Genomic DNA, 288,358 nt, shown 5'->3' on the forward strand with positions numbered 1-288,358 from the left:
TGAATGATAAATTGTTATTAGAATTGCTACCAATAACAACATTTGATGGAGAAATACACATTCAAAATTATGTGTCTCTTTTTCCAATTCCATGATTTTTAATTCATTTTGTAAATGTTATTTTGTAACTGTATCATAACCAGATAGAGCATCGTTTGTATCTACTGTTCTTCTACCATTAAAACATTTGGGTTTGCTTGAAAAATTTGAACTAATACTTGATGAAATTGTTAGGTCATATTTTCTGTTGTGTTGTTCTAAATAATATTATTAATTTTTATTTTAATTCCATATTAATTTTTGAGTCAATTAGTAATTTTGTTCTTAATGTTTGATTACTCGTCCAACTGGGGTACCAGCACAAGTTAGATATGGTAATGCAGCTCATAATAATGATGAAAATCGTCCTCCATGTTTTTTTAAATCTAGACATTTCTTCCTTTTTTGTTATATCTTCAGTAATCTTTTTCAGAATTGGAATGCCTAATGTTATAAGAAAATTTGGGCAACCGTTTTATTACTCTCCCTTTCCCAAACATCTGTTTAGAAGTTATCAATACTAATTAATTGTTCACTATTTAGTATAGTTGTAAGTGCTGTATGGTTAGTTTTACCACTTAGCAGCAAAGAATATTTTATACTAAAATTATTCATTTATTTATAAACACTTAATAAAATATTTGAAATTGTCTTGTCTAAGAAAGTTAAAAAAAGCATTTTTTTAAAGTATGTAAAATTTTGTTGCTCAAAGAATTTATAATACCAAATGACTTTTTTTGAGACCCATACCTAATTATTCTGTACCAAACATTATTGTCCGACTGTAGTAGCAGTTAGTTTTTCTACTAAGGAAGAGTCTACAGCATACATTCTTTTTATTGCAACTAACTGCAATTCTTTATCTGTTTTGCACTTTATCTAATTCTTAATTATCTCTACATTAAACATACTGAGTTTTAGAAGCTTAATCTAATTTATTTATTCCTTGACCATATCTAAATAATATTGTGCAGAATTTTGCTATGATAACACATAATTATAGCCAAGAAGAATAAATTTTGAAGTATAATTTGTTAATTAAAGAATTACTTATTTTGTTTTCCATATTTTTCTGATGTATGAGGAATATTTTTCACAGTGTGTGAATAAATGAGGTATTCTTGTAGGATGATTGCTAGTCAAATCATGAAAACGAGTTGTTACACTACTTTTATTCTTTATAATTTTTTTTATTTCCAACCAGTTCTTTTCCATGTATTACTCGAAGTATGGCGATTAAATCTCTAAAAACATTTAACCAAATATTTCGGTATATTTCTCCAATTTTGACATTTTCTTAAAATATATTATCTAATCAAAGATGAAGATTTATTTGTCATATACTTAATTGTGGAAAACAGACATCAACAATTTCTTTTTACAAATCTTTGTGCTATTTACTTCACTTAATTTTGTCAGGATTACTTTCACTATATAATGACCCTGAATTGAATAATATATCTGCATAATTTGATAAAAGACTGAATAGAATTTTGTGCTAACATTGTCAATACATTTCTATTTTTAAGTTAAAAAATTCATTAATCCACAATTTCCCAATATTCACCATCAGCTTTTTAATTTGTCTCTTATTAACTCTATAGATAAATTATCAACATATTTAAACATGGCATCATATTTTAACCCAGAAGTTTTACCCTCTGTGTAGGTAATATACTCTATTATTCCTTCAGTTACATTTTTTTTCTGTATACTCAGAGGAGTGCATTTTCTTTTTCTCTTTACCACTTCATCATAATTATTTAATAAATTATGTATTTCTGATTCACTTAATGAATAATCCGTATCATATTGTTTAACTGACGGAATATTGTTAAATTCTTTTAAACAAAATGAACAATATACAACATTCGTTTTTCTACTTCTGTTTTCTTCTAAAAATTTCAGTACACCATCACCTAACTCTTCGATTACTTCTTTTAGTTTTTTGTATAGCATTTTTTTCATCTTCTGCAGGTTGTTCCTTCCATTTTATATAATCTTCTTGTAAATTTCCTTTATTTGTGTATTTCATTTAGCTTCTTAACAACCTCTGGATTGTAATTTGCAATCACTTATTATAGACAAAAGTAAAAAAAATTAATGTTCTACATTCCTCTTAACATTTACAATTTACATTCTTGTTGAACGTTTATGTTAGTAAAAAATCTAAACTCTCTTCTGTGTTTTCCTCCATTCTTTGCTTCTCATATCTAATGTAACAAAACCAAATTTATCATAATTGCAACAGTTATTACACATTCCTTAAATTCATCAGATTTTAAAAACCAGCAACAGACCCATGACAGATACGATTTAAATTTGTGTCACCTTGTCTCAAAATATATAGGAAACTTAAATTATCTCTTAGTGATTGTTTCGATATTTTATAATATGTTTATGCAACATAAAAAGTTTCAATTTATTTTGCCTAGTAAAATCGTCTCCAACTACACCTAAAGTCGTTGAATAGCGCCACTGAATTCCCTTTGAATTCATGTAATGTTATAATTACATCATTGTTTTCAATAAAAGTAGGCATCTTTTCATTACTTTTTTCTTTAATTGTTTGCAGGTTTTGTAAATTCTGAGGTTTGTGGTTGATATAAACTTTGGAATAAATGTATAAACTATTTACTTTTTTTCAGTTTCACTGTCCCGAAGCTAAAATATAAATGTCGTTCAATAATGTTGCCTTTTTACATTCTCTTGCTTCTATCACAGAATTCTGAATACAATTAGGTAAGCCCTATCATATAACTCGTGAAGCTTCCCCGCCGAGATCTCGACATGTGGAATAATTGGGTCTACTGCCAGATGTTTGTGCCATTCTGGCACAATATTTCGGCCATGTAACTTGTTGCCTTCATCAGGTGCTACCTGAGACCGCCGTATTGGTGGATCTTGTCCAGTTTTTATGCCCAGAGTGCACTGGGTGCCCTCTTTGCACGACGAGCCGTGCGCGGACGACCGTCAGAGCGCCAGGGAAGTGCCAACATCTCAGGAGCAGTGCCAGGCGGTCGCGGACCGCGAACGGAGCGACCGACAAAGGACAGGCCTCAGAGAACTGCCACAGATGGAGACCAAGTCGGGCGTGGACGTCCGAGGGAGCACCAGGGAAGAGACAACACCTTACCAGCAGCGCCAGGCGGGCGCGGACGGCGAAGAGAGCACCCAGTGCACTCTGGGCATTAACACTGGACAAGATCATCCAATACAGCAGTCTCAGGTAGCACCTGAAGAAGGCAACAAGTTACGTGGCCGAAATATTGTGCCAGGGCGACACAAACATTTGGCAGTAGACCTGATTATTCCACATGTCAAGATCTATCATGTTTATTAGTTAATTTCCTACATCTAAATCTTCTTTTTGGATCCCAATGTACTTTATGAGTCACTGAATTTAAATATAATTTTTAAATAATTTATTAATAATAATTATTTTCACAATAACATGTGATCTGTTTCAATTAACTGATAATTCATTAGTTTTCAAAGAATACAATCTGTAAGTATATGAGATAGTCATAAAACTGTTGATGTTGTTAGGTTTTTATACATGTATTTTCAATAACAAATATCACTTCAAAAAATTAATGAGTTTCATTGCAGTGGAGACTCTATGTAACTCATATTGGTGAATGTAATTTACGAAGTATACTCATACAAAAAAGACAAATAATTACATTTAAGATGATAAAATTTTAGATAAAGTTTTTGTTGAGGGTGATGTAAAATTATATATAGATATATACAGGACGGTATAGTAACTTGGTTAGGAATCAATAAGCAGTGTATTCGAACTAATCAAAAGATTGTTGCCAAAAGTTACAGGCTGGAGTGGGTATAGAAAAGGATAAATATTATTATCAATAAACTAATATTATTGCTGCTTTCGATAATAATAGAGAAATTTGTTTTCCTGTAATCTATGAACCATAAAATCATTTATTTACTCCAGTTCATGATACAAGAATTAATATTACTGATGGAAAAAATAGCTTAAAAGATTTTAATGGTGCTAATATAAGAGTTACTGTAGAGATGAATGAAACAATTTGATTTTTTAAATATTATTATCAAACTGTTCTGATGTATCGAATCATTAATGTAATTATGTTATGTTCAATTCTTTTATGTTTAGTTCTTTGATAGAAATTTATTGAACCTCACTAATAACCAAACCTTAATATTTGTTTCCTAAATAACTGATGATGGTCGAAGTAGAGAGGATATAAAATGTAGACTGGCAATGGCAAGGAAAGCGTTTCTGAAGAAGAGAAATTTGTTAACATCGGATATAGATTTATGTATCAGGAAGTCGTTTCTGAAAGTATTTGTTTGGAGTGTAGCCATGTATGGAAGTGAAACATGGACAATAACTAGTTTAGACAAGAAGAGAATAGAAGCTTTCGAAATGTGGTGCTACAGAAGAATACTGAAGATAAGGTGGATAGATCACGTAACTAATGAGGAGGTATTGAATAGGATTGGGGAGAAGAGAAGTTTGTGGCACAACTTGACTAGAAGAAGGGATCGGTTGGTAGGACATGTTTTGAGGCATCAAGGGATCACAAATTTAGCGTTGGAGGGCAGCGTGGAGGGTAAAAATCGTAGAGGGAGACCGAGAGATAAGTACACTAAGCAGATTCAGAAGGATGTAGGTTGCAGTAGGTACTGGGAGATGAAGCAGCTTGCACAGGATAGAGTAGCATGGAGAGCTGCATCAAACCAGTCTCAGGACTGAAGACAACAACAACATTTGGCTGTTGTAGTGTAACAATGTAAGTTTTGTATAAATGATTTTCTTTTGACATATGACCATGTGCAGACTTCGTCACCTACGTCAGTTACAAAACACTTCAAACTTATTTAAATTCTTTTAAAGTTGTCTATGAATGGTTCTTGAACGAAACTGTAATTAAAACATCATCCTTTGAGTCATAGGCGCAGAATTATGTCACTCAGTCCAGTTGGTTTGCGTGAACGTTTTTCAATTTAGATGTCGTATGTTTCTTCTCAGAAATTATATTAATGCAAGCTATCTGCTTTAATAAATATTAAAAACACATGGAATAAACTTTTAAGACTCAAACTCGCGTTGAATGTTGTCAAAATTAATAATCTTGTCAAATAAATCAGTAATATTTCTTCCTTAACATAATTTTTCATAAATAAATTCTCAGAACATGTATTTAAACTTTTGTAGTATACACTATTATCTTCATATATACTACATATAGACATGAACCTGAGCCTTGACAAGATAGGATTGAACATTTACAGTATGATTAAACTTTCTATGATGTCATTGTTGTAGAAACATTACAAATTCTTATTTTTTCAGCTTTCAGAAGCACGATGCAATAGCTCAGTTTCAGGGACTTCTGTTGCTCTTTGGCTGTCGACCCGCTACTTATAGTGGCCAGCAATTTTCTCTCTGGTCCCGGCAGTGAAGATGCTGTCTCCATTCGTTGCGGCGCCTTCTCCGTACATGAAACATAAAAATAAATACAAAACTTTAGATAATTCAGAAACATTACAAATATTACAAAATACATAAACAAAACTCTAAAGTAAACTTATATTCACCTGCAAACTGGGCTGACACCAGTGGATGGGTGACGCTTCAATTTCGTGTCCCCTTACACTATCTATTTCTAATATCATTTATTTTATATCTTCAATATTTTCTAATGATGGTAAACACTTTATAAATAACCCTCTGTATAAATAAATTGGTTTTTCTTCTGTGATTTTAAAATTAAAGAATACAGACCATACTCATTAATATAATTTTTTAAATTGTATATTAGGGCCTGCGAATTGAAGGGTGTTATATTTACAAAATAGTTTTATCTCCTTTTTTCCAAACTGTTTAATGGCATTATAATTTTTTTTGTAATCTAAAATATCAGGAACATTTTTGCCTTAAACCAATTACTGAGTTTTCATAACCATCATTAATATTTGACTGTCATATTTATAAACGATTACATTTAATAGAATTTTTTATTAGAAATTGTTAGTTTTATTTCTTATTAAGAATTTATATATTTTTAAAAATTTTCCTAGTATTATTTTCCTAAATAAATGGAATCTAAGATTTGTAACAGTTGTGGTTTGAAGAAATCAGTTGATTACTTCACTTAACAAAAATTTCAAAAATACTTACAAACCATTGTATGTTTAAACAAATACCACAGAAAATCTACACAATATATATTAAAATCTTTGTTGCTCTTGAGTAAGATTCTAAATATTATTATAAGGAACATTTAAAATGGATTCTGTGTAAAGACCACAAAAAAATATTATTACCGATTAAAAATGATGAAAATATATATTTAAAAATGTACAAATTGTCAAGAAGTCTCAGATTTAAATAATTTCTATAAGAATCAAACATCAAAAGGCCACTATACAAACAAATATAGTATAACAATGATAGAATACATATAAACCTTATTAATTCTGTATAAATGGCTCTACCTAAAATTTTGAAAGTATTAATAAAATTATAACATAATATATTTTGTAAGAGGAACATCAAATGCATTATGTGATAAATCTATGAAATTATTAATTTCACATACATATTCTACAATGAGAATTATAGTGAGAGAAGCTTCTCAAATTTTATTCATATTATTAATTTTATAAAAGATAATGCTGGTTAGGGAATATAGCTTAGGAATGAAAGAAAATGTAATTGATAAATTTTTAATAGGAAACCTAGCAACATTAATTGCATAATTTTTGTTTATTTAATGTCATTATGGTAAAGTACTACTTTATTTTTCAAAACTTATATTTTTTATAATGCATTCTTAAGTTTTTTGTATCAAAATGGAGTCAGTTGCATGTTTCACACTTAGTATTGAATTCACTTTTCTGTAGTGATTCTATTGTCAAGAAACAATATTTATAATCATCAAGACTTATTCTATTTTTAACAATGCTTCTCTTTTCGCCTTTTAATTGTTGTATTCCTTATCATCAATTTTATAAGCATAAGTTTCCACTTTTAAACCAAAAAATTCTACCATTATTTTCTTATTACATTTGCCTTTCATTCTTCCTAATACTTATTTATTAAGTAGAAAAATGTTACAAGTGTTATTTTCTGGATAATCACTAGTATCAAAATGATATATCAGTTTCTTCATCATAATGAGAACTTCAGTTTTTGTATAATAGTTATACCTACCAGTATCTTTATAACAGCATTCATTATTCTGCCAAATTTCGTTTTCATAATATTAAAGTGAAATATTATTTCTTTCATATAAATTAATTATTTCCATAAACCAAATATAGCCACACCAATATTAACAGGTTCACTGAGGAGAGTTTTTGTTTTGTTATTATGGATACCAAGTAAATTGTCATTAAATCTCGTTATATTCTTAGAATTGGTTTAGCTATTAATTAACACATTTATTTCAATCTGAGACACTGTTCCTTATGTTTTGCATTTTTTCCAGATACCTAATTATTCATCAATTCGCAAAACTTTTTAGCCAATCTGATAATATATATTTTAAGTTATTACAGATTTTTGTTACTCTCTCTCCCAGAGACGTATATAATATCTCTGTATTGACCAATATAATATTATCTGTGAGCAGAAGGAGGTAATAATTTTTTCTTTAGTTTCTTTTAAAAATGACTGATATTTTGTTTATTTTGTTGAATTAAAATTCTTTGATCATCCCATTTAAAGATTCACAACTGAAATTTTGGGTCATAGTTTAACTGGTGGGTTATTTGTGTCCCAATATCTTTAAAAATTGTAAATAAAATTTCTACTGTAATTTTTCATATGCTTTTTATTTGCTTTAATATATTGTTAATGATATTGGGTTATCCCGCCTCTTATTCCTTTTTCAACCTTTCAAACCATGTCAAAATTGCCTAAAAATTCTAGTTTTGGCCTGCCTTTTTTAACAGGGAATCGAAAGTTAATCCTGTTTTTGTAAAATTCCAGACAGTGTCTATATCATATGGTTTTATACAAGTTTTTGTAAAATGTTTAATAGCATTAACTAACAATAAAATATCAGCTTTTAATTATAAATCATGATAATCTCCTACTTTTTGTATTCCCTAATTATTTTAACATGTTCATAATTTTCTACACTAAAATCAGATTCAATTATTTAATCAAAAATTCCTCCTTTATTGGAAGTTCTACTCCTTCAAATTTCTCGCAACAGTCTATATACTTAAAAGGATAAACTCCTTTTTTATTTCCTAAATGTTTTACATTTTCTGGGAAAAAAGTTTTAATATACCCCATTTGACACTTTCTTAAATTAGAAGAAAGTGTGTCAAGGCTGGAAGGCATAAATAAACGTAAATAAATCACTTTTCAAATTTTTTACCAAAGCTAATATATCTTCTTTCATTAGTTGGTACTAAATTTATTTCGTTTTCATTGTCAATTTGCAAATAAATGAGAACCATGACTAGATAAATTATATAAAGAAATTTCTAAAACAATTGATGTTTTAATTGTAAATTAGAATTGCTAAATAATAATATAAATATTTTCCTGTTAGATGATCATGATGATGAATATTTTTATTAGTTTTTCTTCTATACTTTTTTTTAAATAAAGAACAAAATTTAGTTTTATTATGTTTTAGTGTTCTTCATAAGTTGAAGATTTCATTTCTTCTTCTTCAGAATAACTTTCCCAAACTTTTTCAGTTAATTTTTTGAGACATTCTGAAATTTTTATTACAGTTGGGGTCCCTATAAACATCTGGATTTGTAATGCCTATTTATATATTTAATATAATAACAGAAATCCTTAGGCTGATTGTTATGATCTGTTATCATATAAGATCAGTTACTTATTTTTAATGCAAACTGATCTGTTTGTTTGTTGTTAAGTTTATGTAAGTGAAAAGCTTACAAAATGAAACAAATTCTACAGTAAAAACAGGGAACAAAATATGTAAGAGTGGCATTACAAATAAGCATGCAGTTACACAACATTGCAGTTTTTTCCGTATTTTATTCAGTTTTCATGTAAATGGCATGATCAAAAAGTGAAAAAAGAATGAAGAAACAACATAGTGATGACACTAGATTAGTATCATTGGAGAAAGGTACTAATGTGTGCTGACAACAAGACTCTAATAGTCACCTCAGAAGGAAAATTACGAAGAAATATTTTTAAACTGAACTACATTGTTCAAAACAGTAGTATCAAAATGTCTACAGAAAAGACAAAACTAATGGCATTTTCAGGAAAGCAGCAGGTGCTATCAAAAAGGGAGACATAAAACATAATAATCGAATAAGTAAGTTATTTTAATAAACTAGACTGCAACATTTCATTTGATTGTGATGAAGATTTAAAAATGAGGCTGCAAAATTTCATTGTGTTGTGGAACAAGAAAAAGGATATTAAACAGAAGTGAAGAAACATAACTGATATTCCATACAACTTGTACTGTTCCATTTTTAATTTGCAAATGTGATGATAGGAAGGAAGACATAAAACTAATTGTGTCATCAGGAATGAAATTCCTCAGGTCAGTTACAGGATGAAAACCAGGAGACAGATTACGAAACGAAGATATTCGAAATAAGCTTAAAATATTTGTAGTAACAGAATCAAATATGTAAGGAGGAATGGAAGGAAAATGTTAACAGCATGCAACAAGGCAGACCTCCTGAAAAAGCTTTGCAATATGTATCGAGAGGGCAAGGTCTGTCCAGGAAAGGATGAAATGTGATTGTAAAGCTGGAACCTAATCCATGAATCTAGATAATGACGATGGTGGTAGAGGTAAGGTATTTTCAGTTGCACCAGTGCTCCCATTCCCATGTAACTGGATGAAGAATCTTAGGTATTATTCAGTAATCATAGGCGAAACATGAGTGAGAAAGTAAAGCCAGATTTGGAGGTGGGCTCAGATTTCCTAATTGATAAAGCAACTGCTCTTGTAAAGCAAGAAACCTAATTTCGAGTTCCAGCTTGGTATAGATTTTCATTTGTCACCACATTTTTTGAGGAATTTAATCTGCCTGTACTTCTGTACTACTTTCGAACTTCACCATGGGCAGGATGTTTTTGTTAATTTGTTCCCACATTCATATTTTCTGCTCCTCAACGGCTGCAACAGACGTAATCTCTTCGGTGGACCAGCCGAAGACGTTACGACGGTCAGGTTGCGTTGCTGACAATCCTTCGAATTTTAGGAGCACTCACAAATGCAGATGAAGTGAAGCGGTGTCCTCCTGTGACAGGGGAACTAAAACGACTGCGTGTAGTTGGAGCAGGCGGTAGGCTTTAAAATAGCTTCCCATTAGTCTAGCCAGACAGCAGACGTCAATTAGGAGCCGTAGCGACGCTTGGCATCGCCGTCGGCGTCATGCGGGAGGCGCTGCCGGTCCGAGGCGTGACGTGTGAAATATGCAGCGTGCACCTGTTGCAGGCGGCGCGCGGCGCTCCTTTGAAGCCACACGCGAAAGGCTGTCTAATTTATGCTCACCGAGCTCTTCACCTTCATATTTTAAAGTGAAATCGCTTAATGGACCACAGTATTTTACGAGATTTCTGGAGGGTGACGTGAGTGCTCGAGAAACGCGTCCTGTGTTGCGGTTGATATAACGACGCGGTTGAAAGGTTTAAGATACGCAACCTAATTACGCTCTGTGTGCACAGGAAGTCATCGTTCTTAATACAGTGAACGTCTAAGAGCAGTTGCAGTTGTATTTGTCAACACGCATTAAGGAGAAATTCACTGGCCCTTGGGTTGTTAGTAGTAGGGTAGTCTGGGAAGCAACAAGCACATTCCCGCTGTGCACATTGATAACAAGCTCCTAGCCTGCGCCAAAAGATTTCCGCGACTGTTTTCTCGGTGATATATGCCTGCCGGTCGAAAAAAGTTGCTATTGTATAACGTATGATTGCTTAAAGTGAACTGTATGCTATTAATCGCCTCTAGCTGTGGGGCCTGACGATTTATTCAACTGCGATTGCTCTGACATCGAGGCGTGCAGAAATTTTCAGACTATAGGACATGTATGATGACTCAGTAGTATCCGAAAGAAATGAGAGAAAGTGGTGTGAAACGTACATTACGAAACCGGAACCGGACTTTGGCCACATTTAATAAACTATTTGAAGAATCAGGCGGAGAACGAAATCATGCAAGGCAATATCGCGTCCGCAGTGTTATTTCTCTCTTCTATTCGTTAAATTTTGAACTGGTGTCTTGGTATTAAAGATTCCAGTGTTATCTTGTAACCAACCGACCCGAAATCTCTGTTAATCGTGTTTATTCTGTGGAGCCGTTTAATATTCGGTAGGTAATATAATCCTGAAAATACTATGCAGTGTTGCGTCTTCTGTTCTCAGGTTATTGTACCTACACAGCAACTCGTCTTGTCATCTGAATTCTTTCTTCTCTGATGTGTGTGATTTTGTGTTTAAATCAGCCGGTCACATACTGCATCCTTTCATTTTCAAATAAATCCAGTAATGTTTTATTTATTAACAACCTAATTTTGGACTGACATGTCTTGAAACTGCTAAAAACTCCGTGCTCTTCAAACCACTGTAGTTATGGTGGTTTAACCTAGTGCAAGACGCCATGGCCGCCGACGATGAAATAGTACTCAAAAATGTTCATACTTCACAAAGGTGTCATGGGACTGTTGATTACCAGCACAAGCCATATGGAATCCGAGGTGTACGACCTCTTTGTCATTATACTGTCCCCACCTTCCTGCCACCGTTACGAGTAGCCATTTGCCTAGAAAGCGGCGTATTCGGTCACAACCATGGACCTGGTGTTACAAGAATCATCATTTATTCGGCCAGGGGAAACGCTTCGATTGATCCACTGTATAATCCCCCTTGTAACAGTAACTGAAGATGCTCTTGATTCGACAGTGGAGGATGTAGTCAAGCCCCATTTTCAGTAACTTGCGGAGGGCAGTGTCCTCCGAAACACTTTTTGCTGCACCAGCACTGTACTTCGTCGTCAGATCCGCCACAGATCACCGACTATTCTGCTTTACAGAGCGGAAAGGCCTCCAGTCTTCATGTTCTGTGATGCGGTATGGACGTCCAACATCTTGTCGGATGCTCGTGGTCTCATTTGAGTAAATGCTCACGATAGTAACATGCGAACAGCTGACCAGCTTTGCTGTTCCCAAGACGTCATTTCTAGTGACCAGGCGATAAAAATTGACGGTTTAACCATTCCCCATCTCACCCTGTTACGCTTAGATACTCCCTTAACGCGTCGCTTGCACACACCACCAGATGGCATTCAGTCTCACGGTGAGTATTGATCATAATGTTTTAACTATCAATTTGTTTACTTAACACTGAAGACAGAAAAGTATAAACTTCGGAGCTTGTTACTTCTTCAGTTAAATTTTTCATCAAAGTATCCAAGACAAGAAACTTTTTGCAATACTTAAGATTGGGTTTTTGTGTTGCTCTTACTTGATTATTTCAAACTACTTTTTGGTTTGTTGGACCTTTTTTCAGGAACAACTCATTACCTGCAAGATGTAGTGTGTAGGAAAGGTAACATTAGGGACATAGATTCTACCAACGCAGATGGAGTCTTTTCTGACGCTATTAGCTGAGGAACGTCAAATCGAGCACTTGTCACTCGTGATAAATTACAGTGTTAATTACAATTTACAGGAAGGATACTATCAAACACAGTATATAGCGAAAACACACGACATTAAAATATACAAACTGCATGAATGTAGTTATACAGTTTCTAAATAAAACGTTGTTACAAAATACAATGCAATCATGCTATGGGATTAGTCTGAGAAGATAAATGTAGTCCTTGTGAGTGATGTCTACTACTGTGTTGCTGGCTGATTGGATCGTGTGAAGCTTAACAATGGAGGTCTGCTCAGCTGTATTTTTCGTTTAGAAATAGGCGCAGATTTCAGGCTAAATGCTCATCTGACTTAAATGCTTCTAGTAAGCTATTTTTATTTTTTGTTGGCTATATGCAGCACTTCTGTGTTGATTTTGCATCTGAAGGCTCAGGGTAAAAACAAGGTAAGTCGCCTTTTTTCGAAACTGAGTTATTGGTACAGCTCTATTCAGACTCATCATACGCCTGTATTGACAGGTTTGAACCAGGAAAAAATACCAAGTCAGTCAAGAAATGTTAACACTCAAAATTTTGCTATAAGGGGAAGAACCAGGTAAGCCAATTTTTAAGGGAAAAGAAGCAAGCTAGTCGGTGACTCATCCGGCGACGAGAAGCAGAACAAGCAGAATGCTGATGCAGTCTCTCCTCCGGCACATTAGAGCCAAGGAAAAACAAAGAGTAGGTGGCTCTCAACACAGACTTTGTAAAAAATGTACATCTGCCAAATATGGCAATCAGTGACATTTAGTTTCTCCAGCAACTTTGGGTGCTTTCGTTCAATATCTGTATTCTTGTAAAAGGAAAATACTTCTTTATGTTTATTATGAATTCACTACAAAAAATGGCGCCAATTAAGTGACGTCATCCTTTTTTCATTTCATCACTCAAGCCTCGGGTAAGGACAGTGAAAAGCTCTATGCAGCGGGTCCGAAGAGGAAAGGTTGATATTCAGATGTATGACAGGAAAGATCATTCAAACTAAAAAAGTCTAGTAAACATGGGCTGTAACACGCATACCCGAAGAGATGTGAGCACTTGTTCAGGAGGAGAGGCGTATTTTAGGCAGCGAAGACGAAAAAGTGTTCATAGATCCACATTAGAGCCCAAGTTTACTTGACAATTTTTGCTTGTTTCGGTCCACATTATCTCCTCCCAAAATGTGGCAACCAGAGAGCTGGTACTAGAGAATATCTGATTTACGATACTGAAGATGAAGTAGTGCTCATCTGTTAAGGTATCTGCTTTATAGTCCATGTTTCCTACACTTTTTTGCTGCCATATCCCTGAATACTGACCATTGCTTCTGGATATTCTGTATCTTTTGTGATTCTGCTGGTCGTAAAAATAAAAATTTCGCCGTCTTCCCCTGCATTCATCATATAACTCTTAATCAAATTAGTGGGCTCAGAAGGATAAAAGTTACGTTCCCTGTTTGCGCTCATTAATACTTACTGTGCGATAAAAATGTTGCACTATGGAAGGCAAAGGCACTGATGATCGAAGCATTCTGATGTAGTAAGCCTTCTCCTTTGACTGTGTTCGTTGTTAATCGATAAATGGAAAACACTTTTGAATTCAAAGCACTTTTTAAAATGACCTTTAAAATTTCATCCTGTTAAGATAATATCATCTGAATCCACCCACTACTGAATACCGATATGTCAACAAATGAATGGGCTTTTTGAACTGCCCATACTTGCTTATCATGGCATGTTCAGAGTTTCTCACCTGTCTAGTGCACAATAGGTTTGCACTTATCTTCTGTTCGCTGTAATCTAACTCAAACAATGTCGTTCTTTATTACAGACTAAAATATAAAGATCTGCAAAGCCTGATTAAGTTTTTCTGTCCTTGTGCTGTGACGTTCTTCACACAGCTGTCCCGCTCATAATTATACTTAATACGAATACTATAGCAACCATAAATTGGTTTAGTAGTGGTTATTATGGAATTATTATGTCTATTCCGCATGAATTGCCTGTTTGTTTTCCCTAATGAAGTGACATTTGACTGCATTTTTGGAAATTACTTCACTATAGGAGCACTCCTTATTCCAATAACGTTTTTTCCACATTGTGTGCAGCCAAGAGGTTTAATTGATGAAATAAAAATTGTTGTATGTTCTTCTGTGTTGATGTAATCACACTTGAAACATTGAATTCGCTTTTCAGGGAGTTTCATAAAAACTGAATTATCTGGCTCTTCCCCTTGATCCTTGATCTATGGCCTCCCCACAGCACCCGTTAAACGAAAGTGAGTCTGACTTGTGTAATGTCGAGCTACGTTGACGCTCAGTAAGTCTAGCTTCTATAGCCCTGCTGGTTTGTCCAATACACAGTTAGTGACAGTAAATGTAAGTTTTTGAGGATACCACTTTTATTTAATAAATAATTCTTCTTTTTTCTTTTGTATAATGTTGTCGACTAGATCGGGACTTTAAAAGTCGCTAGATGTTTAGTTGTGCCTGGTTCTGTTTGGAAATATTCTTTTGACAATGGTGTGGGCGTAAGAAGATGTTCCATAGAATCGAAGGCAGTACGCTTATATGATATCTGATGTTGTGAAGAAGAAGGAACTACAGTGTTTGTTGTGTAGGTTTTCTGTTAATTTTGAAACAATGTGCATTTGTCCTGGTGTCTATACTAAGATATAAAAACTTCATGAATTTTTCACGAAGTCTTTTGGTGAACTGTATGTTTTAGTGTTACGAGTTTTTAAGTGTTCCAAGAATATACTGAGTTGTCTGATGGTCTACATGTCGCAACTAAAATTTAATATTAACACTGAATGGTATTTTGTCTAGGGTTAGCTCTTCGAAGTAGTACGTGAGGCTTCATGCTGAAGTACGGCTGATTGGAGACCCACTTGCCATCCATCTGTTTGAAGAGATTTTCTTGTAACTACATGGTAAAGTGAGTAATAAACACAGTAATACGAACTGCAAGCAAATGTAATCCCTCCTGCGTCGCCGCACGCACTACGCTGGAGAAAATAAAACAGTGAGAAGCAAGGGAAAACAACTTGTTCTTAAACACTAACAGGTAACAGTGATTTGAAGATATGGTCTAAAAGGAATTTCCTCTCACCCCTCAGGATTCTCACAAGGCAGCCTTCAATTACGCAAAACGTTTTAAAACAGAACATTGTTTCACCAAAAAGGAGGAAATAGCTGGTTACGATTAGTTCCGGTAATCACTACAAAACATTATCTGTAAGCCTTTTAGATTCCAGAGTTTCTGGGTTGACAAGCAAACCCCTAACTCAGTTCTACGACCATTTGGAATCAATACTGATAGCCTTGGACTTGTGGGATACAGGCGTGATGACATTCATCGTACGTGAAACTGGAGTTGCTGTTAGTATGCTTTCTCTTGCTCGAATCGCTGTTACTAAAGTGCAAAGGGGCATTTTTAGCTGGATATCTAAGGAAAGGGGAGAAAATATGAGCCGGTCGGAGTGGCCGTGCGGTACTAGGCGCTACAGTCTGGAGCTGAGTGCCCGCGAAGGTCGCAGGTTCGAATCCTACCTCGGGCATGGATGTGAGTGATGTCCTTAGGTTAGTTAGATTTAATTAGTTCTAAGTTCTAGGAGACTGATGACCTCAGAAGTAAAGTCGCATAGTGCTCAGTGCCATTTGAACCATTTGAGAAAATATGATTTTGGTGACTTATTGCAATGCTACAGGAATGTTCATTACTCTGCTCTTTGCATTCGAAGGAATCAGACTTAAAATGACTTCGGTAATGGAATACCAGCATGAATTGCTGACCATATTACACAGTCATGCCTCATTAGCGAAGAAGCATTTTGTACATAGGTACAACACTTTTAGAGATTGAAGCCAGTCGGACTTATAGTACTGTCGATGGACGGCCAGTCTACCAACACAAAATCTGTCAGTTTTTTTGAATGTTGTATGGAGCATGATCTTGTGTCTTTATACCTCACCTGCCATAAAAAACACTCATTTTAACGTGTGGACAAAACAGTTTTGAGGCTACTACCTTCTGTAACCAATCGTGCAGTCAATGTGTGTTCGTCCATCCTCATCAGACGATAACAAAAACACAGTTCAGTTCTCTCTTGATAGGAGTCTGAAGAGAATAAGGTACAATGCCAAATGCTGTAGGAGGTTTCAGCGAGATGGAAATTTTCCCTTTAAATCGCTGACAATTCCCGAAGAAAATTTGATTCCTTAAACAGAACATGGAACGTTCACTGAGCAAATCCAGCAGCCAGCTGTGGAAGTTGAAACGGAAAGAAGTGGATTCAGCAAGAAGGATATTGCCATCTCCCGAGAAACCTGTTCAAAGGACTAAGCGTCGAATGGAGCTAAGAGGCAGGGGGCAGAAATACTGACAACTCTTCAGCGAACACGAAACATTGTTTCACCTAAGACTTATGACGGATAAGATAGCCTTGAATTAACAATCTTGGATCCATATGTCTGTGCGATTTCAGGGACGTCTTTCTTTGAACAAAGTAACTGTAAATTTTTATGACCAGATTGAATCGATATCGGTAACTATGTAATTTCTCTGGAGGTCGTCATAGTATTACTAGTCACTCCTTTCCTGCACCACTCTCGAACGTAGCCGTGTGGACAGGTGTTTTCCCTCGCTCCATTTGTGACACATGGTACTAACAGCACTGTGTCGCAGCAGGGAAAAAAATGGTTATTTTGTGCTAAATGTGCTTAGAGCACGCTTCACCCCAAGCAGAAAACCCCTGTTATTAACTTCCCCCCTCATATTGGAGTAATCTGAATAAAACACATAGACGAAAATTTTAATCTTTTTCTATATTTCTTACGTTCGTATAATTATGATTTTGTTCAGGTTGCATATAGAGGATATAGTTAATATAGAAAATAGTTGTTCAAATATATATGATGTAGGCCTTCTACTTCTCTTAAAAGCAACACAAAATCTAAACTAATCTCTTAATCCGAGTGACCCTAAAAGCTGTAAATCCATGTGGTTGCAAGTATTTAGGTAACAATTTGTTCGAATTATGTCACGCTCCGATTGAAGAAATGGACTGTAAAATACCAAGCGACTGTAGCTTTCATACCACTGTATAAGATTTCTGATCCAGTCATGAAGCAGAGCTTAATATACAGGGTGAGTCACTAACTATTGACACCTAGAATAACTCCGAATGTACGATAATAACTGAAAAGTTTGTAGGACAAATGTTGCATGGGACAATAGGGGCCATAATATGACCTAGGTTTTTTGTTGCTAGGTGGGGACGTGTCAGAGATATAAAGGTAGACTTCGTTTTCTTTTTTTTTTTAATGCGTTGCTATAGTGTGGTACTTATTTTCTGATAGCGGCTATGGAGACGAATCCAATGATATGTAACAGTAATGTCTTTGAAGGTCAACGGAGGTCAAAAAGGTGGCATGAACGTCCATCTACAGAAGGTGTTTGAAGTGATGGCCATTGGCATCAATGTAGTGCTGCAATCTTCTTATCATGGATTGAGTGATTTTCCGTATCACTTCGCCAGTTATCGAAGCACACGCTCTGACAATTCTCTCTCGTTTATCGTGCAATAGTAAATATTGCCAAATACGGCGTAACCATCTAACTTGCCATTGATATGTAAGCACCTTTCGACGGTTTCGTGCAGCACTAGGACAGAATTATAGGCCCCGATTTCATCGAAGGAAATCTTAATGGTAGGAAGTACGCCACATTCCCGAAAGAAACATTAGGTCTGTAATTAGAAGAAATACCTTTAGGAACAAGGAATAGTATGTGGTATCAACACGTTGAGTGTCCGGCACATTTTTTGCTGATGGCTAGAAATGAGTTGCAGAGACAATTTTCAAATCGTTGGATTGGACGCGGAGGAGATGTGTCGTGGCCGGCTCGTTCGCCAGACTTCACGCCTCTGGATTTTTTATTTTGGGGATTCGTAAGATAGATTTTTTATAAAGACGTTTCAACTACACCTGAAGATATGCGAGAGAGAATTGTCAGAGCATGTGCTTCTATAAGTGCCGATGTAATAAGGAAAAACCACTCCATCCATGATAAGAGGATTGCAGGACAGCATTGATACCAATAGTCATCACCTCGAACACCTTCTGTAAATGGACGTTCATGCCACCTTTGTGAGCTTCGTTGGCCTTAGAAGAACTTACTGTTACACATCATTGGATTCGTCTCGATAGTCGTTATCAGAAAATAATACCAAACTATAGCATCTGGCCACAAAAAACCAACGTCATATTATGGCCCCCCTTGTCCCATGCAACTTTTGCCTTACAAACTTTTCAGCTCCTATCACACTTTCGGAGTTATTCTTGGTGGCAATAGTTAGTGGCTCACCCTGTATACTACCGTGAGGAGCTCAACGTCAGTTTTTGCGCTGCGAATGTGACTAAATTATACTTTCAGAAAGAAAAATGCGGCAAAACATTGAAGTCTGGTGCCTGTGTAGGGCCCATATCTCGCAAAAATTTCAGAGTATAGAAATGACGCGCGATGCTCTGTATCTACGATACTCTTCTTTCTACTGCGCAACGATTCTCTCAAAAATAGAGCTGTGCTGCCTATCTCACAATGAAAATTTACCACGTGCTGAGGTAGAACCTGTGTATTGCTCCGAACACGAAAACCCTCAGACCACCAGGCGTGGGATGCACCACCTAAAAAAGACTCGCTTCCTACCGAATGGTATCTTGCACTGACTTGCTTCCATCGAATAGTGCAAACTTTTTAAAATAGCCATTTGTCCATACTTAGATAATAATCACATTAAGAATGCTACAACCGTTTATCCGCCCTTTCACGCAAGTCATTTTCAGACGTTACAGTGTGCTCGACACCTGCTTGTTCTCTTTCAGTCATAAAAACCGGATACCCCTAGTAAAATTAAACCGTTCAAAGAAAAAATGGTTAAGTCTAGTTGCCCATATTAATGTAGCACGTCATTTTGAAACAGCTTTTCTTGCGTTTCCAGTGATGCTATCAAATTTCACACAGTTCACGTTGTCAGTTTAACTACCACTGCTGGCTTTCATATCACAAGTATTACTTCCCGTGTTCCTCCATTTCTCCAGAATCTAAAACGATTTTCCTCGAGGTCGATTTCTATCACATTTTACATTCTTCTGTATATAAAATGTGTCAGTTTAGAACCATGGCTTATTAAACTGATGGTTTGGTAATAGTCTAATACCTGCTTTCTTTAGGGCTGGAATTATTACATTCATCTTGAAGCCTGGGGCTATTTCTCCTGTCTCACTTTGCATACCAGGCAGAACACTTCTTTCATAGTATCTTCCCTCCAAAGATTCTCCATTCTGAGGGAGTGTCGTCTACGCCAGGTGCTTTGTTTCGACTTAGGTCTTTCTGTGCTGTGTCAAATTCATCTTCATCTAGTTCCTCTTCCTTTTCCATAGTACTGTCTTCAAGTTTGTCTCCTTTGTAAAGCCCTTCCATATATTCTTTCCACTTTTAAGTGGTCCTTTCTTTGGTTAGAACTGGAATGCCAGTTGAACTCTCGATTTTCATGCAGCTGTTCCTAGTTTATCTTTCCCAAACACTTGCATACTTCTCTAGCTTTGCGTTTCTCATTGTACTGTCTATAAATATCGATTCTTAGACGTCTGTATTCCCTTTTACCTGTTTCACGTGTTGCATTTTTTTATTGTTTTCTTACGTGAATTAAATTCAATGTCTGATGTGGTATCGAAGAATTTCTACTGGCTCTTTCTTAACTTTTTGTGGATTTAATCCTCTCCTGTTATCAGTATTTCATCTTACAAAGCTACCCATTCGTCTTGTGTTGCATTCCCTTCTACTGTTTCATTCAATCGTCGCCTAATGCTCTCGTTGAAATTCTCAACAGCCAATGTTTATTACGATTTAACCTGGTTTCAGCTCCTCAGTTTCCTATCATTTTTTCAATTACTTCGACTTTAATATGCAGTTCATTATCGATAAATGACGGCCGTAGTTGACATCTGTCCCTCTAATTATTTAATCTTTGAAAGCTACCTATTCATCTTGTGTTGTAATCCTTTCTACTGTCCACCCCTGATACATGAGTGGTCAGCGCGACGGAATGTCATGCCTAATGGCCCGGGTTCGATTCCTGGCTGGGTCGGAGATTTTCTCGGCCCAGGGACTGGGTGTTGTGTTTTCCTTATCATCATCATTTCATCCCCATAGACACCTAAGTCGCCGACGTCAACTCGGAAGACTTGCACCAGGCGAACAGTCTACCCGACAGGAGGCCCTAGCCACACGATATTTCCGTCTTTTCTACTGTTTCATTCAATCGTCGCCTAATGCTCTCTTTGAAATTCTCAACAATTGTTTGTTACGATTTAACCTGGTTTCAACGATCTTTGCAATTTCTTCATTTTTATATGCAGCTCATTATCGATAAATTACCATCGTAGTCGACATCTGTCACTGTAAATGCATTGCAGTATAAAATCTATTTCAAAAAATGGTTCAAATGGCTCTGAGCACTATGGGACTTAACATCTATGGTCATCAGTCCCCTAGAACTTAGAACTACTTAAACCTAACTAACCTAAGGACATCACACAACACCCAGCCATCACGAGGCAGAGAAAATCCCTAACCCTGCCGGGAATCGAACCCGGGAACCCGGGCGTGGGAAGCGAGACCGCTACCGCACGACCACGAGATGAGGGCAAAGTCTATTTCAGAAATATCCATTGTGCCACTACATAATCCATCTGAAGCCTTCCGGTGTCTCCATGTTTTCATTATTTTCAACACAGGCAGATGTGATAGGCCTACACACTTGAACTACTGCGGTGAGTGTTGGTTTTGTATCTGTCGTGGCCGTAAAAATGCGCTGACTATTCCGTGCATAGAAGCATACCCATATTCTTATTTTGTTATTGATTATAATATCCTCTCCCCCATTATCCCTATTTTGTCTTGAGTTGTTAACATTTAATTCCTCACAATGCAGCTGCAGGATTGAGCAAGAAAAATCTATCCCCAGTAGAAACTGTTCGCCAATTAAGCACGAATTGTTGCCCACCACGAGCAGATAAAAATACTTGACACGTCTTAACCAAGCCGTAACGGCTTTCGTATTGCAATAAATAACGCAGTCGCAACAGCTTCGAAACAGTTGACGACAACTGGCGGGCGACGATCAGTCTAGTACTCGGGGCCGGTTTTCAGTGCGCCTTCCTGTATAACGCTGGTATTCTAACGCACGAAGTTGACGCTGCGCTAACAATATCAAGCTTTTCTAAGTTTGTTTTCACGAAATTTTATTCATATATCTTAATGGGCATGCCAGATTTTGCAGCATTTCACGGAACTTGATCTCCGAGTAAATAAACCCGTGACTACTCGCGCTATCTTTGTTTATAACAGCATACGCAATGTGACAGTAAGCAAAGCATTTCACTGAAAATCGGGAGTGTTGCTACTCGCTATGGAGAAAACTTAGCTCTACACTGCACCTATCCAACACTGAATTTATATGAACGTTCTATTTCATATCTCTAAACATTTTTACTACATTGAAGTTAGAATTATATTAATACCGTCAGCTGCCCACGGGCGTTGATATATATCAATGGGGACAGGTGAAAATGCTTGCCCCAACCGACGAGACTCGAAGCGGAGATCTCCTGCTTACATGGCAGACCCTCCATCCATTTGAGCCACAGAGGGCACAGAAGACAGTGCGACTGCAGGGACTATCTCACGTACGTCTCCCGCGAGACCCACATTCTCACCTTGCATGTCCACACGCTACATTTCGGACACACCCGAAAGAACAGACACCATATCCAAATCAGTGTATAGTTCTGGCAATACCAGCCACGACCTTCTTCTGTACGGATGCATACATATTCCCGAACTCTTACGGGACTTGGTAAGGATGTCTTCCACGAGTAATGAGTGTGTTGAGGTGGGACATGTCTAAAAGAACAGGCACCATACCCATATCAGTATTTTCTTTTTTATACTACAGGCGTTTGTGTGACATGAGTGATTTCAAAGCTGACTCATTAATTCTATAGCGACAGGATACTACGTATGTTATGTGTAGTTCAAGTTTGTACATTACTTTAGAGAAAATTATAATTATTATTCCAATTGGAGACTTTCTCTATTTCTGACAGAATACTGCCCAATACTTTTCCAGTACTTTCTCGCAAAACCCTGATTGCGTAAGGAAATTCGCTATATGAGTTTTAGAACGGACATGGTTACTTTTATAGATTTTTCCGATTGAGAAAACGTTTCGATCGACATCACCTCATCGAATAAGGCCCCGTTACTCAGCCGTTTCAACACAGGGTGTTTCACGGGTCATTAAAGATTACTGTGGCCACGGAACTGTCAAATCAGAAATGAGGGGGACTGGAGAAATACTAAAGTTGTGGGTTGCGCCGAGGGAGGGGTGACGGAGGGGGAGTAATGGCTGACAGTAGAAGGGGGAGGGGGGTGGGGGAGAATTACTTGCCGCGCCGGTGTGCGGCACATAACCCACCTGAAGGTGCGCTGCTTTACATACGGAGAATTACGGCCGGGGCGCGGGGTCGCTGCCTAATGGTGCGTGGATAACACGCGCCGGCCAATGGCGAGGGAGCGCCGCTGCACTAGTGACACCAGACAGTATTCTGGGAACTACAGCCCCAGGCGATATGGCACAACTCCACGACAACTGCATAGGCTGATGCAACGACTATTTGCGAGGAACTACTGAAATCGTGGGGAAATCGTCAGTCATCGGTCAATATGATTTCTCGTTAAATTGTGATGAAAGCAGTCTTAGACGTTCTTCCCTGGGAGATCTCAAGGGAGGAAGGGGGTTGGCGCTATTTGGAATCGTATTCTTTCCTTCATGACAATGGTATAGGGTCACAGTTAGAACGTTCAAACTGCACGGTTGGCCGCGGAGCATGATGGGAATTCGTGTGTGAATATGGTCTGGTTTAGCGACGAAGCCCACTTTCATTAGGATGAGTTCATCAATAAGCAAAATTGGAGCATTTGCGGGGCTAAGAACCCACATTTCCCGTTGAGAAGTATCTTCACCCTCAACGGGTGACTGTGTGGTGTGCAATGTCCAGTCACGGAACAGTCGGAATGGTATTCCTTGGTGGCACGGTGACCACCGAACGGTGAATGAACGTTGTGGTAGATGCTTTCAGCGCCATTGTATAAGGTGACCCTGATTTCGACAAGATGTGGTTTATGCAAGACGCAGCTCGACCCCATCGAAGCGGGAGAGTTTTTGAAGTCCTGGAGCAATACTTTGGGGCTTCATTCTGGCTATTGGCCGGCCGATGTGGCCGATCGGTTCTAGGCGCTTCAGTTCGGAACCGCGCTGCTGCTACGGTCGCAGGTTCGAATGCTGCCTCGGGCAGGGAGGTATGTGGTGTCCTTAGGTTAGTTAGGTTTAAGTAGTTCTAAGTCTAGGGGACTGATGACCTCAGATGTTAAGTCCCATAGTGCTTAGAGGCATTTGAACTATTTTTGATCTGGCTATTGGGTAATCAGAGGCCACTGGCATGGGCCTCGATTGACCGCCGTATTCTCCGAATCTAAACACACGCGACTTCTTTTTGTAGGGTACAGCAATAACCCCAGAACCACTGCTAAGCTGGAAACAGCCATACCGGAGGTCATCGACAGCATCGATGTTCCGACACTTCAACGGGTCGTACAGAATTTCTGTATCCGTCTGCGCCACATCATCGCCAATGATGGCAGGCATATCGAATATGTCATGACCTAAATCCGAATATCTGTAGTGACGTTTACATGTTGAAGAAAGTGTGTGCACGCCGTGGTTTGTAACTAATTTACCTTTTTTTCCTATATAGTTCAACATCTGTCACCATCTAAATGGTACTGACCAGTGTGAACGTAACAGTGAAGTGTGGGTATTGAGTTTTTGTGCAGCATTTGTGCTGCTGAGGACGACGAGAGAAATATGGGAGACGGTGAAATTCTGTCCTGTTCCTCTTGAATAGCATCAAGTAGGCAGTCTGTCTCAAAGGATCACCAACATCGTCGAATGCCACATCTCTTGAAGAAGTGCAGGGGGATTCAGAACTTAATCCAGGACGGCACAAAGTCTGGTGACAGGAACTTTACACCTCCACTTGCCCACCCCTTGTGGGCCAAACACTGATAGTAATTTAACTGCTGCAGCAGTTAATGCCTTGTCCACCAGAATTTTGTAAAAGGATGTGCAACTAAGTATTACAAGTGTTGTTCACAGTTCTACATGTGATACAATGTCTATAAATTACAAACTAAAACAGATAATTGAGATTTACAAATCTGAATGTAACTAAAGAAGTAATCTATATCCGTATACATTTTTAAGGATAGTGAAAAAAAAAGAATAAACGAAAGGAAACTGGCGCTACTCAGTACCAGCTGCTTGTTAAGAGTAAAAAAATGTAGTCTTATTCCTGCCATGTGGATTTTTACCTTATATGTCTAGCTTTCTAAGATTACAGCTGTTGAAACAGTCTAGTAACTGTCTTATCACTGTGTGAATTCTGTTGTATGTGGATAGGTACTACTCTAATACGTAAATTCTACAACCGTGTGTGTCCAAGCAGATGTGTAGCTATTAGAGAAAAGAATGAACGTTGAGGCTATGTTTATAGAAGAAACTTCTCGCAGACGGTTAGCAGGTGGGAAATTAGTATGAAATGAGTACAGTGAACTCATTAACTAAAAAACTAACTGACTCACGAACCTAATTTTTTATTAGATTCGGAGTGATCACTCTTGTTTGTCGAGAAGACTCACTACTGGGGTGCTTGCTTAATTTGAGTCTTTTAGTTTCGGGTGGAAAAACGTAGAGAACGACATTCATAAATGTATTGACTTAAATCACATTGTTCATACCTTTATTTTATTTCGGAATGTCGCGGCTGTTGTGACGTTTACATTTTTAGAATTATGCATGATAGTCGATATCCCACTCAGCCCTGATCGATAACATTTGTAAAACTCTAATTCCTCTCTCTCAGACCTCACCGTACGGCGAGAGAGGGAGAGTTTCAGTTTTATTTAATCAAAATTTACGAAGTAAATAAGTATGTTTTTATTTGCCCGTAACCATTTTCCACACAAAATTGAGAACATGGATTTTCTTGAATTACAGCGCCAACTACCAACAATCAAAACAAATGTTTAATACAAAATGTACGTAGTTTTTCATGTAGAATTTGATTCTGCAATAAAAAATGAGGGTTCTCATTTGATATTTTAATGTTACCTCAGGTCCCACCCCCAGTGGACTGGGGTGGTGGGCTAATTTTAGCACCAGCAGATGTCCCTCTCGATAATAATCAACTTTGGATTCTACACATTTTTTCGAGTGAAGCATAATTTTCGAGTTATGCTGGTCTGTCAACATAAAATTTACACTCTACATATATGTGTGTGTCTGTGTTACAAATATCGCCATGCCTATTTCTCAAAAGATTTTCCACGCTCATCTTTGCAATAGAGATATACAGGAAAGAAGACTGATTTAACGTCTCGTCGATGACGGGATCATTAATGATGAAGTGTAAGCTCCCGAGAGAGCAAGAATGGGGAAGGAGATCGCTCATGTCCCTTTGAAAAGAACTTTACCACCGTGCACCTTTACCAACTTAAGGGGATCACAATAAACCCAAATATGGATAGGCGGACAGAACTTCAGCCTTGCTCTTCCACAGTATCTATGGACGACTATCTTAACTATTGCACTACCTCAGTCAGTTGTTGTTCAGGACTTAGAGGAAATAATAGTAGGTCTCCGGCTGCAGCAAAATTCAGCCGTGTGCACAATTTTCCCTCCGAAGATGTCTGAATGGTATGAGTTGTTGGTCTTTACCATTTGAACAGAACACATCCAAGTTCAAAACTTCTAACGTCTTGTGACTCTCTTGGAATATCAGATGTTAAGTCCCGTAGTGCTCAGAGCCATTTGAACCATTTTTGTTCCAAAGTTTTCTGTAGAGTCCCCCGTGCTGTTCAGGAGAAATGGCAAAATCGTACATTGTCAATAGGTCTTACTGCTTTGTAACCGATAAACATGGCTATCATTTCAGATGAAGTGCAGCATGGCATACATCAGGCGAGATAATTTATCTTTTGAATACATTGACATTCTTTCACTCTCCAGTTTGAGAGTAACACGTTGTAATAGCTATTTTACACTGGTGATTATGAGACATTTTGACCGTTCTACATTTGGAGATGCCAAAAAACTAACACAAACACGGCGCGAGTATACGATCTGCGTCTGACTCAACAGCTAGTCTTCTCTAATGCTAGGGCTGGACGCGCAGCATTGTACGTTTAGGTACTCCAAAATTGACATTATAAAACCTGCCAGTGTTTTAATTTTAGTACCAGCGATACAGAAAGGAACAATGTTAGATGAGGAGTGGTTAGCACACTGGACTCGCATTCGGGAGGACGACGGTTCAATCCCGTCTCCGGCCATACTGATTTAGGTTTTCCGTGATTTCCCTAAATCGTTTCAGGCAAATGCCGGGATGGTTCCTTTGAAAGGGCTCCCTAACCCGAGCTTGCGCTCCGTCTCTAATGACCTCGTAGTCGACGAGGTGTTAAACACTAACTACCACCACCACCACCACAATGTTAGAGTTCTGCTGAGGTTATTAATCTAAAGTACAGAGCATCTGAAATATGTAGTTAATAATGAAAAGTCAGTTGTGACTGATGGACTGTCATGGAAAATGCTTATAAACTATATGTTCAAAAGCATCCAGACACCTCTATGTAATGTGGAATTGACCTCTAGACGTCATGAGAGGCGGGCCCACCAGTCTAAAAGGAAGCGGGCAGTGCTGTTGTGTCAGCACAGAAGCAGTAACAGCAGACTGTATCGTCAGGAGAGCTCAGTAACTTCGAACGTCGATTAGCCATTGGAAGTCACAAGAATAAAAAATTCATCAGGGACATTTCAGTTCTTCTACAGCTGTCCCAGTCCATTGTTGATGTTATGATTGTGAAATGGAAGCGTGAAGGAACAGCAACAGCTAAACCAAGTCTAGGCAGTTCTCCTGTACTGATGGGCAGGAGGGGGGAGGGGGGGGGGGGGAAGGTGTGGACACAGATCAGTACAAGAAATCAGTCGTGAGTACAATGTGCAACCAAGAGTCTAGCTAGATCAATGTCTGTGTGTACGGAGTTAAAAATAATGGAATACAATAGCCGAGAAGCTTCTCACAAGCCGAACACAACTCTAGTCAAAGATAAGCGACGACTCTTAAAGTGATGTAAAGAACGACGCTACTGGACAGTGAGTGACTGGCTACGAGTCGTTTAGTTGTTTTCGATTCTGAATCTAGCCTTATCCGACGATAATTATATGGAATGGTTTGGGTTTGGCGAATGTCTGGAGAACATTACCTGCCTTCATACGTAGTGGCAAAACTAAACTACCGAGGATGTGGTATTACGGTATCAGAGCGTTTTTCGTAGTTAGGGTGTGTTCCCCTTATTGCACTTAAGCAAATGCTAAACGCGGAAGGATATGGACACATTATAGAATACTGTGTACTGTGCACATTTAAAGAATGTCTCAGAAACGATAATTGTTTGTATCATCATGACAATAAATCTTCATCTGTGAAACATGGTTTGTGAACAGTGAGATTCCTAAAATGAACTGGCCTGCCAGGGTCCTGACATGGACCCGCTGAAACACCTTTGCAACGAATTACAACGTCGATCTCGGTCCAGACCCCAGCGTTCAACATCAGTACCATCTCTGGTTTCGGCACTTGAGGAAAAATGGGCTGCCATTCTTCCACAGACATTCAGACGCTTTGCGGCGGCGCGGTTCCTTCCGTCCCTTTACGACGAACCTGCACCTACCTGTGAACATTGTCTCAGCATATCATCAGTAAGGAAGCCGAGCGAAACCTACTGTACTTCGACGTGAACCAGGCTGCAATTAAAGTCACTAATCTACATTTCGGGAGAAAGTTTTCACACGAAATTAAAGGTTCGAAATTTTGTCCTCAATTAATATCTTCTGAAACTTAGGTGAACAAGTATCACTGCCAAGCCCGTGCTAGTCTTAACACAGTCACTCACAATCCCTTTCACTCACGTTAGCAAGTTTATGGTGTTGCATTTCCCGAAAACGTAATAGCTACAAAAATACTGATTGTTTTTCATTGAGAATGCTCGTCAAATATTAAGTCTATCGGTACCAAATGCAGTCACAGTTTTTAGGCACCGACCTGCTCAATACGCCACGCGGAATATATGTCGTTTCTCGTCACAAAATTCACTTAAAAATTCCGAAATTTCCACACGCCCATCGGAATAATTATGCCGTCACTTTACCACACTTTTGATGCATGAAACACTACTAGATCCGGCAACTTATCATTTCCATCGGAACTACTCCTCCACACGTCCGAACTATTTCACGGCTAGGCTCCCACTCTTCTCTAGAATACTCTAAGTCTTCTCTACCAGCAGAGAAAGGCGCGCAAAGAATATTGCTTTACCATCGGTCAGTTTACTCAACAGCCAATAGCAAAACAACATTCTCCCGCGTCAGTCCGCGCTTTTCATCAATAACCAGTGGCAAAATAGTGAACCTGACGACTGTACTTTTTACCGATGTAATTATCTAACATGCTGAAGTTTTGCTTATGCATAATGTTATTTACTATTGTTATTTATACCTGAATTGATTTTCCCTTTACCATAAACTTACTTTACAAATCTATTCCACAAAAATCCTCTTTGTCCTCATCCATGCGTCTTCGAAATGTTCCCACACTAAATTCCACTACATAACTCGTTAAATAATTATCTTCATTTTAACCTTAAACCACACTCACGCATCATTCATACTGCTAAAACACATTTATAACATTTTACCTACACAAAAAGACATAATAACATTTTATGAAAATACTAGAACAATTTATGAAAAACATTCTATTACTTTAGTGCACTCTAGTGGGCACAAGAGAAACTAAATCAGTCCCCTACCCAACATTTTCCTCTAGCGGCTGATACATAAACTACGTGCGCATTCAGTCTCGCGTCACTGTCCGTCACTATCCAGCTCAGAGACACATCTCCCACTTAACCGCCTCCAGGGCAGGATCGGTATACGGCGCTACGCATCGACTTCATTGTAAATTTTTGTTGTGACTGGAGGACTGACTGACTTCGGCCGTTCACTTACCTAAGAAAAATGGGACACTTACAGCCATCCTTACCGTCAAGCACAACGTTGGTAGCTGATTGTTGGAGACACAACATCGCTGTCACAGGTAGTTTGCAAAAGCCACCTCAGAGAGAACGAAAGTTTCACTCTGCAGCGGAGGGTGCACTGATATGAAATTTCCTGGCAGATTAAAACTTTGTGGCGGACCGAGACTAGAACTCGGGACCTTTGCCTTTCGCCGGCAAGTGCTCTACCAACAGAGCTACCCAAGTACCAGGACGGGGCATAACTCGTGCTTGGGTAGCTCAATTGGTAGGGCACTTGACCTTGAAAGGCAAACGTCTTGAGTTCGAGTCTCGGTCCGGAACACAGTATTAATATGCTAGGAAGTTTCACTTCAGAGACTTTGGCACTGATAAAATGGTGTATACGATTTGAGTTAAACCTCTCAACATCAGTTAAGGTCTGAGCATTATGTAATGAAGCGACGAAACTGGTAGCCATACAATAAGTAATATCTAATGGACGGCTGTTGGAGTTCCACTTTACTAAATACTTCATTGAAGGTGTCCTCTGAAGAGTTCAAGCCGTCACAAAGGCGATGTGTGGACACACGCAATATTTAATATCCACTAATAGGTGTCTAGGTAGTTTTGATCAGATGATGTATAGTCACGGATCATAGAGTCAGGTAATTTACAAAATACCAGCATCTCCTCATTGCCGCACACATCGGTATTAAGTGCCTAAAATACAGTTTTGCAGTACTCGTATGTTTCCGAACGGACAAGCGAAATTTTGAAAACAACAATAAATCCTGCAGGAGTTTCAGACGTTGGTGATTTTAGCAATCAGGCTAAATGAGACACAAATTAGCTAATTTCAGTTGTATGACATAGTGTACCTATACATTCTGTAAGTGGATGTTGTCGTCCACCCGAGACACCCCTGACCAATAGCGTGACAGGAGGATTCTAGACAATTTTTTATCCCGTTAATGCGTTGCGCGTGTTGCGGAGTTGGGTGTGGTTAGATACGACTGATACGGCGACAGGCAACTACGCACGAATGCGATGCACAGTGGCAGACCCTGCTCGCAAATCAAATTTGTTTCGCAATAAGTGAACAGCCCTTTGTTCTCCGACAAAAATTCATTGCGCCGTCCATACTGGCCGCCCACCTTTCAGAGCGGGAAGCAGGCGCAGCGACAAACATGTCAGCGTTACTTTAATGCGGCGGGCCTACACGCTCCATAATCACAAATCAGCTCGCCGGAGAACGGCACTACCAGCTGTCTCCCCGGCAGTAAAAGTCGTCCTAATTTGAGCCTGGGCGGGGACGCGGGACACATCTCCGAGAACACGCCCCCACGGCCGACCGTTCCGATTTATCGGCCAGCCGCTATACGTATTGCACCGCGCGATTGAAAACACGACAACTGTCACACAGTTGCCCTAAACGAATGGCCGCTTCGAAAAATATAATAAGCCCCGAAATTTTTTTCCGGTACCAGTGGCAGTTATTCCTGCCCCACCCCTTCCCCTCCCCCCTCAGTCCATCTGGATATATGACACAGTCGTTCAACGTTTGCGGAAAAATATAAAAGAAAAAAAAGTGGAGAGAGAGAGAGAGAGAGAGAGAGAGAGAGAGAGAGAGAGAGAGAGAGAGAGAGAAGTAGAGAGAGAGAGGCTGGAAGGTTGACGAATGAAGTATTGCAGCTATAAAATAAAATTAGAAGTCATATACACTGAAATTGGATCCATAGCTTTCACATTCAATTAGCTTAGGAACATGACGTGCGAATGCTGAGTTATGGGTTCAATAAAGTAGGACGTCATAAAGCAGAGGCAGCTGCGTGGGCGGACGGGCGCACCGCGCCGCTGTGTGGGGGCGGCGGGGGGTGGCGCCGGCGTCCCGCGGCGCCATCGTCCGGCGGCCGGGCGTCCACCAGTCTGCAGCGGCATATCCCACTGTAGAAAGGCGCTTTTACCGGCACAGAATGATACTTTAGGCCTACAACTTTGCCTCCGCCGTTTTGCAATACATGGCAGTAGCGGCAAGTAGTGGTAGAGGCGGCAAGTCGTAAGGGTCATACATCAACCTTATGCATTTGCAAACGTAACGGCATCAAAATATTAGTTGACTTGTGATTGCATTAGTAAGTTATTCGCGATTAAATATTTAAACTTTGGAGCCCAATTCTGGTTCAAATTGGTTCAAATGGCTCTGAGCACTACGCGAATTATCTTCTGAGGCCATCAGTCGTCTAGAACTTAGAACAAATTAAACCTAACTAACCTAAGGACATCACACACACCGATGCCCGAGGCAGGATTCGAACCTGCGACCGTTGCGGTCACGCGGTTCCAGGCTGAAGCGCCTAAAACCGCACGGCCACACCAAACAGGCCCAATTCTGGTCATTTGATTTGTTGTTGTTGTGGTCTTCAGCCCTGAGACTGGTTTGATGCAGCTCTCCATGCTGCTCTACCCTGTGCAAGCTTCTTCATCTCCCAGTACCTACTGCAACCTACATCCTTCTGATCTGTTTAGTGTATTCATCTGTTGGCCTCCCTCTGCGATTTTTACCCTCCACGCTGCCCTAAATTTGTGATCGCTTGATGCCTCAGAACATGTCCTACCTACCGATCCCTTCTTTTAGTCAAGTTGTGCCACAAACTCCTCTTCTTCCCAATTCTATTCAGCACCTCCTCATTAGTTATGTGATCTACCCATCTAATCTTCAGCATTCTTCTGTAGCACCACATTTCGAAAGCTTCTATTCTCTTCTTGTCCAAACCATTTATCGTCCATGTTTCACTTCCATACATGGCTACACTCCATACAAATACTTTCTAAAACGACTTCCTGATACTTAAATCTATACTCGATGTTAACAAATTTCTCTTCTTCAGACACGCTTTCCTTGCCATTGCCAGTCTACATTTTATATCCTCTCTACATCGACAATCATCAGTTATTTTGCTCCCCAAATAGCAAAACTCCTTTACTACTTTAAGTGTCTCACTTCCTAATCTAATTCCCTCAGCATCACCCTACTTAATTCGACTACATTCCACAATCCTCGTTTTGCTTTTGTTGATGTTCATCTTATATCCTCCTTTCAAGACACTGTCTATTCCGTTCAACTGCTCTTCGAATTCCTTTGCTGTCTCTGACAGAATTACATTCTCATCAGCGAACCTGAAAGTTTTTATTTCTTCTCCATGGATTTTAATACCTACTCCGAATTTTTCTTTTGTTTCCTTTACTTTTATTTCCTGTTTGCTTTATCACGGAGAAATCTACGATTAAGGCTCATAAAATGTTGGGTAAGATGTTTGGTGAGGTGAAAGGACATGCAGAGAATGGTCTCAACGTTTCAAGAATGGTGATTTTGATGTCGTGAAACGGCAAGAGAGAAGAGTTTGGAAGTTACTGAAACCGACATAAACGATCACAAGAGATCATTATTGAAAGCAACTGCCGTTTTCTCCAGACATTCTCCCTCTGGCTACCACCTTTTCAGGTCAATGGCACGCGACCAGCTGACCAGCACTCCCAGTCATACGAAAAAGTGCAAAATTGTGTTGATTCGTCGATCCCCACAAAAGACGTCCAGTTCTTTCACTGCGGGATTTGTAGGCTGTCCGAAAGATGGGAGAAAGTAGTGGCCAGTGTACTTTGAATGGTACATTTTTGTAACTTTTTCTCAATAAAGGGTCGAACCTAGAGAAGGAACGGCGGAAGTAAAGTTGTAGACCTAATAACAGCCCGCTGTGAATGCCCCTAGTATAGCGCTTGTTTGATGGCCAATCTTCCGTCAACCATCGTCTCCGTCTCTCCATTTATTGCAACGTCCCAGGAACTATAGTGAGTCATTTATCGCCTAAACAGGCCGTTTGTGTGCTCTAGAGATTATCGTCACTCACGTCTTATGCCGAAGTTCGATTACGGTGACCACATCATATTCTGTGAGGATATATGATGTGGAACAAGGAGCACTCAGCCTTGTTAGGCCAAATGAGAAGCTACCAGGGGCGTTCAATAAGTATTGTAACATATTTATTTTCTCGGCCATTTTCGTTTGAATAAGCACGGAGTTTGTTGTGGAACATCATGGAATATTCCCGCTTCATGAAGTTTCGATAGGAGGCTGCCCTATAGGTAGCTCTATAATGGAGGTGCGTACCAAGCAGACAGCTTAGCTTTTATTTTGTTTATTTACTTGCAACATGTTCCATTTCAGTATTTGTAATACTACATGTATGTATTGTGTGTGTGCGTATATGTGTGTGGAATGTAGTGGAATGTTTGTGGTGCATGATGATGATGATGATGATGATGATGATGAGAGCAGGGAGAGGGTGAAACCGCGTGCTGGCACATAGCCTACTCCCCGCGAATTCCTCAAGGAGGCCGCCGGACTTAATGTCCCCATACGACGGACGAATCACCGTTAACAGTGTCTCATGCCCTCACTTCACGAGACACTGTGGAGAGGCTTGGTATTTAAACGAAGCATTGGCTCAAAGTCTGGTGATCAAACTTTACGTCATCATCCCTCCTCCTCTTTCCGGCCTAATACTGGCAGTGACAATTTTTCCTACCACCAGGATCGAACCGGCTTACCCCCAGGTAGAACACCACCGCACAAGTGTCCATTAGAGACCTCGGCCACGGTGGTGGGTTAAGCAGTGAGCTATTATTGAATTTCTTTCGGTGGAAAATCAGACCATCGCAGATAATTACAGGCGCTTGCACAATGTCCTTGGAGACCTGCAATCAACAAAATCACGGTGAGTCGTTGAACGAGGGTCTGCCATCATCGCCAGAAGGTCTTGGAAAGCACTCCGATTTCTCGCGTCCCGGCCGGTCGCACACAGCTGCGACTCTTGCAATGTTGGAACCTGGGGATACTCTCATTTGAGGTGATGACGGATTGCAATCGCACACGTCGCTGAACAACTGAACTTCTCTGTTGGTAGTACTGACGCACTCGTCCACCAGTTGGGATACTGGAAACAGTGTGCCCGCTGTGTTCCTCGCTGCCTAACAGAAGACCATAAAGAGCTACTAAGAACCATCTGTGCTTGCGCGCTACGATGCTGATCGTTGACAATTTTTTGTCGAATTTTATCACATGCAATGAAACATGGGTACATTACTTCGAACCTGAAACAAAACGGCAATCCACTGAGCCGCACTCTTAGCAGGTAAAGTCATGGTTACACTCTTCTGGGACTCAAAAGGTTTAACTGCGTTTCATGTCCACGCTCATGATGCAACGATCAACTGTGAAGTGTATTATGATATACTCAGGAAACTGAAAAAACGACTTATACGTGTACGTCGGCATAAAAATGCAAACGAACTGCTCTTTCTCCATGACAACACAAGGCCTTACACATGTCTGCGCACCCGAGTGGAGCTCACAAAACATCACTGGACTGCTTTTCCTCATCCACCCTACAGCCTTGATCTCGCGCCTCCCTACTTCCATATGTTTGGCCCAATGAAGGATGCACTCAGTGGTAAGCAGTACGTCGGTTGTGGGGTCCTGCCGACTCGTCTCCTATAGGGTGCCCAAAGATACTGCGTTCTCGGAAAGCTATACAACAATTCAAGCAAAATCATATTAATAGTTTTCATTACAAATAAGATGAATGACAATACTTAACTTGTATTTACAACAAGTGGTCGCAAGCGATGGGCGACATGCAAATAAGTGTCTTTTGCTATATACTACACTCATGCTCATAAATTAAGAATAATGCTGATACATGGTGAAACAACGATCTGGTGGGCGGTTTGGGGGCTTAAATCACCTCGAGGTATGACCATGCTGTGCATCTGACCTGTGGTCGTTTGCGCTGGCAGTAATGCAGAGATGTGTTGATACTAAAACGTAGACCACAAGAAGACCGAAATCTCACCATCAGTGCCCGCAGACGGCCACAGAGTGGGGCAGGTAGCCTTGCTCAGGACCTTACCGCAGCCACTGGAACAGTTGTCTCCAGACACACAGTCTACAGACGACTGAAGACACATGGTTTCTTCGCCCGGAGACCTGCAAGGTGCATTCCACTGACACCTGGTCACAGGAGAACCCGTAAAGCCTGGTGTCAAGAACACAGGACATGGCCATTGGAACAGTGATCTCAGGTTATGTTCACGGACGAGTCCAGGTACAGTCCGAACAGTGATTCTCGCCAGATTTTCATCTGGCGTGAAGCAGGAACCAGATACCAAACTCTTAATGTCCTTGAAAGGGACATGTATGGAGGTCGTGGTTTGATGGTGTGGGGTGGTATTATGACTGGTCAACGTACACCCCTGCATGTCTTTGACAGAGGAAGTGTAACAGGTCATGTGTATCGGGACGTCATTTTGCACCATTATGTCCTCCTTTTCAGGGGTGCAGTTGGTCCCACCTTCTTCCTGATGGATGATAACGCACGGCCGCACCGAGCTGCCATCGTGGAGGAGTACCTTGAAACATAAGATATCAGGCGAATGGAGTGGCCTGCCTGTTCTCCAGACGTAAGCCCCATCGAGCACGACTGGGATGCTCTCGGTCGACGTATTGCTGCACGTCTTCAAACCCCCACGACACTTCAGGAGCTCCGACAGGCACTGGTGCAAGAATGGGAGGCTATACGCCAGCAGCTGTTCGAACACCTGATACAGAGTATGCCAACCCGTTATGCGGCCTGTGTACGTGTGCTTGGTGACCATATTCCATATTGATGTCGGGATAGCCGGCCGCTGTGGTCGTGCGGTTCTAGCGCTGCAGTCAGGAACTGCGGGACTGCTACGGTCGCAGGTTCGAATCCTGCCTCGGGCATGGATGTGTGTGATCTCCTTAGGTTAGTTAGGTTTGTTCTACGTTCTAGGGGACTGATGACCTAAGATGTTAAGTCCCATAGTGCTCAGAGCCATTTGAACCATTTTTTATGATGTCGGGATACATGCGCAGGAAGCAGTGGCGTTTTGTAGCACATGTGTTTCGGAACAGTTTTCTCAACTTCTCACCAATACCGAGGACTTACAGATATGTGTCGTGTGTGCTCCCTATGTACCTATGCTATTACTGCCAGTTTTGTTTGGTGCAACGTTGTGTGGCACCACGTTCTGCAATTATCCTTAATTTATGAGCGCCGGCCGGGGTGGCGGTGCGGTTCTAGGAGCTACAGTCTGGAACCGCGTGACCGCTACGGTCGCAAGTTAGAATCCTGCCTCGGGCATGGATGTACGTGATGTCCTTAGGTTCTAGGGGACTGATGATCTTAGAAGTTAAGTCCCATAGTGCTCAGAGCCATTTGAACCATTTGAATTTATGAGCATGAGTGTATGTTCATGCAAGCAATTGATATGGATCACACGTCACTGCTACCGTAGCACTCTCCGTTGGCCGTCTGAATACTGAGCCGATACTGAGCAAATACTGGGCGGCCGAGGCTGGCAGGAACGGCGCTTATATTCTCCTCTTGTAGAAGCCGCTCCTATCGTGCTGCGGTCCTAATCAGCGCACCATTAGTCGTCGTCGTTTCACCTCCTTCTCTTCTCTTACGTTCTGCATCTTCGATGTGGTTACGCCAGAACATGGTAGGTGAGGAGTTTAGGACTCAGCAAGACGTTGGCTCCGACGTCGACCAGTAGAGTGGTACCATGCCGCTATACAGGCCTTCCTACTTACGTGGCGTAAGGCCGTCGCATCGAACGGAGATTATATTGAAAAACACAACTTTGCAGCAAAAAGAGTGGGGAATAGTGGTATATTGGAATCCTGAATAAAACTACCCTTCTTTCAGAAAAAAATGTCCTATTAATCTATCCCTTCTTTTCGTCAAACTGTGTCATAAATTTCTTTTCGCCACAGTTTGTTTCAGCATCTCCTCATTATTTATCTGTTCTAATCATGTGATTTCCAACATTCTCCTGTACCACTGTGTATCGCCCACAATTTCACTTCCGTAGAAGGCTACAGTCAATACAAAGTCTTCAGTAGAGACTTCATAACAGTTTATTTACATTCAGTGTTCCAAAACGCTTCTTTTTCAGTAAAGCTTTTCTTCCTACTTTCAGCCTGAATATTATAGCCTCTGTACTTCCGCCATCATCACTTATTTTACTGCTCAAATACTAAATTCGTCTATCTACTGTTAGCGTCTCATTACCTAATCGAGTCCCTTCAACATCACTAAATTTTACTCAACTAGTTCCATCAGCCTTCTTTTTCTTTTGTTGATGACAATCCTGTACTAGTATTTTAAAGCCATTATCCATTCAGTTCAACTGCTTTTCTAAGTCCTTTCCGGTCTGTGACACAGTTAAAATGTCTTCGGTAAACCTTAACGCAGTTATTGTTCTTTCCTGGATTTTAATTCGTTTCCAAATTTCACCTTGACTTCCTTCACAGCCTTCCCAATGTAGAGGATGCATAACTTCGGTGATAAGCTACAATTCTAACTTACTCCATCCTCAGCTGATACTTTCCTTTCATGTCCTTTGACCATCTTATTGCAGTCTGGTTTCTGTACCAGTTGTGGATAAGCTTTCGATTTCTGTATTTTATCTCTACTGAATTCAGGAATTTCAAAGACTGTATTGCAGACAACGCTGTCAAACGCTTTCTGTAAACCTAAAAGTGCTATAAACATAGGTTTGCCTTTCTTCGGTCTATATTCTAAATAAGTAGTTATGTCAGTACTGCGTCCCAGGTTCCTACTTTTCTCCAGAACTCAGCCTGATCTTTCCCGAAGTCAGACCCTACCAATTTTTCTGTTGTTTTGTAAATAATTCGCGATAGCTCTTTGGTGACATGACTCATGAAATTGAGATATGATACACTCCTGGAAATGGAAAAAAGAACACATTGACACCGGTGTGTCAGACCCACCATACTTGCTCCGGACACTGCGAGAGGGCTGTACAAGCAATGATCACACGCACGGCACAGCGGACACACCAGGAACCGCGGTGTTGGCCGTCGAATGGCGCTAGCTGCGCAGCATTTGTGCACCGCCGCCGTCAGTGTCAGCCAGTTTGCCGTGGCATACGGAGCTCCATCTCAGTCTTTAACACTGGTAGCATGCCGCGACAGCGTGGACGTGAACCGTATGTGCAGTTGACGGACTTTGAGCGAGGGCGTATAGTGGGCATGCGGGAGGCCGGGTGGACGTACCGCCGAATTGCTCAACACGTGGGGCGTGAGGTCTCCACAGTACATCGATGTTGTCGCCAGTGGTCGGCGGAAGGTGCACGTGCCCGTCGACCTGGGACCGGACCGCAGCGACGCACGGATGCACGCCAAGACCGTAGGATCCTACGCAGTGCCGTAGGGGACCGCACCGCCACTTCCCAGCAAATTAGGGACACTGTTGCTCCTGGGGTATCGGCGAGGACCATTCGCAACCGTCTCCATGAAGCTGGGCTACGGTCCCGCACACCGTTAGGCCGTCTTCCGCTCACGCCCCAACATCGTGCAGTCCGCCTCCAGTGATGTCGCGACAGGCGTGAATGGAGGGACGAATGGAGACGTGTCGTCTTCAGCGATGAGAGTCGCTTCTGCCTTGGTGCCAATGATGGTCGTATGCGTGTTTGGCGCCGTGCAGGTGAGCGCCACAATCAGGACTGCATACGACCGAGGCACACAGGGCCAACACCCGGCATCATGGTGTGGGGAGCGATCTCCTACACTGGCCGTACACCTCTGGTGATCGTCGAGGGGACACTGAATAGTGCACGGTACACCCAAACCGTCATCGAACCCATCGTTCTACCATTCCTAGACCGGCAAGGAAACTTGCTGTTCCAACAGGACAACGCACGTCCGCATGTATCCCGTGCCACCCAACGTGCTCTAGAAGGTTAAGTCAACTACCCTGGCCAGCAAGATCTCCGGATCTGTCCCCCATTGAGCATGTTTGGGACTGGATGAAGCGTCGTCTCACGCGGTCTGCACGTCCAGCACGAACGCTGGTCCAACTGAGGCGCCAGGTGGAAATGGCATGGCAAGCCGTTCCACAGGACTACATCCAGCATCTCTACGATCGTCTCCATGGGAGAATAGCAGCCTGCATTGCCGCGAAAGGTGGATATACACTGTACTAGTGCCGACATTGTGCATGCTCTGTTGCCTGTGTCTATGTGCCTGTGGTTCTGTGAGTGTGATCATGTGATGTATCTGACCACAGGAATGTGTCAATAAAGTTTCCCCTTCCTGGCACAATGAATTCACGGTGTTCTTATTTCAATTTCCAGGAGTGTAGTATTCCCATTGGTCGATACCTGCCTATGGAACTGCGATAATTGAATACTTCTTGAAGACTGTGATTATTCTGCCTGTTTCATATGTCTTGCATATCAAGAGGAATAGTATTATCGTGAAAGGCTGTGTAAGAGTCTCAGTAAATCTAGTCTATTCCAAGTGCTATATTTCGACTTGGGTCCTTCAGTGTTCAGTCATATTCTTCTCGCAGTATCACATCTGAACTTCATCTGCTTCCTCTTCCCTTTCCAAGATATTGTTCGTTTGCTTTGTGTAGCCCTTCTATGTATTCCTTACGCTTTTCAGTTTTCTCTTTTGGGAGATTAGCTCTGGCATGCCGTCGGAGCTCTTAATATTCGTACGGCGTCCATCTCTCCTGTGGTCATGTATGCATTTAAAGTGTTACATTTAACCTCTAGCCATTCGTGCACTTTCTGTCAATCTCATTTTTTAAATGTCTTTATCTCCTTTCGTCTGCTTCATTTGCTGCATTTTTCTATTTTCTCGTTTCGTAAATAAAAATCCCACATTTGTTGTCATCAAGGAATACTATTCGACCTTGTCCCGTCGCTCCTTTCATCCTCTGCTGCCTTCACTGTTTCATGACTCACGGCTACCGATTTACCTTGTATTGCGTTCCAGATCATTGCCTAATGCTCCCTTTGAAGCTCTCGGCAGACTTCGTTTATTTTAGTTCATCTAGGCCCCACTTAGTTAATTTGCAGTTCATAATAAAATTGTTCAAATGGCTCTGAGCACTATGGGACTAATATCTGAGGTCATCAGTCCGCTATAACTTAGAACTACTTAAATCTAACTAACCTAAGGAAATCACACACATCCATGCCACAGGCAGGATTCGAACCTGCGACCGTAGCGGTCGCGCGGTTCCAGACTGAAGCGCCTAGAACCGCTCGGCCACACCGGGCGGCTACAGTTCATAACCAATGAAGTATTGTTAGTGTCCATCTCCGTCACTACAAATATTCTGCAATTTAAAATCTGGTTTCGAACTCTCCGTCTTACTATTATATGACCTAGCTGAAATCTTCCGGTGTCTATAGGTCTCTTCCATGATTCTTAAGCCAATGGGTTAGCAATCATTAAATTGTACACTTCGCAAATTGCTCTCAAGTGACCTCTTGTTTAATTCCTTTCCCTCCAGTCTGTGTTCTGTTTGTCCTTCTCTTCTTGTTCGCTCTACCGTAATGCAGTTCCTCAAAATGAATTTTTTTCTTCCTTAACTATTTGAATAATTTCTTTTGTGTCATTATGTATTTTTTATTCTCTTCAGCATCTGCAGAGCTAGTAGAAAAATAATCTTGTAATACTGTAGTGGGTGTTGGTTTTGCACCTATATCGCCTACGCTAAGGAGTTTACTTTACTGTGCATATTTACTTATTCGCATTGCTGTGTTCTTATTCATCGATAGAGCCACTCCTGAGTTACCCAAAATTTTGTTGATGGTCCTACACTCATTTGACGAGAAGCCCCCGTTAAAAAAAATAAAATAAAATAAAAATATAAAAAAAATGTTCAAGTGTGTGTGACATCTTATGGGACTTAACTGCTAAGGTCATCAGTCCCTAAGCTTACACACTACTTCACCTAAATTATCCTAAGGACAAACACACACACCCATGCCCGAGGGAGGACTCGAACCTCCGCCGGGACCAGCCTCACAGTCCATGACTGCAGCGCCCGAGTCCGCTGGGCTAATCCCGCGCTGCTCCTACTCTTCCTTCACTAATTCTGACAGTGCAAAACTTCAATATATCCATTTATCTTTTGAATTCTCTGACCTACCTACGCGATTAAGGAATGTGATATACCACTCTCCGACTCGTACTACGCCAGTTTCATTTTTGCTAATGACATCTTCTTGAGTAATTAACCCCTGCACGCAGATTCGAACTTTTCTTCTTTTTTTTTTACTTAGCGTCAATCTCTTCTAGTGCGAGGTCTGTTGAACTTAGAACTTAAGAATTTAGCAAATTTATTTTATTTAACTTTGTGGCCCAACCTGTCAGTTACCTAAGGAAGCGAAGTCGTTCGCGACACCTGTCTACGAACTGTGTAAACTTTGTTCTGTGAGTCATCATTTTTTAACTGTTTGTGTATTGTATTTTCTGAGGCGGAAGCTGGCAGCCAGCCCAACATCTGCCGAAACGATCGTGTACACCAACCGTGCGATCCTGTGCCACGGTACCATCTCGCTGGTGCCGAGCTCACTGCAATAATAACTGACGAAGCCGTTGGGTCAGCGTGGGAATACATTGGGATCGACTGCTATGGATCACCACGTTCAGCAAAGTAAGCTGATTGCTGTGCTCCGAAACACTTCAGCCTGCGCCAGTATTTTGCTTTGTTTCTAGATCTCCCACGTATCGTCGTCCATTCTGCTTTAGAGAGCAGGCAAGCCTACTACCTCCACGTTCTGTGACTTGTTCTTGTCGCCTCCTCGTGGTTTCGCCGTCTTCCAACCACTTTCTGCAGATGCACACGACAGTAGAACGAGAACAGCCAACCCGTTTCGCAGTTCTAGCATGCTTGTTCTCAGGTGCAGGGTCTTGACTACCAGCCCTCTATCACTGTCGCTTATGTGGGTGATTCTTTCCATTTGTGTACCGTATCGACGGCAGATGAACCATATTCGTATCTGCTCTGCTTATTTGAAGATTCGTTACGGGAACAACATGGTTTTCACATAAAATCCATTTAGTAGGTTTTGTATAACATCTCTTTTTATTTAAGACAATATGTGGTGTATGTTGGGAATTTCATTGTTTCATTTATATTTTGAAGATTTCGCCGCTCAGACGGCTATATATGCTTAAGCGCGTTTATAGTTGGTCCCTAAAACTCCAAGTAACGTTAATTAACATCTGTCGTGGAATAAGAACGATTTCCTCCTGGGTCGTCTTCTTCAGATCTTTGAAGCAGTATGGCTTGTTAACGTTAACTCGATACTTGAGATGTTTCCACAAAAAGAAATCACGTAAGCTTACATCAAGGGAGCGAGGAGGCCAATAAAGATTGCCGTATCTTGAAATAAGGCGACCTGGAAAATGAACTCGAATAGCAGCTATTAAATTACAAGCTGTGTGCACAGTCGTAGCATATTGTTGAAGCGATGCTCACTTCATTGCCCATATACGACGTCGAAATGCTGTTAAGAATAAGGTTTGGAGCATCGTAATTCAGCGCTCTGAATTGACATTCACAGTAGTGCTATTTGCCTCAAAAACTGAACAGGCCAATAAATCCCCTTCTCCCCAATCACACACCACACTGTTACTTTTGTGCTGTGTTGAGGGGACTGATGTATCTGTGCATTTTCATTACAGCAGTAACTACAATTTTGTTTGTTAACGAACTCATTTAAATGAAAATGGCCTATGTAACTCATGCGAAAACTCATATTTTATTTATTAACCGTGGTTTCAAGCATGGTTTCGCAAAGGACATGACGACAATCATAAGTTTATGATGAACCTGAATTTTATTTCGGTGATCATGAAGATCTTTGTGCAGAATCCCTCTCGCTGTTGACGCGTTAATTCCTCAACTGGCAGGACGTAAGCGAACCGAGAGTTTACGACTCTGTATCGCAGACGCCTTAACTCGCTCCCTGTTTTCGGACGTACGGGCTGTGTTGACAGAGCCAGGTGGTTTTCTCTTCATTACAGAGTCAGTTGCGTTGAAGCTTTCAAGCTATCTCAAAATGATGTGGGCCATAATTTTAAAGTGGATGCGAAAGTCACTTTGTGTTTTCCTCACAGTCTCATTGTTAACGAAAAATCTCCGGAGAGTGTACGTATGATGGCTCACTTCGTGTTTGCCACACAGACTCATTGTTAACGAAAAATCTCCGGAGAGCGTACGTATGATGGCTCACTTCGTGTTTGCCCCACAGACTCATTGTTAACAAAACATCTCCGGAGAGCGTACGTACGATGATTCACGCTCCTCGACATCGCGGCATCAGAACTTCTCACTCTAACGGTCAAATCAAGATCTCCTCTCTCGGAGACCAACCGCTCGACCTTACTAACCAATATAAAAACAAGCGGTGTCCGTAACGGATCCTGTACTTATACAGTGTGATTCTTTGGCGATGTTAACAAACTTTCAGAGATGGTGGAGAATCTGAAGTAAGGGTCCTTGGTCCATGAATGAACTAGTCAGAAGTTTCGATGTTTCTGGCTCTGCATTACGGGTACCGGTAGTGTTGTTACTAAGATTGTAGGGTAGGCATGTTTCAGAGGTGGTAGCATAGATCAGAATAAGAAAAAAATGCCTAGTAAATTTGGGCTCTAAAATGCATACCTTGTGAGCTAAGAACAATTATTCGTCTTCGATACGGTGAAATATATCTCTTTTACTGCATTTTTTCGTTTCCATAATTTCGGTGGAGGTAGTATAGACCAAATCAAGAAATAAGTCCAGTAAATACGCCCCTGTAAATGCACACCTTAAGAACTATGGGCAGCTGTTGCGTAGGAGAGATGTGTTTCACAATAGTGAGGATGAACAAGTGCTCGAAGCTTTTAAGGTATGCATTTAACACTCCATGTTTACTAGGCGTTTTTTTCTTGTTTGAGTTCGTAGTAACATCTTTCAAAGTTGCTTTCCCTACAATCTTAACGACAACAGTATCGGTACACGTATCGCACTGTCAGGGGTAGCTGAACGATTTGGGCGTATAACTTTCCATTCGGCCGTTTCTGGACCAGTGTTACATACCCCAGATTGACATATTTACCTTTCTCGTTGATCTCTGAAAGTTTGTAACGTCGTCACGGCATTACCACGTACACTGCGTAAAAATTATGCAAACCGACATACTCCGGGAGGTTTCACGGGATACAAAAACAAATATTTTTCTCTACTGTCATAATTTCCTGTGAGCATTATTTAATCCGGTAGAGAGCTTATTTACGCTTCATATGTAATGGCTGATTTGTTATTCTAACAGTTCCTGTTACGTCGCTAGAGGACATACTTGACTCTTCAGTAATAGTATCTTTTTCACATTCACATTTAGTTGTACGTATTGACCCAGCACAGTACTTGTTTACTACTGGAGCGATATACCTGGAGTGAGTACCTTGACATGGATGGTGCTTACTACACAACAATGAGGTCTCCTACATCCACAAGGCACATGTTTAGAGTTTAGTCCACTTACCAAATTTACTTGCGCTCATCAAGTGCGGTCCTACGTGTCGGCAGGTGTTGTTGGTGACTAATTAAATGGGCCATATGTCCTACATACGCCATTACATGGCAGTCGTCAGTACAATTCGCTCGCCAGAGTATTGATGGATGACGTGCTGCTCGCTAAAAGATGAAGAATGTGGTTCCAAGACGACAGGGCGTCGGCATGTGTCAGTCATCCTGGGCATCAATTATTAAACCGACAATTTGCAAAAACGTGGATTTTGGTGCTTTACCATGGCCTAGCCTGTACTTTTCTGCTGTGAGAAGAGATGCGTAACCCTATTTATAAAATCACCGTTGAATCAGAAGAGATTCTGGTCCCCCAGATTGAGGCAGCAACGATAGGAGAAATTAAGGACACTGCTACAGTCATTCGCTAAGTTACACAGAACATGTCCCACCAGCGCAACCTTCGTTTACAAGACAATGAAGATATTTTCGAACCTCTATTGTAACTGAAGCAGTTGTGTTCTGTTAATATTGTTGGCACTTTATAATAAGGAACCAAAACTCTATGAGGCTGCGGGGGACATCAAAACAAATGCAGCCGCTCGGAGTGGCTGCGCCTTTAGAGGCGCCACGTCACTGAGAGCGCGGCCCCTCCCGCCGAAGGTTCGAGACCTCCCTCGGGCATAGGTTTGTGTGTCGTTCTTAGCCTAAGTTATATTAAGTTAGTTTAAGTAATGTGTAGGACTAGGGACCGATGATCTCAGCAGTTTGGTCCCTTTTGAATTCATATCCATTTGAACATTGAAACAAATGTTTTTCACTAATGTTACATTTTCATTTGAGAATTTTTTAAAGATTTACAGGGAGTTTTCTACGGATGAAAATTAATTTAACCACAAACTCTAGGAGTTGCATGGGTCACTTAAAAAACTTTTTCTACTGTGCTTTCTCATGAGGCAACCCCTTAATGAGGAGATTAGATCCTACAGTAGACGAAAGGTCTACACAGTCTGATTGTATGGACGATGTGGCCTATTTTAACCATATTTTAGTTATACTTGACGATACACTGCTGAGTGTAATTTTATGTTTTGATGATGCCATTACGGCTTTATCACATTAGGACATGGTGCAGAACAGATCTGAAGATGGTCATTACTGACTGAAACCGGTCATCACCAGAGGAATTTATATTGTGATCAAAGACTGCAATACAAAAAAACATTTGACAGTATTGGATCACTGCTGATATTCGTGACTATGTCACAGGTGGTGAAATTATAATGTTTGCCTCATCAGCGTATACAATAGTACTTAGCCGAAACTGTGCAGTGGTGAATACAGAATGCAAAATGAAGCCATCTTTTAATCCGAACAATGGCCGCTAGTGTCGTAGGATGTAAAATATGTTAACATTCGGGAAATTCGTTGCTTTTGTGGACCCTGGTAGAAGAAAAAACTAAAAAAAAAGATACTAATTAAGTGCTTGAGTCTGGGAGGAACTGCGAAGTGCGGCATTATACGAGGGGTTTTCAATACGTAGTGCACCACGTTTCTCTTCTGAAGCGGGTTAATTTTATTCAGGATTCCAACTCACCATGTCGTTCCTCAGTCTTTTGACTACAAAGCGATATTTTTCAAGATAATCTGCGTTCTATATGACAGCCTTACGCCATTTTACTGGGAGTGTCTGTATGCCCATATTGTGCCACTCTACTGTTCGACGTCGGGGCAAACGGTTTGCTGCACCAGTAACCACCCTATCATCCACGCACCGCTTCCGCGGAGTGCGTCCTTCATTGAGCCAAACAGATACAAGGGGGGGGGGGGGGGGGGGGGGGAGTGCGAGATCCGGACTGTAGGGAGGACGAGGAACGACAGACCAATGAAGTTTTGTGAGCTCGCGTGCGAAGAGTTGCGTTGAGGCCTCATTTGCATTTTTGTAGCAATCAGCACGCTGAAGCAGTTTATTCAGTTTTCTGGGGGTAACACTGCAGGAGTCACAGCTGGGTGCAGTCGGCAGGCACGCGGGATATTAGACAAGTACACTACTGGCCATTAAAATTGCTACATCACGAAAATGACGTGCTACATACGCGAAATTTAACCGACAGGAAGAAGATGCTGTGATATGCAAATGATTAGCTTTCCAGAGCATTCACACAAGGTTGGCGCTGGTGGCGACACCTACAACGTGCTGACATGAGGAAAGTTTCCAACCGATTTCTCATACAGAACCAGCAGTGGACAGGCGTTGCGTGATGAAACGTGGTTGTGATGCCTCGTGTAAGGAGGAGAAATGCGCACCATCACGTTTCCGACTTTGATAAAGGTCGGATTGTAGCCTATCGCTACATTGCTTGCGTTGGTCGAGATCCAATCACTGTTAGCAGAATATGAAATTGGTGGGTTCAGGAGGGTAACACGGAACGCCGTGCTGGATCCCAACGGCCTCGTATCACTAGCAGTCGAGATGACAGGCATCTTATCCGCATGGCTGTAACAGATCGTGGAGCCACGTCTCGATCCCTGAGTCAACAGGTGGGGACGATACCCTACATTTCAGCAGCATAATGCACGCCCGCATGTTCCAGATACTGTACGGGCCTTTCTTGATACAGAAAATGTTCGACTGCTGCCCTGGCCAGCACATTCTACAGATCTCTCACCAACTGAAAATGTCTGGTCAATGGTGGCCGAGCAACTGGTTCGTCACAATACGCCAATCACTACTCTTGATGAACTGTGGTATCGTGTTGAAGCTGCATGGGCAGCTGTACCTGTGCACACCATCCTAGCTCTGTTTGACTCAATGCCCAGGCGTATCAAGGCCGTTATTACGACCAGAGGTGGTGGTTCTGGCTACTGATTTCTCAGGATCTATGCACCCAAATTGCATGAAAATGTATTCACATGTCAGTTCTAGATAATATATTTGTCCAATGCATACCCATTTATCATCTGCATTTCTTCTTGGTGTAACAATTTTAATGGCCAGTAGTGTATGAGCGACCTTGTTACGGTGGTGGCAGACGTCTCGCCCAATGACTCAGCGTGCTTTTGTATAGTGCCAGGTCTTCGTAAACATTCTGCAAGCGCCTGTGAATATCTACGATGTTCAGGTTTTCAGCCAAGAGAAACTCAAAGTCAGCTCTCTGCTTGGAAGGCACCTCCACTGTAGATGCCTCTTTGAAGGCTACAGTAGCGCCGCCACCTACCGGAACGTCGGGAAACTGTAGGGCTGAAGAGGGAATATGATGCCCCACAACAAATCTCGCATATTTTCAGCCGAATTTGAGTGAGAAAAGAAAAGTATGTTGCTTTAGTTACTGGAACGCCCCTCGCGTGTCGGCTCGTCAGAAAAAGTGTGCAGGGAGTGGTGTCGGGAGCAAGTTCTAGTTTCAGCAGAAGACGGGGCACGCCCTCTGGCGGCCCGCAAGACGAGACGCGCCGCCCCCCGGGGAGTCGTGGGCGCGCACAGCCGCAGCCGCGAAAAACAGCGCAGCCTCGTTTCGGCGATCGCTGGCGCCATTTGTAAGCGGAAGCCAGTATTTCTTGCCAACAGATCGCCGGCGAGGCGCGCAGTGCCAGCCAGCGCCGCCATCAGGCCAGCCGAGCGCCGGACATAAATCCCGCCTCGGGCTAATTCGGCGCCGCCGCCCTATTGGCTGCAGCGACACACCGACTGCGTGGGCTCGACCGCCACTGCCTCTGCCACTGCTTCCTCCACTCACTGCCGTCCCTACCGCTCGCTGTGCTCCCTGCTTGTAGGCCAGCACCAAAACAAACTCTCGTGAAAATTTGGAATTCCTTTTTATTTGGAATTTCGATCGATCTGCTGTGATGGATCGGACATACAACACTTAAGACGAGAATACCTGGGGGAGTCAAAATGGCCCTCTTTTTTATTTTTAACTGATAGTTATGTCTCATGGAATGATTGGAGCAACATTTTCTTTCTACATCTACATCTACATCCATACTCCGCAAGCCACCTGACGGTGTGTGGCGGAGGGTACCCTGAGTACCTCTATCGGTTCTCCTTTCTATTCCAGTCTCGTATTGTACGTGGAAAGAAGGATTGTCGGTATGCTTCTGTGTGGGCTCTAATCTCTCTGATTTTATTCTCATGGTCTCTTCGCGAGATATACATAGGAGGGAGCAATATACTGCTTGACTCTTCGGTGAAGGTATGTTCTCGGAGCTTTAACAAAAGCCCGTATCGAGCTACTGAGCGTCTCTCCTTCAGAGTCTTCCACTGGAGTTTATCTATCATCTCCGTAACGCTTTCGCGATTACTAAATGATCCTGTAACGAAGCGCGCTGCTCTCCGTTGGATCTTCTCTATCTCTTCTATCAACCCTATCTGGCGCGGATCCCACACTGTTGAGCAGTATTCAAGCAGTGGGCGAACAAGCGTACTGTAACCTACTTCCTTTGTTGTCGGATTGCATTTCCTTAGGATTCTTCCAATGAATCTCAGTCTGGCATCTGCTTTACCGACGATCAACTTTATATGATCATTCCATTTTAAATCACTCCTAATGCGTACTCCCAGATAATTTATAGAATTAACTGCTTCCAGTTGCTGACCTGCTATTTTGTAGCTAAATGATAAGGGACCTATCTTTCTATGTATTCGCATCACATTACACTTGTTTACATTGAGATTCAATTGCCATTCCGTGCACCATGCGTCAATTCGCTGCAGATCCTCCTGCATTTCAGTACAATTTTCCATTGTTGCAACCTCTCGATACACCACAGCATCATCTGCAAAAAGCCTCAGTGAACTTCCGATGTCATCCACCAGATCGTTTATGTATATTGTGAATAGCAACGGTCCTATGACACTCCCCTGCGGCGCACCTGAAATCACTCTTACTTCAGAAGACTTCTCTCCATTGAGAATAACATGCTGCGTTCTGTCATCTAGGAACTCCTCAATCCAATCACACAATTGATCTGACAGTCCGTATGCTCTTACTTTGTTCATTAAACGACTGTGGGGAACTGTGTCAAACGCCTTGCGGAAGTCAAGAAACACGGCATCTACCTGTGAACCCTTGTCTAAGGCCCTCTGAGTCTCGTGAACGAATAGCGCGAGCTGAATTTCACACGACCGTCTTTTTCGAAACCCATGCTGATTCCTACAGAGTAGATTTCTAGTCTCCAGAAAAGACATTATACTCGAACATAATACGTGTTCCAAAATTCTACAACTGATCGACGTTAGATATATAGGTCTATAGTTCTGCACATCTGTTCGACGTCCCTTCTTGAAAACGGGGATGACCTGTCCCCCTTTTCCAATCCTTTGGAACGCTTCGCTCTTGTAGAGACCTACGGTACACCGCTACAAGAAGGGGGGCAAGTTCCTTCGCGTTCTCTGTGTAAAATCGAACTGGTATCCCATCAGGACCAGCGGTCTTTCCTCTTTTGAGCGATTTTAATTGTTTCTCTATCCCTCTGTCGTCTATTTCGATATCTACCATTCTGTCAACTGTGCGACAATCTAGAGAAGGAAGCACAGTGCAGTCTTCCTCTGTGAAACAGCTTTGGAAGAAGACGTTTAGTATTTCGGCCTTTAGTCTGTCATCCTCTGTTTCAGTACCATTTTGGTCACAGAGTGTCTGGACATTTTGTTTTGATCCACCTACCGCTTTGACATAGGACCAAAATTTCTTAGGATTTTCTGCCAAGTCAGTACATAGAACTTTACTTTCGAATTCATTGAAAGCCTCTTGCATAGCCCTCCTCACACTACATTTCGCTTCGCGTAATTTTTGTTTGTGTGCAAGGCTTTGGCTATGTTTATGTTTGCTGTGAAGTTCCCTTTGCTTCCGCAGCAGTTTTCTAACTCGGTTGTTGTACCACGGTGGCTCTTTTCCATCTCTTACGATCTTGCTTGGCACATACTCAACTAACGCATATTATACGATGGTTTTGAACTTTGGCCACTGGTCCTCAACACTATCTGTACTTGAGACAAAACTTTTGTGTTGAGCCGACAGGTACTCTGAAATCTGCTTTTTGTCACTTTTGCTAAACAGAAAAATCTTCCTACCTTTTTTAATATTTCTATTTACAGCTGAAATCATCGATGCAGTAACAGCTTTATGATCGCTGATTCCCTATTCTGCATTAACTGATTCAAATAGTTCGGGTCTGTTTGTCACCAGAAGGTCTAATATGTTATCGCCACGAGTCGGTTCTCTGTTTAACTGCTCAAGGTAGTTTTCAGATAAAGCACTTAAAAATATTTCGCTGGATTCTTTGTCCCTGCCACTCGTTATGAACGTTTGAGTCTCCCAGTCTATATCCGGCAAATTAAAATCTCCACCCAGAACTATAACATGGTGGGGAAATCTACTCGAAATATTTTCCAAATTATTCTTCAGGTGCTGAGCCACAACAGCTGCTGAGCCCGGGGGCCTATAGAGACATCCAGTTACCATGTCTGAGCCTGCTTTAACCGTGACCTTCACCCAAATCATTTCACAATTCGAATCTCCGTCAATTTCCTTCGATACTATTGCACTTCTTATCGCTATAAACACGCCTCCCCCTTCACTGTCCAGCCTGTCTCTGCGGTATACATTCCAATCTGAGTTTAGGATTTCATTACTGTTTACATGTGGTTTCAGCCAACTTTCTGTCCCTAGTACTATATGGGCGTTGTGACCGTTTATTAATGAGAGCAGTTCTGGGACCTTTCTATAGACGCTCCTGCAGTTTACTATTAGCACATTAATATTGTTATTCCCTGTTGCATTTTGCCTACTCCTGCCTTGCCGCGTCTCAGGAGGCGTCTTGTCGGGCCTAGGGAGGGAATTCTCTAACCTAAAAAAACCCTATGTGCACTCCACACGTACTCCGCTACCCTCGTAGCCGCTTCCGGAGTGTAGTGCACGCCTGACCTATTCAGGGGGACCCTACATTTCTCCACCCGATAGCGGATGTCGAGAAATTTGCACCCTAGCTCTCCGCAGAATCGTCCGAGCCTCTGGTTTAAGCCTTCCACTCGGCTCCAAACCAGAGGACCGCGATCGGTTCTGGGAACGATACTATGTGTTTTATTCATTTGGAATGTAGCGGGTGATCAAAAAGTCAGTATAAATTTGAAAACTTAATAAACCACAGAATAATGTAGATAGAGAAGTAAAAATTGACACATGTGTTTGGAATGACATGGGGTTTTATTAGAACAAAAAAAAAAAAAAACCGAAGTATTGCTGGACGTGTGAAAGATCGCTTGCGCGAGTCGTTTGGTGATGATCGTGTGCTCAACCGCCACTTTCGTCATGCTTGGCCTCCCAGGTCCCCAGACCTCATCCGTGCGATAACTGGCTTTGGGGTTACCTGAAGTCGCAAGTGTATCGTGATCGAACAACATCTCTAGGGATGCTGAAAGACAACATCCGTCACCAATGCCTCACCATAACTCCGCAAATGCTTTACAGTGCTGTTCACAACATTATTCCTCGACTACAAAGCTATTGTTGAGGAGTGATGGTGGATATATTGAGCATTTCCTGTAAAAAAATCATCTTTCGTCTTACCTTGTTATGATAATTGTTGCTATTCTGATCAGATGAAGCGCCATCTGTCGGACATTTTTTGAGCTTTTGTATATTTTTTGTTCTAATAAAACCCCATGTCATTCCAAGCATGTGTGTCAATTTGTACCTCTCTGTCTACATTATTCCGTGATTTATTCAGTTTTCAAATTTATACTGACTTTTTGCTCGCCTGGTACTTTCATTATAATGAAGAACGCAGTTCTGATTTTGATTTTTTGCACGTTTCACCTTCAACGCCCAGAGTGGTCATCTGACCCCTGTAAGATAATACTGTGATGCTTGAAAGTTATCTGCACAACACACAGAAAGATAAGTTTTTCTTATTATTATTTTATTATAGCTTAAGAGTGCTGTAGTGCTTTTTAGTTTACCGTGAGAGTAGCGTCATGTATGACAAATGTGGATGTTGTCGAAGGTTAACTGGTACAGGAGAAACATGTTAGGATTTTAGGTTGGTGTTTCATGGAGGGAAATGCAGCGGGGAAGCCAAAAAAGTATCAGAGGAGGATCTTCCATGCAATTATAGGTTATGTAGTCGAGACAAGAAAATCGTGGAAGGGGGAAATAAAGTTTGTGTTCTTGAGGCAAATTGAATATTTTGAATTAGATAGGGTGAAGGGCGAAAAAGTGAATGCCAGGTGGGAGAAGGTGACAAGTAACTGGCAAAACGAGAAAACTTCAGAAACCACATTTTAAATTCCGGTTAGGAATCAGTTTGACTTGTTAACTGAAATTTGGGAAGAGCATGAACCACTGTTTGAGCTGTGTTGTGCTGTACCTGTAGCTACGACAGGGAGATATGGATACACTAATCATGGCGTGCACCTAAATAGGAGGGCAGCTGAGCAACTTGCAGAAAGAGTAAGGGGAGGGGCCACAAACACACAAAACAAAATCTCTGTGTAATTGCAATCGAATGAATACTCAGGCTATAGACATAGTGCACTGAAAGAAATCAGAGCAGTACAAGACCATAATATGTGTAACACTTTCGAGAAAAATAAAATTAATTTGTTTCACCGGAACACTAAGCGTTGAAAAAGAAGATAGATGAGCTTATTGTATGCCTAAAAGACGAAAATTCTGTACGAATGAATGTTCTGCGCCTTCTGAACACCATGTAACAATAGGGGTGGAGAAGTTTAACATCAGAAATAATAGAGCTGAATCATTTCGTGTAGAGTTAGAATGGAGGAAGGACGAGTTGCAACATATGTAATAGTTGGCTACAAACTGAAAATATTGAAATAAATAGTTTTTTGTGTTGATCAGAACCTAGAACCATGTGCTTGTGAGTTGTTACTGTAGATTGTTTCTCTGGGATGTGCGACAGTTTACACATCCCCTCTAGGAAACTTTCAGGAGAAATCCAGATGCAGGGCGTGTTCTGCTCGCTCGCCCGGTTTGAATTCCATGAAGCATGTCTGGGATGCACTAGGGAGACAGATGCATCACGTCAGCATCCAACAATCATTCTCCAAGACTTGTTAGCAGCTCTGAAGGAAGAATGGGCGTTATTGCCATTAATTCCAGAAATAGAAAAAATATTTCCCAATATTGATGGCATCATTCACAACTTGTCAGGCCTGTATTGCTGCCAGTAGTGGTCACACATAATACTGACCACATTAACGAGTTGTCGGAATGTTGAGAAAATTCGTTCAGTCGGAAAAAATGAAGAACATTTTTGTCCACCGTTATGCATGTTGCAGTAGCTTACATTCTGTATCCTTTTCATTTTTTTCGTTTTACTATCACTTGTGAGACCTGAGCTTCTCCTGGCGTGTACAATTTTCAAACAACTTACGGAATTCAGCCAAGTAACGTCTACAGCGACCGCCGAGGCCCAACAACAAATTTATCATCAACATATCTGAAGAAACAGGCGGGTTTCAAAGGCGCCGACTCCAGTGCACGTTCCCCGAAGTCTTCCATAAATAAATTTGCAATCACAGGAGACAACGGACTAACCATAGCAACTCCATCTGTCTGCTCGTAATACTGGTCATTGAATAAAAAGTAAGTGGATGTCAACACATGCCGAAAGAGATTAGTTAGTTCAACACCAAACCTAGCCTCAATTAACCGCAACGAATCAGACAGAGCAACACGAGTGAAGAGAGAGACCACATCGAAACTCACTAAAATATCAGTCATTCAACCGCAGCCCCTCCAAACGACGTAAAAAATCAGCTGAGTTCCTGATACGATGTTCACACCGATCTACTTGTGGACTCAACAGAGAAGCAAGATGCTTGGCTACACGATATGTCTGAACGCCGATATTACTCACTATAGGACGGAAAGGAACCCCTTCCTTGTCAACCTTCGGAAAGCCATATAACCTAGTGGGAACAGCACTATAGGTGTTAAGACTCTTGATAGTGTCCTGCGACAAACCACTTTTCTTCAGAAGGCTGTTGGTTTTTCTCTCAACACTTTTCGTGGGGTTAGCATCGATTGTGCGATACGCTGAGTCAGATAATAAACTCGGTTGAATGACTCTGATATTTTAGTAAGTTTTGATGTGGTCCCTCTCTTAATTCGTATTCCTCTGTCTGATTCGTTGCGGTTAATTGAGGTTACGTTTGGCGTTGAATCAGTTAATATTTTTCGGCTTGAGTGGACATCCACTTTTTATTCAGTGACTGGTATTACGAGCAGATATATGGAATTGCGATGGGTAGTCAGTTGTCTCCTGTGATTGAAAATTTCTTTATGAAAGATTTTGAGGACGTGCATGGGGGTCGGCGCCTTTGAAAGCAGCCTGTTTCTTACGATATGTTGTTGATGGTTCAAATGGCTCTGAGCACTATGGGACTTAACATCGATGGTCATCAGTCCCCTAGAACTACTTAAACCTAACTAACCTAAGGACATCACACAACACCCAGCCATCACGAGGCAGAGAAAATCCCTGACCCCGCCGGGAATCGAACCCGGGAACCAGGGCGTGGGACGCGAGAACGCTATCGCGCGACCACGAGATGCGGGCTATGTTGTTGATAATTTTAACTGCAATTGCAGGCTTTCTCGGCGTATTTGAGCTATGCACTTTTCACGGGTTATCAGCCGAGTGGCGTCGTCTTCTAGTTGCAACGTTTCAATGGATTGCATATCCATCATCTTCAGGTAAAGATGATGGATACGCAATCCATTGAAACGCTGCGACTGGAAGACTACGCCGCTCGACTGATAACCCGTGAAGATTTCATAGATGATAATTTTGTTGTTAGGCCTCGGCGGTCGCTGTAAACATTACCTGGCTGAATTCCAGCAAGTTGATTGAAAATTGCTATCACTTGTTTATACTGTTTTGTGGCAAAATAAATGCAACCTTGCAAAATTTCCGTTCGTTGCTTTAGTGTTGGACACCACTGCATATCGCCTGAATTTCGCGCTGAAACTGTTTGCGGTTTAGGCGTTTTGTCCACAACAAACCTAGTTTCCCCTTACGTCTATTTTGGAGTGCGTTTCCATTTCACTCGCACACCGTGAAGCATCTGTCACCTACCGCGGCAGAACAACGTCCGAAAAAAACTCGGAACTTGTACTCTCTTATGACAATGTGCCACTCTCGTTGCGCAATTGTATTAGCGTGGGGCGACACGTGTAAGTTATTTTCTGAAGGTCTGTAGTGTAAATTTTTGTGTAAGCCTGCATTTTCCATGCGATCGCGCGGGAGAATAAGAAGATGGAGACGGGAGCTATTCCAAATGGACTACGCTGCAATTTGTGGGTACCGAAACCTCCATTATTCTTATTTGTATTTCGCGAACGGACACTGATAAGTCTTATTACTTGTGCTATGAGCCAAAACTGAAGCCACCTTCTGGCCGTATTAAGTCGCAGAATTTCGATTAGCTGGTTTTTGCGAATCTTAATATGCATAAAAAGTAATCGGTAATTCGACACGGGTTCTGGCCTACATGGACGTCCTTGCTTTCCGTCTTCATTTTTTGTATTCTCATATGCTGATTCTATGGCGTTTTTCAATTTCTTCGGAAAATATCGTAATAAATGTAAGATTTCGCGAGGTTTACACTTTCGCTAATACGTGGTCACGCGTTGCGTGCCTGTAGTATTTTGATATGTGTTTGCTTACATTGTGCTTCGAAATCCAATTGTTTTTTATATTTCCTTCTCAATGTAGAGTTATTCGAGATTGTTGTAACTGTTTTTCCGAACTCTATGTGTAATCGAAATTAGAATTATATTAATACCTCAGCTACTGACAGGCGTTGATATATATCAACGGAGACAGGTGAAAATGTGTGCCTCGACCGGGACTCAAACCTGGGTTCTCCTGCTTACATGGCAGACGCTCTATCCATCTGAGCCATCGAGGACACAGAGGATAGTGCGACTAGAGGGACTATCTCGCACACGCCTCCCGGGAGAGCTTCATTATCACCCTGTATGTCCACACACTACATTCGTAGTGTCCCACCCCAACACACTCATTACTCGTGGAAGACATTCTTCCAAGTCCCATAAGAGATCGGAGAATATTTCCGAATGAACAGACACCATATCCATATAACTATGTGTAATCTTCTGTAATCCTCGGCATATTTTCGCAACGAAATATCCAAAAATAGTAATTCATACTGATTTAATTTCTGCACCCGACTTATTTTCTCATTATATAATATTAGTGAGTTATTCATTGCAATGTAGACAGCAGAAACCGCAAGTGGCCACATTTAGAGATTTTAAGTGCTTGAATATATCTTACCTTACAGCTGACGCCTACGATATCTCTTGGCAGGGAATGATAGGAAATAACTTTGAAATAGAATACGAAGTGTCTAATTTCACTGAGAGATTCAATAATTTACACAACAAACATGCTCCGATAAAAAATTGTGAGTCGGGAGAAAACCAGCACGATGGCTTACCAAACAACTCAAACACCTTACGAGCACCATAGCCGCAGCACATAGGAAATATAAACGGCATCCGACCTCCGCGTGTCATCTCGCCTACAAGCTACTACGAACCCAAGTCAGTCAGTCGGCAAGACATGCAAAATTAAGATGCGTCCACTCCTTAAAAGAACTTTCACAGGCCCTCTGTGTCGTGGAAAAATCTGCGAGGGCTAAGAGTAGGCAAACTTCAATCTATAGCTGAACCTCTCGTTCCCACTCATTAATTACAGAAATATAAAATGATAATGGCGTCCTCTTGGGTAAAATATTCCGGAGGTAAAATAGTCCCCCTATTCGGATCTCCGGGCGGGGACTACTCAAGAGGACGTCGTTATCAGGAGAAAGAAAACTGGCGTCCTACGGATCGGAGCGTGGAATGTCTGATCCCTTAATCGGGCAGGTAGGTTAGAAAATTTAAAAAGGGAAATGGACAGGTTAAAGTTAGATATAGTGGGAATTAGTGAAGTTCGGTGGGAGGAGGAACAAGATTTCTGGTCAGGTGAATACAGGGTTATAAATACAAAATCAAATAGGGGTAACGCAGGAGTAGGTTTAAAAATGAATAAAAAAATAAGTGTACGGATAAGCTACTGCAAACAGCATAGTGAACGAATTATTGTGGCTAAGATAGACACGAAGCCCACGCCTACTACATTAGTACAAGTTTATATGCCAACTAGCTCTGCAGATGATGAAGAAATTGATGAAATGTATGATGAGATAGAAGAAATTATTCAGGTAGCGAAGGGAGAAGAAAATTTAATAGTCATGGGTGACTGGAATTCGTCAGTAGGAAAAGGGAGAGAAGGAAACATAGTAGGTGAATATGGATTGGGGCTAAGAAATGAAAGAGGAAGCCGCCTGCTAGAATTTTGCGTAGAGCATAACTTAATCATAGCTAACACTTGCTTTGAGAACCATGAAAGAAGGTTGTATAAATGGAAGAAGCCTGGAGATAGTATAAGGTATCAGATTATATAATGGTAAGACAGAGATTTAGGAACCAGTTTTTAAATTGTAAGACATTTCCAGGGGCAGATGTGGACTCTGACCACAATCTGTTGGTTATGAACTGTAGATTAAAACTGAAGAAACTGCAAAAAGGTGGGAATTTAAGGAGATGGGACCTGGATAATCTGAAAGAACTAGAGATTGTACAGAGTTTCAGGGAGAGCATAAGGAAACAATTGACAGGAATGGGGGAAAGAAATACAGTAGAAGAAGAATGGATAGCTTCGAGGGATGAAATAGTGAAGGCAGCAGAGGATCAAATATGTAAAAAGACGAGGGCTAGTAGAAACTCTTGGGTAACAGAAGAAATATTGAATTTAATTGATAAAAGGAGAAAATATAAAATGGCAGTAAGTGAAGCAGGCAAAAAGGAATACAAACGTCTCAAAAATGAGATGCACAGGAAGTGCAAAATGGCTAAGCAGGGATAGCTAGAGGACAAATGTAAGGATGTAGAGGCTTATCTCACTAGGGGTAAGATAGATACTGCCTACAGGAAAATTAAAGAGACCTTTGAAGAAAAGAGAACCATTTGTATGAATATCAAGAGCTTTGGTGGAAACCCAGTTCTAAGCAAGGAAGGGAAAGCAGAAAGGTGGAAGGAGTATATAGAGGGTCTATACAAGGGCGATGTACTTGAGGACAGTATTTTGGAAACGGAAGAGGATGTAGATGAAGATGAAATGAGAGATATGATACTGCGTGAAGAGTTCGACAGAGCATTGAAAGACCTGAGTCGAAACAAAGCCCCAGGAGTGGACAACATTCCATTAGAACTACTGACAGCCTTGGGAGAGCCAGTCCTGACAAAAATCTACCATCTGGTTAGCAAGATGTATGAGACAGGCGAAATACCCTCAGACTTCAAGAATAATATAATAATCCCAATCCCAAAGAAAGCAGGTGTTGACAGATGTGAAAATTAGCGATCAGTTTACTAAGCAACAGCTGCAAAATACTAACGCGAATTCTTTACAGACGAATGGAAAAACTGGTAGAAGCCGACCTCGGGAAGATCAGTTTCGATTCCATAGAAATGATGGATACGTGAGGCAATACTGACCCTAAGACTTATCTTAGAAGAACGATTAAGAAAAGGCGAACCTACGTTTCTAGCATTTGTAGACTTAGAGAACACTTTTGACAATGTTGATTGGAATACACTCTTTCAAATTCTGAAGGTGGCAGGGGTAAAATACAGAGAGCGAAAGGCTATTTACAATTTGTACAGAAACCAGATGGCAGTTGTAAGAGGCGAGGGACATGAAAAGGAAACAGTGGTTGGGAAGGGAGTGAGACCGGGTTGTAGCCTCACCCCGACGTTATTCAATCTGTATGTTGAGCAAGCAATAAAGGAAACAAAAGAAAAGTTTGGAGTAGGTATTAAAATCCATGGAGAAGAAATAAAAACATTGAGGTTTGCCGACGACGATGTAATTCTGTCAGAGACAGCGAAGGACTTGGAAGAACAGTTGAACGGAATGGACAGTGTCTTGGAAGGAGGATATAAGGTGAACTTCGACAAAAGCAAAATGAGGATAGTGGAATGTAGTCGAATTAAGTCGGATGATGTTGAAGGAATTAGATTAGGAAATGAGGCACTTGAAGTAGTAAAGGAATTTTGCTATTTGGGGAGCAAAATAACTGATGATGGTCGAAGTAGAGAGGATATAAAATGTAGACTGGCAATGGCAAGGAAAGCGTTTCTGAGGAAGAAAAATTTATTAACATCGAGTATAGATTTAAATGTCAGGAAGTCGTTTCTGAAAATATTTGTATGGAGTGTAGCCATTATGGAAGTGAAACGTGGACAATAAATAGCTTAGACAAGAAGAGAATAGAAACTTTCGAAATGTGGTGCTACAGAAGAATGCTGAAGATTAGATGGGTTGATCACATAACTTATGAGGAGGTATTGAATAGAATTGGGCAGAAGATGAGCTTGTGGCACAACTTGACTAGAAGAAGAGATAGGTTGGTACGACATGTTCTGAGACATCGAGGGATCACCAATTTAGTATTGGAGGGCAGCGTGGAGGGTAAAAATCGTAGAGGGAGACCAAGAGACGAATGCACTAAGCAGATTCAGAAGGATGTAGGCTGCAGTAGGTACTGGGAGATGAAGAAACTTGCACAGGATAGAGTAGCATGGAGAACTGCATCAAACCAGTCTCAGGATTGAAGACCACAACAACAACGAGCTTAAAAATAAACTAGTATACTCACTAATACACCCCATCCTTCATAATGGCGATCTTATTCTCCAAGGAATTCTGTATGAGAGCCTATGTTGGTTGGAACTGGTGACGAAATTTTGTGTGCGATACCTTTGTGATGTGCACTGTTTTGACCATATCACTCCGCCTATGAACAGTTAACAAGGTTATGTGCTGATAAGTGTAGAAATTATCATGCCCTGAGTTTTCTGCATCATCTCTTCAATCATTGCCCTCCTTCCTATTTATCTTCAGCCCTTATGCTACTGTTGAACAACATAGTAGAAGTACAAATTCTCAACACAGTAAAGTCTTCTCTGTACCACCAAACAAGACTGCCATATTCTCTACACCGTTTTCTGTATCAGGAATCCAGCTTTGAAACAATCTTTATCAGAATGTTAGAGAAATTAAAATCCTTTCAAACTTCAAAAGTCAGCTAATAGCCCACCTTCTAACAAAATAGCTATCTCTTCGTGTAGCTCACTCTCATCAATCCCCCCTCTCCCATCACTTTTCCAGGTTTAAATGGTGTTAAACTAATTAATATCAGTCTTAAAGACTCATTTACTTTAATATTATTATTAGTTTTTGTTATTATTGCTATTCTTGTTTCATTTTTGTTAAAAAATATGTATTATTATAATTTAGTTTGTTATTCAATAACTAATTGATCACATTATTAATTCCTCCATTGCTTTATTATCACTATTCTTCTTCTTCTTATTAGTATTATTACTAAAATTACCAATTGTTACTTTTATTAATGATGCAGTTTATTATTAATGTGGTTGCTGCGCAACCGTTTTTTGTATGTGTTGTTCCTAGTCAGAAGTAAGAGAGGGCCTTAAGGCCCCGATCTTGTCAGTCTAAATCAATAAATAAACAAAGAAATCAAGAAATTTTTCTGATAAATATGATCACGTCACTTTATAACAGACTCAGCTATGTATACTACACACTCAGGTACATAAATGCTTTATTTCATTGTATGAGGTAAGTTTGAAGCTATGTGAGTCTAATAGATCCATGGTGCAAATTATTATTGACTAATCATATTGATTCATATCAGGACTGCAACCAATAAGATGGATTGTTAATGCACATTAGTTGACACCACACACTGGCTGATGTAGTGCCTATTATCAGTAAGAAGGTAAGATTCCTAAGCATCAGTCATAAACTAAACATAAGTTTCAACTGGAGCAAGGTCTTTGTTAAAAAACTGTATGCCGAGGGGGAAGTAATGTCGTTCTGTTGATAATTATACGAAATTTATTGGAACAGTAAGACCGACTTATGCTAATGGCTTTTAAAAACAGACAACTCAGAAGAAAGACTGTAAGTGACCGTACAAGCGTGGATCATGAACAACGAATTGGCATTCAAACCCACGAAACCGTTTAATAAGTTGACAAAGCCGCGACCTGGTCGAAAAGTGACATTTGGTGTCCCAACTGGTAATCGAACTATTATATTTATATGAATGTGTTATCTGTTTTTCGGATATGTCCGTAACAACAAATACCATGCCGTTATGTAACTGATTTGCCTCAATGAACAATGAATCCGCAACATTCAGTATGGATGCACATTAACATTCAACCTGTAGCGGGAACCTAAAATTACCGAGTGTGGACGAGCAATGCATGATGGTGGTGCTAGGTGAGAGTATGAGTAGGCTGGGGAGCGTGCCAAGATAAACACTATGCCTGGGTGGTGCAGTGCTTAATTCAACTACCTAGTAAGCTGGAGACCTCAGATTCGAATCCCAGTCCGGCACTCGTTTTTCGCTTGTCGCCGATGGTACCGTATAAAGTCTCGATGCTTCCCCTTCCTTCCTCCACTTTCAGTATCTCACTGTGTTCTTCCTCTCCAGCGTAAGGTCGTTGAGTCTTGCTTCTCGGCCAGTTGGAAGGTTTCCCATTGGGTGGGTGACTTCCTATCGTCTCTTTGAACGATCTCTCTGATGATCTCTGTGTTGCCGTCTTTCAGGAGGTTGTGGCCCTTCGGCATCGCCAATGGTCCTCCCTTCCCGGGAATAAGATCCGGCTTATTAAGCTTCTCACAGCGGCTTGGACCACTTCCTCTCGGCCCTCCCGCCTGGAGAAGGCCTTTTAAACTAGGCAGCGTATCGGGCACTGCCGTTTTAGCCATCGTCATTTGATAAGTGGCGCTACCCCACCACTTTGTACACATTGCGCCCAAGTCTTAACTGGCCACCACTTCCTGACGGAATGTCCATTTTTTAAGCGTTTACGTTCTCGATTGAGTTTGCGGTCTGAGTTATCGGTAGTTTTAGCAAATGACGCATGGGCTGTCGACTGCGTTTTACTTTTTATCCGCCAAAGCAATATGGCGAAGGCCATTTAATTTTTAGTTTTGGACCTTCGTTTCTGTATGGTGTCTTTTTTAGCCCTTTCTCCATGTACCTGTTTTTAGCTGTGTTCCCTAATTCATTTGGGACTGACGTAAAGTGTTTTTTTAATTATAGTGTTCTATAGATTTGAATTGGGAGCGTATGACACCAGTTGTTTTTTGTACCCTAAAGCAAAACAAAATGATCTTTTCTACATACATATTACTAACACTTATTTACTAAACATTTAATGATATTCTTGCGGCTATCTCTTTTGCTTTCGTTATGATTACTTAAGCGCCAATTTGCTTTTCAAATTTTCTTCATTTCTTGCTGAATGCTCTATCCTTCATTAGGCTGCCTCGGCTCTTGTACTTCAACCTCCTCTCTCCTATCCGAGTCACACTGCTTGCTATGCAAGTCAATCTAGGGGCACAGCAGATTGTTCCACTGTGTCAATGAACCAAAGAGAAAATGAGCAACTCACTCATCAAACTCTTTCCGAAGTTGGGCTCACAGTAGCCTTAAAAAAAATAATAGAGAAAGGTCACCGGCTACCCTCCCAAATGCGGATCTACTGGCTGTCTACTGCTGTACCATCTCGCTTGGTATCTACTTTGAGTACTTCCTATACCTTCATTGCCGGCCGCTGTGGCCGAGCGGTTCTAGGCGCTCAGTCTGGAACCACGCTGGTGCTACGGTCGCGGGTTCGAATCCTGCCTCGGCTATGGAAGTGTGTGTGGTCCTTACGTGAGTTAGATTTAAGTGGTTCTACGTCTAGGGGACTGATGACGTCAGACGTTAAGTCCCACAGTACTTAGAGCCATTTGAACCATTTTTGTACCTTAATTTCCACGTTTATCAGTTAGTTGGACTACATATACAGTGGCAAAATTTGTTAACTTATCATATCGATAAACAGTTATTGCATATTATGGGTTGGGTTGTTTTGGGGAAGACCAGACAGCGAGGTCATCGGTCTCATCGGACTAGGGAAGGACGGGGAAGGAAGTCGGCCGTGCCCTTTGAAAGGAACCATCCCGGCATTTGCCTGGAGCGATTAAGGGAAATCACGGAAAACCTAAATCAGGATGGCCGGACGCGGGATTGAACCGTCGTCCTCCCGAATGCGAGTCCAGTGTCTAACCACTGCGCCACCTCGCCTGGTATTGCATATTGTGAAAACAATGTTTTGCACATCATATTCCTGCACTATCTACTAGTATTTATTGGTGTATGAAAACCACGTAATTGTTAAGTAATTCGTATTTGTTTCGTAAACTGTAATACTAATGTTCATTCTTAATTTTAACTATTCACAAACTTAAAGTATACTACTTTTCTGTCAAATATGCAAGCAAAAAATTTGAAGAGTACAATGTGTGGTCTTTGTACAACTAAAACATCGTTGAAGTTTTTCATATTCTTTGAAACTTGTAAAGTCATCTTTGACAACTGTGTATACTGAAGTAACTGTGTAAATACGTGCGAGAGACTTTATTGTTTTATTTTATGCAAATGAACCAACCGAATTCCCCGATAAACTATACGTTTAAGAAAAATCTACATACATTCTTCTTTAATTCTGTACAATCGTATATTCCACCACAACCTCGTAGATGGCAATTAAGAATCCGCTACAACTCTCATAAATAAGCGTATCAGTTTAGTAACGTCAGAATGAAGCTCCCTACATAATAGCTGATACTCTGAAGATGAGGATGTGATTTAGAAATGCTCATTGACATAATAAAAACGGTACTAGAAAGACATTAGACGATTTGGGAATTATTGAGTTTTCTAATTATTTCAACGTCTCGATTTCGTCAACGATAGCCACCATGTTTAGCATGTAATTTGAAAAATTACGAAGTCGTTCAATCAATTACTGTGAACTGAATGTTTAACACATGAAATGTTTACAAGAGGGGTCTACTATCCATGTTGTCACATTTGCAAGTGGAGTCGTGCAAAGCGACCTAGCAAGAGAGGTAAACACGGCGTGTGCATCGTATTCAAGCAAGCAGCGGCTTCTTGGAAGGATACCTTAACGTCGCCTGTCGTGACCCGCTCTTGAAGTTCCCTGGTGAACCCCGCCTCGCCACAGGTTTCTCGCCGCGTCCTGGCAGGACACCTCGTCTCCAGGGCGCAGCCAATTTAGGTGGCTGTAAGTGAAGAAGATGGGGGAAACGCCGCGATAAATAGCGGGGCGCCGCGGGGGCCCGAGGCGGCAGAGGGATGACTCCCTTAAGCTCCATCTCCGTCTCGCCGGCGCGCCGGAGATTAATGCTCCAGGTGGGAAATTAAACATGCGCGCCAAATTTACTGCTCCGACTCGAAGAGCCCTATATATATTCTTTCCCGTCCCCTGCAGGCTCCGAAAATAAAGTGGACTGGCAAATGGGACAGTGAGAAAGCACCGCGGCGCGCGCCTCGAGTCGGCTCAAGAATTTTTCCCGCGGGCGACCCCGTCGCTAGACAGCGGCGAGAATTGCTGCGATGTGCGACGTGCCGCCGGTCGGACCGGCGACTCGAGAAGGCGGTGCGATTCGCCGGGCTGCGTCGCAGTCTAGCATTGCAGAGAAGTCCCGCGCGTTTCCCGAGACTGCTGGGATTCCCCGAGGACCAATTTCTGGCAGGCTGCGCCGCAACTGCGTCACCAGGTGTACACTTGAAAGTACCGCAGTGTTCACAACCTGTGACTTACGAACATCTGTGACACCTCATCGCAACAGCTTTTACGTACACACCAGGCAAGTCACCTAAGGATTTGGGGCGGAGGGTACTTGTGATACAGTAATCATGCTACAGTCCGCCTCTGGAACAAGCTGCGCTGCACTCTGCTCACAATTCAATTGACAGTTATCCCTTAAGACGAATATGAAGCAGCTCCATTTTTCAACCTCATAACGTCTCCCCAAGTATATGGTCTGCTTCCCCTTTGCGAAGCTATAAAGCAAATGTTCGCATATTCATCCAGTTATACTTCTGTCTTCTGTAATTTCTTAGTTAGGCCGCTTTCTTTACCACACTGATTATTCATAATGAATGGAAGTAAAATGATCGGTAAGACAGTTGTAATAGGTGATTTCCTTATTATCACAACCGGTTTTACTGCTTTAAAACAGCATCCTCAGGGAAACTACATAAGGAGGAACGATCCCATGTAAAATATATTATCAGAATACTTTAAGAATCTTTTTTAAAAACTTTAAAAGTTTTAAATTTTTCAGAGAATTTTTGAGACAAATTTTTCAAAATATTTTTGTAGATCTTATGTAAATTATTTAGACCGGCACAAAAAATCAAAACGTACTTACAGCAGTGTCAGATTAGCTCACCAAGACGCCTTCAACATTCGTAGTCAAAAATCAGACCTACGAAGAGGGGAGGCCATCGATATAAATCAAACAGGAATTCGATAGGTCCCAGTTTGATATTTCCTTATTCATGCGTTTCGTTTTCACTCACTGTGCTTATATACGTGTTTTTTCCCTTGTGCCTCCGTGCTATTCGTCCTTATGTCCTGTTTTATTTATTTTGACGGCATGCCCCCTTTATCGGTTTTATTTTTAGGGGTGTCTCGGTACGTTAATGTGCCAGAGTTGTAAGTACGTTTTAATTTTGATTTTTTCTGCCTGTTTAAATAATTTACGTAAGATCTGTAAAATCAATCAAAAAATTTTTCTTATAAATTCTTGGATTTTTTAAAATAAGTTTTAAAAAGTTTCTTATAGTATTTTGATTACATACACTCCTGGAAATGGAAAAAAGAACACATTGACACTGGTGTGTCAGACCCACCATAGTTGCTCCTGACACTGCGAGAGGGCTGTACAAGCAATGATCACACGCACGGCACAGCGGACACACCAGGAACCGCGGTGTTGGCCGTCGAATGGCGCTAGCTGCGCAGCATTTGTGCACCGCCGCCGTCAGTGTCAGCCAGTTTGCCGTGGCATACGGAGCTCCATCGCAGTCTTTAACACTGGTAGCATGCCGCGACAGCGTGGACGTGAACCGTATGTGCAGTTGACGGACTTTGAGCGAGGGCGTATAGTGGGCATGCGGGAGGCCGGGTGGACGTACCGCCGAATTGCTCAACACGTGGGGCGTGAGGTCTCCACAGTACATCGATGTTGTCGCCAGTGGTCGGCGGAAGGTGCACGTGCCCGTCGACCTGGGACCGGACCGCAGCGACGCACGGATGCACCCCAAGACCGTAGGATCCTAAGCAGTGCCGTAGGGGACCGCACCGCCACTTCCCAGCAAATTAGGGACACTGTTGCTCCTGGGGTATCGGCGAGAACCATTCGCAACCGTCTCCATGAAGCTGGGCTACGGTCCCGCACACCGTTAGGCCGTCTTCCGCTCACGCCCCAAAATCGTGCAGCCCGCCTCCAGTGGTGTCGCGACAGGCGTGAATGGAGGGACGAATGGAGACATGTCGTCTTCAGCGATGAGAGTCGCTTCTGCCTTGGTGCCAATGATGGTGGTATGCGTGTTTGACGCCGTGCAGGTGAGCGCCACAATCAGGACTGCATACGACCGAGGCACACAGGGCCAACACCCGGCATCATGGTGTGGGGAGCGATCTCCTACACTGGCCGTACACCTCTGGTGATCGTCGAGGGGACACTGAATAGTGCACGGTACATCCAAACCGTCATCGAACCCATCGTTCTACCATTCCTAGACCGGCAAGGGAACTTGCTGTTCCAACAGGACAATGCACGTCCGCATGTATCCCGTGCCACCCAATGTGCACTAGAAGGTGTAAGTCAACTACCCTGGCCAGCAAGATCTCCGGATCTGTCCCGCATTGAGCATGTTTGGGACTGGATGAAGCGTCGTCTCACGCGGTCTGCACGTCCAGCACGAACGCTGGTCCAACTGAGGCGTCAGGTGGAAATGGCATGGCAAGCCGTTCCACAGGACTACATCCAGCATCTCTACGATCGTCTCCATGGGAGAATAGCAGCCTGCATTGCTGCGAAAGGTGGATATACACTGTACAAGTGGCGACATTGTGCATGCTCTGTTGCCTGTGTCTATGTGCCTGTGGTTCTGTCAGTGTGATCATGTGATGTATCTGACCCCAGGAATGTGTCAATAAAGTTTCCCCTACCTGGGACAATGAATTCACGGTGTTCTTATTTCAATTTCCAGGAGTGTATATTACAAGGGATCCTTTCCTTCCCAAGTAGTTCACCAGATGATGCTGTTTTAATAATGAAATAACCAGTTACTGCTGCCTTCCAGACTTCCGTTCATTATGAAAGCTAACGGGTATGGCTGCCCACGTTACTGAGTTCTGTGTGACTATGGGTATTACTTGTGTTTTATCACCTTCCTCTCTCTGTCTATCCCTTTCCTGACCCTCCCCTCCTGTCTGCTGCTGATACCTCTCACAGCATAAATTTATCTCCCTGCAGTCTGTCTTTGTTGTTGTATGTGGCATTAAATAATATCAATGTTTTCTCTGCGGCATTTCCACCAGAGAAAGTTACGTATTTAGGATCCTGTATAACATGTCATAGTAATGAATGTAACTTAAAATATGTGGAATGCCTTGATATATACACTGAAGAGCCAAAGAAACTGGTACACGTGCCTAATATCGTGTATGGCCCCCACGAGCACGCACAGGTGCCGCAACACGACGTGTCATGGACTCGAATAATGTCTGAAGTAGTGCTGGAGGGAATTGACGCCATGAATCCTAAAGGGCTGTCCATAAATCCGTAAGAGTACGAGGGAGTGGAGATCTCTTCCGAACAGGACATTGCAAGGCATCCCAGACATGCTTAGTAATGTTCATGTCTTAAGAGTTTGGTGGCCAGAGGAATCGTTTAAACTAAGAAAAGTGTTCCTAGAACCACTCTGTAGCAATTCCGGATGTGTGGGGCGTCCAGCTGGAATTGCCGAAGACCGTCGGAATGCACATTGGACATGAATGAATGGAGGTGATGAGACAGGATGCTTACGTCCGTGTCACACCATGTTTCGAGTCATCAAACATGGTTCAAATAGCTCTAAGCACTATGGGACCTAACATCTGAGGTCATCAGTCCCCTATACGTAGAACTAAGTAAACCTAACTAACCTAAGGACATCACACACATCCATGCCCGAGACAGGATTCGAACCTGCGACCATAGCAGCCGTGTGGTTCCGGAGTGAAGCGCCTAGAACCGCTCGGCCACAGCGACCGGCTTCGAGTCATCAACAGTTCAGTGTCGGTGTTGCCGGGCCCAGGCGAGGCGTAAAGCTTTGTGTCGTGCAGTCATCAAGGGTACGCGAGTGGGAGTTCGGCTCTGAAAGCGCATATCTGTGAAGTTTCGTTGAATAGTTCGCACGATGACACTTGTTGATGGCGCTGGCGCTCTATTGAAATCTACAGTAATTTGCGGAATGGATGGACTTCTGTCATTTTGATAGATTCTGTTCAGTCATCATTGGTCCCGATCTTTCTGGATCTATTTCCAGCCCCAGCGATGTCGGAGATTTGGTGTTTTACCGGATTCCTGATATTCACGGTACAATCGTAGAAAGGTCGTACTTTTTTCATATTAGGTGCATTGTGCTGCCACCTACTGCCAGGTACTCTATATCAGCGACCTCGGTTGACATAGTGAGAGAGGAGAATGGGGCGCTCCTCCGAACTCACGGACATCGAACGTGGTCAGGTGGTTGGGTGTCACTTGTGTCATACGTCTGTACGCAAGATTTCCACACTCCTAAACATCCCTAGGTCCACTGTTTACGATTTGATAGTGAAATGGAAACGTGAAGGGACGTGCAGTACAAAAGCGTACAGGCCGACCTCGGCTATTGACTGACAGAGACCGCCGACAGTTGAAGAGGGTCGTAATGTGTAATAGGCAGACATCTATCCAGACCATCACACAAGAATTCCATACTGCATCAATATCTACTGCAAGTACTATGACAGTTAGGCGGGAGGTGAGAAAATTTGGCTTTCTTGGTCGAGCGGTTGCTCATAAGCCACACATCAAGCCAGTAAATACCAAACGACGCCTCGCTTGGTGTAAGGAGCGTAAACATTGGACGTTTGAACACTGGAAAACGTTGGGTGGAGTGACGAATCACCTTATACAATGTGGAGATCCGACGGTGGTGTATGGGTATGGCGAATGCCCGGTGAACGTCATGTGCCAGCATGTGTATACCAACAGTAAAATTTGGAGGCTGTGTTTTTCATTTGACACTATCACAGTACAGGCCTACATTAATGTTTTAAGCACCTTCTTGCTTCTCATTGTTGAAGAGCAATTTCGGAATGGCGACTGCATCTTTCAACACGATCGAGCACCTGTTCATAATGCACAGCGTGTGGCGGAGTGGTTTCACGACAATAACATCCCTTAATGGACTGGCCTGCAGAGAGTCCTGACCTGAATTCTATAGAACACCTTTGGGATATTTTGGAACGCCGGACTTCGTGCCAGGCCTCACCGACAGACATCGATACCTCTCCTCAGTGCAGCACTCCGTGAAGAATGGGTCGCCGTTCCCCAAGAAACCTTCCAGCACCTGACTGAACGTATGCCTGCGAGAGTGGAAGCTGTCATCAAGGCTAAGGGAGGGCCAACACCATATTGAATTCAAGTATTACCGATGGAGGGCGCCAAGATGTTGCAAGTAATTTTCAGCCAAGTGTCCGAATACTGTTTATCACATTGTGCATCTTTGTATTTGAATACGCAAGCCTATACCAGTTTCTTTGGCGCTGCAGTGCATAAGGCACGGCCTTGGAACACTTTTGCGGAATGACATTTTATCAGAGAGACATTTCTGCAGAACCTCATGCTCTGCCTGATGTAAGTAGCTTTTTCAGTTAGCATACAGATACACTAAGAATTTGTTTCGTGTCTAGCAGTGCAGCACAGCGAACTGTAGTCTACGTCACGTGTTAGTAGGAATTAATTGTAATTCACAGTGTTACTATAAATTATTCATTCGTTTTCAGAGCCGTTTATCGTCCAAAGTATTACATGTAGAAACATGATTGATGTACGAATAGAACCGTAAACTCACCAACTTTGCACTTTACACTCTACAGATGCTCTGTAAGTGCCGCCGACACACACGGAAGTTCGTTCCATAGCTTACGTAGCATCATCCTGTTCCAGCTTTCTTGGCAGTGGGGTTACGTAAACAGGACCCTTAATGTACCCTCAAAAGTAAAAGTCACGAAGTGCAGGGGGGTGAGGGATCCATGAAACATCAACCTCACCACTAAACCCAATCCAGCCGGCCGGAGTAGTCGAGCGGTTCTAGGCGCTTCAGTCTGGAAGCACGCGACCGCTACGGTCGCAGGCTCGAATCATGCCTCGGGCGTGGATGTGTGTGTTGTCCTTAGTTTCGTTAGGTTTAAGGGACTGATGACAACCGATGTTAAGTCCCATAGTGCTCAGAGCCATTTGAACCATTTGAACACCCAATCCAGCCATGCGGAAATCCGTCGTTTAGGCAGCGATGCACATCCATGTTCCAATGACGGGGTGTCCCGTCATGTTGGAAAATGAAATTACCGGCATCAGCTTTTAATTGTGGACATAACCACAGCCGTCACAATCGTCTCACAGAAGAAAAATGACCCAGTTTCGCCTACGACACTGCGCAGAAAACACTAATATTCGGCTACAATTTCATGAGGATTATCAGTGCCACTGTGCCAACGTTCTTATATTGTGACGGTTAACGTTTCCAGAGAAACTGAAGGTTGCATCATCGCTGAATGTCAGTTTTAAGGCTAACTGTTCATCCTTAATTGCTTCCTGGATTGTGACGCAAAATTGAAGGCGCTGGCCGTAATTTGCCTGTTGTAATTATAGCGCGAGCTGCAAACGGTACGGTTGGGAATAAAACTACCCTCACAAAATCTTCTACATAGCTTTCAGCGGTATTCCAAGTCCGGGGCTTGCGCGGACCGTTGATTTTTTTGAAGTACATACGGAACTGTCCCTCGGCTTCCCTACAGGTGCACCTGGCACAATTGGTCGACCACTACTTTTCTGTTCACAGAGACAACCATTGTCCCTGCATTATCCATAACAAAACACAATGCTCTGTTTACATACACTGAAGCGCCAAAGAAAATGCTATAGGCATGCGTATTCAAATGCAAAATTATGTATACAGGCAGAATACAGCGGTGAAGTCGGCAACGCTTATATAAGACAACACGTGTCTAGCGCAGTTGTTAGAACGGTTACTGCTGCTACAGTGGCAGGTTATCAAGATTTAAGTGAGTTTGAATGTGGTGTTGAAGTCGGCGCACGAGCGATAGGTCACAGCGATGAAGTGGGCATTTTCTCGTACGACCAGTTCAAGAGTGTGCCGCGAATGTCATGAATCCGGTAAAACATAAAATCTCCGACATCGTAGCGGCCGGAAATAGATCCTGCAACAACGGGACGAACGACGACTGAAGAGAAAGTGACAAGTGCAAAACTCTGCAGAGTCCAATGCTGGGCCATCAACAAGTGTCAGCGTGCGAACCATTCAACGACACATCATAGGTATGGGCATTCGGAGCAGAAGGCCAACTCGTTTACCCTTGATGGCTGCACGACACAAAGCTTCATGCCTCGCCTGGGGCCGGCCGGTGTGGACGAGCGGTTCTAGGCGCTTCAGTCTGGAACAGCGCGACCACTACGGTCGCAGGTTCGAATCCTGCCTCGGGCATGGATGTGTGTGATGTCCTTAGGTTAGTTAGGATTAAGTAGTTCAAAGTTCTAGGGGACTGATAACCTCAGATGTTAAGTTCGATAGCGCTCAGAGCCATCTGAACCTCGCCTGGGCCTGTAAACACCGATTCTGGAATGGTGGTGACTGGAAACATGTTGCCTGGTCGGACGAGTCTCGTTTTAAATTGTACCGAGCGGATGGATGTGTCCGGGTATGAACAGTATGAGTGGGTGGAGGCTCTGTAGTGGTGTGGAGCTGTGCAGTTGATATTGGAACCCTCATACTTCTAGATACGACTCTGAAAGGTGACACGTATGTAAGCATCCTGTCTGATCACTTGCATTCATTCATGTCCACTGTGCATTCCGACGGATCTGGGCAATTCCAGCAGGTCGTCTCACACGTCCACAATTGCTTCACAGTGGCCCCAGGAACCCTTTTCTGAGTTTAAAAACTTCCGCTGGACACCGAACTCTTACGACCTGAACCTTATTGAGCATGTCTGGGATGCCTTGCAATGTCCTGTTCGGAAATCTCCACCCCTCGTACGCTTACGGATTTATAAACAGCCCAGTAGGATTCCAGATGTCAGTTCCTTCCGGCACTACTTCAGACATTAGTCGAGTCCATTCCACGTCGTGTTGCGGCACTTGTGCGTGCTCGCGGAGACCCTACACGATGTTAGGCAGGTGTACCAATTACTTTGCCTCTTCAAAGCAATTCATCCACTGTTGTAAAAGGTAAAGGTCTCGTTTATTCCAACACACAAATACTCCTTTTTGATATGTCGCCATTTTGTCAATTCAATACTAACGTCAATTGATGGGCACAATCCCAACTCTGTGAGTTTCGGTTCTATTCATGCGTTAGTCGTATTTGTACATGTTATACATAGGAAAATACAGAGCTTTGGACACGAATGACTCATTTACAGCAGTGCGTTTAAAATTTTAGAAAACTATGGTCAGTCAACTCAGCTAATTCTCACTATCTTCTCATCAGCTCTGTTACCATAGACGACTCAACTACGAAGTTCTTTATTATGTAGTGAGTTGTCAGATTCATATCAATACCAGAGATTGAGCTATTTGTTCATCCACCGTACTTTTCACTAAGTTCACACTGAAAGTCATTGACGTCAAATCCTGTTTATACAGAAACCAGTCCACATACACATGTTGAAACACTGTTTTGGACATTCGTCACAAAATAACAGATTTGCTCTTCCGTGACTGTATGATGTTTGAGGGACCAAACTGTCAGGTGACCAGTCTCCCATTCGTGAGATGTACATGTTGATCAGCGTTGTCGACCGGAATTTAAAGTCGTCTAAGCGTGTAACTGTGTCGTATGGAAAGTAGGACCGAAACGTCTGGAATATTTTCAGTGCTAAAAATCAAAATAACTTTCAAGAAATCTATAATGAGGCTTAGAATCGGACTGATGAGTGGATCGGAGAGAAAAGTGTGGACAATGGTAAAGAAAATGAAAGATACACTGTAAACTATGAAAATCATATACAGGAGAAAGTGTTGAAAACAACAATGATCCGCCGGATGAGGAATGAAGACATCAAACGAACGACGACAATACCGAAGGATTTCAGATTGTAAGTTACACATGTCGTGTCACGCTAGGCCACTGCGCAACAGGAGTGGCGCTTGTTCTGGGTGTGTTGCAGACACAGTTCTGCAGCAGTACGACTATAGCAAGCGCGTGAGAGTGAAATGATACGCCGATTGGAAATGTATCCCAGGTTTAAAGTAGTCGGGACAGGACGATTCATGTTGGCTGGACGTCTAAAACGAACACAAATTCACCATGAAATTCGGGAGATATACGGACTAAATGAAATTTGCGTCGACCAGTTTCATTTCTGCCAGCTTTTTCAAAAATATTTGAAAAGGTCATGTTCAAGTGTCTGTCTGCAAATAATTTATTTTGCAAGTCGCAGTGTGGGTTTCTTAAGGGTTCTGCCGCGAAAGGCAGTCTCGGTCTGGCAAACAGTTTTAATCCGCCAGGAAGTTACAATTACATGTGGCGTTTCTCAAGGTTCCATGTTGAGTCCGTTGATTTTTCTTGTGTACATTAAAGACCTCTCGTGTGTTATGTTGCCAGATGCAAAGTTTGTTTATTTGCGGTAGCAAGTCAAGTACAGATTTTGAAATGGCTGCTAATCAAATTTTCACTGACATTAATAAATAGTTATAGCTACTTCACTGTCACTAGACTTGGTAAAGATACACTACATGCAGTTCAGAACCTGTAAGATATTTCCTTCCAGCATGTGTATAACATATGAAGACATGCAGACCGAAGAGGCTGACAGTGTTAAAGCTCTGGGATTACAACTTAATAATGAATTTCGTTGGGAAGGACATACCGCAGAATTGCTGAAGCGCCTAAACAAGTATGTATTTGCAATGAGAATGATGTGACGTGTAGCAGACATAAATTGAACACCTTGAATACTTTGCTTACTTTCATTCTATTATGCTAGAAAGGATCATATTATGGGGTATTAAATCAAACCGAGCAAAAAAATTTAGCATGCAAAAGCATTGTGGTGTAAATCCAAGAACATCAAGAAGAAACCTGTTCGATGAACTCTGTATTCTAACCAATTGCTTCTCAGTATATTTATTCCATAATGAAATTGGTTGCAAGTAATGTATCTCTATTTCCAACAAATAGCTCAATATGCAGTACCAATATCAGGAATAAGAACAATCTACATAAAGATCTAAAATCACTTACCTAGGTCCAAAAAGGGTTCTAGTATTCAGGAAAGCACATTTTCAATAAATTTCCAGTATCATTAAAAACTTGGTTTCAGATAAAGCACAGTTTAAACAGAGATTGAAAGACTTTTTGGTAGGAAACTCCTTCTACACTATAGACAAATATCTCAAAAGGGACTGTCAGACCAACGTAAATAAGAATGTATGTTAGATTTCAGTTTTGACAATACTTTGTGCATGAGAAGTTGATTGAAAGTGCAAAACTATGTTTCATTCTGATAGTGTGTTAATTCTGTAAATATTAGCAGTTCCAGTTTACTGTAATGTATTTACCTATTTTGACAACATCCTGACAAATGACCAGGGCAATGAGCATTATGTTCAAATCTTTTATGTTTTTTATGTTACTCTTTTTGACGTGTTTCACATTCACGAGAATCATCTCATTTTTGGCTCTATGGGACAAAATATGAATCCAGTCTAATCTAATCCATGGTGAAATGGCACTAACTATTTGATTGCAGAGACATGGATAATGCTAGTCGGGAAGGTAGACCATCGACATCAACGACAGACGACAAGAACCAAGCAGTCGAGGAACTTATTTGCATTAATTGCAGATCTTTCAACGATAAGGACGTTCGCACAACGGTTGTCGAATGTTTCTGTGACCAAGACCTGAATTTCTACAGTCAATGGATTGGATGTTTGATAGAACGTTCCTACTCTTGTTTGCAGAGACTTGGTGTCCATGTTGATAAATATTCATCTACCTTTGGCACTTTGAAACGTAGTGTCGGATCCACTACTTGGCCTGTCATAATAATCTGTAACTTACTTAACTTACTGTCTGAAGTCTGCTCGTAAATTCAAACTGATACAGCATATAGAAAGCAAACAACTAGATGACAGGGTCATATGAGACGTATGTCTGGCAACGATGCTTCATAAAGTGTGGACGTGGAGATCTCCAGGAAGACCAAAAAAAGGTAGACTCAGGAAGGGTTGGAATGCAGGAACTGCTGAAGCCATATAGGAATACAGCTGACAGAAGATACTTTCGACGCAAAAAATGTATGAAGGTTGAAGTTTCGATAGCTGGTCAACGATGCTGTATAACAAACGCTGCAGCATAATCAGTCCTTACCTGTCAATTTTTAGCATTTTCGACAGCGTCATATATCAGATCCTTACAATTTCTTCTACATCGGAATTCCGATGGTCCACGTTTCATATCTGTAGGACGCTGTGCCACATTCTTATGTTTTCAGGAACTTCTTCTCCATTCTCACATCAATATTTGAGATCAATAGAGCTCTATTATCGAAGAAAACTTCTGTTATCCTGTTTAGTCTTGTTTCGTGGATTGCACCGTACTTTATCACTTTCACAACTGTGTCGTTTCCAATTTGACGGAACTGACTCGTTTTTAGTGTTTCTTAACTCAGTCCGTAAAAATGCAACCCTTATAACAGGGGTGGTCAACCATTTTCACCTGACGCCTACTTTTTCATCTCCTTTAGTAGCAAAATTTTCTAATGCACAATAACGGTGATTTATCAAGTAGGGAAGTAAATACATCGAATTTATATGACAGAGATACGATAAGTAAAGTGTATAACATAACTACTTACAAATACTTAATTTCAACAATATTTGATACAAAACTACTCAAAATGTTTTTAAACTCACCATCGATTGATGCCCACCATTGTTGTTCGTCTGCCTGTCCGATTGTTAAAAACCATTTTTCTTAGGGTCGTGTTCACATATCAAATTGAAATATATGCTATATACTAAAGTCCCTTTGAGATGTAAAAAACCGAATTTTCTTCGTCAATGAAATCAAAAGGGGAGACCATTCATGTCACATATTTTGATACTTGCAAACTCACTAATCCAAACCTATAGAATACTTCCTTTTGACCTGGAATAATGAATTTTGTCATGAAGCAAAGTTTCACATTACAAGTACAGGAAAAAAACCGAAAATTTTAAATTTATATCTGTAACAAACACAAGAAGATTTCTTTTTTCATTTGTTATCTGATTTCAAACTTAAGAGGTGAACATTCTCTAAAGTCTTTGGATTTTCCGGGACCAACTTCTTGCCATTATCAATGTCGATAATGGGCAAAAATTCCCAAGATTCTCGATTTCTGGGATCGCTGTACTGTCTACATACATAATTAAATTCGTTCGGAACCGTCAGAGGGCAACTAATCGCACCTGGCCTGGTGTGCTTAGTCTGTGTTATTGTTATCAAAACTTTACACGAATCGATTGGGCAATGCAACTCCCAATACCAAAAAGAAATACAGTCACTACAAAATAAATTCAGCACCTTAGGCACTGAATCCTATGGCCCTGTTCAAAACTAATAACTTTGGTTCCTGTGCACATGACAAATAAATTAAATTGTTTTACCTCTAGATCAGCAAGGCTGGAACGCGATATATTCTGGTCTCTCACAAGAATATATATATGCTAGATACAGGCTCAGCAGTGTGCATTGCTGGCCATAGAACTTTGAAAAGCACATGAAATTCTCTTGGCTGAGAAACGAGAACGTTTGAGAAGATCCAACTACTTTAAGAAATATATAACCTGGATAGGGAAGCACTACTGATTTAGTTGAATTACCAACACTGATTTTTTTAGCAAAATTATATCGCAAGTTATGTTTGTCTTTTCAAAAACATCTTACAATTGAAGTTACATTACTCACAACTGATTCGCAAACAGTGTGATTTAAACAGCAAGTATTGTGGTTCAAATGGCTCTAAGCACTATGGGACTTAACATCTATGGTCATCAGTCCCCTAGAACTTAGAACTACTTAAACCTAACTAACCTAAGGACAGCACACAACACCCAGTCATCACGAGGCAGAGAAAATCCCTGACCCCGCCGGGAATCGAACCCGGGAACCCAGGCGTGGGAAGTGAGAACGACCGCACGACCACGAGGTGCGGACAGCAAGTATTATCTAACGTCATTAATCCAACATAAATGCAAATCATCAAATTCAATTTCGCTCTGTTAACAAATCTAAGAAAGTTTACAAAGTGAAATATGTAAGAAGCTTTTTATCAACTCGGCTTACCTACATTCTGGGGTTACTTAAAAATGACAAATTATCAGCCTACTCATCTATACTAACGCGCTGGCAAAAACAAAAATCATAATTATTTAACATCTCTACCTTGCTTGCATGAAGACTTCTGCTTCAATGTTCAACAATATTGACAGACCTACATTAATCTAACACTTGGTGGTTGTGGTGTACAGACGGTAGCAGAGCCAGGATGGGGAAGGTGCAGGCACATTTATTTGGTCCAAGCCTTGTTGACACAAATTTATTATTTAACAATAATTGGTTATACATCCAAGTTAATACAATTAACGATTTAAAAGGAAATTTTAGCAACAAATTTTTTCAAACATTCTCTAGAAGAACATGCAGTCCCACTCTGAAACATTACATAAAGGTACTGTTCGTAAAAGGTATATTACATCGTACAATAGTGCAACATGTACAAATATTAACAATTACACCAGAAAAATATTGAACTTGTGATCTGTACTACATGTAAATCAAACCTTTAAAAAATCCAATTTGGCAAGAGTGCAACAAATTTTTAACCTCCTGATTTCCCTTAAGCTTACGTAAACCCTACACAAATGTCAATGCATGTGACATCAGTTCACCTTTCGTGACAAATACACAACATTTCTAAATTATTTTATATCAGTTAAGTAAGCTACAAGACAGAAATAACATTAACGACTGGTGATATGAGTAAGCACTGTCAAGTTTTGAATTTCAGGACCGCTGTGTTATCTAACAAATTTTCATTTAAATACTCCAACCCCCCCTCCCCTCCACGTGTTCCAAAATCAATTCAGTCAGTTTCGAGAAGAAACACAACTTAATACACAAATATGGCAATATCAAGGAATAGATGGGTTTATCCCAAGCAATATTAGTACAATTAGGAAATTTGCAATTTAAACACACCAATTTTAGCAAAGTCTAATGTAATAATAATTTGGACAGAACTTCCATAAAATGATCGATGATAGAGGATGCCGTGCCATACACTATGAAAGAAATTAAGAATTATTCACAGTAGACACCTGGCACATGATGATATTCTCTGAAGTATTTCAAATCACAAAACGTTGGCTACAAGTACCAACCCCATAATAAAGTAATGATCATGAAATATAATAAAAGTATATGAAAATTTCGGCATTAGCCAGGTGACGAGAACCACACCAATGCAGTTTCCTGTTACACCCGAGTGCTAGGCCCAACAAACAACAGCTGGTCATGGAGAACCACCCTAAGCAAGCGAGCATTCGGTCCTCCCCACATGCTCGCAAAGAGCCACACTCATCGCAGTCCTTAATCGGCAGGCACCAGTTGACTCCCCGCCGCTTCCGTCCTGTTGCCATATACTGACCGAGCCGTCCTCCCCAAAAGTGTTGCTTCTTGCACCAGAGCTAACAGAGCTCAGCGATCACGCCTCCTATAGCTGCCGCGAAAACAAGTGAAATAATCTCGCGGATAAATCATAAATGCTGAGCCGTGACACGGCTCTGTGGTATCAAACAGCACACCACAACACCACAATAATTGCCTACTGCATCGTCTTTCCCTCACAGACAGCTACCTACAACAGTGCGTCAAGCGCTCTCGTACTCCAACACTAGCAGTATTTCTGGGTCTGCGGTCTTACAGTCAGCGATATAAAGCCTTTCAAAGACATACATAGTTTATAGAATCATATTCTGGTGCCACACACAAATGTGTCCCAGTAGACTCCTGTCATATGTAGTAGTTACTACACTCCTGGAAATGGAAAAAAGAACACATTGACACCGGTGTGTCAGACCCACCATACTTGCTCCGGACACTGCGAGAGGGCTGTACAAGCAATGATCACACGCACGGCACAGCGGACACACCAGGAACCGCGGTGTTGGCCGTCGAATGGCGCTAGCTGCGCAGCATTTGTGCACCGCCGCCGTCAGTGTCAGCCAGTTTGCCGTGGCATACGGTGCTCCATCGCAGTCTTTAACACTGGTAGCATGCCGCGACAGCGTGGACGTGAACCGTATGTGCAGTTGACGGACTTTGAGCGAGGACGTATAGTGGGCATGCGGGAGGCCGGGTGGACGTACCGCCGAATTGCTCAACACGTGGGGCGTGAGGTCTCCACAGTACATCGATGTTGTCGCCAGTGGTCGGCGGAAGGTGCACGTGCCCATCGACCTGGGACCGGACCGCAGCGACGCACGGATGCACGCCAAGACCGTAGGATCCTACACAGTGCCATAGGGGACCGCACCGCCACTTCCCAGCAAATTAGGGACACTGTTGCTCCTGGGGTATCGGCGAGGACCATTCGCAACCGTCTCCATGAAGCTGGGCTACGGTCCCGCACACCGTTAGGCCGTCTTCCGCTCACGCCCCAACATCGTGCAGTCCGTCTCCAGTGGTGTCGCGAATGGAGGGACTAATGGAGACGTGTCGTCTTCAGCGATGAGAGTCGCTTCTGCCTTGGTGCCAATGATGGTCGTATGCGTGTTTGGCGCCGTGCAGGTGAGCGCCACAATCAGGACTGCATACGACCGAGGCACACAGGGCCAACACCCGGCATCATGGTGTAGGGAGCGATCTCCTACACTGGCTGTACACCTCTGGTGATCGTTGAGGGGACACTGAATAGTGCACGGTACATCCAAACCGTCATCGAACCCATCGTTCTACCGTTCCTAGACCGGCAAGGGAACTTGCTGTTCCAACAGGACAATGCACGTCCGCATGTATCCCGTGCCACCCAACGTGCTCTAGAAGGTGTAAGTCAACTACCCTGGCCAGCAAGATCTCCGGATCAGTCCCCCATTGAGCATGTTTGGGACTGGATGAAGCGTCGTCTCACGCGGTCTGCACGTCCAGCACGAACGCTGGTCCAACTAAGGCATCAGGTGGAAATGGCATGGCAAACCGTTCCACAGGACTACATCCAGCATGTCTACGATCGTCTCCATGGGAGAATAGCAGCCTGCATTGCCGCGAAAGGTGGATATACACTGTACTAGTGCCGACATTGTGCATGCTCTGTTGCCTGTGTCTATGTGCCTGTGGTTCTGTCAGTGTGATCATGTGATGTATCTGACCCCAGGAATGTGTCAATAAAGTTTCTCCTTCCTGGGACAATGAATTCACGGTGTTCTTATTTCAATTTCCAGGAGTGTATTATTCCTTTTCGTTATTCACAGTTGACCTAAATAACTGTAACGTCTGATGTAGACTACAATCTTTCTAAGGTTTGAACCCTGACGCCTCTCTGAAGGCAAATTCATAGGCAGCAGGAGGTTTGATGTCCACTAAAGAACCTGCTCCTCATACTACCACTACTGCCCCCACAAAACATTTTCGGTCTTGCCAGTCAGCTCAGGTGGTGGTGCTGCGTCAGCGGTGCGTTTCCGTACGCGGGCTCCATCTCCGCCGTACCGCAGAGAGCGTGGAGGACATCCTCGAAGCCAGCAGGGACGTTACTCGTAAAAGCGGTGTTTAAGTGGAGGAAGGGGAGCAGAAAAAAGGAAAAAGCGATGAAAAAAAATAAAAAAAGAAATCCAGAGGAGTGGAGGAAACACTCGACGGGATGCAGGCGCTGAGCCCGGAGCTTTGTCCCGCGTTTCGCCTCGCGCGTTGCTTTAACGTTTCAATATTTTAGAGGGCGGACTTTTTATAAAGAGAGCGCAGCCGAGAGGAGTTTTCCAAGAGCCTCTAAATAATCCAGGCCGGCCCCAGACCGTACTCTTTAAAGCTTTTACTATCCGCCGTGGCGTCGGCGCTCCCTCGCTACAAAAGCCCCGCCGGCGCACCCCCCATTACCGGGACATTCCGGCTTTTTAATTAGGCCGAATTAAGAGGCGCCGCCGGAAGCGGAGAATCCGCATCGCAGCCCGGCGCCATTACACGCGCGGATTTTAAGCGGCGTGCAGGAAAAAAGGGGAACGGAGAAGGGGGGAGCCAGCCGCCAGTGGCTACTGGGCCTGTCTCCGAGTCGTCAGCAACGGCGAAAAGCGACGTCCCGTCGTACCACAACACAGGCGACTCGACGCGCAAGTGTGTGTCGCGAAAAGGCGCAGCGGCCGCAGGTGGATGTTCAGAGCGCTGCCGTGAATGAACTCTTTTAACCGCAGAACCGCAGTTTAGAGCGTTAAATTTGCTTTGAGTGCCGCTCGCGGGCCTGCGTGTACTTTTCAACATTTCCGGTCTAGTGCAAAAGCATTTCTTAACGAATAACGGCAGAAAATGAGAGAAGTATCGTGATGACTGTCACACTGTTTCTGCATCTGCATGCAGAGTCTACGATAGAAAACGACGCACCACGAAGGTATAATCTGAAAGGGACAGAAATCCGCAGATGTGATTTACTTGTACAGTCAAATAAATCGTTACAATTTCAGAAAAAAAATAGTATGGTTCCTTAGAGGGAAAGAGCTTCACAAACTGAGCAAGTCAATACCGCGTTGGTGCATCTCTGGCCCTTACGCTAGCAGTTACTCGGCTTGACACTGATTGACAGAGGTGTTGCATATCCTCCTGAGGGGTATCGTTCCAAACTCTGACGTATTGACTCTTTAGATCGTCAAAATCCCAAACTGCTTGAAGGATCCTACCCACAATGTTCCAAACGTTCTCAATTGGGGAAAGATCCGGCGACCTTGTTGGTTGAGGGGAAAGGGGTACAGTACCGCCCGACATTGAAAATAGGTACAACGTTCTTCGTTATTCTTGTCAGAACAACATATTTTTTGTAATAACTCAATTTCACTTAATACACCGAACCCCGATACCAGTGTAGGAAAGAATGACAATTTATTTATTTAACTAATCACATGTGCACTCCCACAAAATAAATCCCTACATCCAATTTGGTGAGATCTGTGAAATGAATGAATGTATGGTCGTCTGCTAACCGCAGATAGTGAATGTGAATATATGATCATCTTTAAGATGGTCCTTTGGTGGAACCAAAGAGATGAAATTTACCGGAGCTTTGAGCGCCTGAAATGTGGCTGACCAATACGGTAGCAAGGTGATCCCCCACTTCGGCAGAGGTGCGAGATGACCTCAAGAACGGTCATGTTTTCAGCATTCTGGCGCTGGATCTTGTGTTGGTAAGATCTGTCTTAGGTATGCTCCGTAAAGACAAAAGAGTGGATAGAATGGTATGCATGTGAAATACTTAAGAGTAGTTTGGAATAATAATTTCTCTATTTCAGGAACTTTTGTGGGGAGAATTAAATGTCAGGCAGGTAATATTAAGGGGATCCTAGTAATCTTCGGAAGTGACCAATGGTCACAATGAAACCACATGTAGCAATAAGTTGAAATACTTCCGAGTGCATAAGTTAAGCTGAATTACTAGCGTGTGTACTATAAGTTGGAAATATTTAAGAAATGGCGTGTGCAGAACTTGAAATTAGAGACGAGTACTTCTACGTGGTGAGTACTGTGTCAGTCTCAATCTGTGTATGAGACAAAGGATAAATAGAAGTACTCGTCCATGGTATCAGTTGAGGACTCGCGTGTGTGATGAATATGTTCTTAATATTACATTGCGTGTTATGTTTCTGTGTGACGCTTGATTCAAACTATAATACTCTGAGAGAGAAGCAAGGTGAGACAGCCACTTTGCTTGCATTGCACAGGAAGACGTGCATATATCCTCCAGAGTTCATAGTAGGAAAGAAAAGCCACGAAGTGGGGCAGTGTCGTGTGAAACTGGGATAAATACTAATTGAAGCGGGAAAGCTGAAAGTGATGTGATTATAATGTTGCGACTATTCTTTGTATTGTATGTTGCCAGTGTGATGTATTTAATGAAATTTAAGTATGTGTGATTGGCATGGGAGAGTAACAAGATAGTTTCAGTGGCAGTGGGTTATGCATGTTCCTTTTGTACCAGTCGGTCTGGAGGAAATTTTCGTGATGATGGGTGTGGCAGTGGAAGTGTCAAATTTAGCGGAAGATCCACCATCCTATCCAGAAAGTGTACTGTAGCGTTAAATAATTACGTGACCATAAGATAGAGAATCACCCATGTAATGCCATGCCCATTGGGCGGAATTTCTCATGTGTTATTGTTGTAGGTTATAGAATTTGTGTGTTAAGGTTATAGAATTTATCAGAATAAATAAGATAGTGAAAAGAAAAAGATGGGTGGCCTTTTCCTTCGAATAGTATGTTGTCATGATACCCAGGATTTATAATGTGTGCGCCATTCATATTCAGTGCGATGGCCACGTGTTGATCAAAGCCGTTCAATAAGAAAGAAATGTGGTATTGCCAGTGCGTAGTGAACAGTCAGAGACGTGTAAATTACTAATAGTCAGATGTGCGTTTCCGTTTCCGTTGCGTAATATTCAAACAGGAGAATAACTTGTAACTTAATTGTGAGTACTAGAGTTCATGTTACTCGATAAATAAGAATGAGTCCACTCGTTTGGCAGAACTCTCATCTTGCAGGCCTGACTGCTTGATGCCACAGTATGAGCAAGGCATGTGGGTGCCTCTCAGAGGTAGGGTTTGGAAAGAACGAAGACAACCGGTAGAATCTCTTACTGTGTTCGGGAGGGCTTTACCTTCCTGAAATACAAGCCCAAGATGGCTTGGTATCAAGGGCAACAAAACGGGCTTCGATTTACCACGGTGCTGTAAGGATGCCGCACATGAAAACCAAAGGGCTCCTGTTATGAAAAGAAATGGCATCCCAGATCATCACTCCTGCCTGTCGGTCTGTATGGCTGGTGACATTCAGGTATGTATTCCATCACCGTCCGAGGCATCTCCAGACACGTCTTAGGCCTGGATCCTCATTGACTGGAGTAGAACTGTCTTCAGCAATGAGTCCCGCTTCGCGATGAGCACCGATAACCAGCGAAGACGTGTCTTTAGGCGTCCCATACAGTGCTGGGTACCAAACTGACCGTCGCCTGCATACGGCCCTACTGTCAGGAATGATGGTCCGACGTGGCATTGCCTTTCATAGCATGGCTCCTTTGGTTTTCATCTGTAGTACCCTTACAGCACAACGGATGGCAAGGCATCTTGGGCTTACATTTCAACAAGATAGTGACCTTCCGCGCAGGGCGAGAGTTGCTTGTCTTCGTGCTCACCAAACACGGCGAATAATGTCGCTGGATCTCTCCCCAGATGAGAACGTCTGAAGCTTTATGGTTCAAATGGCTCTGAGCACTATGGGACTTAACATCTGAGGTCATCAGTCCCCTAGAACTTAGAACCACTTAAACCTAACTAACCTAAGGACATCACACACGTCCATGCCCGAGGCAGGATTCGAACTTGCGACCGTAGCAGTCGCTCGGTTCCGGACTGAAGCGCCTAGAACCACTCCGCACCACGGCCGGCGAAGCTTTATGGCAGGGCCCTTCAATCAGCTCCAGATTTTGACTGACTGAAGCGCAAACTGCACAGAATTAACCATGTCCATGAGGAGGGTATCCAACAACACTATCAATGTCCAGCCGAAGAATTGCTTGCATAAGGGCCAGAGGTGGAACAACGCGTTGGTGACATGCTCAGTTTATGAAACTGTTTCACTTGAAGGAATCATCCAATTTTTCTGAAATTATAAAGATTTGTTTCACCGTACATGTTCATCACATCTGCCGGCCGGGGTAGCCGAGCGGTTCTAGGCGCTACAGTCTGGAACCGCACGACCGCATGGATGTGTGTGATGCCCTTAGGTTAGTTAGGTGTAAGTAGTTCTAAGTCCTAGGGGACTGATGACCTCAGAAGTCAAGTCCCATAGTTCTCAGAGCCATTTGAACCATTTTTCATCAGATCTCCCGATTTCTGTTCCATTCCGTAATTCATTCGTGGTTTGCCTTTTCTTTTTCTTACAGTGTATTTCCTGCTTACTACCATACAGGGCAGTGCGGAGGGTTCTTCTAGCATGCGAGCTGTTCCATTTACAGAACCAGTGTGGAGCGAGAGGTAAATGAGCGGCTATATGAACTCGTTACCACCATCGTTATCATAGGTTCTCTTTTGTCACTTCTTTTGGGACCTCAAGTGTTAATTGGCTACGGTCCTCTGATGGCTACGTCGAGTATCATAATTTACAGCGAAAACTGACAAGGGTAAAAGTATGCGAAAACAGAGGGATAAACGACCCAGTAAACATGGGTGCGTATATTACGAATCTCTTGCAATGTAATTATTACATACGTATGCCTACGAGGCGCCCCTGACTTTAGTATGAAATGTTATTCTAACGAGTAAATTGTTGTTTTAAATGTAAACTTTTCGAATAAGACTAGATACGATTCAGCTCTAATCATAAACAACGACCCACGGTCGAGGAATCTTGTACATGCATACTGGGGCAACGGTACATTTGCTGCTGATGTAACGTCTGACGCAAGGGTATGATATAAAATGGATAGGTCGAGCAGGGAGTGCATTTTGGGCTCCAAGATGAGGTAGCCTCAGTCCTCTGGATTTTTTTGTCTGGGGTCATCTGAAAAGGAAACTATACTCCTGTTGTTGCACAGATGAGTACAGCTTTACGAGATGACCTGGTCGTGTAAAAAAGGCTTCTTTACGCACTACGCAGAGAGAGCGCAGTATTGAATACAAATGTAAGAACGACGTTTGGAACACCTTTAGTAGAAGCAGTAAATGGTAAGGTGTACAGCAGTGGCGGCTGGTGCTCATTTTGGTTGGTGGGACTCAGATAAAAAGTCAATAAACTTCATTATGGAATTTTTCAGAACTGTTGTTACACAACCTACATTTTGTCATTTATATGAAAGTAAAGGAATATTTCAGCATGTTTCTTCCCCTTAATTTATCCCAGTACAATGACAAATTGACTTTGCACTTACTATTTCTATTTTCACTTTTGTCTTCCAGCATAGAACAAAAGTGGGAATTCTTTAGTCATTTCTTCGACGAAAATTTGATGTATAAAGTCTAAAGGTTCATTTTGTATAACGTGTAACTTTATTTACAGACATAAGTACCAAAGCTGTTTACGTGGTTATCTAACACACTGTTTTCCTAGAAGAGGCAACAAATCTTACAAACTTCCTCGGGTAGATGACTCCCGTTTTCCATTGGGAACGCTTAGTGCTAACTCATGAGTTACACAAAAGTGTTTAGCACTCTACTACTCTCTTTCATATATGTCTATTCTGCACAACTAATTCATTATGTTTCTAAATCGCCATTTTATACACTGAATCAGTCTGAGCAGCAATCTTAATTGTGTCAAAGATTTTTATTTACAAGCATTTTCTAAATATAGTCCACTTTCCTCTTGATACTTAATTCGATCACTCAATCCTCCTACTATCACTGTGGTCAAATATTACCAAAAACCACAATGGAAATACCCAGGGTATCATAAGAAAAGTGGACAAATTTAGAAGCAGATTCCTTACACAGAAATAAGTAAAAAATGTCTCATATAAACGGGCTCTAAAATGCGTACCCTGGGAGGTATGACCATTTGATCACCTTCGATACTGTCAAACAGGTTTCTTCAACAGCAAGTCTTTGCTTTCCATATTTGGAAGGAGGTGGTATTGACCAAAACAAGAAAAAAACGTATAGTAAAGATGGGATTTAAAAAGCATAACTTAAGACCTGTGATCACTTGTTCATCCACAGTAGAGTGAAACACATCTTTTCTACTGAACAACTACTCATCGCACTTAAGGTCTGCGCCGGCCGCGGAGGTCTAGCGGTTCTAGGCGCTCAGTCCGGAACCGCGTGACTGCTACGGTCGCAGGTTCGAATCCTGCCTCGGGCATGGAGTCCTTAGGTTAGTTAGGTTTAATTAGTTCTAAGTTCTAGGGGACTGATGACCACAGCAGTTAAGTCCCATAGTGCTCAGAGCCATTTGAACCATTTGAACTTAAAGTCTGTATTTTACAGCCCATGTTTACTAGTGATTTTTTCTTGTTCAAATGGTTCAAATGGCTCTGAGCGCTAAGAGACTTAACATCTAAGGTCATCAGTCCCTGGACTTAGAACTACTCAAACCTAACTAACCTAAGCACATCACACACATCCATGCCCAGGCAGGATTCGAACCTGCGACCGTAGCAGCAGCGCGGTTCCTGATTGAAGCGCCTAGAACCACTCGGCCATAACGGTCGGCTTTTTTTTTCTTCTATGAAAAACAAAGAGCTTGCAATAGTAGACCTATGTTTCATACTATCAAAGATGAACAAGTATCCATATATCTTAAGGTAGTCGCCTTAGAGCACCGATTTACTAGATATTTGTTTCTTGTTCTTCTGTATGAAACCTGTCCCTAAAGTTTCTCGCGGTTTTTCTTTTTTCTGGGGGAGGGTGGGGGGGGAAGGGGAGAGACATTGTATATAGCCTTTGTTTTCAAAACTATTATTTTCAAACTATATGACTTTCTCCCTCTGGGTCAATAGTACCCAGTGATGTTTCCTTGATTTTTATATTTACAATTATTAAAATTTGTCATGATTTTTACGCTGAGTAGTCTACCAGCGGTATCAGCATGACCCCTACATAAATTGTTTGTTTGTTTCTTGAGTTTAACATCTATGAAAATAGAATGATGAGTGTAGTGTTGGACAACTTTTATACGAAACACCTGCATCAATGAAGACATTATTTCCTATTTCTTTTTGCACCCATTATTAGAGTCAGCTATTGTTGGTCCTTTCTTAGTAGCACAGAGGTCAATATGACTCCATATCTTTATTATTTTGAAACCTTTTTTTTCAAAATATGTGAGTTTCTTTCTCTGAGTCTGTTGTATCCATCGATGTTTTTCTCAGTTTTATATTTATAACACATTAAAATTTATTCATTGTTTTTTGCACAGGTCAGTATGACCTCAGTCTAAATTTCTTTTTATTTCTTGAACATAATATTTATGAAAAGATATACAAGACTACTACACTGAACAACTGCAACGTACGTTTTTATGTTAGGTCATAAAATACTGCCAATATAGCCGGTGTAAATTTCTTAGGGCTTACGTGAAATCCCGCTGGTGCTCAGTGAGACAAAGAACTACTGGTAGTAGAAGGCTTAAATAGTTTACAGCCTTATAACTGACAGTTGTCTTTATTTCTTCGTCACCAAATAACAAACATACATTCTTCCCACTCACTGTTAAACACAACGTTTTGCAGAACCATGCATTGCAGAAAGTTGTAATCTTCTTTCCGTCGAGTTGAGGAATTAAGAAATGTGCATCCAATTGCTCGATTTTTAGCTTCTGTTCCATACTTAATCAATTAAAGGGTGTTTTTAGCAAACAATCTACTTTATTCTTTTTAGATCATTTTAAGAAAATTATAGTTTCAATCACACAGCTTCTGAATGGACACTACTGAGAATGCCACAGTTTACTGTCTGCGGTATTTCCCGTTGACGAATGGAATGGCAATAATGGGGAATCGGTGGGGGGGGGGGGGGGGGGCGGGAGCGGGGGGCAGGGAGGAATGTATAAAGGCACGTGGCAGAGAACACAAACAGGTGTGTTAAGTGATGCAGGTGAAAATTTAGACTGTAGGCCGAAACCACCTGCCCCTAAACATCGCGTAGACGTGGAGACAAAAGGGCGAGGAGAGGTGAGTGGTAATGTGGCAGACAGCAGGCTACACTGGGGTGCAGGGGAAGAGTGGCATCCATGAGCTGATCTGCCTACAGAGACCATCCAGTGTGGTCCTAAGCTATGCGATGGCGAGGGGCGAGATGGAGAATGGGAAGAGTCTGGTTACATCCCATGACTGCAGTTTTCGGAGCCAGACTTTTGGAGGGAGTATGAGCAGCCTGACAACACATATTCCGGCTGTAAACACCAACTTATGGCCAGAATATACACTACACCTGCGGCATTTTTATGATGTGCAGATTTCTTGTAGGCCTGATCCCACCTGGGTTGCACTGGACTGCGCCACATGCCATAATGAGGAAACCGTATAGTGTTTTTAAACCTTTGACAGGGGACATTTATATGCTAGGATATTTTACGTGCAGTATCACATTTCAAAGAAAGCAGGTGTTGACAGATGTGAAAATGACCGAAATATCAGTTTGATAAGTCACAGCTGCAAAATACTAACGCGAATTCTTTACAGACGAATTGAAAAAATGGTAGACGCCGACTGCGAGCAAGATCAGTCTGGATTCCGTAGAAATGTTGGAACACGTGAGGCAATACTGGCCCTAGGACATATCTTAGAAGAAAGATTAAGGAAAGGCAAACCTACGTTTCTAGCATTTGTAGATTTAGAGAAAGCTTTTGACAATGTTGACTGAAATACTCTCTTTCAAATTCAGAAAATGGCAGGGGTAAAATACAGAGAGCGAAAGGCTATTTATATTTTGTACAGAAAGCAGATGGCAGTTATAAGAGTCGAGGGACAGGAAAGGAAAGCAGTGGTTTGGAAGGGAGTGAGACACGGTTGTAGCCTCTCCCCGATGTTATTCAATCTGTATATTGAGCAAGCAGTGAAGGAAACAAAAGAAAAGTTCGGAATACGAATTAAAATCCATGGATAAGAAGTAAAAAGTTTGAAGTTCACCGATTACATTGTAATTCTGTCAGAGACAGCAAAGGACTAGAAAGAGCGGTTGAACGGAATGGACAGTGTCTCTTGAAAGGAGGCTATAAGATGAACAGCAACAAAAGCAAAACGAGGATAATGGAATGTAGTCCAATTAAGTCGGGTGACGCTGAGGGAATTAGGTGAGGAAATGAGACACTTGAAGTAGTAAAGGAATTTTGCTATTTGGGGAGCAAAGTAACTGATGGTGGTCGAAGTAGAGAGGATATAAAATGTAGGCTGGCAATGGCAAGGAAAGCGTTTCTGAAGAAGAAAAATTTGTTAACATCGAGTACAGATTTAAGTGTCAGGAAGTCGTTTCTGAAAGTATTTGTATGGAGTGTAGTCATGTATGGAAGTGAAACATGGGCGACAAATAGTTTAGACAAGAAGAGAATAGAAGCTTTCGGCATGCGGTGCTACAGAAGAATGTTGAAGAGTAGATAGGTAGATCACATAACTAATGGGGAGGTATTGAAAAGAATTGGGGAGAAGAGAATTTTGTGGCACAACTTGACTAGAAGAAGGGATCGGTTGGTAGGACATGTTCTGAGGCATCAAGTGATCACCAATTTAGTACTGGAGGGCAGCGTGAAGGGTAAAAATCGTGGAGGGAGACCAAGAGATGAATACACTAAGCAGGTTCAGAGGGATGTAGGCTGCAGGAGGTACTGGGAGATAAAGAAGCTTGCACAGGATAGAGTAGCATGGAGAACTGCATCAAACCAGTCTCAGGACTGAAGACCACAACAACAACAATATCACATATGCCCGTCGCTACCAAATGTCATCCAATTCGAAGATGCATAAATAAAGGTGAAATTTTAAATACAGGTCCTTTGCAGTTTTCGAGGATCCCCTACAACATTCTTCCTGAAAAACAATGTCAGGTTCAGATACTGGAGGTGGATAGATATCACGCAAACTTTATCTCCGAAGAAGAAATGGTTCAAATGGCTCTGAGCACTATGGGACTTAACATCTGAGGTCATCAGTCCCTTAGACTTAGAACTACTTAAACGTAACTAACTTAAGGACACCACACATATCCATGCCCGATGCAGGATTCGAACCTGCGACCGTAGCAGCAGCGTGGTTGCCGAGTGAAGCGCCTAGAACCACTCGGCCACAGCGGCCGGCGAAGAAGACTACAAAGGATTAATAACATGTGACTGTTGTAACAAGGGGAGACGCGACATTTCATCCAGATGCTCACAAATCCACTCCTGGATGATACTAGCTGTGAACAGGGACTCTGTCGTCCTGGAACACTGCATGGCCAGTGGGAACATGGCATGGAACTGATCAGGTAAAATGGTCACATAATGCTTGGAAGTATTGTGACCTATCAGAGTAACCATGGGGTCCATGGAATGCCACTATATGGCTGGCCAAATCATCAACGAACCCCTGTCACGTTTCATTCTTGAGACGTCAACTTGACCAGAAGTTTTAGTGCGCCACAGGACCCATCAGACTAAACGACATTCTTCCATTGCGCCACAATCCAGGTTTCTATGGCTTTGGCACCACGTTTACTTGTTACGGCCATCTGCGTCACTGACGAGTAATTTTAGAATTCGAATCCGCCCTGAAATTCCCTGCTTATGCAGCTCCCTTCGTGTTGTTCTGCTGCTGACAGGATTCGTGAGGTGACTTCAGTTGTACAGCGACTTTTGCATTAGTAGTTCTCTTACTTTTCGTCACGATCATCTTCAGTGACCGTCTTCCACGATTTTCGGTACTCAGTTCCTTCCGCATTATAACTTAGCGGACATATTCAAGACACAATACAGATAATTAAAAACAACTCTTTTAAAATACAAAAAGTTATCGAAGGCTGACATATATGACTTCATTGAAGCGCTTTTTCATTTTTCATAACAAAATTTACAAGTGAGATGACCATCTTCCAATGGACAGTAGTTTGGCAGGAATTCTTGCAGATATTTACGCCAGTCACTTAGAAAATCAATTCTTCAAGTCAGAATGTTTATTCAAGAATGAAACAATTTATTACAAAAGCTGTCTTTTTGATGCCATTATTCTGTAGAATGGGACTGAAAAACTTTATAATCCTCTCAGTAAAGTGCAGAACAACATTATGTTCACTGTAGAACGTCGAACAGATAAAGGAATCAATTTTCTTGATCTTGCAGTCTCTAATGTAAAAAACAAACATGCCTTTCAAATGTACGGAAAACCCTCCACCAGTGAGGTTGCCATATCCAACTCCTCCAGACACCCAATACAACACAAAATGTGTTTCTCCAGATTTGCGCTTCATCGTATACACGATGTCCCGCCCAGCCCTCTTTGTGAACAAAAATAAATTAACATTATCAAAGGAACTGCACACAGGAATGTATACAACACAGATGTAATTGATTAACTTTACAACAAAATCAAAAAGAAACAGTGCAAGTCTTCTAAATCGGATTCTCAGGAACAAATACACACACTGTTCGCAGTTCCTTTATAGGAAAACTTCATACCAAGTAGCTCAACTTCTCGGTAACAATGGTATTCAAATATTCTTCAGTACTAACAACAAGCTACAACAGCTCATTATTCACTGCAACAAGACCAATAGCCAGTGTCGCAGGAAATTAGACATTTGCAAACTTCACGTGACAATTGCCCACAATTCTACACAGGCCACACAGAAAGACGTTTCACTATAAGCTACCTTCCAGCTAAATAATTTTGATAAATCCACTTCTGCAACACATCTGAAAGAACATGACCACTGAGTCACTGCCATTAAAGACAACTTGCAAAAGAGAGAAAATGAATCTTTTTGAAGAGCTCGAAACTTACAGGCCTAGTTCCAGATCACCGCACCTAACTCTAAATGAACAAGTAGACCTTCAAAACAAGTCATTTCTACATATCTTTAACTAAATATTTTAAAAACAAAAAACTGTAAATCATGGCCCTCACAATTAGCAATGTTTTGGAAACAAGAAAAGACAGTGGCTGTTTAACTTTGTAATTTGCCACCCAATATTATGTTATAAACGACAGTATGGTTCCACAATCATGGAATAAGTTCATTTTCATAATTTGTAATGTCTGTTATGTATCTGGATGTATAACAACTCTGTACCTATTTGACCACAACCTCTGTTTTCCGATGTAAACAAGTTCGATGTTGCGAGTGCATGTGCTTCTGAGGTTACAAACATCTAAAGTGCCACTGCTTTATCAAAGACATTATATGGATCCACCAGTAATTATCTTGATGACTAATATACAGTTAACGTATAAAAAATGGTAAAACATGGTAAATGTACGGTGAAAACGAAATGGATACACCAGCTATGTGTAAGTACTATAATATTATGCGAAACATGTCGCTTAGCCTCCTCCAAACGTGTCATTTGTGTCGGTTCAGTCATCATCACATAATTTATTTTTGATTTAAACAGTGATCTCCAACACAGAGTCTGGAAACATGTACATGATCGTAAACCACCTGAAGACGGGCACACGTCCGATATCGGTCACGTGTTGAATGAAACCACTTTCTATTGTGACTGGTTGCGGTTACTATTCTATCCCAATAAAGGAACAGTTACGGAGTTCAATTGCATCTCCTGTGGATAAAATACATTTAGCGGACGACGTTTTCCCGCTTTCCCTGTATGCAGTACAAAACTTCGGCTACGTTGTTACGGAACCACGCACCATAAGAGCACCAACAATTTGCCCGCGTTCGAATTCACTTATTTCCTAAAAAAAATGTACTCAAAATTACGAACACTGTTATGAATACGACTAACACTTGTAACGCATAGAGTACATTAGGCAGATGCCGTTCGTGATGCAATACAACAGCATAGCCTGCAGCCTTGATAGTATCTGTATTAATGTTCAAGCATGCATTTCTAGTGGGATTTCCATATTTTTGTCCGATCTCATTTTCAGAGGCTGTCATCTCATAGTTTGTATTTTTTGTTGTTGTTGGGAAGGAAGATTGGTATTTAACGGCCGATCATAAAGGTTTTTAGAGATGGTTTATTGTTGGTCATACTGAGACTTCAAAGCGATCATAAAAGCAGCATTTGGAGACAAGAAGTTAAACCAAATTCCTAATTGTCTATAAATACCCAATAGTTCTTCGGAAGAAGAAATTAAGGTGGGATCGGAGAAGAGGGGGGGGGGGAGGGTTATTGTCTGCCAAATGAGGGTCTCCAGGTTTGAGTCATGGTGTAGTAAAGTTTTAAAGCGACGCAAAATCGGAAATATTGTTAGGTGCACGCGGAAGTATACTAATATCCAGTTTTTCCTCGACCCATACATTATTTCAACCATAAACAGAGCAACTTCGTTATATTAGTTACTACCCATAGCCACGCACTGTACAATATCCTATGGACACCGACGCTGAATCACGAGGTGTACGTATCATTGGCTCCTTGACTGCTACATTTCCTACTAGTTCCGTAACGATTCTACTTCAGGCAATTTTGCTGTGTGAGATTTTGTAGTTTAATTCTAGATTATCATAGAATGTCAGTGAACGCGACAAAAATTCTCTCAAATCTCAAAGCTAATTTTTCGACTGTCTGAAAAACGCCTGGACGAACAGAAATGGTGTAATTACGAACTGCAGGCAAAGAAACTAAGTGACGTCAGTGCCAGTCGAGGTCAACCAAACCCACTACGTCCATTAGATCACAGCTGAAGGTTCTCACACTGTTTGGCTTTATAGTTTCCGTCTTCTGAGAATAGTTACCAAAGCACAAACGCAGTTGTGAAATGCCGACTTATGCGTACTAAAGGTAATCAAAGAAAACAAGAAAGGTGCCGAACAACCACAAAATGGCTCTAATCACTATGGGACTAAACATCTAAGGTCATCAGCACACTAGACTTAGAACTACTTAGACGTAACTAACCTAAGGACATCACACACATCCATGCCCGAGGCAGGATTCGAACCTACGACCGTAGCGGTCGAGCGGTTCCGGACTGAATCGCCCAGAACGGCTCGGCCACAGCGGCCAGTCATCCACAAAAGACGAAAGAGAGAACTGAAGATTGAAAGTAGCACCCAGTTTTCAATATACCCATGTCACCACATTAAGAAGTGTGACTTAACAGAAATAAAGTTAAATGCGTGATTTAATTCAAGGTGTACAGAGGTTATCAATGTACAGGGTGTTGCAAAAAGATCTTTACAATGTTGATCACGTATATTTCAAAAATGGGGATATGTAGAAAGGCGTGAATTGCGACGTAGCGTTCACACATGTCTCAGTTTTTTTTTTCAGGTTAGTTGTTGACGAAAATGGCCACCCCGCAGCAAATAGTACAGTGTGGAATGATTGACAGAGACCAAATATGACAACCAGGTCCAGCGAAACTTCCGGACAAGGCATAGCAAAGCACGTCTCTCACTTTCGAGCATCAGACAGTGATACACGAAGTTAAAGAAGAGGACGACTTCTGTATATCCGAACACGATTGGTGCAGAAGAGAAACGGGTGCAAAAGGCATTTATTTGCAGCCGAACCATATCAATCAGTCAAGCATCGCGACTCTTGCAGCTTCCACCAAACACTGTTCACAAGGTTTTACGCGAGGCACTGAGGCTTCATGCCTGTAAGGTGTAGCTGCTACATGCACTTCAACCTGATGACAGGCCGAAGCACAAAGTATTAGCAAACGTGTTTCTGAGGCGCGTCGGCGATAATCCGGACTATCTGAAAAAGGTTAGAGACACGGACTAAGCTAACTTTCACCTGTCTGGAAAGGTAGACCGACAAAATCTGTGTATCTAAGTATCTGGGGCACTGAGAATCTGGAGTTTATCATGGAAACTGTGCGCGACAGTCCAAAGATAATCGTGTGGTGTGGCTGCTTCATGACTGCGTGGTGGGACCATTTTTCTGTGCGGAGGCGTCAAGATCATTGACTGTTTATCTGGACATGTTGAAACAGTTTGCATTTCCACAGTTCGAAGAACTGTCACTTGAGATCATGCTGCAGCAGCTGCCGCTCCACGCTGAGCCTCGATCGTTAGGAAGACCTTGGATGACACATTTCCTGGCCGCTGGATTGACAAAGGGAGACCCATTTCCTGTCCCACAAGATGTCCTGACATAGGCCCAATACATGTTTCTTTGGGGATTTGTAAAGGATGTTGTCTACCCTCCAGTTTTCGTGTCGTTGCAGTTCTACAGTGTTGTCAAGTGGTGTGCTTTAAATCGTGTGATCGACTTGTATATAGTTTTTCTGGCTGTAGTTTTTCTGTGCTACGCCGCCCATCGCGTGGCTGTTTTAAAAGTTCTGCAACTTGTTGTGATCCTGCCATACTTGGACTTGTGTCTTTTAATACTCACAGTGTTTGGTTTTTTGTATAAAGTATTTTTTGTTTTTAATCTCCATTTTACAATCACCCCTTTTTTGTATTCTTTCTTCCATTAAGTTCCCCATTTTTTATGTTTGTGCTCATCCACATTTCTCCTTTTTATTGTTTTAAATGTCCTCATGTACACTTGTAACATCTCTCGGCTGAAGAGTCGCGCCTTTAGAGAGAGAGAAAAAAAAAGCCTCGGCGTCCGTCAGGTTGGACCCCTGACAGTGCTCACTTTCTAGCATGTGGGCGTTGTTCATTACGGTCACGAGCTCTGCTCTGCGTTGTTTCGTAGAAGTAGCATCTGGATCGATGTTGATTTGTCATTCGCCTTCTACGGCACCGTTGTTTTTTCGTACGTGTCCCTTACTATTGGGGATTTATAGGCGACAGACGTTAGTACATTTCGTCTGCCCATTGCTGTTTCGTCTACACCCTCTCGTTGGCCCAAATCTATTGGTTCCCCCCCCCCCCCCTCCATCCCGCCCCCGCTCCGTGGTCGAAAATCTAAACGATCTTCCGCTTGCGCACAACGCCGCAGCTGTGATTCGGATTCAGATGCTTCCACACCCACCACAAAACCCACCAAAGACACCAAAGAAGGAGAAGATCCCTCCTATGTGGTTTACAGTCTCACAAACTACATTAAACTGAACACTGAACTGCAACACCTTATTGCGAGGAAACTGCGCATAGTTTACGAGGAAGACTATGTCAAGTACCTGCTTGACACAAAGGGCGATTATCGCCAAGTCCTCACCTTTGTGAAGTCACGGGCTATGGACTATCGCACTCATCAAGCTTCTGGCGACAGAAGAACAAAAATCGACTTCAAAGATCTTCCCTGTGAACTTACAGAAACAGCAGGGATGTATTACTCCATCTCATGTTCCTGTACCCTTTGATCCACCAATACAAGAAGAGGGGTACTGAGACCTAAAAGTTAATCCCTATGCCCACCCATGTTGTCTCCCTTATTAGGAGAGAGGACGTCGAATACAGTTAACAAATCAGATATCTCCTATGCACCAAGCTGAGTACTGAATCATACGAAGGCCACAACAGCGCCCCTCCCCCCTCCCCCAATCTGCTGAAGCTGTCAACGTTGGCGACACACCAGCAATTTCTGCTCACTGCCTTATCGGTGTGTCAAGAGCGCTGGCTCGCATGTGTCAAATGGCTGCAAACTCCCAGCCTCATTAAAACCCACATGCGCCTGCTGTTTGCATACCACTAATGGTCCACACCATCTGGCTTTCTGGAAATGTAGCCCTATATACCAGAAGGCAATGAAGTCTTCCCACCCTCCAAGAAGGAAACTGAGAACGAATCGGCCACCCCCACAATCGCGGAACCACACTGATTTCCCTGTCTTAAGGGGTAAACCCGCCGACCAGACAACCACCAGGACTCAGGATCCTGACGCATCTGCGACATAGGAGCCCCCTCTGGCTCCATCCCCTACGATCACGTTCGCTGCTGCAGCTCAGTCTACTCCTGCTCATCCATCTCCTGTGACAAATATCAACGTCCACCAAACAGACAGACTACCTGCAGCTTTCTCAAGCCTGCCTGTGAAGTTCCACAGCTCTCCATTGTTGCTCTTTCTCCACCAGTCACCACATCCTCCCCTCACCACCACGTGGCCAAGCAGCCCACTTGGGATATTCCCCCAGTGGTGGACACAATGTTTCTTCCCGGGATGATATGAGAGAGAAACTCCAGTTCGTTTCTCTAGTCACACAGCCCCACATCAGGGCTGTCGTTCGTGAAACAGCTCAAAAGATCCGTCGATCAGGGGACAGGCTCACAAAGGTCATTGCCCTTGTTGACGGGCTCAGCTACATATTGTCATAATGACGAATCATCCACTGCAGATACAACAGCCCCACCAGGATATAGTTTTTTGTATGTCATTAAACATATGAAGACTGAACTGGACAACTTCCTCAAGAGCCCCATGTGGACATTTTATTTGTCTCAGAAACCCAACTGAAACTGGCATACGATTTTCGTCTCTGCAGCATGGTTTGTTATCACACTGATTGACTCCATCGCCGAGACTGTGGCACGGAAGTGTTCATTCACAAGGCTCTCTAACCACTAGAACTTATAGGGGCTACAGAAGTCATTGTTTCTACCCGCCTTTGTGCTATTACTTTTGCTGTGGCGTATTTGAACGCTAACCTACCACCTCTTGAAGTGTACCTCCGTACATTGACATAATTTGACAAACCCATTGTTGGGACGGATTTCAGACAAGCTTCCATCTTGGCATTTCTCATTCTTAATCCCAAGGGCAAACTCCTCCTTGAACTGGAAGATCCTCTAGCACTGTCAGTCTATGGCTTCCACATTCCCTCCCATATACCAGCTCACTCTGACTGTTCTTCTGGATGTGGCTTTTTTCAAAAATATTGTAGTACAGTTTTCGCGGAAAACACTCCACAAACTGGCCTCTGACCACGACCCTTTGCTCCTACACCTTACTGATGTCACTCTGGCTTTAGATGTCCACTTTACCTTGACCATCACGGGTTGTGACAAATTTTCCGGGATCACACAACTCGACAAAACCTCGATCTGACAAATCTGGTTAGTGATGGTGATTACCTAATCACAAACATGCTGAACGTACTGAAGGCCTCTACTTCCACTGTCACAAGGACCTTAACCCTGCTGGATGACTTTCCCCCCACCTACTGCGTGAGTTAAAATCCAGAAGAACCACTACAGTAGGTGGTGGAAGCAGATTCAAGTACCTCAGGGTAAGCATTGCAAGATGCGTCTCCAACATGAATTCTGACACCGCCACGCCGATTGGAAACCAGAACAATGGAAGGACAAGATATTCGCCTTTCTCCTCCAACATAAATCAGAATAGGCTGTTGCCCAAGCCCTATGGTGCTATACAGTGAAGACCAACCATCCCATCTCCATATTAACTTATGATGTCCTCCAATGCATTTGAGGCCCAGAACCAATTGCTCGTCCAGGATCTTATGCCTGATGAGATCCAGGATGAACGCAGTATTCTGGCAGCCATTACCGCTTTCCGACAAAGACGACCTCTTACTGCGCCTACCTTATGTCTCCAGCAGAAGTCCAGTGCATCCTCTAGCTGAAGTGTGGGCAGTTGGCTCCTGGTTATCTACCAACATCCTGAGCTGCTGTCTCACAACCGGCTTTTTTGCCCCCACAGTGGAAGCAGGCCAAGATGATTGTCATCCCCAGGCGACTGAAGCATCCTATGATCCTACCAACAAAAGGCCCAGAATCTCTGATCCCTCACCAGATTTCCCAGTCTCTGACAGCGGTTGAGGCAATCCATCCAGAATAGTTTGGGTTCGCTTCCCACCTGTCTGACGAACTTCAAGGTCTTAGGATCACAGAACATGTTAGCAAAGGCTTTAACTCCACCATGTCGATGCCAGTGGTTTTCCTACACCTGCAAACATGTGTGACAAGACTTGGCAGAACAATCTTGTGCACAAAATGCTGACACAGCCGAGCATCCCAGACATCTATGTCAAGATGCGGATAATTTCCTTAACAATAGAACCTTATTGGTTACTCAGCAAGGAAAATGCTAGAGTTTACGTCACAGTATATTTTAATGATATTCCAGACATCCCACAGACCCACCTGGTACAATACGCCGATGATACGGCGCTTTACACAACTAGCATGAACACGGACCAGCTCATTGCTCATCTCCAGAGGCAGGTGAACACGTCGTTCAAACAAGATTGCACTCAGTGCCACCAAAACTACGGCAGTCTACTTCACCAAATGCGCCCTGTCCTCTGCCACAACATCACTATTGCACACGTTTGGGTCCCGTGGCCCCCGGATGCCAAACATCTAGGTATCTGGATGGATAAAAAACTGCTCTTCCATCGCCAAATACGAACTATTTAGTGGAAGGCCGGTGGTACTGGTCGCGTAATTTACAGTAGCTGTTAACGAGGCGGCGATGCTGTCATGGCAGTACTGTTGGCCTCGTCCTGTTACAGATCTTCTTGTAGTCAGAATTAAAAATTTATAGGGCCAAAAAACCATCCCATGATAATATTATCACCAAATACAGCACACAGGGACAGTAAATACCGCTCTTAACCTCTTCTGGCCTCAAAGATCCAAAAAGGACAAATGCTGATAAAAGCGTTATACCCACTCTTCAACAGCAGGGAATTTAATTTAAAGCCCAAGCTCTGGCTGTACCAGATGGTTGTCCACCCTTCCTTCACCTATGTATGGCTCCTCTGCATGGGCCACGATTTACGCCTCCCGGATGCAGAGACACTTCAGTGCCAGCATAATAAGGTGCTTTGGTGGAGCCTGCATGCGACTCCTCCTCACAAGGTTTGTTAGTCGCCACGAGGAAACAAACATGTTAACTGTAAAGACCTCCATTCGAGATAAGGCAACGCATCTCTATGACAAAGTGGATGGCCTGCGTGACATGGTCACTGGCTTACACCAAACTGGCACTACGACTCCATGGCACTGGCACCGCCACCCTGTTCCTCAAAGAATCATATTTAGACCATGGCTAATGACAGCCGTGTTACGACCTCTAATAAAATGTCAGTCTTGATAGGACTGCTCGATACACGGCTTCCATATTACCACCACCAATATCAGTACCTATCTAGCTCGTAAGGGTAACACAGCTTACCTCAAAACGGAAATAAATACTAACGTAATGCCTCTGCGATAAATTTTTGAGAAAGATGACCGTGATATGACCTAATCGAAACAGAGAAATCAAAGTGATATTCGTTTCTGAAAAACTCCAGCAGAGTATAACCAACAGTAAACAAGTGGGTTCTCCCAGAACAAAAGCAAGTTGTAACAACACGTATTAATATCAGTTGCCAGCCCAATTAGTCATTCTTGTGTCAAGCAATATAAGAAAGGAGAAGGCTGTACTAAGGTTAACCTAACATTCCTTGACACACACAAACTAAACTCTTTCTTTATTTCTGTTCAGACTCTAACACAATAACCTAACCTTGCGAATAAATGTGTTACTAACTTGGAAGTCAGACAGACAAATGGCCATTGAAAAAGCAAACAGTAGCATTTGTCTATCAACAACACATACCTGAAATGAAATAGTCGTGCCTGCTTATGGAATCAATCACCAACACACATGAAACTAGTAGCAATACTGAACAGGGGAGAGCATGAAATGATTCTGGTTTAAATCAGGGGGGCTGTTAATGATCATATTCTACAACTTCATTATTTAGTACAGGTTCTCTATGCCTGTGCATTAACCAGCTTGCATTAGAATAGTTAACAGAGTAAATAATGTTGTTGTTGTGGTCTTCAGTCCTGCAGCTCTCCATGCTACTCTATCCTGTGCAAGCTTCTTCATCCCTCAGTACCTACTGCTGCCTACATCCCTAAGAATCTGCTTAGTGTATTCATCTCTGCATCTCCCTCTACGATTTTTACCCTCCACGCTGCCCTCCAACACTAAATTGGTGATCCCTCGATGCCTCAGAAAATTTCCTACCAACCTATACCTTCTTCTAGTCAAGTTGTGTCACAAGCTCCTCTTTTCCCCAATCCTATTCAATACCTCCTCATTAGTTATGTGATCTACCTATCTACTCTTCAACATTCTTCTGTAGCACCACATGCCGAAAGCTTCTATTCTCTTCTTGTCTAAACTATTTGTCGCCCATGTTTCACTTCCATACATACAAATACTTTCAGAAACGACTTCCTGACACTTAAATCTATACTCGATGTTAACAAATTTTTCTTCTTCAGAAACGCTTTCCTTGCCCTTGCCAGTCTACATTTTATATCCTCTCTACTTCGACCATCATCAGTTATTTTGCTCCCCAAATAGCAAAACACCTTTACTACTTCAAGTGTCTCATTTCCTAATCTATTTCCCTCAGCATTACCCGACTTAATTGGACTACATTCCATTATCCTCGTTTTGCTTTTGTTGGTGTCCATCTTATATCCTCCTTTCAAGACACTGTCCATTCCGTTCAACTGCTCTTCCAAGAGTTTTGCTGTCTCTGACAGAATTACAATGTCATCGGCGAACCTCAAAGTTTTTATTTCTTCTCCATGGATTTTAATACCTACTCCGAACTTTTCTTTTGTTTCCTTTATTGCTTGCTCAATATACAGATTGAATAACAACGGGGAGAGGCTACACCCCTGTCTCATATCCTTCCCAACCACTGCTTCCCTTTCATACTACCCGACTCTTATAACTGCCATTTGGTTCCTGTACAAATTGTAAATAGCCTTTCGCTCCCTCTATTTTACCCCTGCCACCTTCAGGATTTGAAGGAGAGTATTCCAATCAACATTGTCAAAAGCTTTCTCTAAGTCTACAAATGCTAGCAACGTAGGTTTGCCTTTCCTTAATCTTTCTTCTAATATAAGTCGTAGGGTCAGTATTGCCTCACGTGTTCCAATATTTCTACGGAATTCAAACTGACCTTCCACGAGGTCGGCTTCTATCAGTTTTTCCATTCTGTTGTAAAGAATTCACATTAGTATTTTGCAGCTGTGACTTATTAAACTGATTGTTCGGTAATTTTCGCATCTGTCAACACCTGCTTTCTTTGGGATTGGAATAATTGTATTCTTCTTGAAGTCTGAGGGTATTTCGCCTGTCTCATACATCTTGCTCGCCAGATGGTAGAGTTTTATCAGGACTGGCTCTCCCAAGGCTGTCAGTAGTTCTAATGGAATGTTGTCTACTCCTGGGGCCTTGTTTCGATTCAGCTCTTTCAGTGCTCTGTCAAACTCTTCACGCAGTATCATATCTCCCATTTCATCTTCATCTACATCCTCTTCCATTTCCATAATATTGTCCTAAAGTACATCGCCCTTGTATAGACTCTCTATATACACCTTCCACCTTTCTGCTTCCCCTTCTTTGCTTAGAACTGGGTTTCCATTAAAGCTCATGATATTCATGCAAGTGGTTCTCCTTTCTCCAAAGGTCTCTTTAATTTTCCTGTAGGCAGTATCTATCTTACTCCTAAAGATATAAACCTCTACATCCTTACATTTGTCCTATAGCCATCCCTGCTTAGCCATTTTGCACTTCCAGTCGATATCATTTTTGAGACGTTTGTATTCCTTTTTGCCTGCTTTACTTACTGCCTTTTTATATATTCTCGTTTCATCAATTAAATTCAATTTTTCTTCCGTTACCCAAGAGTTTCTACTAGCCCTAGTCTTTTTACCTATGTGATCCTCTGCTGCCTTCACAATTTCATCCCTCAAAGCTACCCATTCTTCTTCTACTGTATGTCTTCCCCCCATTCCTGTCAATTGTACCCTTATGCTCTCCCAGAAAGTCTGTACTACCTCTAGTTCTTTCAGTTTATCTAGGTCCCATCTCCTTAAATTCCCACCTTTTTGCAGTTTCTCCAGTTTTAATCTACAGTTCATGACCAATAGATTGTGGTGAGAGTCCACATCTGCCCCTGAAAATGTCTTACAATTTAAAACCTGGTTCCTAAATCTCTGTCTTACCATTACATAATCTATCTGATACCTTTTAGTACCTCCAGGGTTCTTCCATGTATACAGGGTGTTACAAAAAGGTTTGGCCAAACTTTCAGGAAACATTCCTCACACACAAATAAAGAAAAGATGTTATGTGGACATGTGCCTGGCAACGCTTAATTTCCATGTTAGAGCTCATTTTAGTTTCATTCCAACGTGGTCAAATTGTAAATTTTCACAATCAACATGTGTGGGCTGACGAGGATTCGCACGCGATTGTGCAATAATGTCATCAACACAGATTTTCTGTGAACGTTTGGGCAGGCATTGTTGGTGATGTCTTGATTGGGCCCCATGTTCTTCCACCTACGCTCAATGGAGCACGTTATCATGACTTCATACGGGATACTCCACTTGTGCTGCTAGAACACGTGCCTTTACAAGTACGACACAACGTGTGGTTCATGCACGATGGAGCTCCTGCACATTTCAGTCGAAGTGATCGTACGCTTCTCAACAACAGATTTTGTGACCGATCGATTGGTAGAGGCGGACCAATTCCATGGCCTCCACGCTCTCCTGACCTCGACTCTCTCGACTTTAATTTATGGGGGCATTTGAAAGCTCTTGTCTACGCAACCTCGCTACCAAATGTAGGGACTCTTCGTGCTCGTATTGTGGACGGCTGTGATACTATAAGCCATTCTCGAGGGCTGCATCAGTGCATCAGGGATTCCATGCGACGGAGGGTGGATGCATGTATCCTCGCTAACGGAGGACATTTTGAACATTTCCTGCTCGTACGTTCTGTTGCTGTGTGTTTCCATTCCATGATTAATATGATTTGAAGAGAAGTACTAAAATGAGTTCTAACATGGGAAGTAAGCGTTTCCGGACACATGTCCACATAACATATTTTCTTTCTCTGTGTGTGAGGAATGTTTCCTCAAAGTTTGGTCGTACCTTTTTGTAACACCCTGTACAACCTTCTTTCATGATTCTTAAACCAAGTGTTAGCTATGATTAAGTTATGCTCTGTGCAAAATTCTACAAGGCGGCTACCTCTTTCATTTCTTAGCCCCAAACCATATTCACCTACTACGTTTCCTTCTCTTCCTTTTCCTGCTGTCGAATTCCAGTCAACCATGACTATTAAATTTTCGTCTCCCTTCACTACCTGAATAATTTCTTTTATCTCGTCATACATTTCATCAATTTCTTCATCATCTGCAGAGCTAGTTGGCATATAAACTTGTACTACTGTAGTACGCGTGGGCTTCGTGTCTATCTTGGCTACAATAATACGTTCACTATGCTGTTTGTAGTAGCTTACCCGCATTCCTATTTTTTTATTCATTATTACACCTACTCCTGCATTACCCCGATTTGATTTTGTATTCACTAGGTATTCACTAATTTCCACTATATATATAACTTTAACCTATCCATTTCCCTTTTTAAATTTTCTAACCTATCTGCCCGATTAAGGGACCTGGCATTCCACGCTCCGATTCGTAGAACGGCAGTTTTCTTTCTCCTGATAACGACATCCTCTTGAGTAGGCCCCGCCCGGAGATCCAAAAGGGGGACTATTTTACCTACGGAACATTTTACCAATGAGGACGCCATCATCATTTAATCATACAGTGACGCTGCATGCCCTCGGGAAAAATTACGGCTGTAGTTTCCCCTTGTTTTCAGCCGTTCGCAGTACCAGAACAGCAAGGCCATTTTGGTTAGTGTTACAAGGCCAGATCAGTAAATACATCATTTTTAAACTAGATTAGAAGCAATTACATAAAATGTATATCTAACAACACTGGTTCTGAAGGACCCTTTGCATTGCGTCATTAAGTAACTAGCCTAGTACACGAGGCCCCTTAAACTTTAATGGTTTGAAGAACCACGCTCATTAACAAAACTACACCAGTATGTATGAGAAACAGCAAGTATCTTCACCAGTAGTTATTAATTAAGTAAAGAACGACAACTCTTTAAATAACAAATGAGCTTTCTTAAGCAGTCTTTTAACCTACTAAAAATAGAATTGGCTGTGCAAATGCCAAAACATTACATTCAAGTTCAAACACTTTGTCATGAATTGAACGATGATCAAATTTCGTAATTCAGATCAAAGTGCATAAAGGCAACAATTACTTATCTTTATCATTTCAAATTATTTTTAATATTTTCAGGCAGCTTTTCAAGTAAAGCAAATTGTTTAAGAAAATAACTGCATATTGAATCCAAATTGCACTGGATGTGGAGTATTTCTCAAACTATAAAACTGAACTTTAAACACAATAACTCCACACATTAGAAAGCAATCATTACTATTTTTGCAGCTGCCGAATAAGTCTTTCCATAATAAATTAGGACAATTGAAATTAAATTCACTAGGCTAGGATTCCTGTCTAGGTTTGCGATTTGGGATAATCAAGGAAGTAAGATAGAGTTTTTAGTAACATGACGATTATTATAAAAATCAACCAAATTTCACAAATACCTGTTCCATTTACAGAGCGCCAAATATAAACAATTTAGTGGAAGGCCGGTGGTAATGGTGGCGTAATTTGCAGTAGCTGTTAACGAGGCGGCGATGCAGTCATGTCAGTACTGTTGGTCCCGCCCTGTTATAGGTCTTCTTGGAGTCGGAATTATAAAATAGGGCCAAAAAACCACGCCATGATAATATTACCAGCAAATACAGCATCCGAGGCCCATAAATACTGCTCTTAAGCTCTTCTGGCCTCAAAACTCTGCTAGCAAGATGTTAACCGCAGTTCTGCTCAGCGCAGACTCCTTACCCATTACAAAGGACGAGTTGCCACTTGCGCGCCAACCAAACCTTTTCCACTCCGCCAGACTACTTCCGTAGCTGCGGGGCTTCCCCACATCTTTCACATTCAACCCTACGTTCCCTAACTACCAGCCAACTCATTTACAGTTCTGCAAGGTTCGCAGGAGAGCTTCTGTAAAGTCTGGAAGGTAGGAGACGGATACTGGCAGAAGTAAAGCTGTGAGTACCCGGCGTGAGTCGTGCTTAGGTAGCTCAGATGGTAGAGCACTTGCCCGCGAAAGGCAAAAGTCCCGAGTTCGAGTCTAGGTCGGGCACACAGTTTTAATCTGCCAGGAAGTTTCATTTACAATATATTAGATAGCAATCATTTCAGTAGTTATTTAAATCCACAACCATAATTTAAACATGATCGTCTGAAAGTTCACATAACTGAAATGTGTATACATAGTCGAGGAATTTCCATGGCAGATACAACATTATACATGAGCAACACCACAAAATGACATAGAAATGTCTATACAGATACAAAATAGGTCGAAAATAGGTGTTACAAGCTGTGTTCCCTATTGCCTGCTATCGTAAATTTCCACCTTGGAGAGTGGTACGGAACTTCAAGTCTCACCACCACACCTTCAATGTGCACTCCATTGATGTCAACTGAATGATGTCATTGTAGGAGAGAACAGTTTTACCCTTCCGCCAAGACAGTAAGGCCGAGATCCACGCTGTTCCTTAACCTATAACAAAAAAAGCAGCCCTGGCAGTCTTTAGTTTTATTCTTAATTACGATTGCGGAGCTAGCCATCGAAATCTGGAGAATTTTACTGGAGCTGACGTGACTTTAAAACCGAGAAAAATTTATTCGATCATGCCGCTGCGAAAGACTCCGAGGATATATTGTTAATAATGTAACTGACATTCGGGTTTTTTTTTCGGGGCCCATAGGGCATAATTTCCTTCATCTTTGAATAAGCGCAAGGGTACGAAAGTTACTGCTAAGAGCAAAACGAATATACACTGAAGGCTCTGTCTCCGTCAAATATTACATTTTAGTGTGAAGGTGTAACAAATACTGTGATATTGGACACGTTGCAAAGTTACGCAAAACAGACAAAGTAGTTTGTGCACATTATAGTGAATCTAATAATGAAAACCACGAATGTTACTACAAACACTCGGCAGCCTGTCAAATGGATTTCATGCGCAAGAGGAGCCAGGAAGTATGGACAGCCAAAGGAAAATGATACGTAGGAGCGATTACTATAGTGAGAGGCATTCCGAGCTGACTATGATGGCAAAGACAATATGAAGGTCTCTCAGGCGCACTGAAGCTATTGTGAGTCTAGATTGGTACAATTAATTTAAGAAAAGAGAGAGATTGAAAACTTAACTGAATTATCCGTCGGTGCTTGACAAAAGGGGACAACAATATTAAATACGAGAGTCTTTCCACGTCTACAGCAAACTATTATTTATTTGGTCGCGAACAAACTTCCAATTTCTTTGGCCATGGTCAGGTGATAACTGAATGTCGGAACCACGTGCGACGTACACGGATATTACTGAAACAAATATAGAAGATACAAAGAAAGTAGTACATTTCTATGCCACGTAGAAATCGTTACATTTAATAAAAACTGAAAAACATAATTTATCGTTACATTTAAAAACAAATGAAAAATACGATTGAATTTACCATTGTAGTCCAATATTTCCAAAACACAGTCTTGGTTTAACAGAGGAGAAAAGAATTTCTTTTTCCCCTCTATTAAGTGCTGGTGGTATGTCAAAGGCAGAGGATTTCCGGTTTCCATTACTGTACCAGGATTCTTCTGAAATTTTCTGTGCTGTATGTAGAATTAGTCAGTTTAGGTTTGAACGAACAGATTCGTTCATTTCTTAAAATTTTTCAACAAATGCGTAATTAATTTTGTTTCAGCTATAAATTGTTAAGTTCAGTGAAAGAATTAATCTTTCCTTTCCTACTCGGATAACACTAGATCTAACTAAAGAAACACATAATCTCGTTAAAGTTGGAATTATTTACGAAGATATTTATATCCAAAAAAATTACATTGAGTGTTGTGAGAAATTAAGCTTTTATATAACGACATACATTTGGAATTTTAGTATGATTATTACAAGACTTCAGTTTATCGGTCTTTGTTGCTTTTAAGGCCTCATCGGACCACTTCAATCATTTTCTTGGTCATCTTTTTCAACAAATTTCCTTTCCGAACTGTCCAATACCTTTTCATTCCTTCTGAATCTTTTCGTCGCTCTTCATTTGCCAACACCCTTTCAATTGTATATCGTTTGTTTATTTTTGGTGTAAATCTTATTTTTATCTTTTCAGTTTATTTAAATTTTCTGCTATGTTTTACAAATCGTCTGGGCTAAAGTCTAGCTCTTTCGTATCCCCCCTCATTTACTTTATCCACCCTGCTTGTTGCTTCATGTTCGAAAGTTTCTGTGTGATATTTATTGATAATCTGGCTTCTGGTGTCCTGATAATTCAGTCAAAAAAAGACATCTTTTTCTTCTGTACAGTATCTATAATTTGCTGTACACCACTTCATTTTTCACTATCCTCCACTGATGATCTCTTTGATATTTCTTTTTTATGCATGTTCTAGTTGTTCTTCTCTCTACTTTTAGGATTTCGTCAATTCTGTTTTTCTGGGCTACTTTTTTTTGAAAAGAATTTCACTTTTCTGGTACAACAGCCATGATGTAATGTTTTCATTTAGTTTTGAATTATAGATTTTTTATTGTATGTAGACCATGTTACTTTAGAGCCTTTACCATTTTATTAGTAGTATTCTTGCCATACAGGTTTCTTGTCATAGTTATAGTGTATGTTATAATTTCTTCCAGATATTTAAATTGTTTCACTATTTTCACTTTCCTACTACTTACTGTTATGCATTTGACTACCACTGGATCTGCTACAATAATCTCCGTCTGTTCACGATATCTGGAATCCTATTTTTTGTGCTTTATTTTTTAGGCTTGTTATTTTATTTACAGCTTCTTAACTGGTATTAGCTAGTAACGCTAGGACATCTACGAATCCCAAGCAATGCAAGTTTATTTAATGTTTCTTGGTTACAATTCTATGATTTTAGGATTTTCCTTGTATCGCTCCCTCATCATGTGCACCAGAGCACTGTTGAAAAGCAACAGCGATAAACCATACCCTGCCTTAACCACAGTGATAAACCATGCCCGCCCTTAACCTTGTTTTAATCGTAAATGTCTCAGAAGTTTATCCTCTGAACTTTACTGTAGTTCTGGGGTTTGGTAGAGTTAATTTTATCCTTTTTTTTAAATTTTGGATGGAGTCTGAATTTTCTTACCGTCTTCGTCACTGAAGAACTCTGGAGGCAATCATAAGCTTTCTTGAAATTTACAAAGATTATGACTGGTTTTCGTCTTCCTTTTAATGATCCATTACCAATTTCAAAGTGATTGTTCTCTGGGCAGCTTCTCCATAGTCTAGACCCTCTTCGGTATTCGAGTTCAAGTTGATTTTTACAACAACTGTACAGAATTCTTGACATGAGGTTATATCTGACAAACCAAAAGGGAAATTCCTCTGTAGTTGTCTGGATTTGATTTGCCTCCCTTTTTATATAACAGATGGATTGTAGCTCTAATCCAGTGTTCAGGCAGTTCTTCCTTGTTCCAAACTTTCACTAAGATTGGTTGCAGTGACATCTTCACTAGTTCTGCGGCATATTTTCAAAGTTCCTCAGATATTTGATGGTCTCCATGGGCTTTGTAGTTTTTGAGCCATTTCAAAGCTTTGTATACTTCATGAATTGCGCGCAGGTTTATATCTTATGCTGGTGTTTTAATAGGGCTATATGTGTTTATACGAAGGAGTTCTGGGGATCTTCGCAGTTTGGTAATTTGTTAAGTGTTTCAGTTAAAATTTCTTTTTTTTCTATTGCTAAGGGCCATATTATTGTATTTACTATTTTAACATTAATATAGGAAGACACATCTTTGCAGCTGTCTGTTAAATACTTAGTAGCAACCCCTAGAGTTTGTTCTCGCTATTTGTTTATACCATTATAAGTATATATACTTGGTATTGGCATTTAGTCACACTTATTATCTATTACGTTATCTTTCTGTGATCTATGAGTTCCAAACTTGATTTTTCTGCTGTACGACTCTGTTACCTTAACCAGTCTTGGTGTATATCTACCACTGCTTTATCACACCCATCGTTCCACCATTGGTGTTTTTTCCTTGGATTTATTGGGATAACTGTTCAGCTGTTTGTTTCAACTGGGGAACTATTTCCTCTAGATCAACTGTTAATTTTGCATTCTTTGTTTGTTCTTCATATCCCTTTTATTTATCAATTTATGAAAGGCACAAGTTCTCTTCTTGTTGTGTGGGATTTCTCTTTGTCAATCTGGTGATTTTTATTTTTAAATTAAATAAGTTTTAAAACATAACCATTTTCAAATACAATAAAAAATCGTTTCATGTCGGACTCTGACGCGACAGAATCACAGGTACAATCATTTGTCTCATCAAATGTACGTGAAAGACGGGTCTAAATGCGATTAAACTTAATTCTATGCTCTAAAACGACTAAATGACATAATTGATCACACTTTGTGACAACGAATGAAGAGAATGATACCGAATGGAATGGAATCCCATACCCTAAACACATCATGTAGTCAAAATTCATAGAAACACCATAAGGATGCACCTAGAATTTTCCGTATTGATATTTCATGATTGTATGCCAACTGCTGTTCTAAGGTGAACTTCTTGTAGATTGATGTTAGAGCAGTAGCATATTATCCTACGATACACAACTGAAACTAATTTTATTACTCTATAGACGAAGTTCTGAAACGATAGCACCTGTAGTGCTGAAGACTAATGTTTACATCCTTTTTAAATTTCAGAACGTTTCATTATTACCTTATGAGACTAATGGAATAATTTCTGTTATATTTAAGCTACTGCACTGTTTCGTAATCTGCAAATGGTCACTAGCTTCACACCCAAGCAAATCATGTACATGTGGCTAGTAAACTGTTCCATATCATTTTGACAGAAATCGTGCCATTAATATATGGAATGTGGAATTAACAAAGTAATTTCATCTAAATGATGATAAATATGTATTGTATTAAACAAAATGCGTTCAGAATACTACACAGTACTGGAACTAGAATTATAATCTACACAAACTAAAAATATTACGGAGAAGTATTGCAAGGAAAGCCTTAGGTCCAATAAGAAGCACAGAAGTCTGGAAATTATGAACCAATGGTGAAACCTATCAAAACATAGGAAAAAAATAATAAAAATAATACTACTAAAATTTTTTGGACATTTGTAAAGGTTGTATAACAACAGAAAAATGAATCTGGTCGTCAAGAATCTCTAGGACAAAAAATTAACAAGGAGTTCGATATAAGAAGTTAAGAAAAATCATAAAAGAAGAAAAAGCCTCAGAAATATATGTTTTCAAAAGGATCATGTTAAAATTAGAAGGGTGTCAATGAAGATGCAGTAAGAGAACCGATGAGGAGAGAAATTTAGAACGAAAAAGGAGATGTAGTGAAAACGAGAACCTTAAGAAGCAACGAACTGTGAGTACCAAGGCGTCAGGCTGCAGATACATATCACGTCATCCAGATACAATGAATTAATTTTATTGAACAATTTGTGCAAACTGTTACTACGAATTTGTAACGTGTGATAAATAAGCAATAACCCTCTTGTATTTCATATTTGATGAATATTAATTTGAAATTTCAAATTGTAACCTTGCGTAGAGCTTCACCTCATTCAGGAGATGCTGACATAACAAATTTAAATAAAGCACATTATGAATTACAGTGATACCAGAACAAATGGAAAAAACATTTCAGTTATCAAATGTTCCAGAAAAGTTCATCAATCATGAATAAACATTCAGTTAACACATCAGTTAACACCTGTAACATAGTAGATCACAACGAGCTATGAACGACAACAACAACAATGGGAAATATACTGAATAAGAAAAGAAAATGGTACCCTGCCTAATATGGTGTAGGGCTCCCCCGAGCATGCAGAAGTGCTCCAACATGACGTGGCATGGACTCGACTAATGTGTGAAGTAGTGCTGGAGAGAACTGACACCAAGAATCCTGCAGGGCTCTCCATAAATCCGTAAGTGTACGAGGGGATGGAGGTCTCTTCTGAACAGCACGCTGCAAGGCATCATAGATAGGCTCAATGAAGTTAGTGTCTCGGGAGTTTGGTGGTCAACGGAAGTATTTAAACTGAGAAGAGTGTTCCTGGGCGTGAGGGGTGTCGCATTGTCTTGCTGGAATGCGCAGTGGACATGAATGGATGTATGTGATCAGACAAGATGCATACGCACGTGTCTAGACGTATCAGGGGTCTCAGATCACTCCAACTGCACACGCCCCACACCATTACAGAGCCTTCACCAGCTTGAACAGTCACCTGCTGACATGCAGGGGCCATGGATTCATGACGTTGTATCCATACCCATACACGTTCATCCGCTCGATACAATTTAAAACGAGATTCGTCCGACCAGACAACATGTTCCAGTCATCAACAGTCCAATGAAGGTGTTGACGGGCCCAGATGTGGCATAAAGCTTTGTGTCGTGCAGTCATCAAGTATACACTTGTAGGCGTTCGTCTCCGAGAGCCCATATCGATGATGTTTCGTTGAGTGGTACGCACGCTGACACTTGTTGATGGCCCAACACTGAAATCTGCCGCAATTTGCGGAAGGTTTGCACTTCTGTAACGGTGAACGATTCTCTTTAGCCGTCATTGATCTTCTGCCGTTAGCTGCGATGTCGGAGATTTGATGTTTTACCGGATTCCTGATATTCACGGTACACTCGTGAAATGGTCGTACGGGAAAATCCCCACTTCGCCGCTACCTCGGAGACGCTATGTCCCATCGCTCGTGCGCCGACTGTAACATGACGTACAAACTCTTTTAAATCTTTATAACCTGCCATTGTAGCAGCAGTAACCTATCTAGCAACTGCGCCAGACACTTGTTGCCTTATATAGGCGTTGCTGACTGCAGCGTCGTATTCTGGCTGTTTACATATCTCTGTATTTGGATACGCATGCCTATACCAGTTTCTTTGGCGTTTCAGTGTATGAGATAAAGTAAATCAGAGGAAGACTATCTGAACTCTCATAAATAGGTATCGGTTGTCTCCTTAAGGAGTCCGAGATCAAGGGAAAAGAAGCCAAACATGGACTTGCGTAGAATGAAAATCTCAGTCAAAAGAGAACGTACCATCTACGAAACTTGGTTCTAAATTATGATAAATCGGGCCAGGTCTACAAAAAGTGTATAATTAAAATTTCAGCAACACTGGAGAGCACGCATATCACCTGAAGGAAATTCTTAGCTACAGAGGCAAGAAGTTTATATCTCTCTTTTGATTTAATATCGAAGCGCCTCAGAGGTCAGAAAAGGAGAAAGATTTTTAGAGGAGGTGATGATAATAAATGGGAAGGAAATAAACGTGGCACGTAGAACTTCATCATCTACAAGAAGGATCAAAAAACTTCTTCTGCGTTCTTTACTGGATATAAACATACTGATAAAATGGAGGAGTTTTTGTTCCATATTCCTGTTGGTATATACACTGTCGGACGAAGAAAGTGAAGCACGAATAGATGATCGCATATCAGTGTATCTTCGTACACGTATACGCCATGTAAATGATTACAGCAACACTTGTCTGTGGCAGACAGTACGGCCAGAAGAGAGCATTAGAGTTGTCTGTGTTTAGTGCTGTTACCAGGCCTGGTAGGATATACGAGGGATGTGAACAACGACAGAAGTTGATTGATCACTATGAAGGACACGGAGGTGCAGCATACACCTGTGAGACTACATTATAATCACGTGACAGAGTTTTAAAGGGGCATCAGTGTGGTCTCCATTTGACTGGCTTGCCTAACCGTGGGGCTTACGGACATAATATTCTCCAAGACCCGCCAGGGTAGCCGAGCGCGCTAACGCTCTGCTTCCTGCACTCGGGTAGGCGCGCCGGCCCAAGATCGAATCCAAAAATGGCTCTGACCACTAAGAGACTTAACATCTGTGGTCATCAGTCTCCTAGAACTTAGAACTACTTACACCTAACTAACCTAAGGACATCACACACATCCATGCCCAAGGCAGGATTCGAACCTGCGACCGTAGTGGTCACGCGGTTCCAAACTGAAGGGCCTAGAACCGCACGGCCACCAGATCGAATCCGCTTGGCGGATTAACGACGAGGGCCGTTGTGCCGACCAGCCTGGATGTGGTTTTTAGGCGGTTTTCCACATCCCAATAGGTGTATACCGGGCTGGTCCCCACGTTCCGCCTGAGTTTCACGCGTCGCAGACATTTGAAAACGCGTTCGCACTATTTCACGATTTACACTCGACACAGACAGTTGGGGTACTCTGATTCCGTCCTAGGGGGTATAGGGTGGCGGGAGGAAGGGCATCCAGCCACCTCTTTCCATTAATATGCCAAATCCGTTTAACCATGGCCGACCCTGCGTACGCGCGGGACAAGGCGCACATAATATTGGCCCTATGTTGAACAGCATAGGAACGTGAGGACAAGTATACTATCTGTCAAGTTTCAGGTGGCTGCCACCACTAGGGAGGATCTCAGTATTGAGAGCCAAGCTGTTTGTAGCTCCTTTAAATCTGCGCCTGTCCTCCTGGAACAAGTAAGAAAGACTCCCTTCAACATTCTGTGTCATCGTGCACTATTGTTCGGAGACTACCAGCAGCCAGACTTGGGAATTACCGTCCTATGTGTAGGCTGCCGTTGACACTTCAACACAAACGGCAGCGTCTGGACTGGTGACGTGATCGTGATCGTGACCGTGGCCGTGTACTACTGATGAAAGGCTTCGTATTGTGTACAGCAGTGAATCACTGTTTTGCACTACTTCGGATGACCATCGTTGGTGAGTATCGCGACAACATGCGGGAAGTACCATTCTTCCAGTGCTTCAGAGAGGCCCAAGGGTGTTACCTCTGGCGTCATGGCGTATGGAGGTTTCGGGTATGACTTCAGGTCACGGCTGGTAGTTGTCGAAGGAACTCTGACGGCACAAGGGAACATCACGTACATCCTGCGTCATCATGTGTTACGTCTTATGCGACAGTATTGATGAGCAGTTTTTCAACAGGGCAATGATTGTCCACAGAGTGTACATGACTCTATTAACTACACTATTGGTCATTAAAATTGCTACACCACGAGGATGACGTGCTACAGACGCGAAATTTAACTGACAGGAAGAAGATGCTGTGATATGCAAATGATTAGCTTTCCAGAGCATTCACACAAGATTAGCGCCGGTGGCGACACCTACAACATGCTGACATGAGGAGCGTTTCCAACCGATTTCTTATACACAAACAGCAGTTGACCGGAATTTCCTGGTGAAACGTTATTATGATGCCTCGAGTAAGGAGGAGAAATGCGTACCATCACGTTTCCGACTTTGATAAAGGTCGGATTGTAGTGTATTCATCCTCGCCATACTGGCGTATCACCCGGCGTGATGGTATGGGATGCCACTGGTTACACGTCTCGGTCACCTCTTGTTCGCATTGACGGCACTTTGAACAGTGGACGTTACATTTTAGATGTGTTACTACTCGTGGCTCTACCCTTCATTCGATCCCTGCGAAACCCTCCATTTCAGCAGGATAATGCACGGCCGAATGTTGCAGGTCCTGTACAGGTCTTTCTGGATGCAGAAAATGTTCGACTGCTGCCCTGGCCAGCACATTCTCCAGATCTCTCACCAATTGAAAACGTCTGGTCAGTGGTGGTCGAGCAACTGGCTCGTCACAATACGTCAATCACTACTCTTGATGAACTGTGGTATCGTGTTGAAGCTGCATGGGCAGCTGTACCTGTACACGCCATCCAAGCTCTGTTTGACTCAATGCCCAAGCGTATCAAGGCCGTTATTACGGCCAGATGTGGTTGTTATGGATACTGATTTCTCAGGATCTGTGCACCCAAATTGCGTGAAAATGTAGTATAATATATTTGTCCAATGAATACCCGTTTATTATCTGCATTTCTTCTTGGTGTAGCAATTGTAATGGCCAGTAGTGTATTTGTCTTTTGTTGAGGAGCTTCCCCACATCCGTCCACGATATAACAGGTGCTCTCTGACATCGGTTACATCTTTGTTCTATTATTCAAGATATCAACGGCCGTTTATATCATTTGTTTGCCAGTTTGCTGCAGGAGGGAACATTACAATTGTATGGCACACTTCCCAACCGAATCAGTGCTTGCATCCTGGCCACAGTGGTTGCAAACGTCATAATGAAAAACGAGCTCATACTCAGTTCTTCGTAAATTTGGCGAGATTCTTGAAATGATCAGTGAGCTAGGTGCTTAGGGAGTGGCAGGGTTATGCCGTCAAACAAAGGACATTTGTACAACAGCAATTTCATTAAAATAAACCAGCACTGCTTTCATAAATAATAAAAAGCAAAACACTGTCCCAGGCTTTACAATACAATTATAAATGGCAACGGAAGTACAGATAGCTTCCTTTTACAATCTACCAAAACTGGGAGGACTCAAACTCAGCACCAGACCACAGTATTGGACGAAATGTTCCACAGGATCTAGCCAGATAGCGGAGTCACTGCTACCTCCAAAACATATTAACAGAAACGATTTAACAATCACAATAACTAGTTCAAAAAAGTGGGCGGCTCTTCAAAGTTCCCCACATTACACAATGCATTATACTTAAAATAATGTTTCATGACACTAACAAATTAATCTAAACCCCAAAAATAACACTAAGTCAGCACAATAGTGTCTTTATCTGACGCCACCAGTCATTAATTCCTCAATAAACGACAAGTTCTGGAAGACATAGTACCAGCGTAATACTAAGCTGAAACTTGAAACAAACTGTGCTAATGACGGAAGCCTAATCAAAATAGAATCAAGCAAAGGTACAGTACGGACCAGAACAAGTACAATGTTCACATAATAACAGTCTGAAAAGGGGCGCAGTCATTGAACAAGATCCGACCTTTTCTTCCCAGCCACCTCGGTACTCAAACTAATAATGACCAATTTCAAATTAAAGAAAATAATATTTGATTAAAATTAAAGGACGGAGGCATTTTAACATAAAACAATAAATAATGAAATATTTTCAAGTGTGTCAGAACCAATAAGCAAGTAAAAAAAAGGGACTATGTAAGAAGGCTGTTCAGGTTTTTATGTTGGTAACGCCACGTAGCGCACTGTATAAGAATCACTGACTGTGCTGTGTGGAGTCTGTGGCTGATTTGCGTTGTTGGAATATTTGCTATTGTAGTTTTGGGCAGTTGAATGTGAACAGCGCGCAGCGTTGCGCAGTTGGAGGTGAGCCGTCAGCAGTGGTGGATGTGAGGAGGGAGATGGCAGAATTTTGAGAGCGGACGATTTGGACCTGCGTTCGACAGAAAAAGGAAATCTGTAAGACTGGTTGTCATGAACGGATATATATATTATGACTTTTGAACATTATTAAGGTAAATACATTGTTTTCTATCAAAATCTTTCATTTTCTAACTATGACTATCAGTAGTTAGTTCCTTCCGCAGTTAGAATCTTTTATTTGGCTAGCAGTATTGGCACTCGCTGTATTGCAGTGGTTCGAGTAACGAAGATTTTTGTGAGGTAAGTGACTCATGAAAGGTATAGGTTATTGTTAGTCAGGGCCATTCTTCTGTAGGGAATACTGAAAGTCAGATTGCGTTGCGCTAAAAATATCGTGTGTCAGTTTATTGATGATCAGAATAAGAAAAAAGAGAATTGTCTGAGCACGTTCAGTTTTCCTCAGCTGTTTAGAAATCAAATAACGTAAGAGGTTTACTAGCACAGTAATTTATAATTTTGCGAAGGGGACGTTTCAACTAAAACTCAATGGGGAGAGAAGTCCAGCAAACACCACTATACAGAGTGGATTGTACGTTAAAGTCGGCTCCGCAGCGCAGGTGCACAGCAACAGGCAGTGTTCTGGAACATGGTCACCAATGCTTAGTTCCTTTTGGTTGAACAAGGTTAGTCTCAAGAGGCAGCTGATACACCAGTCTTCGTTTATCTGGATCCCAAGACTCGACGACTCCTTCGCCCGATGCGCTGCTGCGCACTTCGCCTCCTGTGTGCACGATCACGTAGACCAGGACGCTGGCGTACAGCTGTTCACAGCGCACTGCTCTGAGGGCACCCGCCCAGCTTGTCTGCTCGGAGAGGAGTCAGCGCTCTTGTAATCAGCTGGAATCTTCCTTCTTGACCGCCAGACAGAAACGCCACCACGCGAGCCGGCTATGGATGCCCCGTCGGGCCCCGCATGTGAAGCCGTTGCTGGGTAACAGGCAAAGAGCACAGTCACGCGCAGTATCGATAAGAGCTGACGCGGGTCAATACTATAATCACTGAAAGTACGTCACATGCCCTCTCAACAACTGGGGGTTCCACTTCGTTTCCCCCCTCTTCTTGGTGCTTCATTTTCGTGTCAGCACTGTATATGGAAACTATAAACGAAACTGAACTGAAAAGAATGTTGCATATTCTGTACATTGAATACACGTCGCACGTCGTAGGTTATTGATCAAGGATCATAACTATACGTCAGATGCACTGCGGAATGCGATTGTAATTTAAATAACTGCGCTGAGTACTCTGCAAACTGCTATGAGGGTAGGGTAGAGGCATACTCTGTTACTTCGCCATGGACCCCTCTGTTATGTAGGGCAAAATATTCTCAGCTATCTCGCGTAACAGTAGCCTCAAATTCTTACGCCAATCGTCTTAAAATGCCTAGCGACGGCTCGACGCGGAGGGAATTACTCGGACGGGCAAGGCAGTGAGTGTAAACACTTGGTGCAGAGGTCGTGAGGAAGCGAGACTTCGCTTTACGCGGCAATTAGCTGGTAGCAGGCTGCGAGACACCCCGGGGCAGCAGCCGCCGTAAATTTCAGCTTCTGAGGGTTGGAGGGTTGGCGGGGGTGGTGGACGGGGGGCGGGGGGCGGGGGGCGGCTGTGGAGGTGGCGGCGGCGCGGTCCTTATTTACATGGCGCTCTCACGGAGCGAGACCGCAGCGCAGGCTACCCTTTGACACGTCCCGCCTATTGAATGCAAATACGAACAGACCCGCGCCGCCTTTCTCCCGGTCTCTTGCCGTCGCTACCACCTCTTTGTGTGGAAGAACAGTGCTACGAACAACGGCAGCAGCGTGTCTCCTAATTGTGCGGCAGTTTTCGTGTGGTCAGCTTCTCGCCGTGCGCAGAGATACTCCGCCAGTTTTACAACGCCGTTTAGTAAGCTCTGAAGCATGTTCACACTAGTCCCTTGTGCTACTTAACGAGCCTGGCTGCAAACAAAAAACTGAAAATATCGCAGACCCGTATTACAATACACCAGCTGGCTATTACATTTTGCTCCGCTGGCTGTTACAATTGCACACCATATAGCTTCACGTGACTAGCGCTCGAGAGGGCAGAAATGTCAAGGTTGCATTTTTCGATGTGCAGGTGACTAGCATTCCAGCATAAACGATGAAAGTAGGCAAGAGTGACCCCATCCACATTCTTCCTACACAGAAAAATATTACGGAGAAGGTTTCTCATCCAGAAATCGCAATTAGGTTTTGTCTGAGAATATCATGTTATGTCTTGTGTAAGAAGGAGCAAGACCTATCAGAACATGACGGAATTTAGACAGCGACAGGACAGTGGCCTTTCGAGACTGCAAATTGATCATTAGCAATTCATCACCCCGTGATACTGCTCCTAGCGAATATAGAACCGACGGGTGTGAGACGTCGATGCTCAACGTCATGCAGGATTTCAAAAGGCCCATGCGACTAGCGCACTGAGGGACATATGTATTGTTAGCTCGACCGTCCAGAATCACACAGCTACATCAAGACCTACAAATCTGGATTTTACACGATTCGTCCAGCCGGACAAATGGAGACAACAGTGAGGCTCAAGTCAAACTCTGTCAGGTGCTGATAAAGCAGTCTCACGCGAGTGTGCGCCATCTGCGTGTCCTTCATAGTGATTACTCAACATCTGATGCTGTTCACACCCCTTATATATCTCTACAGAGACTGGTAACAACACTAAACACGAACAACCCCAATGCGCTTTGGTGGTAGTATTACTTCTTACAGAGAGTTGCTACTCTAATCGTTTACATACCCACCCATGAAGTATATGTGTCCGAAGTTACATTGATATGGGTCATTATCTTCTGTGTGCTTTACTTTCTTTGTCAGACAGTATATAGATCAATAGGAATAAAAGAAAAAAACCTCTGTTTTATTAATATGTTTATATCCAGAAAGCACATGGAAAGCACTTCCTTCCTCCTCGTTATGGCTAACGAAGGACTACGTGCCAATTGTATTTCTTACGCATTCACTGTCTTTGGTAAGTGGGTTCACTTTATTCGTACTACACTTACCCACCGTATTATAGATACCACAAAAGAGAAAGCGGGATGGAATCATAGTCGGTAGTCACAATTTATAATTAAGACAGTTTACTGACATTATGCCTTTTAAGGAATTTGACAGTTACAAATTGTGGACGAGCCACTAGATAAAGCTTTGCAAATACAGTTAGAAAACGTACTCAGTACTCAAATACACAGTCCCTTGAGAGAAAGTTACAAAAAACATAATGTGTCAGGCATTTACAGAACTTTAAGCATAGCAATTATCGATTACTTCACATAGCCACTTCATCCAACTCCTTAAAACCAGTTATTACATTAAGATGGCCACACTTAAAACATTGCTCTCTAAAATACCCTTATAAACTTACTGTTTCAATCCGTTAAAGAAGCACTTCTTAAAATGTCAATTACAAACTTAACGGCCGGCCGGAGTGGCCGAGCGGTTCTAGGTGCTACGGTCTGGAACCGCGCGACCGCTACGGTCGCAGGTTCGAATCCTGCCTCGGGCATGAATGTGTGTTGACGTCCTTAGGTTTATTAGGTTTAAGTAGTTCTAAGTCTAGGGGACTGATGACCTCCGATGTTTAGTCCCATAGTGCTCATAGCCATTTGAACCAATTGAATTATAAACAATCTCCGTTTCGTGAAACTGATCCTATTACGACGACCTAACAACATCAAATAGTTTTGGAGCCTTTATAACTGTAAGCGTCCGTTTTTAAATCCAGCTACTATTTACCTAAGTCTGTTTACTGCAATCACCATTGAACTGAAGCAGCAAATTCTAAATTTATGACTTGCATCTTACGGTGTATACTTTTTAAAGTGAGACCTATATTGCGCTGCTTATTCAAATGGCTCTGAGCACTGTGAGACTTAACATCTGAGGTCATCAGTCCCCTAAAACTTAGAACTACTTAAACCTAACCAACCTAAGGACATCATACACATCCATGGCCGAGGCAGGATTCGAACCTGCTACCGTAGCGGTCGCGCGGTTCCAGACTGAAGCGGCTGGAATCGCACGGCCACTCCGGTAAAGGAAGACGTTACACTACTGACAAATTCGCAAATATTTGCATTAAGCATTTTACACATGGACAACTGTATTAATAGAGTACAGGCTATGAAAACGCCAACATACAATCATTTGATTGCCATAAACGCAGAGCCCTAGTAAAACTTCTGAGAAAGCTTTCAAATAACGGCCACCATTTAACTACGCCAACTGAACTCTTCCACACCATCTTAAAGTTGGACTGTGGAAGTCTCACCATAATAATAAAATTTAAGTGCGTCTGAGTGCGTCGGTGAACAAAACACAATTACGACCACTTACTCATATCACGTACACAATACGAAGGAGGGGGTTCCAAAGCTTCACCGCTTCACTTCAAATTTTGTTCTCAGCGAAGTCACAGAACTTGTATCTCCAAGCTGCCCATGTCGCCAAAACGCCCAACCAACTTCACACGACAACATATAACGGTCATCACTCTCGTATGGTAGCCGTTGACACTCGTCTCCCAGCGAATGTCACGAGTTGCCGAGGCTTACCCGTCGAAGGCTAACAACCAGCTCGCTTCGCACGCCAACTCGGGAAGATAAGACACGCGAAAAGCTTAGTTCAACTGAAACGTCCCCATATAAAAATTATACAAGACTGTGCTTAAATTGCCACACAATATTTTAGGGCAACGCAATCTGACTTTCAAAAATCCCTACAAAAGAATGGCCCTGACTAACAATAATCTATACCTTTCACAAATCACTTGCCTCACCAAAACTCTTCGTTACTCGAACTACTGCAATACAGCGAGCGCCACTACTGCCAGCTAAATAAAGGATTCTAACTATTGAAGACACTAACTACTGATAGGCATAGTTAGCAAATGAAAGATTTTGATAGAGAACAAACAATGTATTTACCTTAATAGTGTTCAAAAGTCATAATATATATAGCAGTTCATGACATCCAGTCTTACAAATTTCAAAACTCCGCCATGTCTCTCCCCATATCCACCACTGCTCGCGGCTCACCTCCAACTTCGCAACGCTACGCGTTGTTAACAGTCAACAGCCCAACACTACAATACCGAATATTACAACAATGCCACCCAGCCACAGACTGCACATAGCACAGCCAGTGATTTTCATACAGAGCGCTACGTGGCGTTGCCAATATAAAAACCTAGATAGCCTACTTACACAGCCACAGTCGATCTCAACGATACATGAACACAATAACACTGGCGCCAGCTCGCCATTGCTCAGTCTCCTTCTTTTGTCCTGACCCATGTGGATCTTCGACATGAATTTGGAACAAAGGTGTAAGCTCTTTCCTTGTGTAGCTAAGCAACGAACCCCGTCGTATCCTGCCAGGGGGTATGCATGCCCTCAGCAGCGAAGATTTAATGGCATTGTGCATGCCATGAATATGGCTTTGTGAGGATGTGTGATTCTCCATTCTACCATTTACATATCCGAGAAGCTTGCCACTTGGATTTAGTGGAAGGCGGCCTTGGAACTTTGTCTGCTTTTTGTGTCAACAGAAGTATCCAAACGAACAGAACGATGGCGTCTGTAGCATTACGGACAGCAGGACGGTCGTTGTCGCAGCAGCAGAGGGAGGAGCGCTGAAATGTTTACCCAACGAAAAAACTTTACACACGCCATCTTATTTTCCTACCAGTTCTGCGTACAGCATCACGATGGATGTATCAGAATCTGTAGGCTCAGAGTATAGACTGTCAGAAATTTGAACGCGGTAGAAAAGCTAGAAAATCTGAAATGTGGAATGCAAAAGCTCAGTGTAAATATAGTGAGGGTTTAGTGAGGTGAAATTGTACAGTCGACAGGAACATAAGAGGAATTTCAGGAGGAGGCGCCCGTTGCATTTATTATATGTCTTGAATCACTAAACAAGAGGCCCATAGCTCTTAAGGTATGCATTTTGCACCCGATCTTGAAGGATACTTACTACGAGGTTTGTCCAGAAAGTAAGTTCCGATCAGTCGCAATATGGAAACCACTGGGAGAATCCAGTAAAGATATGCACAGATCTGTTGGGCAGTGTCCCTAGTATGCCCGTCGATCGTGTCGCGTAACTCTTTTCAGTTTTGAGTGAACAGTGAGCACGTAAAGATGCGTAGGGAATAGCAACACGTATCAGAGCCTGGTTAGAGTTTCGCCGGTGTCATGCAGCCCACATGACACAACTGTCGAGCAGGTCCTTCTTCTTGCCAATTCTCGGCCGCACACTGTAGGGGCAATTAGGACAATCCTGCAGCATTTCCGATAAGATGTGTTTGATCGCCCGCAGTACAGTCCGTAATTGGCTCCCCCTGAGTCTCATTTCTGCTCACAAGAACCGCTGGCCATGAAGACAAAGTTTTTCCACAGACAACCAGTTGCAGACCAGGGCAGATAACTGGCCGAAAGCACAGGGGGCTGCTTTCTATGACGAGGATATTGGAAAGTTGATACAACACTACGACAACACTCGACGTTGGAGCGGCGACTGTGCAGAGAAGTAGGTGGAAGGTGTACCTAACTGTTGCAAATAAAACTTTTCTGGTTTTCACTGTGGTTTCTATTTCACGACCGATCGGAACTTACTTTCTGGACAACCCTCGTATATACTCCAAAAACATATAAACTGACGATCAAGAAGTGGTCATAGCTCTTAAGGTATGCATTTTAGAGTCCATGGTTACTAGTTTTTATTTTTTGTTTCGGCTCATACTACCACCTCCGAAAGTTACAATCTTAGCAACGGCCGGTACATGTGTATCACTGTGTAACTTTCCGGTTATAGCTTTCGACTCTGTCGTTTCCTGACCAGAGTCCGTTACCTCACATTGACACATTTGTCCTTCCCCATATCAGCTGAAAGTTTGTTACAGCATCACCGAATCGTCCTGTATAAGGTAGAATAAGGTGACATACGGATACACAGGGTGGTTATAATTAAATTTTAGCTACTTCAACCAGTGTAGGTATCCAACTTTGCAAGAATGATGGTCAGACTGGCCTGCGGGATTTGCGTTGTTAGTAGTGATAATCTCATAACTTTAAGTTAGACGTCAATTACAGTTGCAGACAGTCAACGTGCGTCTGGAGTCCATGGTTACTAGGTTTAATTTTTTGTTTCGGCCCATACTTCCACCTCCTTTAGGTATAAAGCTGTTTTATCAAAATAGCAGCAACAGTGCTGCTCCTCTTCGCGAGTATCGACGCATTGCTCGGATCATTCGACTACTACGTAACACATTTCGACAAAACCGATTCATTGACCAATCGTTCCAAACTGCATGGCCACCAAGATCACTACATTTAATCACGTGTGATTTGTGGCTATGGAGTTACCTGGAGGACAGATTTAATCAACGAGACACTAACACACGTTGAAGACTGAAAATAAACATATAGAAGCAGTAGGCAACATCCCACCTGAGATGTTTCGGCCAACAGTAGGGCAAACTCTAGTGCATTTCCAGCCTGTCGTGGATGCAGATGGTGCTCACAGTAAGCAAAGTTTCTAACCTGGAACGTAAAAGTGGTACGCAATTAACAAATATTACTTTTCCATGTGGAAATTAAAATGTGATTCTTTCAATAGCTTATGCGTTATTGCTCTTCCGTGTATCTTTACAAATGTTTCCACAAAGTTTTATTGTCCTACGATCACTCATTTTTCATGGGGGCCCTCTCAAACGGCGAAAGTTTAATTATAACCATCCTGTACTCACCAATGTTATTATTAACTCCGTGTCCGACGTTTTTCATCGTAGGCCGAATGAGCTTAATTAAGACGATTGAGCCGGCAGGTGTGGCCGTGCGGTTCTAGGCGCTACAGTCTGGAGCCGAGCGACCGCTACGGTCGAAGGTTCGAATCCTGCCTCGGGCATGAATGAGTGTGATGTCCTTAGGTTAGTTAGGTTTAATTAGTTCTAAGTTCTATGCGACTGATGACCTCAGAAGTTAAGTCGCATAGTGCTCAGAGCCATTTGAACCAAGACGATTGAGCATTTACTTCCTACCATAATTGTAAAATTATAAGGCTTTTGCTAATTGTTTTTTTGGTTTAAGCACATTTAAAACAGATCACACAAGATATTTACTGTAACTATTAAACGATTGTAAATTGCTAAATGATTCTATTTTTAGCTCAAATACGTATTCAGATTTTTAGGGCAAAATTTTTATCTAAATACAACGCCAGGTCGGGCTTTTCTATTTTTCGACCTGGAAACCCTTTCTGCGAGGCAATTGTATAGGTGTTAAAGTGGGTTGCACGGAATAAGCGGTTATGCAAAGATTGTGGGATCAGGATGCTCGTATGGTGGTGCTGACGAACTAATTACTAGCAAGCACGTGGGCAACGTGCGTAGCCAAGGCGGCTCTAATGCACTGGCAATCAATTTACCCATGAAATGCGCATGAAAGGAGGACGATTGCGCCCGTTACCCATGGCAGCAAGCCGGACAAAGATCCTGGAAAACTCACCAACCATAAGCAAGACGTTCACGCTCTTGTTTACTGTCGGCTTCGACGATCCCATTTCAGACTCTTTCGCGACATTTTAATCAGAAATAAGTCATAATTTTTAAATATACTCCTTTATACTCCTAATCAGCAAAATGTTTATCGAATAATGAACAATCTCCGTTTCGTGAAACTGTTCCTAATGGTTTCTGGTCATTGCTACGACCTAAAAGCATCAAATAATGTTTAGGAGTCTTCATAACTGGAAGCGCCCGTTTTTAGATCCAGCTACTATTTACCTACGTCCGTTTACTGCAATCACCATTCAACTGAAGCAGCAAATTCTAAAGTCGTGACTGGCATCTTATGGTGTATACTTTTTAAAGTAAGAACCTTATTGCACTACTGGAGCTGCTGCCATGACTTGCAGTTACAAGACGGTTTATTTGTATGCATTCTACAATTTCGCGCATGAATTAAGTGTGAAACTACCAACACGAACAGAAGCGAGTAAAAGGTTTTTTCTATCCAGTTGTTTCAGTCCTTTTCCAAATCTGTTGTCTGAAATCAGCGTTTCTGTCTGCATTGCCTATTGTTACTGCGCGTGCTCAAGTGAAAGTGAAGTATTAGAGCAAAGTATTGTTTCCAAATTCTTCTAATTAATTCAAAGTTTATTTAGGGGGAACTTTTTTTAACTTCATTCACGCTGTTGCGAATCACTGCGCATCTGTATGAGACGTGATCCGACTGAGTTATTACGCAGTTTACCTTTATAGTCCGCCCTATCACAGCATGATTGGGGCCTCCTGTTATGGGTCAAGTTGCGATGGTATGTGCTACAGGTACGCGTTAATCGTATAGGTAGTGTGTCCCATTAAGACGACCTAGTAGGCTCACATGTAAATTCAGGCACGTCATTTTAGAATTTCGATAGCAAATCGTCATCCCGGTATATTTAACGATATTTAAACGACTCAAGACGTTCGATATCGCTTTTAATTTTATTATCTTCCATATAAACGGACTAATAGAAGTCAAGCAAGATGTTCATGTTAGTCTCAGTCTGTTTGGTAACGAACGACAATATACCTAAGCCAAACCTCCAAGCGAACACGGAAGCAGCCATTCTGCATGTATAAGGAAATGCAGCGTAGGCAAAAACCCTCTTTGCTTGCGAATTTTCTTCACTTGTGCGGTCTCATGTACGTAGCTGCTACATGTTAGTTAAAGCATTTCAAATCTGTCATCGAATTTACCAATATATTCGTATTATTTTAACAGACTTGATTCATTCTACTCGTTTAAAATATCTCCAGTGGTTTGGAATCATATTTGCAGTTATTGTTTGCTTGTAGAAATAGAAGCGAAAATATAGCAAGAACGTTGTAAGAATCACACCTATTTATCTTTTGGAAAGAACAGTTTTTGGATCAGTATAAGAACCCAAGTTTTAAATATGTTTAATTCCATGCCACCGACGGTGTTCTAACTGAATAAAACGAAACGCATTTGATAACATAAATATGAACTTTTTAGGAGTCGCAAAGGTGGATGTGAAATAGTAATCAAAACTTTTCACTGCCGCTGCCATAATTCCAATAATTAAAGTTCTGGTATTAGTACAAGAGGCGAATGGCTCTAAACACAATGGGACTTAACATCGGAGGTCATCAGTCCCCTAGACATAGAACTACTTAAACCTAACTAACCTAAGGACATCACACACATCCATGCCCGAGGCAGGGTTCGAACATGCGGCCGTAGCAGCCACGTGGTTCCGGACTGAAGCGCCTAGAACTGCTCGACCACAGCGGCCGGCAAGGGGCGAATGCAACACAGTTTCTTCTAAGCCAATTTTTGTTGAAAACTGTGGAATTTGTTGTGGGACATCATGGAACGTACCCGCTTCGGCCCCTATAGTATCATGCGTTTGCGATAGATGCCGACGCTATACATCACCAGCAATGTGGTGTCTGTAACAGAGGTGCGTTCCAAGCAGAGAGCTGTCACTGAGTTTCTTTCGGTGGAAAAAGAGAGCACTGCAGATATTCATAGTCGATTACATAATTTCTATGAAGACGTGGCAGTGAACACAAGCACGGTGAGTCGGTGGGCGAGGGATCTGTTATCATCGCAACAAGGTTGCACAAACCTGTCCGACCTTCCGCCGGCCGGTTGGACATAGCTGTCACTCCTGCAGTGTCGGAAAGTGCGAACACTCTCACTCGAGATGATCGATGGATCACAATCAGACAGCTCGATTTACAACTCGACGTCCCTGTTGATAGTGCTGACACATTCGTCCACCAGTCGGTGCATTCAAAGGTGTGTGGCCTCTGGTCCTCGTCGCCTAACAGCTAACAGAAGACTATAAAGAGAAACCAAGGACCATCTGTGCAGAACTGCTTGCCGAGACAAAGTTGTGTGGAACATCGTCACAGGCGATGAAACATGGATCCACACTTCGAAACGGCAACAATACGGCAGCCCACGGCATGGCGCCACACTACCTCTCTTCTGAAGAAAAAGTTCAAAGCCGCTTCCTCAGCCGGTAGTCATGGCGAAGGCCTTCTGGAACTCTGAAGGGGTTGTTCTGTTTGATGTCCTCCCTCAAGGGTCGCCGGTAAACTCTGAAGAGCGCAGTACCACCCTCAGTAAATTGAAGATACGACTTCGGCATGTTCGTCGCCACGAAAATACAAATCAACTTCACCATGACAACGCAAGGTCTCACGGAAGTCTACGCACCCGAGAGAAGCTTACAAATACTTCATTGGACAGTTCATTCTCCTCCATCCTACAACCCGGATCGCGTACCTTCCAACCTATCTTTGGCCCACTGGAAGATGCACTCCGCTAGAAGTAGTACGTGGATGGTGAGTAGGTTATTGATGCAGCAAGACATTGGCTTCAAATTCAAATGGCTCTGGGCACTATGGGACTTAACATCTGAGGTCATCAGTCCCCTACAACTTAGAACTACTTAAACCTAACTAACCTAAGGACATCACACACATCCATGTCCGAGGCAGGATTCGAACCTGCGACCGTAGCAGTGTCGCGGTTCCGGACTGAAGCGTCTAGAACCGCTCGGCCACAGAGGCCGGCACATTGGCTTCGACGTCGAGAAGTAAGGTGATACCATGTAGGCATATAGGCCCTTCCTGAAAGATGGCATATCACCATCACACTGAACGGAGATAATGTACAAAAAAAGGGTTGTGTAGCCAGAGGAGTGGGGAATAAGACGGTGGAATACTGAACAAAAGCAACCAGATTTCACCAAAATAAATAGTGCTGCTGTACTTTTTGAACGCTGTCCGCATTTAGCTTCATATCCCAATATATTTAATCTTGTACTTTTCTTGACGATCGGAGAAACGGCAGATGAAGATAGTACTCTATGCTTTGTTCCAACAAGTACGCGCTTGTTACGACAACGAAAGAACGTGCATTTCATCTCACGCAGAGTGTGCTTCCACAGACACACACACACACACAGACACCGTCTCTGAGTTACTGTCCGTCACACGTGCCCCCATAATATTCGTTGTTCGCTATCTCCCCGGTGCGGAAGGGCCCACAAGGGCTCTGAAAAATGCTGATGAGACAGCGGAGCGCGGTATATGTGGCGAGATGCGCCGTTAAGATACTCCATTAAAACACTTGGGCGCCGCGTTATGAACTGCTCGACAAAGTGTGAGGCGAGGGGGAGCGCCATTTTTAAAATTGCATGTGCCGCAGCCCTCCGCGCGGCGGGCCCCGGGCGTGAAGCACGCCCCTCATCTGTCTGTCGGCGGTGAAAAGTGCGATGCGGCGCCGCGAGGGAATTCCCCGGGATTGCGTGTCCCCGCGGCTGCGGGTATGTGTGCTGGCTGCCGCTCTGTCCCTCTCCTCCCCGTTTTTTATGAATCACTCTAGCAATGAGTGTCCAGGTACTACACGAGCGCTTCTCTATCCGTTGCTGACTCAAAACTTGCAACAGTGAAAACTGCATGCTTGTGGTGCGTGAAAAGTAGTGGGTGGCCATCCTGCTACGAATCTGTACCTTAGGCGAATTTTAAAGTAGTAATAGAGCGTTTCTGAGTCGAAGAAGTCCCAGTCACGGTACCTTTGGGTTTATACATTTACTGACTGAAGAAAAAGGTGAAAGGGAAGAGAAAACCAAAGAAAACGGGTTGAGAAGGTGTGCGAATGTTATTTCAGTTGCAATGGGGCTTTCAAAACCCTTTCTAGCTGCCGGTTTTCCACTTCCACAATCAATTTTCACTCCCATATAAATGCAAAACTGTTTTTGAAACTTGCTTGGGTTGTTCGGTTACGTCTTGTTTTCGAAATCTTCGGCTAGCATGGACGGAGTGACTTATAGTGCGGTGAAGGAAAAGAGGAAGTATTAGACTCAGCATGAGGCTGACTGCCTTTGATAATTAAGTTAAAAGAAATGGCGATTGTGCTGGCTAAATCAGAAGCTGGAATAGCTCTCTTCCACACGGCACATTTAAATGAGCTAGCAAGTCTGCTTAGACCATAACATCTAAATACTACAGCGAAAAGCGGTTCCCGAAATTTGGTTTTCGTCTTTAGGAAAATATGTCACCTGTAGACGTAGTGTCAGATTACAAAATGGAATCAAAAGTACATAGAACTTGGCAATGTAAGCCTCTTTATCAGTATGACGGTGCACCACCGGTGACCTTAGTGCGCCTACGGCTTTCAGTAATAGCAGTGCCATAAGGCCGTGGTATTCTCTCCTGAGCCAAGCCAGCTCACAATCATAGGAACTGGTCCTTGATGTCCCGGAAGAAGCTGACGCCTAAACTAGTCCAAAATTTGTTCTATCGGGACAGATATGGGGATCTTGATGGCTATGTCTGTACGACATCACGCAGGCATTTCTTAGAGACACGTGCCATGCACGTGCGAGCATTGTCCCGTTGAAAAATGCCACCACGATACTTTCGCATCGTAAGTAATACATGAGGACACAGGCTGTCCATGACGTACAGTTATGCCGTCATAGTTTCCTCGGTCGCTACCAGCCGTGATCTGAAGTCGTACCTAATGACTCTCCACACCGCCACGCCAGGAGTAACTCCACTGTGACTCTCGGAAACGTTGGAAGAATGGGACCAGTTCCCAGTGATGATGCTGTTCACGGTCCTCATACACCTTCCCACGCATAGTAACAACACTAATGCACTCTAGTGGTCGTTCTATCTTTACTCTACTCACTTACATACCCGCCAATGGTGTGCACGTGTATGAATTTACATTGACGTCCGACCATGTCTTCTGGGTCAAGCAGTGTAGGCCTACATTTACGTAAGTGCTCAACAATCCACTGTACATGTGTGGGTACGTAGCTGAGCCGTGGTCGGCTCTCGCTGATGCCGTTTTTCCTTTTGAGCATTTTCTTACCATCGAGTGGCGTCTTATTCCTCCCTCAGTTACTATCTGAACGAATTGCTCACTTGCCTCCGTCAATGGCAGCAGCAGGGTTTAGCGATACTGGTACTGCTGTAACTTCTTTGGTGTGGCAGTTATATTTCCATGTCATAGTGTGTGTGGCATTTGGTCGGTTACGGCGGAGCAGCAAGGAATTCTCTTTGGCGTGTGACCAGGCCGGGGCCGTTGGCGGTGTACACACATGGTCGGAATTGTGTGGCACTAGCTGCGAGAACTGCTAAGTTCGTTGCCGGCTGCGGTGGCCGAACCGTTCTAGGCGCTTCAGTCCGGAACCGCGCGACTGCTACGGTCGCACGTTCGAATCCTGCCTCGGGCATGGATGTGTGTGATGTCCTTAGGTTAGTTAGGTTTAAGTAGTTCTAAGTTCTAGGAGACTGATGACCTCAGATGTTAAGTGCCATAGAGCTCAGAGCCATTTTGCTAAGTTCGTCCCACACCACCATACTGGAGTTGAGTAATCAGTGAACCTGTCAGGAAAGCTCAACCGTTGTGACATCTCTTCGTTGATTGCTGGTTGTTGCATCCTGGGCTGTCGCTGCAGGCGGCAACGTGTTGGAGTGTTGGCAAATTTTGCAGCCGTCTCCCTGTATGGTGTTTAACTTTTGAAATGATTATAATTTATTTTTTGAAGTGCACCAGCAGTATCTTCTGCGTGTGGCCGTTAACGTTCTGGTTACCTGCCCTGGTCGTTAGCGTAGTTTTGCGGCAGTGTGCTTTACTCACCGTGTTGATGCTGTCTGGCACGGCGTGTAGTTGGGCAGCTTGGTGTTGTCCTTTTCTCTGTCAGTGTTTATTGTGCCTTGATTGTGTTTATACGCCATTTATTATTAAGACATAATCCTGCTGCGATCTTCATATTCGCTGATACTTTTGGCTGTCGTGCAGTTGGTCGGTTGGAAGGGAATTGATTAGGCGGTTGGTTGGTTCGTCAGGCCTCCTTAGGTCGTGCTGCAACCCGATTGTTTAGTGTTACTCTTGGCTACCTGTCTCACCTAAACTGTGGTTAGAGTTTCCTCCCCAGGTCGACCCTTGGAGCTCTTCTGAGCACCACTGATTGCTGTATGTGTTAGTCATTTTATTTGGTCGCAGGTACTGTGCCAGGCCTTCAGCCATGTTTTATGTTTAGTAGGCTAAATGGCCTTCAGCCGAGCTTCATAAGAACTTTAAGATTAGGCCTTTAGCCGTGTTCCATTAAAAATTCTTGTTGCTCTGTATTTAGCCCTTCAGCGGCGTTTGTTTCAGAATCTGTGGCTTTAATGTGTAAATCCTTGTCTGTATGGTTTCTCTTTAATTATCTTGAATTCTTGAAACGGCCTTCAGCCGTGTTCTGTAAATGCTTATCTAAAGGTTGTCTTTAATAATTCTTGAATAATTGTTTTGGACCCTCAGCTGACAAGATATTTCAAGTTTTCTTCTGATGTTTTTCTGTTGTACTGTGTAAAAGCTTATCTTTAATGTCTTTCTTTTACTATGTCAAGAATTTTTTTTTTAAATTGGGCTTTCAGCCGAAGAATTTACTTGAATTTTCCTTAATATGGCCTTTAGCTGAAATTTGTAAATGCTTGGCTTTTAAAGAATTTCCTTAGCTGATCGTAAATATTATTTCGGCCTTTAGCTGAGAAGATATTGTAACTTTACTTAAGTAAGGTCTTCAGCCGTTACTATAAATCCTGGTGTTTTAAAAGCAATCATTTAAACTTAATCTGGAGAGGTTACTTAAGCCCTCAGCCGGGAATTGATCTTTGTTGTTTTGAGGAGAAGACTGTGCATTGGTTGAGGAATAAAGTTGTATGTGTTCTTGTATCACTAACAGTAATTGATCTTGGTCCCTTTCCGCAACCTGATTCGCTCTGTCCTGCGAAACCAGAGTTCAGTAACTTATCACTATCATTTTCTCCTCCTCCTTCTCGACGCGCAAATAACACGGGGGAGGAAGGTGTCAGCAAGCCCTTTATGAGCTTCGATTTCTCTAACTTTTACATCGTTTACGTTATGCGAGATATGTCCCGGAGGAAGTAGTATATTTATTGACTCGTTTTAGAATTTTGTAAATTGTGCCTTTCCCGTAGGAGCTTTCGCTGCAGTTTCCCACCATCTGTGAGGCACTCTGATACTGACTAAACAGATCCGTCAAAAATCAGGAAGCTCCTCTTTGAATCTGTTGTCTTTTCAGACAATCCAGTTGCATAAGGTTCGTAGATGGAAGAAAAATACTCAAGGAGTGGTCGAGGAATTTGCGAGTGTTCTCTTTCGAGGGTAAATTACTCTTTATTATGATTATATAAATAAACCCAAGTTTGATGTTAGCCTTTCGGAATCTCCACCGTGTATCTCTTTTATCTCTTCAAGTAATCCAATTAGTAAAGGGTCCCAGACCAATGCACAGCTCAAGAATTTCGACTGCGAATTACACTTCCGTTGGCATACAACTAGCTTACGCATAGAGTTACGCTATCGTTTCACGAACAGTCGCTCGAGATATATAAGTTGTGAGAAATAGAAGCGACTGATTGCCGATCGAATGGTGAAGCAACATATACCCTTTCGCCTTTTTATTTTACATTACATATATGCTACATATGCTAATATCTGCACCAGGAACCGAACATCGCCATCTCTCTTTGCTTTTCGAAAAAAGCTCTGTCGATGTTATGTAACTGTACACGGCTGAGTCGTCTGTGACCAGCGTGACATGGCTACAGATGTTATCCACCAGGTCATTTCATATTCATAAACATCCACACTCTGCAAACCACAGTGAAGAGTGCTACAGAGAGCGCTTCCCACAGTACCACGTATAACGGCTTCCTCTCGTTCCATTAATGTTTGAAGTAGGTAAGCATGTGAGACGTAACTGTTTAATCACATGTCGCTAAACGACAGCATATAAACTGAATGCCATAGTATTGCCTAGGAAAAAAGGTACAAGGTCTGTTAAGTATGGTACATGAGAGCAGAATATCTCCGTTTCTGGTGGGACGCGGAATTATCTGGCAGCAGGACTGTGGGCAGTGCGCGCACAAAGCAAGGATTATGGGAAAGGACAGCCGTGTTTCCGTGAGCGAAAGGCGTGAATGGTCTCGCTTCATATGGTGGCGATTCTAAGACGGAGATACGAAGTGTGTTTCCAAAAGGCACGAGCACCCTGGAGAGGCCCCGAGCGAAGCCAGAACTGGTCACGTACTCTCTCACTTCAGTAAGCATATTTGAACCTCTGTCAGTTTTCCATACACAGTCCGGGAAACCAGCGGCCTCCTTGCCCAAACAAATTCTCATCCAATGATGGCAACAGCCTTGCACAGTAGTAGTCCGTAGTTCGTTGACTGTTACACAACAGCCGTCTATTGAGTAAATTCTGTGTTATTTTCCCGGTATTTCGAAGGAAACGGAGAAATTCTCGATCGTCAGTGTGGCAAAACTTGTGAGTCCTTCCCTTCACAATTTTTCGCAGTCCAGTTTTTTTACGCACTCCAATCTAGCCACTGTCACGAATGATGATGAAGATGCTGAAATGATGCCGACAAGACAAACACCCAGTCCCCGGGCAGAGAAAATCCCCATCCCAGCCGGGAATCGAACCCGGGAGCCCATGATCCAGGGGCAGCAACACTATCTACTAGACTACGAGCTCCGGACGCAGCATGCGTTGCTTTATGCTCTGCACAGCTCGGAATCTGCGTAATTCTTCAGCAAAGGGAGTAGTATACTTATTCATCACAGAGAGATTTCACTACAGGAATCGTGAATCAGTCTTCCCCAGTTTAGTAGTATATGTGAGCTGCCTTCAGCGACCTTCCACATGAGACTTTGCTGCCTTCGGCACTTATAATCAGTAACACCAAATAACCTCATACTGCTAACTGATGTCAATAATTCTTACGTAATTGTACGCCTATTAAAGTTGATCTCTTAACCAATAAATGAGCGTGCTGAGCTGGCAAGTGTGGCAGGCAGGTTGCACTCACCACTGACAAACCCCAGACCACTCATCCACACGATACAGATGAAGCACCGAACCGGAAACATACAAATGCATGCTAAAACACCACTGTGCGCTCCGTGATCAGCCTAATCTTGTCCTCACAATCCATTCGGTAGCGGATCTTAGTACAATCATATATTTATCACTCAGTTGGTTATTAAAACTTGGTAAATAGGTTTTAAGGAATAGTTTGCATCTATCTTCAAACGTTTCAGTTTTTGGAGCATTTCTGCGACACTCTCCCATGGGTCAAAGAAACCTATGACCATTCGTGCTACCCATCTTTGTAGACGTTCAATATCCCCTGTTGATCATGCCTGGAGTCCCACTCTCTTGAGCAATACTCTAGGATGGGTCGCATAAATGTCAGTCCAAAAGCCGGCCGAGGTGGCCGAGCGGTTCTAGGCGCTACAGTCTGGAACCGCGCGATCGCTACGGTCACAGGTTCGAATCCTGCCTCGGGCATGGATGTGCGTGATGTCGTTAGGTTAGTTAGGTTTAAGTAGTTCTAAGTTCTAGGGGACTGATGACCTGAGAAGTTAAGTCCCATTTTGCTCAGAGCCATTTTTGTCAGTCCATAAAGTTTCGTGACTGGATTATTAAAAGACAGAGAAAGGTGAAATTGGTGTTTTTATGCTTCGGTTGTTTTACATTCTCTCCCCCTCCCCCTCCGTCCACATGAGTACGGCGTACCTTCTTCGGTCTTGGCAAACCACCAGAGACCGATTCTGCACTTTATCATTTTGTAGTATGTTCTTATTGACAACGCCAAGTCTCGTTACCTGTGATGATTTTTTTGCCAGAAAAGAACTCTTCGCGTTTTTCGTTTCAGTAAAGTCGTGATAGGCGTTCAAAGTTCGTTGTATTTGTTCTGGAGTCAAAGAACGCGGGATAAATTTTGTACACATTTCTCTCTTCTTCAAAATATTCTGGAGAATGCCTTGAACACCTGATTTATGATGTTCAGGTCGTTGTTCCATTACGATTTGTGATAGAATAACATCGGTGTACTATGGCCGCAAATCCAGTACTTAACACTGTCTGTTCACAGCCGACTGGTCGAATGCCCATCTTTTGTTTACAGTTGTCAGTTCATGCTGCCACCGCACAAACTGAGCTAACGTCGCTTGTAAACCAGGAATGAAAACAGTCTTGTAACATTTTGAACAAACGTTGTAAGCAATGTCGTTTGTGCACTGACTACATTTCCCTAGTATTTTACCAATGAACCAGTGTTCTACGTGCTTTACTTATAAATGACTTATATAATCATTCTATTTCATATCAAGACTCTTTGTTAGACCAACGTATTTGTATTAGTTGACCGATTCCAACTGCGATTCTTCGATATTGTAGTCACTTGATACAACGCTTTTTGTTTCATTGTGTGAAGTACATAGTTTTACATTTCTGAAGATTGATGACAAGTTTACAGTCTTCAAACCATTTTTAAAATCTAGTCACAAATTTCGTTTGTCACGCCATACGAAAGTACTTTGTATAGTGTAGGTTTGTTATTTCTGTTCTTCTCATTTAACCCTAGGTAACTAGACGCTTGTAGATTTTACGGTTGCAGCTGGTACCAATTCGCGTTCCCGCCTATCTGGTATTGCCAGTATAGGGTATAATATAGGATATTTTGAATTTATTTTGTATCTGACGTACCATTGGAGACCTTACAATTGCAAATGACTAGTGCGTAAACTATAAATTATAACTTCCTTTGAATAAAATATGACTTAGTTAAATTTACGATGGTTTAGAAATAAAGTAATATTTTGCCCCCTTTCAATTCTAGGATTAACGCTGACATTCCGAGATTTGTTTATTAGTAAGTCTTCAGTCCAGTTGCATATCTATTCGGAAGTTCTGTTTTGAATCCATTTGGTTTGATAAACGACTCTATGAAACCAGACAGATTGAAAGTCAACAAACAAGTCAACCTGAGCTCCGCTGTGGGTATACAGCTAGAATAGAAACATAATAAAAAGTTTGTACTATAGATTTTCAAGAAAAAAGAAACTTCCATCTTGTTCTTGATATAAAAGATTTTGTTGCTAATAACGTTTTGCAGTCAGTGGAGAGGCTAAGGCGGCTATACATAGGCATTCGTAGAACTGACAGGGCTGCATTTTAGGGGCGGATCACACTGGTTTTTGTTTTCATTTCAGCATTCCTGTTGCATCCTACATCATCAACGATTGCTTTGTACCTGGTCAACCGCATAAGACGTAACACACCTTTTAAGAGGATGTGCCACAACGAATCAACGAGAAAAAATATCTACCACATAAACATACTGAAAAAGTGATCATTAGTTGTATCAGAACAAGAGCCGTTGACGATAAACTATTGCTGAAGTGACTCTAGAATTGAACAATGGCGGGGGCGGTCCGATAAGTGTACAAGGTGAATCACCGGAACCTGCAATCATTTTATTTACTGATCGGTTCAAGGCATGTAAAGGAGGATTTCGGCAAAGGACAGTAGGGCTCTCATGTCAGACTTCGCAACAAGAATATACATCTACACTGCTAAGATTAAACATACTTCCCCATGATCTTACTTTACAAGGCAATCTTTTTAGGTGGAAATATATGCTAACCACTAATGTATCAAAACGGCTTCGAAAAGCTATTTCAGATGCGTGTACATACTCATGCACGGAGAGGACAAAATAAAACTGGCTCGGTAAATATAAATAACACTGACGAGGAAACGACCCCCGCCAACGTGCAGAAGAACTGTCCATTACATCAAATGCATGACCTAAAGCGTCCATACCGAGTTTCGCGTGCTTAGTTCTGCCAGTTGTTTCTACGAGAAGTAGAATCAGAAATCCTGAATATTCAGTGTTTCATTTCTTCAGATGATGCGTGGCTCAGCCTGCCAGGCTATGGGAGCTAATAAAACGTGCGGCATTACACTTCAGAAAATCTCTATCAGTACTTTGATGAGCCTCTGCACAGCATTAAGACTGGTGTGAGGTGCGCAGGTGCCTCGTGTCCAAATTATAACAAGATTGTTTCACAGAACTGTTAATGCTAAATGATACCCTCACAAACTGTTTAATTCACACACGGGTCTAGTCACAGAAGATGAACGACTGTATGGATATTTTCCGCTAGGCGGAATAACAGCATACACTGCTTTGACAACCTTATCGTTGAGGAGAGGACAAGCAGGAGTGGCAGTGCGATCTCCTGGGCTCTTTGATCGCCTGATCTCTCTCTCTCTCTCTCTCTCTCTCTCTCTCTCTCTCTCTGTCTCTCTCCCTATGGGGCAAATTTAAGGTTATGTGTACTCAAATAGTCCTCACACACTGGAAGAGCTACAGCATAACTTTCAAAAAGCTACTGCTCTATTCCTCAGACAAAGCTGCTATGCGTGTCTCACAGCGCCGCATCTCCGCCCACGGTCACCGTTTACAGCATCTTCGGTTATTTTCATTAACAAATGCCAATCCTATGTCAGCCTTACTGTAAAAAGAATGCCAAATCGAACACTTTACAGCCGTCTAGATATCCAAAGTGTTATTTTGTTGGGATACCAGTTCCGGCAACATATTACACTATCTTCAGACCCCGTGACCGACGTGTAGGAAGATTCGCACCTTTGGTACAGTCAAAATAGGGGCCAGCATTCAATGAAGTGATCGCTGTCTCAAAAATCTACAGATGCCAATCATTGAACGCTGGTTGCTGTATCACTGGACCAAAGGTGGGAATCTCCATGCACGTCGATCAGGGGGTCTGAAGCTGGTGTAATACATAACAGAAATTGGTAGCCCAATAAAAAACTAGTTGGTGACTTAGATGACTAAAAGGTGTTTGATTTGACATACTGTACTGAACAGCCAAGGTCCCGCAACCGTGTGTGAAAAGATGGACTTGCTGAGACTTACTGTAGATATTTTCCGAGTCAGTATTATTTTGTCGGCCCTGTATAAGAGAACAGTTTTGTGGACATAAGTAAACAATCGAAATGCTTTGATACCATCAAACTGTGCACAAGTAGAGGATTGAACCTCAATCCAACGTAAACCCAAGCGATCATGGTGGGTCATACTAGCCTCAATATCCCAAAATATGCCGAATCCCTGCCACCTTTAATTATAAACGGCACAAATATCAACTTCTCCCCCTCAGAAAAGAGTCTACGTGCAATAATAGATGAAAAGCTAAATTTGGCTGCACACGCAGTGGCAATGTGCAAGATGGCATCAGCATCTGTACAAACGCTTATATTTGTAGCTGTTGATAACAGCACCGTTATCCTACAAGACCACTCTCAGGAAAGCTCTCAGTGCCTATGACTGGTGACGAACGCCTATGTTCACTATACCTGTGACGTTTGACTCTTTGACCGTATTTCACCGTCTTATACACAGCTATCCTGGCTGCATGCAGGCAAGCGCACATATTCTGTTCACTCTCTCCACTGTCTAATCTATGTACACTGTCCCTCATGTCTCTCCTCGACGTTAACAGTCTTGTCCAAACAACATAGCAGAACAAAATTCTTTTTGACCCACTCCATAAGTCAGCAGCTTTCTCGACGACCTCTTCAGCAGCAGTATCTAGAATCCGGAACTCCTTCATCATATTAGAGAACTAATTAACATCTCCAGCTTCAAAAGAGAGTTAATAACCTACCTGCTGAAGTGACAATAGTGTCTACCTTTGTCCCCAGTGCACACCTGTTACCTCATTACACCATTCTTTCCAACCAGATCTCGCTCACTTCCCAATGCTTTCGGATGGTGCAGTCTACCTAAATTTCTTTCCCTCAGATCTCGCTATGTCAAAAATAGTCCTTGTACCCCTTAAAGTACATTAACTTCAGATACTGATAGTACTGTGACTGTTATTGTGGCGGCAGCAGTAGAAGCAACAGTAGTACTGCTCATATTAACTTCATTAGTTCTTAGTGCTACTTATCCACATTCTCTCTACATACGATTAAATGATTTTTAATTACACTGATACTGTTTTAATGCTATCCATCATATTAAAGTTATTGGTATTACTTATCTAAGTATGATGTAAAAAAGGAAAGAAAGGTATAGTAAGTGTGAAACCCTAGTACGACATAACACACAGCATGAAGACCGTAATCTGATCAGGTTAAATAAATAAATAAAAGATGGAGCCGCACTTAGCTGATGTTTCCATCACAGTTGTTGATTTCAGCCTCGTTGTATTACAACTTTAGCAATTTTCTCCAATATTTTTATGATAATTTTGAAGGAAGAATCCAACAAGCGTTATATTACTGTTCTAATCTTTTCAAGAGCTTTTTTTTAATGCCGTTAAAATGTACATCGCTTCATAAAAAAACACGTGCACTCAAATTTGACGTTGTACCTGCCATTGTTCAATTCCAGAATCCCTTGCAGGTTTTTGACAACGTCTCCTATCTTAATATGTGCACAACAATTCTATCGCTTCATCTCAGTATTTTTTGTGGATGACACGGTTTCTCTTTTGTTCGCTGCGGCGCATCTGCATTCCTTTCTCGATGATTCGACTTTGTCTTCGACATACTCGTGGAATAATGCACCAGTAAGAAAAGAGAGCAAGGTTGGTAACAGAGAACACAGTTCGGTATTCAGAAATTGTGGGTGATGAGTTAGAAGTTATTTCCTGGCTATCACGCACAAGCTCTGGATATTATTCCCCAGATGCGTGGGCAGTTGAAACGGCATTTAGGAGGGAACAATGCTAGGGGAGGGAAGGAAATGCCAGCCCGAAGTACGGCGATCCGACAATGGAGGCGATGGGACGTGGCGGTTGTAGCGGAAATGTGCCCGGAGGGGAGACGGAACAAATACCTTTCTGCGCGAGGAGTTTATAAGGCGCGGGGAGTTAATGGGCGAGAGGACAGCCCGGATAAGGGGCCGCGCCGTGATGAATTGCAGTTCCGCGCGCACTCACGCGGGAATCCGGCGGCGTCTTTTATTACACGCGGCGATCAGCAGATCGTGCCGGCTGTTTGTCCGACGCCGCCCCCTCAGGAGGGGCTGCGGCGAGACGTGACCGCTGCTGACCATCCGTCACTCAGAAAGGCGTGAGGCCACGCGGCTCAAGTGATGAGTCTCAGCGCTGAGGCAGTAGTGACGTGTCTCGATAAAGAACTCGAAAACATTTAGCTCTGGAGAGGAGCACGTAGAAGAACTGTGGTTAAGATTCATTAAAATAGTTCCGTCTCTAATGACGTCAATCAAAGGTTTCAATGATATTAGCCGCATTTGGGCATTTAAATGAATCGTAGTAACAGGTGAAAATTTGTGCCAGACCGGGACTCGAACCCCGGGCGAGCGTTCGCCTTAGGTTTCTCGGCCATCGGATTATGCTTCCCACCCGACTCAAAATTCCTAGCTTGTTACACACTGCTGACATAGCGTCACCTACTCATGAACCCCTCTCTTTGGGTTACTGATTCCCGTAAGAGATCGGGCCCGGTGTGCATGAGCACTGAAAGAGAGGGTGTTTGGGCGTCGGTACTTATTGATATGCATTACGGAAAAAAATCGCAACGCCAAGAAAGAGCTATGCGAAAACAGGTAGGCGTGTTTCTACATCTCTAAGACGATTTCTGTTCAGATTTCGTACCTATCACTAGCAGCGCCACAATAAGATTTCAGATCAAATTTGCTTTAAATACTCTCTGTAACGGTCTCCAACGTCCCCAGCGTTAGTTACCTTTGAGATTGCAAGTGGTGACTTGATGCTAGTCAGGAATGCTTTTAAGGTGACAAACACGTTTGAACGAAGGCGTGTAATAAGGCTACGAGAAGCTGGACTTTCCTTTTACGTGTCCGCAGCTCGTGGTCGTGCGGTAGCGTTCTCGCTTCCCACGCCCGGGTTCCCGGGTTCGATTCCCGGCGAGGTTAGGGATTTTCTCTGCCTCGTAATGAGTGGATGTTGTGTGATGTCCTTAGGTTAGTTAGGTTTAAATAGTTCTAAGTTCTAGGGGTCTGATGACCATAGCTGTTAAGTCCCATAGTGCTCAGAGCCATTTGAATCATTTTCTTCCTTTTGCGGCATGGCAGAAAAACTTGGCAGGAATGTAGCCACTGTACATCCTTGCTCGCAGCGGTGGTGACGAGAATGTACGATCCCAAGAAGACTTCCAGACGGTCATGTGGTACAAACGATAAGGAAGACCATCGTTATACGCGTATTGCCCTGATACCTCGTACTGCACGTGCAGCTGTGATCTGAGCTGCAATTGGCACCACAGTGATGCAATGAGCTATTACAGATCGCTTACTTCAAGTGCAGTTTCGATACAGACGCCCTGTAGCATGTTTTTCACTGACCCCAAACCACCGCCATCTCCGATTTCAACGGTGTTTAGCGAGAGCTCATTGGAGGGCAGTATCCCGGTCTATTGTGTCTGGTGATGGAAGCTGGTTCTGCCTCGGTGCCAGTGATGGCCGTGTGTTTGTTAGAAGGAGGCCAGTTGAGGGTCTGCAACCAACCTGTCTGCGTGTTAGGCACAATGGGCCTACACTTAAAATTATCGTCTGCATTGCAGCTCCATATGACAGCAGGAACACCCTTGTGGCTATCCCACACACCTTGACTGCAAATTTTTCCATCTGGTGAGTCGACCTGTTCTGCTGTCATTCTTGAACAGCATTCCAGGGGGTGTTTTCGAACCGGATAAAGCTTTTCCATATACCGCTATAACCCAACACTCTATACACAGTGTCGACATGTTGCCTTGGTCTGCTTGATCACCCGATCTGTCTCCAATCGATTACATACACGACATCATCGGATGACAACTCCAGCGTTATGCACAAACAGCATTAACCGTCCCTGTACTGACCGACCAAGTGCAACAGGCATGGAACTCCACCCCACAAACTGACATCTGACACCTGTACAACACAATGCATTCACAGTTTGCATATTTGCATTCGACATTCTGACGGTTGCAGTGGTTATTAATGTACTAGCATTTCATATTTGCTATGGCTTACCTCGCACTTATATTATGATCTCGCAATGTTTATCACTTAAATATATTAGCTAGAAAATGGTACCAATGAATTTTCATTACTCTACAGTAATTACTCTACATTAATTATCTTTTGGCGTTTCTTTTTTTAAAGAGGCAGTAGCGTCGCACCTCGATAAGGAATTAGAAACACGTAGCTCTGGAGAGGAGCATACAGATGAACTGTGACTCAGTTTCGGAAGAATGGCTCCTTCAGTAACGGTTTCTTTCATCGGTTTCAATTATATTAGCTGCATTGGGCTGCTAAAAAGAATCATTGATAAGAGGTGAAAATTTCAAGTGGACCGGGACTCGAAGCCAGATTTTTCGCTAAACGCGAGCGGTCACCTCAACCGCCTCAGTAATCCAAACACTCTTCCCCTCCGACCCAAATTCCCAGCCTTATAGAACCTACCCATGAACTCCTTGCTCCGTGTTCCTGATTCCCGAAGACACTGGGCATGATATGCATCCGCACTGAAAGGCAGTATCTTCGGTCGCCGTCATCCTACTGACACACTGTTGTGGTTGGCAGGAGAGCCAACACAGTATTACTAAAGGAGGCCGAAATGCACGCGTCTGAGCTCACGCAGGCTGGCGTGAGGTCTGGAACATGACAAGGGAATTAAAATTGAGAAAAACGGACGTAGCTGGTGGAATACTTAACTTTAATCCATTAATGACGAACGTCGCTCTTGACATTACATGATTCACAGTATCAATCATAACTGATAATGGCGCCTTGCTAGGTCGTAGCAAATAACGTAGCTGAAGGCTATGCTAACTATCGTCTCGGCAAATGAGAGCGTAGAAGTCAATGAACCCTCGCTAGCAAAGTCGGCTGTACAACTGGGGCGAGTGCTAGGAAGTCTCTCTAGACCTGCCGTGTGGCGGCGCTCGGTCTGCAATCACTGATAGTGGCGACACGCGGGTCCGACGTATACTACCGGACCGCTGCCGATTTAAAGGCTACCACCTAGCAAGTGTGGTGTCTGGCGGTGACACCACACGTACAGGATCTGATCAAAAGTATTCGGACACCTCCAAAAACATATGTTTTTCATATTAGGTGCATTGTGCTGCCACCTACCGCCAGGTGCTCCATATCAGCGACCTCAGTAGTCACTAGACATCGTGAGAGAGCAGAGTGGGGCGCTCCGCGGAACTCACGGACTTCGAACGTGGCCAGGTGATTGGGCGTCACTTGTGTCATACGTCTGTACTCAAGATTTCGACACTCCTAAACATCCATAGATCCACTGTTTCTGATATGATAGTGAAGTGAAAAAGTGAAGGGACACGTACAGCACAAAAGCGTACAGGCTGATTTCATTTGTTGACTGACACAGACCACCGACTGTTGAAGGGTGTCGTAATGTATAACAGGTAGACTTCTATCCAAATCATCACACAGGAATTCCAAACTGCATCAGGATCCACTGCAAGTACTATGACAGTTAGGCGGAAGGTGAGAAACTTGGATTTCATGGTCGAGCGGCTGCTCATAACACAAACATCACGCCGATAAATGCAAAAAGACACCTCGCTTGCTGAAAGGAACGTAATAAACATTGGACGGTTGAACAGTGGGAAATTGTGTGGAGTGACGAATCACGGTACACAATGTGGCGATCTGATGGCACGGTGTGGGTATGGCGAATGCCGGGTGAACGTTATCTTCAGCGTGTGCAGTGCCAAAAGTTAAATTCGGAGATGGTGGTGTTACGGTGTGGTCGTGTTTTCATGGAAGGAGCTTGCACTCCTTGTTGTTTTGCGTGGCACTATCACAGCACAGTACTGGCTGACCGCGCCTCACTGGCACTCCGTCCCCGACTGAATTCCAGACACACGACGACCAGGAAATACTAGCGGTAGCTCCAGAGATGGTACGACAGTGCACTTACCGATAAGCGCTGCTGCTACCACCCACGGGCAAGCAAACCAGCGCCGGTCGCGGTTCTAGGCGCTACAGTCTGGAACCGGGCGACCGCTACGGTCGCGGGTTCGAGTCCTGCCTCACGCATGGATGTGTGTGATGTCCTTAGGTTAGTTAGGTTTAAGTAGTTCTAAGTTCCAGGGGACTGATGACCTTAGCAGTTAAGTCCCATAGTGCTCAGAGCCATTTGAAGCAAGGAAATCAGCAACGTAGTGACGCCAATAAATCGAATTAAAAGAAAGACGAGACGACAGAACCACGAAAACAAGAAGACGAGCAATAAACGGCACGCCGGCTAGCCGCGCGCGGCTCACCTATATAATAGAATCATGGGAAATAACTAAAAGAATCAGGAGGAACTTATTGTGCGTGGAAATGATATATTTCAGGCGTTGCTGTAGCTTAACAGACACTACAGAGTAAAGTGAAAAATGAAGACATGGTTAAGAGAATTCACCGGGTTACGACTGTTGAAACTTCCCCTTAGAAAAATTTATACAAGACTGTGTTTAAACTGACACACAATATTTTTAACGCAACGATATCTGACTTCCAAAAATCCCTACGAAAGAATGGTCCTGACTAACATTAACCTATACGTTTCACAAATCACTTACCTCACAAAAATCTTCGTTACTCAAGCTACTGCAATACAGCGAGCACTACTACTGCCAGCTAAATAAAAGATTCAAACTACTGAAGGCACTAACTACTGATAGGCATAGTTAGCAAATGAAAGATTTTAATACAGAACAAACAATGTATTTACCTTAATAGTCACAATATATATAGCAGTTCATGACGTCCAGTCTTACAAATTTCAAAACTCCGCCATTTCTCTCCCCACGTCCACCACTGCTGGCGGCTCACCTCCAACTGCGCAACGCTACGCGCTGTTAGCATCCAGCTGCCGCTGCCCAACACTACAATGGCGAGTATTACAACAATGCCAACCAGCCACAGACTGCACACGGCACAGCCAGTGATTTTCATACAGAGCGCCACGTGGCGGCGGCGTTACCAATAAAAAAACCTAAACAGCCTACTTACACTGTAATGAATACAATCGAAGAGAACAATTGGGATGGTGTGGGCAGGTACGCCATTTGGCTGACGACAGACGGACTAAGATGATGATGAAAAGAATTCAGAGTAATAAATGAAGGACAGGACATCCAAAAACAACGTGGGAAGAGGGAGTCAGAAGAACTATGTCGCAGATAAATTTTCAGCCAGAAGAAACGGTAGAAAAGAGATTTTGGAAGGTATGATGTGCGTAGCGACTATCTCAAAATTCTAACAGGGTAAGTGAGGGTCGTCGAATGAGACAGAATTTCAGAAAACAATAAGAAACAGAGAAGAGTAAATCAGTGAACACAGTGTTTGTAGAATTATTTTTGACGAAAAATACAGGATGTTTGAAAATAAATATATGAATTTTAAGACTTTGTAGCACTTATTACATTCAGTTAAAACAGTTAAAGATAAATCAGACTGAAAGTGCAACTCAAATAATTTTGTTTGTATAACTGTGCGCGAAGGGAAGAATATGGAACGACCAAGAGTGATTGAGTGTTGAAAGGGTGAGAGTGTTTCACGCATAGCCCCAAGAGATCAGTTCGGAAGGCTAGCCGGGATTTAGAAGTTCCAGTGATGTCTGTGTGTGGACTTTTCAGTAAACACAGCAATGTCCATATCGTTTGCAGTTGATAGACGCTCTGAAGCCTATAGACCACGATTTACGTGCTAACGTTGTAAACAAAATTTTGCTGCATGACGACGAACATTTTCTGGACCGTGCCGCCTTCGGTGTCGAATCGACATTTCACCTAAATGGAAATACTGACATACATAATGTGCACATAAGGGAATCATAATATCCCTACAACATGGTACAGTTGCAGCGACACTCTCCTAAACTGAATGTTTTTTGTGTCATTTCGCGGCGGAAAGTTATTTGTCTTTCTTTCTCAGTGAAGTAACTGTATTCGGCGTTTCCTATCTTGATACGCTAGAACTACGACTGTTCGTTCAACTGGAAATATCTTTGCCACAGAACTTTATTTGGCAGCCAGTTTGTGAGCCGCCTCACTGGCAAAACTCAGTACGTAGTTGGTTGAACGACCTTGTACACAACTGCTGGATTGACCGCAACGGGCCGGATGAAAGAGATTGTTTTGCATGACCCCACACTTTTACACACGACCTGACGCCAAGTGAATTTTACCTCTGGTGGTTCCGAAAGTATCATATGTATATGCCTCCTCTGCCAGCTGGTCTGCCCCATTTTATTAACAATATTGTTGCAATAATTGCTCCAGACAACTGATCAAGGTTTGGGTAGAATTTGCCTATCGAATCGATGCGTGACGAATGGTGCTGTAAGAAAAACTAACAGAATGAAATTTTTACTCTGGAGCGGAGTGTGCACTGATGCGAAACTTCATGGCAGATTAAAGCTGTGTGCCGGACCGAGTCTCGAAGTCGAGATCTCTGCCTTTCACGGGCAACTGCTCTACCATCTGAGCTACACAAGCTATGCTCACGAGCCGTCCACACAGCTCCAATTCCGCCATTACCTCGTCTCATGCCTTCGCAACTTCACAGTTTCTCTCCTGCAGAGCTAGCGGAACTAGCACTACTGGAAGAAAGGATACAGCTTGGGAAGCTCAGTCTGTAGAGCAATTTCCCGCGAAAGACAAAAGTCCCGAGTTCGAGTCTCGGTCCGTCGAGTCTCGGTCAGTCATAGTTTTAATCTGCCAGGATGTTTCAAAACTGTTTGAGTTGATCTTTCATTTCATGTATTATTTACAACTGTAAGCTACAAAGCCTAAATTCATTCAGAAACACCTTGTGCGATCTTTGTGGGAGAACTACTAAGCTTCTACACACTTTTTACACATCTTACACGCAATCGCAATGGCTGCATCAATCCCCCGTACTTTAAGCGACAAGTTTCTTGCCTTCCCATCTCCCCGCGGGCTACCTTGGTACGCAGAGCACGACTACGTACCTGGGGATGAGACGGACGGCGGCTCGGCGGCGCGGTCTCCTGATTAGGAAGGGAATGACGTTATCCCGTCGCGTGACGTCCCTGCGACAAAGGGCCGCGCTCTAATCACAAAACATGCGCTTTGTATGGCAGCCGGCGGCTGCTCGCGTGGTCGGCATTGCAGATGGGACTGTCTGCGACTGGTACGCCAGGCGCCACCCGCTGACGTCACGGGAACGTCGCCCTGTCGGTGGCGCGCCAACCCTGCTGCACGCCGGTCGAGGCAGAAAAGCGACAGACTTCTAACATGTGGGACAAACGCTTGTCACGAGACGACAATAATACCGTTGCTTCGTCACATATTACTACTTCATCCCTTCCCTTCGGGCTATACAAGATGTTTTGCTCGAAATACATTACACTCTATACATTAATGCTACTCATTGAAAGTCTCTTGGTTAAGTATGAACAGTCAACCTCTGACTATCACGCCGAGTGCAAATCTAGGAGGGATAATGTTGGCCCAACTTTTCAGAATTCCGCTGGTCATCTCGGTTCCAAGCAGAACTCATCACTGGAGAAAATTCTGCCTCAGTCAGTGAGATTCCAGATCGAAGATGTGTCTAGAGATGCCTCAGACAGCGGCAGGACGTTAGTAAACTGCACTGTCGCCCGCCATAAGGTGCGACGACCAGGAATTACGGTCTGGGTTGCCATATATTTTCGTAGCAGAATCCATTTGGTTGTGATCCGCGGCGCCGTTAGAGCACAACTGTACGTCGACGATACTCTCATTTTGTTGCCCTTCGCCCTGAAGCAACCTGGGCTTACATCTCAGCAAGATAATGATGTCCCGCACAGAACGAGAGGTTCTACTGTTTGTCTTCGTGCTTGCCAAATCCTACCTTGGCCAGAAAGGTCAACGGATCTCTCCCCAGTTGAGAACATTTGGAGGATTATGGGCACAGCTCTTCAACCAACTCAAGATTGTGACGATTTAAAGCGCCAACTGTACAGAATTTGGCACGATATCCCTCAGGAGGACATCCAACAACGCTACCAATGTCAAGCCGAATTAATTACTTGCATAAGGGTGAGGGCTGGACCAATGCGTTATTGTCTTACTCAATTTGTAAAGCTCTTTCTCTTGAATAAATCATCCAATTTCCTTTTTAAAATTTTAATGAATTATTTTGTCTGTACATAAGCATCACATCTATAGATTTCCGTCCCATTCGGATAATTCCTTCGTAATGCATCATTGTTTTGTCTTAGAGTGTATTTTTCGAAGTGTGGAACTGGTTCCAAGTTACAACATGGTGATGAGCTAGGAACAAGTATTCTATTCATATATTCGTTGGACACTTGTTATCATTTTCACGTCAATATTTCAGTGAAAATGATAACAAGTGTCCAACGAAGTGGAAAACTGTCACTACAGCGTAATTATAATAATGATGCTTCATCTTCATTGATATCCAGGAATATAAACATGTCCATGAATGTATAAACACCTGAGGATGGGCACAAGGCCGATACCGGTCGTGTGACCAATAAATAATCTTTTATTGTGACTGGTGACGGAAATTTTTCTACACCGTACAAAGAAATAGTCACGGAGTTCAAGAGCACCCACTCACTCAGTGTTCTACAAAATTCAGAAGTATCCAGAAGACCTAAACTGCGTTTCCCCCGCGTAACTAATTTTCTGATAGGTCTTCTATTCACTTTTGGTACAGTGACTTGGTTGTACAACAAGGGCTGCCACAAGAGACCATTTAGTGGACAGTGCTCTGTACGAAAAATCAGTCCACTATCTTGCAAATGAGTGGAAACACATTATTAGAGATGAGATAGTCTTTAACCCTTGCAAAATCAAATTTATTACAATTCATTAATGTCACCTTTCTCGTTAGTGTCTAAGGCAACTAGTACCTAACAATCACATAAATCATTCAATATCTCATAGTGAAAACTGCATGTTTTGCGAATAAGAGGTTTTTCGAAAATATCGGATTACACCCATAGAGAAGTTAGCTGACGAACTCTTTTTCACCAGCAGCTAGGAATGGTATATTTGAAGTTGAAATGAAGTGACGAAATGTACTCTGTCAGAGTGAGAGTCAAAACCAGTACTTGTTGTTGTTATTGTTGAGAACACACGAAAAGGCGTTGGGTGTTCGCTTGCTAGAGCCTCAGATAATACGCCGGATCAAGGTTCGAAACTGGGCGTACGCTTTTTGTGGAAACCTTGAGGAGTAAAGAATCTTGGGGAAAACAACGAAATGATAGAATTTCTCAAAAAAGACAAATGGCCTGAGTGGAGGGATCCGAGTTTGAATTCCAGTCCAGGAAGAAAACTTTCATCATCTCCATCTACAGTTTACATCTCCTACGTCACACTTTCCTTCATTACCCAGCTGACAACTTCCTCATGCGTCAGGATGCACTTTATCAGCCGAGCTCTTCTCCTAGTTAAGCTGTGCCGTATAGAAATGTTTCCATATGCTCTGGATTAGGAACGGGACGCAGGTTAAAATGGTTCAAATGACTCTTTTTGTCCCACCCCATAACTCAGCAGCTTTCTCCACGTCCTCTTCAGTAGCAGGAATTAGAATCAGGAACACCTTCATCATATTAGGGAACTGAACAACATCCCCAGCTTCAAAAGAGAGTTAATGACTTATCTCCTGAAGTGACAATAGTGTCTACCTTTGTCCCCGGTACACACCTGTTACGTCATTATACCCTTCTGTCCAACCAGATCTCGCTCACTTCCCAATGGCTCAAAAAATGGCTCTGAGCACTATGGGACTTAACATCTGAGGTCATCAGTCCCCTAGACTTAGAACTACTTAAACCTAACTAGTCTAAGGACATCACACACATCCAAGCCCGAGGGAGGATTCGAACCTGCGACCGTAGCGGTCGCACGGTTCCAGACCGTAGCGCCTAGAACCGCTCGGTCAGTCTGACCGACGGGACTCCGGTGAGAAAGGCATAACGTTGATCCTATTATTAGCTGCCACTTACACAATTTGTTCAATATGAACAACAGAGGCGTCGACGAGATGCTGTACAGATTTTCACCGGGTGACTTGAAGCTCTTTCTCAGTGTAAATCGGCTCCGCATTAATGCATTAGCATATCACCAAGTTTCGCTGCCATACGATAATTACAACCCACAGCGGATTTCCATTAGTAGCTTCACTTTAATTAAAACCACCTGGTATCTGCAGACAAACACGAAAACTACATAATTTTATTTTATTGATGTGATAATTAAAACTTTATGACTTCTCCCCGTACGTAACTAAAAACTGCTGTTTGACATAATACCCATTCCCCTTCTCTTTTGTTCCGGAGGACGATTTTCAGCTGACTGTGAAGTATGGGGCAATACAATATATACAAACAGTTGACAACATTAGCCCAGGAGCTCGTTGAGTGGTGGGGGTTCTTTTATGAATGGGCGCTACTGCAGAGCTCTGGCTGTGTACCGTCGATAAATTAAATAGTGCTGTAAGGAGCGCTGGGGGGAAAAGGAGAGAAAGAAGGAGGGGCAACGGGGGGGGGGGGGGGGGGGACGGGAGGAAGAGCAACGCTTAGTGAAGGGAGAAACTTTTTCATCGCACACCGATCTCAGAAGGAAAAAAAAGGGCGTGCATTAACGTGAATAAAGGCGCCGTAAAGCAGGCTGCGAGACTTCCGAAATGGCCGCCAAGACTCGTAACTCCCAACCGGAACACAGCGCGTCCCGCCTTTTCGTATAACCTTATCTTGTAATTTAGATGTAAAGTTTGAATAAGAAATGCCACTGTTAGCCGTAACACCTCCTACATAACGCGGCGCTATTTTAAAAGTCCCCGCGTCTTCAAAACACGCCGAGTAGCCGCCGCCGCCGCCGCGCCTCGGAACTCCACTCCGGTGGCAGTTATTAAAGCCGTTTTTCAAGTCCGCCCCGGCAGTTTATTTTTATGCTAAATGAAATATAGCTGTCATAATTCCGAACATTAATTTCTAGCGAGTATTTCAAATGTTTATTTCGAAGTAATATACTCTCGGATCTGGGCTATAAATTTGGCAGTATTCTTAACAGAAGGCTGACATGTTTATGTCCGTACTGTGCGGAAGGAGATAAATTACCGCCCCGCGACATGGGAGCGCCGCGGCGCTTCCGAATGTAGTTGTCACAGCCTGCGCACGTGTGTGTGCGTGGATGCAGGGAGACAGGGGAGCAAGCACCGCGCTCGAATAAAGAAGGCCCTACTTGCCAGGGAATTAAAAGCACAATACAAAAGGACTGTCACGTAACCAGAGTTTTTTCCCTTAATCGAACAGTAGGGGGAGGGAGAAACATACCTTTGCGGACGGAATTTCTCCACGATTTTTTGCTCCCTAAGAAGAACTACACTCAGCTGAAAAAGGTCGTGGGATACCTTCTAACACTGTGTCGGACCTCTTTTTGCTTGGCGTGTTGCAGCATCCAGACGTGTCATGGACTCCACAAGTCGTTCCAACTCGCCAGTAGAAATAATGAGCCATGCTAACACTATAGCCGTCCCTAATTGCGAAACTGTTGCAGGAAGTAAATTTTGAATTGGTTGCCTTCCATTTCCGGATGTTTCGGTTAAACGTAAGAGTGACGACTCGGTGGGACATTCTGTTTATCGTAAGCCCACTCACACTGATTTTTACTTGCATTCTTTAAGCTACCATCACCCATCCAAAACTATGAGTGTACCTAAAACCCTTGTGCACAGGACACATACGGTGTCGGATGCAGACAATTTGCCTAAGGAAATTGCACATTTAAGGACGGTGTTCAGAGACAATGGATACTCGACCCGGCAAATTAACAGGGCCTTCTCAACTAGATGCAAGAACCGGGCAGTGGATAAAGAGGAGAACGCGCCAGCCAAGCCCCTAGCTATCCTTCCCTTCGTTGGAAATATCTCCTTCAAAATAGCGAGGATTCTTAATAATTTTCATGTGAAAGTAGTTTTTTGTCCATCTTCTAAGATTTCGGATTTGCTGGGATCGGTGAAGGATGATTTGTTACTGCGGAAGGCGGGTATTTACAAATACCGTGTCGATATGGTATGGCCTACATAGGACAGACAATGCATCCACTGCCACGCGGCATTAGTCGAGCCGTCTAGAGCGCTGCGATCATGGACTGTGTGTCTGGTCCCGGCGGAGGTTCCAGTCTTCCCTCGGGCATGGAATAATTTAGGTTAAGTAGTGTGTAAGCTTACGGACTGATGACCTTAGCAGTCAAGTCCCATAAGATTTCTAACTCAGCTGAACAATGCGTACAGTGGAAAAGCGTTGTACGGAACATCAACGTTGCACTCGCCTACTGCAACCCAGTAAGTCTGCAGTTGCGGAACATTGTATTTCCAACGGACACTAAATGGAGCACGACAAAACTTCGATTTTGGCCACAGCAACAACGTTTTGGGACTCCATTATCAAGGAATCCGTTGAAATACGCATCGCGGGAAATCTGATGAACCGTGACAGTGGTTACCAATTCAATAACTCGTGGAATGCCGCCACCTCCGAAATTTGCTCGCGACGAAGATGCCAGAAGACTTCGATAGCTGCGGCCAGCGACAATGCCGACGGCAGCTGAGTCTTGCAGTTCCACCAGCGAGGGTGCTGTCGCAGGGCAGTGTGGTACCATCAGAGCACTATATAAGACAGAGCGGGCAACTTGTTCGTCATTCCTCGTTCGGCTCACGTGAAGATGGCTGGCAGCTGTCCAGCCGAAATATCGTGCAATTAAGTTTACGACGACCTTCTGCAAGCCCGAAATCTTTTTGAACGTGTTGCAGGAATTTCTATACGACTCACTTCTCGATTATGTACCACAAATGCGCATTGGAATTCATGTCGGGCGATCTGCACCCCAAGCATTCTCTTGAATGTCCAGAATATTCTGAAAAGGCGCCTTGTAATTCATAATAATTCCATGAATGGCTGAAATGATCTCCAAGCAGCCGAATTTAACCATTCTCAGTCAATGAATGGTTCATCTGAACCAGAGGACCCAGTCTATTCCACATAAACACAGCCCACACCATTATGGAGCCATCAACAGTGGGTTGTTGACAACCAGGATCCATGGCTTCGTGGGGTCTGCACCACACTCGAACCCTACCATCAGCTCTCACCAACTGGAATCGGGACTCATCTGACCAGACCACCGTTTTCTTATCGTCTAGGGTCCAAAATGGCTCTGAGCGTTATGGGACTTAACATCTGAGGTCATCAGTCCCGTAGACTTAGAACTACTTAAACATAACTAACCTAAAATATCACACACATCCATACCCGAGGCAGGATTAGAACCTCTGATCGCAGAGCATCGCGGCTCCGCACTGAAGCGCCTAGAGCCGTTCGGCCACAGCGGCAGGCGTCGAAGGTTCAACCGATACGGTCACGAGCCCAGGAGACATACTGTATGTGTCGTGCTGAGAGCAAAGGCGTTCGGCCTGCTCTACTGCTGCCATGACCCATTAATGCCAAATTCCGTCGCACTCTGCTGGCGAATTCGTTCGTCGTACGACCCACATTGCTTTCTGCAGTTCTTTCGGGCAATGTTGCTTGTGTGTTATCACTGACAACTATACGCAAACGTCGCTGCGCTCCGTCGTTAAGCGAAGGCCGTCAGCCACTGCGTTGTCCGTGGTAAGAACTAATGCCTGAAATGTAGTATTTCGGCACACTCTTGACGCTGTGGATCTCGGAATGTTGAATTCTCTAACTATTTCTGCAATGAAAAGTTCTCCAATTGCCAATTCGCGTTCAAAGTCTATTAATTCCGCTCGTGCGGCCATAAGCAAGTCGGGCAGGTTTTCGCATGAAGTATCTGAGAACAAATGACTGCTCCAACAACGCACTGTCCTTATATAATCTGTGTACGCGATACTACATCTACACATGTGTATGTCGCTGTCCTATGACTTTCGGTGTGCACTGACGGAAATGGAAAGTCCTACACCGTGAACACATTGCCCGAACGCTACCAAACTTCTACTCGTAGTACTTGGATCCCCAGGGGCTGTTTTAACTCCCAAGCAAAATAAGCGACCACTTTGAGTTCCCAAACTGAGATGTCCGCCACAGGTATCCAAGTGCAAAATTTGTTTACAGTGTGTCTCGTGATTATTAGCGAAAACTGACACGGGTGAAAGTATACGATAATAGAAGCAAAAACGCTTCAGTGAACGTGGGTCCGCAAACGGCCAGTTGACCGGATAATTGTGAATGTGTGGTTTCCAACCGTCACTGGCTACTGAATATATTGCCCCAGTCGGAATTTGAGCCCTATTAGACGGGGACTCAGTACACTAGTTTCATCTAAAATACATTTAAAAGATAATATTTTATACGGAAGTCAGTATGGCAAGTCGCAAACAATTCGTTTGCGGATCAGTTTGTAATGGAAAATTTTTTCTTACACTTATCGTATCCGTTCATGCGTGTGAGTTTTCACTTTTGATTGTAATCCATACAGTACATATAATAATAACATTTTCACTATGGATAAATAATTAATCTCGTGTGTCTCAGAGCTTGGTGCAAATAATATTTTCATGTATGTCAAATTAACAGGTGCTGTCACCAGCAGGCCAATTCAGGTCCACTGCCTGATATCTCTTTCTTATCAAACACAAATCTGTATCCGTTTCATTTGCACACATAAAAAGTTTGACCTTGTTATCATTTTCCAAATACTTTTAAAGAGAAATATTTAAATTTAACTACTTATCGACGCATTTTGTTCAGGTGTAACATACAATTTTATACGGAAGTCAGTATGGCAAGTCGCAAACAATTCGTTTGCGGATCCGTTTGTAATGGAAAATTAATCCTGGACGATATTTTTTTTTCCTTTCCAACGTTTTGTTTTATGGAAAGTGAAATAAATTGTTAGTTACGGTATTAAAAAAGGTGCACTTTTATACCAAGAAAATAAATGAACTTTTTATACTGTCGTTTTTCCACCAGTCTATTTTCTACATACGATGGTAAGTCAATTATTATCCGTCTAAACATTCATGGTGGTGTCTGTTTGTTCTATATCGTGTCTCCCTACCACTTTCGCGTAACGACACTCTGAGCGTGTTATTTAGGGAATTGACTAGTTTGAACCTGGGACCTGTTGCTGGTAAGGAGACGCCAGACCACACATGACATGTAGAATTTAGAAGAGTTCAGTGAGACTAGCGATGATATAACCAAATACTTAATGATCTCAGCGTCAGCTCCACTGCACTCCCTGTAAAAGAATCTTAATACTAACTAAATTTAGTGAAAGGGGTTCAAGGCTTTCCTATTTTTAGTTAGCTGGTAAAATAACGTCGAAAAAGCAGTTAAGTTTACCACTGGAAATTTTACTCTACTCACAAAACATTGTTTATAAATTGCACTCTTGATAAAAGGGTTTTAATACAGGATGGTAAAAACCAACTGCGTTCAACAAAAATGTGAACGGATATTCCCTGAATGGGTTTCCAAGTTCTACAAAGGATCGAAGGATGACCTGTGCCGTATCACGTCTATACTCTAGGTTTAAATTAAGTTTCACAAAAGAGAAAACTATCAAAATGGTCTACAGTGACCCTCAATTATCTTTAATTACTTATCTAACTTGTCGTAAATTACAGTGGCTGATGTGGCTTCTCAATAACTATATAACAGAAAAATCCTCGCGTTTCAGGTTTTTACTTCAAGTGGCAAATGTGAACACCATGAGCTTTAATTGACGATCGACACTAGTATTACGCAAAAAGGGGATGTAACAGATGAGACTTCTGAAGTTCTGAGTGAAGGTTTATGCGCTCAAAAATGCGGCATCGCGTGCGTTCATTACCTTGTCGGTGTTCGTCAGGGGGCGGCGGCCGGAGCAGCTCCGCTCACCTCACCGTCTCGCAAGTAACTCTGTCCTCACTTCTCCTTACTACAATTTACAGAAGTTGGTTTAAAAAAACTATCTGGCTGTGTTTTCATCTGACCAATCAGGGTCTCAATGTTAACCTTAAGCTCCGGCTACAAAATTTCTGTCTATCCAATGAGAAACGTTATACTTTTCGTGGTGGGGCAATGTTTTTAAAGTTTGCAGCGTAACAGAGACGCGAAAAAGTCTCACGCTAAAACCTGCAGCTGGTGTGGTCCTTTTAGCGTTATCGTGAGATCTATACTGTTCTTCTGGAGGGCTCTATCTTTTAACATGGGCTGGGGGTGGGGGGGTGGTCCTAATGTAACAGACACGCGAAAAAGTCTCACGCTAAAACTTGCTGGTGGTAGTGGCCCTTTTTGTGTTATCGTAAGATCTATACTGTTTTTTTGGAGGGCTCTAGCTTTTAACATCGGCTGGGGGGGGGGGGGGTCCTTGACGTAACAGAGGCGCGAAAAAGTCTCATGCTAAAACCTGTAGGTGGTAGTCTTAGCGGTAGGCTGGCGACGTGGGTGTCCAGTCCGTCCCTTATCGTAGGGCCTTCTAGCTTAACACGGTTCTGCTCTCGGCGTCTGTTTTTGTTTCTTCCCTCGGAACTGCGTCTGTCTCACGGTGGGAAGGTATGACATGCATTTAGGCATTCTTGTGTTAGTCTGTGGTATTCCATTTGCTCACCCGTTACTCGTATTACTTTGGTTAATTTAATGTCACGATTTATTCGGAGCTATGTGACATACTACTGGATTTGCTTATCATGTCAGGGTTTTAATGGAAGGTGTTGGATTTGCCTGACACCTCACATCAGCAGCTTAGTTATATTTTTGTTTATTTTGGTAGTACTGTCGTTTTACGTTGATTACGCATGCTTTGTTTATTTGTTGTTATATCTTTGCAATTTTCAATCTGTTAGGTTAGTTTCGTTATCGCTGCCGTGCTATTAATCATGGCTGCTCTAAAGAAGAGCAACGTTCAGTGATTCGTTTATTGTGGTCGGAAGGCGTACCTGGGGCCGAAATTCATCGAAGACTTTCAGCACAGTACGGGAACAGTGTTTTTCCACAACGGAGTGACTGCGATTGAAAAATTCCGAAATGGTCGCACAAGTGTTACGCACTATGACGGAGCCGGACGACCGTTTACCTCCACAAATGTAGAAACCATTGAGCGTTCACATGAAATGATTATTTTAGATAGACTAACTATTGACGAAGGCAAATTAGTCATGTTCTTTCTACGAAAACCACAACAGATTTGGGTTTCATAAAGTTTGAGCAAGGTGGGACCCAAAATAAGTCACACAGTTGCATAAACAAACACGGTTGGACATCTGAAAAAAAAAAAAATTGAATCGCTTTGGTAACGAAGGGAACAACTTCTTAGACAGGATCATTACTGGTGACGAAACATGGATCCATCATTACGAGCCGGAGAGTAAACGGTAGAGTATGGAATGGAAATATCCAAATTCACTGCGCAAGAAAAAGGTAAGCAGGAAAACTGATGCTTGCGGTTTTTTGGGACGCACAAGGTCCAGTACGGGAACATTACGGTGAAAGGGGCAAAACACTAAACAGTGTACGTTACACTGAGATACTTACTGCCAGGCTAAAGCCTGCAATTAGAAGCAAACGCCGAGGATTGCTATCAAAAGGTGTTGTGTTGTTGCACGACTATGCCCGTCCCCATACTGCTGCCCACACTGCTGAAACGCTTCAGAAACTCAAATTTGAAGTACCGGGTCATCCTCCATATAGTCCCGATCTTGCCCCTTCTGATATATCAAAAGTAGTGTTAGGCAGCTGGATGTTATCAGCGCGTAGCGTTGCGCAGTTGGAGGTGAGCCGCCAGCAGTGGTGGATGTGGGGAGAGAGATGGCGGAGTTTCTAAATTTGTAAGAATTGGTGTCATGAACTGATATATATATATATATATATATATATATATATATATATATATATATATATATATATATTATGACTATTAAGGTAAATACATTGTTTGTTCTGTATTAAAATCTTTCATTTGCTAACTATGCCTATCAGTAGTTAGTGCCTTCAGTAGTTTGCATCTTTTATTTAGCTGGCAGTAGTGGCGCTCGCTGTATTGCACTAGTTTGAGTAACGAAGATTTTTGTGAGGTAAGTGATTTGTGAAACGTATAGGTTAATGTTAGTCAGGGCCATTCTTTTGTAGGGATTTTTTGAAGTCAGATTGCGTTGCGCTAAAAAATATTGTGTTTCAATTTAAGCACAGCCGTGTATAAATTTTTCAAAGGGGAAGTTTCAGTGGTTATGTTGAGGAAGTGAAATAACTCCTCATACCCGATTCCTGCAATATCCTCATCAAAGATCCCACTAAAATATTTAAAAAGAACTTGAAAACTACAAAGCATAATACATGAATATGAAGCAAAGTATCTGAACAACATGAACCCAGTAGCTCCTAACGTGTGTGGACTTCCTAAACTATGTAAGGAAGGCCAAACTTTACGACATCTTGTGCCAGCCAAAACTACGAAATTGTCAAAGAATGATATTTTTGTATTAAAACCGAGTCAAAATTTAAACCTAGGTTTGAAACTGTAAATCTAGTAGATCTTATTAACAAAATTAAAGATCTCCTCATTCTACAAAGTGCAAAACTAGTATCTTTTGATGTTAGTAGCTAATTTACAAACATACCAATCAAGGAAGGACTACTATACACAGCAGGTGTCATCCCTGTACAACTAGAAGACTTAAAAGTGGCTACCCAGACACGTTTACACCAAAATAATTTTCAATTTGAAGGTACTCTATACAAACCGCTCCGTCTCTCCTAAGTTCTCTTTCAGCAGAAAACTTCGTGGACTATTTCGAAGAACATTTCTTACACAATGAACCATTTAGTGATATTATGTAGATGACGTGCGGTATCTGTGTACTGGTACTAAAAGACAACTGGACATTTTACTAGAACATGTAAACTCACAACACAAAAATATTCATATTACCATGGAGATTGGTGAAAATTCCATAACCTTCTTAGACCTCAACATAGATAGCACAAGAAATATAACTACTTTCGGAATCTGCAGAAAACTAACAACAAAAGACGCAACAAATCCTCATGTTCACAACACATGATAACATACACATGCTTCCTTTCGTTCCATGCTGAATCGTCTTACATCCATACTAAAGTCAAAACAGAATTCTCAGGCAGAATTAGACACCATTAAATATGTTGCATCTAACAATGGCTACACCCCTGACTTAACTAACAGCATTCTACACAAGAAACAAAGAACAAAAATATTGCCCTATTTGTATGCCCTCTCTGCAGCAAGTTATATCAAACCCAACTTGTATATTATCCCCTATTTAGGAAATCTAACTGACAAATTAGCCAAAATTCTCAAATTCTACAATTACATAACTTCATGTTATGTAAGAGGCACTACAGCTCATGCCTTATTCAACAGCAAGGACAAAACAGATTTATTAAGTAACCGTTGTGTTTATAAAATCATTTGCAATGACTGCAACAAACTGTATACTGGTCAAACAGCAACTATGCTGACGGAACACAAGTGGCGGCTGTTGTGTAAGAGCACATAAGCACGTGACCACCCTAACTTTCGACACCTTGCTGATTTATTGCTTATTTTACTTTGAATGCTGATAAATGTAACATATATGGTGCAATCTCACAGATATGGCACGTAATCTACCACGCTACTGCTCCTCTAGACTCCATGAAATTTGGCAACAGGGTCGTGAGCACACCTTCAGTTGTGCATGTTTCAAGGAGGTTTTGTGCATGCGCAACTCGCGTGGCGTAATTGCCTTACAGGCAAAATATATACAGATCTGATAAACAATGGGCACGGTTCACAATGTGCACAGGTAGTCCTTGCCACTCAACCAGAAGTTTGCATCAGTGCCACCAGATGGAAGCACACTCAGCATAAATCCTGCTAGGTGATAGCACACTCCTCACATTTGCTAATTCACTGTGTAGTAAAATTAGATCGGATGTGCTGTAGGCCTATATTCTATATTTGAAAATTCACGAAAAGCTATATCCCTGGTTTCTCTGGTATTCAGTTGTGTGTGTGTGTGTTTGAGGTTTACGGGCCCTAAACAGCGTGGTCGGTATTCAGTTAAATGTGGGATCGACAGTAGTGTGCTTTAGGTCCAATAAGGATCTCAGCGCCTCATTTGTATTCTAGTCAAGTGACCATGTTAGCAGAGTTACTGCTTGAGTTTACTCATTTCGTCAACGCAGTTCGTGCTTGGAGTTTGTTTACTGTGTGGGAATCGGCTTTCGTGTGCAGTGTAAACATGAACTATGTTGAATCTATTTTAAAGCTAGCAGGAAAGTAAAGTTGTAAGAAAGAGTCGTGAGTCGCGCTTGGGTAGCCCAGTCGATAGAGCACTTGCCCGCGAGAGGCAAAATTCCTGAGTTCGAGTCTCGGTCCGACACACAGCTTTAATTTGCCAAGAAGATTCATTTCAGCTCTCACTCCGGTGCAGGATGAAAACCTGAGTCTGGGAACAGAGAAGTAAATTATCAGGCAAAGTTATTACTGCCTCCGAGAACAGATTGAGAGAGTGACGAAAACAAATAAGCGAGACTACAAGCGAACATTTAGCAAGGAAGTGTACAGTTAGCACAAGTTGTTGTGTGGGTGCAGCGTGAGAATATCTGATTTTCAGACCTGAAATAAATTCGTGAACTAATACGTCTGTTAGAGATCTTGCACATTTGTCTGCAAACATGGAAAAGCACGAAACGGAGAGTTGCGAAAGCTTACACGTTATTTCGTTATTGCCCTAAATTGCACTTAATTATGTACAAAACAACGAAATTCCACAAAACAATTCTTTCTTTTGACAGATAAGTTATGGATCTCATTATTTTTATAAGTATTATTATTGTAGTTGTTGTGGTCTTCAGTCCTGAGACTGGTTTGATGCAGCTCTCCATGCTACTCTATCCTGTGCGAACTTCTTCATCTCCCAGTACCAACTGCAATCTACATCCTTCTGAATCTGGTTAGTGTAGTCATCTCTTGGTCTCCCTCTAAGATTTTTACCCTCCACGCTGCCCTCCAATACTAAATTGTGATTCCTTGATGCCTCAGAACATGTCCCACCAACCGATCCCTTCTTCTGGTCAAGTTGTGCCACAAACTTCTCCCCAATCCTATTCAGTACTTCCTCATTAATTATGTGATCTACCCATCTAATCTTCAGCATTCTTCTGTAGCACCACATTTCGAAAGCTTCTATTCTCTTCTTGTCCAAACTAGTTATCGTCCATGTTTCAGTTCCATACATGGCTACACTCCATACAAATACTTTCAGAAATGACTGCCTGACACTTAAATCTATACTCGATGTTAACAAATTCTTCTTCTTCAGAAACGCTTTCCTTGCCATTGCCAGTCTACATTTTATATCCTCTCTACTTCGACCATCATCAGTTATTTTGCTTCCCAAATAGCTCTTATAACTGCCATCTGGTTTCTGTGCAAATTGTAAATAGCCTTTCGCTCCCTGTATTTTACCCCTGCCACCTTCAGAATTTGAAAGAGAGTATTCCAGTCAACATTGTCAAAAGCTTTCTGTAAGTCTACAAATGCTAGAAACGTAGGTTTGCCCTTCCTTAATCTAGCTTCTAAGATAAGTCATAGGGTCAGTACTGCATCACGTGTTCCAACATTTCTACGGAATCCAAACTGATCTTCTCCAAGGTCGGCTTCTACTAGTTTTTTCCATTCGCCTGTAAAGAATTCGCGTTAGTATTTTGCAGCTGTGAATGATTAAACAGATAGTTCCGTAATTTTCACATCTGTCAACACCCGCTTTCTTTGGGATTGGAATTATTATACTCTTCTTGAGGTCTGAGGGTATTTCACCTGTCTCATACATCTTGCTCACCAGATGGTACAGTTTTCTCAGGACTGGCTCTCCCATGGCCGTCAGTAGTTCTAATGGAATGTTGTCTACTCCTGGGGCCTTGTTTCGACTCAGGTCTTTCAGCGCTCTGTCAAACTCTTCACGCAGTATCGTATCTCCCATTTCATCTTCATCTACATCCTCTTCCATTTCCATAATATTTTCCTCAAGTACATCGCCCTTGTATAGACCCTCTATATACTCCTTCCACCTTTCTGCTTTCCCTTCTTTGCTTAGAACTGGGTTTCCATCTGAGCTCTTGATATTCATACGAGTGGCTCTCTTTTCTCGAAAGAGAAGTATTTCTTCTGTTATCCAAGGATTTCTACTAGCCCTCGTCTTTTTACTTACTTGATCCTCTGCTGCCTTCACTACTTCATCCCTCAAAGCTACCCATTCTTCTTCTATTGTATCTCTTTCCACCATTCCTGTCAATTGCTCCCTTATGCTCTCCGTGAAAATATGTACAACCTCTGGTTCTTTTAGTTTATCCAGGTCCCATCTCCTTAAATTCCCACGTTTTTGCAGTTTCTTCAGTTTTAATCTACAGGTCATAACCAATAGATTGTGGTCAGAGACCACATCTCTCCCTGGAAATGTCTTACAATTTAAAACCTGGTTCCTAAATCTATGTCTTAGGAACCAGGTTTTAAATTTTAAGACATTATGATTATTATTACTGTTGTTGTCATTATTATTGGGAGTGTCTGTAGTTATATTAACTTGTTGATAAGCATAACTGTCGTACAACAAATGCTATTAATTTCACACTTTGATTTTTCTGAATCTAAACATCTGTGAACACGCAGAATGTTTACTGACCAGCGGCCACTGCTGAACAAGAATGCAACTGGAGATTACACATGTCACACTCGCCCTTTGCCGAACACGTGCTGAACGAAGGACACTGATACCCAGCCTGCATAGAAGTACTACATGTAGACAACAAAGGAAGAAATCTAAGTCTGTTAGAAGCACTTTATGTAAATAAACATTTACCTCAAAATCACCCATTAGTTCTAAATGGCCAATTACAGCTGAACACATCATCACTATTAAGCTTCACTTGATGCAATCAACCAGCCACATGCCCAAAGACCATCACAATGACACACACTACTAAAAAAAAAAAAAAAAAAAACACAATAGAATTTCATATTTCTTGCCTTGTCTACATGAAAAATGCTAACGTTGTAACAATAGAACTTCTAATGTTGTCATAATGTGTATTTTAATCACGTACAGTGTTTAATATTGACCATTCTGTAAACTGTAATTTGCTGTGTAAAACATGTTTGTTGCACAACGGAAGCAACCAGTGCTCATTTAAACAGTTCTCAGGCAGTTCAAGACCTCATTAGAACAATACAACCTATGCTACTGTAACACTGCGTAATCTGATTATTGTGTTTAATATTGCCCATTGTGTAAAGTGTAATTTACAGTGTTAAAAAACAGGATTGGTGCTCAACATAAATAAAATGTACTCAGATTGACAGGTAACCAATGTCAAGACCTTACAAACTGTAGCATTATAAGGATGTAACTTGTAATATTGTGTAGTATAACTATTTATTGCGCTTAATACTGACCACTGTATAAAATGTAATTTCAACTAGTTTGGCGTACAGCATTCTGTGTAAGTGGATCCTATCTTTACGTATAATGTTTGGTTACTTAAGAACTAACAGCCCTTGCATACACTAGTCAGTTTCTTCCTGAAGATAATCTAACAAACCAAAAATTAGTTAGGAATAAACAAAAATCGTTAGAAAAAAAACAATGTACTTGTTATGCAACCTTAAATATGGAATTGTTCTACCAAGAAGTAACGGAATAATCCATACGATTCGAGTAAAACATTCCACATAACGTGTGTCCAATTTTTAATGTTTCCAGGAATGACGATGTTAGACTGAAATACACACTAATAGAATGTTTTAAGCGAAAGCAAATGATTAAAGTGATTTTCAGAAATTCCACCTACACTTTTGATTATCTTGATAACACCACGTGCCTGCTCATCCAATGCCGTCTTGGTGTTCTCTCATGGAGACAGATTTACTCTTAATATGAAAGATCAATTGGTCTCTTGTGTTTATTTACTTTTTGTATATTTCGCCTTTAAATCATGCCCATAGGTAAAGTTCTAAACGGTTTTGGGATTCTTCGTGCCCGAGAAACGTGAACATCTCTGTGGATCCATCTTATGGAGAACGTTATGTTTGTGTGATTTGTCACCTGGCTACTAGAAAGTGCTTCGGAGCGTCATGCTGTAACAGTATACCCATCACGTAGCCAAATGTACATCTTCTAACAGTGGTCGAAACTCGTTTTCAGTAAAGTATAGATAACAAGACGGCTACAAGCAACAACTGAGTTTTCACTACAAACCCTGTACACAAAAATCTTATCGGTATACTCGGAAATTGTATATATGTAGGGCATGTTCAAATAATAAGAACACACGTTGCATGGAATGTTCAGTTCTAATGAGTCCATCTACCACCTCCTGAAATGTTTACTATGCCGCAGTTAACAACTTGTATGTAAATTCCTTTTCGTAATTGTAAAGAGAAATTAAATTCACAATTTGGCTAAATTACTAACGTGGATATCGTGGTTAGTTGGTAGTAGGGTACCATGTACTTATACTGGAATTTATTTAATTGTTGATCTGTAATTCACTTCGTGTGTTAAGTCCATAGAGACATTATTGCATGCTGTACTGATGTTTCTTTTCGCTTATTTTTTTCTCAAGCCCTTTCAGTAATGTAAATTTTATGTGTTGAACAGATAGCGCTTTAGTAAGACGTGATCACGTACTTGTGAAACTTCAGCCACTGTCCACTTAGGTTAAAAATATAGACGTAAGTTGAATCACCATTATCCGTGCTATTTTTTCTTTCAGTACGTTTATGTAACCAACTTTGTTAGAGATTATCGTGTAAAACCGGCGCGCAGTTTTTCGGTGCTTCTCCTGTACTGTTCCCAACGTAACAGTCACCTCTCTCTGCAACGTATTACACTCTTGTATATTTTAAACAGAAACACAAATGCCCTGTCTTTCAGCTTAAAATGTAAATTCTACGACTGCATTTTTCTACAACTACGTATGCAATCCGTGAACCACTGAACAGTGCGTGGGAGGGGATACGTCATACCAAGATGCTCAGTTTTCATTCCTCTTCCATTCGAGTACTGAGAAAGGGAAGAATAATTGTCTAAATGCCTCTGTATGCAACCTAATCTCTCTTTTCTTTGTACTTCGTTTTTCTTTTTTGCTAGGATTCCAAGTTCCACGAGCACTTTTGTTACCCTTTTGCTATACCGGTGATTATAATTAAACTGCATGTACTCTCTTTTCTTTGTACTTCGTTTTTCTTTTTTGCTAGGATTCCAAGTTCCACGAGCACTTTTGTTACCCTTTTGCTATACCGGTGATTATAATTAAACTGCAGGTACTCTATTTTCTTTGTACTTCGTTTTTCTTTTTTGCTAGGATTCCAAGTTCCACGAGCACTTTTGTTACCCTTTTGCTATACCGGTGATTATAATTAAACTGCAGGTACTCACGGAGGCCCGTGTGGGCTGTAATTATAGTATGTCAGTGAAACTTCGTAAATGATGTAATGCGTTGAGGCTGAAGCAATTAGCTTCAATATTGGACTCGAGGTGCAAATCTGGGGCTTTACACTGTATGACGGTATGTCGTCCACGCTGTTACTTGAGTCATACGGTGAGTGAACAGTATCGCTATCAAGAACAGAGACCGTGCACTGCTAGTCAAACTGTTTTGTGTGAACGGCAGTAATTACAGTGCTGCATTGAGAGAGGGGATCGCCGACTGAAAGATATGTGGAGCGATCCGATATCACTAAATGATTTAAAGAATATCATAACGAAATTCTAAAACAGGGGCGAGCTTGCTGTGGCATATGGAATAGAAAGGCATCCTATCCCGGTGCAAGTTACTGCCAAGGTTGCTGATGCTGTAACTGACCACGCAGCACGTACCTTGGGTAGTGTTAGTGTTCGCGCAGTGTCACGAGAGAACGGGAAGTTTTGCGGTCTATTTTACTCTGGTACCGTTGAACCGCATGTTGCGCGTCAAGAGTCACCGCACTCGTCGTATGTGACTGTGTGGTGTGGATTAACAAGCACCAGTAATCTCTATCCGTTATTTTTTGATAAAAATACACCCAGGGGACCTGTCAGGCGTACCGTGACTCTGCAAGTTATCGAAGACTCCTCGTACAGTATGTGATTCCTGCTTTGGAAGAGCGCAGCTGTGTGGAACCCACTGTTTTCATGCAAGATGGGGCAACATCTCATGTCGCTCGCCCAGTGAAAGATCTGCTTAACGCAACCTTCCACGAACGTGTTATCTGCAGCGGTTTTCCAGATGTATTTCATGTAAGATCATCTGATGAATCCGTGTGGCTCTTGGGGCTCTGGGAATGTCTAAAGGCACACCTTTACCAGGTGTGGCCCTATAAGGCTATATAGCTGATCTGAAGGACATATACGGGAATACGTTGCTCAGATTCTACTGAAAATGCTTTGAGCAACGGTTGCCACGTTGGCTTCCGAATGTAACTTCTCGTCGACATCTCCGGTGCTCGTTCTGAACAAACTGTGTAGGTGGTGGTTTTATTATTAAAATCACTATGGCGCCTTCGTCACTTGTTTGGCCTTTTCTGAATATGTTCCGTTCCTAATTGATGACGTACGAAAACGCTCCTGTACGGGTTTATTGCATTGACAGCACTAGATTTGCACCTAGTGGCCAAAATTCTCAAATTTTTTAGCTTAAATCGGTTCCGCATTAACGCATTAGCACATCTACCAAGTTTCGCTGTCAGATGATAACTGAAACCCGCATTGGACAGCTGTAACCAGTCGGTGTAACAGCGCGCCGCCATCGTAGCAGAATGTCTCTGAATTCATTTGATACCGGTTGTCATGGCTACTAGAAAAGATCTTCAAAGTCTTGTAAAATATTCTAGAATTGATTGCACGATTTAAGAGAAAATCTGAGCATCTCTCTTAGATTGTCTGTAGATGATGCTGTCTTTTACCATCTAGCAAATTCATCAGAAGAACAAAAGAAATTGGAAAAAAGATTCGCCACTGAACGAAACTATGAGTTTCAGAGAGAGCAGAGGAAGATTAGGGTTCAACTTTCCGTCGACATCATTAGAGGCGGAGCACAAGGATGGGGAACGAAATCGGCCAGGCCGTTCAAAGGAACCGTTCCGGCATGTGTCTGGGGTGATTTAGGGATGTAACCGGAAAATCTGAATTTGGACTGCCAGCTGCGGTTTTGAACCTTCGTCCTACAGAATACGAATACATTGTGCTAACCGCTGCGCTACCTTGATCGGAGAGTTGCAGAGAAGAGCTACTGCTCAAAATTAGAAGACATTAGATTAAGCAGTCTCAGGATAGTTTGCAGTAAGACACGTTTCAGTTTATAACTTACATTGATCAACCCTTTTAAAGCAGTCCAGGGTCTTCATAGAACACTCATGTTACGATAGTTCCAGACGTTTTGACGGAAAGGACTTTCACCTGATGTTTAGCTCAATCTGGGCTATGCAGGAAGTTGATACAATTCATGGTATACTTCCCAATATCGTGTGGGACTATTTCCCCGGCTTAATGCAGTAATATAGTGCCGTGCTGCGTCACTAGCCATCCATAATTGCGAAAGTGTTGCCTGTGCAGGATTTTGTGCACGACCTGACCTCTCGCTTACGTCCCATGAATGTTCGATGGGAGTCATGTCGGGCGATCTGGTTGACCAAACCAGTCGCTCGAATTGTCCAGAACGTACTTCTAAACAATCGCAAGAAACTGTGGCGCGGCGACATGGTGCCTTGCCATCCATAAAAATTCCATCTTTGTTGGGAAACATGAAGTCCACGGTCGACAAGTAGCCGAAGATAACTATTTCTAGTAAGTGATGGGCTCATTCCATGTGAAGGATCCCCTCACCATTGTGGAGCCACAATCAGCTTGCACAGTGCCTCGTCGACAACTTGGATCCATGACTTCGTGGTGTTTGTGGCACACTCGAGGCCTACCATCGCCTCTTACCAATTGAAATCGAGTTTCACACGACCAGGCATCCGTTTTCCAGTTGTCTAGGGTTCAATCGATATGATCACAAGCACAGAAGACTTGCTGCTGGCTATGTCGTGCTGTTAGCAAAAGCACTCGCGTTAGTCATCTGCTGCCTTAGCCCATTAACGCCACATTTCGCTGCACTGTCCTAACGGATACGTTCGTCGTACGTCCCATATTGATTTCAGCCGTTATTTCACCCAGTGTTGTTTGTCTGTCAGCGCTGACAACTCTACCCAAACGCCGCTGCTCTCGGTCATTAAATAAAGGCCGTTGCCCATTCCGTTGCGTGTGATAAGAAGTACTGCCTGAAGTTTATTACCCTCAGCGCACTCTTGACACTTTAGTTCTGGGAATAATAAATTCCCTAGGGATTTCCGAAATAGAATGTCCCATGCCTCTAGAGCCAACTACCATCCTTCATTTAAAAGCCGGCCGCAATGGTAGAGCGGTTCTAGGCCCTTCAGTCCGGAACCGCGCTACTGCTACGGTCGCAGGTTCGAATCCTGCCTCGGGCATGGATGTGTGTGATGTCCTTAGGTTAGTTAGGTTTAAGTAGTTCTAAGTCTATGGGACCGATGACCTTGCATGTTAAGTCCCATAGTGCTCAGAGGAATTTAAACCATTTGAACCTCGTTTAAAGGCTGTTAATTCCCGTCGTCCCGTGGCCGGACCTTTATCACATGGACTATATGACAGTTCCGCCTGTGCACTGCCATTTTATACCTTCTGCAGGCGATACTACCGCCGTCTGAGTGTGTACATATCGCTATCCCGTGACTTAACGTCACCCCGGTGTATTCCATTGTTTTTTTTTTTTTAGGAAACTTTCAACTTTTTCATCTGTGCGCGACGGTCAGTGTAAGAAACAAGTACATTACGCAGATGGCACCTAGTCTACAGCAGACCCATCCTTCGTCCTGTGAGGATGTGTGCTCGAGGTCTTGTCAGAAGTGCTTTCCCAGCAAATCAGACTGCTTCTTCCTCGTTTATGTCCGTCTTTTAGGGAAAGGTACTGAAGTTTCGTGACAGAACTTTTTATCCATCGTCATTTTTGTATTCATACCTCGCTTTACGAGAGGTGTATGTCACACTGCGCACTTCGCTATGGTTATGGCCGTACCGTATTGTTTGAGTATCTAGACTGGGAACTGCTTCTCGGTATCGAAGTAACGAGGAAACCCGTGGCTCGGCCCGGGCAGTAAATCATAGCATCGAAATGCTTACGATCCTGTGAACCTCGGCTCGGTGGGCGAGCAGTTTATTCCGGAGCGCGCGAGAGAGGAACGATGACACGAAACTTTAATGCCCGGCGCTGGGGCCGTTTAGCTGAAAGCCTGATGACCGGCAGTAAAGAAGAATGAGAAAATGTTTTGAAAAGGAGGAGCAGCGGCGGCGGCGCAAGACGGATGGAAACGCCGGCACCGAGGGAAATATTTACGACGGCAATATGGCAGGCAGAGGGCGCGGGCATAAACGCTCCTAAATGATTCAGCGGCGCCATAAATAAAGTCGTCCGCGCGGGCTGTCAGTGCGGCGGCACAAGGCTGGCTGGCGCTTTCTTTTATTGAGGCCGGGTCGGCGCGGGCCCGCCCAGGGGGGCTGGAATTGTCCCGCCGTAGCCGGCGCTTCATGAAGAATTCAGCGCCGGCTCGCGGCCGCCACGGCTCCCGCCCGGTTATGAGCGGCGCCACAGCCGCGTTAAGCAGATTCCGCCCTGTCGCGGTCGCCGCGCCCTGTCGCGCCGTTTCAAATTTGCAGCACCGGCTGGTGCCGCTGGATACGCACGCGGCTTGTCGCACGTGCAGCCCTCGTTGGCTGCCTGCTCTCGCTGTTTCCAGTACGCACGCCGTTCCGAGAGGGGCTGATGATGAATGGACCACAGTCTGCGTGGCACTCAGGTACAGTTTCCCTGTGTGTTGCAGGTTCCTCGCGCGATTTCAGACAACGAACCCCTCGAGTGCGAGGTTGCTACGTCATCTGCATCTCCTGCACGCATCACGTGGCGCCGAGCCACCATCGCCACCAACTGAACCAGCTGCTTCTCCCAGCGCCTCCACTACGCCACAGGGATCTGCCACCCGCCACCTCCCTCCTCCCCGTCCCTCTCCCCTCCTCCCAGTCTCCAGTCTCCAAAACCCCCCAAAAGCGCGTCGTTAGCGACTCTGCTCCTGCCACTTCTTACAAAAAGTCAACACCACCTCCCCCTTCCCCTGTCGTCTCCACGGACAACAACCCCTCCTCCTGCCACCCATACTTCGGCCCTCACCCTCCACACCTTGGTCCTGTCAACTCCCATTCCTAAGTCCCTCGACACTTGTACCCTCACCATGGAGATATGAAAGTACTTACCTGGTGCTCCCATCTCCCAATTCATTCCCCGCAGGGACTCAGTCCTTATCAAGTCTCCGTCCCCATCTTTTCACACAGACCTCCTGTGAAAACTCCCAGGAGTTATGTTTCGCCCCCACACCTCTCCGACACCCATCCTTTCCACTTCCACTCCTCGTCAGCCCCAGCCTCCCCATCGCCCCCGCCCCCACCTACATTGCTGTGATCACCAAGCTGTGCCTGGTGATCACAGACGATGAAGTGTTGGCAGAACTGAACTCCCACCCAGACTTGGAAATCCGCTCTGCCCACCATATCCACAATGCCTCTGGTCCCACCTACCTCATGCAGGTATTCTCTGAGTCCGCCCCATCCATTGACCATCTTCTCACCCAGGATCCCTGTCGAATCCTCCAAATCCCCTCCCGAATTCTACCGTTGCCAGCGGTGCCTGATGTACAATGACCACTTGACTCCCAACTGCAAAAACCCCCTCACCTGTCCCCATCGCAAGGCCTCCCACTTTCTTAAGAACTGCCCCAACCTCACTGCTCCTCCTTCCTGTAATACCTGCAATGGCCTCCATCCCACCTACTCCCACAAGTGTAAAGCTAAACCCCCTCCAGCCACCCCTGAGCTTACAGTCCCAGTTCATCCCGTCGATCCCCCTGTCCATCCCAACAATTCCCTCCGTCAACCCCACCCCCTCACGGAAGAGGACATCATCCGGTTCCTTACCATTGTACTCAAAAACATTCACCCTTTTCAGAGCCCCCACACCTTCTAACAAATCTCCCTTGCCGCTCCCTCCGTTTTCCACCTGAGCACCTTCGCCACTTACTCCCACAACCAAGCCCACTTCACCTTCACCCACCTCGACACCCTAGTTTAAGTCTCTTCCCTTCCCTCTCTTCCCCCCCTCCTTCCCGCCATGGCATGGGACGAGTATCGCATGCTCTTCCAGAACATTTGCTCCTTCCACTCCAACAAATACCTACTCATTCACACCCTCTCCCCCCACCAGGTTGACACCTTCCACTTGAACGAAACCTTTCTCCAGCCCCACGATTCTATCCGCACCTCTCCCTATATCCTCCACCACACTGACGCTCCTGGTCCCCGTGCACAGCGTGGAGTTGCGATTGGCCACCTTAAGCATATCCCCATCCGGCCACAACCTCTCCAATGACCCCACAGAACACCTTATCCTTAGCGTCTTCTTCCCCTCCCTCACCATTACCTGTGCCACCATCTACGTCTGCCCCACTGCTCCTATTCCTTATGACTTCATCTCGCTCATTGACTACACCTTCTCCACCTATGTGATTGCTGCCGACCTCAACATCCAAGCTGCACTCCTGCTGCCCTTCGGCAGTGGCATCAGTTCCTCTCCACAATCCAAGGTGACCTTGTTCCCCTTCCCCAGCACACCTGACCCGAAAGTGACACCGCCCCCGATGTTGTCATTGCCTCTGCCAACCTCCTTGGGTGTATCGCTGTCGCCGTCCTTGACCCCACAGGTAGCGATCGCCTCCCTGTCTTTCTCACCATAACGTCTGCTCACTGCTCCCCTCTGGCTCCGCACCCTCCATCCCCTCCCAAGGTCGTCCATGACTATCACCATGCCAACTGGGATGGCTACCGGGACTCCACCCAGGTAAAAAGCCACCCTCTTACCTATCGCCATCCTGACGACATCATCCACGCCTCGTCCTTCCTTCAGAAGGTAATTACTGACGCCGTGGAGGCCCATGTTCCTACTAAAACCATCCACCCACACTGTCCCACTCTCCCTCTGCGGGCTGTCCTCGTCCTCCGTGAATCCCGCCACCTCTATCACTCCTTCCTGCGCACTCATGACAGGGATACACTCCAATGCCACCGGCAAATACAGCGACACGTAGGGAACCTTATCACAGCAATGAAACGCCGAGACTGGCGCCAGACCTGCACACGACTCAACGCCACCCTCCCTATCAACTCCTCCAAGTACTGGTCCGCCTTCCATCGCCTTACTGGTTCCCTTTCCACTCCCCACTACCCCCTTCTCCATAACGATCGCCCCCTTCCTGACAACCTCAGTAAGGCCAACCACTTTGCTTCCCACCTTTCTGAGGTCTTCTCCATCCCCAATTATCTCCACTTTGATTATTCTCTTTTCCCCTGTGTCATGGAATGTGCCGATACCTTGGTCGCTCCACTTGCTCGTAGTGTCCAGTACTTGCGGCAGTTGCCCCTCTCTGACATAAAAACTGCCATCACAGCACAAGACATTAAACGTATCCTCCGGTCCAAATGCAACACGGTCCCTGGTCACAACTGTGTCACCTACCGTCACCTTTGAGAAAGCCCCAATTCCTTTCTGACTATTCTCACCCATCTCTATAATGTCATTCACTCTACTGGCTTCTACCCTGACCCGTAGAAGACCTCCCGCATTCTCTTATTCCTCAAACCCAACAAACCCCCTTCTGCTGCCCCTTCCTATTGTCCCAACTGCCTCACCTCTGTCTTCAGTAAGTTCTTTGAATCCATCCTCTTCCACCGTATCCATCATCACCTTGCTCAACACCACCTCCGCCCCCTTACCCAGTGTGGCTTCCGACCCTCCTTCTCTGCTGAAGACCAACTCCTCAACCTTGTTCACCTTCTGTCCCTCCAGCTCAACTCCCATCATTCCGCCATTTTTGTTTCCCTTGACCTCCAAAATGCCTATGACCGTGTATGGCATCCCGGTCTCCTCTTTAAACTCCAAATCTACTCCCTGCCTATCAATTTTGTCCATCTGGTCACCTCCTTCCTCTCGCACCGTCCTTCCTATGTCACCCTCCACAACACCAACTCCCATATCTTTTATCCCACGGCTGGTGTCCCCCAGGGTTCTGTCTTCTCCCCTCTCCTTTATCTCTTGTGTACAGCTGATATGCCCAAGTCACCCCACCAGTCCACCTTCTCCAGTATGCTGATGACACCGCCTTCCTGGCTCTCTATCCTACCCTTCAACGGTCCCAATCTACCCTCCAAACCCACCTTAACCAGTTCACCACTTGGTGTAACCAGTGGTTCCTCCATCTCAACCCCTCCAAAACCCAGGCAATCATCATAGACTGCACCACTTGCTCCTTTCGTTCCATCATTTCTACCTCACCCTTTATGGTCGTCCCATCCAGCTCACTCCCACCCGGAAATACCTTGGCCTCACCCTCGACTGACACCTCACCTGGATCCCTCATCTCCAGAACATCCAGCAGAAAGCCCATTCCCGCCTCTGCCTTCTGTAATTCCTGTCTGGCCGGACATGGGGATTGCATCCTTCTACCATCCTCCACACCTACAAATCCCTCATCCGTCCTATCTTCTGTTGTGCCAGCATTGTTTGGATCTCCACCCCTACCCACTTTTACAAGGCCCTCCAAATCCTTGAACGCCATGCGCTCCACCTTGCCTTCCGTATCCGCCTTCGTTCCACCACACGGCTCCTGTATGAACTGACCCTCTTCCCCCACCTCCTCCTGTGCCTCCGACATCTCCGCGTCCTTTACATTGTCCGCAGGCTTGATCCCCCCACCCTCTGGTTTCCTCCTTCCTCTCCACCCCCGTTGCCGCGCCTCTATCACTGTATCCCTCCCTCTCTCCACCTCCACACCCATCATCTCCTTCATCAGGGCAATTTCCAACGCCTCCCCCTCCCGGGTGATGAACTTCGCGGTGACATCTACCCTTCCTTCCAACTATAACCTGGCCTTATCCCCCCCCCCCCTCCCCAGGGCCCCCTTTTTCCTCTTCCCTTCTTCTCCCAGAGCGGATTTTCCTCCTTCCCCACCCTCCCCTGAGACCCTGCACCCCATACTTGCCTCTTTCCTTCCCACATCCCTCCCTACCTGGCCCTCTGCAGCGCGCCTCCCGCTCATCTCCCCATCTCTTCCCCTCCCACCCTTCTTCCAGTCTCCCTCATCTCCTTGCGCCTGGCAGATCCTCTGTTTTGATCATTGTTAATGTGCCACACCAGTGTTGTGTTTAGTTCTGTTTCTCCTGTGCATCAAGAGGTGTGATTTTAATTGTGTACTGCCTTGAGGTTCGCCGTCAGGGTTTGTTATGTGCTACGCCGTCCGTTGATACCTTTTATGCTCCAGTCATACTGTGCCTTGTGTTCTTTTAATTGTCGCAGTGTGTGGCTTTTTGTGTGTGCTGCTTTTAAACAGTTTTTTTATCTCCATTTTGCAGTCACCCCGTTTTTTTGTATATTTCCTTCCATGATTTCCCCCTTTTTTTTATCTATGTTCACCATATTCTCTCCTTTGTTATTTTTAAATGTCTTCTATTGTTTGTTCTATGTCTTTCGACTGAAGAGCAGCGCATATGCTGCTGCCAGCCCGTCCCGATGGGGAACTGAAATACAATAAAGAAAAAAAAAACAAACTCGGCAGGGAGTGAGTCTGTCAGTCAGTCGGAGGCATTTGGTCAGCCAGGGCTGTCTGTCAGCCTGGGCGAGTCTGGTCAGCTGGTCAGCCAAGTTAGTCTGGCTCTATCTCTCGTCCGCATTGGGGAGGCTGTTAGTGTCTGTCGCTCGTTCGGAGTGCTAGTGTGTGTTAGGCCGCCAGTCTTCTCGAGTTTGCTCAGGCAATGGGCATTGGCTGTTGGATCGGTCGGTTGGTCGGTCGCGCACTGGGACACTAGATGACTTGTCCGCCTGGAGCGTCGGCGCATGTGAGGTCGCCACGTGAGTCCAGTGGCCGCGCCGTATGGCGAGGGGTAGTGTCTTCGCGGCCGACACGACAGCAACAGGAGTCAACCCACGACATCGGTCTGGCCGGACCGAACTGCCACGCCGTGAGACGGGAGATCGCCGCGCCTTCCTGCGTCCGTTGAAGCGGCTGGAAGCGGACGGTCCGGGAGAGCGTTTTGGGGGTGCTGCGCCAGGGCTTTGCCAGAAATCGCAGTTTATTAGAAGTTAAGTGACTGGAGATATGCTGTTCATTCACTTGTTAAATTCTACTTGTTTTCTTGGTCAGTCTCTCATCCCCAGCTTGCTCGTCTGTCTCTCCTCCGTATTTGTTAGGGAGTTTGTGTCTGTCTGTCTGTCGGTCGGTCTGCCGTACGTTAATAACTGCCTCTGTCATATTTGTCGGATTCGTTGTTAACGAACTTATTGCTTAAAGGCCGATTTCTTGAAATATCTTTTTATCTCGCCTATCATCCTGCGAGGTGGTGTATGTGTAATGTCGAGCATGTTGTACATTTTATGTAAATCTGCAATTCATGGGTATTATTTAAATAGTCATTTTTGTTAAGTTGCCACCTTTCCACCGTAAGAGTCCTAGAAAAAATGCACTTTCATTGGCAAATAATTTGAGGGTTGTACCATTTCCATTCCTCTTACAGAGTACATAGTTTACATGTTTGTGTGAGTTGTTAAAAATTTTTGTTTAAAGTAATCTGGTGTATTGCACATTTGCACCAGTGTACTCTTTCAGAGGTTGTTGTGAGCGGTCATGACTACGGCCGTGTCGAAAGGGAGCAGGCAAGCTTCTCAGCCCGAAGGCTCCTACTGTTAATGTTGTTCTTTGCATCTAAATAAAACTGCAATTTGATATTTCGAGGGTGCTTTTCTGCTTATAATTTTAAATCTGTGTTGGAAAAGCTTTTAGGAATAAATTCACATTTGTTAAAAGTAATTTTCCATCAGTTACTTCCTGGCAACTACTTCCACGCTCACCTAGTGTGATTAAATGTGTCAATGTTCTTGATGAATCGCCAGTAAATGAAGTAATATCTATAAGAAAAAAATATTTTTTTTTGAAAGTAAAATCTCGGTTCAGTATCACACACTGAAGAGCCAAAGTAGCTGGTACAAGTGCCTAATGTCGTCTGGGGCCCCCTGGAGGACGCAGAGGTGCCGCAATACGACATGGCGTGGACTCGAATAATATTTGTAGTAATGCTGGAGGGAACTGACATCATGAATTCTGTAGGACTGTCCATAAATCCGTAAGAGTATGAGGGAGTGGAGATCTCTTCTGATGAGCACTTTGCAAGGCATCCCAAATATGCTCAATAATATTCATGTCTGGGGAATTTGGTGGCCAGCGGAAGTGTTTGAACTCAGAAGAGTTGCTGTTGCCACTCTACAGCAATTCTGGACGTGTGGGGTGTCGCATTGTTCTGCTGGAATTGCCCAAGTCCGTCGGAATGCGCAATGGACATGCATGGATGGAGGTGATCATACAAGATGCTTACGTAATTGTTACCTGTCAGAGTCGTATCTAGACGTATCAGGCGTCAACATTTTCGAATGTATGTGAATTCCTAAGAGACCAAACTGCTGAGGTCATCGGTCCCTAGACTTACACACTACTTTAACTTCGGCTAAGACAACACACACACTGGGGAGGACTCGAACGTCCGGCAGGAGGGGCTGCGCAATTCGTGGCATGGCACCTCAAACCGAGCGGCCACTCAGTTTGGCTAGAAGGCGTCCCATATCACTTCAACTGCATGAATCCCACACTATTACAGAACCTCCACCGCCTTGAACGTGCAGGGTCCAAGGATTCCTGAGATTGTCTCCATACCTGTACCACTCCATCCGCTCTATATAATTTGAAACGGGGCTCGTCCGACCAGGCAACATGTTTCCAACCATCAACAGTCCAACGCCGGTATTGACGGGCCCAGGTGAGGCGTAAAGGTTTGTGTATTGCAGGCAACAAGGGTACACGAGTTGGTCTTCGGCTCCGAAAGCCCATATAGATGGTGTTTCGTTGAATGGTTCGCATGCTGACACTTGCTGATGGCCCAGTATTGAAATCTGCAGCAGTTTGCGGAAAGGTTGCACTGTCACGTTGAACGATTCTCTTCCGTAGTCGTTGGTCCCGTTCTTGCAGGATCTTTTTCCGGCCGCAGCGATGTCGGAGAGACGATGTTTTATCGCATTCCTGATGTTCAGGATGCACACGTTCAAACTCACTTAAATCTTGATAACCTGCCATTGTAGCAACAGTAACCGATCTAACAACTGCGCCAGACACTTGTTGTCTTCTACAAGCGTTGCCGAGTGTAGCGCCGTATTCTGCCTATTTACATACATCTGTATTCGAATACGCATGCCTATACCAGTTTCTTGCGCCCTTCATGGTATCTACAAGAACAGTTGCCAGAGTTAACATTTCGCTCAAGAAATTTCACAGAGTGAAAAAGAACTGGCAGATGTAATATTAGCGTTTCTGCAAGACGAGTCAGTGGAATGTGTGGTGTTGATATGGTCGACTGTGCAGACGATGTACATGAGGAGTCCAGTGATGACGATACGTGGTTAACAAGTGAAAGTGAACCAAAAGAGATGCCGAGCCGTGTAGTTTTGAACTGAAAGCCACAAATCTCGTCTCCAGTGAAACGTAGCAAAGGACAATCGTTGTTCAAATATCGGGTACTAAACATAATTACGTACATAGAAGATCATCGGCAGCAACTGCGCGCGACATAGATTACAGTGATTTCAGTGGAAGAAGTGGGTGGTTGCATAACACCAAACAGCGGAAGAAGTAAGGTAACGAAATTTCAAGCAAAGTGTCAACTTGACGATGCATCCGAAAATGTGTATATGAGATAAGCAAACTTCTCATCATTCAGTAAGGAATTTGTTTTCAGCTCCGACGAAGCGAGATTTGAAGAGAAAATGCATATGAAAGTTACTCTGTAAATTAGTGGTGGCAAGACAGTTGTATCAAGGACAAGTAACATCAATGCCTTAACGCATCCATACACAATTATGCCGATTGTTAGTCTGGATGAAAAATATACTGGAAAGTTTTTTATGATGCTGCGAGAATTTGGAGGTGCTCTGGCAGGCTGCGGTGGCCGAGCAGTTCTAGGCGCTTCGGTCCGGAACCGCGACTTCTACGGTCGCAGATTCGAATCCTGCCTCGGGCATGGATGTGTGTGATGTCGTTAGGTTAGTTGGGTTTGAGTAGTTCTAAATGCTTGGGGACTTATGACGTCAGATGTTAAGTCCCGTAGTGCTCAGAGCCATTTGAACCATTTGGAGGTATTCTGCCCCTCACGATTCTTTCCCGTGTGTGTGATCTTGCGAGGGAAGTAGGGAGTATTTACGTAAGAGCAAGCAAGAGTGGGAAAATAGACATAAGAGAACTACAGCTGTGGTATCAGCACTGCTTTTAGCTAATAACTGGTCAAAATAATTTGCTTTCACTTGACTCCTAGTTTGAATATAAAAAATCATACTCCTTTAGAGCAAACTATCCCTTCCGAAAAATGTGTGCAACTGCAGTTCATACCACTTGAAACCACTGGATAAATTACGCCTCTGCATTTTTTTTCCTGCCTGAAAACGTATCATCGCATCATCTGCAGCTATTCCTTAAAGGATAGCAAGTTTCACGATAAGCTCCATGACAAACTGTTTCGCATTCTGTTACATGCCATCACATTCCACCAGTTCTCACCGCAGCGTTACACCAGTATCATTCCATATGAATTCTCTAAGAGTGGGTAACTAACTGAACGGTTTGTAACTCCCAAGGAGTTGACCTTCCGTTTTGATGGTTGAACCTTTGTGATCACTGTGGTGCTCCATTATTCATTTGGTGTTCATGTTGCTTGTTAATGGTTTGTTTTGAACATTTCTTGAATGTCGACAATCTCAATTTCCTGAAGTGTAATACATACATCCCATAGAAGGTTGGTCTCTGCACCTTTCGGACGTTCATTTTCTGTCGCTCTCCAGATGTACGTGGTGAGTCATTACAAGCTGTTTTATTTTTCCTGGTTTAATTGTTATCACAGCACTTTCAAATGAGCGTTACTAAAGATTGAACTTGCGATCCCGCACTCAAGGCGTTCTTGTAAGCTCAGATATTACTCCTTTAGTCAGTGTTACAGCTGAAATGTCGGCTGAACTATTGACAGTACAAGAAGCACAAGAATTTACGCGTTTCGAAAATCAAGCCTTCATCAATATTGTAGAAAAAGAATCCCTAAAAGCGATCAACATGACATACACGAAATGCGATCAAGAAATTAGGTGAATAATTTTATCAGATACTAAGTAATAAGTTTACACGGAATTTGGTTTAATCTGTTTAAAAGCACAATCCCTAGATAGCAAGGCACTTATCCTAACGTTGAATACACGGCTGGAAGCATGTCTGCAAGGCTCTTTTAAAAGGGCGTTCAGTTGCTCTGTCGTGGCCCTCTCAATACAGAATTGGAGTCAAAACGTTTTCATTTAAGCATGGTTTTAAGCTTTGGTAAGAGCCAGAAGTCGCATGGTGCTAAATCTGGTGAGTAAGGCGGATGTGGACAGACAGCAATTCTTCTGGCGAAAAACTCGCCAGTCAAAAGCGAGGAGTGACACGGTGCGTTGTCTTGATGAAAAAGGAAATCATTGGTCCATTTTTTCGATCTTTTTCTTAGTACATAATTTTGTAAACGTTGCGATACACTCTTATAAAACTTAGTGTTTAAAACTGTTCCCTTTGGAGGGGGGAGTGGGGCAATATCACCCAAGGAATCCTCAATAGTTTGGTAACCATCTTGAATTGTTGTTGTTGTTGTCTTCAGTCCTGAGACTGGTTTGATGCAGCTCTCCATGCTACTCTATCCTGTGCAAGCTGCTTCATCTCCCAGTACCTACTGCAACCTACATCCTTCTGAATCTGCTTAGTGTACTCATCTCTCGGTCTCCCTCTACGATTTTTACCCTCCACGCTGCCCTCCAATGCTAAATTTGTGATCCCTTGATGCCTCAAAACATGTCCTACCAACCGATCCCTTCTTCTAGTCAAGTTGTGCCACAAACTTCTCTTCTCCCCAATCCTATTCAATACCTCTTCATTAGTTACGTGATCTATCCACCTTATCTTCAGTATTCTTCTGTAGCACCACATTTCGAAAGCTTCTATTCTCTTCTTGTCCAAACTAGTTATCGTCCATGTTTCACTTCCGTACATGGCTACACTCCAAACAAATACTTTCAGAAACGACTTCCTGATACATAAATCTATATTCGATGTTAACAAATTTCTCTTCTTCAGAAACGCTTTCCTTGCCATTGCCAGTCTACATTTTATATCCTCTCTACTTCGACCATCATCAGTTATTTTACTTCCTAAATAGCAAAACTTCTTTACTACTTTAAGTGTCTCATTTCCTAATCTAATTCCCTCAGCATCACCCGATTTAATTTGACTACATTCCATTATCCTCGTTTTGCTTTTGTTAATGTTCATCTTATATCCTCCTTTCAAGACACTGTCCATTCCGTTCAACTGCTCTTCCAAGTCCTTTGCCGTCTCTGACAGAATTACAATGTCATCGGCGAACCTCAAAGTTTTTACTTCGTCTCCATGAATTTTAATACCTACTCCAAATTTTTCTTTTGTTTCCTTTACTGCTTGCTCAATATACAGATTGAATAACATCGGGGAGAGGCTACAACCCTGTTTCACTCCCTTCCCAACCACTGCTTCCCTTTCATGCCCCTCGACTCTTATTACTGCCATCTGGTTTCTGTACAAATTGTAAATAGCCTTTCGCTCCCTGTATTTTACCCCTGCCACCTTTAGAATTTGAAAAAGAGTATTCCAGTCAACATTGTCAAAAGCTTTCTCTAAGTCTACAAATGCTAGAAACGTAGGTTTGCCTTTTCTTAATCTTTCTTCTAAGATAAGTCGTAAGGTCAGTATTGCCTCACGTGTTCCAACATTTCGACGGAATCCAAACTGATCCTCCCCGAGGTCTGCATCTACCAGTTTTTCCATTCGTCTGTAAAGAATTCGCGTTAGTATTTTGCAGCCGTGGCTTATTAAACTGATAGTTCGGTAATTTTCACATCTGTCAGCACCTGCTTTCTTTGGGATTGGAATTATTATATTCTTCTTGAAGTCTGAGGGTATTTCGCCTGTCTCATACATCTTGCTCACCAGCTGGTAGAGTTTTGTCATGACTGGCTCTCCCGAGGCCGTCAGTAGTTCTAATGGAATGTTGTCTACTCCGGGGGCCTTGTTTCGACTCAGGTCTTTCAGTGCTCTGTCAAACTCTTCACGCAGTATCGTATCTCCCATTTCGTCTTCATCTACATCCTCTTCTATTTCCATAATATTGTCCTCAAGTACATCGCCCTTGTATAAACCTTCTATATACTCCTTCCACCTTTCTGCCTTCCCTTCTTTGCTTAGAACTGGGCTGCCATCTGAGCTCTTGATATTCATACACGTGGTTCTCTTCTCTCCAAAGGTCTCTTTAATTTTCCTGTAGGCAGTATCTATCTTACCCCTAGTGAGATAAGCTTCTACATCCTTACATTTGTCCTCTAGCCATCCCTGTTCAGCCATTTTGCACTTCCTGTCGATCTCATTTTTGAGACGTTTGTATTCCTTTTTGCCTGCTTCATTTACTGCATATTTATATTTTCTCCTTTCATCAATTAAATTCAATATTTCTTCTGTTACCCAAGGATTTTTAGCAGCCCTCGTCTTTGTACCTACTTTATCCTCTGCTGCCTTCACTACTACATCCCTCAGAGCTATCCATTCTTCTTCTACTGTATTTCTTTCCCCTATTCCTGTCAATCGTTCCCTTATGCTCTCTCTGAAACTCTGTACAACCTCTGGTTCTTTCAGTTTATCCAGGTCCCATCTCCTTAATTTCCCACATTTTTGCAGTTTCTTCAGTTTTAATCTACAGGTCATAACCAATAGATTGTGGTCAGAGTCCACATCTGCCCCTGGAAATGTCTTACAACTTAAAACCTGGTTCCTAAATCTCTGTCTTACCATTATATAATCTATCTGATACCTTTTAGTATCTCCAGGGTTCTTCCACGTATACAACCTTCTTTCATGATTCTTAAACCAAGTGTTAGCTATGATTAGGTTGTGCTCTGTGCAAAATTCTACTAGGCGGCTTCCTCTTTCATTTCTTAGCCCCAATCCATATTCACCTGCTATGTTTCCTTCTCTCCCTTTTCCTACACTCGAATTCCAGTCACCCATTACTATTAAATTTTCGTCTCCCTTCACTATCTGAATAATTTCTTTTATTTCATCGTACATTTCTTCAATTTCTTCATCATCTGCAGAGCTAGTTGGCATATAAACTTGTACTACTGTAGTAGGTGTGGGCTTCGTATGTATCTTGGCCACAATAATGCGTTCACTATGCTGTTTGTAGTAGCTTACCCGCATTCCTATTTTTCTATTCATTATTAAACCTACTCCTGCATTACCCCTATTTGATTTTGTGTTTATAACCCTGTAGTCACCTGACCAGAAGTCTTGTTCCTCCTGCCACCGAACTTCACTAATTCCCACTATATCTAACTTTAACCTATCCATTTCCCTTTTTAAATTTTCTAACCTACCTGCCCGATTAAGGGATCTGACATTCCACGCTCCGATCCGTAGAACGCCAGTTTTCTTTCTCCTGATAACGACATCCTCCTGAGTAGTCCCCGCCCGGAGATCCGAATGGGGGACTATTTTACCTCCGGAATATTTTACCCAAGAGGATGCCATCATCATTTAATCATACAGTAAAGCTGCATGTCCTCGGGAAAAATTACGGCTGTAGTTTCCCCTTGCTTTCAGCCGTTCCCAGTACCAGCACAGCAAGGCCGTTTTGGTTAATGTTGCAAGGCCAGATCAGTCAATCATCCAGACTGTTGCCCCTGCAACTACTGAAAAGGCTGCTGCCCCTCTTCAGGAACCACACGTTTGTCTGGCCTCTCAACAGATACCCCTCCGTTGTGGTTGCACCTACGGTACGGCCATCTGTATCGCTGAGGCACCCAAGCCTCCCCACCAACGGCAAGGTCCATGGTTCATGGGGGGAGGCATCTTGAATAACAGGTATAAAATGTGCATCAGTGACCGAATGGAGCATATTCCTTAAAGTCCGATAACGATCTGTATTTTGGGAGTCTAATCTACGTCAGATATGTTAGTTATGTATGTTAGCCTGCTTCCCCATGTGGTGAAATTTGTACCGTATTCCGTTATACCACTCCATGTCAGCGTATACTGTGTTTCATGTCGTCCTTCATTGCCTGTGATTATTCCTATCCAACGATGTCTCTGTTCCTTGCAGACTGTAAAGCAGTGTAGTAAGGTTCAGTCTCATACACCTTGCTTACATTTCTCTCGTAACATACCAGTGTCCTGCAGAGATATCTCTACAATCACTCGGGTGAGATTCAGTCACGGCAGCTTCCCTTCCCATTTAAATGGGCTAGAAATAAGATATTCAGGCGCTCGCCATAGCAGTAATTCAGACGTTAGATAAACTAATCACTTAATCTTCACTTGTTCCAAGTTTCAGTAATATAGAGAACTGTTCCTCCCAGAATTGAGAAAGCTCGCCGCGCGGGGCAGCCGTGCGGTATAGGGCGTCTTGTCACGGTTCGCGTTGCTCCCCCCGTCGGAGGTTCGATTCCTCTGTCGGGCATGGGTGTGTGTGTTGTCCTTAGCGTAAATTAGTTTCAGTTAGGTTAAATAGTGCGTAAGCCTAGGGACCGATGACCTCAGCAGTTTGGTCCCATAGTCCTTACCACAACTTTCCAACTTCCCCTGAGAAAGCTCAGGGTACCATTTCCACCAAGCATTACTGGTATTTTGCTACAGAATGATAAGGGAGTTCTCAGATGGCTGATAAGATCTATTTCAGATAGCAATTTCAAGATCAGGCCACATAGGTATAGAGGAGGGGCAATCACCATTTTAGGCGTTGATTAACATAACTGTGTAGTCTCTAAGAGAAATGCCTGTTTGTAAATAAGTTTGGCATCAAAATTTAATTATTACTTCTTTGTTTAGAAATTAAGAAGTTTTTCATTTTTTGATAACAGTGAAGAAAAATTGTTTAGTTATTTACGTATTTTTTTTAAAAATTTTTTTTTGTAATAATTGATGGCTGAATAGAGTAATTGTTGAAGGCTAAACACTGGAACTGTTGATGGCTAAATAATCGATTCATGCTGAGGGACAGATAAAAAACAGTTTAAAAATAGATTAGTCAATGGCGTGGTGGCGTCACGACTCGATCGTTGCGTGGTTAATTAAAAGTACTTCAGCTACCTGAATTTATGGTGTAATGTTTTGGATTACGTCCAAGGGGTACAACTTATGTTTTCCTGTGTTTAAAAACAGCTGCAAGGTGAACAACGAATTTTTCCGGCCGCGGTGGTGTAGCGGTTCTAGGCGGGCAGTCCGGAACCGCGCGACTGCTACGGTCGCAGGTTCGAATCCTGCCTCGGGCATGGATGCGTGTGTTGTCCTTAGGTTAGTTAGGTTTAAGTAGTTCTAAGTTCTAGTGGACTGATGACGACGTTAGTTAAGTCCCATAATGCTCAGAGGCATTTGGACCATTTGAACAACGAATTTTCAAATGGCATGATGTATGCCGAAGAAACGACAGCAGAAACACAGAAACTATGCCGGAAATTAAGGCAACTAAATAAAAATCGTGCTGTGACTTAAAATAAATAAGATAAAGAAAAACACTGATGATGGCGATATTTTCTCTGAAACTGGCTTGGGAAAAAAATAAAATAAATAAAAACCAAGTGCATTGCATCAAGACGAACCCACAACCCGATGTGTTGTTTTTATGCAGAGACGGATCAATGGAAGAGTTTCAAGATAAAATGATTATTAATTCTTCTTCTTTTTTCCTGTCCTTTAACCCATATCTTCATGGCGTCGACGAGTTTATTATCGGATTACCCACCATCCCTTATCCCCAGGACAGAATTTGTGTACCGTGTCTGTCTGTGCCTAGTGATATCCTACGTAGAAGCGTGAGCAGTGGATTTAAGACCGTTATGCACCTAGTCGGATGTGGAAACCGCCTAAAAACAACATCTAGGCTGGCCAGCAGACCAACAGTTGTCGTTAATCAGCCGGGCGCATTCGATCTGTATGTGCTAACGGGCGCGACTATTCGGGGGTTTCTTGCTGAGCCTGTTTGAATTTGGAACCCTAACTGCGTCCTTACAGGCCCTGCTGTTGTCGTTACCATTAAATTAGGTACAAAAACATGCATAATACTCATATAACTCAAGTCACTAAGGATCTAGAGCAGAATGGTCGGAGTGGCTGAGCGGTTCTAGGCTCTACAATCTGGAACCGCGCGACCGCTACGGTCGCAGGTTCGAATCCTGCCTCGGGCATGGATGTGTATGATGTCCTTAGGTTAGTTAGGTTTAAGTAGTTTGAACTGTCCCCATAGAAAAATTAATGAATTACTGTGTTGAAAACCTCTTACTTTATTTGATTTTCAAACAGCTGAGCAGAACTGAACGTACTCAGACATTTCTCTCTTTACTTATTCTGATCAATACTAAACTGACACAGAATATTTTTAGCGCAATGCAATCTAACTGTCAAAAATCCCTACAAAAGAATGGCTCTGACTAACAATAACCTATACCTTTAATGAATCACTTACCTCACAAAAATTATCGTTACTCGAACTACTGCAGCACAGCGAGCGCCAATACTGCCAGCTAAATAAAGGATTCTAACTATTGAAGGCACTAACTACTGATAGGCATAGTTAGCAAATGAGAGATTTTGATAGAGAAAAAACAATGTATTTACCTAAATAGTGTTCAAAAGTCATGGCGGCTCACCTCCAACTGCGCAACGCTACGCGCTGTTAACAGCCAACTGCCCAACATTACCATAGCAAATTCCAACAATGCAAACCAGTCACAGACTGCACACAGCACAGTCAGTGATTTTCATACAACAGAGCGCTACGTGAAGTTACCAATATAAAAACCTAAACAGCCTACTTACAAGTTCTACGTTCTAGGGGACTGATGACCTCAGAAGTTAAGTCCCATAGTACTCAGGGCCATTTGAACCAGAATGGTCGGACGAATATTTGCACGCTGTTTCTCCCGATTACAAGTGCAGCGTTTTAAACATTGCGCCATCACGTCTCGGTTGTTAGCTTCAACGCCGAGAAAATTTACTTCACGCAGAAGCACACAAATCTTTTGTTATTATCATATATAGTAGGGTCACAGGAAAGGCGACAAAACTCAATCGAAGCATTCTCATAAATCATCAGCAGAAGTCTAAAAATTTTACCGTGGGTAGCTTCATCTACACAAACCGCCGAATGTGCATAGCGTCATATGTAAGCTGTCAACGGAGAAGCACTGTGGCGTTTGGGGACGGCCGGGCGCGGGTCATTACAAATACCACACACCCTGCACCAGCCGGGAAGCGCGGCGGGAACATCTGTACGCGGTCTTTGATTCACGGGCCCGAACAGCGTCATCAGCGGATAAATTGGCCGCGCTGCGGTGCGGCGGTAATGAACTTGTCGCTCTTAATACACCGACAAGTGTAGGCGTGGGCCTCGTTTGTCACGTGCGTCATGCGCGTGACGCACCAGCGTGTTTGGCGCCGCTGCCTGTCCTTCGCCCGACTGTGAGCACATATATCACTCAGAGGGCGACAGCGAAATTATGTTTGCGTGTTGCGCGCAATCGGCAGATTCGCTGGCGCAGCACTTTTTTTCTTTTCTACACTCACTATCCGTAATGCTTAGTTGGAAATAGGACATAGTTAGTTTTTATATACAGGTTGTTTCACAGTTAGTCTGGAGATTGCAGAGGAGACATTGTTGATAAAGTTATGATAACGAACCAATTTCCGGAAATTAAATAAGTTTTATGGCTGGATCACTCTCCAGTAGAGATGGGCAAACTGCAACACGTAACTGTTTCGAAACAAATGAAACAGTACAATGTAATGTTTGGATACGCTGTTTCAAAACAGTGAAACAATTTGTGTTTTGTAATCTAATAAACCCACACATTTTATTATCTTGAATGTCTACTGTATGAGTATGTCCATATGAACACAAATGAGGTGCGAGAGCGCTAATCATATCGCAGAAAGTATGAAGCTATCACTTAGGCGTATTGGCAGTTTCGTATTTCCTGCAGCAAATGCACTGCTTTCGTGCCGTGTAACTTTCATACATTCCAATTGGCTGAGGACAGCCATAGCTGTAGACAGGAGAACCACCACGAACGGAACTGGAGGTGGGAGCAAACTGCAGAAACTACGGATATGCTACTGGGGTACTCACATTCCGTTAGTATGGGTAATAAACCCATTTGCTAATTTCCATGCACACAAAGGGAATCATTGTGGATCATAGGCACATTGACTATAGAATCACAAATAACGCCAAATAATTCGAATAAATAACAAAATATAACAGAAATAAATTTTGTCTTTCAAGGTGTTTAGAACCGTTACTATAAATTCACCAAGCTCCCCAGCCCTTCTCGTTCACCATTACACTATAAGTGATATGTCAAACAAATTGCTTGCAATTATAGCTACATCAGATTTATGTATATGTCTAATAACTGTCATTCTAAGCTTTTTTTTATTCAAAATGTTGTAGGATTACTTGCGTTTCTTAATATGATTACTGTACATGAACAGAGAAGCGTATGTTATAAAAAAAGTGTAATTTAACTGAATGATTTTCACATATTTATTATTTTGGATGTGAATACTATGCGTTGTTTTATTGTTTGGTTAGTGTTTATAAAGCAGATGTTACGCCATTTCGGAATAGCACAGTCAGCTAGAAACGAAGCTTTATTTTCGGATATCTTAAGCTTCATGCTATTGCCTGGCAAAAAGATTTCGACGCTCTTGAAAATGTTTAATGAAGTGGTATGTTGTGTTTCAGTACCTGTGCCGAGCCCGAATCTCGTTCGACACAGAGCGGAATGAAACATCACTGTTTCGATACAATTAGTCCGTTCTAAGCACAGGTGGACCGAAACAGCCTTATTTTGAAACAACATTACAGTTTCGGTGTCTGGCTCGAGATCGAATCTGATCCGGTTATCCGAGACAGGGGCGGAATGAAACACCAGTGTTTCGAAACAGTGAACCACAGCCGTTTCGAAACAATGAAACAGTTCCACGTATCGATACACTGTATCGGAACATAGAAACAGGGGCCAAGTCTACTCTGCAGTCTCCCACTTCATAGTTACCTTTGTAATTACGAGGGGCGTTCAATATGTAATTCAATACATTTCTTTTCTCTGCCAATTTCAGTTAAAAATGCAGAGTTTGTTGTGGGATCTCGTTAAAAATTCCTTCAGCCCCTATAGTTTCCTGAACTTCCGTTAGGTGGCAGCACAACACACAGCCTCCAAAACGTTGCATGTAACGGTGATGCGTTTTAAGCAGAGTGTTGCCATTGAGATCCTTTGGGCAGAAAACCAGAGCATCGCAGATATTCATAGGTGCTTGCAGAATGTCTACAGAGACCTGGCAGTGAACAAAAGCACGGTGAGTCGTTGGGCGAGACGTCCGTCACCATGGCAACAAGGTCGCGCAACCCTGTCCGAGCTCCCACTTGCTGACCGGCCGCACGCAGCTGTGGCTCCTGCGTTGTGTTCGTCAGCACAAAATGCAATCGAACTTCTCCTTATCCACGAAACCCAACGTCTTACACATGTCTGCACATCCGAGAGGAGCTCACAAAACTTCACTGGACTGTTCCTCCGTATCCACCTTACAGCCCGGATCTCGCACCTGCTGACTTACATCTATTCACCCCAACGAAGGATGCGTTCCGCAGGAAACACCTCGTGGATGATGGGTGGATTACTGACGCAGCAAAGCGTTGGTCTCGATGTCGACCGGTAGAATCAGCAAGCTGCCGTAAGTCCGTCGCATTGAAGAGGGACTATGTAGGAAACTAGGTTTTTTTTTTAGACAAAAGAGTGGGGAATTAGATGGTGTATTAGAATCCTGAATAAACCCGCCAGGGTAGCCGAGAGCGCTAACGCGCTGCTTCCTGAACTCAGGTCGTGCAGCAGGCCCAGAATAACGACGAAGGCCAGTGTGCTGGCGAGCTTGGATGTGGTTTTTAGGCGGTTTTCCACATCCTGCTAGTTGAATTCCAGGCTGGTCCCCATCTCCCGCGGAGGTTCGACTCCTCCCTCAGGCATGTGTGTGTGTTTGTACTTAGGATAACTGAGGTTTAGTAGTGTGTAAGCTTAGGGACTGATGACCTTAGCAGTTAAGTCCCATGAGATTTCACACACATTTGTCATTTCCCCATCTTCCGCCTTAGCTACACAGCTTGCAGACATCTGAACACATTCACACTATTTCATGGATTACACTATACGCAAACAGTTGGGCTACACTAATTTCTTCCTGGGGAGTATGGGGTGGCGGCAACACGAAGGGCATCCGGCCACCCCTTATAATTAACATGCCACTTCTGGTTAACCAGCAGACCCCATAAGTCGGGATTAATGCTTGGAAAGAGAGATTAGAATCCTGAATAAAATCTTACCATTTTGTCCGAGTATAACAAATTCTACGAGAAACTGGTATGTGTGCAACTGTGTCTTTGAAGACGATGTCGTTCGCACATAGAAGAGAACTTGACGGGGAGTCCTCCAAACAATGCCCGTGCCAGTGTTTCCTGTAGAGCGCACAAATCACAGTCAACTGTCTCCACTGTGTGTGTACCATGAAACGAGAGGTTTGAAAGTAATCTGATCTTCAGACTTGTTTTACTTACGAACGGACCATTTTCGGGCTTCGGTGCATGTACTAAGTCCCTAGAAGCCTGTAATAGGAAATGTGAAACGCCCTGTACTTTTTGTAGTCACGGACCCAACACTTTATACCAGCAAGTTAATTTCGGTCTCTGATGAGCGTCTTCAGTACCTGAGTACAAAAAAACCACATAGGTCCTGAACATGTTAATTATTAATTATCTGATGAAATATTCTGTGGCCTGTAACTAGAATAAATACACACCCCTATTTAATGCGAAACTGAACACTACATGTCACGAGTGGCAGACCCGTCAGAATAAAAGGTGATGGGCAGTATCGTGTCGACAGTAGAGAACCAGTAACAGCAAATTGACTCGTTTGGAAGAGCTCAGTGGCTTCAAACTATTGGTCACTAAATATCACCTTAGGAACAAATCCATCAGGGTCAATCAGCCCTTACAAAGCTACCCAAACCGACAGTTCGTAATGTTACTGGCAAGTGGAAACGTGTAGGAAAGAATCTCAACTAAACGGAGGCCAAGCAGACCTCGTGAATTGACAGACGCGGACTGCCGAGCATCGCAGAGGGTCGTTGTACAGACGGCACGAAGTCAGCGGAAGGAATCAATCGTGAGGTCCAAAATACTACCAACTGTCCAGCTAGTGCAATGGTTGTGCATAAGGAGCAAAAAGAATGGCGCACAATTGTCGATCAGCTCGTATAAGCCTTACATAACAGTCAGCGCCAAGTGACGCTTGAGGTGATGTAAAGAGGGGCGTCTCTGGTCAGTGACTGGAAAAGAGTGATTTGGAGTGATGAACCACACTGTGCTCTGTGGCAGTTTGGTGGAAGGGTTTTGGTTTGCAAAAAGGCTGGTTAAGGGTACCGGCCATCATGTGCAATGACAACAGTCACGTACGGAGGAGGTAGTGATACGTTATGGGGGGTGTTTTTTGAGGTGAGGGCGCACCTTTTTTTAAGGTGCGATGCACATCCTGAGTCACTTCTAAATGAAGAAAAATTCCTTTTTCGCGTGCTTCCAGACAGAGGCGTTACGTCAAATGTTTTGGCCGTTGTTGGTCGCTGTCGTCCACTGTTATTATCACTTCATGGTGGAAGACTGGCACACATATTCTTTGGCGCCAGAATCCACATAGCATTTCCTTTGGAATCTTCCACCATCCGACTAAAATTACTGGGGTGTTTATTTTCTCTGTGGCCTCACTGTATAACCTTTCATAGTATCCGCTCGTGGCTGCCAATATCTGAGACTTACCAAATCTAATCCGGTCGTCTCCTGGCTGCAAATTATATTCTGCAACAGCTGATCTGCCTGTTTCTGCTCATCTGCAGTTACCGTTGTGTCATTCTATTAGTTTTCCGAGCGCTCTTTCACTAGCACCCACGTGCAAATCTCCACAACTGTACGGCACACCGTTGATTTCTTCTCTTTCCTGCGATCTATGAGTACCATTTCGTGCCTTATGCTGTTGCAGTAACTGGTGTCAGGGTTTATAGGTTACAGCGGTATTACATTTCGTCAAGATGTCTATCAGTGACGCCCTCAATGAACAACAGAAAATCCTTTGATTTCGCAGACGTCTTTGCATCGCTATTATATTTTCGTGGCTGACTTCTTTCTTTCCATCTTAACGGACGAATATGCACTCGTTTTTTCGTGTTACAGTTGCGTGTCAAGCAGCTCCAGTACACAGATGCTACCAGCCTCCCATGAAGATGTACTCCGCACACCGGGACGTTGGATTTCAACGAAATATTTTAATACAGGTGGCGTTTCCCGCAGTGGAACCTTACAGTTTACAAATGGAAGAGTCCATATTGCAAAACGAGGTAAGAAACCTACTACTTCCTCCACCATACTTCTCGACTGACGACAACAGCGCTCAAGTTAAAAAAAAAAAAAGTACGTATACAGAGGGTTACCGAAGTTCTTTCTATCCCCTCATACCATTCGCGAATGAGCATGAAAGAAAGGCGAACGATACTGGTATGAAATTTACTATATGTCCACAGACAGCACTGTGGCTTTGGAGTACAGATGTGTATGTACAGATGTATATGTTAAACAACATATATTGTTATTGCTCATTCCACAGAATTAAACCATGAAACTTTAACGAACAGAATACTAAATGATTGCACTGTTCGGACGTGAAGGCGATTAAAATAGCTCTTCATCTGTGGAAAGTTCTTGAATCTGGGAGATTCCGTAAAATAAATAAAGAACGGTAGGGGGAAGAGACCGTCAGCTATAATCGACAGCATCGTCCGGGCGCAGGATATGTCGGCTGCCACTGAAAAAGCGACAACATTGTTACACTGTGTCTTGCTGTGAGCTGTTTGCAAGTACATATAAGCAGGTCGTGCTATGTAAACACGTTACAGTTGGTGGTTTCTTATCCGTACTCTTTATTTCCTGATTGTGTAGTCTGGTAGAGATTAGTCCGCTATGGCCAAATACTAGGCTAGCTTGTAGTGGACAGACTTGTTCCCAATTGGGAATATCATGGAGTGTGATTTCAGTCTCGTCGTCTGTCTTACAACCAATGGATGGTTCCATAAAACCGAGACTGGTTTGTTATATGTGTAGTATGTCTCACCACAGCATCGGCAGTCTTAAAGTTGTACAGTTGCTGTAATAGTATGTATGACGTTGTAAACATCCAAGCACAGCTGGTTCCTGTCCTAGTCTTCTGAATAGGTCATCGGAGAGAGCTAATCAATTCGAAAGGTGTATATCTAAAGGGGTCCTAAATTACGGCAGACAGGTTTCAAAAACGTTGTTAGATCTAGGACGCACATCTACTGGCGTTGTTGTTGGCTCTAGACATCAAGGAAGCATGAAACACAAATCGCATTCTGGGAGGGTTAAGTCCTCAACTGATGGTGACTGCCGATCTTCAAACATACTATGGATTAACACTCTCAGACATGATTTTTTGCGCATTGCAAGTGTTGCTATTGAAGCCAGGTTGCAGAGATCAATTACAGAACTTTCTTTCTCTTGAGACGACAGGTCTCATTTCCCATGGCTGTATTGCCGCCCAGAATCCACAGGTGACGAGAATGAGTGCGCAACATCGGATAGAAACAAGCAAACAACACAGTAATTGATATGTGACACGGTGAAACAGGTGTTACGAGACTGAAATCACACTCCATAATATTGCCAGTTGGGATCAAGTCTGTCCACTACAAGCTAGCCTGGTATTTTGCCACAGCGGACTAATCTCTACCAGACTACACAATCAGGAAATAAAGAGTGAGGATAAGAAACCACCAACTGTAACGTGGTTACATAGCACTTTTGTGTTGGATGTAAAAACCTGAATCATGAAATTAATTATGAGACAGACACACTCACTTAAGACACAAGCTAAATTATCCTAAGGAAACTGATTAATAAATGCGACGACGTATTAAGGTCCCAGCTGGGGATCATAAAATAAAAATAAAAATATTTAAGGTGTTATCAAAATCATGATTTGAATGAATATATTAATTTATTCAAACAAAGCACAAATATGCAAACGCATTTGACTATTTGCAATAAACAAAGTTAAAATATAAAAGGTACCAACAACTCCAAACAAAGTGAATCTTCCAGTTAGGAAAGTTATTTCGAAACTTGAAAAGGGGGCTGTAAATGCAACTGACATTCTAAAATAACCCACGATTTCCTACTAACGGGTTAACAGTGACTGCCTGACTGAATGTTAACCTGAAAAGATGCCAATGCACGCATGGATGTAGAACAGATAATTGCTACGTTCAGACTGAATTCCGATCATGGATTGTCCTAACGTGCTAGTGCTGCTATTCTGCTCGCCATAGATTGTCAACGGAAGATGAATAAAGCGTTCGCTCCATCTCTGGCTCTCTGAAATGCGACGCTGGGGTCGCGCTTTAGCAGACTCGGACACTCGCTCCTCAGTCGAGTGCCGATGTTGAGAACGCAGCCTGCAGAGATGCATTCAGCCCCAAGAATGACATCAAAGTTATCTCCTGTCTGTCAGGATTGAGCAGCCTGCTCTTCCCTTCCCATCAAAACAACATGACAACCAATCGGTTTACAAGAACTCTCTGTCCACCGAAGGCGAATTTGCTTCTTCAGCAGAAATCCTTCCAAGAAAGTGCATCACGTAAAAACTACAATGACTTCGCTAACTCCCCAACTACTCTAAAAAATCTTACCGGTATGCAATCTGGCCTCGTGACGTCACATGTACATTTTACCTTTCGGCATTTGCCGCACCCGACAGTTAGCCCACTTCCAAAGCTTTATTTACAAAAACAAAAAAACAAAAAAAACAAAAAGTGCCTGAGGCTAGCATGGCAGATACTAGTTCTTTCTCTAATTCCGTAGCTGTGCTTGCCAGGCCAAAGAAGAAATGTGCTATAATGCTAAACAAAAGGTGCTGTCTGCGACGGGGCTGCCCGACCACGCAGGTTTCATCTGGTCAACACATTCTGACCACTAGCGGCCTAGGCCTCCGCGGTTTCCACTAGCACACGTTTCCCTGCTGCATACCAAGTCCGGCTTTTCTGCCAGTCCCCGGGTGTAAGTTCTGAGTCCATCGTGTGTGCAATACCCAAACTCGTTCAGAAAAAAAAGAACAGTTTCACAGCAAGTTAAACGTGAAAAATCCTAACTAAGACAAGTAATTACTAAGAAGTCAGCGCGTACAGTCACTGTAGTCATGTTAAATCTTCATAGTTATTATTGTTAAATTATACCTCCTCAGTTTCCTGTAGTTGAAATTTACTTTCATATTGAATGAAAAGACACAAGCCGAAAATCTATCTACCTTTCAGTGAGCCACAATACATGACGTGATACTGAGCCAAGTGTGTGTAGACAGAGAAGAGGGTAGGTAAGCGGTTCAAAAGGGTTCAAATGGCTCTGAGCACTACGGGACTTAACATCTGAACTCATCAGTCCCCTAGAACCTAGAACTACTTAAACCTAACTAACTTAAGGACATCACACACATCCATGCCAGAGGCAGGATTCCAACCTGCGACCGTAGCGGTCGGGCAGTTCCGGATTGAAGCGCCTAGAACCGCTCAGCCACACCGGTCGGCGCTTGGTAAATAATTGTTACCTACTTGCGTCTGGCGTTAGTGAAATTAGTTGTAGGTGACGTAATGATGGTCTGAGGTGTAATACCTTATTCGGTTTCGAAACAATAGTTTTAGATTATGTCAAACTCAATGTAGGTGTTTGTGAAAACTAGTTATCATATACAGTGCCAACACCTCCTAAATCATTTTCTGTAGAAGTATCCCCCATCAGTAAGTCGATAAACATTATATTGTGATTCAAAAGAGTCAAGCAGATTTGCTGAAATGAAATGTTGAAAACTGCGAACCGTACCCTTCGGAACGTCCTTCAGATGAACTATGATAGAAACGTTTCTGAAAATACAATCAGGTTATGGATTAATTTTGTTAGAGGATTGACATAATTGTTCTCAGTGTCAAGAGAGGACAGATGTAGAAATATTGTGCGAAGATATACCCAGAAAGCAATAGATACAGGCACCAGGTTCATAGCGTGTTTTTTGGCTTTCAGGAGGCGTTTGATACTGTTCTGTACTGCAGCCTAATGAAAAAAATCAGATAAGCGTGTCCTTGTTAACGGAGAGAAATCTTCAGAAGGGAAAGCAGCTTTGGGCTATTACTTCTCACAATAAATGCCTGTATGTAAATGACAAGAGGATAACTTCGTAAGCTCTATGAAGCTTTTAGCGGATGGTGATGGTGTATCTAGGGAAGTCGCAACGCTAGAAAATCGGGGATCGACTCTTGGCGCAGGGACTGACAGTTGACCCTCAGCAAAGAATAATGGAACGTATTTTGCATAAATATGCATAAGACCCACTATTGTATGATTAGAAGATTCAGAAAACTCACTGGAAGGAATTAACACCATTAAATATCTAAGAATACCAGTATAAGTACGCAGCGATTTAAAGTGGAACGATCACATAAAACTAGTCGTAGAGAAGTCAGGTTCCACACAGATTCATTTGAAGAATGCCCAGGAAGTGTGGCCCATACACAAAGGAGGTAAGTTACGTAAACCTCTTTCGACAGGTACATAAATACTACTCGTTAGTCTGCCATCCGAACCAACTGTTACTGATAGCGGAAACAGAGATTATAAGAAAGTTTGCTTAGTACGCACGATGATCAGGCAGCTCCAATGGTAAACGGTAAACGCGAAACGTTCTGCATCACTGTGTGCTTAACTGTTAAAATTCTAAGAGCCTATATTTGTAGAAGAGTGAACCAATGAATTATTTCCTCCGGCATATATCTCGCGAAAAGAACATTAAAGTAACATTAAAGGAGTTTGAACTCAGACGTAGACTTGTAAACAATCGGTCATCCGACGCACAACTCGCGACTGGAATAGGAAAAGGACAAGTGACAGTAGAACACAAAGTAGCCCCCCCCCCTCCCCCATCACAAACCTTAAGGTGGCTTGCGGAGTATAGATGTTTCGTGTAATCTAAGCTTAGCTACTCCCGAAGGTCCAATGCGGCCACCAATCATCGAATGGCAGCGAAACTTACTAGATACGCTAGTGCCTAAATGTGGAACCTGGAAAAAAAATTTGTTACACTTTTGGCCATCAGGTGAAAATCTGGCGCTGTACGTTGTCTGTATGACGGTGTGACACCCACGCTGTCATTTGACAAGCCGCAATTACGTGAGTGAACAGTATGGCTATCGAGAAGAGAGGCCGCGCGCTGTTAGTGAAACTGCTTTCGTGAACGGCAGCAATTATAGCGCTGCAATGAGAGAACATCATCGACTGCAATGTGTGAGGAGAGGCCCAAATGGTTTAAAGAAGATAATAATGAAATTCTAAAACACGGATGAACTTGGTGTGGCCCCTAGGAAAAGAAGGCGTCCTACTCTGTTGGGAGCCGCTGCCGAGGTTGCTGTTGCTGTTGCTGTACCTGACTATGCAGCACGTGGCCCGGATAGAACTAGCAGTCGTGCAGTGTCCAAGAATTATCCAACTCAAGTTGAATAGTACGGAAATTTTTGCAGAATATTTTACACTGGTGCCAGTACAAGAGCCAGACAGTGTAGCAAATGAAACCTCATGATTCTCAACAGCGTTCTAAATTTGTTCTTCATTTTCTAGCAAGGATGGAAGTTGATGACATGCGGCCGGGTAACATTCTATGGCGTGAAGAGGCACTACAGACTGCAGTAAATACACAGACTTGCCGAATTTGGGCTACTGTTAAACTGCAAGTTTTTGTACGAAGAGCCATTGTACTCGCCCCAAGTGATAGTGTTGTGTGGATGCACAAGCACATTTATTCCTGTTCCGTTCTTCTTTGAAGAGAACACGCCCAGAGGGCCTGTAGGCATACCGTGACACCTGCCTGTTATTGAGACCTGCAGCATGTGATTCCAGCTTAGGAAGAGCTCAACTGTGCGGAATTCACTGTGTTCATGCAAGATGGAGCAACATCTCATGTTGTTCACAGCCAAAGATCTGCTTAATACAAGCTCCCATGAACGTGTCATCTCCAGAGGTTTTCCAGATGCATGAACTGCAGGTTCTGATCTGTATTCCTGGGACATGTTCGGTCTCTAACTGATTTGAAGGGCAGTACACAGGAACACGTTGCTTAGATTGCACTGAAACTGTTGTGCGCTTCTGTTGACCACATCCTTTCACGGAAGCAGTATTTCGTAAATGTCTCTGGAGCTCGTATTGAAGAAACTGTGTAAGCGGAGGTTAATATTAAAAATAACATTATGACTTTTTTTCACTTGTTTGACCTTTTCTACCCACGTCTCATTACTAATCCGTTGCGTATGGAAACAATTGCATACATCTTTGTTGCATTCACAGGGCCACATTTCCATCTGACAGCTAATATTGGAACTAATTTTTTCCAGCGTAAATCCGCATTAGGGGGGGGGGGGGGGGGGTAGGACGATAAACGGGCCGACTTGGTGCAGGAGAGGCACCACAGGACATTTTAATATCCACTGTCTATACTTCTACAAATAAATTCATAAAACTTTGTCAGCATGACCAGGAAGGATTCAGAATTCACAGTCATAGGAGTAAAAGTTCGAAAACATAACGAATTTTTTTTTTTTTTTACATGTGAAATTTCATCATTTTTTTGACTTACTAATGGCAGTATTTGTTGCTATAGGTACACTTTTCTTCATAAGTAAGAGAGATTCTTCGATGAATTTTGCACAGCATACAAACCATACTTAAAGGTGTATGAAACTCTAGAATTTTCCAAATCTATTAAAAACTGTGGTAAAAATTGAGGTAATTAACTATAAAATTTGTGTTTTTCCTTAAAATGAAGTTTAAAATATAACAGTTCATTCGTTTTTTCTTAAATTAAATAAATTCTAGGGATTCATACACCTGTGAGTATGGTATGTATGCTGTGCAAAATTCATCGAAGAATCTCTCTAACTTATGAAGAAAAGTGTACCTATAGCAACAAATGCAGCCATTAGTAAGTGAAAAAATGATGAAATTTCGCAAGTAAAAAACAATTATTTTGTTATGTTTTCGAACTTCCACTGCAATGAGTGTGAATTGTGAATCCTTCCTGGTGTTGCTGACGAAGTTTTATGAATTTATTAGTAAAATTATAGACACTGGAAATTAAAATGTGCTGTGATGCCTCTCCTGCTCCAAGTTGGCGCGTTTGACGTCCGGGTCCCTTAACCTATAAACATACCTGCCAAGTTTCGCTGCCGTATGGTAATTACAGCCCATACTTAACCACTGTAAGTAGCTGCACTTTAATCATATCCATCCGGTAGACGTACACAGAACACGTGACCTACGTGGACAACTTGAAAAGTGTTTGTCAAGTACTGCTGCGTCAAGAATGAAGAACTTAGTTTTTCTGGTAGAACTCTTTCCATTTCCTCTTCTAATTTATTTCAGTTGTCCTCCAAGTTCGGCTCATCAATCATTAAATAAACGTGCCTGGTTCACGCAAGACAGGAATAGTAAATGCCGACTTTGGAGTACACTGTGTGGAGAGCACGTTGACCGTGTTTAAGCGTCACGATGTGCGGTGTACCGCCCTGCGCGGCCGCCCCCGGACCCAGTGGGGTGGGGGCGGGTCGCGGCCGCGTGCCGCCCCCAGATAAGGCCCGGCTGATGAATGGCGGCCAGCTCGCCACCCCCGCATCAGTCAGCGCAGCACGCCTCGCCGGCTGCCGCCTGCAGATAAACTGCGGCCGCCCGACAGCCGAGCTCGCCGGTTCCTTCATCGGCCGCACCTGAGGGCCCACCAGCTACACGACCTCCGTGAGTCACGCTCTGGAGCTAATTATCAACCTCCTTTTGTCCCTCGGCGACACACCATTTGCCACGCATTTGTACATCAGAGTTATCTTAGTACTTCGTCTTTGCCACCTTCTCCTTCATAATCTTTAATTTTTTTCTGGCTCTCGGGGATCAGGGCTGGTAGAAACTGTTCCCCTTTTACCACTCTCTCTTCCAGTTTCGTCTCTGAGGGTCTCATTGTCAAATGGTTCAAATGGCTCTGAGCACTACGGGACTTAACATCTGAGGTCATCAGTCCCCTAGAACTTAGAACTACTTAAACCTAACTAACCTAAGCACTTCACGCACATCCATGCCCGAAGCAGGATTCGAACCTGCGACCGTAGCGGTCGCGAGGTTTCAGACTGAAGCGCCTAGAACCGCTCTGCCACACCGGCCGGCGATCTCATTGTCATTGGGATGTTAAATCCTAATCCTTCTTTCTTCATGTGTCTCCGCACAGATTTTCACAACTACATTCTCAGTGAGTACTGTTTTCTAAGGTAAGGGACAATTCATTTACAGAAAACCAGTCAATAACTTCAATAAACACTTCATCCAACATTTCGTCTCAAGCTGTCTCTCTGGTAATTCTATAACGCTGTCACCATTAATGATGGAAACTACTTCCACTTAATTACTATAAGATTGGGAGTCACTACTCCTGTGTACAACAAGACTAGCAGTATGGATTGTGGTGACACATGCTTAGTTATTTATGCCGAGTTCGATGGATTAAACTATTAAAATTTCATTCATTTACATCTGCTTCCTGTAGCTAAATATATAGCCAACCAGTAGTTTTAGGTAAAATTAAGAAAGGGCAGAAAAACTTGTCGCAAGTGAAGCATTGAATCATTTAGGGGACAGGTGGGAGGATGATTACTGTTGACTACTTCAGCATCAACTACTGCCTGAAGATGGCACATTCAAGGGTTGAAACTGGTAGCTACACAATAAACAAGATCATAAGGATGGCTGTAGGCGTTTCATTTTCTTACAATAGTGAATGGCCGTGGTCCACAAGACATCCAGTCAAAAGCATAGACGTACAAGAAACCACTGTTAAAATTCCGGCAGAGTTCGTAATAGTGCCACCATAAGTACCTCCGACCACACACGACAAGATGGTTTGCGGATTATAGTCTGTGGATGTAGACATGGACGGTTACAATCTTTAGTATTCTTGTATATTCTTTGGAAATGTCAGATGGTTCTGTCAGCTGTACGATACAGGGTGCTCAGAAACAGTTCGGAAAACTTTTTAAGGGTGTTTCAGGGTAGATTGCGCGGAGAAATAATTAAGAAAACAATTAGATGCGTTGCGCCGTTTCCGATTCAGTTAGCAAACAACGTTAGCCAATCAGATCACTGTGCGCAAATTCAAGGAGTTGCACGCGCTAAAATGCGGTGATGCACAGATATTTGTCGGTTAATGCACAATGCTCTTTACCGGTTACAGTGTGCCTTTTTTGGAAGTGATAAATTTACGTTAGGTGGGCAAAGGCTAAATTTCTTCGGTTTGAGAAAACCAGACGAGGAGCACGTTTGGCGACGCTGTTTCTGGTAAGGTGCTTGAATTCATGCGCAACATCCTGATTTGCTAACTTCATTGCTAATTAAATTGAAAACGGCTCTATGTATCGAATTTTTTCTTAACAGTTATTTCTCAGCACAACGTATCCCCAACACCCTCTTAAGCTTTCCAGACTATTTCCGACCACCCTGTGTATACTGTTCGAGAAAATGGTTCGACATTGACTTATTACACAGTGGACTGTTACAGAAATCCCGAACGCAAAAGGAAAAACACCAATCGCCTTCGCGCTCAAGAGTATGTTTTTTGGATATTACAGTTAATGCTTGCGTTCTTGAATGCTGTTAGTTGGTTGGTTGATTTGTGGGAGAGGATGAAACAGCGGTGTCATCGGTCCCATCTGATTAGGGAAGAATGGGGAAGGAAGTCGGTCGTGCCTTCCAAAGGAACCATCCTGGCACTTGTCCGAAGCGAGTTTTAGAAATTACGGAATACCTAAATCAGGATGGCAGGACACAGATTTGAACCGTCTTCCTCCCAAATGCGAGTCCAGTGTGCTAACACTGCGCCACCTCGCTCGGTTTGACAGCCGTGTTTGACTGTGTACGAAAGCTGAAGGGCATATGCTATCACTTGATCAAAAGCAGAACAAAAAACCTGTCACAGCACGCAAAACATTCAATAAGCGATATGATTCTGGTGTGGTGTCACCACCAGACACCACACTTGCTAGGTGGTAGCCTTTAAATCGGCCGCGGTCCGGTAGTATACTCGGACCCGCGTGTCGCCACTATCAGTGATTGCAGACTGAGCGCCGCCACATGGCAGGTCTAGAGAGACTTCCTAGCACTCGCCCAGTTGTACAGCCGACTTTGCTAGCGATGGTTCACTGACAAAATACGCTCTCATTTGCCGAGACGATAGTTAGCATAGCCTTCAGCTACGTCATTTGCTGCGACCTAGCAAGGCGCCATTATCAGTTACTATTGATATCGTAAATCATGTACCGTCAAGAGCGACGTTCGTCATTAATGGATTAAAGTTAAGTATTCCACCAGCTACGTCCGTTTTTCTGAAGTCTAATTTCCTTGTCCTGTTCCAGACCTGACGCCAGCCTGCGTGAGCTAAAACGCGTGCCTTTCGGCCTCCTCTAGTAACACGGTGTTGGCTCTCCTGCCAACCACAACATTGGCGACGAGGCAAAACCGCGCTCTTATCGATATTGCCCTGATTTCCTTGTGTAATTGCTTCGCCACAATCTCCAGATGTACTTTCCGAATTTTATCGCTTACAGAATCAGCAGACGCAGGCATTACTGGATGCCCTTGGACAGCTCGTCCAGGGTCAACGTGCAATGCAAAACGATGCGGCTCCACCGCTAACGCAGCCACAACACGCTGTTGCACCCACTTTTCGATCTTTTGATGCTGTACTGGAAAGCTGGACGGAGTGGTCACGCCAAATTGGATTCCATCTCGCCGCCTACAGAATTCAAGGTAACGAGCGGCAGCCTTTTCTCATTTCATTTGTCGGGGTACAAACGTACCGTGTGACAGTCAAATTATTTCCCCGACGCGACGTAGCGACTCTGTCTTACGAAGAAATTTTGTCTGCATTAGATGCATATTTTAAAGAATCAGTCAATGTAGTTACCAAACAGTATACATTCTTTCCTACAAAACGTACGGCAGGTCAGACTAGTCGGGAGTGGGTTGCAACCTTGCTAGGGATTGTGCTTTGGAGTGTCAATGTGGACTCCCTTATTCAGATACTATGGTACGTGATGCAATTACACAGAACGTTTCTGATGTTCGTATAAGGGAACAGATTTTGAAATTAGTCAATCCCTCCCTTCAACAAGTGATGGACATATTGGATCGGCAGGACACACTTGACATTGCTCAGGAATCATTTGAAACTTCACCAGCCGTGTGTCAGGTTAACCGGCCCGCCGGGCGAGCTGCACGGAGCAGTAAACAGCCCTCTCGCCCGGCCGCACCGCTGCCGCCAGGCTCTCAGCCACGTGTGCCGCACCGGCAGGCGCATGCAGTGATCAAATCATGCCCGCGGTGTGCTACTAAACATTCGGTGGGAACTGCCCGTCACGCCAAGCTATTTGCTTCTATTGTAATAAAAAGGGACATGTTCAGAGTGTTTGCCAGAAAAAGCTCAGATCGGAAGCTCAAAACCGTTCCAGGCCCTCTGCTTCGCGCCGGAATCGGAATCGAACCAAGGATACTTAGGCTCGCGAAACTTCGCCCATGGAAATTCATGTAGTTCATTCCACTCCGCGCAGAGCCACTCTCTCTAACAGTGACTGTGTTCGTCCCAAAAATAGTGTGCGTCGACATCGCCGGAACTCCCGTCAAGTCGCAAGTGATTATGTACCAGTGTCAGTTCACGTTGCACGCGACAGTCGCTCTTGTCGTCAGCAGGACAATAAACTTTTTGTGGACTTGGACATTAACGGCAAAGTGATACCATTCCAGCTCGATACCGGAGCTGCAGTTTCACTGCTCAATCAAGACACTTACAAACTGCTGGGCACACGTCCGTTGCGGGCCGCAAATGTTAAGTTAACTAGCTATTCAGGTCAAGATATCCCTGTGTTAGAACAGTGCAGCCTTCTTGCAACATACAAAGTACAAAGAAAACTTGTGTCATTTTACGTCCTTCGTTCTTCTTATGCAGTGAACTTGTTTGGTTTCGATTTACTTCAGTTGTTTAACTTGTCTATAGTAAATCAGGTCCTCTCAGTGTACCAGACTGTGCCTTCAGACAGTGTTTCTCGTCTATGTGAAGAATTTGCAGACATTTTTGCACCGGGCCTCGGTTGCGCTAAGAACTATAAAGCACATTTGGAACTGAAATTAAGCGCGCAACCGAAATTTTTCATAGCGCGCAATGTTCCCCATGCATTGCGTGGTGAGGTCACAAAAACATTACACGATTTGGAATCACAAGGTGTAATTGAACGTGTGCAGGCTTCTCTCTGGGCATCACCCTTAGTAATTTTGCCAAAACCTTCCGGCAAATTGAGACATTGTGTGGACTTCAAGGCAACAGTGAATCCACAACTAGTGATTGCAACTTTTCCTTCTACCCCGCCCGGAAGATCTTTTTGACAAACTGTGCCCGGGTAAATATTTTTCGAAGTTGGACCTCCCAGATGCGTACTTGCAAATACCGGTGGACGAAGAATACCAGCGCGTTTTGGTGGTTAACACGCATCTTGTTTTGTATCGATTCAAACGACTGCCATTCGGGTGTGCCTCCGCCTCTGCATTGTTTCAGCAATATCTACAAACTGTTTGTGCGTCGGTCCCTACTGCAGCAAATTATCTGGACGATATTGTGATCTCTGGAAAGACGGAAGGAGAACATTTGGACAATCTCAGAACATTATTTCAGGTCTTGCGACAAAATGGTCTTCGCTTGCGAAAGGACAAATGTGTCTTTTTTGCTCGGGACTTGCCATACTTGGGACATGTACTCAATGCCCAAGGCATACATCCCAGTCCCACGCACCTTCGTGCCGTACAAGACTTGCCGTCGCCGCAGAATTTGAAGCAGCTACAGATTGTGCTGGCAAAAATCAACTATTATCATAAAAATGTGCCGCATGCCTCTTCCATTTCAGCTCCGCTTCATCGCTTACGCCGCAAGGGTATTCCGTTCGTCTGGACGACGGAATGCGAACGCGCCTTTCGCCAGTTGAAATCGACGTTGCTTTCCAATACTTGCCTTACGCCATTCGATCCCCAGAAGCCCCTTTTGTTGATGGTGGATACATCGAATTTCGGGATCGGTGCTGTGCTTGCGCACAAAGATGGATCGCACGATCGCCCTATTGCCTTTGCGTCCAAATTGCTCTCGTCTGCGCAAAGAAATTATTCATAGATCGAGAAAGAAGCAGTTACTATTGATATCGTAAATCATGTACCGTCAAGAGCGACGTTCGTCATTAATGGATTAAAGTTAAGTATTCCACCAGCTATGTCCGTTTTTCTAAATTCTAATTTCCTTGTCCAGTACCAGACCTCACGCCAGCCTGCGTGAGCTAAAACGCCTGCCTTTCGGCCTCCTCTAGTAACACGGTGTTGGCTCTCCTGCCAACCACAACAGGTAAAAAGTAATTTAGTGCAGTAAATAAGTGTCCTGGAGAAACTTACAGCAAATGCTCACCAAGTTCTTCCATCGAATATTCCAGAGTCTTTCCATAAAACTGCCAGGCAACACACAAACCATAAATGAAATTGTAAAATTTTCATTATAAGCCTTGCTTTATCCTCCAAATACTCTGACTAATCGCCATAGACCACCGTCTGCTCGGATCACTAAAGGATGTTTCATTGTAGATGAGAAGACTGTAAAATTTTGTATCATAATGGCTTGAGAAAGACAGGTTGTGATTTGTACCTTCCGCGAGTACATGATCTCGTTGAGAGGTAGATGTATAATGTGTAAACGAATTGATAGTTTCTCAGAAATAAGCGTCTACTAACGAAGTCTGCATCTACAAGCGTGGAACTTTGTTTCGCTTTCTCATGGATTAAAAGAGAAAACGCAGCAATTAACCCATTCCGCAGCTGACAGAAAATTGTCAACCATCACATTTTGTTATTGAACTGCTGTATATCAGTACCTGTTGGAGAACTGATGGATTCCTTTTTTCAGCTGAAAAGTCTTTGCAATTCACAATTGTCACAGAATTATTAGTGTAGAGTTTCTCAAATACTCTTGCGTGCATTACTTTTTCCAAAATTGTAGACAAGAATGTCCACATGGAAACTGATCGGCCGTTATTAATACGTTGTTAAAACCATTATTATATGGTAATTCGCAGAGTGTAACCAATGTGTCTTGAAACTCATCACTTCAGTCAGTTTTTCCCCTTTTGAAGGAATCAACTGTTTGTGTAAGTTACTTATAATAACTTGTAAACCTACAGTTGGTCCATCTTTTACGACGTAGTTTTATATTTCGCCTTTTGAAGCTGCGTAGGCTGACAGCTACTGTGTACAAGGGCTGTAGCATTGTTAGTAAGTGGAAAGAACTACTTTGATGTGGTGCTGATACTATAAAAACGTGTGATTTGTATCGGAAAGGCTCCCTTTAATGCGTCATGGAGAGCAGGAAGGGAATGATTAAAGGAGAAAAAGTGTATGTACTAAAGCGTTATCGCTGGGTCAACAGTAGCTTGAACTCTTGAAGCACTTTCGTAATCCAATTAGACAGGAAAAAGTACTAAAACGCATCGGACCTGAATTACAGATAATACGACTTAAGTAATCGGAAATGGTACCACGTGAAACTGTCGCGGAACATTCGGGACTGACAAGTATAAACGTGGTCTGCAGTCATTCTGCCCTGACCAGTTTACACCGTAAGGCCAACAGCTCTTTCTTGAGGTTTCAAATGTCTTCCGCAACCATGACTGAAAGTCACAGCAGCCTACCTTTGCGGCAACATAGACGTTGCCATAGAAATGTAAACAAAATCGCGTAATGTCATTGGTCGTGACAGCCGCGTCAAGTCCACATTACATCAAAACGAGTGTATATTTCCTAGTACTGAAAAGTGTGAAAACGGAATTTCAGATGCGAATAATCAGACGATGAACAACTGTAACAAAGAAACAAGAACACGTGTAGATCAGCATCAGCGAAATCTGTAAATTGAAGTTTAAATTATTACTACATGATAGAAAGCAAGAATTTCGAGAACTACACTCCTGGAAATGGAAAAAAGGACACATTGACACCGGTGTGTCAGACCCACCATACTTGCTCCGGACACTGCGAGAGGGCTGTACAAGCAATGATGACACGCACGGCACAGCGGACACACCAGGAACCGCGGTGTTGGCCGTCGAATGGCGCTAGCTGCGCATCATTTGTGCACCGCCACCGTCAGTGTCAGCCAGTTTGCCGTGGCATATGGAGCTCCATCGCAGTCTTTAACTCTGGTAGCATGCCGCGACAGCGTGGACGTGAACCGTATGTGCAGTTGACGGACTTTGAGCGAGGGCGTATAGTGGGCATGCGGGAGGCCGGGTGGACGTACCGCCGAATTGCTCAACACGTGGGGCGTGAGGTCTCCACAGTACATCGATGTTGTCGCCAGTGGTCGGCGGAAGGTGCACGTGCCCGTCGACCTGGGACAGGGCCGCAGCGACGCACGGATGCACGCCAAGACCGTAGGATCCTACGCAGTGCCGTAGGGGACCGCAACACCACTTCCCAGCAAATTAGACACACTGTTGCTCCTGGGGTATCGGCGAGGACCATTCGCAACCGTCTCCATGAAGCTGGGCTACAGTCCCGCACACCGTTAGGCCGTCTTCCGCTCACGCCCCAACATCGTGCAGCCCGCCTCCAGTGGTGTCGCGACAGGCGTGAATGGAGGGACGAATGGAGACGTGTCGTCTTCAGCGATGAGAGTCGCTTCTGCCTTGGTGGCAATGATGTTCGTATGCGTGTTTGGCGCCGTGCAGGTGAGCGCCACAATCAGAACTGCATACGACTGAGGCACACAGGGCCAACACCCGGCTTCATGGTGTGGGGAGCGATCTCCTACACTGGCCGTACACCTCTGGTGATCGTCGAGGGGACACTGAATAGTGCACGGTACATCCAAACCGTCATCGAACCCATCGTTCTACCATTCCTAGACCGGCAAGGGAACTTGCTGTTCCAACAGGACAATGCACGTCCGCATGTATCCCGTGCCACCCAACGTGCTCTAGAAAGTGTAAGTCAACTACCCTGGCCAGCAAGATCTCCGGATCTGTCCCCCATTGAGCATGTTTGGGACTGGATGAAGAGTCGTCTCACGCGGTCTGCACGTCCAGCACGAACGCTGGTCCAACTGAGGCGCCAGGTGAAAATGGCATGGCAAGCCGTTCCACAGGACTACATCCAGCATCTCTACGATCGTCTCCATGGGAGAATAGCAGCCTGCATTGCTGCGAAAGGTGGATATACACTGTACTAGTGCCGACATTGTGCATGCTCTGTTGCCTGTGTCTATGTGCCTGTGGTTCTGTCAGTGTGATCATGTGATGTATCTGACCCCAGGAATGTGTCAATAAAGTTTCCCCTTCCTGGGACAATGAATTCACGGTGTTCTTATTTCAATTTCCAGGAGTGTATTTATGACCTATTCTAAATTGCAAACTACGTAGTATAATAAAAAAACGTGCATGTTGCAGGCCACTGATGGTGCCTTGGGAACAATAATGGTGAAACACGTATGGCACAAAAATAGTGTTTTACTAAGTTGTGGTCAGAGGGTCCAAAAGTAACGAACATCAACATACCGTAATATGTACGCAACTGAGGACGACAGGACCACAGAAGTTGGTGTTACTATTGAGAAAATCTGGAAAACCAACATCTCTGCTTAACAGCAGAACTATTCGTCTAACGCCGCCGTACACTTAGTGTGAGGGCCGCCAAAACAAGTTAAGAGAAAGTAGAGCTCGTACAGAGACACACAGATAGTCGGTTTTCTTTGGCTCCGTTTGCGATTGGAACAGGGAACAGCATGAGTAGTAGTGGTACAGAGTACCGGGAGTAGCAAAAAGAATCATCAGATTAAAAAAAATCTTAACTTTTAAGTTATTTGAGATATGTGCGTGAGTAACGTACTGTTGGAAAGTGCAAACACTAGAGTTTTACATGGTTCCCTCGAGGTAGCAGCAGTGTGCGTCCACTTCAGCTCTAGTAAAAATGGTGTCGGGACAGCAGAAAGCGTTTTGTGTTCTACGTTTTGTGTAGTGCGAGTTAGTAATAACTGTTCATTGTGACTTGCATACTAGGTATTGTGTGGTTCAAAAAATTGGTTCAAATGGCTCTTAGCACTGTGGGACTTAACTGCTGAGGTCATCAGTCCCCTAGAACTTAGAACCGCTTACACCTAAGTAACCTAAGGACATCTCACACATCCATGCCCGAGGCAGGATTCGGACCTGCGACCGTAGTGGCAGCGCGGTTCCAGGCTGTAGCTCCTAGAACCGCTCGGCCACTTCGGCCGGCTTGTGTGGATCCTCCTACAACACAGAGCATTAGACAATGGTATGAACAATTCCGAGAAACAGGCTGTTTGTGTAAAGGCAAACCGCCGGGACGTCCCCGAGTGTCTGACACAGACGTCGAACGCATCTTCCATAATTTCACAAGGAGTCCACAGAAATCCGTTCGTCGTGCAGCTCGACAGCTCAACATGTCCCAGATGTCCACCTGGCGTGTGTTGCGTCGCCGTTTACATATGAAACCATACAAAATTCAACTACTGCGAGCTCTTCGTGAAGGTGACAAACAACAACTCGTGGAGTTCTGTAATTTCGTCCTTGGCAAGACGGAGAATGACAATTTTCTTCCACTCTTAGTGGTTAGTGACGCGGCAACATTCCATTGAAATAGGATGTGAACCGTGAAAATGTGAGAATATGGGATACAGAAGAACCACATGAAGTTGTACAAGATGCCGGCCGTTGTGGCCGAGTGGTTCTAGGCGCTTCAATCTGGTACCGCGCGACCACCACGGTCGCAAGTTCGAATCCTGCCTCGGGGCATGGATGTGTGTGATTTCCTTAGGTTGTTAGGTTGAAGTAGCTCTAAATTATAGGGGACTGATGATCTCAGATGTTAAGTCCTATAGCGCTCAGAGCCATTTTAACCGTTTTTTGTACAACATGAGGGGACTGATGACCGCAGATGTTAAGTCCCATAGTGCTCAGAGCCATTTCAACCGTTTTTCGGACAACGTGAGAGGGACTCTCCAAAATTTAGTGTGTTTCGTGAAGTTCCACAGAAAAATGTGTATGGCCCATTTTTCTTTGCCGAGAACACTGTTACAGGAAGCACATATATCGATGTGCTTGAGAATTTTCTTTTCCCCACACTTGTAGACTGATTCGAACGACTTCATTCACCAACAGGATAGGGCACCGCCACACTGGAATCTGGAAGTGCGGGAATTTTTAAATCAAAAGGTTAGTGAACGATGGATCGGTCCCACTGGATCAAATGATACAGCCTTACATTACTGGCTTCCAAGGTCACCGGACCTTGGGGGTTTATAAATGTTTATGCGTCTCCGATACCAGCAATAATAAATAAGAAACTTCCTGGCAGATTAAAACTGTGTGCCGGACCGAGACTCGAACTCGGGACCTTTGCCTTTCGCGGGCAAGTGCACTACCAACTGAGCTACCCAAGCACGCCTCACGTCCCGTCCTCACAGATTTATTTCTGCCAGTACCTCGTCTCCTACTTTCCAAATTTTACAGAAGCTCCCTTGCGAACCATCCCCGAGGCTGTGGCTAAGCCATATCTCAGCAATATCCTTTCTTTCAGGAGTGCTAGTTCTGCAAGGTTCGCAGAAGAGCTTCTGTGAAGTTTGGAAGGTAGGAGATTAGGTACTGGCAGAAATAAATCTGTGAGGACGGGGCGTGAATCGTACTTGGGTAGCTCAGTTGACGCCGGCACGGTAGCCCAGCGTGTTCGGTCAGAGGGTTAGCAGCCCTCTGTCATAAAAAAAACCGGGCTAATCGATTAACAACGAACTTAAACGGATCTCTTACGACGTCCGCCCCGAGCAGATGCAACGAAAAAAAGCGAACAAAATGAGATTTAAAAAAAAGTTGGTAGAGCACTTGCCCGCGAAACGCAAAGGTCCCGAGTTCGAGTCTCGGTCCGGCACACAGTTTTAATCTGCCAGGCAGTTTCACTCCGCTGCAGAGTGAAAATCTCATTCTGGAATAATAAATAAACTGAGACATCGAATGACAGCAGCTGTGGAAGCTGTAAATCAAGACATGTTCTATGCAGTGTGGGAACAATTTTAATACCGTACTGACATATGCCGTGCCTCTGAAGGGGGGCATATTGAACACTTGGAGAAAAAGGTATGAAAAAAACCTTTTTTAGTGTCCCGTTCATCAAAAAACAAGATTCGTCGTATATGTTCCAGAAATATAGACATACCAAATCGGATGATTCTTTTTGATACACCCTCTACTCTCCGGCATGCACCATATGCTCGCTCGCGGAGTATGCATGTAGATGTAGATGAAGCAGAATAGAGCTCTGCATTGTTATAAAATATTTTGTATAATTACTTCTCATGGAAGCATTAGAGAATGCAGGGAGAAACAGTCACACCTCCCTCGTGTGACAAGAAGCGAATAATGGGTTCCGCTGCCGCACGGCGCTCTCCAGGCATCCAATATAGACTGTGAGACAGCGCGGCGGCGGCGGCGGCGGCGGCGGCGGCGAAGAGGGCCGCCGAAATCTCGTAACGGGCGAACAATCGAGCCCGGCGAAGACGCCGCGGATTCCGCGCTCCAGATGGCTGCGCCCGGCGGCAATAAACTGCCGACTGAGACTGATATTGCTACTGGCTGCGAGCGGCACCCGCTCCCCCTTCCCGCCCTCCACCTGACGAATAAAGGGAGCGGCCTCGCGTAATCGTAATGAAGACATCAAAGGCGCCGCGAGGGAGCGTCTTCGGAAAGTTTCGCGCGCGTCTCGGGGAGTGCCCGTGATATTAAAATAGTTGCACGATTGCAGTGCTCACAGTAACTGCGAGTGCAAATTCTTGGCGCCATTGTCTGGTACAGGGTGGTACGTCGGGCGCAGTACGGTCATTAGTCGACGGGCAGGGGAACTGCTCACCACACTTCGGCGGCGTTACACACCAATTCATCCAAAAGTAGTCTTTATCGTATGAATATTACATCAATTTCTGGATCTTGGAGTCTTTTGCATCGGCGTGACTACGTAGTCTCGATTTTCAGGTAGCGTCAACGAAGTTAAAGCTCTTGAAGTTTTGGCAGCTGGTACTTTCGTACTTTCAGGAATGATTATTAACTGACGTATGTGACGTGGTGCGTTCCTTACATGCTCCGAGCAGAGGAACAAAAACAAAGAAAGAACCTTATCAGCAGGGACAGAAAAGTTTCGCGAAAACGGTAAAATGACATATGACACGAAATTGGTGTGGTTTTTAGCGAAATATCGCGAAATCGACGATTTTTACGAATAATCGTAAAATTCGTCATTATCCGTATAAAGTTGTTATAAATGTGAGGACGGCAGCTTACCAATATAACTGATAGATGTTGAATTTTGAAATGTCATTTTTTCCTTAAGGTTGAGGATCATATACAATCTTTAATGACAGTGCATTTCCTGCGTAACGAACCATGATGTCACGTCCAAAAATAGCACAGAGCTGCAGAAAAATAACACGGAAATTGGCGAAAATCAGTAAGAGTGGCACAAAGAGCAAAATTGGCAGATAACATAGAATTTTGCAAGAAATACGTCGAAAATGGCAATAACACCACATTTGGCCAAATAATAACACCAAATTTAGCCACAAAATAACTCCGAAACTGGCAAAAAATAACACCGAAATTGGGAAAAAACCATGGAAAAGAAAAACACACTGAAATTGACCAAAATACTACTAAAATTGGGAAAAAAGAATTTGGCAACAAAATAGCACCCGAAATGGAAAAAAATATCTCTGAAATTAGCAAAAAAACATCAAAATTGGCGAAAAACAACAACATATTTGATTAAAAATAACACTGAGATTGACAAAAATGCACGGAAATTGGTAAAAAGTTACATCGAAATTGGTAAAAATAATAATGAAGTTGGCAAAAATAGCACAGAAATCGGCCACAAAATAAAACTGTTTTTTTTTCTGTCCATATTCATCGGTTACAAGGCGAGGGGAACAATAGTTTATAAGGTGGCGCCGACTCCTCACATGCCATGACGTCACCACCTTGTGTGTGAATTCCTAAGGGACCAAACTTCTGAGGCCATCGGTCCCTAGACTTACACACTACTTAAACTAACTTAACGCTAAGGACAACACTCACCCCCTTGTCCGAGGGAGGACTAAACCTCCGGCCCGATGAGTGACGTGGCGCCTTAAACCGCGCGGCCACTCCGCGCGGCTCACAATCTCGCGACGCAGCGAATCTGTCTCATTACTTTACCACACCTGCGAAAATTCTTCCCACCTCAGATGCTTCGAACTTGGGAGAGCGCTGTGGCAGTACCGGTAGTCACTAGTTTTGAGGGCCCTGATAACCTTGCAGTTGAGTGCCCATGAAGTCAAAATCAACACAGTTAGTAGTATCCAGCGGCGCGGGATTAGCCGAGCGGTCTGGGGCGCTGCAGTCATGGACTGTGCGGCTCGTCCAGGCGGAGGTTCGAGTCCTCCCTCGGGCTTGGGTGTGTGTGTTTGTCCGTAGGATAGTTTAGGTTAAGTAGTGTGAAAGCTTAGGGACTGATGACCTTAGCAGTTAAGTCCCATAAGGGTTTCACACACATTTGCACATTTGAACAGCAGTTTTCAGTTCCTGAGGATAATAACGGTGAGAGTTATCAAAAGCTCGAGATTTGTATTTTTTTTTAGCAGATGGTGGTTAAAACTTGTTAAATATCTTTTTAATTTCATGAATGATCCATTCAAGTTTTTAAACGAAATATTCCATGTTAAACAACCAGTTTCACTCTGAAACTGACTATAATCAGTTGACATAAAGGCCCGACATTCTCTCACTGACGTCTATAGGTACTCTCGGTGAAAGTCGAAATGTTCAGAGACTACGATTACAACTACAGAGATCAGTTAAGTATCAGATATTTATAAACCCTGATGGTAGTCGATTTTAGATTGATAGTGATTGTGTAATAGATATTATTACACCTTTGCAAAGCGAGAAAATTGATGAACGTGTTTTTACCAGTACTAATCCACCACTCGATGTCCTCAACTCTGTAATAGTTTTATTTCTTCTTTCATTTATCTCCATTATAAGCCAATCTCCACAAACGTTCACATATTAAGTTCTCACTAAAAGTAGCTTGTAAGTTGGCAGGTAATCACTGAATAATCGTTACCATAAATTCAGCTCTGGTTTCCCTTCAAAACGAATAAATCTTTCACCTGTTTTTTCCAACCCTTGCAAGGATAACGTGGATCAAATAGAACAGATCGGGGGAGATGCCTATCGGGGTGCGATGCCTAAAGCTGGCATTTCTATCGGCTCTCAACAGATCGCGACACCAACCTGCACGGCAATCGCTAGCTGTAGTATGGGGCGAAGGCAGCTCCGTGTATCGCTGTGGTAATTGTTTCTCCGCTTTGGGAGCAAGAAATACAAGGTAAGAGCTAAAACTGACGCCTTCTTAATAGTGCACAGCTATTTTCAAGAGCGTACGAGCGTCTGAACAATGTAGTAGAGCCAAATGCTGCACATATTGAGCGTAGAATATACTTTGTTGTTTAAGTTGCCATCTGCCGTTGCCACACAACGGCCATGTTGTGCCAGTCATGGTAAGAGGCATCTCACCCCGATCCTCGGGAGAGACGCCACTGTTTTCTGGGGGTAAGATGCCGAATCGTATCCCCCAGGTACACAGACTTTCTTTTCATAGGAAATGCCTCGAACGTATGTTATAACATCAAACAGGGGTCAGTGGTCTGAAGAATCCCTACAAATGGCTATGGAACATGTATGGACTGATGTTATGAATTGTTTTGAACGCCCCAAGAATATGGGATCCCATATAGAACTCTGAAACGACGTCTGTTGAAGGTAGATGAAAGGAAGCATGGCATGGGCCCACAAAGTAAGCAGTATTCTATTAATTATAATGTTTTCTTTGATTATGGAGCAAAGTGAGAATAATTTCTAACTGAAATATTAATTCACCTAAAAATTTATGATTGAATTACACTTTTTTAATTCCTAAAACTTTTCTCAGTGATGAATAACTATCACATTATAATTATCGTTATGATTTATAGGTAGCCTTGTAAGGTGTCAGGCAAATCCAACACCTTACATGAAAACCCTGACATGATAAGCAAATCCAGTAGTATGTCACATAGCTCGGAATAAATCGTGACCTTAAATTAACCAAAGTAATACGAGTAACGAGTGAGCAAATGGAATACCACAGACTAACACAAGAATGCCTAAATGCATGTCGTACCTTCCCACCGTGAGGCAGACGCAGTTCCGAGGGGAGAAACGAGGACAGAAGCCGAGAGCAGAACCGTGTTAAGCTAGATAAGGGAGGGGCTGGGCACCCACGCTGCGAACCTACCTGTACGACCATATAACCCGCATGTTTTAGCGTGAGGCTTTTTCGCGTCTCAGGTACGTCAAGGATCACCCCCAGCCCATGTTAAAAGCTAGAGCCCTCCAGAAAAGCAGTATAGATCTTACGATAACACAAAAAGGGCCACTACCACCCGCAAGTTTTAGCGTGAGACTTTTTCGCGTGTCTGTTACATTAGGACAATCCTCCAGCCCATGTTAAAAGATAGAGCCCTCCAGAAGAACAGTATAGATCTCACGATAACGCTAAAAGGACCACACTAGTTGCAGGTTTTAGCGTGAGACTTTTTAGCGTCTCTGTTACGTTGCAAACTTTAAAAAATATTGCCCCACCACGAAAAGTATAACGTTTCTCATTGGATAGACAGAATTTTTGTAGGCGGAGCTTAAGGTTAACATTGAGATGAGACCCTGATTGGTCAGATGAAAATATAGCCAGATAGTTTTTTTAAACTAACTTCGGAAAATTGTAGTAAGGAGAAGTTAGAGTAGAGTTGGTTCCGAGACGGCGAGCTGGATGGCTGCTGCGCCGGCCGCTGTCGCCCTGACGCTGCTTAAACACCGACAAGGTAATGAACGCACGCGATGCCGCATTTTTGAGCGCATAAGGCTTCACTCAGAACTGCAGAAGTCTCATCTTTTAACCCCTTTTTGCGTAATACTAGTGTCGATCGTTAATTAAAACCCGTGGTGTTCACATTTGCCACTTGAAGAACAGATCTGAAACGCGATGATTTTTTCTTTTATATAGTTATTGAGAAGCCACATCAGCCACTGTAATTTACGACAAGTTAAATAAGTAATTAAAGATAATTGAGGGTCACTGTAGACCATTTTGATAGTTTTCTCTTTTGTGAAACTTAAATTAAACCTAGATTATAGATGTGATATGGCATAGGTCATCCTTCGATCGATTGTAGAACTTGGAAACCCATTTAGGGAATATTCGTTCACATTTTTGTTGAACGCAGTTGGTTTTTACCATCCTGTATTAAAACATTTCCTTTTATCTATATTGCTATTTATAAACGATGTTTTGTGAGTAGAATAAAATTTCCAATGGCAAACTTAACTGCTTTTTCGACGTTATTTTACCAGCTAACTAAAAATAGGAAAGCCTTGAAGCCTTTCCACTATATTTAGTTAGTATTAAGATTCTTTTACAGGGAGTGCAGTGGAGCTGACGCTGAGATCATTTAGTATTTGGTTATATCATCGCTAGACTCACTGAACTCTTCTGAATTCTACATGTCATGTGTGGTCTGGCGTCTCCTTACCAGCAACAGGTCCCAGGTTCAAACTAGTTAATTCCCTAAAAAACACGCTCTGAGCGTCGTTGCGCGAAAGTGTTAGGGAGACACGATATAGTACAATCAGACACCACCATGAATGTTTAGAGCCTTGGTGAAGAGAATGAGAGGTAATTGCTCGCTTACATAAGACAGTTGCAAATGTGTGGGTTTCCACCAACTGGAGAAACTCTTCGTAGGCTGGTATTCCAGTTTGCGGAAAGAAATGGAATTCCTCATAGATTTTGTAAGGAAAATCAAATGGCAGGTTGGGACTGGTACAGTCCTTTCTGAAACGTAACCCACAACTAGCTGTGAAGAAATTACAAGGTATCTCTATTGATAGGGCTACGGGAATGAATAGAGAAGCTATTGCAGCATATTTTTCTTTAGTTCTGGAAGTCTTAACGGCAAATTATTTATGAATGGTGCGCTCTATGTGGTTCTCAAGCCGTGCAGTGAACGTAAACCATAAAATTACCAAATATGCAGCAACCAGTCGCAAAATGATATTTCATTTATTCACTTTTGCAAATCGATTTCAACTGATTAACAGCCATCATCGGTGCTTTCAACCAATATGTGCCCTGAGTAGTAATACTGTCTTAAGCAGAGGTCAAACATAAAGCAAATTATCTACTGGATAAGCCTGGCCGCCTGTACAACATGGACGAAACTGGGTTTCAAATGGATCCTAGGCCAGACAAAGTGATAACAGAAAAAGGTTCTCCTCCTTTGTATTAAGTAATTTCCCAAGAAAAAGGGGAAACCATAAAGGTAATCACTTGGTGCAACGCTGAAGGCAGCTTCATTCCTCCAGCGTGCATTTTAAAAGGTAAAAGAAAGAGGTCTGAATGGGAGTATGGACTTCCGAATGGTTCGATTGTATTTATGAATGAGAGATCAGGGTATGTCAACTGTGATATATTCATGAGTTTGATGAAGGACCACTTCATTCCCAGAAAACAACAAAGAAAACTAGTTCTGCTTCTCGATGGGCACACCTCACATGCTATTGTTCCAGATATGCTTGATCTTGTGTCAGAAAATGTGATCATGATTTGTTTACCTCCGCATTCAACACACTACCTTAAGCCTCTTGACACGTGTGTTTTCAAATCACTGAAACAAGCTTTCTACAGGACAATGCGAAACTGGACATTTGTTTTTTTGAACTCTGGCAACGATAACGTGGAGCAAATAGCTCAAACTGAAACATTAAAAGTAAAAATTATTGTGTGTATTAGAAGAAGCGGAGAAGTTCTATTTTTTTTTTTACTTTCTCTCAAACTTTGTTTCAATACTTATCAGGTGCTTTAGTTAAGTTAGCAAAGAATTTAGTAGCAGAATTATTAACCCATTTTTGAACTAAAGGCGGTTTCAATGAGGAACAAATAAGTTGTTTTCTACTAGTTTTATGTGTTTTTGTTGTGTAACGGCTTTTCACAATAGCCGCCTCTGCAAACCTCTTCATCTCTGCATAACTACTGAATGCTTCATCAATTTCGGCCTGCTTATTGTAGTCGAGTTTTTATCTCCCTCTCCAATTTACAACCCACATCCGGCCGGTGTGGCCGAGCGGTTCTAGGCGCTACAGTCTGGAATCGCTCGACCGCTACGGACGCAGGTTCGAATCCTGCCTCGGGCTTGGATGTGTGTGATGTCCTTAGGTTAGTTAGGTTTAAGCGGTTCTAAGTTCTAGGGGACTGATGACCTCAGAAGTTAAGTCCCATAGTGCTCAGAGCCATTTGAACCATTTTTTGAACAGCCCACATCCTCAACTATTCCGTCATGCCTCAGCACGTGTCCTGTCAACCAATCCATTCTTTAGTAATGTGTGCCTTAAAGGTATTTGCGTCTAATTCGTTTCAGTGCTTCTTCGCTAGTTACCCATGAAGTCTTCACTATTCTTGTCTAGCATCATATTTGAGAAACTTCTTTCTCTTCCTTTCGGAAATACTGAGGGTCCACGTTTCACTTCTGTACAAGCTACTCTCCATACAAGTACCTTCATAAAAGACCGCCTAACACTAACACCTAAATTTATACTCCATGCTGAAAAAGTTTAATTTTTAAGAAATAATTTTCTTGGTGTTTCTAGTCTACTTTTTTCTCTACTTCGGCCATCATCAGTTGTTTTGCTGTCCAAATAGCAAAACTTAAGTTCCCACAGTATCACCTGATTTATTTTGACTACATTCCACCACCCTTGTTTTACTTTTGTTGATATTCATTGTGCAACCTCTTTTCAAAACACTGTCCACTCTATTGATGTGATGGCACTACATTTCGCTGGAGACATATTGAGTCTCAACTTTCTCTTCGATAAGAATTGAAGCTGAAGTAATGAATTAAAATTTGAACCGAGATTTCCTGCTTTTCAGGCAGATGTGTTATCCATTTCATCAGCTTGGCACAGCGGCACAAATTTTAATCCGCTATTTCATCTTCTATCCTTATCGAAGACTGTCCATTCTGCTCTTCCAAGTTTTCTTACCACCTCCGAGAGAATTACAACATCATTAGCAGGGAGTGGAAAAGGTCGCAGCGCGACGGTCGTGCACGAGGGCAGCTACTGCTGCGTCTCCTCGTCCTACTGCCACCACGGCTCATTGCTGTCGGGGTGCTGCGCGGTGCGCGCGCCGCCCTGTCCGCCACCGCCGGCTATCTGTCAACGTGGTCGCATCCGCCTGGCCGCCACACGGGGCTGCGACTGACGTCGGAGAGCTCCTGTGGGAGCGCTCTTCCTCTTAGCCGGTACGGCGCTCTGTTCCCTCTCAGCGCCTTCCCATGTTTGGTTTGTTCACGAATGCGTTCTTGCCTCGCGGTGTTTTCGCAGCGCACTGAGCAAGAAGGCTGAGGTTCAGTCTCGCTGGCACTTTCTGGCATGTGTACGAGTCTCAAATCGTCCGACTTTTCCTCTTTGCTACTATTGCCTTTGCATCTCCTTCGGCGGCCTTTCTTCGTTTCTCCTGCAGTCTCTGCCGATAGGGGTGGTTCATGCAAACTGATCTGCACCTGCTCCTGCGCCTCACACGGCTTTGTATCAGAGGTGCCTGGCGATCATTGGTATTCAGCAGTAACTGTCCCCGCGAGGATGACGGGGCCCAACTGACGTCCGTTCTACCTGGAATGTCTTTGGAACTGCTTTCCACCTGAACCGACATATCCGCTTCGTAAACATGTTCCGGCTGCCGGGGTTGTGGTACAGTTCCCACGACTACCTCACTCAGTAAAGGAACAAGCCTTTCACTACCGTCTACAGGATGTTCCCGTGGAAGCTGAAATGGGCGTCGGCGTGTGCAGTTTATCCGCAGATGTTCTGTTGAACGGCAGATCGAACATGTAGGAGGTTTCCAGAATGAGATTTTCACTCTGCAGCGGAGTGTGCGCTGATATGAAACTTCCTGGCAGATTAAAACTGTGTGCCGGACCGAGATTCGAACTCGGGACCTTTGCCTTTCGCGGGCAAATGCTCTATATCCTTTCTTTCAGGAGAGCTAGTTCTGCAGGGTTCGCAGGAGAGCTTCTGTAAAGTTTGGAAGGTAGGAGGCGAGGTACTGGCAGAAGTAAAGCTGTGAGGACAGGGCGTAGGCCGTGCTTGGGTAGCTCAGTTGGTAGAGCACTTGCCCGCGAAAGGCGAAGGTCCCGAGTTCGAGTCTCGGTCCGGCACACAGTTTTAATCTGCCAGGAAGTTTCATGTAGGAAGTTGTCCAATGTAAGTTACCTGCGCGCGACAGCCGCCAATGACAACATACGAAGGTACAAGCTTATTTAAATCTACACGTACACTTCGCACGCCGCTGTTAACTTGGTAGCGATATGCACTTGATCATTTTTCATTGGTAACCGACAAAACAGCGCCGTACAGTGACAGAGAACGTGCAATCAGATCATTAGGGCACTCAGGTCGCACATTAAATACCATGACGGTTCTCACTCCGCATCCCAAAGGCACGATTTGGACATTACTAATACTACCATCATTATGACTAAATGGTCTCACGTCAGAATGCTCCTCAACGAATTTCTTGTAAGTGTCACTCGAAATAAATTTGACAAACAATGAGTGCTGCACAAAGACCAACTGAAACGTGCCGACTAAATCTTCAGGCCATTTCAAATCCTCAATAGTCCACTCGTGAATTTCAAACGCCATCGGTCGCAATGCAGTGCGATCGAAAACACATTGAACGCTGTTGACTCTGTAAATTGTCGACAGCGTACGTACAACAGTTATACAGAAACAAACGTAAGCCGGCCGGAGTGGCCGTGCGGTTCTAGGCGCTACAGTCTGGAGCCGAGCGACCGCTACAGTCGCAGGTTCGAATCCTGCCTCGGGCATGGAAGTGTGAGATGTCCTTAGGTTAGTTAGGTTTAATTAGTTCTACGTTCTAGGTGACTGATGACCTCAGAAGTTAAGTCGCATAGTGCTCAGAGCCAAAAAACGTAAACAGCGCTCGCACACGCTGCTCAGATCCCCACCTCAGCACCGCTTGCGATGTAAACACTGGCCCGCGCTATCGCCCGTCACCGTGCGATGTGCACCGGCCGACTGCCCGACCACGATTGACTGGCACAGCAGGTGACGCAATGCATGGATTACCATGATTTCTTCCCTCCTCGATCCAAATTCTCATTGCTGCCCGCGCCTACTTTAAATTCCCCTTTCCAATGAACAAAATTGCCAAGACCCCTCTTGTTCTGGAGTGGCACCTTAACATCGAATGGTAGATAGGGGATCCACCCTGAAACACTGGAGCAGGTATTTATACAAATGAAATGGCACAGTTTCAGAGACATTACTGGTTTCATGCATATATGATTTTATATAATGATTTCTTGCAATTCTGTCCGTATGTAAGATGGAATTTCAAGTAGACTGGCAGTGGCTGTGACAATTTGGATCGAGGAGGGAGACATGCCAGAGTAATCCGCACAGTTAGCTGAAGCGCTGTGCCAGAGTGGGTCAGTGGCTAACGCACCTGCCAATAGGCAGGAGACCCGGGTTCGATTCCTGGCATTCGTACAAATTTTCACCCGCCAGTTCCTTCTACATATCGTATCTGTATGAGACCAGTAAAGTCTCAAAACCTGTGTCATTTCATTTGTATAACTACCTGCTGCTGGGCTTCAGAATGGATCCCCCATTTACGTTCGACACTGAGGTGATCTTTTAGATTATGGAGAGACTCGGCAATTCTGTTCGCGTGCAAGAGAGAATTTTTACCAGCAGGGAGGCATATCAGTGTAATCCGTGTACTTGCGTGAACCGCTTTACCAACATGGTTTAGTGACTAACCCATCTGTCTAGTAAGCATGAGACCCAGGTTGGATTCCCTACCTTGGTACAAACTTTCAATGGGACCTTCAGTCTGTATACATATAATTTCCTCTACTTCATCATAACCAATGTAAGTGTTGAAAGGAGCTTTTTCTCTCTTCCCAAATTTTAGAGCACCTCCCAAATGGCCGGCCGATGTGGCCGAGCGGTTCTAGGTGCTTCAGTCTGGAACCGCGTGACCGCTACGGTCGCAAGCTCGAATTCTGCCTCGGGCATGTATGTGTGTGATGTCCTTAGGTTAGTTAGGTTTAGGTAGTTCTAAGTTCTAGGGGACCGATGACCTCAGATGTTAAGACCCATAGTGCTCAGAGCCATTTTTGAACCTCCCAAACTCGTTCGACCTATACTTGAGTATTGCTCATCAGTGTGGGATCCGTACCAGATCGGGTTGACGGAGGAGATAGAGAAGATCCAAAGAAGAGCGGCGCGTTTCGTCACAGGGTTATTTGTTAACCGTGATAGCGTTACGGAGATGTTTAGCAAACTCAAGTGGCAGACTCTGCAAGAGAGGCGCTCTGCATCGCGGTGTAGCTTGCTCGCCAGGTTTCGAGAGGGTGCGTTTCTGGATGAGGTATCGAATATACTGCTTCCCCCTACTTATACCTCCTGTGGAGATCACGAATATAAAATTAGAGAGATTCGAGCGCGCACGGAGGCTTTCAGACAGTCGTTCTTCCCGCGAACCATACGCGACTGGAACAGAAAAGGGAGGTAATGACAATGGCACGTAAATTGCCCTCCGCATCTCACCAATTTCTCCAATTTGTATAATATAAGAGCATCTAAAGTTCCTTCACCACTCGAACACCTAGAACTCGAGTCAGAAAATTCCTTATCTTTGCGAAGTATGGCCTTCCGCAGCACATAAACTACACATTCTATCTTCTTTTCATCTTCAGACAACAAATATCCTTTTCTAGGGTAGTTTTAACTACCTCCCACTATTAGATCATAAGAAAATCCGTGAGATGTACCCTTGCTACTAAGTGTAACGCACCATACCTATCACATCCTAGATGAAACCTCCAATCCACCCTTTTATCGCTTAACTGAAATCCCATTGTGATGCCCACACTCAAGAGGTGATAATTTCATGCTTACAATATTTTTCAACTGCACATAGACGGAAGTAAAATGAGTGATGAAAGTTTAAAGTTAGCGATAAAACATTATTACATGTTGAGGACTAAAAATGGAATAATGATGTTGTTTATATTCCCAAGACGTCTGAGAAATGATGGTAACATAATTACGTTTCACAAGTATCAGGACGCAAAAAGTACCGGTACTAAGAAGTTACAAATTAACACCAAGATGGCGATTTACGTTTAAACTACGCCTTTGTCAGTAGGAGCCCTCCTTGTTCAAGAGAAATGTCGCCATAGCCTGGCAACCTACCGTAATAGATAGGCTCCTTCAGAACTGCAAAAAGATCACAAAAATAGTTCGACTTTCTTCAGTCGACTATTTTTCTCGGGTTAGTAGTCTTCAGGTAGGACCCAAGGAGAAGAGCACGTTCAATTTTCAGCTGCTTTCTCAATGGCAACACGTACTTCCACAATCGGTTTAGTCTGCCCCAAGACAGATTTAAGAAGATTTATGAAAAGATAATTTTATAGAAAACTGGAAATGAGATGGAATAACAAGAAAAGAACGACAACGATTTCGACTCGGAATACCAACTATAGACGCCATATTTCCATCCACACAGGTCGTAGAAAAGAAACAGGAATTTGGGAAAGACATCTTAGTTGCAATCACAGATGCGAGAAAAAGGCTTTTGACACCGTCAGATGGTAAGAGGTATGGCAAGGTCTGAAAACACTGAAACTGTCAAACGAAATGCAGCTCAGAATCAGAAACATGTACAACAAATACCTGAAATGAGTTATAATAGATGACAAGAAAATCTCTACCATCAGACAGCGCACCGAGTATCGACATAGTTAGCGAGTATAGTACGTCGTAGCACGTGTAGCGGCTGTGCTTGGGCGTGGCGAGATGACTCAGCGATTCAATTCTTGCATTCAAGCAAATGGTGCAAATTTCGAACATCTTCTGTAAATGTGATGTGTTGTAAGGGCAGAAGCTAAAAAATTGTTTCCTCGCTGTAACCAAGTAAAAGCGGTTCTCATTTTGTGTTTCCTTCTTTTCTTCCCTTCTTTTTCTGTTTATAGACACTATTTAGAAAAGAAAATATAGGTCATTTTTTGGTAACGACGAAATTCGGAAGCTTATGCTCATTTACACGTGACACAATACAGTAGATTTTTGTTGCACTGTACTTTGCAATAAACCAGCCGTGACTGCGAGACCATTAAATAAAATAACAAATCTTACTCAACATAAACACGCAACTGTCTAACAGAATGAAAAGAAATACTGCTTTATCAGACACAAGACCCGAAAGCTGACCTCTACACACTAAAGTCGCCCATCGACCTGAAAACTTGAGTTGGGGTGACCAGGTGCGACAGACCGACAGGCTCAACAGCATCTTGTGCGGCAACTTACGTCATCTGGTGACGTCACACGCTCATCATTTGTTAGCCACTTTTTTCCCTGCATTTGCTACCTGATGTGTCTTATATCAAATTACTTGTCCCAGCGTCATGTACATTACTTCAGAGCTTTTTAAAGGTTAATAAGAATGGCCCTATATATTTATATTCCATATAGATTAAAGATGTGTAACCTCAGTCCGTCCAAACGTTTACTAGAGTGTAGTGTAGAAATTTGAAGTAAATCGGGAAAGGACTTTTCGAGATTTTTGCTAGCAACGTTTCCCCTACGTAAAGTATATATATATATTATATTTATATTTTACATTTATATTTATATATTACATATATTTGAAAATATGTAGCCTTTGTTCGTCCGAATTTTTGTTAGTGCATCGTGTAAAGTTTTGAAATTAATCGGTCAAAAAAATTGTGAAGATAGATACTTGGAAATAAGTGATTTTTCTCATCTCGATATTTGAGAAGGAGTGATTTGTTTCACTTGTTGAAAAGCTTTTTGTAGCGAAGATTACAGAAATACTTCCTTATTTTCGATAACCGGTTTCGATAAATTTTGAAAAACAGAGGATGACAGTAGAGTCTGTCGAAACCGATTGCCGAAAAGAAAAAGTGTTTACGTGATCTCGGCTATAGAGAGTTTTTCACCGAATTATGGAAATACTTTAACCAATGCATTGTCTTTGCTGGAAGAGCAGTATACTGACGGTTAGTCGGTACCGTTCACCCTTTGAGGCGTGTTCGGCAGTGTTTATCGTATTGTCTTTACATAGCAGTATAGATATAAATATGTTATTAGTTCCCAGAATGAGATTTTCACTCCGCTGCAGAGTGAAAATCTCATTCTGGAAACATCCCCCAGGCTGGGCTAAGCCATGTCTCCGCAATATCCTTTCTTTCAGGAGTGCTAGTTCTGCAAGGTTCGCAGAAGAGCTTCTGTAAAGTTTGGAAGGTAGGAGACGGATACTGGCAGAAGTAAAGCTGTGAGTACCGGACGTGAGTCGTGCTTCGGTAGCTCAGTTGGTAGAGCACTTGCCCGCGAAAGGCCAAGGTCCCGAGTTCGAGTCTCGGTCGGGCACACAGTTTTAATCTGCCAGGAAGTTTCATGTTATTAGTTACCTTTCCCTGGCACCACTTTCCTATTCAAAAGGGTTTATACCTAATTGCACTTAGGAGGTTCACAACTATTCGAACTTGCTTTCAGCGATGTTAGTAACTTTCCAGATTTCTTACTGCGTTTAATCTCAAAACCATACTCAGTCACTGTGAACGTTATACTTCGCATTTTTGGATTATCTTTGAGCATAAAAGACACGGACCTAGCAGAGTCGCAGAACTTCATTTTACGGAATGTATGATTATTTGATGTCTTGTAATTGTGAACTACCATTATAGTGTCGATCCACATGCCCATTGCCGATCAGCGTGGGGCTATTAGCGCCTTTGTTTTATGCATTTTCATGTAAACTGAGATGTCTGCTACGACTAGTCAGCTTCAAGTAAACTCCACTTTTTGAATGTGCCCGTTATAAGTCATTGTACAAAGTAAGGCCTTCCTGTCAAAGTCCTGTGTTATGCATTGTTCAGATAGTGTTGTTAATTTAATTCGCGGGGTGTAACACTGTTCCTAAGACCGCATTTTCAGTTGAGGGCATATATCGAATTTGTTATTGGTAATCCTTTCTGCAAAACATAACAGGAAGCTTACAACTATATCTAATTCTTTCATGGCATTTGAATTCATTCCCCCACATACGTCCAACATATTTTCTTTATTTAATACTCACTAGAGTATCTTCCTCATAAAAATTCCCGTTCACACGGTTTTCACCAAGAGCTACCACTGTCATCATCATCATCATCATCATCGTCATGTCTGGAAAATCTTACATCATCAACATACCCTCCCTTAAAAGTAACAAATAACATAAAAATACTAATTTATTATTGACGTTGTAGGCACTGATATGCAGAAATGGATATGCAACGTTCCTCTCAACGGTTCGAAGTACTCTCTGCCAATCACCGCTCAATATCTAAAGGAATATGTTTGTAGACGACAGTGCATAAATCACAGAAGCGACCGAATGGAGACCTAAAATGATCATACACTTGATAAAGATTTGCAGAGCGCGAAGTACGTCTTCCTACTGTAGGTGGGACTAAAGGCACTTCTGGTGCAGACGAGGAAGGCGACAGCCGAGAAGCGGCACTCGAGACTCACCCCGTCCCTCGGGGACGCGTCGGCGGCAGCAGGTCGACGCTGGGGAGGGACGAAAGGGGGTGGGGTGGGGCGCGGAGGGGAGGAGAATGTCGTGTCGTCTGCTTTTATTGGCGGCCATTGCGCGACGCTCTCCACAGCCGTTACCGAACGCTTAATGATGATTAATGCGCTCCTTGTCGGCATATATTGAGCTCTATATTTCCATAAACTCGTATTAACGTCGCAATATAACGCCTATATACACACTACTTTACGAGTGTCGTAAATAACTTTTGGGGGGAGGGGAAGCAGGGGAAATAAGGGAGGAAGTAGGAGGGAGTAGTGAGTGTGAGGAAGACGTGGTGGGAGGGGGGGGGGGGGGGGGGCGAGATGCCTCGCCTGAGAGGGCAAAGCGGGAATTAAGCCCCTGTTGGGACACTTCTGCAGAACGATGCGGCACCTCTTGCTCTCGAATTACCTCATGCCAGCGGCCACTGTGCACCCAAAAGACATCATTAAATATCAAAAAGACTCCTTCCGTTGAACGTCTGAGTTGCAAATCTCGTAAAGCGCATCTCGAATAAGTCTTCTTATCGATTATGCTCTAACGCAGAGAGATATTACTTTCTCTAGGCGTGAATGAGGAGCAAAATTGTCATCTTCAATGACAGCTATCTTTGTATTTCACAAGCCTCTTCATAGTGTGTTACGGAGAGTCCGTTGTGAACCACTGTCTTCCACTACTCCTCCAGTTCGGTCCGACTATTGTAAGGGAAAAAGATTAGGTTAGGACAGCAACCAGCCACAAATTTACTTTCAGTTCCTTTATTCAAAGGCTACCGTTACCGGTTTCGAATCGTTGTGATTCATCCTCAGACGGTTTACATGCTTTCTTTATGACATGTGGTGTGTTTTTTACAGATTAATTGTCCTAAAGTATAAATAATACACAATTATAAACACGCCACATACAGATGGTTGCGTTACAGATTTTCGTTGCATATGACTTACGTGAAAAGTCGGTTCCGAGTGTTTGTTTTCATAAAATTCGTCCAGCAGATGTAAATGCATTTCCACTGCATTCTTGTTGTTGAATTTTATGAAAACAAACACTCGAAACCGACGTTTCACGTAAGTCAAATGCAACGAAAATCTGTAACGCAACCATCTGTTCAAATGGGTCAAATGGCTCTGAACACTATGCGGCTTAACTTCTCAGGTCATCAGTCGCCTAGAACTTAGAACTAACTAAACCTAACTAACCTAAGGACATCACACACATCCATGCCCGAGGCAGGATTCGAACCTGCGACCGTAGCGGTCGCTCGGCTCCAGACTGTAGCGCCTAGTACCGCACGGCCACAACCACCTGTGTGTGGCGTGTTTATAATTATGTATTATTTATACCTTAGGACAATTAATCTGTAAAAAACACACCACATGTCATAAAGAAAGCATGTAAACCGTCTGAGGATGAATCACAACGATTCGAAACCAGTAACGGTAGCCTTTGAATAAAGGAACTGATAGTAAATTTGTGGCTGGTTGCTGTCCAAACACCATCAACTTTTGTCTTCAAACAGCCACGGTATCCATCACGTCATCAAATGACAAAATTGCAAAAAGATTAGGATCTAACGTTCCGTCGACGACCATATCACCAAATCAAGAAGATGCGAGGGCTATCCAGGAAGTAACGGACGTTTTGAAATAAAAAATTGACAACATGGTAAAATCAAATTTTACTGTACAGTTTAGAGGTACGCTATTAAGCTATTTTTTACATAACCGCCATTCAAATTGAGGCACTTATCATAGCGTGGCACAACTTTTTCAATACCGTCACTGCAAAAATCAGACGCCTGATATTGGAAACACTGGTTTACACCGGCAAATAGTTCGGCACATGATGGATAAATAACACCATCCAACAAAAACCCGCTAGTAGCTCTAAGGTACGAATGTCCGTGTGTGGACGTGCGTTGTTGCGCTACGTTTTCCCCCGAAGTTTGTTTTGTATCGCCAGCCTTAACTTTGTCAGGAATGGACAATACCTCCCAGAGTTAACTGCTGCACCACGTTCAACGAAATCAACGAGAAATCACCCTCTTAGAGTCCCAAAACGCATTAACGATGATCTTTCTTGTTGACAGTGTTTGCAAAATCTTCCTTGGTTTCTTGGGAGAATTTGTCTCCCCCCATTCCATCGACTGCCTTTCGGTTTCACAGCTGACATGCTTCACCCAAATCTCGTCCCCATTTACGATACGATCGATAACTTTGCTATCATTTTTTCGTAATCTTGGAGGAAAGTCAGCACTGCAGCCGGTCTCTGTTTTTCGTGGCCTTTCGTCAGGATTTTGGGAACCCACCTAGCACAAAACCCGTAGTAACCACACTTCCCCGCCACAGTTTCATACACCAAACTCATTGAAATATGGATAAAATGTTGCGAAAATTCCGTAGTCTTCAAACGACCATTTTCACGACTTCTGTCGTTGATTTTGTCACCAGTTCGTCAGTCGCAAGGCAAAGCCTATCATTGTGGTCCACATCATGAAAAATGCTCCAGCCATTTTTAAAATCAGTGCACCATTGTCTCTCTCGGTTTTCACTCATTATTCATTTTCCATACACATCACATAGGTCACTATACATTTCAGTTGGTTTAAATTTTTCTTTTTGTCAACAAAATCCTAAGCGCAGAACGCATCGCACAAGTGACGGAATTTTTTAATGCTGCGCACATTTTAACATGTCACAGAAAGGCAATGTGGTAGACGCACTGACCACATGCTACCACCGCTGGTTGTGCACTGAGTATGGAATGTTATGGCACCAATATGGCGGCTGTAGCCCCGCCCACCGCCGCGATAGACCAAAACGTCTCTTACTTTCTGGATATCCCTCGTAGTTTTTGCAGAAGAAGCATCTAAGAGGCCATCAAGCTGCCCACCATCTTTAGGGCTGAGTCCCGTCGACGAAAATTTCATGAGAGACACCCGTGTTGGTGTGTGGGGAGTAAGTTTCATGCGCTTTTCACAGTGGTGTATTGTAACTCTTCAGACACTTTTATCACTTTGTTCTAACTGCAGACTACGATTATTGGAGTGGAGTTGTCGAAAGCAATAGAATGGCGTACTCATCACACAGAAATGTATCAGAATGTTATGTGTTGCCCATCTCGTAAACTATTGCACTGAGCTTTTTAGGTTGCTGGGCGTAGCGACAAAACGCTCACTGCATATTTTTCTCATATTCAATTTGTCATTTATCACAGTCTATAAACGAACTTAGTTTTAACATGTATGACAGCAAAAGAGAGAATTACGTTCACTAATTATCGCCAGCTTTAACGTGATACGAGAAGTGTATTACGTAGCCAGAAAATCTCCACACATTTCCAGGCATGTGAAAGGTCAAACAGATAATAAAAATATTAAAAACATACACTGCCCGCATCTCGTGGTCGTGCGGTTGCGTTCTCACTTCCCACGCACGGGTTCCCCGGTTCGATTCCCGGCGGGGTCAGGGATTTTCTCTGCCTCGTGATGGCTGGGTGTTGTGTGCTGTCCTTAGGTTAGTTAGGTTTAAGTAGTTCTAAGTTCTAGGGGACTGATAACCATCGATGTTAAGTCGCATAGTGCTCAGAGCCATTTGAACCAATTTTGAAAAACACAGAAATTACACTTACATTTTGGTGTCTCTGGCCTGAAATTGATGGGGAAATTTCTGAAGTAATGTACTGTTAAAGAAATTCGTGCTCGACAGGTTGTATGAAAATTGCATATTACAAATATTATTCTGATGATGCCACATTATTGGTTGATGGAACACATTCAAAGGGGAAACTGAACTAAAATAAAAACATTTGACGCTAAGTTTAAAAGCAATAAGTGTAGCACACCACATAGAGAATACAGTTCTTTCTCACCCTTTGTTTTTATCTTACACAACTTCGCACGTCACTGCTGCTATGAATATCTATCTTATGTTGTTAAAACAATGAAATTACCGCACACTGAAACTATCAAGCACGATAACACCTCCATATTTAAGTGAAATACATATTAGTGTCTGTGGCGTTGAGAAACAGCGGAAATAGTTAAAATTACTCCAGGGCCTGATGCAACCCCACTTAGATTCCGTGCTGAATTTCCAACTGAGTCAGCCTCTTTTAACTATAATTCACCGTAGATCCATCGAGCAAAACAGCGTGTCCGCAGGTGGAAAAGTACACAGGTCACACCCGTCTACAAGGAGGGTAGTAGAAGTGATCCACGAAACTGCCGTCCACTATCTTTCACATAGACTTGTAGAATATTAGGATGTATTCTGAGCTCAAACGTCATCAGGTACCTCGGATAGAATGGCCTCCTCCATGCCAATCAACTTGGATTCCGAAGACATCTGTCATGTAATACACAGCTAGTACTTGTCCCACACGACATTCTGAAAGCTTTAGTTCAAGGCAGTCAGGTCGATGCAGTATTTCTCGATATCTGTCAACAAGGAGCCTTTGGTCGAAATTTGGGCGCGACTGGTGACGGGGTTGACATGGCTGTTCTGTTCCAGAGGACCTTAATGGAAAGTGTTAGATGAAATGACGCCACACGGGGAAGAGGTTGGTTCTCAGGAACCATGCTTCAATAAATGATTAATGTTTCTGTAAATGACCCTCCACATTTCACGCTTTTACTTGAAGCAAAAAGCCCGAAAAATAAATACACTGCCTGGCCCCCTGTAAGTGTCCACCAATTAAAAAAGGCGATTATAAACAGATTTAACAAATAAACAAGAGATGCACACTTCAAGGAAATTTTGAGTAAGCACATGGAGCTAATGCAGATCTGCTTCGTTGTTACACACTTCACACTTTACCTCACAGACCTTGTAAATGATATCAGAGACCTCTATTCGCATCTTCCACCTCTTACACCAATGACAGCATTCAACTTTTCAGGCATGATCCTGATTAATGCGTTAATGTTCTGTTGAAGAATCATATCCCATTCTTCCGGGTGGGTGTTCCATAAAACCTATAGGGTCTCTGGATTGTGCTGACGGGCTCATCTTCCCAGTTGGCCCCAAACGTGTTCAGTAGGATTGAAATCAGGGCTTTGACAGGCCAAACCATATTATGAATCCCTGTTCCATCCAAGAACCCTTGGACAATTTTAGCAACATGTTGGCACACATTGACGTGCATTAGTCTAAAATCATCACCAATAAATGGATCGAAATGCACAACATGCTCCAGAAGAATTTCCTCCATATACCGATGTGCGGTAAGTCTCCCATGCTCCACGAAACCCAAATCCGTCTTTGCAGCTGTATTGGTTCCTTCCCCCACCATCACAGAACCACCCTGAAAAGGCGTCCTGGATGAGAATTTGCAAGGTAAACAACTTTCCTCTTGCCTTCTCCAGACCCTCTCTCTTTCGTCATGTGCTCAGAGGCCAAATTGCGACTCATCGGTGAACAACACTTGATCCCATTGTTGTCCTGTCCGTCCAAGAAGTTGCCTTGTGAAACATAGTCAAGCTGTGGAGTGCTCTCTGGCGAGTTGAGGACCTGTAACAGATCTTCTGGATTGCAAAAAAAAAAAAAAAAAAAAAGTGTGAAATCTTATGGAACTTAACTGCTAAAGGTCATCAGTCCCTAAGCTTACACACTACTTAACCTAAATTATCCTAAGGACAAACACACACACCCATGCCCGAGGGAGGACTCGAACCTCCACCGGAACCAGCCACACAGTCCATGACTGCAGCGCCTGAGACCTCTCGGCTAATCTCGGCTTCTGGATTGAAGATTGGCTTCTTACAGTCTTCTTTGAACTGTTCTGTCACTAACATTGACCCCCTCGAATCAGGTGGAGTCGATTTCGTGCTTCAATAGCGGTGGTGTAACGGATGCGGAGAACTTGAAGTTCAAAAAAGCGGTCATCTCTCTCCGATGTTGCTCTGCTCAAGTCTGTTCCTCGTCTCCTTGCAAAGCTTCCAGTTTCTCTGTACCCTCGTACAGTTCTGGAAATCGTGGGAGGGGGGGGGGGGGGGTGCAGTCCTCAACACTTATGTAATGTAATGCATCCTGCGGCCATCTTCCACCCAATCAACAGCTTTCGCAGCTTGTTCAGGGCTTGAAGTCATGTTTACTCCAGAATGCGTAATTACGACAATCACAGAAGGTACCTAAACAGGTGTGATTGAAAGGAGAACAATTCTGGGTACAACAATAAGCACTCAAGAGCGGGAAAGCATTATATGCACACATCCTGTGATGTTCTTTCTAGGTTGCGTAAAAAACAATTCAGGCTAGTGCAATAAACAATTAACACTTAATTGTTTGCTTCCAAGTCAATGCCAGTAGTGCACCCCTCTCAAAAAACTGAATTGCTTCACTTTGATTAGCCCGCATCTCGAGGTCGTGCGGTAGCGTTCTCGCTTTCCGCACCCGGGTTCTCGGGTTCGATTCCCGGCGGGGCCAGGGATTTTCTCTGCCTCGTGATGGCTGTGTTGTCCTTAGGTTAGTTAGGTTTAAGTAGTTCTAAGTTCTAGCGGACTGATGACCATAGATGTTAAGTCCCAAAGCGCTCAGAGCCATTTTTTTCACTTTCATTAAATAGATAATTACACAATGATTACACATTATTTATTTGGTGTAGCGTTTTTCGTGATGGTGTATTACTAAAATTTGTTCCTTGACTTCACTAAAAAGATATCGGAACCAAATCCAGCTTCCTAATTTACTGTATTGCTTGCTTTGATTGTGCAGCTCATAAAACTGAAACGTTACAAAATTAAGTTTATAATTCATTTTGTATTCAATATTTATCACATTTTTATCTCAACTATATAATTTATTTCATTTTTGGATCCATTTGATTATTCTGTTGCACTAACATTTACATATATGTATACATAGACCCCCCTCACACACACCTGGGACAGTACAGTTCCATGAGGGATTAGTGTTTGTAATTGATTACTAAAGCAAAGTGGAAGTCAGGAGGGATTTGAAGCGTTAATAAATTCATACTAAGTTTGTCTTGCCGTGTAGAATTTATGTACAATTACTTATAAAATTCTATTAATAGTGAGTAACTGTCCCATGAAGGTCGATGGAGGACCTAAGCATGTGGGAGTGGCTGCTAGAATCTAATTACCTCGCTGCTATTTTGTGATTCGCACTTACGTGCCCAAAACTAATAGTTGCAACATGCACAACGAAATAACATATGCTGATGCAGCCCGTCCATAAATACACTGTTAGCTGCTTGCCGTTACTTCCTGTTTTTAGGTTAATTTCCTTTTGCGTTTTCAGGGCGTAACGTATTTTCAAACAAAGTTCGAACATTGCAGCTGGTGAAGCAGTATTTTATGTGAAGCGTTTAGCTGCTATTGTTGGTTTACTGTCGACAGCACAAAAATTTCCGTCTGCTGTTACCGAGCGGTTCTAGGCGCTTCAGTCCGGAACTACGTGGCTGCTACGGTTAGAGTTTCGAATCCTGCCTCGGGCATGGATGTGTGTGATGTCCTTAGGTTAGTTAGGTTTAAGTAGTTCTAAGTCTAGGGGACTGATGACCTCAGATGTTCAGTCCCATAGTGCTTAGAACCATTTGAGCAGAAAAATTACTCACTGCAGACTGTCACCGTCTCATATGAGATATCGACAAATTTGGTAGAGTCTTTACTTTCTGTGGATCACAACGATTGGTGGAGGCTAAGTGAACATGCTTAAGAGCTTTGAGTTACTTATTATTACTCAAAGGGTAATCTACAGGCCACGTACTTAGACGGTGCACCTCCAATATTCAACGTAGCCACTTGAAACTTCTTGACACTGACTTTCGAGGACGATGGGTAGGTCGTCGAGAGCCGACAGTGTCCTGCATGAAGTGCACATCGATAATAAGACTCACTCACATATCCTTCGTGTCCTTCCGGACAAGGTAAAGGTCAACGTCTCGTCAACTGTTTCTTTTAATTTCGTTATTCTCTCTGTACGGTCTCTCACCTGACGTGATTTCCGAGATTTTTCATTTATTTCCCAGTCTATCTCAGTCTCTTACTCAATTTCTGCCCTACATACTACAGTTGTGAGGTTTATATTTGATATTTCTATTATTCTTATTCACATTAGGATATTACAGTAATATGTTGATTTATTTCAGAGCTATATTTTAGATTTTCTTTGCTCATTTACTGCCCTCAATCTCTCTGAAGGGGCTCATTTCCTACCGAACAAATTCATCCGATCTTCATTTTTTCTGCAAGGTCAACTGTCGAAACGTGAATATTTGAATTGATTCTTTTTTTCGTTTTGTTGTATCACGTTGTTTTATTGCTGCTTCTTCCAGTTCTACTTTTACTGCACCGGCTCATTTTACTGTCTCAATTTTAGCTTTACGGTTATTTATGAGGATTCCACAAGTAATCTTCTTAGTATGGTTGGCTCTGTTCTTTGAATATTCCTGTAGAATTTTAGCCCCAAGCAACAAAGCAATCCTCCTGCGGCTGCTAGTCCCACAAGTTAGCAGGAGAACTTCTGCGAAATTTTGAAGGCAGGAGATAGGCACTGGCGGAAATAAAGCAGTGAGGACGGATGGTGATTCGTGCTCGAGCAGTTCAGTTTGTAATACACTTACTTGCAAAAGGTGAAGATCCCAGGTGTGAGTACTAGTCCGGCAGTAAGTTTTAACGTTAAACGATTTGGAATAGAGGAAAAGCTCAACATTACGACTTGGAATGTGAGGAGCCCACACTTAAAACAGAGCTATCTGTATTACAGCAACTGCAGAAACAAAGACGAAGCTGAGGATAACTGTGGACTTAGATGGATACCTAAGGATTTACAGAGGTGTAGGAAAGGATAAGTACCGGAAGCAGAATTGCTGCATTACTAGGTAATAAATGGAAATCTATAATCGAAGATTACAGTTACATAAATGTCAGAATCATAACGTCGATATTCAGAACAGATCGAGATCATCCAAAAATGGTTCGGGTATATGCTCCTGAAAATGGAAAAAAAGAAGGGACTGAAGCTTTTTATGAAACCCTACTTTGAGGTGTGGGTTGAGCTGTTTAACATGCCCCTAAGATGCTATAAGTCCGATCCCCAGTGATCTACAGGGAAGAGAAGATTCCCATAAGATCATGCAAATTTAAGAAAAAAACAATGTCTGCCAAGAGAAACATCGTACTGAAGAAAAGCTATTTCGGATGGACCAGCGAAGCATTAAGCACTCCACACACGGATGTGTTAATCCATGGGCTCATCTAAATACAAAAGAAATCATCAGTCTCTATAAAAATTTGGTTTATTACCATAAAACATCAGACAAATGAATTATCCACTGAATTAAGTTCGTAAACATTTGATAAGTGGACGAATAGATTGTAGTGGTGAAATATAGTCTTGACACAAGTGTGTGGGCGCATGGAAGAATAACATGAAACTATATCATGTATATGGCCAATGATTGCGAAAATGGATCTTGGTTAAAAAAAAAAAAAAAAAAAGCTCAGAAAAGTAAGTACGAACACCAGTAGAATAACCAAAGTGTATGATGGAAGCAAGCATCTGGCTGCGAACGTTAAAACTGTGCAGTTAAACCCTGGTGTTAGTTAACTAGCCTTACGTCTTAATTGATACAGTGACTGACGGCAGCAGTAACAGGTGGGAATTCTGAGTCCAGTTTGCCTTCTGTGCTCTGTACTAAAATGGAGGCATCGCTCTCTGCTATACGTCAGCAGGAAGTACCTACTCTTCGACGACAGGAAGCGAGTGTATCCCCTTCAATGTCTACGCAACTCCACTAACTTATCTCTTTAAAACTGAGCTTTTCCTGCCAGTATAAGAACCTCACCATCGAATTGCAACGGACCTTGCAAGTTCAAAAAAATGGTTCAAATGGCTCTGAGTACTATGGGACTTAACATCTATGGTCATCAGTCCCCTAGAACTTAGAACTACTTAAACCTAACTAACCTAAGGACATCACACAACACCCAGTCATCACGAGGCAGAGAAAATCCCTGACCCCGTCGGGAATCGAACCCAGGAATCCGGGCGTGGGAAGCGAGAACGCTACCGCACGACCACGAGCTGCGGACCCTTGCAAGTTCCAACCAATAATAAATTTACAAGGAAGCTCAACAAAGTCCTACTCTTACAGATTTGGCCGTGGTTAACCAATAGAACTGTGGCATGGGGAGGAAGGCACAAAATCTTTCCCAGTCGATGACAGGCTTCTAACACGGAACATCCAAAAGGCTTGAATGTAGAATCGCGTGGGAAAGTGTACTTTCTACAGAAATAATTATTGTGAGCCAATCAGGGTCCCTGTTACTTGGACTTATATGAACATTCGTTCGTGTCGTTGCCACAGAAAAACGGCCGGTCCCATGCTCTCCCATTGTGAATGCTACACAGGGTTTCAGTTTTTATGTTTCCAAAAACGATTTCTTCTAGCATTTACATAATGCAGTTTTACAGCACATGGGATGCCGCCAATGCCATTGTTGTGTGGCGATAGTAAATAGCAAGTTCGTTGTCCTCTCCATTTTCCAAGAAGGCTGCTTTCAGTGCTGAACAGATTTATTATCCTCTGGTCCTTTTAAGTTGGCTTCCATACCCTGAACCAGCCAGAAACAGCTCCCAAGGCCACAGAAAGTAACAGATCGGCCCCACCTTAATAAAACGAAAAGAAGAGAAGAAGTAATTGGCTGTGTAATCATTTGCAGCAGTGAATAATGTCTTCAGTTATCATGCAGCTTTGAAGGATCGGCTACAAGCTGATCAGACAGAACATCCTGGCCACCAACCTACTATCGATATAAATCCGTCCCGGGCACGGTAACGTCACATGGCGAGAAATGACTTACAGATACATGCACAGTGTATGTAGTATCAGTAGTTGCGCTATCCGTGTGTAGAATGGGGAAGGCATGCGATCTACCTGAGTTTGACCGAGGGCAGATTGTGATGGCCCGATTTTAGTTAGTAAGTAGTGATGGTAGGGTTCGAGTGTGGCGCAGACCCCATGAAGCCATGGATCCAAGTTGTCGACAAGTCACTGTGCAAGTTGTTGGCAGTTCGATAATGGTGTGGACTGTGTTTACAAGGAAGAGACTGGGTCCTCTGGTCAAACTCAACCGATCATTGACTGAAAATGTTTATGTTCAGCTACTTCGAGACCATATACAGCTACTCATGGACTTCATGTTCCCAAAATATGCCTCTGGGCACAACTGTTGGCAATTGGTTTGAAGAACATTCTGGACAATTCGAGGGAAAGGTTTGGCCACCCAGGTTGCCCACCATAAATCCCATCGAACGTCAATGGGACATAATCGAGATTATGGACAGCTATAGAGGCAGCATGGCTTAATATTTCAGCAGGGGACTGTCATCAACTTGTTGAGTTCTCGCCACGTCGAGTTACTGCAGTACCCCCGCCCTCAGTGTATACTGACTTCCCAGGGGATCTGGAACGCAGGGTATGTTAGATCTTGTCCCTGACCTCTCCGTTCTCTCCTGAGCGGCGGGCTCTGAGGTTTGGTAGATGGAGCACCGGCGGCTGGCGGTCGCTCCGGACGTGTGGCCGTGTTAGGAGGCGGTTTATTGCGTGGCGCGGCGCTGGTGCGAGGGGAGATATAATTACCTGCAGCCGAGAGCCGCCATAAATCCCGCAGGGCTGACCAGCGACGCCTCTATTTCTGGTCCGGCGGTGGCCGCAGCTCTAGCGTGTGGCGTGCCGCGGCGTGCGCTTTGTCACCGGGGTGGGCGTCCTCACCACGAAGCATTACGCTGTATTTGGAGTCAGAACTGGCGCTTAACATTCAGTTGTAATACTCACCTTCTGGTAATTCAGTGTACGAACATTCTGCAGGTGAGAATGCATGCGGGGATTCAAGTCTCATAGGTAACTTAAAAAGCAGGAATAATTCAAGTGGAAGTCTAGAATCTTTTACCAAGAAGAGAGTACGGCAGGCGTGCAATTTACTAGTACATGTGTTTAGTTCTCTTCAATTTTAGAGAAACAACAAGCGATAAGAAGAATGTTTTTGCAATATAGTAAAAGAGCAAGACGAAGTTACGATTGCTAAAGCTGTCTCCACACGGACCGTACTTTCGAACGTCAACGTTGAGCGTACAGCGCTCAACATGCCTCCCAACGCTAAGAGGCGAAGCAGCTTGTGCTTTCAGTACGCGTACGTCGACGCTCCAGCGGCAGTTGTCGGCTGTATCTGGCTCGCAAATCACGCTGCTGACAAAATGATTGGGCATATTATTCTTACGTAAGCTTTATTAAAACGTACATATCATCGTCTCTGCATGTACTAGTCATGGTGTCCTGTCTGTAGTATGCATAAGTAATAATTTCAATATCCGGCAATATCCGGGAACAGCACATAAGACAGAAAGGAAGCACTATGCCCACTAAATAAGAACATCGGCTTATAAAAATTCCATTATAAAGAGTGCGACACAACTTTGTAATAGCTCTCCACATAAGATAAAAATTATTTCGTCATTGTTACTTTTTAGTAAAGCACTAGGTCATTCTTACTTGATCAATGTTCTCATTTAGTACTGAAGTCTTTACGTGTGAAATACAAAACATGAAACAAGAAACTGAAAAATATCTTACTGCAACATAAAGCCAATCGAACAAACATACTGCTCAGAAAAAATGCATTAATTTTACTTACATAAAATTGAATGTCATAGAATATTCTTCTATGAAACTAACATACACACATCAAAAAAGTTTTGCATCACCTCAGTTCCGAGAGTTCCGGGACCTGTACAGAAAATTGGAATAGAGATCAACATACACATCATTTCCACCCACTTTACTGCTCATAAAAACCACACATCGTATGTTCCAACATACAGTGAGACCTTCAGAGATGGTGGTCCAGATTGCTGTAAACACCGGTACCTCTAATGCACAGCAGCACGTCCTCCTGCATTGATACATGCCTGTATTCGTCATGTCATGCTATCCACAAGTTCATCAAGGCACTGTTGGTCCTAATTGTCCCACTCCTCAACGGCTATACGCCTTAGCTCCCTCAGAGTGGTCGGTGGGCGAGGTCGTGCATAAACAGCCCTTTTCAATATGTCCCATGCATGTTCGATAGGGTTCATGTCTGGAGAACATACTGGCTACTCTAGTCGAGCGATGTCGTTATCCTGAAGGAAGTCATTCACAAGATGTGCATGTTGGGGGCGCGAATTGTCGTCCATGAAGACGAATGCCTCGCCAATATGCTGTCGATACGGTTGCAATATCGGTCGGAGGATGGCATTCACGTACCGTACAGCCGTTACTGCGCCTTCCATGACCACCGTACGCCGGCCCCACATAATGCCACCCAAAACAGCAAGGAACCTCCACCTCATTGCACTCGCTGGACAATGTGTCTAAGGTGTTCGACCAAACCGGGTTGCCTCCAAATGCATCTCCAATGACTGTCTGGTTGAAGGCATATGCGACACTCATTGGTGAGGAGAACGTGATGCCAATCCTGAGCGGTCCATTCGGCATGTTATTGGGCCCATCTGTACTGCGCTGCATTGTGTCGTGGTTGCAAGACTGGACCGTGCCATGGACGTCGGGAGTGAAGTTGCGCATCATGCAGCATACTGCGTACAGTTTTAGCCGAAACACGACGTCCTGTGGCTGCACAAAAAGCATTATTCAATATGGTGGTGCTACTGTCAGGGTTCCTCCGAGCGTAGGTAGCGGTCATCCACTGCAGTAGTAGCCCTTGGGCGGCCAGAGCGACGCATTTCATCGACAGTTACTGTCTCTCTGTATCTCATCCAAGTCCGAACAACATCGCTTTGGTTCACTCCGAGACGCCTGGACTCTTCCCCTGTTGAGAGCCCTTCCTACCACAAAGTAACAATTCGGACGTTCTTGAACCGCAGTATTGACAGTCTAGGCATGGTACAACCGCAGAAAACACGAGCCGTGTACCTCCTTCCTGGTGGAATGACTGGAACTGATCGGCTGTCGGACCCCCTCCGTCTAATAGGCGTTCCTCATGCATGAATGTTTACCTCTTTGGGCGGGTTTGGTGACTTCTCTGGCAGTCAAAGGGATAGTGTCTATGATACAATATCCACGGTCAACGTCTGTCTACAGGAGTTCGGGGAACCGGGATGACGCAAAAGTTTTTTTGATACAGTTTAAAATAATAGAACCTGTTAGAAAACGAGAGGGTTAGTAAAAAAAGGATTGGTATCCAGTGGGACGTGAACCAGCAAAACGTTGTGTGTTCATTAATAATCTGCCTCTTTATTCAATAATGTGCACCGACAATGAATGATTTGTTACCACATTTTGTATCACACCATCTCCTGAAAGCTTTAATCATAAACATGTTATTAACTGACATCTTATTTTAAGAAATTGTACCAAGAACAATGCATTGTTGATGGATCCTCAATATTCTGTTGCCGTGAAACAGCATACTTTTCTCTCGTCATTTCTTACGATAAATCGTACAATTAATGACTGGTTTTCGAGAGATCCGCTGATTACTGGTACTTAGAAACGACATCTAAACTACATCGGGACAGAAATTGAAAGCTAAAACGGCGTCTCGTAACTTTTTACTGAAGAGTTATGGCGTCATGTGACGTAGGTGGCGTCCTTCCATGTCATTGGTCTAAGTTCGAAAGCACGTTCAGAGTGCCTGACATAGTACACGTTCGGAAGGCTTAAGGCTACATAACAATACAGCTGTTCTCGACAAAAGTAGGTTTACTTAGTATCAGGACAAAAAGAAACATTTCTTTTCGTCTGTCGTCTCTGAGATTCCGTAGAATCGCCGAATCCTCACTCCTGGAAGCAGCCAGAGTTCACGCACTTCTAGTGCTGAGGGTAGTAAAAGTTCATATGGCCCCACTCTCCGTTGTTGCAAATTTATCCAAGATGGCGGATCCAAGATGGCAGCGATAGATTTGCCAACGTCGCAATGACGTCATGGAGTGAAATACAAATTTTGGTGGGAAGAAAGGTCAATTGAGCTACCTCCACAAAATTTGTTGTACATGGCTGCACGTGAATAGTTACAACTAAAAGAAAAAAGCCCTCGGTCACTAATTTTTAACGAATTAACCGGGTTTCAATGCTGCTAGGAGTGTGTTCCTCAGAATTTAAACCAAAGAATGGTCTATAACATGGCCACAGAATTATGACTAAAAACGTATGATACAAATTATAAGTGCGATAATTCCATTCGTATAATTTGTATCTCTGAATTTCGTCATTTCCACCCTTTTTTTGACATTTTTTATGCGTTAAGGAGTTCTCTTTTAAATTCAACATAGTCATGGTTGTCATACCCCACATAATGTCTTTTATTTTGTATCCAGTGAATAACATTGTGTTCATTTTTAAAAGATTTGGAAGTATTTATGAAACAACTAATACAACTATAAAGCATAAAACACGGAAAGTATTCGACCGAAATTTTTGGAAACGATCGCATTGAGAACCCTATTATACAGAGCAGAATCGTGGGTATTGAACAAAAGACAAGAAAAACAAACACAACGAGTAGAAATGAGAAATTTTAGGGTGGTGAAGGGATGGAATAAGAATGAATAAAATACGGAAAGAAGATATTTGAAAGAAGCTGAAAATTTGGAATGTGAAAGAAAAAAGGATGAAAACAAAAAGAAATTAACTTCTACAAAGAATGGATTTAGAGAGACTATCGCGCCAGATAAGTAACTTTAAATCCAAAGGGGAAAGCGAACCTGGCGTATCGAGAAAAATATAGGAACCGTATCGGACCACACAACTGGCCTAATACGGAAAGTGCAGAAATAAAAGGAAAGATTCCTATCTTTTATAGATTCAGATGTTTCATGCAAGCCAAGTGGCACGTGAATAACGTGATACTAGTATTCAAACAACACTCTGAGATACCCGCAAAAGACATTATCAACTTCCACCAGATTCTCAGTTAATGCATATACCTGCATGTTCTATGGTGTTCTCTCCCTCTGGCGGCCGGCAAACAACAGCCACAGGCTTGACTGTTGGCCAGTCCGCCTTACCTCATAAGATCGTTTGAACCAGAGAGCATCCATGAATAGCAGTCACTGCCAAACTCGACTGAAAGATTCCTCGTGCCTCTCCCAGTCAGTTGTGTTTACAAATTTACTCTGAAACGTCTAGTAAGATTTGTAATAATAGCTAAGAAGGATTCAAGCAACTATTATTGTGCAGATTCTTGGAGAAGAATCGGAAAAAACGTTCATTCAAGTCCAGAATATATTAGTGATTTCTCTGACCGAACAGGTTTATTTCGTATTTATAACAAGTCGAAGGTTAATCCGAGCTGAGTTGTGAAACCTGTCCTCAAGTTGATGACTGACGCCTTTCAGTATTGTAAAAAATCCACAATAAGTGGAGCCTAGACTGAGAGGAGCTTTTAATAAGCCAGCTAAACTTAAAGTAACCATCAGAAACTTTCTGGCTTTTTAGGACGTCTGACGGACTACAAGATTGGCACGCCTTTCTTCTTGCAGTCAGATACCCAGTTTACGTTTCTTTAGGACTTCAATACCGACGACGTGTAACGATAAACACGGAATGCAATTATGGTGCATTTTGTATCGGATTTGGTGTTGGAGTGCAAAATGAGATTTCTGTTATGGAAGTGACCGTGAACATGATGTGGTCTTTGGACATATTCACGAAGGCCGACACACAACTATTATTTCAATGTTGCACCATAGAATAACTTCTTGCATCAACAATATCAACGATTCTACGAAAGTGAATAATGTGCTGTGTCATAACACTTGGTAACACATTTATTACGCCCATTTCTTGTCTGTCTGTCTGTTCTATACAAATTTGCAGCTGATTTTAGTCTAACTTCAAAAAGACCTAGAACCTCGAAATTCAGGATGAGGATGAGAATGCACTGTCAACTCACTTTCTTATCTATCTGGTCCACCTAGCTAACATATGTGTGGAATGGGTTCCCGGGCGGGGTTAGGGAAAAAGGATTGAGGACGCCGTCCTGCAGGACCGGCATGTTATGCGGGTTGTATCGGAATGCTTTTCAGGCGTTCACTACATCTTAGATTTTCGCTTTTGGATTACTCGTTGGAACCTTTGTTATTCTGTCGCGACGTCCCCATATTCCTCTTGTTACTATCCTGTTCACACTCGGCTAACCGCTGTTGATGGACCATGGCTGGTCAGCCACAGTTGCTCGACGGCCAAAGGAACAGCCACGCAACGCAAGCCTAGAGAAGGAGTAACAAAAACGACAAAAAAGCTTTAACAGGAATTGGAAGCAAATATGCCTGCAAGATCGGCTAAATGGCGCAAGCAGCCTAAAGAAGTTTCCGGAAAGCAGCGCAATGCCTAACGTGCAGGTGCCAAAGAACAAATTTCTCTGGCGACATCGATCGAGACGGTAGACACACATTCCTCTAGACTTGCCAATGATGCGCAAAGACATTCTCAAGTAAGTAAACGGTTTCTGTGATATATGCCAGACAAAATACAACCCTAATCAGGTAGTAAAATATCATCTGATTGTGCAAAACCATACTTGCCACCGTAATTTGCAGCGAATATTCATTTGCTTATGTGCCGTAGATGCAAATCGCACTTGAAGACCTCAAAGAGTCATGCTCCATCCAAGGCATATTGGAATAACTTGTTACCGGATAGAATTCCCGGTGAAACTGAAGCACTAACTAAATCAGAATGACGGCTTCAGGTGGCTGCCGTCCGCATTATCCTAGCTGATCCAGAACCACCAAACGAATCTGATAACCAAGTTACTGGTGCCGCAACTCGCAGTGCTTACAGGTGACTCTCAAATCGGATGTTTTCCCTGGAATGAACGAAATGAAATCTTTCAATTGAGACATGCTGGACACCAAGGTTTCGCGATGGTCGTGGCAAATTTAATTCGTGCTGTCTTTCTACCACAAAGCCAATGGGATACCAGTGTTTTGATTAAAGACTGGATTATGCGAATGGATTGATTGGAAAACTATAAATCAACCACGTTCTTTTCTAATCGCCTCTATTTAGAGATAAGAGATCTTGATGTTATAAGACTCAATGTCGTAATGTTTGGCAATTCCTTTGTTGCAGAATGTGATGGTTTAAATGGTGCCTTCAATGGCTATTTATGCGACAGAGAAAACGATAGAACTAGTTTCCTATCTCTTTTTAACTCGATAATCTTACTATTCGCCGAGAGTAATGTTGGAATTTTGATTGTTGGTGGCTGTAAATATGGCCTCACGTATAATAACAGGTTTTATTTAACATATTCTTGTTCGAGCAGACCGAAGGGAGAAAAGGGGAGCCAAAATGAGAAAAACCGTATAATCGAATGAGATACTGCTGACGAAATCCTCCGTATTATCCGCCGAATTGTGCATTTCAGTGCCGGTAAACAATTTCCAATTAATGCCATCACTGATTTCAAAGGAGGAAATGTACCACTGCAGTAATAATTACATACACATATATCAACACAGGTAGATGAAATAAATGCATTGCTTACCGCTCCTGTGCAGAGAGGTGTAATGGCATCTATGATCACAAGCAACTACATGTTCACGACACCTTAACAAACTAGAATTGTTATGAGCGCGGGATGAGCCGAGCGGTCTGAGGCGCTGCAGTCATGGACTGTGCGGCTGGTCCCGGCGTTGTTCGAGTCCTCCATCGGGTCGATCGGGCATGGGTGTGTGTGTGTGTGTGTGTGTGTGTGTGTGTGTGTGTGTGTGTGTTAGTCCTTAGGATAATTTAGGTTAAGTAGAGTGTAAGCTTAGGGACTGATGATCTTAGCAGTTAACTCCCATAATATTTCACACACATTTGAACATTTTTGAATTGTTATGAATAAATACTGGCCATCATGCCAGGCTGCGCATGCCACAAAGCAGCGAGTTATCGAGCAGTCAACTGTCACAGCGTCATTCTGTGTCCTCCGTAACGATGATTGCACACCAGGCTGCTACGTCTGCATAGCATTTCAAATACTTGCAGGTTCTTGTTCTCTGGGACTGTGGTAGACCACGTTTTATTTTCATACATTGCTGCGCTTCATATACACAGGGTGTCTCACGCAGTATTGCCAACATTCAGGGATATGACGGGAAGGATCATTCGATGCAAACGAGTCGACTAAACATGGGCTAGAAACACACACCTTAAGAGCCATGAACACTTATTCATCTTCGATACTGCGAAATAAATCTCTTCCTACTGCAAGTGCACCGAGCGCGATGGCGCAGTTGTTAGCACACTAGACTCGCATTCGGGAGGACGACGGTTCAAACCTGCACCCTGCCATATTGATTTGCTTCATGCAAATGCAGGGATGGTTCCTTTGATGGAGCACGGCCGACTCCCTTCCCCGTCCATCCCTAATCCTATGGGACCCATGCCCTCGCTGTTTGGTCTCCTCCCCCAAATCAACCAACCAACTTAATGCAAGCCCTTTGCATTCCATATTTTGAGAGGAGGTAGTGTGGACCTAATAACATAAAATTGTCCAGTAAACATGGGCTCTAAAATGCTTACGGAAGAGCTAAGAGCACTCGGTCATTGTAAGAGATTGTTTCACAGTGGCGAAGATGAACGCACTTGAACTTCAGAGCCCATGTTTACTGGACATTCCTTTTTCTTGTTTAGGTCCACACTGCCATCTCTTAATATGTGGAAAGCAAAGAACTTGCAATAGAAGAGATTTGTTCCATAGCATCTAACATGAAGAAGTGCTCATAGATATTAAGATATGCATTTTAGAACCCATGTCTACTAGACATCTTTGTTACGAGTGAGCGTTCCTGTCACATCCATGTATATTGACCATTCCTCCTGGGACACCCTGTATATGTCCAAAAACGTCTTCCTCGTTTCCAAATGAATATCTTAAATTTCTTTCACTAATTGGCAGCTCCTGATTTTAACGACAAATAAGTCGTTATTCTCTATTTTCCCAGTCTTTGTTACTTATATGTTTGGTTTGTATATCTTTATGCCACATCCTGTACTGAGTCCACTCTTTCCCGCAGTCTACTATGTCTTCCTTAAATCTGCCCAGAACGAGCCATTCGCCCGCAAAGCTTAGCACTGGTTTCTTTTCTCTTATTACTTTCGTATCTCTCCCGAAATTTCCTTTCATTTCCTTGTTGATTCTTCGACGTACTAGATGAACAATAAAATAATAAACTACAACTCTTCCCTACACCCTACGTATCATGAACTTCTCTTTCTTGAACTACCGCCGCGCGAGATTAGCCGGGAGGTCTCAGGCTCTGCAGTCATAGACTGTGCGGCTGGTCCCGCCGGAGGTTGGAGTCCTCCCTCGGGCATGGGTGTGTGTGTTTGTCCTTAGGATAATTTAGGTGAAGTAGTGTGTAAGCTTAGGGACTGATGACCATAGCAGTTAAGTCCCATAAGATGTCACACCCTTTTTTTTGTGGACTACCACATCTATCAATCAGACCTGGATTTCTTAGATGTAGATTATACATCTGTCTTTGTGTTTTAAACCCAATTTTCTCAGTATTGTGAACATATAATTCCAATCTATATTATCGGGGGCTTCCTCTAGATACATAAATACTAGCCAGATAACCTGATATTTCTTCAGTTTGCTCTCTATTACTATGTGCGATGGCATAATTTCTTCTTCAGTTCTTTTACCCTCGCTGAAACCAAACTGACCTCCCTCCGGAATGTCTTTAGTTTTTCCTTCTATTGTTCTTTAAGGCCTATATTATTCTTGTCATAAGTTAATAAGCACGGCTTGTCAAACTAACTATCCAGTTATTTTTATCACATAAATTGCCTTTCGCCTGATTTGGTAATGTGATGAAGATGTATTTCTGGATGTCTGTTGGTAAGTAGCTTCTTTCATAGATAAATGTATCTTTACGGAGGAACTCTAGGCCATCTGCGGACGAGGCAGATCGTTTCTTCAGACAGTGACGCTCCAGGGGACTGTGTGCACTATTATAATGCCTGAGTAGACCTGATACGCACGCAGAATATTGTTGGCCAACTGGATGCAGGCGAGATGACAGTTGAGCGGGTCTAACAAACTCTGAGACCGCAGAGCATGGGGAAATGCAGGTATTCGCAAACAAAGCAGCATTCAAGAATGGAGTGTCTCTAAAACTGAATATTCTTGACAACTTTTTGAATCTTTTCTGGTGGGAAAGGCAGGTATTCGATTTCGCCTAGTGCAGATCCGGAATTCTCGAGACACCGTTACCTTCGGGAATATGAAAAAAAAAAGTTACAGTAACAGAAATCCTCTCCGTCCGACCGATGTGTATGACGTGAGATGTGGTTATCATCGGGCTAAAGGCACCAGGCCATTTCACTTATTATTCCTGTGTGAGCCATTAGTGCAAGGCCATAGAATCACCTTTGTGAAAAAGCATATTTCATTTAATTACATGAATTTAAAGAACAAGAGGAAAATAAAAATATGAGATTCGCTTTTGATTTGTGATTATTAAATCCCAAAAAATACAGACTTCTTCATAGAAACAATAAGATTATTACGTGAGTCAGACAGTACACACGGCTCTATCGTACAAAGACCTGCCCTTGAGCGCAGCCGTGAATAGTACAAAGTGCAAAAAGAATTTGGTAAATGTAATGCCGGCTGGCTAACCTCGATTGCTCTCAAATACAGTACGGATACTGCCTCAAATTAATCGTAACCACTTACACCACTAAGCTTTTCAGCCCCTTTAAGGAACCATGAATTATTACTTTTGCCATGTCGCTCACCAAGCTCGTACATCTGGTCATGTGCATATAATCTGCGAACCACTGTGAGGTGCATGGCAGAGGGTACGTCTCACTGTACCAGTTATAATGGCGTTTTCTCGTTTCATTCCCGTACGGTGCTACAGTTAATATAATCTTATCCTCATGGTCCCCATGGGAGCGATGTGTTGATGGTTATGATATAGGCCCAAAGATATTATTTAAAGTCATTTCCTGAAACTTCGTTGTTAGATTTTCTCGTGATAGCTTCCGCCTATCTTCAAGAATCTGCAGTTCAGTTCTTTCAACATTTTTGTGACGGTCACGCGTGGGTCTAAAAAACCTGTGACCACTCTTGCTACTCTTTTCTGTATACGTTCAATGTCCTCTGCTACACCTAATTTGGTACGAGGCCCATAAACTTGAGCAATATTCTACGACGGCTCGATCTATTTGTAAGCAGTGTCCATGGTGGACTGATTGCATTTTCCTAATATTCTACCAATAAACGAAAGTTTGCTACCAACTTTATCCCGCCGGCCACTGTGGCCGAGAGGTTCTAGGCGCTGAGTCCATAACCACACTGCCTCGACGTTCGCAGGCTCGAATCCTGCCTCGGGTATGGATGTGTGTGCTGTGCTTAGGTTAGTTAGGTTTAAGTAGTTCTAAGTCTAGGAGCCGGTTCTAGGCGCTTCAGTCTGGAACCGCGTGACGGTCGCAGGTTCGATTCCTGCCTCGGGCATGGATGTGCGTGATGTGCTTAGGTTAGTTAGGTTTAAGTAGTTCTAAGTTCTAGGGGACTGATGACCTCAGATGTTAAGTCCCATAGTGCTCAGAGCCATTTGAACCATTTTTTTAAAGTCTAGGAGACTGATGACCTCAGATGTTAAATCCCATAGTGCTTAGAGCTAACTTTATCCCCGACTGCACCTATGTGATGGTTCTATTTCATTCCCCACTGTTACATCCAGGTATTTGTACGAGTTTACCGATACCAACTGTACTCACTAATGTTACATTCATAGTATACCAAGTTTTTGGGTTTTCCGAAGTGTAAAGTTTGACATTTCTGAACATTTAAAGCCAGTTACCAATTTCTGGACCACTTTGAAACGTTATCGAGGTCTGATTGAATATGTATTTGTGCAGTTTCGTCGAGACTGCATTTTATTGTAGCTTCATCATCTACGAAAATTCTGAGGTTAATATTAATATTGTCCGTGTGGCCATAAATATACAACATGAACAGCAAGAAACCTAACACACTTCCCTAAGATACCCCCGGAGTTACTTCTACATCTGTCGGTGACTCTCCATCCAAGACAACAGGCTGTGTCCTTTTTATCACGAAGTCATCCATCAAGTCACAAATTTCGCCTGATACCCTATTCGATCGTACTTTTGACAATTAAAAAAAAAAACGTCGTGTGACTAGGGTCTCCCGTCGAGTAGACCTTCCGCCGGGTGTAAGTCTTTTGATTTGACGCCATTTCGGCGATTTGCGTGTCGATGGGGATGAAACGATGATGATTAGGACAACCTAACACCCAGTCCCTGAGAGGAGAAAATCTCCGACCCAGCCGGGAATCGAACCCAGGCCCTTAAGATTGACGTTCTGTCACGCTGACCATTTGTTAAATTTTTTTAAAATCTCATTTTGTTCGTTTTTGTTCGTTGTATCTGCTATAGGCGGACGTCGAAAGACACCCGTTTCAATTCGTTGTTGATCTATGAACTCAATTTTTTTATTACATAGAGTAGCTGGCCCTCTGACCGAACACGCTGAGCTACCGTGCCGGTGGGACGGACAGTTTTGGCAATAAGAGTATATTGGTATTGGTTTTCGGAAATTGAGATGTATACTGATTGGCATGGAGGGGATCGTTTTGTGTGGGATATCTTGTTACGTTTGATCTCAGAATATGTTCTAAGATTCTACAGCAGATGGATGTCAAGGAAATTCGACGGTAGTTTTGTAGATCACTTCTGCTACCCTCCCTGTAAACAGTTGTGACATGTGCCTTCTTAAGCCTACTGGGCAAGGTTTCTCGTTCGAGGGGACTCCACTGGGCTCTGGGGCACTTTTTCAGTTTTAACATTTTCAGCTGTTTCTCAACGCAGCTGACACTAATACCTATTTCACACATCTTGTCAGTGGTACGAGAATTAAATTTTAGCAATATTCTTGCGTTTTCCGTTGTAAAGGAATATTAGAAAACATACTTAAGCTGTCCTGATTTTGCTTTTCTACTCTCAGTTTTAGTTTCTGTTTTGTCCATGAGTGTTTGGATACTAATTTCGGTGCCACTAGCAGCCTTTATATACGATCAGAATTTCTTTGGGTTTTGTGAAAGATCTTTCGACAAAATTCTCCTACTGTAGTCACTGAGGGCTTCGTAAATTGCGCTCCTGTCTGTCAAACGCGTTTTATTCAGCATCTCTCTATCTTTAGCCGTATGCTTTGTTTTATACCCGTTACGTAGTAGCCTCTGTTTCTTTAAAAGTTCCTTTACAATGACTGTATACCATGGAGGATGTCTCCCATCATGTATCATTCTAGTGGGAACACATCCATCCAGTGTGTAAGTAGGCTGTTTAGGATTTTTTATTGGTAACGCCGCTGCCACGTAGCACTCTGTATGAAAATCACTGGCTGTGCTATGTGCAGTCTGTGTTTAGTTTGGATTGTTGTCTGCCATTGTAGTGTTGAGCTGCGGCAGCTGGATGCTAACAGCGCGTAGCGTTGGCAGTTGGAGGTGAGCCGCCAGCAGTGGTGGACGTGGGGAGAGAGATGGCGGAGTTTTGTAATTTGTAAGACTGGATGTCATGAACTACCATATGTATTTTGACTATTAAGGTAAATACACTGTTTGTTCTCTATTAAAATCTTTCATTTGCTAACTATACCTATCAGTAGTTAGTGCCTTCTGTAGTTTGAATCTTTTATTTAGCTGGCAGTAGTGGCGCTCACTGTATTGCAGTAGTTCGAGTAACGAAGATTTTTGTGAGGTAAGTGATTTGTGAAAGGTATAGGTTAATGTTAGCCAGGGCCATTCTTTTGTAGGGATTTTTGAAAGTCAGATTGCGTTGCGCTAAAAAATATTGTGTGTCAGTTTAAGCACAGTCGTGTACAATTTTTCTAAGGGGACGTTTCAAGTGCATGATTCTTTTAAACTTTAACCACAGTTCCTCTACCTGCCCCTATCCTGTGCGAAAAGTTTCAAGTTCCTCATTGAGATATGACACTACTACTTCTTTGGCTAGTTTGATGAACGTACCAATTTTTCACTTGCTTTAGTTTTCCTTTGTACTGTGGTATTCATTGTTGCTGCAACTGCCTCATGGTCATTGACACCAATTGTGATGTGGACCTCCTCAAAGAGGCCAGGTCTGTTTGTTGCCATTAGATGTAATATTTCTGTCATGAGTGGGGCTACGTCCACAGCTCGTGGCCTAGGGGCTAGCGTCTAGCGTTGCTGCCTCTGTATCACGGAGTCCCGGGTTCGATTCCCGGCCGGGTTGGCGATTTTCTCTGCCCGGGGACTGGTTGGTCGTGTTGTCCTCAGTATTTCATCATCATTTGCGAGCGTGACTAGATTGGATTGTGAACAGAAAATGGACTGTGTAGAAATTGGGACTTTGTAGGGGCGCTGATGACCGAGCAGCTGGGCGCCCCACAAACCATACATCATCATCATGAGTGGGGCTGCGAACTATGTGTTGTAGCTTTCAGAGAAGGCATTTAGCAATGTGTCCAGGATGTACTGTCATATCCACCATAACAAAATTTTAATTACCCCAATAGATAGTTGGATGATTAAGGTCTCCTCCAATGATTGCAGTATGATTAGGGAACGTGTATAAGCGAAATGAGGTTTCCTGTAAAGTGTCCGATTACATCAGAACGTGAGTCTGATGGTCGTTAGAAGGACCTTATTGTCATTTTATGACCGCCATTGATGCTGAGTATTGTCCAAACAATCTCACATACAGCTTTAACTTCTGTGTCGGTGGATTTGCATTTATTGTGTACTGCGACAAATAAACCACCTCCACTTCCCCTTTATATATCCTGTCCGTAAACTCTTAAATTTTGTCCGAAGATATCACTGCTGTCAACTTAAGGTTTTAACCACCTCTCTGCGACTAGTATTACGTGAGTTTTAGTGCTTTTTAGCAGCGCTTCAAACTCTGGACACTTTGTTACGAATAGTTCGGCAGTTAATCACTAGAATTTTAACGCTCCGGTGTGCAGGAGCCATTTCTTTAGACTTACATTGATACTTCCGGGGTTCCTACAGCTACTTTTATCTATATTGTCTGGAGAGTCGCGTAACCTAAAAAATCCCTTGCATGAACCCTACACACAGTAGGATGCACATCTGACACATTTAGGGGATCTTGCTACTCTAAACCCTGTAGCCCAAGTCCAGGAAGTCACATCCTGACTTGTTACAGAACCTTTAGAGTCCTTGGTTTAAGCCTTCTATCCGATTGAGAACCATGGGGCCACGATTTGTTCTGTGAACAACGCTGCAGATTGTGAACTTCATTGAAGCTCCGTGGGCAAAGCTGGCATTCTCAACCTACTCTGACAGTCACTGGAATGATCCAAGTATCATTTCGGAACCCAGATAACAGGCATCGTTTGTTCCAACATGCACCACAGTATGCAGTTGGTTGCATCCTCTTCCCTGAATGGCTGTTGGAATAGTCTCTTCAGGATGTCAACTGAATCCCCTAGGCATACACACTGAGAGCTCCTAGTATTTCTCCTCATCCAATGCTGCCATTCCGCTTTGGAGTACCATTATTCGCCTTACGTTTGAACTGCAGGTGATTAATTGACTGCTAGCCCCTTGCCTTCGCTGTCCCTTGGACGATATAACAGGTTCCCAAACAGGTGATGCGAATATACCTGGCTGAGTTTCAGTTTCAATAGAAGACAGTACCTTGAATTTGTTGGTTAGTTGAATGGGTACTCCGTGATCTCTGCCATCCTTGTACAGGACTGCTAGACCTACCATTGGCACGTCATTCAGTTAAGTGGACCAGTAATGGTAGATCTTGTATTTCCTGCAGGAGAGACGGTATCCGCAGGAGAGGACAATACCTGAGGTATCTTTGATATCTCTGCCACAAACTGGCATTCCTCCCAACACACCCATTCGCAGCAGCTTCTAATCACTTGACAGTAGGTCAGGACGATTTACTGCTGCTCATGTATCGTGACCAACTTTTCCCCTGACTGAGAACAGCAGATAAAGAGGGGCAGCACTATGCCTGGTGCAATATTTTACAGAACAGTTAACTAATAACTTATACTGGTGCAATATTTTACGGAATAGTAAACAAATAATTTTATACAAAGCTTGCTGTTTCGCTTTTAAATTATGAGACTGGTATGCTAAAGGTATTACCAATAGCATTTGGGAAATAAAGTGATTTACAGCCAAAAAGGAAATATCTATTATGACAACAGAAAACTTGGTGCATGTTTTACAGTTCCTCTAAAACCATTTTGGGTTATCGTCACTAAAAAAATTGACAGTATCGGCAGCGTTAATTTAGGACAGATGCACAAAATACACGCTTCCTCTAAATGAGAGAATTAATGTGTCACGTTATGTTGCTTTTTTCGATAACTGTAATCATAAACACTGATTTATTACGGAAAGGTTATTCAAACCACTCGAACTTACGAAAATGTTTGGAAGCGTATGAAATTTCTCAAAAACATACATTTTCCACGTAAATGTATATTGAAATTTGGAATCTATTGGTTGTGGTCAAGGATACTGTGTCCAAAGTTTCTGAACATTACAGTTAAGTTTATAGTTGACTATATAGTACTGCACAATATATAACGTTCCTGAACAGCAAAGGATATCTTCACAACTGAAGATTTAATACTGCACAATATATCATGACACCCGTACGAGTTGTCATAAAATCAACACGCAAAACACATTTAAACTTAACGTCAAATTTTTAACTCCAAGTTTTCGAAATGAATTTGTGTGTTCCGCATGGGTTTACTCGAAGGCATATGTACTTAAGAATAAGTTAATTAATGCGCAAACTGCACGGATTTTGCAACTTAGCTGACTTTGCGACCGTTAGAAATGTATGGAGAAACATTATTTTGTATGGAAAAATTTTGTGTACAGTTCTCTGTATCATGTCATGAAATGCACCCACGAACATTTGCACACCATATTATACATAACGCCTTCACTCCAGAAGAGACACGAACGGTAAAGCTAGAAAAAAGTCTTTGTTTCGCTTCAAATTAGCCATAACAGCGCTCTCAGTCCCCATTGACTGAGCCTACTCTCGGTGCAAAGATTTTGGCCAAGATGAACTAGAACAGCAGAAACATGAACGAATATACAGGAAATAGGTCAGTAGATGGAGATATGACAGCAAAGATTGTTCCCAATTACCAGATGTGTAAAGCATAATCTATTGAAGTTGGCAAACTATAAAAAATCACTTTCGATATATTGAAGTTTCTGTGTTTTTATTTAAATTGCTGAATTCAACTTAACCTTCTGAAACTGCAGAGTAAAACTGAACTTAGTCTCTTTGTTTGTTTTTATCATTTCAACACTGACTTACAGAATTTTTCCTGGCAAATACAACTCAGAATTATCAAATTCATTTATGACCCACAATATACAAGCGCAACGCATTGTGACTGCAAATAGTTAATACAAAAGAAAGGACCTGAATTAGAAGAAATCCTAACAATAACCCATACATTTCATAAGTCACTTACCTCATAGACAATCTTCATTACTCGAACTACAGCGATAACAGCAAGCAGCAACTACAGCCAACTAAATAACAAGATTCTAACTACTATAGGCTCTAACTACTAATAGGCATGTGGTTAGCAAAGGAATTATTTTGTTGCAGAGGAAACAATGTATTTAGCAGGTTTTTCCTTAATCACGTGACATCCAGTTCCCAAAAATTATATAATCATCAATAATTCCACTATCTAAACATTAGCAGATACATCAGTCTTCATTTTACAACACATTTACAACCAATACTAAAACTCCATGAAGAACACATGTTCAAACCGTCCGCTCACGCTGACATTGCTAACCTCCATCACTGACAACTATTAAGTTCTAACTGTGAGTCTGTCCAACCACAGAGTGTCTTAGTAAGGGCGCAGAGCGCTGTCACTGATATTAATGCAGTCTACAGCGCTGCCAACGTACAAACATATTAACAGGCTACTTACGATATAAAGAGTATATTACAGTTTTCTTTTTAACGTTAGTGTCTAATGGAAGTATATTGTCTACACTAACAATAAAACTGTAAGCAGTTTTGTTTGTACATAGAATACATTTGGCAAAACTGATTGTGGGTAATGTAGGGAGCGTAATAGAATACGATAAGATTATTTTCAAAAACTCTGTCAGTCTGTTTGTCTGTTTGAACATGCAAATCTCCAAAACTGCTAGGCAAATGTTCATGAGATTTTCATACTTAACATCATCATATCTTTGAGTACGTAGGCTTTATGTTATCAAAATAGGATCACAAAGGAAACTTAATTTAAATTTTTTTAGGCTGCTCAGCTAAGTAGTACAGTTGTTTACCTCGGTGACACGATCACCATGACGTAGTACACAAAAGATGGCGCTGTTAGTTTCATAGAACACCAGAGAACCAATAAATGGAGGTGTCAGTTTCTTTTTTATCTCAGTGACAGAAGTATTTCCTGAAGTTCACGTCAATGACAGAATTCAGTGTTGCAAGCTTACCTTTACAAATACAAACTAATCTTGAACTTAATTGGTTAGGAAATACCGATTTTCTGACTTTGCTTCCTGTATTAAAACCTTAACCAAATAGCTTTGCTTCTTTCGACAGGTTTCATTTATATTTGTCTTCTTGAGTAGGAAAGAAACCCCCTCCATCTTCTTATCACGCCCTACAGTCCCTCGAATGCCATGCACACCGCATAGTCTTTTGCATCCGCTTACCCTCCCACATCCTCATCCACTACCAACTTATAAAATTCCCCTCCTCTTCCATATTGAACACCACCAAATATCCTATGTTAACCTTAATTCTACGCTACCCATTCCCTAATGTCCTCCCTGCTCACTGCTACTGTTAGGCTATCACGCCTCTACCACCAAATTCCCCCAATACTGCATCTCCATACTCTCCAGATCCTCTCCCAACTAAACGTTAATAGCCTTTCCTTATCCGATCGTGAAAACCGTCCTGATATATATCCATCCTACCAGATCTAAAAGGACCCACCCACCTTCCCTAGTCAGGGCTTCCTTCCTCTCCACACCTCCCCACCCGCATCCTTAGGCTTGATATGGAACGGCATCTCTCTTCACTCTCTCGAATTCCTCTTCTAAACATACGCCCACACAAACCACCTCTTACGCACTACCTCAACTGTTAAATTCCCATAGTACCCCTCTTCCTGGTAGTCTAGGTCCACTCATTACTTAACTCATCTATGTATGTACTTTAATGTCGACACATTGGCTTTTTACCTTTTTAACTTATGTAACTGTCCCATTATCTTATCTTTTGTGAATCATTCGTTTGCCATTTCATATGTGTTGCTATTTTAATTAAATAACAAATACACTTTTTATATTTTAAATTATGCAACAGAATCTATGTGTTTTTGTTATGTCAAACATTCATTTTGTCAACAGCTGTTTTCAGTTTTACACGTAGTTTTCAACTTTTTACTCTCATTTGGCTGAAGAGCGGCTACTTGTATCCGCTGACAGACAACCCCGCGCCCATTTGCGACAAGGAGAATGAAATAGCAATAAGGGGAAAAAATTGGAAAGAAAATGAATTGAGTTTGCTTTGTGATTCGGTGACTGGTTATTAAATTTTAATTTCGTTTTGTTTACGAATAAAAATATCTAGAAAACTGTCGAGACTTTCTCAGTACACTATAACGATTGGGAAGAATAGAGTCTTAGGGATTCAGTGAAGATCTTCTTGCAGTACGAACATAATGAGAATGGTACATAGGCCAGGTCAGTCACCGGGCGAGGTGGCGCAGTGGTTAGCATAATGGACTCGCAATCGGACGAACGACGCTTCAAACCGGCGTCCTGCCATCCTGATTTAGGTTTTCCGTGATTTCCCTAAATCGCTTCAGTCAAATGCCTTTATGGTTCCTAGGAAAGGACACGGCCCCCTTACAGCCCCATCCTTCCCTAATCCGATGGGATTGATGACCTCTCTGTTTGGTCCCCTCCCTCAAATCAACCAACTAACCAGATTAGTCAAGGTTCCAGACTATTGCAGCTATAGTACAAATTCCTATAACTGATTAATCTGATTTCCAAAGTGTACTGACAGAAGGTACAACTGCATAAAATAGCTTCCCAGGCGATGGGGGAGATAACAAGTGAAATTTCAGCAACTTGAAAGATATATTACAATTTATTTGTTACATCCATTCGAAACGAATGGACTGTAAAAGAATGGATTTGTTTACAAAATAACTTTCTGTTACCAGTCAATATTTTCTTTTTATTGTATACGGGACGACGCGTTTCGGGAAGTGATTTCTATTTTCAAGTGTGTTTTTTTCGCGTGTTACGCCGTTTATTCGTTTTACTATCGATCTGTGATGTGCTGTCTTGTTCTCTTGTCCGTACTGTAATGTATAAAAAAGCAAACAGTTTTTAATTAAAGGTAGATCGTTGTTAGAGTTAATGGTGAATTTGGAAAGAACTTCTACTTACAGTTTTCTTGTGGCGTACTTGCTCAGAAATTGAGACATATTAAACATCACAGACAATTTTCTGTGTGCAGTACGCAATGAAAACAGCATACGTATAAAGAAAGAAAAAAGTTACAAAGATATTTTTAGATATAGTATACTGCGAGAACGCTTTAGGTTGTGCCCGCTTTATAATATACGGCTCTTTCGTGGAGAGCGTATTTATCATAACAATCTGGTTCGTTATTTGCTTACATATATTTACAACGGCACTTACTTCAATCTGTCACTATTTTCATTTAAGAAATTCACTGATTCGCTTTCCAGTTTATCATTTAATGTTTTGTCTTCATATTTTTGTGATTGAATATACTGTATCTCAAATTTATTCAGCAATTCCATTTTGTGTGCTTTATTGAATCGGTGTAGTACTTGGACATTTTTTCTCCTTTTCCAGATTGGTGTCCTGTATTGTGTATGTGTGTGGCTATTGCTGATGTTATGTGTGCAGTCTTTAATGTGTTCTGTACATCTAACATGGAAATCTCGCTGTGTTTTTCCTAGGTAAAACAGTAAACATGGAACACTCATCAACTGCAGCTGTGTCGTATTGTGCTGTTCTGCTGTCTGTAACTGGACAATAAGCAAGACATCAATAACGAAAGACGGGATTTTCTGCGGACAGCTGAGACTCGGGACAGCGGAGACTGGACAACATTCTCCGTTAAGACACGCAATAGGAAGGGGGACGGGGGCGGGGGGTACTTAATGCTCACCTTTGTAATATATTGTAAACTAGTTAGTCTTTTATATTTTAGAAACCTGAATAAGTGTTTATTATTTTTAATTAATTCCTCTACCAAATTCCATACATGCTTCATATATATATATATATATATATATATATATATATATATATATATATATATATATATATACTGAGATGGTATCTGTTCTTTAGGACATGTCCGAAAGAACAGATACCATCTTACTATTTATATAGTTAAGGCTCGCCGGTCAGTTGACCATCTTCTTCTTCTGTTCGAATTCACAAACAGTGCCCGAACTCTTACGGGAATCGGCAACACGCCGCCAGTAATGAGTATAATGGGAGGGGCACTACGAATGTAGTGCGGGACAATGCGATGAGAATGTGGGTTTCGCGGGAGGCGTGCCAGAGATAAATCCCTGCAGTCGCGCTATCATCTGTGTTCTCGGTGGCTCAGATGGATGCCGGCACGGTAGCTCAGCGTGTTCGGTCACAGGGTAATGTGCCCTCTGTAATAAAAATAACTGAGTTAACAGATCAACAACGAACTTAAATGGATGTGTTACGACCTCCGTCCCGAGCAGATGCAACGAACTAAAGCGAACAAAGTGAAAATTAAAAAAGAAAAAGCAATGGATAGAGCGTCTGCGATGTAAGCAGGAGATCCCGTGTTCGAGTCCCAGTGGGGGTACACATTTTCATCTGCCCCGTTGACGTATTTCATCGCCTGTAAGCAGCTAAGGGTGTTCATTTCATTGTAATTCCATACATGTTTTATATTTTTACTTTAACTACCCAAGAATTTAAGTCTCAATAGCAGATGTTACTTTCGGAATTAAGGTCGTATACCGTATCGCCAGGTTCACGACCTTAGTTATAAATTAGTCTCTTCAAAAGGATGTTGAGAGTAAACGTCAACAATAATAAACAAAAATCTGGATTTTTATATATTTTTGTGGTGCTCATAAAATCGGTAAAACAGTTTGTTGAAAGAGTGTTGTTATCGCTAAGAGTGTGCTAGAGGGTATTTTCAGGTCATCATCATCATCAGTTTTCTGCTATATTAGCAGATCCTTTGCCTCTCCATTTTCTGCGATCCATTGCTTCCTTCTTAAAGCTGCTGTATGTTGTACCGTCCATCATATCATCCAGTATCTGGAATCTCTTCCTTCCTTGCTTCCTTTTCCCTTCTACATAACCTTCTAAAACTGTTTTTATCATCCCGTCATTCTTTCTTAACATATGCCGAATCCAATTTCTTTTTCTTCTCTTTATTACGTCTAGTAACTGTCTTCTTTCTCCCACTATTCTCAGTACCTCTTCATTTTTTACTCTGTCCATCCATCTTATTCTTTCCATCCTCCGCCATGTCCAGATCTCAAAAGCCTCCAGCCTTTCTCTGTCTTTTTTCCTCATAGTCCATCTTTCAGCGCCATATAGAAGAACACTCCATACAAGATATTTTATGAGTCTCTTTGTGAGTTCTCTGTCCAGACCGCTGCAGAAAGTTGTCCTTTTCTTATAAAACGCCTCTTTTGCCATTGCTATCCTTGTTTTAATTTTTGTGGTGCAGTTCCAGTCCTGCTTCAAAGATACTTAAAAATTTGCACCTGTTCTACTATTTCTCCATTCAGCATGATTTTTATTTCCTTATTTGCTCCTAGTGCCAATACTTTCGTTTTATTTGTGTTAATTTACCTCCGGACACTGATTTAACATGAGAGGAAGCCAGTTTTGTACATACAGTGAAGACTGCATTGTGCAGGTACTGGATCCTTACTAACAACTAAAGAATTTTGTCTTTTTTCACGGCTGGCACACAGTGCCCCCTCCCGTTGGCAATGCGCGTTATGGGAAGTGCCTCGGTACTGCTGGGGTTAATGCGCTCGTGGCGGGCCTTAGACTGGGGCTTTCAGTGCGTCGGTCAAACGTTTGGCAGCTGATAACAATTTCTCGCCTCTCCTGAAGAGCGCAGTGCGCTGCGCGAGACACCTTAATTTATAAACGCAGCCGCGGCGCGTGAAGAGGCGGCGAACAAAACGCGCCGCAGTGGGCTGTGGGCGCCTCTAACAGCGCTCTGACAGCCCGACGCCCACGGGCGGAACAGCGGCGCGCACTTGTTCGTCGATTCCTTATCCCGGCCGCGGTGCCAGCCCATTACGGCGGTCCTCTCCACTCCCCCCCCCCTCCCCTGCCCCTCCCTCTAACCCCCCCCCAGTCCTCTTCCTCTCTTCTGCAGCCGCCAGCGCCGACCATCTCCCGCTGTCGGTCTTTTTGTTCCACGCCCATCCCTCAGCGGGCAAGAGGATGCCGCTCCGCGCCGGTTGCCAGTTAACGAAACTATTATGGGCTGCCAATTAATGGGAGAGACGTCGGTACGTCTGGAGGGCGGCGGGCGGCGGTGGTGTTGAAATGGCCGGAGCCTTTATTTATAGTTGAAAGGGCGCCGGCCCTTGATGTGATGTGCAAATGGCGGGTGAAAGAGGCGGCAGTAATTGGCGGCGGGGCAGCGCCTCGCTCTTCGCTTCTCGCTCCTCGTCAGAACCACTCAGCGTCGTGAGCACCGCACCGCCGCAATACCCCCCCACCCCTCCCCCTCCTCCACCATCCACCCACCGTTGCCGCATGCCGCGCGGCGGAGAGTTCGCTTACAGTTTTCTCGTGACACGTATTGCGTACAGACTGCCACATCGTTACTGAGAGTTCCATCTATGTAACATTCAGTCCGGAAATAAACCAGCGTGGTGGTCTACAGCGAAAATAAGCTCCCGCAATCCTGAACAGATGTCGTATACACTAGGTCAAATAATTTCCGGGAGTTCATTTATTTATTTATTTTTAGTGTGTTACGTCTCCTGCTCCACATTCTTGACATACTGTTGTGAGCTATGTCTGTCTTACCACTGCACGTAAGATCCTTTATATTTTATGCTGAGAATGTAACAAAAACGTCACAAACGCACAAGCTCTGTAATTATAAACTAGTTCTATAAGCTCGGTAAGGCGGTTACACATTTGTAAATAACGACAAAACTATCGATTATCCTGTTGTGGATTATCTGGTTCGTGGGTTATCTGTACGTAGGTCAACAAATTTGAATTTTTTTTTTTAAAAAGCGAAGTGTGAAGTATTGTTTTAATTTAGACCAATAATTTCGTTTAGAATGCATAATTATGGATATGATTCATGTTTTACCACCAGGAAAGCCGGCGTGAGTGGCCGTGCGGTTCTAGGCGCTTCAGTCTGCAACCGTGTGACCGCTACGGTCGCAGGTTCGAATCCTGCCTCGGACATGGATGTGTGTGATGTCCTTAGGTTAGTTAGGTTTAAGTAGTTCTAAGTTCTAGGGGACTGATGACCACAGATGTTAAGTCCCATAGTGCTCAGAGCCATTTGAACCATTTGAACCACCAGGAAACGACGTGGACCCCAATTCTACAGTCCTATATCTGTGAAATATTTTTCCAGTATTTCTCATTTCACATTTAGTTGAAGGAGGGTCTTGCTCTAAAACGTCCGCAATCGATTCCATGTGAATATGTTTGTCTAGTCCTTTTCCTAGAAGACAAAAATGGATCATTTCCAAACCGTTCTTTTACGTGTGTACAGCATGATGTGAGTTTTAGCTTGTTCTGTACATACAGTAAATAGTATTTGCCGGTGAAGATAGTTTTAGATTATCTCAGGTCCACATTAACGCGAATAACAGAGAGCTGGCTGTGTACATATGAGTATGGAAAAAATAAAAATCTTTACCCCTGTTTCGCAATAAGCGAATACACTACTTTCTCCAACAGTCAGCATTATACAATATATGTGTTGTATGACCTTTACAAGAGAATCACTTAAACCATACATAATTCATTTTCCTTCCTGCTACATTATTTTTAACAACATATACAGATGTTTGTACTTAATTTGTTTGTTGTACTTAATTTGTTTCATTCAAGACTGCATTATTCGTTGAATACTTATCCGCTCCCTACAGCAGCTTGTTATACCATTTTAGACAACTGCAAAGCGATATTTGGTGAATTAATGTGTCACGGCGGCGGTGGCAGCAACATCGCCTCCGAAGTTGCCCAAGGAAATGAAGCAGAAAATAGAACACACATTGACCCAGTATATAATTAACAAACCGTGGGAAAATAAAAATGTTTCTCACTTATATAATTTGTAACTCTTTTCCTACGGTTGCTCCAGCGGTAAAAACTTGGGATCACAGGGCCAAGTCTATAGCACAACGCAGACGCTGAGATGCACGATTTTTAAGATTTTGTGAAGTGGCCAGTCTGCTTCCTAAAGTATTAGGAAGCATTCTGAGATGGTTTAGCGTTTCTTTCTTAGTGTTTCGACATTTAAGAAAGGTTGTGGTATACATTTTTTAAAATTATTTTTTTCAATTTGAGTGATATCCCGAATTTGCGATGAATACGAGTTTGATTGAGTGGTTATATTACGCTTTTGTCACGTTCAATATGTTTAAGCAAACTTGTCTCGGACTGTTTCAACAGAGGCATTACTAAATTCGCTGTAGGGTTTCCTAGCCCCGTAACATAACCCAACCCACATATGATTAACGCAACCAAATTTCTCCATAATCAGTTTGTTTGTCGCAGCACAGTCTTGTTACCTTCTATATTTCTTGCTCTTCACTCCTCTTTCCTCGGTGAATGACAAATAGTTCCTTCTGGTACCAGTTTTCTTTTTCCTTTCTTTTTTTTGCCTGTTTCTAAATTACGAGTATAGATGCTGTCATCATTGGGAGGTTTATGCTGCATGTAGAGAGGATTGTTAAGTGAAGATATATACATTAGACGTGTTGCATATTTCGAAATAGGACGACAAACATTCAACACTGCTGAACGAAGCAACTGCGTATCTTTAGTCAGCGTTGTTCAGAAAAGTGCTAAAGAAGTTAGTGAAAAAGCCGGAACAGTGCGAGAAATGCGTCAACATTGGGCAGAAAGCTGCAATATTGAAAAAAAATCATGTTTTAATTAGTTTTTCATAATTTTTAAGATATGAATTAAAGGGTAACTTAATTTTTCATGATGAATGATCGTTCCTTCATTTTCAAATCTGAAAAATTCATGACATATTCGCCCATTTAACTGCCTATAAACAGAAAAACTTCACAGAAATTACGAAAAAATTTTCCCCAACAAAAACAGTAACTTGACCATTTAGATTTAGTCTGCATTTGTTCTGAGTGGCTATTACAGATTAACGAGCAGCAGAAAATGTTCCCCACTGTCGTTGTTGTGTCTACGGAAAGTACACTTCGAAATAGGGATGATACAGAACCCCGACCAATGTATCATGCTACATTGAAACGTAAGTTACTTTCTGGATACCCCACGTACTTGTACGTAATGTGAAATAAAAGTCCAGAAATCTTTGTAGGTAAATCCAAGCTTAGACATACCTTATAGATGAGACGCCTTATAGGTGCTCATGCTATAGACCAGACTTCCATTAACATTTCTCAGCGTGTCATTGCAAAAATTCACAGCAACCACTTAGATCATCTACTCCTTTACTCGAAACGGAAACCGGAATCACGCTCTTTATGTACTTCTGCGCGATGTTGTCTCTTGGTAACAAACTCGGACTGTTGGCCATCCAAACAGAAGTGTGCTCTGGATGACGTAATCATCTTTGCAGCTTATAGGTGAATAATACTTGAAGTAAACCTACTTTCTAACTTCAAGGTTCCAGTTGTAAAGGGACACCCTCCTCTGGCATTACTTTTTCCCAACAGTAGTATTCGATATCAGTAATATTTTTCGAATTTTGCACAGGTTAGTATCATCACACCTGTTTTTCTGAAAAACTTCATACAACTTTATACACAGTATGTTATATTTCAAGCTAAAATTTATGAAAAGGAATCACTTTATTTTCGTTGTTACAATCGATATGTACTAGCTCTGAATGTACGATTAAAATTGATTTTATAGAAACATTTGAAAACGACATACTTGGCACACTTAAAATTTCTATTATTAATTACTCAATCTAGTACTGTTTATTATGTTTATTTCTGGATTCATTTACGAAATAATAATCGAACTAACAGAAATTCATTTGTCAAGAAAAATTGTAGTCCCTCTAGAATATTGTTAGTACCGCAAAGTGAGAGAGTTGTAAGCATGTCTCTGATGTGATCGGACGTATTTTTGTATTTTGGGCGAACAATGTAATTTCGGCTTTGTTAATGTGAAAATTCAAAAGACATTGTGATACTGTAAAAAGTGATACAATAAATTAATGTAAAAACTAAAATTCTGTAACGACATTCTTTAAAATTATTTAGATCAATTGAACCACGAGAACCGAAAATGCGAGAATTAAAGCTTCAAGAGCCAGACTTCTAGACATGAAGAACTGGAGCCAACTGTACAAGAAAAAGTAATTAAAAAAGTTTATTGTAAATCTTACTCTTCTCGAATCTTCAGAAAATACTTTAACATAGTGGACAGTAGCAACAACAGTGAAGAGGGGAGGGGGGTTAGATTACACAGTGCATTGTAAATCTTACTCTTCTCGAATCTTCAGAAAATACTTTAACATAGTGGACAGTAGCAACAACAGTGAAGAGGGGAGGGGGGTTAGATTACACAGTGCATTAACCGGAGAAAATATGAAATTATAACTGATACCTCATCCACTAATGTTTTACACGCCTGTACATTATTCCATAAACAGTCAATGAATCAAAGAAATAGCTTTGTTCAGCAGTTGTCGCGTGCTCATATTTAGTAAGTGACAGACAACGTTGTTGTAGCTGCACTGGCAGGAGGAACGTTCGTAAAAGCATGTGCAAGAGGTTTTTTATAATATTTTGTGTAACGGGAAATTACAAACTTGCGACCTGGTACTTAAGAATCAATTCCAATGGTGTGAAGCTGCTATAGATGACCGTTAGTAGTGTGGTTCACAGTTCTACTCAAGCTATCTAGTGAAATCTAGCGTAGGAAGGGACATTCAGAGTCCCAACTATTGGAAGTATGATCATCTAACAACAGAACAAACGTTTTCTGATTGAGTGTGATTCATTTTCTTTACTGCATATGAACGAAATTAATGATTTTTTTCCACTTAAAACATTGGCTTCAGGCATTATCATTGGGCTAAACATTATAATTTGAATTTGTTAATTTATGGCCAAGGACAGTTTTATTTTATACATTGAAGGTGTCAATGCGATATCGAAGCATAAAGTTGTAAGCATATATACATGGGCAGAAATGTGTCTTCAAAAAATGCAGCCAAGGCATTTTCGTGTATTTTTTTGTTTTGTTTTGCACTGAATTACAATTTAGGTAAGTTACAAGTTTTTCTACGTAGGGCTTTCAGGAAATAATGAAGTCTAGAGATTATTTTAAAATAGGACAATATGTATAAGAACCTTTTTTTTGTAGGTCGTTAACGCCTAGTGAATCCGAAAAATTTAAGAAAATATTACCTTAAAAGGTCGCATAGAAAGGAGTTAAGTAGTTGGGTTTGTAAAATTAAGTAAAAGTTCGTAACTGTTACTATAAAAGAGGAACAAACAGCAAGAAAAGAGGTTTACTTTAAAAAAAAAAAAAAGGTTAAAACAGAATAGCTTCTAGGCACATGTTATACCACCAGATTTAATGTGATCTGAAGAAACTGAAATGAGGCACTGGGGAAAGAAGTACTTTACCAACAAAAAACAGCAAATGAGAAGTAGTTGGATTTTTTGCGTGGTCGTTGTTATTACCTATCGAACTGAGATAAGAGAGAAAGAAAGAGACAGACCGTCGGATATGAGGTGCCAACGTTAGATACATAAAGGCACTACACATACTGAAAGACATAGAAAATTGGCCTGTTCATCAAGAGTACGTTATTGCAAATTAAGTCACGTCTTTTGAGAACTGGCGTGCCAGCATATCAAAATAATTTGCTGTAGCTATATAACTGTCAAGTGATATTGTGCCAATCAGTATTGAGCAAAACATGTTCCACTTCATTTACCTCCTCTGAATAATGTTCTTTTACCAGACAATGAAGCTCTCGGAATTCAATGCTGTTTTCACGTGCATCATCCGTGCTTTTCTATGACGAGTTCGTAAAAGAATGAATGTCTCTCGGCTAGGCTGTACTACGAACATAGGCTACCTATCATTCGTCCAGTTTCTTATAGCGGCCGGCAGGTTGCTGTTTACGCACTCTGCTGGTAGATGGCAGGAGCATGACTTCCACAGTGTCCGAATTTCGTTTTTCGTCCGAACCGAAGAGCTTCCAGACAAGATTTGAAACATACTGGGATTGCATGATTTTTCGATGTTACGACTGCAGTAATTGCAATATTTCCAGTAGCGTCGCCACAGCAGACAATCATCATTATTCCACTCGCCGAGGCACATGCAGTAACGGACAAGATACCAGAGCCACCAGCTATGAAATTTCTCTGCAGATATTTTCCTTTTGATACTCATATTGTAAATCGATATGCCTTTTTCTCTGCTCTGTAGGCTACGAACGTACTATTTCCAAAAATTCTTACATGATTAACCCACTTCTTTTCGCATATCATTATACATGAAATATATCCAACATTTTGCAGAAAGTTACACTGTCGATCTGTTCATTTTACCAGAGTTTTACAGGTTGAGCGTAAGAAAATCACGCGTATGATAAATTCCATGATCTTTTAGAACATGTCGGCAAAGTATAATAACAAAATCGTCATTACAGAATCTCATTCACCAAAACGCCAGCTGTTGGAGACGTTCTCAACTGAAACGTCCTCTAAGTAAAACAAATAATCTTTACGATGCAAGAAGATGTTATGAGTAAGAGACTGACTGTCTAGGTTTGGAAGTTACTATAACCAATGTTCATTCAGAACTACCGACCAATCATCAGCGTGTGAAGTTGTCAAAGGAGGCATATCAAGATGTTTATACGGCTTAAGTCGGATCTCTGTTAATGTGACACTGTAGTTAGCAAAACACGTATTTACAAAATTAAGTACTAAACACTGAGCTGGCTTTACGAGCATATTCGTCTCACTGGCAGAAATTTTCTCTTACGTATGAAAGTTCATTACACAAATTTATGTTCAAAACGAAACCGAAATATCAACTGTTAATCATTTGCTAGAATCACATAACATTATTAGTGACGTCAGGCTAGTTTATATACACTTTATACCCTTACTGCCCAATGGAATCATATTCACATGGTAGAAAGACTAGAGGTGTAGAAGCACTGTATTTCTTAGATGGACGAAAAAAATGAAATAAATGATTGTGCTGATACCGCCTACCGTGCAACGGTTATGGTCTTTTTTTAGGAATAAAAGTATTCATTCTTCTTTCGTGAATATACCAAACGGTATAAAAAAAGCAATATATCAATAAAAAATAAAATCCATGTAGTATATGAATTCAATAATGTTTCAGAATTATCATTCCTTGTGAATCCTCAAGTCAATCGCCATTATCTTCAGTATGCAAACCTTCACAGGGGAACTATTGTGAGGAGATGTGGTCTACATGAGTGACACACTACAACAGTCTTCACATAATTATTAGATGCGGCGTTACTTTCTGACATATTCTACAATCTAGTACGATGACTGACAGTTTCTGCTTTCAACAGAGAGCACACTCCGCTGCAGAGTGAAAATTCCATAATGGAAATTCATTAAAATAAAATTTGTACAGTTTATGTTGATCAGAATGATTTCCATAATTGTCCTACAAATTTTGTAAACAACACGAATCGTTTCGACAGCATGATTCGATTTTGAGGAACACATCTGTTAATAACTCAATTATTTTTATAACATTTAGTTACAGTATGTAGCGTGGCACTACAGGTTTCTGCTACATACTGTCATAGTCAAGATCCCATTTATTAATAATACATATCCTTGTCTAGCGTTTAGTTACAATTTAACTTGGCACGGCACGTTTCGGCTTCATGTTGTTATCAACACGTGCCTAACTATTGATAATACATACATTTGTGTAAATTTTAGTTGCAATGTTTACCTTTGGACGATATGTTCCGGCTTCACGCTGTCATGATCGAATGCACATCTGTCAATAATACGTTTCTTTGTGTAGCCGTTAGTTGCAATGTTCATTTAACTTGGCACGACAAGTTTCGGCAACATGCTATCACTAATAGGTGTCCGTCTATTATAATACATTTATTTGTGCGATGGGACATGCCCAAAATAAAGGTATAATTATTAGGTGGGAAGTTGATAACAGCAGAATGCGGCCAGGAAGTGTCACAGTCACGAAATGTAACTACAGCAGCAAAATGTGCTGCTTCTAAAACTATGAAGTACGTTAGTGCGTTATGCAACTGTGATGTCGTCTAACTTAGTATTAACTTTCGGCATGATAGTTCATATGATAAGCCCAAGATGCTACTCTAGATGGGTGTAAAATGAATGAGCACAATGGAAAATACTGAACGTGAAAATGAAGATTTGGCCCTATCTGACCACTCCCTGAAGCACATCTTAGGATCTCTTAGTGGTGATATTATTTCCTTCTTCTTGCTCTTTACCATATAAATTACAACATAACCATAAACGAATGATTAAGGGAACTTGTTACTACAAATGATAAATGCTGTTTCTGTCTATACATTTATTGTGGATTACAAAGCCTTTATTCATTACTAATGTTTATACATCAATGTCCAATGGACATAAAGAGATACAAATGGATTTCCCTTTTTATGGCTACAAGATGTAATATAAATAATGCGAGATGATTGACATCACCTACGTACCAAACACTACAGGACACTACTTTCAAAGATGATCTACAGTGGTGTGCAACTTCAGTGGAAATAAAACGTGATCACAGCTGTTAAGCTATGTAACCCTAATAAGCCGAAGCAATTAGCGATATATAGTATGTACTGCATCCGGTGTGTCAGAATGATGGTTATCGTACACGTCTGCAGTGATGGAAGAACTTCAGCCACAAAATAAGAAACTCTTTCAAACACTAGGACAGCAGAAGGCGGTCCTCTCACTAGTATTATCTAATACTGTCTTCTCCTCTCTGTGTTCTACAGACAAGAACTGCAACTCTCAATCACTGAACGCTGCGTACTCAACGACGACTCTCTACCTGCAGGCAAAGTCCAGAATTGTATAAGTTCGCAAGAGTACAGCGCCTAACCATTCTAGCTATAAAATCTCCTGAGTGCAAAGACAGCAAGTCCGTCTGTACCAACAAATGCTGATACTGAGCGGCCATCCAGCACGGGCGCTCAAAACAGAAGACCCCTTTCTCTCCACTGCTGGCTTCCCAGCAAAGCTCGGCTGCCCTCCCTCGTAACTGCAGAAGGCAAATCATATTCTCGAAACCACGGAATATTCTCCCTCTCTACAGATTCTTCTGAACACTGACCAACCATATTTTAGTCTTTTGTCATCCAGCGCGGAAAGTTTGCAAAGAAATACCTATTCCCGTTAATTAGGAATTCATACAATGGTACACTTCTCAGAGTAAAAATCCTCAGCAATAGCCCAGCCTGAGTGATTTCCGTGGTAGCGCTTCCTTGTTCCTCTCTGCTGCGCCCAACATTTTCGGTTTACGAACTATTATCCGGTTATCCTTCCGGCCTTGCTACGAGACAGGCCGTCCGCCGCTGCATTGTGCTTCAGCGCTCAGCTGCTTCCACCGTCCGTCTTGGCTACTCCCGGTGTTACGCAGGACTAGCAACATACCTGTGCGGGCCTTTCCACCCAGGGCCTGAGTTAGGGCATACGTTCCTTAAAAGAGTCGCCCGATATACTGCTTCCTCCTACGTGTATTTTTGTATACCGCCTGGGAGGCGGCGCGTGGGTAAGGAACAGGAACAGGAAAAAGTACTAATCTCTCGGTACTGCAGAAACTGTTAAGGCACCTTTACTAGCTGATAACATATGCAAACATATTACATGACTTGCAAGGTGGTGCGAAGTTGAAGCGAAGAGTCCTGGCCGGTTGCTCCTGATGAAATGGGCTGAAGCAGTCGCTGAGCCCGAAGACCTCGACAGCACCGGCTAGATGGCGCTGTCGTCTGTGTCTCTCGTAGTGCCAACTTGAGAAACTATTCCGTGGCATCGTTGTTATCGATGATGAAATAGGCTGAAGCAGTCACTGAGCCCGTAGACCTCGACAGCACCGGCTAGATGGCGCTGTCGTCTGTGTCTCTCGTAGTGCCAACTTGAGAAACTATTCCGTGGCACCTTTGCTATCGATACCACGTGTATCTCGTGAAAAGACCCACAGGATTAATTAGAGAGACTGGATCCCACACGGAGGCTTACAAGCAGTAGTTCTTCCCGCGAACCATACACGGCTGGAACAGGAAAAGGGGAGGTGACACTGGTATGTAGAGTACCCTCCGTCGTACACTGTATGGTAGCTTGCAGAGTGTATATATAGGTGTATATATATTATGTGCCCTCTACAAAAGTAGACTGGGCAAATATATATGCATTACTGATGTGATGGATCCACAAGTGGAAGTGGATGAATCTTTAATACACGATACCGTGAGAAGAAGCCTCTAGCATGTAGTCCATAAAGTTTTTTAGATTGCGCTTTTTTTATTTGATGTTCATGGGAGAACACTACTTAGCCATCAAAATTTACGCCATGAACAACTATTAGAAATGAATTCATTTTAAGACAGAAATGTACATATTACTTTAAAGTTTAACGTTATTTTATAAAAAAATAAACTTTTTAATATCTCATCTGTGGAATGAGTTCTGAACTGGAATTGTCATGCTGTGTGTTGTAAGCGCAAGTAGTGTGCTTACTCTGTGTTATTGTTGGCAAAAGTTTACATGAACTGATTGGGCAATGCAACTCCCGTGCCAATAAAGAAATACGATCACTGCAAAATACATTCAGCCCCTTAGGCACTGGATCATCTGGCCTTGTTCAAAACTGATAACTTTGTCCCTGTGCACATAGCAAATAAATTAAATTGTCTTACCAGCAACGGAGTAACGCGATATATTTTGGTCTTTCATTAAAAAAAAAGATAGAAAAATTATATGAATGTGCTAGCTACAGGTTCAGCAGTGTGCAATGCTGGCCATAATACTTGAAATGCACATGAAATTCATTTGGCTGATAAACGAGAACATTTAAGAAAATCTAACTTCTTTAAAAAATATGACGTGGACAGGGAGGTGTTAATGATTGTAGTGAATTACTGACACTCAGTTTTTTTAACAAATTTATATCGCAAGTTAAGTTTGGCCTTTCAAAAACATCTAACAATCTGAAGTTACGCTACTCACAATTGATTCACGAACAATGAGATTTAAACAGCGCTTTCTTACTCCAACACGAAGTCTCAGACCTTGCAGTACAGTATCTTCAGACCTGCGGTCGCTCACAGTCAGCGATCCACATTATCGAGCCTATCAGAGACATTCATCGTTTATAGTATGCTAGTTTCATTTTAATTTATTAATAGTCTTATCTTATTCTGATACCACATAAAAGTATGCCCCAGTATACTCCTTTCAAAAGTAAGAAAACAGTCTTTCTTCCTATCTGTAAGAAATGTAAAGCTGTGAAACTTCCTGGCGGATTAAAACTGTGTGCCCGACCGAGACTCGAACTCGGGACCTTTACTGGCAGAAGTAAAGCTGTGAGTACCGAACGTGAGTCGAGCTTCGGTAGCTCAGTTGGTAGAGCACTTGCCCGCGAATGGCAAAGGTCCCGAGTTCGAGTCTCGGTCGGGCACACAGTTTTAATCTGCCAGGAAGTTTCATATCAGCGCACACTCCGCTGCAGAGTGAAAGTCTCGTTCTGCATGTAAAGCTGTGTTTCTTGTAGGTGTTCAGGCGCATGGATTAAGGGAGTGTCAGCATACTGACCACAGTCTCATCCTACTGGAATCCAGTAGTGAAGGAGAAGTGTGGAAATACAATTAGCAAACGAGTCGAGGGTCTCCAACTTAAATCATGGAATCCTATCATTTCACGTTTGCGATCTCAGAGAAATTCTGTTCTCAATTGCACTGCCTGGCATTTCAATACATGTGATCCTTTTAATAATCAGCCACATAATTCTTACGGACCTTGGATCTGCGTATGGTATGTTTTACTCTTAGACGAATGAGATTCTTTTTCTGTGACTGTTGCTCTTGTTGTCGACATTGTTATGTCTAAAGCACGCGCGTTTACTCCTCATTACTTTGTCAAGTGGTTGACATTTTGCCAGTGGTTCACGTTGAAGATAGTAGTAAGGTTACCATCCGAAATTTCGGAAAAACAAATAATACTGTCTCAGATGCTCGCCCAATAGGCGATGGAATACAAGACAATCTTCTTGATCTCTAAACTCATAAGTAATAATTAAGTTTTCTCTTTTGTTGAGAGCAGCACAATACAATTCTGTGTTGGTCGTTACACATGATGGAGGGCTTCCAACAGAATATCCACTTCAGAGTCCCAGAAGACCGTCGCCATGGCTTTTCCAGCGTAGGATGAGGCTTTGAACTAGTTGTTCGAAGGATAGGTCGTATGACGCCACTCCGTGGATTGTCTTTTTGTTTCTGGTTCGAGGTGATAAATCCAAAGAAGTGATAAATCCATGTTTCATGCCCTGTGACGATGTTCGACAAAAATTGATACGATCATCCTTGTTATGTGCAAGTAATTCTGCGCAAATGGTCCTTCGTTGGTCTTTATAATCTTCAGTCTGGCGGCAAGGAACCCAGCGGACACATACTCCACCTGGTGGACGAGTGTTTCATCACTACCAGCAGCGACGTCCAGTTGAGCAGGGAGGTGTTTGATTGTGATCCTTCGATCACCTCGAATGAAAGTGTCCGCACGTTCATCACTACAGGCGTCATCGATGTTTGCGGCCGGCCGATACGCGGGAGATAGGACAAGTTGGCGCGACCTTGTTGCGATGATGACAGACGCCTCAACCAATCATTCACCGTTGTTTTGTTCACTGCCAGCTCTCCATAGACGTTCTGCAAGCGCCTATGAATATGTGCGATGCTCTGATTTTCCACCAAAAGAAACGCAATTACTGCTCTCTGCTTGTAACGCACCTCCCTTAGAGACACCATTTTGAAGGCTGCATATTGCACCATCGCCCACCGGAACTTCATGAAACTATTGGGGTTGCAGGTGGAATATTCCACGACATCCGACAACAAATTCAGCATTTTTCAACCGAAATTTGCCTCAGAAATAAACGTTGCAGTAGTTAGAAACGACCGTCGTAAAATACTGTAAAAAGCAGCGAAATTTCAACCGACGTTCTTCTTTGGGTAAAGTGGCTTATTTTTTGTGGGATTAAATTCTGAATCCGCGCGGGATAAGCCGAGCGGTCTCGGGCGCTGCAAATCACTCTGACCACTATGGGACTTAACATCTGAGGTCATCAGTCCCCTAGAACTTAGAACTACATAAAACCTAACTAACCTAAGGACATCACACACACCCATGCCTGAGGCAGGATTCGAACCTGCGACAGTAGCGGTCGCTCGGCTCCAGACTGTAGCAGGCGCTGCAGTCATGAGCTGTGCGGCTGGTCCCGGCGGAGGTTCGAGTCCTCCCTCGGGCATGGGTGTGCGTGTTTGTCCCTAGCTTAGGGACTGATGACCTTAGCAGTTAAGTCCCATAAGAATTCACACACATTTACATTTAAATTCTGAAGCACCTTACAAGGAGACGAAGAACATTATTTAACGAACGAGGTGGCGCAGTGGTTCGCACACTGGACCCACATTCGGGAGGGCGACGGTTCAAACTCGTATCCGGCCATCCACATTTAGGTTTACAGTGATTTCCTTAAATCACTCTAGGCAAATGCCGGGATGGTTCCTTCGAAAGGAGCTGGCCGCTGTGGCCGAGCGGTTCTAGGAACGTCAGTCCAGAACCGCGCTGCTGCTACGGTCGCAGGTTCGAATCCTGCCTCGGGCATAGATGTGTTGATGTCCTTAGGTTAGTTAGGTTTAAGTAGTTCTAAGTCTAGAGGACTGATGACAGATGTTAAATCCCATAATGCTCAGAGCCATTTGAACCATCCTTCAAAAGGGTACTGCCGATTTCCTTACAGTCTGACCTTGTGCTCGATCTCTAATGACCTAGATGTCGACGGGACGTTAAATCCAATCTTTCTTCCTTCATGAAAAGCATTAGCACAATTTTATTTGTGCATTACAGATGGCCATTCACTACATGTCTTTCGACTAACACCGTTTCATGTTCAAAATGCGCAGCGGTTCTATTGTTGTTGTTTAAGGGCATTTCTTTCCGGGTTTTCTGAAAAAAAAAAAAAAGTATCTGGCAGTACGAGGAACAGTCGTGACGCTAGCTCTGTTGTGCAAAAGGCCACCGTCGCCTCGAGCACGGCGTTTCTAGGGAGAAGACTTGTGCGAGGCACGTACTGCATCCGCCTGCGCCTGCGACCCCGCCAGCTGTGCAGTCACGTGCCCCACGAACAGGTACTTTCTGTCCCATTACTCGGCACCGCATGCCTGGTACGTGCCCTCGGGAGCCGCTCCCGCTGGGCTGGATGCACCGGCCATCTGCAGACTTCCTTTGTCCGAGAGCTCGCGGGCACGGCGCAGTCGCCTGCACTACAGCGACAGCTGTTCGATGACAATAACCTAACCTGATCAGTGGAAAGGTCACTGGAGCACGCCTGAGGAAGAGTCGGAAGCTTCAAAATCTCCATTAGACTGGGGAAAAGTGTTATTTGCGTATAAAACTCAATGGAAGTCAGATATAGGTTTAACTTCCTGTAGATGACGTCACAGGGCACAAAGAACTGCGAAAGGATGTTCTAGGAAATCGACCGTGTTGTTTCCTAAGGAATGATCTCAGCATTTGTTGATATAGTCAAACATTCCTGTCTCTTGACTGACACGTTTTGTCAGCTTAATTGCTGCGAGGGTTGGAACTTTATACTTTATTTACAGCTCGTACAAAATAGACATGTGTTTCAAAGTTTTACTGACCTTCAAAGTAGTCACCAGCATTGCCTGTAGCACACTGTCAGCGATGTGGAAGTCGTAGGATACTCTTAGCACTGTCAGTTGTATTCACAGTTCGAGAGGCTCGTTCTATTGCCCGACGAATTTGTAGCAGTTCTAAATCGAATGCGTTGAAGTGTTTTCTTCAGTTTAGAAATCGAATTAGGATGGCTTAAGTCAGGGAGTGCAGTAGGTGGTACAGCGCTTAGCAGCCCCATCAATCAAACAACTTAGTAACAGCTTGCACTGTACGTGCTTGAGCATTGTCCTATAAAATGATGGTCAGATTCTGCAGAAAGTGTCATCACTTCTGTCTCTGTGCTGTTCATTTTTGGAACCCAACCTACGACCAGAAGGATGCACTCCGTCGAAGCAAACGTGGATGATAGGGAGTTCATTGATGGAGCCAGACGACGGAACCGACATCGACCAGTAGAGTGGTGGCATGCCTCCTTTATGCGGAGGTTATTTATGCATCAAGGTCTTGGCTCTGACGTTCGACAAGTGGAATGGTACCATGGTGGCATACAGGTCGTCCCAGTAACGTGGTGTAAGGCTGTCACGTTTAACGGGGACTATGTTTAAAAACTGGATTTCGTAGCCAAGACCGTGGGGAATAATACGATATATTGGAATCCTGAATAAAACCAACCTGCTTCCAGAAAAAGTGTTACACTATTTATTAAACGACCCTTGTAGCAATAGTGGATGTTGCCGTTGTGGTCTTCAGTCCTGAGACTGGTTTGATGCAGCTCTCCATGCTACTCTATCCCGTGCGAGCTGCTTCATCTCCCAGTTCGTAATGCAGCCTGCATCCTTCTAGTCAAGTTGTGCCACAAACTCCTCTTTTCCCCAATCCTATTCAGTACCTCCTCATTAGTTACGTGATCTACCCATCTAATCTTCAGCATTCTTCTGTAGCACCACATTTCAAAACCTTCTATTCTCTTCTTGTCCAAACTATTTTTCGTCCATGTTTCACTTCCATACATGGGTACACTCCATACAAATACTTTCAGAAACGACTTCCTGACACTTAAATCTATACTCGATGTTAACAAATTTCTCTTCTTCAGAAAGGCTTTCCTTGCCATTGCCAGTCTACATTTTATATCGTCTCTACTTCGACCATCATCAGTTATTTTGCTCCCTAAATAGCAAAACTCCTTTACTACTTTAAGTGTCTCATTTCCTAATCTAATTCCCTCAGCATTACTTGAGTTAACCCGACTACATTCCATTATCCTCATCTTGCTTTTGTTGATGTTCATCTTATATCCTCCTTTCAAGACACTGTCCATTCAGTTCAACTGCTATGCATTCCATTCAACAGCTCTTCCAAGTCCTTTGCTATCTCTGACAGAATTACAATGTCATCGGCGGACCTCAAAGTTTTTATTTCTTCTCCATGGATTTTAATACCTACTCCGAATTTTTCTTTTGTTTCCTTTACTGCTTACTCAATATACTCAATATATACGGGGAGAGACTACAACCCTGTCTCACTCCCTTTCCAGCCACTACTTCTCTTTCATGTCCCTCGACTCTTATAACTGCCATCTGGTTTCTGTACAAATTGTAAATAGCCTTTCGCTCCCTGTATTTTACCCCTCTCACCTTCAGAATTTAAAAGAAGTAGTTGATAAATTAAATGAAATGGCCTCATTTTGGGCTTCAGATGAAATAATAAATTCATTTCAAATTAAATTAAATGGATTTAAAACAGTAATTGAAAGAAACGGTGATTATGTTTATTCATTTGCTTTGTGTCAAAAATTATCAGTTTAAAGTGTTCACGGCCGATTTGATTGGGTACAGACAGTACTTAGCAACTGGGCACGTGGGTGGAGGCAGTGGTGAGAGAGAGGGGGACGTGAAGGAGGGAGGGAATAATCATTTGTCACACCAGATTTTGATCCACAAAACAGGTGGTTCGTGAAAGCGTACGCATTTGGAGGTCAGCGCGCCGTGTTAATGTGAAGGCTGACTTAGAATGATCACATGAATGTTGATTGATGGCCAGCGGTTTGTGTCTCCCTGTACAAGAGGGTTCAGGTCATCGCTCTGAGCAGCTTAACCAGGTTTATGCCAGCCCGCACCAGTGGTCAGCTCAGCTATATTGTCTGAGTCACATTGTCCCTTTGGTGAAATGAAATGATCGTACGGTATTGTTGGCCGGGAGACCCCATGCGGCCGCCGAAATTGCAAGTCCTCTTTAGCTGACGCCACTTCGGGGACTTGGGAGTCAATGATGATGAAATGATGATGAAAGACACACAACACCCAGTTAAAAAATGTTCAAATGTGTGTGAAATTTTATGGGACTTAACTGCGAGATCATCTGTCCCAAAGCTTATACACTACTTAACCTAAAGTATCCTAAGGACAAACATGCCCGAGGGAGGACTCGAACCTCCGCCGGGACTAGCCACACAGACCATGACTGCAGCGCCTAAGACCACTCGGCTAATCCCGCGCGGCCACACCCAGTCATCTCGAGTCAGAGAAAATCCCCGAATTGGTGTCTCCCGATGTTCAGTTTCTTATACTTGCAGTAATAAGACTGCAGAGGAGGTATATAAGTTATATGTGGAGACTAAAATCAAGTAGCACTATCACAGTCGAATACTCATGAATCCGAACACTGGATCGTAAAGAAAATAACTTGCAAGCGGCAATAGAAACTGAGTTGAATGCAATTATCAAACTGAAAACAGAGTAGAAGAGAGACTGGCATGCCACCATATGAGTCAGAATGAGGATACGTGTAAAGGCTGCAGAGTCAGAAATGAAACCAAGTACGACGGCATGCAGCATGACCACGAAGTGTTCTAATGTGTGTGAATTCCTAAGGAACCAAACTGCTGACGTCATCGGTCCCTAGAACAACACACGCTCCCGTGCCCGAGGGAGGACTCGAATCTCCAGTGGGAGGGGACGCGCAACCCATGCATGGCGTCTCGAAACCCGCAGCCGTCCGAGCGGCCATGACAATGAGCATCGCCTCCAGAATCAGACTCTGATTCAGAAAGACGCCGAGTCCGAATGCTTTATGCGAAAGAGAATGAGCTCCAAAATTAGACTCACAATCAGAAAGACTCAGAATACAAATGACCTCCAGCTTCTTCCTGATGGGGAGTTTGATCTCCTTCCCTCCACTCATGCCGCTTAGTGCGCAGAATTTGCCTTCGTATAGGCTAGTCATTGGTGGACTCCAATTCCCTTATTGAAGAATCAATGCTGGGTAATTCCTCTTTGCAGTTCTTCGTTATAGGGCACCAGTCTTACAGACAGTGCTTAAGAAAGTTTAGATTCTCCTTCGCCGGTAGTCGTACTTCCGTCATCAGCAGCCAACTTGGTGTATTACCAGCTCGCCAACACAGCAGGCTTCAACGTCGTCTCAAATCGTGGTGCGAGCCTCTGGGTTCAAAAATGGTTCAAATGGCTCTGAGCACTATGGGATTTAACTGCTGAGGTCATCAGTCCCCTATAACTAAGAACTACTTAAACCTAATTAACCTAAGGACATCACACACATCCATGCCCGAGGCAGGATTCGAACCTGCGACCGTAGCACTCGCACGGTTCCGGACTGCGCGCCTAGAACCGCGAGACCACCGCGGCAGGCGAGCCTCTGGGGTAGCAGTGATTTCCGTAGCGGCTTTGACCTGTAAAGGAACTTTTTCAAATACAGAATGAGTAACATAAAACCGAACCCATAATGAAGTAGCTACCCGACGCTGTTTCTGACTCCCATATAGCTAGCGCCACTAGTGAATTTATGTGTTGCTACTTGCGAGCTAACATCCCAAAGATGTTCGGGCTCACATGCGGTTCCTCTTCGTCGAAATGTCTTGGCTCAAACTCTTCTAGAGGTTGAACCGCACCTGTCGCATTACATTCCCTAAATTAGACACTTGTGACCATTTGGTTAAATTGTCTGGCTGATGGTAAGTTTGCAAAATAAAAAGTTAACATAACATATAATAACAGTAATAATAATATCGGGAACTAAATTAACGATCCATAAATGATGTAGGCCACACAATTTCGATTTGGCTAGAACAATGTTTATTCAGAAAGCAAACTAAAAGCGATTCAAATGGTTCAAATGGCTCTGAGCACTATCGGACTTAACATCTTAGGTCATCAGTCCCCTAGAACTTAGAACTACGTAAACCTAACTAACCTAAGGACATCACACACATCCATGCCCGAGGCAGGATTCGGACCTGCGACCGTAGAGGTCCCAGACTAAAAGCGAAAGTGGTCGTAGTTAGAGTTACTGTTACACTCTGGCGCATATCCAACTGACACAGTCGATCGTTCACAATCTCATAGCGAAATACATCTACGCGAAAAGTTAAGAGTTCACACCAGGCTCGCAGCTGCTCACCGCTCAAAGACCTGCTATACTACACAACGCGATATTTTTCTAAGTCGTTTCACTTCGTAGGTGCCTAAAGACCAATCGTCCGCTTTCACGTCTGCATCCGAACTGTCCTCTTGGTGTCTCCAGCCGGTCTGTCCGCTTTCGCGCCTCCACCAGCACTGTGTCTCTGCTCGTCCCAGGCTGTGTTTTCCCGCTCTCCGAACATCTCGCTCAATTGATTAGTGCAGTTCCCTTTCCTGAAGCCGTCCATCTGATTGGCTGATTGGGTGATTACACTTGAACATATTTAAATAATCAAAGCTTGACCATTATCACGTTCTATATACAGTAACAATAATATCCATTACATAATAAACGTTAAATTCTTTTACATAAAACCGATACAATATCCTTTTTAGCTTTGAATGCCACGGCCAGTAGTATTGCACCAATGTGCTTTCTGATAAATAAACAAAGAACGAAAGTAACTATTATACACTAAACTTTACAGCAAATATTCTATTACCTAATGATTCAATGAGGTGTCGTGCTGTCATCGTTCAATGTGTTATGTGTTTTGTGTGGAGGAAATGATGATCTGATGATTAACTGTAAATACAGGTAATTTAAATTTACTATATCTTTTAAACAAATAAAGTTACAACATTTGTCATTTTAATGATGCGCTTCTATATGAAATAGCCGGCCGGGGTGGCCGAGTGGTTCTAGGTTCTACAGTCTGGAACCGCGCGACCGCTATGGTCACAGGTTCGAATCCTGCCTCGAGCATCGATGTGTGTGATGTCCTTACGTTAGTTCGGTTTAAGTAGTTCTAAGTTCTAGGGGACTGATGACCTCAGAAGATAAGTCCCATAGTGCTCAGAGCCATTTGAAACATTTATATGAAATGTCGATTGATAAGACTGACAAAAGCGTTCAGATTTTAGCATTCAGGTCTTTGTTACAAAACTTGTTAATTTAACTTAAGCAGTAAATCCTAAACTATTATGGATGTGATCAGTATTCAAGTTTTATTGGACTCACCATGACAATTTATGGAGGATGGCAGATTAAAGTTACTGTGGCTTCATTCCCTGTATTACTACAGAATTATATAGTTTCCGTAAATATTTGCCTTTATAGCCGATCTTAGGTCTGCCATATTTAACACAGCTATGTCTCCTCGGCCACAAACGGCTTCTACTGGGTTTCCCTAAGACGTACGTTCTCGTCTGTCTCACTACAGCGCTTAGGCCTCACAAGACAATAGACGCCTGTGAGTTTCCCCATATCGTGGTGAATCTGCGGCCGTTCGTTTCACGCTTCCTGTAGGCTAACTCTTTCGGCCATATATTTAAAATACAGCGCAATGCTCGTTAACTCACATACTGATTCTTGCTGCCATTCATCAGATGGTTAAGTACTAGTGCACTATGCGTTTCATTACAGTGAAGTGTTGTGAGTGCTTATGTACATGCGTAAAATAAGTTATGCAGTGCAGGAGAGTATAGCTGAATGTGAAAATATTTTGCTGTAGGAAGAAATGATCATCGTAATACAATAAGACTAATAAGAGCCCATACTGCAAGATTTAAGTGATCATTTTTCCCATGCGTAGTAAAGAGTGTGGTACGATAAATAAATAGTCTGAATATGATTCGAAGAACCCTCTGCCAGGCACTTTAGTGTGAAATTCAGAGTAGCGACGAAGCTGTAGATGTACTGTAGATTACTGCAGCTGAGACTTACATCGCTTCTCAGTGGACTGATGGAAGACAACAACATCTCTCAATATGATCGGTCGGGCACAAAAGTGCATCGATGCTCGACGTGATCTTTTTGAACGTCTTTTGTAAGAATAATGTCACCAAAAGCAACATTTAAAATACGATCATGCATTAAATTTAATTCCAACATAATTTACTGACCCTGCAGTGATTACATTTTCGGTTCGGTTTTATGTTCCTCACCCTTTATCTTTAATAAAAGACGTTTAATAAAATCTTTGGCAGTGCACTAGGGTATTTGTAGCATATATTGTATAAAAGCTGCAGCATGGGTCCTAACTTTTATAAAAGATTTGTCAGAGAACTTTTCCATTGTAATACAGATCTTATACGTCGTGTTTTCGTAGAAAAGTGTGAGTGTGTCCAGGTGTGTGTACCAAATAGCAGGCGCGTCTGTTTGTAACGGGAAGGGCTGTAAGCTCCCCACTCATGTTTCCCAGTTCATCGGGAACTTTTCGGCATTCTTCAATTGTCAGTCAGTCTTTAAACGGTACACTTCATCCCCACACATGTCCGTTTTCAGATGCTTAACTGGAACCCTTTTGTCCACAGCGTGGGGCCGTGAAGTGTTGAGCTTAACTGGAGACCAATCGTCCGGAGCGTCGCTCTGCGAAATGTTACACCAGTTTGGCAACCATACAGAGCTTTGCTCCAAACCTAGCTTTTCATCAGTTGTTTTTCTGCTTTCGGTATCCGTATTTCTACATATGAGGAGGTGTTCCCTCTAGAAAACTCTTTCGCTTTGTGTGCCTCATTCTGTCTTTCTGGCCTTGTTTGTCTCTCCTGACCTTTTGAAGGGCGGTTGTGTAACGTTAAAACACTATCTGATGAAAAGATACCGGGCACATACTAAAGAACATTAATATGGAGTGTGTCCACGCTTCACTTTCAACGAGACATCTGAATGCCTACGGAAGAATGACAGCCCATTCTTCCCCAAATGCCGAAACGAGAGAAGGTACTGACGTTGATCGCTGGGGTCTGAAGAGAGGACGTCATTCTAATTCGTTTCAAAGGTATTACACTGGCTTCGGTTGGGACCGAAGACATTTCAGGAATATTATTCTTCACAGACCATTGCTTCACAGATTCTACTTTATGACACTGTGTGTTGTCATGACCATACAAACAATTATCGTCTCCGATCTGTACGTCAGCTGTATGCAGTACAAAATGCTGTAAAATGTGTTCATTTCATTCCGAAATTTGAGTTTTCTTAGTTGCAATAAGGGAACCACACCCTGACCACGAAAAACACCCCTATACCACAAGCCCTTTATTTCAACGATTGGTACTAAACATAATGGAAGGTAATCTTCACCAGTCATTCACCAAACCTGGACCCTTCCACTGGATTGCCACAGGACACTGCGTGATTCATGACTTCAGATCACTTGTTTCCATTCACTGCATAGTGGCATTGCTCTTTACACCACCTCAAACGTGTGTTAGCATTGACTTCAGAAATATTCGACCGTTGTATTCCCTTCTTTTAAACTCCCTACCCACAATCATTGTGCTGGTTGGACTGCTGAAACTCTCGAGTGATTCCTTCCGCTGATTTCGTGGAAATTTTGTAACGACTCTTGCAATGTTCAACGGTCCCTTTCCGAAACTTCCTCGCAGATTAAAACTGTGTGCCGGACCGAGACCCGAACTCGGAACCTTTCTTCCAGGAGTGTTTGTTCTGCAAGGATCGCAGAAGAGCTTCTGTGCAGTTTGGAAAGTAGGAGACAAGGTACTGGCAGAATTGAAGCTGTGAGGACGGGTCGTGAGTCGTGCATGGGTAGCTCAGACGTTAGAGTGCTTGCCCGCGGAAGGCAAAGATCCCGAGTTCGAGTCTTGGCCCGCCACACAGTTTTAATATGCCAGGAAGTTTCATATCAGCGCACACTCCGCTGCACAGTGAAAATCTCATTCTGAAAACGTCCCTGTCCGTCATTACATGAGGCCTGCCTGGCCTTGCTTTACCTGCAGTTGTCTCGGATTGAAGCGCCTAGAACCGCTCGGCCATAACGGCCGGCGGTTGTACCTTCCATTTCCACTTCCTAATTACATCACCAACAGCTGATTTTGGCATATTTAGAAACGATGGAATGTCTCTGATACATTTACTATTCAGTTGACACGCAATGAGTAGTCCACGTACAGAGTCACCGAGTTGTCCTAACTGACCTATTCTCCTATTACTGCTTCTCTGCTGACAACCCAGTATTTCCCGCCTCTTCAAATACTGGCAGATCCGTCGCTCGTATCATGAAGTGGTCAGCTGCGCATTATGTAGAGATGTTCAACTACTTACTATTCGTTTTGGTTACGTATCTCGAGTACAGATCCCGTTTGACTGAGCATCCATCTTAATTCCTATTCACTTGTGTCGACAGTTGCTCTGTCATCAGTGTACCGTAATATTTCCTTAAATACAAAATTGCAGTCAGGGTATAAATATTAACTATACATGGCGCTAAATTATGAGGGTCACACAGACAGAATTCGTCCAAAATAATCTGTGAATTACGTTATTTGAAGACATTTCAAGCAATTTTGAGCTGAAGATAAGACTTATTCATGACAACGTGAGTCATTTACTCCGAAATGTACACATCCCCAAACCATTATGCTTATTTCCGAGTAGTTACAACAGTAAACTGTAATAACAGTACTTCAGATGTGGAGAATGAGTATGGTCGTTAATATTTTAGGTTCCTTACGGATCAACAAGGATTTAAATATTATATCAGAACGTAAAAGGGGAAGAATTACATACCTGAAAAATATTTCACAGTATGATAAACTAATAATTTCCCTCAACTTCTTCGAGACACTTGAATTTTGCCATACTAAGAACC

The sequence above is a fragment of the Schistocerca gregaria genome, chromosome 4 (assembly GCF_023897955.1).
Source record: "Schistocerca gregaria isolate iqSchGreg1 chromosome 4, iqSchGreg1.2, whole genome shotgun sequence".
NCBI classification, from domain to species: Eukaryota; Metazoa; Arthropoda; class Insecta; order Orthoptera; family Acrididae; genus Schistocerca; species Schistocerca gregaria.